General features: G+C 38.2%; 16 protein-coding genes across 42 annotated transcripts in view; 10 read left to right on the top strand and 6 right to left on the bottom strand.

Annotated features, from left to right (window-relative positions):
• The first annotated feature begins 22,110 nt into the window (after positions 1-22,110).
• LOC119771828 lies at positions 22,111-28,950 on the top strand. 2 transcript variants are annotated; one of them, XM_038268000.1, is made up of 12 exons: positions 22,111-22,313; positions 24,135-24,464; positions 24,636-24,977; positions 25,151-25,249; positions 25,343-25,393; positions 27,674-27,736; positions 27,880-27,906; positions 28,077-28,250; positions 28,334-28,381; positions 28,459-28,518; positions 28,632-28,661; positions 28,756-28,950. In XM_038268000.1, the coding sequence occupies exons 1-12, from the start codon at positions 22,244-22,246 to the stop codon at positions 28,812-28,814; spliced, it is 1,353 nt and encodes a 450-aa protein (XP_038123928.1). In that variant the 5' UTR covers positions 22,111-22,243; the 3' UTR covers positions 28,815-28,950. The 2 variants fall into 2 exon arrangements, with proteins under 2 accessions (XP_038123928.1, XP_038123929.1); XM_038268001.1 differs by lacking the exon at positions 24,636-24,977 and having other exon boundaries at positions 22,117-22,313.
• Positions 28,951-48,664: 19,714 nt separating this feature from the next.
• Positions 48,665-52,906, top strand: LOC119771771. The gene is made up of 3 exons (XM_038267899.1): positions 48,665-48,767; positions 52,153-52,482; positions 52,578-52,906. The coding sequence occupies exons 1-3, from the start codon at positions 48,707-48,709 to the stop codon at positions 52,904-52,906; spliced, it is 720 nt and encodes a 239-aa protein (XP_038123827.1). The 5' UTR covers positions 48,665-48,706.
• An 11,997-nt stretch (positions 52,907-64,903) lies between these two features.
• dhx40 (DEAH (Asp-Glu-Ala-His) box polypeptide 40) lies at positions 64,904-78,252 on the top strand. The gene is made up of 17 exons (XM_038267960.1): positions 64,904-65,249; positions 69,889-70,034; positions 70,121-70,240; positions 70,328-70,564; positions 70,652-70,718; positions 72,302-72,433; positions 72,522-72,621; positions 74,560-74,646; positions 74,733-74,915; positions 74,993-75,073; positions 75,164-75,321; positions 75,475-75,589; positions 75,674-75,782; positions 76,290-76,384; positions 76,469-76,538; positions 76,630-76,858; positions 78,050-78,252. The coding sequence occupies exons 1-17, from the start codon at positions 65,078-65,080 to the stop codon at positions 78,169-78,171; spliced, it is 2,223 nt and encodes a 740-aa protein (XP_038123888.1). The 5' UTR covers positions 64,904-65,077; the 3' UTR covers positions 78,172-78,252.
• Positions 78,253-78,481: 229 nt separating this feature from the next.
• akt2 (v-akt murine thymoma viral oncogene homolog 2) lies at positions 78,482-94,622 on the top strand. 2 transcript variants are annotated; one of them, XM_038267958.1, is made up of 14 exons: positions 78,482-78,780; positions 80,712-80,864; positions 81,994-82,125; positions 82,203-82,314; positions 83,419-83,572; positions 86,050-86,181; positions 86,282-86,347; positions 86,433-86,501; positions 86,721-86,843; positions 88,158-88,286; positions 89,496-89,710; positions 91,192-91,279; positions 91,370-91,472; positions 91,571-94,622. In XM_038267958.1, exons 2-14 carry the CDS (start codon positions 80,819-80,821, stop codon positions 91,648-91,650), a joined length of 1,449 nt encoding a protein of 482 aa, XP_038123886.1. In that variant the 5' UTR covers positions 78,482-78,780; positions 80,712-80,818; the 3' UTR covers positions 91,651-94,622. The 2 variants fall into 2 exon arrangements, with proteins under 2 accessions (XP_038123886.1, XP_038123885.1); XM_038267957.1 differs by having other exon boundaries at positions 78,482-78,934.
• A 3,571-nt stretch (positions 94,623-98,193) lies between these two features.
• Positions 98,194-102,159, top strand: LOC119771839 (cyclin P). The gene is made up of 9 exons (XM_038268021.1): positions 98,194-98,436; positions 99,111-99,233; positions 99,382-99,457; positions 99,709-99,878; positions 99,975-100,073; positions 100,526-100,681; positions 100,835-100,993; positions 101,070-101,248; positions 101,343-102,159. The coding sequence occupies exons 1-9, from the start codon at positions 98,311-98,313 to the stop codon at positions 101,509-101,511; spliced, it is 1,257 nt and encodes a 418-aa protein (XP_038123949.1). The 5' UTR covers positions 98,194-98,310; the 3' UTR covers positions 101,512-102,159.
• Positions 102,160-102,865: 706 nt separating this feature from the next.
• si:ch211-132b12.7 (uncharacterized protein LOC564531 homolog) lies at positions 102,866-108,825 on the top strand. The gene is made up of 4 exons (XM_038267898.1): positions 102,866-103,082; positions 105,549-105,731; positions 107,890-108,071; positions 108,274-108,825. The coding sequence occupies exons 2-4, from the start codon at positions 105,557-105,559 to the stop codon at positions 108,823-108,825; spliced, it is 909 nt and encodes a 302-aa protein (XP_038123826.1). The 5' UTR covers positions 102,866-103,082; positions 105,549-105,556.
• Positions 108,826-112,905: 4,080 nt separating this feature from the next.
• LOC119771762 (sodium- and chloride-dependent GABA transporter 2-like) lies at positions 112,906-121,390 on the bottom strand. Of its 2 annotated transcripts, none has more exons than XM_038267890.1 (14): positions 121,137-121,390; positions 120,092-120,226; positions 119,753-119,893; positions 119,584-119,671; positions 119,378-119,510; positions 117,874-118,008; positions 117,706-117,809; positions 117,508-117,632; positions 115,568-115,680; positions 115,337-115,474; positions 115,062-115,164; positions 114,147-114,247; positions 113,829-114,007; positions 112,906-113,336 (listed from the first exon to the last, which is right to left on the bottom strand). In XM_038267890.1, exons 1-14 carry the CDS (start codon positions 121,294-121,296, stop codon positions 113,168-113,170), a joined length of 1,824 nt encoding a protein of 607 aa, XP_038123818.1. In that variant the 5' UTR covers positions 121,297-121,390; the 3' UTR covers positions 112,906-113,167. The 2 variants fall into 2 exon arrangements, with proteins under 2 accessions (XP_038123818.1, XP_038123819.1); XM_038267891.1 differs by having other exon boundaries at positions 113,837-114,007; positions 121,137-121,389.
• A 5,437-nt stretch (positions 121,391-126,827) lies between these two features.
• vwa7 (von Willebrand factor A domain containing 7) lies at positions 126,828-142,791 on the bottom strand. Of its 5 annotated transcripts, none has more exons than XM_038267929.1 (18): positions 142,625-142,791; positions 142,453-142,501; positions 141,581-141,864; positions 141,273-141,506; positions 140,243-140,339; positions 139,894-140,028; positions 139,592-139,787; positions 139,314-139,483; positions 138,121-138,233; positions 135,113-135,229; positions 134,245-134,436; positions 134,024-134,156; positions 133,677-133,829; positions 133,490-133,582; positions 133,108-133,388; positions 128,232-128,368; positions 127,972-128,131; positions 126,828-127,883 (listed from the first exon to the last, which is right to left on the bottom strand). In XM_038267929.1, exons 3-18 carry the CDS (start codon positions 141,821-141,823, stop codon positions 127,335-127,337), a joined length of 3,003 nt encoding a protein of 1,000 aa, XP_038123857.1. In that variant the 5' UTR covers positions 141,824-141,864; positions 142,453-142,501; positions 142,625-142,791; the 3' UTR covers positions 126,828-127,334. The 5 variants fall into 5 exon arrangements, with proteins under 5 accessions (XP_038123857.1, XP_038123859.1, XP_038123858.1 ...); XM_038267931.1 differs by having other exon boundaries at positions 141,581-141,852; XM_038267930.1 differs by having other exon boundaries at positions 142,453-142,496.
• A 6,142-nt stretch (positions 142,792-148,933) lies between these two features.
• On the top strand, positions 148,934-153,922 carry mffa (mitochondrial fission factor a). 5 transcript variants are annotated; one of them, XM_038267950.1, is made up of 8 exons: positions 148,934-149,132; positions 149,512-149,730; positions 150,982-151,148; positions 151,291-151,373; positions 151,909-152,070; positions 152,951-153,007; positions 153,205-153,289; positions 153,370-153,922. In XM_038267950.1, the coding sequence occupies exons 2-8, from the start codon at positions 149,517-149,519 to the stop codon at positions 153,499-153,501; spliced, it is 900 nt and encodes a 299-aa protein (XP_038123878.1). In that variant the 5' UTR covers positions 148,934-149,132; positions 149,512-149,516; the 3' UTR covers positions 153,502-153,922. The 5 variants fall into 5 exon arrangements, with proteins under 5 accessions (XP_038123878.1, XP_038123877.1, XP_038123880.1 ...); XM_038267949.1 differs by having other exon boundaries at positions 150,982-151,151; XM_038267952.1 differs by lacking the exon at positions 151,909-152,070.
• A 125-nt stretch (positions 153,923-154,047) lies between these two features.
• On the bottom strand, positions 154,048-156,256 carry dnaaf1 (dynein axonemal assembly factor 1). The gene is made up of 2 exons (XM_038267947.1): positions 155,116-156,256; positions 154,048-155,034 (listed from the first exon to the last, which is right to left on the bottom strand). The coding sequence occupies exons 1-2, from the start codon at positions 156,035-156,037 to the stop codon at positions 154,226-154,228; spliced, it is 1,731 nt and encodes a 576-aa protein (XP_038123875.1). The 5' UTR covers positions 156,038-156,256; the 3' UTR covers positions 154,048-154,225.
• Positions 156,257-156,280: 24 nt separating this feature from the next.
• On the top strand, positions 156,281-158,204 carry mrpl44 (mitochondrial ribosomal protein L44). The gene is made up of 4 exons (XM_038267948.1): positions 156,281-156,496; positions 156,836-157,304; positions 157,399-157,577; positions 157,681-158,204. Exons 1-4 carry the CDS (start codon positions 156,321-156,323, stop codon positions 157,853-157,855), a joined length of 999 nt encoding a protein of 332 aa, XP_038123876.1. The 5' UTR covers positions 156,281-156,320; the 3' UTR covers positions 157,856-158,204.
• A 3,195-nt stretch (positions 158,205-161,399) lies between these two features.
• Positions 161,400-200,271, top strand: agfg1a (ArfGAP with FG repeats 1a). 13 transcript variants are annotated; one of them, XM_038267934.1, is made up of 15 exons: positions 161,400-161,742; positions 173,196-173,289; positions 177,314-177,429; positions 178,241-178,406; positions 179,546-179,708; positions 181,773-181,865; positions 182,412-182,483; positions 188,239-188,454; positions 189,021-189,207; positions 189,539-189,615; positions 192,301-192,408; positions 192,672-192,713; positions 194,758-194,910; positions 197,833-197,927; positions 199,466-200,271. In XM_038267934.1, exons 1-15 carry the CDS (start codon positions 161,576-161,578, stop codon positions 199,520-199,522), a joined length of 1,806 nt encoding a protein of 601 aa, XP_038123862.1. In that variant the 5' UTR covers positions 161,400-161,575; the 3' UTR covers positions 199,523-200,271. The 13 variants fall into 13 exon arrangements, with proteins under 13 accessions (XP_038123862.1, XP_038123863.1, XP_038123861.1 ...); XM_038267935.1 differs by having other exon boundaries at positions 181,770-181,865; positions 192,304-192,408; XM_038267933.1 differs by having other exon boundaries at positions 181,770-181,865.
• Positions 200,272-202,076: 1,805 nt separating this feature from the next.
• Positions 202,077-205,774, bottom strand: slc19a3a (solute carrier family 19 member 3a). Its single transcript, XM_038267875.1, has 7 exons — positions 205,517-205,774; positions 204,794-205,029; positions 204,194-204,710; positions 202,969-203,047; positions 202,652-202,844; positions 202,419-202,560; positions 202,077-202,346 (listed from the first exon to the last, which is right to left on the bottom strand). Exons 1-7 carry the CDS (start codon positions 205,751-205,753, stop codon positions 202,197-202,199), a joined length of 1,554 nt encoding a protein of 517 aa, XP_038123803.1. The 5' UTR covers positions 205,754-205,774; the 3' UTR covers positions 202,077-202,196.
• A 174-nt stretch (positions 205,775-205,948) lies between these two features.
• slc19a3b (solute carrier family 19 member 3b) lies at positions 205,949-214,432 on the bottom strand. The gene is made up of 8 exons (XM_038267877.1): positions 214,117-214,432; positions 213,808-213,987; positions 210,614-210,779; positions 210,238-210,526; positions 209,505-209,656; positions 208,660-208,852; positions 206,348-206,489; positions 205,949-206,133 (listed from the first exon to the last, which is right to left on the bottom strand). The coding sequence occupies exons 1-8, from the start codon at positions 214,264-214,266 to the stop codon at positions 205,975-205,977; spliced, it is 1,431 nt and encodes a 476-aa protein (XP_038123805.1). The 5' UTR covers positions 214,267-214,432; the 3' UTR covers positions 205,949-205,974.
• Positions 214,433-215,141: 709 nt separating this feature from the next.
• Positions 215,142-227,562, top strand: daw1 (dynein assembly factor with WDR repeat domains 1). Its single transcript, XM_038267878.1, has 13 exons — positions 215,142-215,216; positions 215,484-215,556; positions 215,678-215,822; positions 218,927-218,985; positions 219,959-220,081; positions 220,182-220,281; positions 221,850-221,957; positions 222,174-222,280; positions 222,405-222,507; positions 223,894-224,008; positions 224,163-224,239; positions 227,069-227,231; positions 227,424-227,562. Exons 1-13 carry the CDS (start codon positions 215,177-215,179, stop codon positions 227,456-227,458), a joined length of 1,248 nt encoding a protein of 415 aa, XP_038123806.1. The 5' UTR covers positions 215,142-215,176; the 3' UTR covers positions 227,459-227,562.
• A 4,936-nt stretch (positions 227,563-232,498) lies between these two features.
• Positions 232,499-239,393, bottom strand: part of LOC119771809 (SPHK1 interactor, AKAP domain containing) — a 151,835-nt gene continuing 144,940 nt past the window's right edge. For all 4 annotated transcript variants that reach the window (XM_038267970.1, XM_038267974.1, XM_038267972.1 and 1 more), the window contains 4 exons: positions 238,874-238,957; positions 237,854-237,903; positions 233,646-233,830; positions 232,499-233,523 (listed from right to left, as the gene is read on the bottom strand). In XM_038267970.1, the coding sequence (XP_038123898.1) occupies positions 233,371-233,523; positions 233,646-233,830; positions 237,854-237,903; positions 238,874-238,957 (472 nt within the window). In that variant the 3' untranslated portion in view covers positions 232,499-233,370. The remainder of the gene's footprint in view (positions 233,524-233,645; positions 233,831-237,853; positions 237,904-238,873; positions 238,958-239,393) is intronic.

The following is a 239,393-nucleotide window of genomic DNA, read 5'->3' as shown; positions in this document are numbered from 1 at the left end:
AGCAATGCTAAGCTAGCGCTAGCCTAGGCTAGCTACTTCTTGCTATCAGAAATAAAACCGTGTGAAACTGACAAGTGCTCAGTAGAAAAGTGCAGCAGAAGGTGCTATGTTTTAAAGTAGTCAGTTAGAGTTACTTAGATACAGAGATATCACAGAGAAAATAACTTAACTTCAGATGGAGATCCTCTGAACAGCTGCACACTCAGTTAATCCAAACAGGAAGTGAACAGGTCCAAACAGGAAGCAGGAAGCAAAAACCAATAGAGCTGATTTTTATTAGCTACTATTACAAGCTGGTTGAAAGAAGATATTGTCTCATGCAAAAAAAATATGTTGTCTAAATCCAAGAATGAAGAATTAGGTGTCCAATATTGTTATGGTTTATTTGTATTCTCATTTAAGATTGACAAACTCTCAAAATACTGAACAGAGGTGCAAAAGCAAGCATGTATAATTTAAGCTGAATCGAAAATATGTTACTGTTTAACACACCTATATAGGATTATAAGTAATTGATGATGGAGTTTTTCCTTCATAAATATCAGTGTTATATTCATAGAAAACAACAAAAAACAACTAAACTCTGAAAACATCTTTTTGGATTAAATCATTGGGGATCTTTTAAAAAGATGAGATTATCTACATATAGATAATCTAAACCAATTCTTCTATATTTGTATCTAAATATAAATACGATTTACTATCAAACATATTGTTTTGTAAAGTAAATGAAGAGCCCCTTTTAGTTCTTTTTAAGGGTGCAAGATAAAGACTTGTGTTTAAAACTAAACATGAAGTTTTCCTTATCCAAAAATAAAACTAAGCATAAACTATAAAATCGCCATAGTTACAAATCACCTTGAACTATGACTACTTAAGAGCAGATTTGTTGACACTTTACCTATAGGAATGGGTTATCAAATACACAAATACTTGTTCAGGTTTTACAGTAGAAGAGAATTCCCACAAACAATAAAAAGTAACATGTATTGTCACATGCACAACATTTCAAATGGTTCAACTGTTATGTTGAACAATGTAAAGGATTTGACAAGAAATACATATTGAGATTTTTCCACAGTCAGGCTGAGAATCAAGGTAGAATAAAATCAAGTCCAAAAAGAAACAGTAAAGGTAAACCTAAAGTAGATGACAAAAGAGATTAAAGTTTCTTGATTGTGACACAAAGAACACAAAACTGAAAGTGAGACATCTTTAAAATAAAAAATGTAGAACAAAAGAAAAGAAAACAAAGGCAGAAACCGGTATGACTGCTCATGAGAAACTTTGTGCAAGATATGTTTTATCTTAATAGATTATCAATCAGAATTTGGCAAGAGGTTAAAAGTCCTTATTATGACAATGGTTTAAAAAAAAAAAAACAGGATATTTCTAAAGTGATGTGATGGTTAAAGATGCAGCCTGCCAAAACTGATACTGCGTTAATGACTGCAACTCACAATGCGTCAAAGCTCTTTTAAGCTGTGTAGACAAATCCATTCTACGTTACTGCTTTTCCTTTCACTTTATAAACCGCATTTTATTTATATTATGCATTTAATTTCCAGAAATGAACAGATATCTTATTTCTATTCATTTCTGTATGATGCCATACAGCTAACAAATAACAAATAGTAACCTAATGTGGTACTTGCATTTCAATAAAACTTAATTTGCATGCATAAATGTCATTTCCTCACTTAAGAAATCAGTTCTTTAACCCTCTTTTAGGAGGATATGTCACAAAAAGTCAATTAAATTCAATACAGTTTATTTTTATAATGCCAATTCACAACACATATCATCTCAAGGCATTTTACAGAACACTACAGTAATTTCCAAAGGTGCATCCAAAATACACAAACGACTACACAAAGCTTCCATTAGCTTTTCAAGAGTCACCAAAAAGACATATTCATGTTATTAACTACAAAGGTGAAAATGTCTTAAGCCAACATATTTCGGCCTTTTTTGGCACATTGCAAAATGCACAATACAATACTATGGATCAGAGCCCAGAAAAATTGGGGTTTTTCAAGGCTCCATTCTTGGGCCCGTCTTATTCAATAATCTACATGCTCCATTTAGCCTGCTGGGGTCATGAGAGGTACAGCTGTCAATTTGCCAGAGGTGGGGTACACCCTGGACAGGTCGTCAGTCTATCGCAGGGTAACACAGAGGTGAACAGGACAAACAACCATTCAAGCACTCTTACACTTTAGGAGAAATTAGAGAAGCCAATCAACCTAACAGTCATGTTACCTGGAACATGCAAACTCCATGCAGAAAGACCCTGGGCTGGGAATTAAACCTAGAAACTTCTTGCTGCAAAGCAAAGCAGCAGTGCTACCCACTGCGCCAATGTGCAGCCCAATGCAGACAAGTGATAATTTTAAGGCAGTATGGTCCTCTTTGCCACCTTGGTAGACCCCCAAGGTAACCCGTTTCTTGCCACACTGGATTTATGCTGTAATTAATTCTAAAGAGCCCCCATCCATTGCATATTTGCGTTTACTGTGCAGAGTGAAGATATTTTCAGTATTATAAATATATTTTATATAGCAGGGGCAGAGAGACCATTAGAGGCACCAGGACCTTTCCAAGTGCCTGACTGCTGGTAATGCCCTCTGTAGACTGGTCGGTTGGAACCCCTGGTCATGCTCCTGGATCTCAGAACTATCCTGTTCTGATTCTGTTTTCCCTGGCCTGGATCTGACTCCTGCCTGCTCACTTGGTCTACTGCATTGGGGACACTCTGGGTGGCTCAGCGCTGCAACTCGTTTGGTAGTCCATTGGCTGGATCCTGCCGTCCTCTGAGTTCATGACAGTCGATACAATCAACTGGTTTTCCTTAGATAGAACCTTTGAATCTGTTTGACTGTATTATCTGGTTGAATTGTCTTTGTAAAGTGCCTTGAATAAAACCTATGTCTTCATGAAATGTGTTGTGAATTGGCGCCATACAAATAAACTGAATTAAATTGAATTAACAAGCCTAATAAATCAACAACAAATAGTAGCACTAACTGAACAGAGATGGTGTTTGCATTAACTAACATGCCACATATACAAAGATAAAGATGTAGCTTACAATCAAATGTGTTGCACAAAGAAGAAAAACAGTTCAGAGGTGGCTGTCCTAGGTGGTGGAAAGGGAGGATATAGGGAGTGAGAGGTGCTACCACAAGTCTCATAGCATAAGGGATAAGTTATGTTGAACCTTGTTCAGACTCAAATGATGTAGGCCTTCTGGAAAGGTATCTTATTCTTTAATTGTAAGTTGATTTATTAATGAGATGAGGATGAAAAATACATTTTGTCAACAGAGCAAAAAGAGGTTAATGGCTTTGTCATTGTTAATGTATCAACAAAATGTTCAACAGCAAACAGCTCAGCATTAACCTGTGCAAGGCTTTAATACCGTTCAGGATTTATATTTAAAATGTAAATAAAGACAAGGTTCTGTTCTCCCTAACTCATACTTAAACCAATAATATCTAATCTTGATTAAAAATGTTGCATGTGGTGGCTTTTAACTTATTCTCAAACGTATTGCATACTATTTTATTTCTCCAGTGATCTGCTAGTGACCTTTCCCTCCCCCTTCTGTGACAATAAATAGGATTATAAGAGAAGAGAAAATGCATGGATGGATTATCTTAAATTGCAGTGTCTGCATATAAGAATCAGAAAATCAAAGAAGTCCAAACATACAAACAGTAAGCAGTGAAACAAAGAATTGTTGATTTTGTGTTCTTTTGAGTTTTTTATTCTATTTCTTAATTGGTTTATTTTTCCTCCATAATGTTTGACTTAGTTTGACCCCAATCAGGATTCAATTTCTTAGCTTGAGTTTTTTTCTATTCGGCCTCTGTTTGTGTTTCCGCTCTCAAATAGATTGGAAGCATTAAGCCCTTTTTTCCTCTTCATCACTTAAACGTCATATCCTGTATCACACATACATTTTTTAGTCAGCTCACATTCAAGATATATATCTATATTTCATGACCCAATTTTTCAAAGCGTCTATTTGCAAATCAGTTGAGTATGAGTATTGCTTCCAGCTCACACTACATCAATTAGACTTAAGGTGTCCAAACTGATGAAAAAACAAAGTTAAACCTCTGTTATCTCAGGTCAAAACCAAAAAAAAAAAAAACATTTAAAAAGAATGCAGAGACATAAACAAATATAATATTTTGGGAACTGTGGTAGAAAGACATTGAGCTCAAAAATTACAATACATGAGTCTGAACAAAATGTGATCTTTAATTAGGAAAATTTGCACTAACTATAGACACCACCTGAGGAATAATTTAACCAGTTTAACAACGAGCTGAACCTGCACTTCAAAGCAAAAACTTAACAGTAAAATAGGACCCAGTGATTAGAATGGTAATCATCCAAGGTAATTACTGTCCTACATGCTTTAAATGTTTGAATGATCCAATTTACCAGCTACCAAACAATACATGACCTCATTAGCATGTGAGTCAACCGTCAATTTTAGCTAAGTACTGTACAGCCTGTTTCCCACTGAAATTAGTGGGTTAATAAGGGTTTTTCAAACATTAGTCGACCAGCTAACAGTTGGCATTTGGCTCCCTTTCGACAAAGATGCTGGTTCTGACTAACCTGACAACAGCCAGATGGATGTCTAGCTCCGCCTAGCTCCACTCACATACATCTGGGACACCGATCATTGAAAGTGATTTCCCCAACCAAATTTATGGTCTGACCAATCAGGACGCAGGGCGGGTGTTTCCTGGATGTGACGTAGTGGAGAAGCGAGCGTGAGATTCCAACAACAATGGCGGCTCGCATCGAGGAAGCAAGCGTTAGCATTGAGGCTGCTATTTCTTCTGTGTTGTCCAATCTATCTGATATTGTTTCATTAAAAGAACATCAGAGAACGGCTTTGAAGGCTCTTCTCACAGCATCACGGGTTAGCTTCGGTGTGAGTGGTTGAAATAGCATGTCGATAAAGATGACAGACAAGTGGCTTATCCAATCATATGCAAGGAGTTTTGATAAGGCCCAGCCTTCAGTAAAGGCAATTCCTATGGCAGTGTCCCAGATGTATGTGAGTGGAGCTAGGCGGAGCTAGACATGCATCTGGCTGTTGTCAGGTTAGGTTCTGACTCCCAGCTTGCAAGTTGTGTGGCCTCTGTCCGCCCGCCGTAACACCATCACGCTGGGTTAGCGTTGATTTTTTCACCGGTGTGACAGAAATCAGGAAAGGGAACAATGGAGAGTAGTATGCAGGGAAGCATTAGGGAAGTGTGCTTTACTGTGTGTGTGCTTTACTGTTTCACTCTTGTCTGCACTGCAAAAACCATATAGAAATAGTACAACATTTCTCAAAATAAGTGTATTTACCTTTAATTTTATTAGGTATATAAGATGATTTGCCAATGGAATGAGTATTTCTACTCCTAAAATGAGATAATTAGATAATATTCACTTGAAATAAACCAAAGCAATTGTTTTTTTTCTTATTTTAATTGTAAAATGTCACTTATCTCCTCAATTCAAGAAAAAAATCACTTAATTTAAGCAAAAGTTACTCATAGATTTCCATTTTTTGTAGTGTGTCCAAATCCCTCTTACCAGTGCTGCGCTATGTTTATGGAACAGGTCCACACACAAGGAGAAGGTAGGCTGCGCGCGTGGAAATTAAACCACACGCACGCATAAAAAATCACAAACACTCATATTGAGGGGCCCCTGATACTCTCATTGAGCATGTCACATCTTAGACATGCATCTGTCTGAAACAAAGCTACCCGTAGGAAGTATGTATTGTGCATGTGCACTTTTTGTAGTATGTTAGCACCATACCAGAATTTCCCCATTGTGGGACAATACAGGGATTTTTATTTTCTATTCTATTCCTCTAATATTGTGTCAAATTTTAAATATTACTGATTAAGCAAACACCCACGTGCAGATGCTGTTCCATGGTGATGGCAGCTTCCTGTTCTGGTAGTGTGAGCAAAGACTATCTCTAAAGCAGAGGGTAAATGTATACCTTCTAGTAGGTCTGGGCGATATGACCTCGAATCAATATCACCATAAATTTGGCAGTTTTACCTCGATAACGATAAATGCATGATAAATGCTACGACTCCTCTATCAGAAAACAAAGGCATGTGCAGGAAAGGCAATATTAAAATGTTGTACCCATTCAAGTTAAAACATTCAGTGAGCAGGAGAAAATTGTTACCTGTGTTGCAAAAATGTTTGCTCAAAGGTAAAGGAGCAGTCTGATCGAGTTTTTTCCAGGGGGGGCTATAAATTCAAAATAGATGTAAAATAAAAACTAATCCAATGTATACTAAGTTATCACACAAGTGCACTTATATGAATGCCAACCACAAAAAACATTATAAAAACATTTTATGAAAACAAAACATAATTTCATGTATAGGTTTACTTTTTGCACATACATTTTTCCCTTCTGAGGCTTTGTGAAGGTATGACTTTTCCCCTCCACATCTAGAGAGGGCAGCGCCCGAACACTTTGCACATCTTTGAACTCAACAGCATTGTTGTTCTGTAAGTGGGGAGGTTGGATGTGTTACTTTGGGTAGTCCTGACATTTTTCAGCCAAAACTTAGCATTGCGTGTTCTTTTGCTCAACATTTATGGCGTAATTTTGGTGACACTGAACTCAGCGATTTCTCTGCACGCTCAGCTTCATCAATGCTCTAACTCGGCTCCACAGGATTTATTGATGTAATGTCCTTCACAGCTGGGTTAGACGCTTCTTCACTGGGCTCATCCGCCCTTCTTTTTGTTAACACTTCTGACTGGATCGGTGGAGTCACGTGACTATGCACATGATGCAGTGTCTTAAAGGGGAAGGAAATACCAGCAACCAGCTCACACAGGCAAAACAGCACAATTATGTTTATTTCTTTTACCGGCGGTTATCGTAGTGAATGACGGTGAGGGTAAAAATCTGGTGTATCGCCCAGGCCTACCCTCTAGCTCCATCAAGGGGACAGTACAGCTGGAATGCTATGGCGTCAAGATTCTGCCAAATGTGCACACTCAACATATACTCCCTACAAGCAGCTATATTTCATACAGATGCTCATAAACTATTCCTAATGTGCATGTTTAACGTGTTAAATGCCCAAATATAGCATAGCCTATCACTTGGCCCCAATATATCACCCTCACACAAGTGCTTTTTCATTCTCTGCACATGTGTGGGTTGATTTCAACACATGCAGTCTCCCTGCTTCTGTTTCTGCTTGCTCCTGTCAGCTTTTGTCACTTCATAGGTGTTACCCAGTGACAAAGTAACCCGTCTGTGATTGGCTACTTTTCAGGAAATCCTGCATCTTGACATGTGACGCTTTGCCAAAATAACCAGCGTAATCTGTCTTATCATTTCCAGCTAACGTTTGAGGTAGCAGAAACTATCAGGCTATATGACCTGAACTTTTTTGTAGGTGTCCTATAATCATTGTAGTCAATATCCAGTATTCATCCAGACCATGTTTTAATTTCAATGATGACTTTGCTTACCAACTTCCACCCCTTAAAGTGAAGAGGTTAGCCTGAAGTTGTTTTGCTGGTAAGATGAATAGTACAGCCTAAAGATGCTGGATGTCCAGTGGCTTTATCCGTTGGTAAAGTCTAAAAAGGGATGAAAGTTGGCACAAGTGAACAGAAACAGGTTCACGCACGAGTAAGAGAGAATCTTATAGGTATGGAAACCACAAGCGCAGCAAAAGAGCGTGCATTTATGGTTAGGATATATTTTGGGCCTAATAGTATTACATCTGCTCTCATAGAACATTCAAAAATGTATGTGTTGGGATCTGGAGGTCTGTCCCCCTTCCTCCAGCAGAGGGCGCCCCTTGGTCTCCTGGAGCTGAGCTGAGGACCACACCTGAGATCCATCAGTCATCAGGAGATCAGCTTTATAAGCAGCGGCTGAGCTTCCCTTCATTGCCAGAGTGTTGAATAAGTTATGGTAGCCTACCTGAGCCAACCAGTCTGTCTGACCCTCTGACACCCCTGAAACCTAGAACCAGATCCTGATCAGTTTTTGTCCTCTCTGTTCTTCTAGGAAGATCCTGACTGAAACCTGGAGCTCTGGTGGAGCTCATGTTTGGGAAACCTGCCTGCCTGCTCTGAGAAGCCAAACCTGAAGAACCTCAGCCTGCATCTCCCTGCCAGTTCTCTGGAGAGAACTTGGAGACCCACTGAAGATCTGAATCACACAACTCTGAAGCCAGTTCCTGCCGCTGCTAAGCCCTCTGCAAATCCTCTGTCTCTGGACCCAACCGGTACTCTCCCTCTGACGCTCAGCCTGAAGCTCTGGACAGAAGATCCTGTGTTACCAGCCCCGAACCTGTTTCCAACACCTGTCTGAACCTCGTGTTTATCAATAAACAGTCTAACTTCCCTCCTGACTCTGTGTGTGTTCTGCATGTGGGTTAGGAACCTAAACCCATCATGACAGTATGTGGATATTAGTTTAGATGCATGGGTTTTAAATAAAACTGTTCATACGAGTATTTATTGCATGTGTTGAGTTTTGGCAGAAGTCTGATGCAATACGATGCTGCTTCACAGCAAGTGCAGTGATTAGTGAGTAAAGGCTGGTTTATGCTCAGAAAACAGTTCATCTGCGTGTGTCGCAGTTATCGCAGATATACCCCCGCCCCTTCCGTAACATTCTGGTTCACCTCCCCGACATTGCAGGTGACCGCAGACAGTGTCGCAGACAGGAGGCCTCTGATTGGTCAAATCTACATCCGCTCTACACAATGCGTATTTCCTGTTTGGTACTTTACCAGCTTGTTTTGTTTGTATGACCGCCATTGTGGAAAACGACTCGTGAAGTTGGACCAGCTAGAAGAGCAAGGTGCGCGAGGATGCTGGGACCATTTTTCCACCTGGATCCCCACTTTTTTTCTTCCTCATGTCCCTCTGTTGTTGCACAAGCTTGCCCCCACTTCCTCACCATCTCGGACGTATTTAGACCCACAGCTAGTTCATGATAACATAGCACAGACCACGCTTCAAAACTGGTCATAAATCAAAGACACTGCTGCAGGACTATAACCAGCACAAAATTGTAGGTGACCGCAGACAGTGCCGCTGATGCGTCACAGGGAGGAGAGAAAGGAGGCCTCTGATTGGTCAAATCTACACCCGCTCTACACTATGCATATTTCCTGTTTGGTACCTTACCAGCTTGTGGAAAATGACTTGTAAAGATGGTACAGCAAGAAGAGCGAAGTGCGCAACAACGCTGGGACCCTTTTTCCACCTGGATCCACACTCTTTTTCGCCCTCATGTCTCTCCGTTGTCGCACAAACTTGCCTCTTGTGTTTTTCCACTTCCTCAGCGCCTCGGCCGTATCTAAAACCACTGCCAGTTTGTGATTGACCCTCTTGCGTTGTGCTGTGGAATAACATAGCGAAGACCACACAAATATCTGCATCATACCTGCGACAAGCTCACTACAACACACTGCTGCAGGAATATAACCAGCGCTTTAAGGGCAGGGTGAAGCCATTTACTGAGAAAGGCCCAATGTTTGTAAATGATGGGATATAAATGGCTCTAGCCATATCAAGATAATTCACAGCGCTCTGAGATAATAGAAAATCCAATGCACAACTTTGTGCCATATCCTGCATCACACAAATCCTTAATATAGTCGGATCACGTTAAAGATATATATCTAAGTATCATAACCCATTTTTAAAAGTGTCTATTTGCAGAGCAGGCTGTTGTATCTAACTTACCCTACATCAATTACACCTAAGGTATGTTCCCAGATGACAAAACAAAATTAAAGCTCTGTTGTGTCAGGTCATACTAAACTAACTGTTACCGCCTGAGGAATAAATAACCAGTTTAACAAGCAGCTGAACATGCGCTTCAAAGGAAAAACGGAACAGTAAAATAGACCACAGTGACTGGAATGATAAACATCAAAGGAAAATTATTATTGTTCAGGCTTTAAATGGTTTAATCATGCAAAAGACCTGCTACCAGGCAATACACAACCTAATTAGCATGTCAATCAACCGTTAATTTAACTAAGTATATTAAAGCGGCTAACATCTAAACACAGCAGTAAAGTGTGTGTTTCGAAACAAGAATGAAAAACACACCAGTTAAAAATAAATACCGAGGGAGGTAACATGATATATTAGTTCCTCTCAAAGAAAAGAAAAAATGGTAAAATACTTAAGATAAGCTGATAAGCAGATGCCAGTAACCTTTCAGTTCCGTTGTGAATTTCACACTATCAGCTCCGCTCAAACAAAATTGCTCTTAATCTACTTGATCAAAAATAGGACAAATTTAGATTATCACCTACTTATACCTTTTTTGCACCTAAATAAATCACTAAACATGATATCAGTCACTGTAGAATATAATACATGTAGCCTTAATTGAGCTTTCTAGTCCAAACATATCCAGTACATATTGTGTTTTTGTATTCTGAAATACTTGTCCTGTTATGAGTTTAAATTCTCAAGCCACACACTAGCCTTATAGCTGTCAGATTTGTAGAATTATTAAATCAACTAAAAATAATTTATGTATCGACATGAAAATATAGTAAACTGTTGCCTAGACTCCTAACTAATAGAGTGCACAAACACAAAACACAATTGTAAATATAAAACATCCTTAAGACATGAAAATGTTTAAATGAAGCCGGAAAATCTGAAGCATTGAAAAACTCACTTGTGCCTGAGGTGAAAACAGCAACAATTGGAACATTTCAAGACCCAAAGTGTTGCTTACCAAAAAAGACTGATGACCTTAATGATCTCTGAAACCTTGAACAAAATACTTTAATGACGAAAGAACCAAAATAACAACATATTTTAAACATCTAACACCTTACATCTAGTGTAAAACTGAAACAGCATTTCAGAGAAAGAAAATAATGAAGTGACAAAACATAAGTTTAATGCTACTTTATACAAATGTAAATCCCCTTATTGTCCTACAATAGGGAAATTAACTCTTTGCATTTAACCCATCCCCTTGGGGAGCAGTGGGCTGCCATTGGGGTTAAGGTTTTAGTTTAGGAACCCAGATTGCAGGCTGTGGGGATCGAACTGGATACTTGCAGCCTTTTCAGAGCACAATCGCACTGCTCTAACCACTATACCAACATTCGCCCTTTATGATTGGATGACAGCTGTGATTGATGCAAACATGTATACTTCAGAAGAAAAACCTGAAGAAGGGCAAATTGCCATAAATTCATGGCCTTTTACAGTTTGCGCTGCTCAGTAACCCTTGCTCAGAACTGTCTACCTCCAGAAACACTACTTAATTCCACGCTTCAACCAACCTGATCAACACCACACTTTCACTATGATTTAATTGGCAGTGGGTAATTTTAATCTGTTTTGTGAACACCTTTCTTATTATTGTTTGTTGTGTTGTTTTTAGCCAATGTGCAGGAGTATCAATAAAGGCAACTATTAATAAAACATGTCCTTCTTATTATGCTAAGCTCAAAAACATTGAGGTTTTACAGTACAACAATGAAACACTACAGTACAATAAAGCAACCCAGACGTTCTAAGATGCACTTCAATGCAACTAAGGTGTTGTGGTATGACTTAGAGTCATATGTTATGATATGTTAGTGATATGTAAGAAAACCTTCCAATGTAACCTTCCAAATATTTTCAACACTGAAGGGTGACGGGAGAAGAAGTAAAGCAGAATCTGTAAAACCTTTCCTACCACTGTAGGTTACCTCTTTACAACCTTTCAGCATTTTGTTCTTACACCCAGATTAAGAAACCTCAGAACAAAAAACATGGAGTCTGTTTCTTTCTGGGGTTTTCTTAGTAAATCATTGCTATTTTATATCCATTTCAATTTACTTGACATTTGCCAACAAGCTCAGTGTCAAACGGCCCATCATCTCAGCTGTCCTCATTGATTTATATTCTATTACTTCTTGCTGATTACAAAACAACATTTTTTGGTGGCGAAGGCCTAACATTTGACCTGAAAAGCAAAAATAACACAAACTTTTATGTTGAAATTTGATTTCAGTTTGATTGGAAAGTAATTGATTTTATTATACTTTAGTACCTTATTTTTCCCCTCTTTTTTTTATTGCATCACTGGAAATGATTGTTCGTGTAAATTAACAGATGTGCAAATTTGATCAGAGCAATGTAATTTTGTGTTGTCAATGCTGACATATTTTGCAAAAAAATAATCTCAGACACCTGAAGAGATAAACTGGTTGTGATCGCCATCTGTATCCTACCAGCAATAACTGAGCTGTTTATGTCACTGGGAAACCACAGACCTAAATACTGATGGTGCTACTTGTTTTGGTTGTTACTATGAGGCCTCCTGCTGGGCTATTTAAGGTATTACAGGTAGAAATCTGATATTCCATTAGTAAATAAACAGAAGAGTTTGATACCTATTTGTCAAACGTTTTACATTAATTTATATAATCAGATGTGAAAAATTCCCAAGCAGGAATCAATGAGATCTGGCCAGTTTTTTACTGATCCAAGGGGGTGAATCTGCTCAATGGCTTAACAACACAACAATAGGCCCGTAGGCAACGTTATCTGGGTAGACCCCATATGAAGTACAACACCCCATTCAAAACGCTCTGGATTACCCATAATTTCAAGCCGTATTCAAAAAAATTAAATACTCAAATACATTCTTTTTTTAAGATCATTATTGCGGTTTGAAACATATTATATGAGTGTTTTTTTCACCAACCGTCTAATGAACTATACACAGTTATTAACATAGTAATTAAAAGTACCACTGTCTGCTTTGCTCTTGCTGTCGAGTTTAAACGGCTCACCATCATGTTGAAATCTGGCATGTGTTGGGGTATTAATACGATCAATCAGCTAAGGATCAGGTGGGTATAAGAGAATGTTTTCACACTATTACATCGGCAAAGAGACGTCCCAGTCCATAATTGCGTAGGAGGCCTACCAATTAATCATGTGGGGCCCCTAAGAGGTCGGGGCCCCTAAGCAACTGAAGTCTCTGCGTACCGATATTTACGCCATGGAATCTGCTCTTAGCTTAAATTACATTAAAAATAATGCAACCATTTTTGGTTAGTTAGTTTAACACATTGTTTTCATGTCAGCATGGCAGGAAATAAAACAATTATGTTAAAGGAGCTAAATATGATGGTTGAATTAAATTTTATTAGTGTACATTAGTGGTAACCTTTAGCAGATGACCTAATGAAGATAATTTCGACAAGAGCTGCATTATTACTCTGTTGTAGTTTATTGTGTAATGCCACAAAATATAGTTGAATTGTTTAAAAAGGTGGCTTGTCCCCTTTAGGTTGAGAAAAGCTCCTGCCTCAAAGTGTCTTGGGGCCCCGTGAGAAAACTGTGGCTGCTGCTATAATGCAGATGCTGCACTCGTCTGTTGTGGTGAAGAGAGAACTGAGTAAAAACGAAAAATGTTCCATTTAAAAGCGGATGAAATGAGCTTTCTCCGCAGGGTGACTGGGCTCTCCGTTAGAGACAGTAGGAGGAGCTTGTTAATTCAGGAAAGGCTTGGAGTAGAGCCGCTTCTCCTCCACATCGAAAGGAGTCCGCTGAGGAGGATGCACATCTTTTTCGGATGCCCTCCCAGGACGCACTGGAGGGACTATCTCTGCTGGCCTGGGAGCGCCTTGGGCTTCCCCCAACAGAGCTGGAGGAAGTGTCTGTGGAGAGGAAAGTTTGGGAGAATCTGCTTAGACTGCTTTCCATGCGATGGCATGGCAAGGATAAAGCGGACAACGCGAGAATAGACGAGACAATATCTTATCTCTGCAAAAGTTAATTATTAGCTTTCATTTAAATTTGAACAATACATGTTTTGTTTATATTCCTTCATAAATGCATGGAAAACTCTAAAGTTCTTTAGTACCCCAAATAGTCTGAGCTGTTCTGAAGCATGCTAATTACCCAGATTCACTTTGAAGAGTTGACTAACACAGCAAGTGACATATAGCGACTATTGGCTAAGATGAAGGAACTCCCCAAGGAAAAGGATTGTGGCTGCTCACAAGTTAAGAAATGCAATGTTGTTTATAAATGCTTTTCCTACCAGTGGCTACAGTGCATCCCTAAAATATTAATTCTCAGATAAGAGGTGCAGCAGTTTTGCAGAAATAAAGCCCTGTTTGGAGGACTTTTCTGCATGGCCGTTACAGGTTAGAGTCCTTTGCAGCATGTCTTCACCCCCTCATTCTGAACCCAATTTCCTGTCAGTCTTTCAAATAAAGTCCTCTTGTGCCAAAAAAAGAGAAAAACTCAGAGAACATGATTTGAAGTCTGCACCAGTTTTCTCAAAGTAGACAGTCCAATCGACTCTGATGGGTTTTACAGAAACCCAGTTTAAGACCCACAAAAGCCCTTTTATCTTGCTCAGCTCTTTATCTTATCCAATTGTGTACCCTTTTCTGTAACCCACTGCTTAATCTTCACCCAGTTTTTCTAAAAATTTTCCCTTCAAAAAGGGGGAGGGATGGGGTTGAAACTCAGCCCGGGTGCTTGGTTAGGAGAGGCCTTTTGTCTAGTCACATGGTGGATGCATGTGCAATCCTATTTTAACATGAATACTTTATTTGCACTATAAAAAGCATTTTATATATGCATATATACACTATATTGCCAAAAGTATTTGCTCACCCATCCAAATTATTGGAATCAGGTGTTCCAATCACTTCCATGGCCACAGGTGTATAAATTCAAGCACCTAGGCATGCAGACTGTTTTTACAAACATTTGTGAAAGAATGGGTCGCTCTCAGGAGCTCAGTGAATTCCAGCGTGGAACTGTGATAGGATGCCACCTGTGCAACAAATCCAGTCGTGAAATTTCCTCGCTCCTAAATATTCCACAGTCAACTGTCAGCTGTATTATAAGAAAATGGAAGTGTTTGGGAACGACAGCAACTCAGCCACGAAGTGGTAGGCCACGTAAACTGACGGAGCGGGGTCAGCGGATGCTGACGCGCATAGTGCGAAGAGGTCGCCAACTTTCTGCAGAGTCAATCACTACAGACCTCCAAACTTCATGTGGCCTTCAGATTAGCTCAAGAACAGTGCGCAGAGAGCTTCATGGAATGGGTTTCCATGGTCGAGCAGCTGCATCCAAGCCATACATCACCAAGTGCAATGCAAAGCGTCGGATGCGGTGGTGTAAAGCACGCCGCCACTGGACTCTAGAGCAGTGGAGACGCGTTCTCTGGAGTGACGAATCGCGCTTCTCCATCTGGCAATCTGATGGACGGGTCTGGGTTTGGCGGTTGCCAGGAGAACGGTACTTGTCTGACTGCATTGTGCCAAGTGTAAAGTTTGGTGGAGGGGGGATTATGGTGTGGGGTTGTTTTTCAGGAGCTGGGCTTGGCCCCTTAGTTCCAGTGAAAGGAACTCTGAATGCTTCAGCATACCAAGACATTTTGGACAATTCCATGCTCCCAACTTTGTGGGAACAGTTTGGAGCTGGCCCCTTCCTCTTCCAACATGACTGTGCACCAGTGCACAAAGCAAGGTCCATAAAGACATGGATGACAGAGTCTGGTGTGGATGAACTTGACTGGCCTGCACAGAGTCCTGACCTCAACCCGATAGAACACCTTTGGGATGAATTAGAGCGGAGACTGAGAGCCAGGCCTTCTCGTCCAACATCAGTGTGCGACCTCACAAATGCGCTTCTGGAAGAATGGTCAAAAATTCCCATAAACACACTCCTAAACCTTGTGGACAGCCTTCCCAGAAGAGTTGAAGCTGTTCTAGCTGCAAAGGGTGGACCGACGTCATATTGAACCCTATGGATTAGGAACGGGATGTCACTTAAGCTCATATGTGAGTCAAGGCAGGTGAGCAAATACTTTTGGCAATATAGTGTATATCACATGAGAAGGTTCTCATGGTCAAATTACAGCATTATGTCCCTGTTTCACTGACCTTTGACCTCTTTGCCTCAGAGGCATATTTTAGAAGATGTTTCCTGGTCAACTTAACCCATAGAAACAGGGAATGTCAATGAAGCACATACACACACACATACAAATTATTGATTTGTTAATTTGTAGTGGCAGCGTCTGTTGTTTAATTAAGCCATGAGGACTTGCCCAATTTTAACATTGCTTTCAGAAGGAATCGCTCCAGACAGTGAATTCCAGGTAACGATGGTATTTAGACCTTACCAACGAAGTCAGTGAAATCTTCTAGTTAAATTCCAGTCATTCAGCTGATTATAAGAAAATGAAGAAAACACAACCAGCTTTTAGAGTGGTAGGCATGTAATGACTTTTACCTGTACAGAACTAACTCAATTGCAAGTCCCAACTTTCTAACAATATTCACTAAAACTCCAACTTCTAGAGGTTAATACGCTACCCAAACCTGGCTTGTTAGTTCATGAATGGGTTCATGGTTGAAGGTACCAATTGAATTGCAATTTAAGCCAAGTTCAATGACGTGACGGTGTCCAAAGTGCACACCGCTGGCTGAATTATTTAAGAGCCAGAGAGAGCTAGCACGATGGAGAAGGATGCAAGCTTCTAGGACAATCTATGGAGGGTGGTTGCGATTGCATGAACAGACTCAATTAAATAAATAAAAATTTTTAGGAACAGGATTATGTGGGGTTTTTCAAGTCATGTGTTCTTTTCCTTGTTAAAAAGAAAGGAACTCTGAATGCTTCAGCATACCAAGACATTTTGGACAATTCCATGCTCCCAACTTTGTGGGAACAGTTTGGAGCTGGCCCCTTCCTCTTCCAACATGACTGTGCACCAGTGCACAAAGCAAGGTCCATAAAGACATGGATGACAGAGTCTGGTGTGGATGAACTTGACTGGCCTGCACAGAGTCCTGACCTCAACCCGATAGAACACCTTTGGGATGAATTAGAGCGGAGACTGAGAGCCAGGCCTTCTCGTCCAACATCAGTGTGCGACCTCACAAATGCGCTTCTGGAAGAATGGTCAAAAATTCCCATAAACACACTCCTAAACCTTGTGGACAGCCTTCCCAGAAGAGTTGAAGCTGTTCTAGCTGCAAAGGGTGGACCGACGTCATATTGAACCCTATGGATTAGGAACGGGATGTCACTTAAGCTCATATGTGAGTCAAGGCAGGTGAGCAAATACTTTTGGCAATATAGTGTATATCACATGAGAAGGTTCTCATGGTCAAATTACAGCATTATGTCCCTGTTTCACTGACCTTTGACCTCTTTGCCTCAGAGGCATATTTTAGAAGATGTTTCCTGGTCAACTTAACCCATAGAAACAGGGAATGTCAATGAAGCACATACACACACACATACACATATATAGATTTTGTATGATTTGTGAGGGAGCGTTCTGTTGTTTAGTGCTCTATGAGGACTTGCCCAATATTTAACATTGCTTTCTCAAGAATGCATCCAAATGTTCTCACAGACAGATGGGTATTTAGACTTACCACGCAGTGAGTACCTCTGCAAGTTGATTTCCACTCCATATTTAGAAATAAAAAAAGCACCTCCAATACAGCTTTTTATAGGATGTTGCTTTTACCTATACCTGAAATAATCACTTGCACCAATCTTTTAACAATTATTTTAAAAACTTGAACTACTAGAGGTTAAACCTGGACCCAAACCTGGCTTGTTTTAATCATAGAGGTTATCTGTTGAAAGTGTACCAATTGAAAATTGCAATTTAAGCTCCACAGTTCATGACGAGAATCTAGGTGTCCCAAAGTGACACATCAGCCTGGCTGAATTATTTAATGAGCCAGAAGAAGAGCTGAGCACAGATGGAAGAAGGATGAACATAAGGAGCTCTATGACATGTTGGAAGGTGGTAGCGATTTCATCAGACCAATTAAAAAAAATAAAAAACATTTCTTAGGAACAACATATTGTCACAAGTCATGTGTTCTTTTCTTTGTTAAAAAGAAAGGAACTCTGAATGCTTCAGCATACCAAGACATTTTGGACAATTCCATGCTCCCAACTTTGTGGGAACAGTTTGGAGCTGGCCCCTTCCTCTTCCAACATGACTGTGCACCAGTGCACAAAGCAAGGTCCATAAAGACATGGATGACAGAGTCTGGTGTGGATGAACTTGACTGGCCTGCACAGAGTCCTGACCTCAACCCGATAGAACACCTTTGGGATGAATTAGAGCGGAGACTGAGAGCCAGGCCTTCTCGTCCAACATCAGTGTGCGACCTCACAAATGCGCTTCTGGAAGAATGGTCAAAAATTCCCATAAACACACTCCTAAACCTTGTGGACAGCCTTCCCAGAAGAGTTGAAGCTGTTCTAGCTGCAAAGGGTGGACCGACGTCATATTGAACCCTATGGATTAGGAACGGGATGTCACTTAAGCTCATATGTGAGTCAAGGCAGGTGAGCAAATACTTTTGGCAATATAGTGTATATCACATGAGAAGGTTCTCATGGTCAAATTACAGCATTATGTCCCTGTTTCACTGACCTTTGACCTCTTTGCCTCAGAGGCATATTTTAGAAGATGTTTCCTGGTCAACTTAACCCATAGAAACAGGGAATGTCAATGAAGCACATACACACACACATACACATATATAGATTTTGTATGATTTGTGAGGGAGCGTTCTGTTGTTTAGTGCTCTATGAGGACTTGCCCAATATTTAACATTGCTTTCTCAAGAATGCATCCAAATGTTCTCACAGACAGATGGGTATTTAGACTTACCACGCAGTGAGTACCTCTGCAAGTTGATTTCCACTCCATATTTAGAAATAAAAAAAGCACCTCCAATACAGCTTTTTATAGGATGTTGCTTTTACCTATACCTGAAATAATCACTTGCACCAATCTTTTAACAATTATTTTAAAAACTTGAACTACTAGAGGTTAAACCTGGACCCAAACCTGGCTTGTTTTAATCATAGAGGTTATCTGTTGAAAGTGTACCAATTGAAAATTGCAATTTAAGCTCCACAGTTCATGACGAGAATCTAGGTGTCCCAAAGTGACACATCAGCCTGGCTGAATTATTTAATGAGCCAGAAGAAGAGCTGAGCACAGATGGAAGAAGGATGAACATAAGGAGCTCTATGACATGTTGGAAGGTGGTAGCGATTTCATCAGACCAATTAAAAAAAATAAAAAACATTTCTTAGGAACAACATATTGTCACAAGTCATGTGTTCTTTTCTTTGTTAAAAAGAAAGGAACTCTGAATGCTTCAGCATACCAAGACATTTTGGACAATTCCATGCTCCCAACTTTGTGGGAACAGTTTGGAGCTGGCCCCTTCCTCTTCCAACATGACTGTGCACCAGTGCACAAAGCAAGGTCCATAAAGACATGGATGACAGAGTCTGGTGTGGATGAACTTGACTGGCCTGCACAGAGTCCTGACCTCAACCCGATAGAACACCTTTGGGATGAATTAGAGCGGAGACTGAGAGCCAGGCCTTCTCGTCCAACATCAGTGTGCGACCTCACAAATGCGCTTCTGGAAGAATGGTCAAAAATTCCCATAAACACACTCCTAAACCTTGTGGACAGCCTTCCCAGAAGAGTTGAAGCTGTTCTAGCTGCAAAGGGTGGACCGACGTCATATTGAACCCTATGGATTAGGAACGGGATGTCACTTAAGCTCATATGTGAGTCAAGGCAGGTGAGCAAATACTTTTGGCAATATAGTGTATATCACATGAGAAGGTTCTCATGGTCAAATTACAGCATTATGTCCCTGTTTCACTGACCTTTGACCTCTTTGCCTCAGAGGCATATTTTAGAAGATGTTTCCTGGTCAACTTAACCCATAGAAACAGGGAATGTCAATGAAGCACATACACACACACATACACATATATAGATTTTGTATGATTTGTGAGGGAGCGTTCTGTTGTTTAGTGCTCTATGAGGACTTGCCCAATATTTAACATTGCTTTCTCAAGAATGCATCCAAATGTTCTCACAGACAGATGGGTATTTAGACTTACCACGCAGTGAGTACCTCTGCAAGTTGATTTCCACTCCATATTTAGAAATAAAAAAAGCACCTCCAATACAGCTTTTTATAGGATGTTGCTTTTACCTATACCTGAAATAATCACTTGCACCAATCTTTTAACAATTATTTTAAAAACTTGAACTACTAGAGGTTAAACCTGGACCCAAACCTGGCTTGTTTTAATCATAGAGGTTATCTGTTGAAAGTGTACCAATTGAAAATTGCAATTTAAGCTCCACAGTTCATGACGAGAATCTAGGTGTCCCAAAGTGACACATCAGCCTGGCTGAATTATTTAATGAGCCAGAAGAAGAGCTGAGCACAGATGGAAGAAGGATGAACATAAGGAGCTCTATGACATGTTGGAAGGTGGTAGCGATTTCATCAGACCAATTAAAAAAAATAAAAAACATTTCTTAGGAACAACATATTGTCACAAGTCATGTGTTCTTTTCTTTGTTAAAAAGAAAGGAACTCTGAATGCTTCAGCATACCAAGACATTTTGGACAATTCCATGCTCCCAACTTTGTGGGAACAGTTTGGAGCTGGCCCCTTCCTCTTCCAACATGACTGTGCACCAGTGCACAAAGCAAGGTCCATAAAGACATGGATGACAGAGTCTGGTGTGGATGAACTTGACTGGCCTGCACAGAGTCCTGACCTCAACCCGATAGAACACCTTTGGGATGAATTAGAGCGGAGACTGAGAGCCAGGCCTTCTCGTCCAACATCAGTGTGCGACCTCACAAATGCGCTTCTGGAAGAATGGTCAAAAATTCCCATAAACACACTCCTAAACCTTGTGGACAGCCTTCCCAGAAGAGTTGAAGCTGTTCTAGCTGCAAAGGGTGGACCGACGTCATATTGAACCCTATGGATTAGGAACGGGATGTCACTTAAGCTCATATGTGAGTCAAGGCAGGTGAGCAAATACTTTTGGCAATATAGTGTATTTATATATACATATATGCATTTAATGATAGAAATGAAAGCTATATTTACTTTATAAAGGTTTTACCAAACAAGCAGCTCATATAAAAAAATCAAAGTATATATTAAAAAGCTTCCTCCTAAAATAAAAACCTAGACCTGAAATGTATCATTCTAAGTCTGTTTGTAGATGTTAAAAAGTTAAGGTTTTGACAACAATCCCTGGATCTCATGAAATTGATGAAATTCTGGCAGTAGTACCTGTCACCAGACCTTCTGCCAGCCCAGCCCTGAACACTACATCTCAACTTTTTTTTTTTTTTTCAACTACCCTGCTTCTTCTCTTCCGTCTTTTCAATCCCCTTCATTCTCTGTGGAATGCAGTCTGTTTTGCAGTTTGTAAAAAAAAAGGGGCCCCTTTCAGCTCAATGCATTCAATAATTGTTCTGGTGCAATTAGTCTAGTTAGGACATATTTTAATGTTTATAAGGAATTTGGAATCGCAGAAACACAGAGTGGTAGTAACAGGTGTTAAGCATCTGCTAGGCTATACAATGATTTACAGGAACCTGGTTGCTCATTTAGATCAGTAACCACAACACTGCAAAGGTTTGATGAGACGAGGTAGCAAAGGAAAAAGATGCAATCTTTAACTTTTACTTGAAAGACCACAACTGCATAAACCTAAATTGCCATGTTACAAACACAAATACACATGTAAATATATTCATGCAATAGTTTTATGTAGGTTGTATTCCCCTTGTAAATTAAGGAGGTTTCCCTTCTAAGTATTTTTCTGTTAAAGCTGATTTTGCCTGTTTAAGTCTGTATTAAGTTACAATAATTATAGATTAAGATGTTTAAAGCTAGATAAAGTGTTGCAAAGCAGCAGTTGCTGTCAAAAGGAGCTATAAAGTGGGACATGAAGGACCTTTTGGTTAAAGTGGGTTCAAACACATTGTACATTTGTTCTCTCTATTCTCATAAGGTCCTTGCTCAGGAAATGTCAGCTTCAACAGGAAGTACTCACAGTTATTGTCAATTGTGGTCCTATTTGTGCTACCTGCTCTGTTTAAAATTTAAACTGTAAATATCTAAAATCTGACGTGATCACAATTAAGTTTAAAAATGTTAAAGTTCAAAGATTGAGTGGGCATTTGTACAAAGTGAAACCATATTGAAATGTTTAAGCAGCTATGTATGACACGAGCTGCAGTGGTCTTGTGGTTTTGTCCCATGATGCTCAGAGAAGTTAAAAAAGCCTCAGCTTGCTGCTGTTTTAACACGGGGCGAAATGCTGACGATGAAAGCTTACAAGTGGATTCTCCTGTTTGCCCTGTGGCTTCTAAGTGTCTCTTCAAATGGTAAGTCATCTTAAAACAGGGTTTATTGTGGGATAAGTTGTAAAATATCTATTTACAGAACTGATAATTTCATTTACTTTTTAGTTCTCCCTCAAATACTGAAATATCAGCAGTGTGTGTATTTTATTTGAAGAGTAAACCTCAGTTTTTCTGTCAAAAAACGTAAATAAAAACAACACTTAAATCTGACAGATTAATGTTTGGCGATTTATATGAAAGAACATAATAATTCTTTTGTTTCTTACTGCTAAAATAAGTGTCGTACTCTTTATAGAAGCCATATGCCATCAACAACAAAAAACTTCCGTTTGGGGAAGAAGACTTTCAAAACTACAATAACCTGATTTAAAATTGCCTTGAAAACCTAGAAGGACAGAGAGGCACTATCTTAAAAAATACACTTTGATTAAACAATTTTCACACGGTAATGTTTTCCAACCAGTTTAATACATGTATAATCAATGTAAAGGAAATAAGAACAGTTATATGTGAGGCTTAGAATGATGAAAACATAGATATAGGGAAAAAAAAAGATCTTCGACAATACCGCTCAACATAAGAACACAGTGAATTAACATTGTTTTATACCTTCATTCCATACCAATGAAAAAAAAAATTGTAAATGCGTAAAACTATAGAGCAATGAAGTGTTTTCCTGAATTTGGTATTTATATAATCTAAAAACTCTGTATCAACTTTCTGTGTCAATCTAGTTTAGATTTTAATCCAAATATGAGTCATGATCAAACCAAAAAAAGTGAACGCCTGTGGATATTATTGTCTTTCTGTAGAAGATGAGTTGAATATATATTTCTAAAAAAAGAAAGGTTCCTATGATGGGGGAAACAGCCCACAGTACAGGGCCATTTTTACATCCTGGACACGTTGGAAACAAAAAACAAGAGAAACTGTGAAGGTAAGAAGTGACAAAAGGAAAAAATGATCACCAACGTTTCTGATTCACTTTGTTACAGAGTGATGAAGCAGATAACGTGCTGCTGAGATTAAAGGCTGTGGGTCAAAGGTGTCCTCTGGGGTTGAAGAAGTGGGTAAAAGTCTCAATCAACTACAGTCACATTTTCTACATAAGATTAAATTTATAAAGTGGATTTATTTAACCTAACTCATCAAAATAATATTCACATTTTTTTAAATATGAGGGTAGTATCTCCAAAAGTGAGGTTAATTCACTTACAATTCAACTACAACAAAAACATATTTTGTTTTATTTATGTTTATTGCTTTTTTTTATTAAAGGCACGTTTAATAAATCCCATTATCATTGTTATTATCACACATCTGGGGCTCCAACTGCCACTCTGGGTCTCTGAGCAAGACCCTTAACCCCACACTGCTTCCCGGGCACCGCACAATGGCAGCCCACTGCTCCCCAAGGCGATGGGTTAAATGGAGAGAGGGAATTTCATTGCGCTGTACTTGTGACAGTTTAATGACAATAAAAACGGTGGAAACTGAAAAAACAATGACCCTCCAAAAATCTCCCTCTAACAGCTGTGGGAGGGACATCAGAAGGAAGGAAGGAAGGAAGGAAGGAAGGAAGGAAGGAAGGAAGGAAGGAAGGAAGGAAGGAAGGAAGGAAGGAAGGAAGGAAGGAAGGAAGGAAGGAAGGAAGGAAGGAAGGAAGGAAGGAAGGAAGGAAGGAAGGAAGGTGTTTAGAGAAGGACATTTGTTTTCCTTTTTCTCAAAAGGAACTATTATTTAGCCGTACATACAGCTGCGTTTTGGGGTTTTCTACTTTTCATAAATTCTTTTCTTTACATATTTGCATATTGCTTATTGTAATTGTTTTGGTTTCTTCAGGGAGAGAGCTGTGTAATAGAACTGAGGTCAAAGCTCCACTTGGCTCTTCTGTGTCCCTGCCATGCACTATTTCATCAAATGGCTCCAAGTGGGTCAAATGGAGTCACAAGTATGAGAAAGATGAAGCAGGTGTGGAGCTGGTTGACCTCTCATCTAATGGGCGCATCAATTTCCTGGACCCCAGATCCGGCAGAGTGAAAATCTTTCCCAACCAGTTTTCAGAGATGAACTATGGCATCATCATTGATGAGCTCAAAGACTCTGACATGGGATCTTACTACTGCAAGCAGAGCAATGAATGTTTTGAGGTGAAGCTGTTCGAAGATGAAGGTATGCTGTACTTCTCAGGGCCTCTATTCTACATTTTCTGCTTTTAGTTTTATCAGGCTGTTTTTTTTTTAATTCTAAATATTTTTACATTCTATGCTTTATACATTTCTTTATTTGATCAGTGGAAAGTGGCCCTATGATTGTGTTTATTATTGGTTTGTTTCTACTTAGGTGAGCAGTTTTCTGAAGAAACTTGTGGTAAAGATTTTTGTGAAACATACGAAGTCCCAGCAACACTCGGTTCTTCGGTGCTCCTGCCATGCAACTTTGACACCGGTGCCTTTAAATGGGTCACCTGGGTTCACTTAGAGAAGGGGGACGTGGTTCGTCTTTCTTCTGAAGGACATGTTGATTTTCAAAACCCAAGATCTGGTCGAATTAAAGCATTTCCAAACCAAGCCTTAGATGGGAACTACTCTACTGTCATCGATGAGCTTAAAAGCTCTGATCTGGGGTCTTACTGCTGCAAGCAGAGGAGTAACTGTTTGCGAGTGGAGTTGCTTGGAGGCAAAAGTATGTAACCTTCCTGTTTCTTGGTTTTGTCAATAAAGCCTGTGCAGATGCATACATTATTTCCCTCTCTATTTGCGGCAGACCTCAAGGGACAAATAAAAAACAACGGTCAAATAAATAAGCTAGCATTTCCTGTAGGACCAAACTTTATGAAACTACATCTTGTTTTGCAGGTAAATTGAGCTCAGAGATGAAGCTACTGATCTACAGCAGTGGTGGTGTTGCTGCCCTCATTATCATCAGCCTTTTAATAATTTGCTACTGGTTGAAATGTATGTGTGAGTAGTTGCCTCTGCCTGTCAGTCTGCTCACTAAAATTATTGTTGTTTTGAAATTTAAAACTTTGCTTTATGTTTTTTTCTTAGGCGTTTCAAACAAAGGTAGTGCAATGCCCACTGTTAGCGAAACAACTCAAGGTTTGTATTGTTTTAACAAAGTAAAAATCCAGAAGTAATAAACAATGTTTAATAGTCCTGCTGACTGTTTTTTACAGCTATTGAAAGTTTGAACTTTACATTTAAAAGCAAAAAAGGCCCGTAAATAAGGTAGAAGGATATTAAAAGGCACTTTAAGTCTGAGACAATATACATACCTTCAAATTGACAGTTTTGTGCTCGTAGCTTCAATCTCTAGTTTGTCAAGCAGGCTAAACCTCTTCTACAGCCCCAGCAGGTAACTGGTAACTAGTTACCTAAAAGAAACCACAATACTAATAAGATAAAATATACTAAACCACATTAAACAAGGAAAATTAATATTTCTTCAAGAATAAGAATTAAAAAAGAAATTAATCAAGATAATATTTAGGTGATCAGACAGAATGTAACACCCACTAAACCCAAGTATGATATCCCATTCAATTTATCAACCATTTAAAAAAAAAAAAAAAGGGGTAAAATACTGGTGTGCTCATAGCTTGATAACAAATTACATTTAAAGAAAACTCAGAATAAATTTAACAATGCATTATCTTTATACTTATACTAGAACAAATTATTAGTTCAAGTCATTGTGAAGGATTTTCGCTGATTTTTTTTTTTAAGACCCACCCTCTCCACTTTAAAAAAAATGCACATGCTCAACCCTGTAACCTCTCCCGAGAGGGAACAGTTATCAAATGCCTGTGAGAGCATGCACGCTCTGTTTAAAAGTTACTGTTTTCATCACTCATACAAGCTAACTGTGTCCAAACGTCCGCTCTAACCCCTAAATCCCTCAATCACTATATAGAGCGTGGACTTTATTGCAAACTCAGTTAACTGACTGTTCGGACAGAGGATCAGCACTTTTTGCTCCCCGTTGGTCACGTAACTCCTCCTTCACGCGTGGAAGCCTGCGCCATCTTTGTTATTAGTCACCACTGTCGGGTAGCAACAGATTATGGCGACAGCAGTCCGCTGTGACAGCGAATCCCAATATGCTTTGTGAGGAGAGCTCTCCGTGCAAAGCATTCCGGGATATATCTGCCTCTTCTGAGGCCTTTCGTTTCCTCTCATACACTTCGTAGACACTTTTTTCTTCTAACGCCCTCAGCCATTTTCAAAGAGCCGCTGTGATAAAGGCGAGCTTGTATGACTGCCTGAAACCATAGCTCACCACAGATATACACATCTGTGGTGCATGTGCAGAAAAATATAGCTAACTGGGGACAAGCACGTAGGACGACCCTACGTAAACATAGCACCAGAATGATTGACAATTAGGAGGACAACTTATTTTGATGATCCACCTGGAAAAAGAAAATCCCCCACTATACTTTAAAGTCCAGGTGAACCTTTTTATCACATCAAATACTTCCTCTTTATCTTAGATTATGCTTTGCAGCATGTTAGTTCCCTCACCATACTGGAGGACAAAGTAACTTGAACTCAAATCGAAAAAGACACAATATATGCCTTTCAAAATATTATCATTTAAAAAAGTTAAATTCACTCATTTAAAAGATAAAATGGTAAACATTGGCTTACCCTGTTTATTTCGCAAAGCTTAGTTTTGATACATTAAAGTAGCCGAAAAATGTTGATACAGGGCACACTACATTTGGGGTCGGATTTCTATTAATAAAAACATGCCTAAGTGTCTGAAGTTTGATACGTAGGTCAAAAAACATGAATAAATTCAGGATATGTATTTTGTTCCTTGTCCATTCATACATACATGTGACATGTTTTTGCTGCTTTCTGTATCAATACAATTTAGAAGTTTATAATAAAAGTTATTTTACAACAACATCAATACAAATACAAATCACAAATTTACAAGTATGAATTGCAAATTAAGGAGTGCAAAATAATATGAGTCAAAATCCAAATTTATGGTTATGAATTAAACATTTCAGGTAAAAATAAAAAATGCATGATTGTGAATTATAAATTAACAAATAAGAAATTAGTCATTTAAAGCTTGAAATTTCCTACTGAAGATTTTTTTTTATGAAAATAGATTACGCTAATTGACCTAAAATATTTAATCTACATTTAGTGTCTTTTAAAAAGATTTTTTGTATTTTTGTTTCCATTTAAACCCAAGATTTTTCAGAATGTAAATAAAATGGGTGATTTGTAACTTTGCGATTATAAAAGGAAGAAAAATGACAGAATGTTTCCGCTTGATTTCACTAATCCTGTCATTAATCTTCCAGTAATTATGTTAAAATATGATGTGTACTCATAATATAATCCTGTGGGCTCTAAAAGGTGCTACTACAACTCCCAGTGCTCCACCACAGGAAGCAGGCGGAGTAAATGGGCAACAAATAGGTAACCTACACTTTAACACATCATGACATCACACACCAGCTCTTTTTAAAATATGATGCAAATAGAAAAACATTCTATTGATTTATTGTGAAAAATGTTGATAAAGCAAAAGCCTCACTGCTTCTGTCTGCTTCCTTTATCAGCGGGTGATGACAACGGTCTTGTTTATGGTGAGTTCACATGTCTCTCCTTTTTTTCTTTGATTAGGGTTTATGTTTGATGTGAATTTATTAACTTTGCAGAAAAAGACTTTGAAAAACTTGAATCTGAACATAACATAAAAGCAGAGTGATATTTTATTTATTAATCTATTTATTTATTGTTTTCCTGCAAACAATAGAAAATGATGACCAGTACATAGCCTCCATCAGAAACTCAAGTGTCGAGCCAGCTGTTATGCAGCATCCGAATGGGAGTCAGCCCAATCAAAGTGACATCGGAATTTATCCAAACCTGGATGAGTTCAAGTTTGAAAGGGTGGAGAGTGAGAGGACAAGACAGCGATTTCACATTGGTGATTTATTATTGACACTTTTCTTTGCACTGGTGAATCATGAACTGCAGCTGATGGATAATTTGTCTCCTCTCTGTCTTTAGAGCTCTTTAGCAGGATACGGCAAGCTAGTGTCAATCGTCATTTCTATGGTAACATTAAATATTTGATCTTATTTCTTCCTTTTTACATCCGTTAAGATGTGTTACTCATCCACTTTCCCATGCAGTGAACCAGGGGGAGATCCGTAAGCAGCAAGCCAGGGCAGCGCAGGCAGAAAACAAAAAAGGTAACTTGGGTTTCTAATGATTTCATAATTGATAAGTGACATTATCAAAACTCCTTATTAGTGTGAGGGAAAATTGTTCTTCATGTATTGCCTGTTTTTCTCTAATTTCTCAGCAGGGAAAGGCAGGAGGAAGGCCAAAGACTGTGAGTCCTGAGTTCATCTGTGGATCAGATTAGCGATGAAATAATTGCGTCAACTGAACTGCTTTCCTACTTTTTTCCGCTGTCTCCCTCTCAGCGTGTGAATACAAAAACCCCATTTACAACAGTAGCAACGACTATCTCAACCACCTCTAGAGGATCAAGGAGACTAGACGCCATTTTACACTGATACACATTGACTGATTTTTTTTGTTTTTAAGCCTAACTGCACTGCATATTTCTCTATATTTTACATTCTTGAAAGCTTTTCAATAAAGAATAAACTTATAGAATAAACTGATTCTTGACCAATTCCTTCTAGTTATATAGAGTGGGGGGAATTTTTCAGAGGCTTCAGATTAATAAAAGATTGTTTTAGGACTGAAGTAGTTTGAATACAGAGCGAGTAGCAGATTACTTGATTTATTTCTGAATTTAACCTTTTTGATACCTCCTGTTGGTCAGAAGATGAAAAGATGCTATTTTTCTTTGGAATTCAACAGGGACGCATCATAGCTGTTTGTGAGGCCTTTCCTCATCTAGCTTTATTCGGCAGGAATGTAAATTAGTCCTCAGAGTTAATGACACCTTTCCCTAATATAATTATTTTATATTAGCATGATATTAGTGTTTTATTTTATGCCGCTGCTTGTAGTAAAAATGTGATTAAGGAAGCAAATTGTCCAGGTAAAACTTAAAATCCTTCATTAGTAATACACAGTGTGTGATTTGCTGTATATAAAGTAATATAGCAGACAATGAATAAATTATAATTAAATGCCCAATGTAGACAAAATATTGTGTCAGGTTGTGTGGAGGTTTGAAGAGGATCCAAATGCAGAAACAGAAGCTGAAGTGGTTTCTTGCAGATTTAATGCAGATCCAGAGGCAGCAGAAGAAAAGTCCAAAAACCAGGAGACTAATGTAAAACACATATAAGGAGCATAGAATCAACAAGAAACCAGTAAACAGTAACTGAAGAAGAGTATATAGTATATATAAGAGTATATATGCCAAACAGAACAAAGACTGCAGTGATCAACTGAGTGGGAGCAGGTGTGGACAGAAGACTGACACAAGGGGGCAACAGAAGGTAAACCAGATATACATAAGAACTCAAATACAACCAGTAAACAACCCGAACTACACAAAATGGAAATAAAACCATTAAACCAAAAGGTGCAAAACCTTGATATATTGCACAGTTAAATACTTCGTGAACTATTTCTACTGAATAAGCTGAAGAGGTTGTGGTCGGAACATTTAGATTTCTCTTGTCTTATCCAGTGAAAAATGTTTTTGCTCAGTTTGTTTCAACTTCAAGGCTGAGAACATGTCTAAATGAGGGGTGGTTTGAGAAAAAACATTGTTATTCCCACGACAAGCCAAATTGTTCCTCAATGTTTGTTAAAGTATGTGTAATTTGTTTTGACTCTGACACAACCTTCACAGTTTTTTTCATCAACATAAGTAGGGGAGACAAACTCTGTCTAGTCTGAACAGGGCTGATTACTGGGCCACAAGGGCTGTATGATGAACTGTTCTCTCTTTGCAAAGGTGAGAAAATAAAGTGCCAATTGAGTGACATCCATCGATATCCGTTTATTTAACTAGCGTGAATAGTTGAAAACTTTTTTCCCACTACAAGGTTCGGCTTAGAACCCACCGGGGCAATTTAGTAAAGTTTTGTAGTTCTTCTGTTTTATTTTGTTGGTCTTTGTCAGGTTTAATTTTGATGTGTGTTTTAAAGATGTGTGCATCAGAAATTTTTGGAAATAACAGACAAATTGCATCCCATATTAGTTCAATATGGAAGCTACATTAAACTGCCAAAAAAGGTAAATTCCATATCGCAGTGATTTGCAGTGGATCTGTCACATTCTTTATCTAAGCTTAAAAAAACAATGTTCATGCTAATGAACACAACATCAAACCATCTGATTGCTTGTTTAGAAATATATGAATGGCAAAGGTCTATTTGCTGACTGAATATTGTCATCATGTGAGCATTATAAACAAGATGCTGTGTATATAATGCTTTTTTCCACTGTGACCCCAAGTGGAAAAAAGAGAGGAGGGGGGCTACTAGCGGTGAGCAAGAGATTGTCCTTTCTTCCACGAGAGTTTGAGAGCGTTATTGCACTCCGTGTTTAGGGTCCCCCCCTGCGGACATCACAGCTGCATGCGAGCAGATCCACAGCGTAGTGACCAAGCTGCAGACACAGCACCGCCAATCTTTCCTGCTCATAAGTTGTGATTTCAATCGAGCCTCCCTCCGTTCCACCCTCCCCACGCTCCCCTTGTATGTCACATGTAAAACAAGAGAGAACAAAACCCTGGACCTTTTTTTTATGCAAACATTAAAGATGCCTACACCTACGCCCCCCACTAGGATGCTTGGATCACAACCTTATCTACCTGCTCCCCCACTACATACTAGGGGTGAGACGGCCAATAGTGCAGAAGAAGTCTGTGTAAGTTTAGTCAGATGAGGCCACTGAGATACTGAGGGATTGTTTCAGAACTAGAGAATGGAGCATGTTCCAAAGCTTTCATGGTGATAACATCAACAGTCTGATTGAATGTATCCCTGACTACATGACCTTCTATGTGGAGAGCACAGTGCCATCACAACGGCTACGGAGCTTCCTAAACAACCACCCCTGGGTGACTTCTGAGCTGAAAGTCCCCCTGAACAAGAAAAAAAGGGCTTTCAACTCAGGAGACAGAGAAGAGCAGCATAGACTCCAGCTGGAGCTCAAATGGAGGATCAGGGCTGCAAAGAAGGACTATGGGAGAAAAACAGAGGAACAGCTGGCACAGAACAGCGTCAGAGATATGTAGAGGGGACTGAAGAACATCTCTGGCTTTGGGCAGGGGAACATCACCAGCAGGCTGCTGACAGAGATACCAAGTTTGCAGACGAGTTACACAGGTATTTTACACGTTTTAACCCCCCCCCCCCCCCCCCCCCCCCCCACACACACACACACACACACACACACACACACACCGGCCCCCTCACTGTCCTCAACTATCAACAAGTCTCCAACCCCCAGGCCACCAGAGACCTACCCTCCCGCTCACCGCCACTCTCACAAGCACCCAGACTCACTCACACCCTCTGCGACAGTCACTTTGATGTAGATGAGAGGCAAGCAGAAGAGACTGAAACAGATGAAAGCCTCTAGACCGGATGATATTCTTCCAAGGCTACTGAGGAGCTGTGCTGATTAGCCCTGCAAGGTCTTCAGCTACATATACAACCTGCTTGAAGGTGGTCCACACTCTATGGTAGACTTCCTGTGTGATACCGGTTCCTAAAATGCAGCACGCCAAGGAACCGGCCCACTTTAAAACAGTCACCCTGACCTCCTCAGGTGGGTGGTCCACCATGTAGTGCCTCATCCTAGCTCACCTGCACACCGCGGTGAGCCCCACCCTGGAACCACTGCAGTTTGCTTACCGACTTGACATCGGAGTGGACACTACCATAATCCACCTGCTGCAGTGGGCGCCCACCGGGAGCCCAGTGAGAGTCATGTTCTTTGACTTTTCCAGTGGTTTCAGCTACTGAAGAAAGGAAGGTTTAGGTTTTCCATCACTTCCGTTTATTAGATATTAATCTTACACGAACCTGATCATCACTTCTTCACAATCCTCTGTCCTATTTAATCCAGTCAATGTTTTTTTTTCCCCTTTATTAAATAATCCTAAAGCTTATTACTACTTAGAAGAAAATAATTACATGTTTTATGTGTCTGATCACATGGCCTTCTCGCCTTTTAAAATTAATTTGCTTAATAATATATATTTAATAGAAAAAATAACGCATTGGCTGCTGTTATATTAGTAGCATGGCTGCTATCCCTAAATTGATTGCAAAAAAAAATTTCTTTTAAACAAATTTACCCTGAACATCTTTACCAAAAATTGTATCTGTTTAATAATAACGGCATTTTAATTTGTTTTAGGTTAAAAGGTTGTGTTTGACAAAAAAAAGTCTGGTACAGATCTTAATTGTCTAAAAAATATGTCTAACCGACAAATCTTAGAGCCTAGATTTAGATTTAGACAAATTTATTGTCCTCTTGTATACACTCTGTGTATACAAAATGAAATTTAGATGTCTACAGCTTTTCAACAGTGAATGAACAGCTTAGCAGTGAAGCAGTAAAGTTGGTAGTGCAAATCTGATGTTTTCAAGTGTGATTCAAGAGTCATGATTAGTTTCAACAGTTCAAAAGTCTGATGGCAGCAGGGAAAAAGTTGTTGCAGAACCTGCTGAGGTAAATTGTGTGAGTTGTTTTTCTTATGAATTTTGTACTTTTTCTTTTATATTTGTATGTTTTCTTAAATTTGTGTGTTTTTACTCCTAAATTTGCATGTTTATTCTCGTAAAAGTTACACCTTAAACTTTTAATTCCACTTTTTAATTTTTTTGAATGGTCCAAATCTGTCGTCATATTCCTGCGTCCAGAACTGAAAAGAAGTACTGAAAGCAACTTTTTTTTTTTTGAGTGGGCTGCCACTATGTGGGACCCAGTGGGTTAAGGGTCTTGCTCAAGGACCCTGAGTGGCATTCTGTGGGAATCGAATGCAGGATGTCCAGGACCCAAGTGCAATGCTTTAACCACTAGACCACCACCTCCCCAAAGCAACTTTATTTGCACAACACCCCCTGGAACAGCACTGATGATTTACTACTTATAACAGTCGTCTGTTACAAAGTGAGGTTGATTGACAGGTTTATATAATTATTTAGCAACAAAGCTTGGCTAACTGCATGCAGGATCAGACCCAGCATGAAGCAGTCAGAAGTCTGCAGCAGTTTCATGAAATATGCAAAGTAGCTGTGTCCTCTGATATATGTACTTACATCTAAATATGAAATTCTCCTTCTTATCAATTTATTGATCTATGGAAGTATTCTGAAATGTTGACCAAAAGCAGCTCATTCTGGGCTCCAGTCTGCTTGAGGGACTATTATTGAGGGGCAATTTCATTACCACATTTTCTTACCAACTTCTCACTTACATGAGCATTTTTTTTTTTGTTTAAGTGACAAATAGCTGCAGATGTACCTTTGTGTTTCTTGGTCTCTCACAATGACCCTTGTTCCGGAAGAGTCACCAAGCTTCAACAGGAAGTGGTGGCAGTAATTGTCACTTGTTATATTTTGTGCTACCTGCTCTGTTAAAATATAAAACTATAAAACTTCAAGGTTTGATGTGATCAAAATTATGTTTGAAAAACTGCTTGTAAGAATCACTTTGCTGTTCTCGAAAGTGAATCCATGCTGAAGAATTTGGGGACTAACCACATCACAAAATGAAGTGGTCTTGTGGTTTTGTCCCATGATGCTCAGAGACTTTAAAACAAACCCAGCTTGCTGAAAACATCATATCGAATGTTGACGATGACAGCTTACATGTGGATTTTCTTTGCTTTTTGGCTTACAAGTGTGTCCTTATATGGTAAGCCCTTTTTAACATGGTTTATTATTTTTTAATTTATTCAATATCTATTGTACTGATCATTTCATCTAAATTTCAGTTTCCCTGACATATTCAAATATCAGCAGATAGCGTCTGCATAGCTTTATCTTAAAGGCAAATATGATGTTCTCTCCAGGTTAAACTTGGACTAACCTGAAAAAAAGAATTTGTGCATAAGATGAAAAACACCTCTGTTTATTAAGTTACTGTTGAGTTTAACAGAAGAAGTTATGTCTGTCGGGTTATTTTGACTTCTCGGTGCCATAGAAAAAAGAAATTGCCCAATGTTTGTTCTTCCTAGTTTAGTTTAATAGAAAACATCCAGGGCTTCGAAAAAAGTCCAAATGAACACATGTTGGCTCACAATGTTTCTGATTTACAGCCCCTCAAAGGTGAAAAATAGCAAAAGAAAAGCCTTTTTTTTGCAATTTGCCTGTAATTCAAGCCATGTGCTTTTAACATAGGCATTGTGAGAGCACAATAAACTTTTTTTGTGATTAGTGTGATATCATAACTAATATCTCACATTGGTTTAGATTTAGCCCTAACAAATTTCCATGCCTTCTTATAAATTGAAATAGTCGCTGTAATGTGTGTGAAGAAACATTTGATATGCCAGAAGGTGCTATGAAATATTTTTCTCGACCATTTCATTCCTCCACCTCTATGGTGGGCCCATAGGTCTTACTTGAGGAAAAAAAAATGTGGCCTAACTGCAATCCTCTATTATCCACTGTGTAATCCATTACACATAACACGTGAGTTTATAATTCTTCTAGTTGCTTAAGTCATGAAGCTGTTCTGGTTGTTCAGGAAAAGAGGTGTGTTACACAAGTAGAGTCACGGCTCCACATTCAAAACAAAATTTTCTACTTTTCATGCATTTTATTTGTTTATTTTATGAAATGTTTTGGTTTCTTCAGGGAGAGAGCTGTGTAACAGAACTGAGATCAAGGCTCCACTTGGCTCTTCTGTGTCCCTGCCATGCACTATTTCATCAAATGGCTCCAAGTGGGTCAAATGGAGTCACAAGTATGAGAAAGATGAAGCAGGTGTGGGGCTGGTTGACCTCTCATCTAATGGGCGCATCAATTTCCTGGACCCCAGATCCGGCCGAGTGAAAATCTTTCCCAACCAGTTTTCAGAGATGAACTATGGCATCATCATTGATGAGCTCAAAGACTCTGACATGGGATCTTACTACTGCAAGCAGAGCAATGAATGTTTGGAAGTGAAGGTGTCCGAAGAAGTTAATCTAAACTGTACTTAGTCACTAAACTGTATTCTAATTCTTAATTCTCTTTTTATGTTTTAAACTAAGATAATACTGAATGATAAAACAATGTTTTAAAAACAAAATAACAGCAGTAGAGAGTATGTTAACTTACCAATTTATCATAATGTAGATATGCATAAAACTTTTACATTAGCTGACATCATAAAACTGAAAACTGTGTTATAACTTATCATTTATACAAGAGTACATTTTGACTGACAATGTGACAGATTTTTCTCACGATAATAATTTATCATTAATCAATCCCAATAGCAGTAACATTTATAACAGAAAGAAACCTGATTTCCATCTTTTGAAAATATGTTTAATAAACTGTAATCAACAAGTATGAAATAAAGTATTGGAGCAGTAGAAATATTAATAATATGATGACTAATTACACTGTTTACATCGGGGCTAATCAAACTTCACAAATTGCAGCTGATGCAGATAAACTATCTTCATGTAGCTGGACTGCTACACATGGCTTTGCTGCTGGTGTCTGATGTTTTATTTTCAGTGCACATTCTTTGCACCGGACACTGCTTCCTTTTTTAACTTAACGCACGTTGGAGTCTTGATGACTTCACCTAGTTCCACTTCACTGTCTCCCATGGTAACTTTGATAAAGTTAGAAAGCTATTGCGAACTGAGTCTCACAATTCACAAGCAAGTTGTTGTAGTGTAAACAATATTGAGATTATTTTTATGCAACTTCTAACAGCAACTTTGTTCATACAAATACTTATAAAAACACTTAGAATATTACTATACATTGTACGTTTAAACAGAGTTGTAATATAATCCAGATGAAGTGCTGCAAGTTTAATGGCACCAAAATACACTTAAGTGAAGTTATTGCTCAAATTACTTAAAGGCAAGAAAAAAAATCTTTAAAAAATAATTTAAGTATACTTTACCAGAGAGTTTCAGCAGAATTAAAATTTGGTGTTTTATGTGTACTAGATAATAATATTTAAATAGGAAAGCTTAGATTATGGATTTCTTTTTATCCTAGAATATTTCCTAAATATTTGGCTATTTAGGCTATGCTTTTGGAAATTCCCCAGAGTTTTTTGAGAAATGTAGTATAAAAGACCTAAGATCTCATACAGATCAAATTATTTAGTTTGAACTGCACCTCTCCTTGGTGACGCAGTTTAATATTTCTCAAATGCATTTATTTGACCACACATTTTTCAATTTGCAGATGGCCTCTGTGCATTTCAGGACCAGTAAGCATTACATCCGGTCTCCCAGCACTGTTGCTTGTTTTGTGGAAAATAAAATTGTAGCTCACTGTCTGCCTTAATATGGTTGCAAACATATGTTATTTTAGAGACATTGTTCAGCTGATATGTTATTGATCCAGAAAAGCAGAATCTTTGAATATAAACTGCTAAAAAAAAAAAAAAAAGAGGGAAACACATAAACAACTAAATATAACTTCAATTAAATCATACTTCTGTGAAACAAACTGTCCACTTTGGAAGCAACACTGATTGATACTCAATTAAACATGCTTCGGTACAAAGGGAATTGACTATTGGTGGAAATTACTTGCAATTAGCAAGACAAACTCAATAAAAGGAATGGTTCTGCAGGTGGGGACCACAGACTACTTCTCGTTAGCTTTGCTTTCTGGCCACTTTTGAATGTTGGTGGTGCTTTCACAGTCATGGTAGCTTGAGGCGAACTCTACAACCCACACAAGCGGCTCAGGCAGTGCAGCTCATTCAGGACGCGACATCAATGCGAGCTCTAGCAAGAATGTTTGCTGTGTCTCTCAGTGTTGAGTCCAGATGCGCTACAAATAGACAGGCCAGTACACCAGGAAAAGTGGAGGAGGCCATAGGAGGGCAACAACCTAGCAGCAGGACCACGGGCTAGTGGAGGTCTCACACAATATTACATTATTGTTTTGTTTTTGTTTTGTTCTTTTTTTGTGAAATGTACACAATGCAGTTCTGAGGTCTATTTAAGAGGATTTTTTTCAGTTTCTACATAATGCAAAATCCTCCATTTACTAATTGGGTTGTCACCGCTCTGTTACTATGTTTTCAACAAACTGTACAACCCTACCTCTATTGAAATCTTTTGTAATTTCCTACTTTATCATCTTTTTTCCTAAGCTATACAGCACTTTTTTTTTACCTTGTGTGATTTTAGAAATCTTATAAGCCTCTTTAACTAAATGCCATGCCAAAAAGCATGGGAAGGCTATCGTGGATTATTTCAAAAAACACTGTACAACCTGGGTTAAAGAAATATTTCTTGTAGGAAACTACATATGATTCCAATATATGAAAGTCGTACAGTTTGCTGAAAACGTAGTATCATAACAATAACTTTATAATTAATGAATGGAGGAAAAACTGACTTAATTTGTCCATGAATGAAAACAACAAAAAGTATAGTTCAGAACTCTGAAAGTGAATAACTAAAATCACATACGTCCTAAAAGAAATTACATTAAGTTGTCTGTGGTACAGCTTTAAGTACATTTCATAAAAACTATAGATATTTTAAATGCAGTCGAGACTACACCCCCACCACCACCACCCCCAAGAAATTGTTAAAATGAATAATGCCAAAAGAAAGAGAATATTTAGCTAGAAATGTGTAAAACCTCGGGTGTATATCCATAGATTACACATCATTAAATAAACCTGTCATTTATTTGAAAAGTCTCATTACTGTCATAATGGGTTTTCTTAGTGTTAAGCCCAAGATGCAGAACACTCACGGAGACACTGGTAAAAGTCCAAAGAGTTTATTTAATGACACAAGCACATGGATAATAACTGGAACATTTCTGGCAGGGGACTGGTTCACTGGGGTCTGTACGGGGAACGAGAGATGGCTGGTAGCTGAGTTCATGTGAAGCTAAGCATTTAGCTTCAGGCTTAGCCTGGCAGTCCTGGGTTTGAGCTTCCAGCTCACATCAGAGAACATCAGGGGAAAACACGAAGGATTTCTCAGGCTGAGCTTCCAGCTTTTAGCAGGGAACAACAGGGGAAAATCCACGTGGGAACCTCTAGGGAAACTCCACACAGAAGTCTTCAGGCTTCATCCACGTAGGAATCTTCGGGTTGGCTCACCAGGGCAGATTAGCTGGTTAGACTCTCCTAGAGCTTCTGGCTTGAGACTGGTTTCCTGTGATGCAGCTCTCCCAGAGCTGCAGGCCAGAGACGGGTTGCCAGAGAGACTGCTCTTCCAGAGCTTCACGAGGAGACAAGAGGTTAAGCTCATCCAGAGCTTCACGAGGAGACAGGATTCCTGTGAGGCAGAAACAAGGAAGAGTTAGAATCTGATCTCACTCTAGAGATAACCAAGATTCTTCTGTCACAGAGGCTCAGGACGCTAACCAACTAAGATCAACACTGCGGCGTGGAATCTTCTTCTTCTTCTTCTTCTCGTGTTTTATGGCGGTTGGCAACAAACTGTTAGTAGCATTACCGCCACTTACTGGTATGGAGTGTGGTTCGTGATGGTTTAAATATTTATCCTGATATATTCTACCCTAACTTCTTCTAAACATACATTCACACATTCACACTTAAAAATATAAACAAATTTGTGCACAGCTTTGTATATCATTCCTTCACTCACAAACACACTTACTATAATTAAATTCTATGGAATAATTTCGTTTTCTTTAGAAAACGAATAATTATTTGTATGTGTTTACTCCCTAAATTTTTCCTCAGTATATCTAATAAATTAACCTTCTCCTTAATGTCTTCAAACTCTCTTCTCATATATCTTCTCTCTCTTTCATATTTATGACAGTCTAATATAACATGTTCTATGGTTTCATATTTATCACAGAAATCACATTTGCCCGTTTTATGTTTTTGTATTTTAAAAAGTGTATAATTAAGTCCTGTATGACCAAATCTTAACCTTGTTATCACTCTTTCCTCCTTTCTATTTCTTCTTCCATTTCTTCTTTCTCCTACCATCTTCTGAATTTTATAAAACCATCTTCCTGTTTTATCTTCATCCCACCTTTTTTGCCAAATTTCCATAAGTTTCTCTTTAATAATACTCTTTCCTTCTGATTTACTTATTTTAACTATAAAACTAATAGAATGTTTAATTGCCCTTTTTGCCATTTTATCTGCCCACTCGTTTCCTTCTACCCCAATATGTGCTGGAACCCACACAAATGTAACTATCAGCCCCATATTTCGTATTCTGAACAGTGTATGATTTATTTCTAATAAAATGTCCATCCTACTATCTGTTTGGTTATTTTTTAAACTTAACAATGCGGAGCTTGAATCTGAACAAATGACTGATTTTAACGGTTTTATATCTTCTACCCATTGTAATGCTAATAATATTGCCAACATTTCTCCTGTGTATACTGATAATCCATCTGTAATCCGTTTTCCTATTTTTATATTGAATTCTGGTACTACAAATGCTATTCCTAATTTCTCAGTCATTTTTGATGCATCGGTATAAATTTGAATATATTGATAATAACTGTCTAAATATAACTGTACTAAATTGATATCTACCGTGTACGATTTATCTTGTTTCTTTTCCATTAGTGACATATCTACTGTTGCTTCTGGTAGAATCCAGGGAGGTATAATTGATATTGGTGTTGTTTGACTCATTTCTAAACTATTCATTTTAAATTTTTTAATTTTATTTTCAATTGTCCATCCAAAACTCCTCATTTCTTTCTTTTCTTTTTCCCAGCATGGATTTAAAATGTCCAAAGTTGGGTGATCCCCTTTATTTCCTTGTAAATTTAACCAGTAATTGATTTCTAATTTTGTTCTTCTTAAATCTAATGGCATTTCTCCCATTTCTATTTCTAATGCTGCTGTTGGTGTGGTTTTAAATGCTCCAGTACATAATCTTAGTGCCTGATGTTGGATAATGTCTAATTTGGTTAGATGTGTTTTAGCTGCTGAACCGTAAACTAAACAACCAAAGTCTATGTTGGATCTTATCATACTTGTGTAAATCTGTTTTAGTGATTTCCTATCTGCTCCCCAGTCACTGCCAGCCAAACATCTCAAAATATTCAAGATTTTCTTACATTTATCAACAACTTTTTGTATATGTATATGCCATTTTAATTTTTCATCAAACCATAATCCTAAAAATTTTATACACTTTACCTGCTCTAACTCTTGTTTATATAATTTTAATTTTATTTCCTTGTTTATTTTTTTCTGAGTAAATAACATTACTTTTGTTTTATCAACTGAGAATTTAAATCCCCATTGCAACGCCCATTTCTCTATTTCAATAATAACCTTTTGTAATTTTTTAACAATAAAATCAACATTTTTCCCTCGTTTCCAAACAGCTCCATCATCTGCAAATAGTGAACACCCCATGTCTTTTTCAATATCTTTAAATACATCGTTTATCATAATTGAGAACAAAAGTGGACTTATAATACTCCCCTGTGGAGTTCCATTTTCTACTTTATATTTTCCTGAGGTAGTTTCTCCTATTCTAACTTGTATTTTCCTACCTGTTAAAAAGTCTTTAATCCATTTAAATATTCTCCCTTTAATACCAATCTTGTATAATTTAATTAATAATCCATCCACCCACATCATGTCATATGCCTTTTCTATATCAAAGAATATAGCCACTACACTTTCTTTATTTACTTGTGCTCTTCTAATTTCGTGCTCTAAACAGAGCGTTGGATCGTTAGTGCTCCTCCCTTTTCGAAAACCACTTTGATATTTTGATATATATCCTTTACTATTTAGATAATATACTAGTCTATTATTAATCATTTTTCCATTATTTTACATAAATTAGATGTTAAGGCTATTGGTCTGTAGTTTTCTGGGTTTGAATGATCTTTTCCTGGTTTGGCTATCGGTATTATAATTGATTCCTTCCAGCTCAACGGTAATTTTCCCTCCTCCCAAATTTTATTATATAGGTGTAATATTATATCTTTAGATTTTTCACTAAGTTGCCCTATCATTCTATACCAGATTTGGTCTTTACCTGGTGCTGTGTTTTTTGTCTTTTTAAGTGCATTGTTCAATTCCGTTTTTGTAAACTCAACATTTAACAAATTATTTGTTTCTTCACCGCTCTGTATAAAATCTTTATATTTAATTTTTGTATTTTCTCTACCTTTTCTTCCATTTTCACTAATATTATTTGAACTATGAATTTTACTGAATGTTCTTGCCAATATTTCAACTTTATCTTCATCTCTTATTACGTTTGTATCATCTATTTTTAGAACAGGATAGTCAAACTCTCTTTTAATACCATTCATTATTTTGATTACTTTCCAAATTTTCTCTATTTTTGTTTCTTTCCCTATCGTATTACAGAATTTTTTCCAATATTCTCTTTTTGCATTCTTTATAGTTCTCCTTACTATTGCTTGTTTTCTTTTATAATCAATTAAATTTTTATAAATTGGATTATGTTTGAGTGTCTTAAATGCTTTATTTCTTAACTTTATTGCTTCTTTACACTCATTTGTCCACCATGGAACCATTTTCTTATCGTTCTTACTCCCTGATTTCTTTATAGAATTATCTGCTGCTTCCATTATTATTTTACCAATTATTAAATTTAAATCATTTATATCCATACTCATGTCTACTTTTTCTAAGTTTATTTGACTCAAATATCTAAATTTAGTCCAGTCAGCCTTATTAAAATTATACTTTTTCCCAATTTTAATATTCCTATTATTTAAATTTAGCCCTACTCTTACTATTATGGGGTAATGATCGCTACCTATTGTAGATTTTTTATCAATAAACCAATCACAAATACCAGCTAAAACATTTGAGACAATTGTTAAATCAATAACTGATTCCATCCCTGTTCTTATATTGATTCTTGTTCCCTTTCCATCATTAATACATACTAGATTTTTCATTTCCATTATTTCTTCTATAACTTGTCCGTTTTTATCATTACATTTACCCCACACTGTACTATTTGCATTAAAATCTCCACACCAAATTCCCTTCCCTTCCAAATATTCAGTTAACTCCTCCATTATTTCAATCGATAATGTTTTACATGGATTATAAAAATTTATTATTTTTAATTTACCTTCTTTTTCCCATATCTCAATTACTACATATTCTAGTTCTTTCCCTTTCCCCAATATCTGATATTGTATTCCTTTTTTGATAAATATTGCACATCCTCCTCCACTTCCCTCTGCTCGATCTCTTCTTACACTATCATATCCTTTAATCACAAAATCTAATGATGTTTTTAACCATGTTTCCTGAACACAAATAATTTCCGGTTGTTCTTCCAGCTCATCAATATAACCTTTAAGTTCCTGTCCATTAGCGATTAAACTTCTAGCGTTCCATTGTAGTATTAACATGAACCGTTTTCACCCGAAGGTCCTGGTCTCCCATCTTCCTCCAACTTTTTATTTATGTTCTCCCATGATCCCTCTTTAAATCCCAAAAACTTTTCAGCTCCTCTCACTATTATTTTAATCTTCTCAGTTTTGTGTTTGGCTTGGTCAGTGCAGTTGATAACATAAGCTATGAATAATATTAGTTTTTCCACTGGAATTGTGGCTTTTTCTTCTGTCTGTACTTTGCTTTGTTGTGTAGTTTGTCTCACTGTTTGTTTAATCTCTCTTGTTTCCTGTTCCTTCACATTCTTAACTGCTTCTGCATAGCTTATGTTTTTAGTTGTTTTAATCTGTACGATTTCTTTTGCCCTTTTCCTTACTTCACATCCTCCAAACGTGACTCTATGGCTCCCTCCACAGTTACAACATTTTTCTTGTTCTTCTTTACACTCTTCTAATTTGTGATCTTCTCCACATTTTGGGCATCTTTGCCTCCCTTTGCAGACTGCTGCTATGTGTCCATATCTTTGGCATTTGAAACACCGAAGTGGTGGAGGTACATATGGTCTGACCTGAAAATTGAGGTATCCTATTTTGATGTTTTTTGGCAGCTCTTCATCTTCAAATTCAATAAGGATTGACAAGCTTCCTACTCTTTCTCCATTCACTGTTTTTGATAATCTTTTCAAGTTGTTCACCTTTGCACCCACAACACTTCTCTTGATTTTATCAAGATCTTCATCAAGAGGGATCCCATAAATCACTCCTCTAATTTTTTTATTTTCTCCCATGATTTTTTTCTCCAGAACAGTTCTTTTGCAGATACTCTCCACATTTAAAGCCTTATTCTTTTGTTCTATATCTTTACATATCACCAATAGGTTTCCGTCTCTCAAAATCTTTACCATTTCAACATCTCCAATTTTCTTTTTTATTTCTCTTGATACCACAATGGGACTGATTTTATCCTTTTCTTCCTCATTTTTAAGTTTTAATATTACTTTAAATTCCTCCCTCACAACTTTCCTCCTGACCACCCTTTCTTCTTCTGAGCTACTTCCTTCCAATTCCCGTTTATTACCTTGACTGTCACCTTTTCCCCTTCCTTCATCAGTTTTATTTCTTCCACGACCTCTCCCTCTCCCTCTTCCCGCAGGCGTCCACCCTTCAAAATCCTCGTCTTCCTCATTTCCTATCTCCATTTCCATCCGAACCATTCACATACCAGTTTATGCCAAATCCGCCTTCTCTCAAGTGATGTTTCTGCTTTGAATTTTTCCGCGTCCAACACAAACGTTCGCCACACGTGCTCAACCGCTCCAAGCAATGACGTCTGTGATCCATGCCACGACCTGCCTGCGAGCCATCGGCGTGGAATCAAGGTCAGGCAGGAGCTTATAAAGGAGAGGTCTTCTGATGAGAGGATTAGGAACAGGTGTGCAGGAAGGTTCCAGCTCCAGAAGACCCACGGCGCACTCCGCTGGAGAAAGAGGGTAATCTCCAGATCCCCACAGTAACTCCAACCCTAAGGGAAAAACACAGAGCAGAAGAGGATCCTCGGCGCCCTCTGGAGGGCAAGCCTGAGGATCCTAACAATTACTTGATAATCTACTATAATTTGAGAGACAGTCCTAGAAAACTTTAATAAGAGCAGTGTAACCATAAGATAAGAGGTAAATGGTAGTACTGTAGACCAGTCTTACTGTGTGCTCAAGTTAGTAAATACACCTTATTTGGGTTTTAATGATGCCACCTGAGGAGAAACTATTTGCAAGTGGAACTTCCCCAAAGGTTAAAGCATGTTTTTTGTCTGCTTGACCTGTTTACTGACACATTTATTTAATTTCTATTGTCACAGACCTCAGTGGACAAACAAAGGACAAATTTCAAATGAATGTTAAACAAATCTTTAGAAAACCACATCTTTTTTGCAGGTAATACAGCGATACAACCATGCTACATCAGTGCAGGTGTTGCTGGCTTCATCCTCCTCTGCCTTGTTGGCTCCCTCTGCTGGTTTGAATGTGTGTGTAAGTAGATAATCCTGCCTGTACCATAATTTATATTTAAAGTTTTTACGGTTTCAATGATAAAAATGAGGGATGTTGATTTTTAAAACATCACTTTATGCTTCTTTCTCAGACCCTCACAAGAAAAGAAGTGTTAATGAAGCAACTCAAGGTATGCATTGTTTCCGTACAAAAATCAACCATATACAGACGTTAAATTTTTTTAATTATTCTGATCAAAGTTTTCTTAAATGATAGTTTAAATCTAGAGATTAAAAATGGCAAACTCTATGGAGAAAAGGCTCTTCTAAACATGCACACTTTGAGCTCTCAGTGTCAGGGTTTGGTTGTGGTTTGGAGGACCCAAATGCAGAGGCAGAGGCTGAGGAGATCTCTTGGGAGTTTTAATGGGGCAAAACAGTAAACAAAGGCAGGAATCCAAAAATCCAACTAATAATGAAAGGCAAACCAGAACTGAGAAGACATCTGGGGAAACCAAACACGAGGAGCCAGGGAGAGACGAGGATCGTGGACAACAGCATGGGAGGACAGCAAAGACAAGGAACCAACAAAGAGTGAGAGCAGAGGGAGAGCATATATAGGAGACAGAGACAAAGGGAGGGCTAACGAGCAGACAAGGAGCAGGTGTGAGAGGAGACAACGAGGGAGCCAAGGGGAAAGGAACACACACACAAGAGGGCAAAAGAGGACAACAGAAAAACATGAGAACTAACACAAATCTAGAAATACAACAAAACTGGAATTAAACCAACAAATCCAGAAAACAAGGAGCAAAGCAAAGAACAGCAGGACCAAGACCATGACACTCAGTTTTTAACCAATGCAATGACTGCAAGGATACAAAAATAAATTTTGTGAAAAAAGTTAGAGAAAAGCACAGCCTCTAATTTTATCTATTTATCTTCATATGTATTAATGGACAATGACATGGCTATAATCAGATTTTAATAAGATCTTTTGCTAAGTATTGTTACAATCTGCTTAGGTAGTGTACTTTACATATGGACAAACACACAGACATAAATTTTTTTAAATATATGATCTGGAATTATAAAAAGAACTGTTGATAAATGTTATGAGAATAGAGGAAAATACTTTTGGCAAACAACAACAGTATAGTCAGTGTTTGTGGAGTTTGTTGGAGGATCCAAATGCAGAGGCGGATGCAGAGTGTAGGTGTAGATTTGTTGAATGTTGCGGTACAAAAGCATAAATCCAGGAGCAGGCAAGGTAGAACTGAAAGGGAAACCCCACCAGAGGGAACATACTGGTGGAAATGAAAGCAAACCAGCAAAGATTGGCTAAAGGGAAGGAGTATGGCCCAGTCCCAGTACTAACACTAAACCCTAAGCCCCTCTATGAAGTGTGGAAATGGATGAACTGCATTTAGGAGTTTGAGTGCCCAGGTTGCAACTTTACAAAATGTGGAGAATTGGAACAGTACTTGTGCCCAGCACTGTAACAGAGAAACCGAAAGTGAGAGGAGCGATCCCTTCTTTTCTAATGTTACTGTAAAAAAGATTTATCTTAAAAATGAAACAAGAAATCCTTTAGTATTCACACATAGACTGTATAATATGATTTATCTTAATAATTACACCTGAAAGCATGTGTTCCTTTTAGCACAGCCATTGGAGCTCACTTCTTTAACCTTGCTTTCACAATAAAAGAATAAAATTCAAGTGAAAAATATTAGCTCTGTATAAAACATATCTTAAATGAAGAAAAATACAATTAGAATGTACAAGATAATCTACGGGAGAATATGTCTAACTGGATCCAAATGCTAGAAGAAAATGAAAACAAAAGTATTTAGACATTCCAAAGCATGTCTAATTCTGAGTTTTTATGTTTTTATTATTTTGATATAGGAGAATTATCTAAAATGATGGTGTGAGAGCTTCTCATTTAAAGCAATAGATATTTGAAATTCCAAAGGACTGCTTGTTAATGAAGAAGTTATCCATCAGAGCTCTTTGAAGTTATTCTCTTATTTAGCACTGACTGCATGTTGGAGTCATCTTCCTCTTATCACTGTTAGATCATTATGAAATATAGATATAATATGTAAAAGATATAATCTAAATTATACATTAGAAAAATTGTAATTCTTTAAAATTGTTAAGAGTTTTAATCATATTTCCTCCTCTTGAATCTGTTACCTGTTATTCATCTAATTTCCTATACAGTGAAACAGGAGATCCATGGGAGCACAGGCAGAGAACAAAGAGGTAGCCTGGTCTTCGAATAATATCATATTTAATCATCTATATAATCAGAACTCATAATGTGTGAAAAGAATATTGTTCTAGCATTCTTTAATCATTGTTCCTCTGTCTACCCAACAGGGATGAGAAGGAGGAAAGCTAAAGACTGTGAATTCTGACATCATCTGTGGATCAGATCAGCAATTCACAGCAGGAGCACAGAACATCTTAACTATCAGAAAAGGATTAAAGAGTCTAAACACTGTATTAACCTGCACACATTAACTGATCCTGTTGTTTTTTTAACTAAGTGAAATGCATTTCTCTACATTTATAAAAGCATTTTGACAAAAGAACATAAATACAGCATAGATTCTTGATCTGTTCATTTTAGTTTCATGTTTGAGAATTAGACTCAAGGAGTGAGATGTTTTAGTGACTTTTAACTAATAAAAATCTTATATACTCACTGAGTGGCACATTTCTTTTCAGTATTGACTGAGGATGAGGTCAGAAAATATATTACCAGCCCAGTAATAAGAAGCTAAAATCTAATCACTGGAAGAAGTAATAAATAAAGAATTAAGAGCATATTTTGTTCTCTCACTATAGAATACTGGTAAGGGATAGGGATGAAGTACTGGCATGCAATAACAGAGATAAATCTCAATAAAATGTCCAATTTAATAAATAGCACACATAACAGACAATAAATAACATAACAGGGATTATATAACATACATTAGATGCGTTTCTAGAAGCGTTTCTTCTGCATAAATCTGTAATTTTTGTATTTTTTTTTTGGTCTCTGAAATAGTACTCAGTACATAAGCCTTTTTACGATCTTTTTTTTGTTTTACATCGCTTTGCTATGGCTATATTTACATATATAGACAGAAATAGTATTTTGGTCAATCCTTCATTGTCATCCTTTGGCTATTTTTTTTTTTTTTTTTTTTTTTTTTTTTTTTTTTTGGACTAATTACTCCCACTCCATGGTGTATTTTCCTTTAGTCACTCCCCTGCCACTAGTCAGCACCATAACTAGTTGAAGCTTCTGCCACTAATTATCCCCTTGTCTTTGCATTCCCTTTATGTACCTGCCTCAATCTCTACTTGCTGTCATAATGTCAAACTAATCTCTCTGCTTGTATGTGTTCCCAAAAGTTTATTATTCTTCCTGCCTTTCAGCCATATTGGAATCACAGCCGCTTCTGGTTTTCACGGAGGAAATGTTTGTTCTTTTCTGTTTGCTTGTTTGCTTAAGGAGAAATAAATCACAAAATTAAAGGACTTTATCTTTCGAATTGATTTCTTTTTGCCTGTATGAATTACTTGTCCATGGTGCATCTTTTTTGTGTTGTCAAAGCTGGGCCACAGCAGGACTTGTTAGGTGAATTTATCTGAAAATCACCATGTGCATTTGTGCATCTCTGTCTTCTCATGACTCTGCGTGTTCAGGAAATGTCATCAAGCTTCAACAGCATTTATGGCAGTTATTGTGACTTTGGTTAAGTATTGCACTACACTGCCTGCTCTGTTTAGTCTTTGAAATATAAAATAAATTTTATGGTCTGCTGCACTATCAATTAGGCTAACACAAGCTGCAGTGGTTTTGTGGTTTTGTCCCATGATGCTTAGGGAAGTAAAAACAGCCTCAGCTTGCTGCTGTTAGCACAGAGTGAAATACTGACAATGAAGACTTGCAAGTACATTCTCCTTTCTGCCCTCTGGCTTATAAATGTCTCTTCAAAAGGTAAGTCCTGTTTTAAAATCCTAGTTTAAACATGATTTGATTTTTTTACTTGTACCTAACACTAAGACCTAACCATCATTGTACTATAAAATTTATATGAGGGTAAATTGTAAATAACCATGAATGATAAATCTAACAAAAATATTAGAAATCAATAATCTTCTTTATTGCAGGAACTAAATCCCAGCACCATACCCCCAAAATATGTCTAATAAATGGTATTCAATTACTAGCAAATAAAGTAAAATAAAACAAACTAGATGTTAAAAGTCATTAAAACTTCAAAATAAAAGCCAGAATATTTGTATTTATATGACTATTTACACAAATAACAATGAGGCAGACAAAATTATTCACAGCTTGCAGCTTGCATAGTTCAGCTATCTTCATCTGGTTGATCTTTGCGGCCCCTGCTGCAGGTGTTAGATTTATTTTTAGAGCAGCAACTCTGCACATTACCTTGCCACCATTTTTTTCTACTTACTGCACACTGTAAACGTTATAACTGTGACTTTACAACAAATAACTGGATAAGTATTGCATGACTTCACACTAAAGATTACAGTGATATGCTGTGATCAATGACGCAATTATAGTAATATTATGATTCACTACAATACATTACTGGGGAATTACAGCATTTTGACATACATCATTGCAATAAGAACATGTAGTCTAATGTAAAAGTACTAGTTGACAGTTATTTACAACATGAAAAGTGAAAGTAATGCAAACACATCTTTTCATCTTTTCTCAATATTGAAAGTGAGGGTGTACACTACACACAGGGACAACACAACTATGCGCACAATTTAGTGACCTAACAATCATGTGTCTTAGAATGCATATTTTATAAAGAGAGAAAATGCAAGCTTCGAAGCTGGGCCAGGAGTCGAATCCAGGACCTTATTGGTGCAAGGCAACAGTGCTATTAACTGTGCAACCACGCAGCCACAAATCTATATATTTACTATGAAAATACGGAAGGTAAGGCATTTACGCTTCAGTACAAATGTGCTTGTGGTTGTTGCACTCAGACCCAGATCCACCCTGTTTGGTTAACACTGGAAAGAACAGAGACAATTTCCTTTGATTCATGATCAACCATAGTTCAAATTATTCAATTTGTGAAAAACTACTGCTCCAGAAATCCCTCCTTGGATAAAAGACTAAAGAACCTTGGTGAATAATTAGTTTTCAGTTCTACTCATTTAAGTAATAATCATTAATTGGCCTTACCCTCGATTATAATTGACAGTTCTAGTGATTTAATATATTCACAATCTGCTTGAATAATTGCATAACAGTAAGGATTTTAAAGTCTATTCTCTGAGCTACAGGGAGTCAGTGAAAGGACTTCAGAACCGGTTCTACTTTCTTAGTTCTAGTGTGAACACAGGCAGCAGCGTTTTCGGTCAGCTGCAGCTGTCTGATGGACTTTTTACGCAAATCTGTGAAGACACTGTTGCAGTTATCAATTCTACTAAAGATAAATGCATGATTCACTACGGGTACTCTGGCTTCCTCCCACAGTCCAAAAGCATGACTGTTAGGTTAATTGGCTTCTCTAAATTTTTCTTAGGTGTGAGTGTGTGTGTGAATGGTTGTTTGTCCTGTTTGTCTCTGTGTTGCCCTGCGATGGACTGGCGACCGGGGTGTACCCTGGCTCTAGCCCTTAGACAGCTGGAGATAGGCAACACCAGAACCTCGTGACCCTACATGGGATTAAGCGTGTCTGAAAATGGATGGATAAATGCCTGATGAGTTTCTCTAGATGCCGCTTGGACATTAGTCATTTAATCCTGGAGATGCTCTTCAGGTGGTAAAGGGCTGACTTAGTAACTGCCTTTATGGGCCTGTGAAGGTTCAGGTCTGAGTCTATCGTGACACCAAGATTTCAACCATAATCAGTGGTTTCATGCTGTATTATCTGAAGCATCGACCTAACTCTGAAACTCTTCTCCTCTGGTCTGAAGATTATTACCTCAGTTTTGTTTTTATTCAGTTGGAAAAAATTATGGCTGAAATTTTACATTAGAATTATACAGTTACTCCCCACCCCCTATAGCGTTGTGTTAAAATTTTTAAGTTGTCTGTAAAAAGTACAAAAAGGACTATGCTACTCAAACCTCTGAAAACTACTGCTGCTGTAAAAAAAACTATGATGCCCACTCAAAGCCAGAGTTTCATAATGACGATGCTTAGATGAGGGTTTATTGTTGTCCACTTCTTTTTCTTCAAACCTCTTTCATGATTTATGTCTGGGAAGCACCTGTTGCTGAGAAAAGATAGTTTCACTTTTAAATAGACATATTTATTGCAGGCAGCATTTATCAAGTGTTTATCTGTGCCTGTTCCCATATCAAACTCTCATAGCATTTTAATCCAAACTTGTTTGGTCTTCCAAATAAATTTTCAATATACAATTTTAGTGATCATTAGCCAAGTAATGACATCCAAGGCCTATTAACTTTAATAGCTTTAACTAACATGGGGAAATATAGTCTGTAGGTGCTAAAGCTTGGTGACTTTACACCAATATACAACAAACTCCTAAATCTACTGCAGCATGCAGCCTCTCCCTAGCTATACTTTCAGCAAATGCTGTGAGAGAAGCTTCAGCAATGTCTTGGACTTTCTAACAAAATATGAACTGTGTCATGAGATAAATGTTCATTTATAATTATATTAAAATAACATGAGTGTAGCTCTGCACACAGTTATGCATGTTGCTTACCTTCTCCTTTCAGACTGGAAGAAGGAGACTTCCTTTAAACTCCATTCAAGTAGCGTCAAGTTCTGTTATGTATTTATATACACTATTTCACTGTAATGATACTATTGAATGCTGTAATACCCTTGCATTTGTTCACTGTGCTGGTGATGTTATATTATTTATATTTATTATTTTATTTTATTTTTTGTGGGATTTTATTGTAAAATAGGAAAAAATGCTAAAAAATACAAGGATACTGTAGTTTTTATTGGTATTCATTGGGGTATTTCAGAGGAATCTAATTACAACAAGTTACAGTAAAATAATCTTTTTATTATTTTAGAATCCTTGTCATTTTCAACAGTGTGCATTTAAGTCCTGGTGGCCAAGATAACCATCATGCACAACCTGCCATAAATTTTTTCTCCCTTCCATAAGCTCCAGTTCTTCTCTGGTCTGCTGCAGAAATGTCTGTCAAGGGAACTTGGTGCTAGAATACTTCTGGGATAAAACAGGAACTGGCAAAAAAAAGTGACAATCCAAAATCTCCTAACAACTGTGAAAGGAAATCTATTTAAGAAAATTTTTTTTTTTTTTTTCTCTATTGGAATGTAATTTATCCTTGCATACAAGGATAAATTATTTAATGAAATGTTTTGGTTTCTTCAGGGAGAGAGCTGTGTAACAGAACTGAGATCAAGGCTCCACTTGGCTCTTCTGTGTCCCTGCCATGCACCATTTCATCAAATGTCTCTGACTGGGTCAAATGGAGTCACAAGTATGAGAAAGATGAAGCAGGTGTGGGGCTGGTTGACCTCTCATCTGAAGGCCACATCAATTTCCTGGACCCCAGATCTGGCAGAGTGAAAATCTTTCCCAACCAGTTTTCAGAGATGAACTATGGCATTATCATTGATGAGCTCAAAGATTCTGACATGGGATCTTACTACTGCAAGCAGAGCAATGAATGTTTTGAGGTGAAGTTGTTCGAAGATGAAGGTATGCTGTTCCTCTCAGGGCTTTATACATTTCTTTTTTTGATCAGTGGAAAGTGACCCTATGATTGTGTTTATTATTGGTTTGTTTCTACTTAGGTGAGCAGTTTTCTGAGGAAACTTGTGGTAAAGATTTTTGTGAAACATACCAAATCCCAGCATCACTCGGTTCTTCGGTGCTCCTGCCATGCAACTTTGACACCGGTGCCTTTAAATGGGTCACCTGGGTTCACTTAGAGAAGGGAGACATGGTTCGTCTTTCTTCTGAAGGACATGTTGGCCGAGTTAAAGCGTTTCCAAACCAAGCCTTAGATGGGAACTACTCTACTGTCATCGATGAGCTTAAAAGCTCCGATCTGGGGTCTTACTGCTGCAAGCAGAGGAGTAACTGTTTGCGAGTGGAGTTGCTTGGAGGCAAAAGTATGTAACCTTCCTGTTTCTTGCTTTTGTCAATACAGCCTGTGCAGATGCATATATTATTTTATATTGTGACAGAACTCAAGGGACATCTAAAAGTCAAATTAAAAACCTGTATTTATGAAACCTCATCTTCTTGTGCAGGTACATTAAGCCCAGTGATGCAGTTACTGATCTACAGCTGTGGTGGTGTTGCTGCCCTCATCTTAATCAGTCTTTTTGGCTACTACTGCTGGATAAAATGTAAGTTTAAGTGGTTCACTCTGCCTGTTGTTATACTTCCTAAAATTATTGCAGTTTTAATTTTCTAAGGAATTAATGAGGGAGTAGAAGCTTAAGGATGTTATCGCAGAGCTTTCCATTATACTAACAATTAAAACATCACATTGTTCCTTTCTCAGGCTTTGCTAACAAAGATGTTGGCCAATGATTACTGCTGATGAAACAACTCTGTTAATTAACTACTGCAAAAAATGAAACACTGTAATAATGAACGGTTAATATTCTGGTAACAGTTTTTAATGATAATTTAAAAGCTTTACTATAAAGAATATGATATGAGTAACTGGAAAACACACAGGAAAGCCTCTCCTAAATGTACATGTTATCGGCTTTCAGCTATGAACAGAAACACATGGCTGTGAAAGACAGAAATGTTTAATTTTCAGAAAAAAACAATTTGCCGGCGGATCTCGTCCCTGCTTTTTGCGGATGAAGTGGTTCTGCTGGCTCCCTCCTGCCAAGAACTAGAACATGCACTGGGGTGGTTTGCAGCCGAGTGTGAAGCGACTGGGATGTGAATCAGCTCCTCCAAGGTTGCAGGAGTTAGGGGAGAAGGGAGTGAAGTTGTGGTGAGGAGCTGAGTTAAAAGGCAAAGCTCTCTGTTCACTGGTCGGTCTACATTCCTACCCATATGGTCAGGAAACCTGGATCATGACAGAAAGAAAGAGAACCTGGATGCAAGCGGCTGAAATTAGCTTTCTCCGCAGGGTGGCTGGGCTCTACCTTAGAGATAGAAGGAGGGGCTTGGTCTTTTGGAAGAGGCTCTGAGTAGAGCTGCTTCTCCTCCACATCGAAAGGAGTCAGCTGAGGAGGCTCAGACATCTTTTTCAGATACCCCCTGGACGCCTCCCTCGGGAGGCATAGAGGATGATCCCAGACATGCGGGAGGGACTGTGTCTCTCAGCTGGCCTTGGAGATTCTGGCTGACGTCATTTTCTAAAAATGGAACACATATTATGTGCCTTTTGTAAACTGAGTAATTTAATATCAATTTAATGCTAATTTGGACCACAAACATCCAACAGCTTTCATGAAAAAAAACAGCTGAATTTTACAATCCATCCATTCTTTAAACTAGGTTACCTACAGCAACCATTAAAAAAAAAAAAAAACTGCTCCATATCCCACAGCTTTAAAACTCTTATTGTGTGCTTTTTAATACCCATACATGGATTTCTTTGAAAAAAAAAAAAAAAGTTCTGTCTCTACACTCTTATAATACACAGAATCAAATTATGTTTTTAGAGGGAAGAATTAAAACAATATTAAAAGAATCAGGGATGTCATTATAACCCAAACATTAAGGTGCTAGTCGTCATTTACAGCTGAATAATCCTGTAATCTGCTTAAAGTAAAGCAAAAAGCTCCATATGATAACAACTCTGATTTTGCTGCATTTGTGATATTTTCTATATGAAAACTTACTAAAAACATGAATACAGTTCGATATATTTTACAAGGATAATATAATTTCTGACATATAAAATAAACTAAAGTTATTTCATTAAAATGTTAAAGGGTTTAATCATATGTAATTATGCTTCTGCTGGGTGTGTGACTCATCCAATTGTCCATTCAGTCAAGCAGGGGGAGATCAATGGCAGCACAGCCTGAGAATAAAAAGGTAGATCGAGTCTCTTCTAAATTCATATTCAGTCATCTACGTCATCAGAATTCCTTTTTGTGTGAGAAAAAATCATGTTCACTCATCTATTTTCTGTTTTTCTTAGACAGCAGGGATGGATCGAAAAAAAGCCAAAAGTTGTGGTTCCTGACTTCATCCGTGGATCAGAGCAGCAATGAATTACTAAGGACCTCATTCACAACAAGACCACAGACGTTCTTAACCAGCTGTACAGGAATAAAGAGTCTAAACACCATTTTAACATGCATATGTGGACTGATGTTGGTGTTTTTTAAGTCTAAATGTATTGGAATTTGCTTTATATTTTACAGTTATAAAAGCTTCTTGATAAAATAAATATATATTGCATAAAAAATATACTTGATCCATTCATTTAGTCTAGTTGTTGAGAGTTAAATACAATGAATGGGATGTTTCTGGGAATTTAGATTGATAGATGATTGTTTTAGGACTGTAGGACTTCAGATACTCAGTTATTAGTACTTTTCTTCCTTTATTCTTGTATCTTATGTTGCTAATGCCTCCTGCTGGATGGAAAACAAAAAAAAAAATGTTTCTCTGTCTAAATTCATCAGGGATACTTTATAGCAGACCACCATTGGTATAACCTGAACAATTTGGTAGGAGTGGAAATTCCAATTAACTACCCACCTATGTAAGTTTAACTTTCCAAAGTTTAAGCTTCAAAAAAGTTAAACCTTATTATACTCTGAAAGTCAAGAGACCCTATTTTGCTATGTTGAAAAGGATTTTATCAACCCAAGGAGGTCTTAGTGATAATAAACAGGTGCGGTATATATATATATATATATATATATATATATATATATATATATATATATATATATATATATATATATATATATATATATTTGTATGCTCTCCATGTATTACTTATGTCCCCCGCTCCCCCTGTAAATTGGTTAAAACTTTGAAATGGTTCATTTCAAGCATTTGCATAATTAACTGATTTAGAAACATTATTCTGAACCATTTTTTCAAAAATTTGTTTCAAAGTTTTTCAAGAATATTCTGGAACATTATGTATTTCTCATGAACTATTTTCTTTTTCTATATTGCATTAAAGACATGATTTATTTGTTTGAATATGTATTTTGTATAATAATACAAATAAATGCGGTTGGGAAAGTGGAAAGTGAAATAATAGGTTTTCCATCTCCTCCTTTTCTTTTTTATAAAGGTTTATTCATACTTGTACCTGCTCAGCACCACTTCCTCATCATTTGTCTTACTTACCTCCTCTAAAATAATTTTTATAATTTTATTGATCAAACTATTTACATTAACAATTACCTAAAGGTAGCACACATAATTAAAAGCCACTAATCTTAATCTTCTCTGAAGTTCTCTGTTTAACTGAATGGCTTCCTCAAAATTAAAAATCCGATAGCTTATAAATATATTTATCATCATAAAAAATACTGATTGCTATTATATTAATAATGATGTCGTTGTCCTTATATAAAGTGGTAAGAATTTTTTAGTTTCAACAAATGTGCATTTTAAACAGACTTTTAAATACAAATTTACTCACTTTGTTTAATTATTTCTATTAAGCCATAAAATAATAGCATCTTGAATCCGAGATATCGTTAGGTGTTTTTGCTCAATCAGCTACTGATGATCTTTATCATCTAAGCTTGGTGCCAAAGCAGAGCTACTTAATTAGTCAGGCTTTTATTTCCTCTCATCCAGAGTAATGTAGCATTTCTCACAAAAAGCCCTGGATCAACATGATTCAACTTTTTCCTTTCATAAGTATTTTCTCTATTTCATAGTCATTTGCATTTTAATTTGCTTTTTTAAATTCATTCCGGTATTGATGATTATGCTTTCTTTGAGTAGTACTGTGAGATTTTCATTGTAGATCGTATTTACAAATCAGCTTTTTTCACCCACTTGTATAGCACTAGTTGCATTATCGCTGATGCATTGCATTATGAAGTTCTTGGTTTCAATTTCTAGCCTGGGTTTTTTCGGTCTGCATGAAGTTTACATGTTCTCATTTTCTCCCTGCATACTTTCATCTGATACTGATGTAGATTATGAAAATATCAAACAGATGTATCAAGTAGTAAAGTACAAATACTTTACTTAAGTAGACATTTTGGCTAGCTATACTTTACTGGATTAAGTATTTTTAGTAAACTTTGTACTTCTATTTCCTACACTGTTTTGCAGTTAATTCTACTTTCTACTTCTTAAATTTAAAAAATACTCTCATTTGTTTTGTATCATTTAAGCTCATTTTCGTTATGACCTATTGGTATTTTAAAAAGATCATCAAAATAAATTGCTTTATCCAGATAAATCATTTATTTGTAGTTGTAATCAGTATTTCACAAACTTGTTGTTCACAACATAACCACATATTAAAATATAAAGTTTTTCAAGATAATGGCAAGTTAAATTTGACAGAACTGCCATTAGTTAAAAAAAACTAAGAAAATTAAGTATAAGGAAGTTTTCATCCAGCATTTTATATAAAAAAAAAAAAATCCTTTTCATAGGGTATTGTAGTAAAAGACTTAAAGCTTCTGTCTTTACTTTTTTCCTGCATTATTTTAATTTTATACTTTGAATGGTTTTAAAACTGGTACATTTAGACTTTTACTTGAGTAAAACGCTTTAATTAATAATCTATCTTCTACAAAAGTTTTTTTTTAAAACATTGGGATTAAAACACTTAAGTTGTAAACATAAGTACTTTTGACATCTCTGATATGAAATTATTCAATTATAAAACAACCTTTTAGATAAAAGACTAGCAGCTCAAGTTCATATTTTGTCAAAGTAACGGGATGATTTGGATTATAAAATGTAATTTGAAATAACGGTAAAATAAAACAAAAAAAGATTAATAAGGACTGGTTCTACAATAGGAACAAGACATTTTTATGGAATATATGTAGTATTAATAGTTATTTATAAATTAAAATGAAAAAAAAGTGCGGGTTTTCCACGTTTTTAAAGGAAATGCATTCAAATATTCAGTAAAAATATTGATTTAATAATTAATTTGTACTACCGCCCGGCTCCCCCTGGAGGCGCCACTGGTCTAAAAAATTCACAAACGTTTAAATTCCTTTCTAACAACTGTTTATTCTTTTAAATCAGAAAATTTTATTTTTTCCTTTACTTATGTTAGGATAATTATCACTGATGATGTGTGAGTTTATAACGCCTTAATATTAGCTAACTGTTGTGTGTCCGAACTGATGTTTTACACAATAGTTAATCTAATTAAGAGAGTTCCTCCTTTTGGATATACAGTTATAATCTTCATTCTGTATGTGGCAAATATTTGGAAATGGAATGAGAGCGGTGTCTTTCAGCTAAGAACAAAGTGTAATATTTTGATGAGGCTGGATCCATGGATGTCTACTCATCTGCTAAAGTGTATGATCATGATGTAAGGATGTGGCAGACTGGAGATGTATAAAATGCCTTTTTAACTGTTAATCTGGGCCACTTCCTGAGAGGTGAACCCGGAGGGGAGCAGCTGACTTCTGTAAATTCTAAGCAACTTCTCTGATCTGAGTAAGATTACAATTTCTGTCAGAATTTATTGTCATGTCTCCTGGTTATTTAATATATATAAGCTATGAAGTGTTAAAGAGTTTGTCTCGAGTTACCTATTTTCAGGAAAAGAACCGGCGAGAGAAAGCTTCAAGGTTTAGACACACAGAGAGCCTATCTTTAACACTTATCAGCATTATCAACTTTTCTGTTAATTTTTAGGCAATCTGAGTATAGAATTACACAGTTTATTTCAACCAGATCTAAGTAAATTGAACATTGTTTGTATCAAAACTGTTGCAAATTAGCTTTAATGACCTACTGATCAGTGTAAAGATAAAATTTAACACTTCTGCAGATTTTTGACTGAGGGGAAATGCAGACCTTTTGCTCTTTCTTTTTCTTCTTTGTGAGTTTGATAGCAGTTGACAAACAACTTGAATGTGCATTACCACCACCCACAGCTAAGGAGTGTGTGACAAAAAGACAGTATTCTAACTAATAGATTTACCTGTTATACCTTTATATCTTTAATATAATAGTCAATTATACTCTATCTTTATCTGATATAAATACTATTTATTTAGTCTTACTAAACTTTTATGTAAAACCTCACTTCCTAAACCACTCTAAATTTAACATGACAGCCAGCAAGCTCACTTTGCTGTTGTGACTTTGCCTCCTGGGGCAAATTAAAGTGAATGAGAGCCACCTGCTCTACCTTTTGCATAGAGCCTTGGTAAGGCAACAGCAAAGAAAAAAAAACACACACATTTCAGCTGTATTGTTATCTCTATCACTGCTTTTTCTGAAACGTGAAGTTTTGGCTGCATCAGTTCAACATCCTCCAACGTTCCACATTACGTCCACCGACAACACACTGATTTGCCATGACAACTTCATGTCTGTGAACATTTGAAAGGAGGATTTTCTCCATCTTCCCTTCAGCATTTATGTAGAAGGTGAGTCAGATTCTGTGATTGCATTTACAGTGACACTTGGCCTGGAAGTGCTCATGGTTTTTAATGCTTGTGGTTTTCAATGCGCTTGTTTGTGTCACGCAGATGAACGCAGCGGATATTACAAAGCTGTTGCTGTAGCAAGACGTTGCCACTACTTCCTTAGAGAAACAAACCTTTTCATCTTTACAGTCACTTCCACTGGGTGTTTTGTAGAAGAATGGTGAACTTCTAACCTCTCTATTTGCATCTGTTGGTTAACTTGCCTCTAAGGACAAATTTAAGCTGTTTTTTTTTACCTTAAATATTTAAAACAGATGTATATTAAGAGTCTTACTGTGGTCATCATGGGGCCTGCAGACGGGAGTCCACCCAAGATTATTCAGTCGTTACATCTAATCTGCAACAAAAGCATAGAAGGTGGAAAGTGCACATCCATTAACCTACTCACATTTTTCTACTTTAAAACCACTCAATTTATTGCAATTGTTAAGCAAGGTAGTTAAGGTAGGCTAATGAGGATTTTTTTATGTTTTAAGGGTCGTGCATATGGATATAACCCACTTTATCTCACCCTAAAATAAACTGCAATCTGCTGCTCTGAGAAGTTAGATTAAAAAACAAAATTGGGTCGGTAAGCATGTCATTTGATCTCAGCTTTTCACTTAAGAAAATTTTTAGATATCACTTATGAATAAGCAGCATCATAAAGACCCAAAAACACAGCCCACAGATCAGGGAATACAGTGTTGTTTTAGCAGAGTTGCTATCCTGAACTCTAAATACCTCATGGAAAACAGTTTTACAGCCAAGGTGGGGATCATGGATGTATTTTGGCCTATTTTTGAGGGGCTGAAGCCTCCCCAAAACATTGTCAAGACCCCCTTCCCCCAGACCAACTTACTTCTTTACTGGCAGGCGGCTCATACCGCTGTTCATTAAGGCAAAGCAGTCATTCAAAGACTGGGGTGGATAGATCCAGTGAGAGTGAAAGTAGACTACTAACGTGGACATTTGTTGCAAGTCTGATATTACTTTCTGCCAGCATTGACAGAATACCTCTATGAACTCTCCCAACTAATTCATATATAGTGGAACTCTAAAAAATATTGTTAGGCCTCTACTATTAGTACTGGCTAGTGCAGGGTTCAGCTAGCTACCAGAATCTCAATCTATCATGGTCCACTGGCCCAGATGGCAATGAGAGCATAGTATATCCAGTGTATTGCAGAGACAGAGTTGTGTTGACATTAGTGTCATGAAATAGTGTATCATGTTATATATATATATATATAACTCTTCCTCTCCCACTGCAGGCGGTCTTCCCCTTTTTTCCGCGTCCTCTGGTCCTCTACCATAGGCCTGAGAGGTTAACCCTGTAATGCCAAATGTATCATATTTGATACATACGGTTTCTGAAATGTTTTGTGTCTGACACCTTTTGCATAATTTAATGGTAAAAACTTTGCTCAAAATCCTATTGTACACAATCAGATATACCTGATAACAGAGGGCAGAAGACTACACAAAAAATAATCTTAACTTATCGCATAGTAATAAATTATTAATATCAAAAGATTATTTCTGTTTTTTCTTTTTATATATTTTGTTAAAAGGCCAAATAAGGACTTCAAACCAAAAAAAAGTAATTTTTGTTTTGTTTTATTCTTGGATCGGGCTTTAAAGGGTTAAAAGGTTATGCACAGTATCTTTGCTGTTCCTAGAACTGCACTTTTCTGGACTGAGATATATATATATATATATATATATATATATATATATATATATATATATATATATATATATATATATATATATATATATATATATATATATATATAGAGGTAATGCATATTTAGACTATTTATCTCACAATAAACTCCAAATGGGAACATTTTGCGTGTATGAAATACAACCAGAATTGGACTGGAATGGTTTAAATCAAAGCTTACTACAAGATCGAATCCAAATCTATTGCAAAACTTGAATATTTCTCTTCATAGGCACTATGGGGCCAAAAGGTTTAAAATAAAGGAACTTACTTTTCAGATGATTATTTCTACACTACATTTCTTTTACAAAACAAGATGACATTATCATGTATTTTGTTTTTGAAAATGCTTTAAAATCACAAGGAAACCAAAGTGCCATACAGTTAAATCATAACTAAAAGGAGAAAAATCATAAGGTTATCGAGTACAATATTGACAATATAAACAATATATAAAAAAGAAAAAACTTTTATCCAATGGTTGTCAAATAAAAACAAATTATTATTATTATTTTATTTAGTGTTTCTGTTTACTGATGACATTCTCTCTGTAGAACCAAACACAAATCACATTCCATACGAGTCAAGGGAGGGTTTCTGCACCAAAAAGGGGATTTAACCTCATCATTCCTAGGAATGCTACAGTTCCACCTCGAAACCTGGATACCGTCAGGATTTCAGACCATGATCAGAAATGTTTGCCACATAAAAGATCCACTGACTCTGTAACATTTAGCTTTCCATTTACAGATTGTTGAACCCTTTCTTTGGTAAGAAATAAATCTCCTTCCATCGTTTAACAACAATTTCAAGGTTATTTAAGGGGGTGTTGTCTTACAGAGAGCAGATGGGATTATCATTTACTTAGTCATCGTCAAGGGTAAACATTTAAAGAAAGGAGCCATATTTCGTGACACTCCATTCAAGTAAGTAGGGGAAAGAAACAACAGTTTAAGGTTATTTTGTAACTTTTAGTTAATTCCTGTTTTCTTGTTCTTGCCTTTTAGCCTGACTGAGCGATGTAGTTTTGCTCGGACTAAAATGACTCAGCTGAATATTATAGTTCAGCAAAGCAAATCATATTACCCATCAGCACTGAACAGCACGGGGAAACTAAGGACTGGAATGAGGTTTGCCAAAGGTCAAAGTTTCAGATGATGCTACGGTTTAGAAAAGACTGGTTTCATATTTTTTATGTATAAGACAGCTGGTCCAAGGCTTTAATTAGGCCTCAGTGTAAAAGTGTTTATGTTATATCTCATAAAGTTCTGTACCTTATCTTAATCTCGTTCAACAAAATAAATCCAGATAACTCCAGGTTGATGCAGTTGGTTCTGCTGTTGATGTGTTTTTTGTTTTTCTTATCACTGCACACATAAGGTGACTGCATTGTGCTGAAAAGTGTAGCATACATTTGGATACTTCAAAATGACAATTACCGTAGTTCAACAAGTTTTTTTTAACATTTACAAAACATTTTTTTTTCTTTGTCTTTCTAAAGTAATTTACATACAGAATAGAATAGCCCAACAAACACTGATTGTAGTAAATAGATGCCCTCTGGACCCAGTGCAGGAGATATGAAACAAAAGGATCCTAACTAAATTAAAATCTCTGTTTAATAATGTTTCCCACTCCATGCATGAAGCTGTTGCTCAACTGGAGAGCACCTTCAGTGACAGACTGCTGCACCCTAAATACACCAGCGAGTGTATCTCAGATCCTTCCTCCCAGCAGCTGTAATACTCTATAACCACCACTGTTCCCAAAAACCTCAATAAGTTGTTAAATTCATGCTGATTTTGCACAGATTTTGCACCTTATTCAGTTAAATAATATGCTGGTTTAATTTCTTATACACTTTTCTAAGGTCCAGGTTTGTGTGACCATTTTTTTCTAAAATCTTGTTGCTGCTGTAAACACTAGAATTTCCCCATTGTGGGACAATAAAGTGATTTTCTATTCTATTCAATTCTATTCTAAAAGGCCCGGGGGTGTCTAAATACAGCAGCCTCAGTAATGTCAGTGTGCCCCAGGGCAGCTGTGGCTACAGTGTAGCTTGCCAACATCAGTGTGTGAGAAGGTGAATGACTGCTTTGGAAAGACTTTCTAGACTGTTAGCAGGAACCGTTATTCATTGAAAAGCACAAAAACAAACTTTGCCCTTCTCTGTGGAGGAAATGGCAAATCCCTCCTTTCACAAATGGTTTGTTGTCCAGCTCTTTTGTGAAACCGTCAACATTTTCAGAATCAGGTATTTATTATATATAAGGAAATGAATAGGTCTAATATTATCAAATCATGTTTGTGAGGATATTACATATTGCCAACAGGTGTATTTCTACTGCAATATAGAAATCTGTAAAGAACCAAACTGCCTACAACACTGTATAGGTAAGCAGACAAAAAAAACAAACAAAAAAACACCTTTAAATCTATATCTGGAAAAATCACTTTTCTCTTTTGGTATCAAGATCAGTTGTACATGTAAAAATGACACTGGTCTTCTGGTTTGCAGGAAAGCTTAAACAGAAAAGAGTCTCATCAATTACAGGAGTAACACAGAAAGACTTTCCTAGTGTCATTTCAGGTGGACCTCTTCTGTATCAGCTGTAAATATTAATTGAAAAGCACAAAAACAAGTTCCAGTCATATTTATTTGCCAAGCTTCAGTCACTGTTTTGAACTGAAAAAAAAGCACCTTTTTTTTTCTGAGAAAACCATCTGACATTTTTTCCCCTAACAAATATATACCTTTTATTTAACGGTTAGAAAAAGCTTTAATGTTGATGGATTATTTACAGATCATGGAAACGGGTATGATTAAAATGTGTATAAAAAAAGGGAAGGTAAGGACAGTGATAACGGCAGCAGCCAGAAGGCTCATATGAACCTCCATGAAGATCCACAGGAGTGGGAATTTGTTGGAGAGATAGCTATGCATTCCACGAATCTGCTTTTGTGAATGGGTATTAAAAAAGAAATGTTGAAAGAAGTCAGTTGAAGCTTACTACAAATAGTTTCTGCAAACATGTGGAGGGAGGTGCTTCAGTCCGTAGGGAAACTTGAACTTTTGTAGCATAAAAAAACACACCTTACAGAGCTTTAAAAAATACAGTAAGAAGTGGTAGCAGCATTATGATGCGGGGATGCTTTTTTTTTTATAGTAGGGACGGTAAGGGTGACATGAGATGTAACATGATGGCTGGTATATAGGGTGATCCTTTAAAAAAATAGAAAATAATATAAATAATAAAGTTAGGCTTATAAAAGTGTGAAAGCTCAACTTTTAGCAAAAAGGGGGAAAAAAAGATAAATAAGACCCTAAACATACAGCCAGAGAGGCAACCGTTCGGTTTAGATTAGTTTTTATTTTTAAAGATGCCGATCTGCATGGTCACAGTGGCTTACAGCCCTCCAACTTAGTGCTCTTTTCTTTTTGTCTTTCATTCTTTTGTACACCTTCTGTACTGCAAACCTGCCAGTCACTTTTGGACACCTGGTACCCTCATCAGATATCTGTTTGGAGTGACTTTTACAATAATAATTGAACTTTATTGATCTCACATTGGAGAAATTTACCTCTTCGTGTAACCCATCCCCTTGAGGAGCAGTGGGCTGCCATTGTGCAGCACCAAAGAACTGTATGTTAACTTCTCTTAAAAATATAACCCAGTTTGTTAATTATTGGTTAATAGCATAACTTCAGGCGTGCTTTAAATGGATAATTTTCAAAACGTTTTAAGTCTTTTATTTTGGTGGGTACTTCCATGTCACGAGGTCCCAAAGGAGCCAATAGGATTGGAGAACAGGTTGGTGTACGGAAGTTAACCAGGAATCATGTCGCCTGTCGTCTTTTCAACGACTGTTTCCTAAAATTCAGACACTGTCGGATTTTGTTTTTGTACAAACTAAAGCTAGGTTCTGCAGTTTGAGGTCAATGCTTCTCTCTTTGTCTGTTACTCGCTTGTAAAAGCTGTCGGCCATGTCCAAACCAACGCGGCTCGCGGTAAAAGACAGCGAGCCGAAGCATTTGCCAATCTATCAGCATAAAAACAAGCTGGTTCAGGCGGTCAGAAAAAGCCCCTTCCTCATAGTCACCGGTGAGACTGGAAGCGGGAAAACCACACAGCTTCCACAGTACCTGCATGAGGCAGGTAAGATGCTGAAAATACACCGGTTACCAATGTTAGGGTTGGGGTCCAACTGAAGGTAAAGAGTCACATATGTGGTCTAGAGATCCTCTTAAACTAAATGATGAAACAGCATATGTAAGCAATGAATGGCAGAAGTAGAAAATTTCAAATAATAGAAACGTGAGGAGTAGTTTACTCTCAACTACTTTCTAAGAAACAACTGGGAAGTTTACCTAATGCGTAGGTCTTCAACAGGGGGTCCGCGACCCCTATGGGGTCAACAGAGGTACTGGATGGTGGTCGAGAAAGTTTGGGTTAATTAGACTTTTTTATTTTTTTCCCCTCTGCAATTTTTTCCACTAATTGAAATGTCTTTAAATACATATTAACATGAATTCAGCACACTATAGTAAACAGATAAATGGAGGCAGAAGATGTATTTCAGTCATCAATCCACACAATCAACGACTCACAGGAGCTCTTACATGCTGGGCACCGTTTCATTCACAACATCTGTCCCATCAACCAGGAATCAGAATCGAAAGTACTTTAATAATCCCAGGGCCACATTACTTTCGTTCAATCAGACATCCACATGTAATAGTGACTATAGGACCAGTTTGATATAACACAATTTCATATAACATATATAATAAGGGTGCTCCGATTGATCGGTCACCGATCGTTATCGGCCGATAAAGGCTTTACATAGTTTGATCGGCGGTTTATATAAAGGCCGATCAGATGGGCCGATGAGACGCACTACTTGTTGAATTCACTCATCCGATTCCTCTAGGGGCGCTGTAGTTGCTCTGCATCAGTATGCGACTGGAAGTGGGGAAGAAGAAGAAAACGGACGGTCCGTTTTCTTGTGGTGAGGCAAGTTTGGAAGCGACTGGCACCGAGCCCCCAGAGAAAGTACCACGAGCTGGCTCCTTACACGCTATGTATGCTGCGTTGTTGGATAAGGATGGGGAACATGGTGGCGGTGACATCAGCAGCTCAACATCATGAACCTCTACCTATCAGAGCCAGTCATCCCACGGAGCGGACAGCCGCTTGTTTTTTGGCGAGACAATAAAAGTCGTTTCCCCGCTCTCGCACAAGCAGCCAAAGCCTACCTCTGTGCTCCGCACACAAGTGTAGATAGTGAGCGACTTATTAGCACAGCAGGGAATATTGTAGATGAGAAGAGGAACAAGCTGTCTGCCAAAAATGCAGAGATGCTTATATTTCTAAAGAAAAATCTGCCATTGATTCTTAACAAGTAAACTTTAAGAGAAATGGCTTTACTAATCTCTTTTCCTCTTCTTTCTTTCTCATTGACTCATGTTTTCCATGCTGTGCACTTTAAATGTATGTAGATTTAAAGGAGCTAAAAGAACATTTAAAGTTAGCACTTATTTGAAATTTACAAAACTTTATTACTACTGAAAAATGTCTGCAGTGATTAGAAGGACATTTTAGATTTTGAGCTAGGACAAAAAGCCAGAATTACTGATATATTATCTCAAGATGTGTTACTGTTCTATCATGGCTTCTATTTTCAGTTAATTACCGCAGGACAAGCCTAAAATACATACCTTATGCCTTTTTATCATGGCATCCCAAAACATTTGATTTTGTTTTCTTTGCTCTGCACTTTAAGTTTGTGTAAATTAACAATGACAGATTTTTTGTGTCTTATTTAGAAGTAAGGCTTATTTGTTAAGCTCTAAGCTGTTTAAGATCTTTCTAAGGAAGTCAAATGTTGAACGTTTCCTGTTAATAAAAGTATACAGTTGACAATTCAATACATTATCTTCTGTTAATTTTAATACCTATACATTTTTGTTAAGACTATTAAAATTGAATATATTACATGATAAATAGAAGGCTTCAGATAGACCCAGTGATCGGTTACTGGTGATCGGTGATCGGTATCAACCAATACTGCTTTCAGCAATCGGTGATCGGCCCCAAAAATCCTGATCGGAGCACCCTTAATATACACTATATTGCCAAAAGTATTTGCTCACCTGCCTTGACTCACATATGAGCTTAAGTGACATCCCGTTCCTAATCCATAGGGTTCAATATGACGTCGGTCCACCCTTTGCAGCAAGAACAGCTTCAACTCTTCTGGGAAGGCTGTCCACAAGGTTTAGGAGTGTGTTTATGGGAATTTTTGACCATTCTTCCAGAAGCGCATTTGTGAGGTCGCACACTGATGTTGGACGAGAAGGCCTGGCTCTCAGTCTCCGCTCTAATTCATCCCAAAGGTGTTCTATCGGGTTGAGGTCAGGACTCTGTGCAGGCCAGTCAAGTTCATCCACACCAGACTCTGTCATCCATGTCTTTATGGACCTTGCTTTGTGCACTGGTGCACAGTCATGTTGGAAGAGGAAGGGGCCAGCTCCAAACTGTTCCCACAAAGTTGGGAGCATGGAATTGTCCAAAATGTCTTGGTATGCTGAAGCATTCAGAGTTCCTTTCACTGGAACTAAGGGGCCAAGCCCAGCTCCTGAAAAACAACCCCACACCATAATCCCCCCTCCACCAAACTTTACACTTGGCACAATGCAGTCAGACAAGTACCGTTCTCCTGGCAACCGCCAAACCCAGACCCGTCCATCAGATTGCCAGATGGAGAAGCGCGATTCGTCACTCCAGAGAACGCGTCTCCACTGCTCTAGAGTCCAGTGGCGGCGTGCTTTACACCACCGCATCCGACGCTTTGCATTGCACTTGGTGATGTATGGCTTGGATGCAGCTGCTCGACCATGGAAACCCATTCCATGAAGCTCTCTGCGCACTGTTCTTGAGCTAATCTGAAGGCCACATGAAGTTTGGAGGTCTGTAGTGATTGACTCTGCAGAAAGTTGGCGACCTCTTCGCACTATGCGCGTCAGCATCCGCTGACCCCGCTCCGTCAGTTTACGTGGCCTACCACTTCGTGGCTGAGTTGCTGTCGTTCCCAAACACTTCCATTTTCTTATAATACAGCTGACAGTTGACTGTGGAATATTTAGGAGCGAGGAAATTTCACGACTGGATTTGTTGCACAGGTGGCATCCTATCACAGTTCCACGCTGGAATTCACTGAGCTCCTGAGAGCGACCCATTCTTTCACAAATGTTTGTAAAAACAGTCTGCATGCCTAGGTGCTTGAATTTATACACCTGTGGCCATGGAAGTGATTGGAACACCTGATTCCAATAATTTGGATGGGTGAGCAAATACTTTTGGCAATATAGTGTATATTGAGGGGGCCCCGCTTCATCTCTCCATCAGTTTGGGGGTCCTTGGCCTGGAAACCTTGAAGACCCCTGACCTAAAGTCTGAAATCAGCCAATCACATTGCTGCAATTTAATACATTAGATGTAGTTTGCAACAAAGACCAGGAAACAGGATCAAATTTTCACCGGTTCACCAGACTTATAAAGTATTGTTCTTACTTGCTACTGTTATGTTAGCAACATTCAGGTAATAGTGGTGCGGGGATTTTGGTGTCTGGCTACATGGAGCAGGATAAATGACATCACAAAGCTCAATCAATCTCAGACTAACTCGATGAAGTCACCATCAGCAGATCTCAGTCCCTTAAAACTTGTCTTGGATTTGATAAAGTAAAATGGGTTTAAATAAGAATACAATGCCGATCTAAATAACAAGCTTTTGCATCATGAGTACTGCTTAGACAACCCTGATGGAGAAGTACATGTCAGATATCAGCCCTGGATAACTCTCCTTTTCTAATAATTTAACACACTTGCACATAACACATGCCAACTACTGTGTAGCGTGTGTAATTTTTTACGTATTTTATAAAGTCAGTACATCTCTGCAGTACAAGTGCAATAATCCAAGTCAACTACCTTGTAGTCTTCCCTTAGCTCTCTACTGTGCAGCTATTTTTATATCCAAGGGAAACATATTCCAGGACATTGCAACTTTTTTCTTTTTTATGCCTTTTTGTACTATATATACTCTTTTTATATTGTCTGTTGTACATTTATCTTTAATGGCATCTATCTTTAACACTTTCTACTCTATATAAGCTACTGGAACCAGAATTTTCCTGAAGGACTAATCCCAAGGTATAAATACAATTGAGTCTAAGGATAAACACCAGGTTTGCTGCAAACAACATTTTTGATATAATTGGGACTTTAAATGGTATAACACTCAGTGATGTGAGGGTATTTTTGACCTTTCTCAAAGTCTCTATGTAGTATAACAACTCAAGTGTTATAAACTGTGGTTTAAAGATCTGTCTAACAGTTTCCTGATATGTGCAGCCAACACAATAAAAATTGAAGAATTAGAACAAATATTACACGTCTCCAAGAAAAAAAAACACTTAAGCAAAAAATGAACAATAGATATCAAAGAGGAGGGAAAAGCCAATATATGTGCATCATGTGATGTTAAGTCATTGCACTAATGAATTTCCCAGTGTTTGCACGTTCTTTTTCTTGTTGGTACTGTAACAAGAAAAAAACAAAATACTATCAGCCTAAAATATCAGCTGGATATCTGTGTGTCCCTACTGTTGTCGTACTGATAGCTTTTTTTGGCGGCTCTTCTCTTACAACTCATTTGTTTTGATCCATTCATTTTTATGTGGTAAACTAAGAAGTTTTTTAATAATGTTTTTGACCTTCTCTTTGCGGGTAGGTTTTTGTAAGAATGGAAAAATTGGCATCACCCAGCCTCGCCGTGTGGCTGCCATCACTGTAGCTCAGAGGGTCGCTCAGGAGATGAAGTGCACTCTGGGTAGAGAGGTGGGATACCAGGTGCGGTTTGATGACTGCACTTCCCAGGTGAGTTATTAGTATTTTCTTACATAAAAAAAATAAAGTCTACAATAATTTTGGTTGGGAATGATAATAAAACCTGTCTGTTGCAGGAAACGGCGGTGAAGTACATGACAGATGGATGTTTGCTCCGAGAAGTCTTAGCAGATCCCTCACTTTCTCAGTACAGTGTGGTGATTCTAGATGAAGTCCATGAACGCAGCTTGAACACTGTAAGTTTATGGTACTCTGTAGGAGCGATACAGGAGCTGCAGAGCTGTGCTTGATCCCCGCCCCCCCTATTGTTTTTCTCACTGCAGGACATCCTTCTGGGTTTACTAAAGAACGTTTTCTCTGACCCTGCTGAAGCCGCTAAGAGACGATCATTTCCCCTTAAAGTGGTGGTAATGTCCGCCACTTTAGAAAGTGATAAACTTTCAGCTTTTTTCAACAACTGTCCGGTCTTTGAAATTCCTGGTAGGGTGTTCCCTGTGACGTGCACGTTCGGCTCGGCTGTAGGGCCAAAAGATGTTGAAAGGAACTTTTATGTCAAAGAGGTATGTTGACTCATTCATGTTTGGTTTCTGTTTGTTCCTCCTTTTTTTATAATTTCTTTTTATTCTATTTGACTATCTGCTTCACAGGTGGTAAAAGTGGCGCTGGACGTGCACATCAGTGAAAAAGCCGGTGATATTCTGGTGTTTCTAACAGGCAAGTAGTGATAGTTGCCATTCATTTTAGATTTGCAAAGGTGTCCGTGCTTTCACCAACAAACTTTAAAATATCTATATGCTATGAAAGGAGAACAGTAACCAGAGAAGCATTGAAAGTAAGAGAAGCTGCAGGATCCACAGATTATGTGGAAGAATCTTTAACAGGAACTATGAGTTGGGCTCTTCAAAAATGTATTTCCTTTATAGAAGAATGTAAAGAATTGACAATTTTCCTTCTGCTGTGTGAAATTCACGGGGCACACCAAAAATATGGAACAAGGTAATCACATTAGATGAGGCCAAAGTTACTTTTTTTTTTTTTTGACTTGCTAATACAAAGCACACCAATGTCTCAAATATGACGGCACCATTTTGCTGTGGGCAGGACTTTCTTGGACTATGGGTGGAGCTAAATACTAGACATTCCTTGGATGAAAAAAAACAAATACACTTAATGAATTAAATCTCTTGTGACGGGGGTCTAGGGCTGTCTTCCAGCAGATCAGCTAACCTAAAGACAAAATCTTGACCTAAATCCAACTTAACTCTTGGAACATGCAACTTAACTCTTTGACACCACATTTAGGCAGTGGTGTCAAAAGTACACACATATGTTACTTAAGTAGAATTATAGATACTGCAGTTTAAAAACACTCTGGTTAAAGTTGAAGTATCTACTTGACCTCTTTACACAAGTGAAAGTGAAAAGTATGTGCTCCAAAAACTACTTAAAGTATAAAGTAACCTTTTAAAAAAACAGCCAGATGTCCCTTTATGAGTTGAAAGCTCAATGTTTCGACTATTTCGAAAAGTTCTTTGAGATAGGGCCAAGGATGAGGGAGGTCTTGTTGGTCTCCATCTCCCGATACGCTCTCGCCTGTGTCCGACCTTGCAGACATTTCAACATCTTTTTCTGAATCCGATATTGTAGCATGGCATAGACAATTCACGTTGGCAGTTTGAAGTGTTTACGATATATGACTCATCTAATTACACTAGTTTTCACTAGATGTGTATGGCGTCAATGATCTGCATTGGATGGCGCACATGACGTGAAATAAATATTCATAAAAAGTTTAACCGAAGCCAAGAGTAACAAGTAACTTTTGTTTTAAAAATGTAAGGAATGGAAAGTACAGTTACTTGTGTGAAAATGTAATGAGTAGAAGTCAGAAATAGGAAGAAAAATAAGTGATGGAGTAAAGCATAGATACCTAAAAAGTGTACTTAAGTACAGTAACAAAGTATCTGTACTTTGTTACTTGACACCTCTGCATTTAGGAGAGTAAATCTTGGGGAAAAATTAGATGTATTTGAGTTAAATTCATTTTGTCACTGGATAAACTTTAATGTCAGTGTGCAGATGCAAAAAAAAACAGGCAACCATGACATACACGCAATAATAAAGGCTACAGAGTTCACATGGAGACTGAATATTATTGCAACATTTTATAGGCTTTGATTAAACCTGCTTGGGTTTTTTTTCCACCTCACAATTATATGACACTTAATTTCAATAACATAAGCTGAAGTATATGACAGTAATGTTTTTCTGCTCATAAACTTCTCTGTGTTCTGCAGGCCAGTCAGAAATCGAGCATGCCTGTGACTTGTTGTTTGAAAAAGCTGAAAACATAGACTATCGCTATGATGTGCAGGACCGAACAGTGGAGGGACTTCTCATTTTACCTCTCTATGGATCGATGCCCACTGGTATAACCCGTCATGAAAATCTGTAGATTGTCGGTATTTAAAGGACGCCAATGTGATCTTAAGATCCTGATTCTGTTTTTTATTCCAGATCAGCAGAGGCAGATCTTTCAGCCACCGCCTCCTGGAATCAGAAAGTGTGTGGTAGCCACAAACATCGCAGCAACATCCCTCACCATCAATGGGATTAAGTAAGTCAAGCTTGTTTAAATGGTAGTTCACCAAAAAATTACACTTTAGGTTCTTATAAAATATCAGTCAACTCTTTTACCTTTTTAAACATCTTTTTTTTTTCAAAATTTTCAGTAATGAGACATTTAGTTTGATATAGAATTACATCAGTTTTCATCCTAGATCTTTACCTTTACCCCATCCACTGTTAGGACATCCTTAGTTGTCTGTAATCTAATAATCTTGTTTCGAGCCAGGCTTTGAACTGCCCCAGATTAACTTGCCAGGTAAAGATGTGTGGAAATCATTTAGATAATTTATCTTTTATTGCCTGATCATACAGTAAAAAAAACCAATATGTTTAATTTGAAAATCTTTTAAAAAGAGAAAAACAAGTAGTTGTGCCTTTACAGATATAAATACCAACATTGGAAAGCTTAACAATCCCCTGTTTTGAAATGGGTGAACTAAGGCTTTATAACTATTCTTTAAAATAAGAAAGACAAAAACATGGCACTAAATTGAGGCAGATGTGTGTTGATCTCTGCAATGACAGGATGTGTAAGAAAAGAATGATTAACTAAAGGATCTTTCCCATGATTCAAACTGATCAATTTTAGCTTGTAAACTCCATTTTTATTTTTCATCAATAGCCTATATCTTCCAAAAACAATTCTTTTTTAGCTTTTAACTTTTTTCTAATGCCTTTCCCTCATCCAAATCATGTACAAAGTGTTTTTTTTTTTTTTTTGCTTGATGCGTGTTTCTCTGACTAATCCTGATGAGCTATCTGAGTAGCATCCATTCTCTGCCTTCTGATTACTACTTCAAATTCCCTCCAGGAAGCACCTACCTTAACCCCTCTGTGGTTAATGTCTACTTTCTTTGATCTGGGAGGGTGAGATAGAGTGAAATCATGATGAAGTGGCTCTTTAGCTGCTCATCTGCACAGAGCAGAAACTTTTTTTGTTAGCTATTGTCTGAAGGCCAGAAGACATCAATTTTGAGTCTGATCTGACAGGAAATCGTGTCGGATGAGGTTGTGGCAGTTGGCGTTCATTTAAAGTCAAAGGGTATGATCCGACCCGACACGATTTTAATCAAGGGGGCTTGAGTAGGTCCGACTGAGATAGACCTCCGGTCTATTTTAGGCAGTCCACGCAGCAATTCAGCGGAAATTTCATGGATCTGACAGGAAGCGAGACGCCTTTACAAAGTAAAACACATCCGCTTAGTGGGAAAATACAAAATAAAATCTGTTAATTTGTCTTTTTATGACTTTTCATAATATGTCCAAGTTAAATGTGGGAAATTGTTTTCATTTTTGTATAGCACAGAAATAAAAAATAGCAGATCTGCCCGTGCTGCCTTTCTAGGCTATGTGTGCGACATGGGAAAAAAATCTGATCGGAGATTAAAATAGTCGCACTCAACCTGTGTTTTGGCCTTAAGTTGTGAAAATGACCCCAGTTTAAAGTGTTGTGATACAGCGATGTCATGAAATGGGGAGCGCCCAGACAGGGAGAGGCGCCTTCACCTTTCACTTAAGTGTTTCTCTTTGGGGCTGGAAGGAAACAATATTTCATAACAAATTAATGCCATATAGTGCTGAAAGCATTATTTAATCATTTATTTGCAGGAAACAGGTCCTCTAAAAGCTTACACAATATCCTGCTGACCAATGTGTTTGGCTGCTCTTCCACCCTCAGACTAGTCTATTCTCTTACTGCTTGGGTTAAGGTTAATTTTAAAACCTCAGGATATCTTTTAAACCCTTGTTATTTGGCCTAAAAGTAAATCCTGACCCACTGTTAACAGGCAGGAGCACCACTGACATATTTGCTCTCTCTCTACTGGCTCCGTGAAAGCTTGGCTGGTGGGTCTTTTATAAGACGAAGCGAATAGGGTTTGCTTGAATCAAACGGATTTCATTATTTCTTTTCTTTTTTTCCATGTAGGTACATTGTTGACAGCGGCTTTGTAAAGCAGCTCAATCACAACTCCAGGGTGGGCATGGACGTGTTGGAGGTGGTGCCAATCTCAAAGTGAGTTCAGAAAGTAAACCTTTCCTTGAAAAAAGTGTGTATGGACTGGGATTAAGTTGGATTCTGGGCGGATCTCCTCTGATCAGGAGTGAGGCTCAACAGAGAGCAGGCCGAGCTGGGAGAACCTCTGCCGGAAAGTGCTTTCGGATCTATACCAAGGAATTCTGGGAGAAGTGCATGCCTGAATATACAATTCCTGAGATTCAGAGGACAAGTCTGACTGCTGTGATCCTCACCCTTAAGTGCCTTGGGGTTCATGATGTCATCAGGTACGCTGTTTGATTCTTTGTTAGATTTTCACGTTGGGTTGATAAATGATTCAACAGAAAATGATTATTTTGTCCAGGTTTCCTTATCTGGACTGTCCAGAGGAAAGGTTTATTCTCGAGGCATTAAAGCAACTCTACCAGTTTGATGCAATAGACAGGTGAGTGTTAACATCCATCTTCTGGTTCTCCAGACAACTACATCTGAAAATCTGCCGTACCTCATGTGAGCAGTTATCTTTCTGATACAGGAGAGGTAAAGTAACCAAGCTTGGGGAGCTGATGGTGGAATTCCCCCTGCACCCGGGTCTCACCAGGGCTCTGCTCAAATCTGCGTCCCTGGGCTGCCAGGACCTGCTCCTCCCTGTGGCCGCCATGCTGTCTGTGGAGAACATCTTCATCAGGCCTGGTCTGCTGCTTTTGTTTTAACGTAGAAGTGTAACTTGGAGAACATTAGAAGCACGTTTACCGAGTGCACGCCACTGTCTTTGGAAAATCTGTGCTGAAGTATCAAGAGGTGTGAAATAAAGTCATGGGATTTTTCTTTTATGGTTCTCTGTAGGTCACCCCGACAAACAGAAAGAGGCAGCTAAGAAGCACCGAGCACTGGCGGAAAAAACAGGCAGCATCAATGATTTCGCCACTCTTCTTTGTGTGTTTAACTCCTGCAAATCCAGGTAAGGAAAAGACATCGCAAAGTGCTTTACAACTAAAATACCCCACTATGTTAAAATACCCCCCTGCTTCCCCCCACTCTGCAGTGACAGGCCTTCAGCCTGGTGCAAAGAGAACTGGATCCATTGGAGGGCGCTGAAGTCGGCTTTTAGTGTGGAGACTCAGCTGAGAGAGATCCTTCTGCGCCTCCAGCAGGTACAAGGTCCAGGTCACTTACCGAAGCATGCTGCCTAATAAATATTTCACAGTAAAAAAAAAAGAAGTCTAAAAACAGAGCAGGGCAAATGTGACAAGCTCTCTGGATGTCATCCCTTTTTAATTCAACAAGAAAAAGGAGGAACTAGATACCTCAGAGATTATAGGATGCATTAATGCTTATGTTTGGCCTCGGTTGTAGCCAAATTCTGTTTCTCTCAGTTCAAAATATGCTTTTCTTCTTTTTAAAAATACAATAATAATAGTAATAGAATGAGAAAGGTGTTGCTCTTATTCCATGTGATAACAGATTGTTTGTATTGGTTTCTTCAAAATTGTAAACAATTATACCCGGGTTTATATTTCTCTTTTTTAATCACTATGAACTCTGAATTTGTCTAACTGCTGCAGTAGTAATAATAAAATAAAATTAAAAACACAGTTCATGTGTTCAAATTCCTGTGAGGTGTAATTCTTTTTCTTTGGTTTGCCACTCTTGTGTTTCAGAGGAGAGATTTCCCCACTGAAACTTTTGACGGGAATAAAAGTGAACTCTTGAGACGATGCCTGTGCTCAGGATACTTCACCAATGTTGCCAGAAGGTATCACCAATACAATTACAAGCTGGGACAGTGTTTCCTGTTGTTCAGATTTAGTTTGGAGCTTCATTTATTTTTCCTCATTAGGTCCATTGGAAAAGTGTTTTGCACAATGGATGGCCATGGATCAATGGTTCATGTCCATCCGTCATCATCAGTAAGCAATTCTATTTTCTTATTCTATATTTCACATTAAAACAAACAAAAGAACTTATTAGTTCACAGTGTCTTTCTATGCATTTTTTAAGTTGTTTGAGCAGGAAGCTGAGCTGAACTGGGTCATTTTCCATGATGTGCTGGTGACCTCAAAGACATACATCAGGACGGTCTGTCCTATTCGCTACGAGTGGGTTAAGGATTTGTTACCTAAACTCCATGAGGTGGATGTGTATGAGCTGAGCAGTGTGGCAAGACAAGAAGTTACGGAAGACGAGATGGTGAAATGGGAGAGCAAGGAAGCAGCCAAAAGACAACAAGGTGTTCATAGATATAATATGTTTCAAAAGCTTTTCCCTGTTATTTTTATAATTTCTGGTTGAGTTAAATGGGATTAGAAATGAAGAGTAGAATATTTTACTTTTTGATTTCAATTAGGTCATGCTAATATAAAAATATTCTGCAGTATTGTATTTTTTCCCCTCAAAGTTTTCGGGGCCATATTCAGCTCTAAAAGCAAGCATTTTATTGTGGATTCTGTGTGTTGTAAAGATAAATTTTCTTTTCATGCAGTGTTATAAATGGAAAGCAAGAGGGCATTTGTTTGTTTCTCGGATCCACAACACATTTTTCAAAAAAAATTAATAAAAAATACAGAATAAACAAAGATGCATAAATCCAGAGCAGATGAAATGTTCTTAAAGAACAAACAGATTTTACCAATTCAAAGCAGTAAGGTGTGTTATCAGCTTCTTGGTTTGGCTTTACATATATTAGTACTGTTCATCTGACACCAACAATTCAAAATGATTATTTCTTAGAACAGGGGGTCTTCAATGTTTTCCAGGCCAAAGACCCCCAAACTGATGGCGAGATGGAATGGGGACCCCCTGATTTTATATATTGTATGAAATTGTTTTATATCAAACTGGTCCTATAGTCACTCCATTACAGATGAAGAAATGTAATGAAAGTAATTTCGTCCTGGGATTATTAAAGTATTTCTGATTCCTGGTTGATGGAACACGTGTTGTGAATGAAACGGTGCCCAGGTTGAAAGAGCTCCTGTGTGTCGCTGAATAATCTTCTGCCTCCATTTATCTGTTTACTACAGTGTGTTGAATTCATGTTAATGTGTATTTAAAAACATTTCAATTAGTGGAAAAAATTGCAGAAGGGAATATATAAAAAAAGTAATCAACCAAAACTTTCAAGACCCCCATGCAGTACCGCTTTGGACCCCCTAGGGGTCGCGGACCCCCTGTTGAAGACTTAGTCAGTTGTTTAGCTCCCCTCACTGTCATCTGCAGGGCTCCCTTGTTGGGTACCTTGATGTTATCTAGTTTTCTTAGAGAGGGTCGGCTTTACAGTTTGTGTTGGTCAAAGCAGGTGCACCCATTAGATTTCTGCTCAACTGAAATCTTGTTTCAGGAACTTCTATTTGTCTGAATAAATGTGAGCAATTAAAGTGCTTCAGTTTGCCTAATACTCCATTATTATGTCGTTCCTCAGAGGCTTCTGCTGAAGATGTGATGAAGAAGCTGGAGAAACGCAACACTGAAGACAGTGTCAGTGATGCTCGGGCCCGCTACCTGCAAAGGAAGCAGCAGAGAGAGCAAAGGAAAGCTCTTTGACACTAAGCCGAAATTGTCAATTTTAGATGTTTGCATTTAGTTTTTAATAAATGCTTTTTTAAATAAAAAAATAATAATAAATTGCCTGTCTTGCAGTTTATTTATGAGACTTTCAGTGTGCATTAAGAGGAAAAGAATTGATTGAACATATTAAATATGACATTATTGTCAACTTTTCAGTTTATTTTTTGTGTAACCCATATCAGGTAGTCTCCAGCCCTGCACTGAGTGCCCAGGGTTAAGGTCACATTGCAGAACGTGGTGTACTTTCACACCGACCGTTCAGGTACAGTGGACCCTCTGCCTGCTGGACGTCACTTCCCATTGTGTGAGTCTGCAGGGCTGCTGTAGTGACACAGGCGGAGGGCTTCCATGCTAAGCAAGCGACTAACCGCATTAAAACCAGAAAGAAACGCGCCTTTCTTTTATGTTTTATTTTTTTTCGGAGTCCCTAACTCAGTTCGGTCATCCTCGGCGTACTCTATTTCCACTTAAGTGGACTTTCTTCTCCACCGTGTGTGCTTCCGTGAAAGAGTGCCGCTGCTTCTGACCGAGCACGCCGCCGCCGCTCCTGCCTCTCCGCCGCTGCGAGAGAAGAAAACAAGCTCGGTGAGCAGTGCGCTAAAGCTGTGTGATCATTGACAGAGTTCACTACACACAGCCACCCAGCGGTAACTCGTCGGCGCCTCGTGAAACAGCTCAGAGGTTCTTCTGCAAGCCACGGTTGAGGATATATTTATCTATCTTTGCCTCCGAAGTCGAGGTAAGAGTGTAGATACTAATGAGAACTAGCGCAGGTGGCTAACTGACATGCTAACTAGCCGTTAGCTTGAATATATGTTTAGGCTAACTGCCTTGTTTTGGACTTAATGCGCTCATGGTCAATGTCCTCGCTTCTGGCTTTCTCTTTTATTGCTTTGCACTATGTTTAAGGGTTTTTCGTACACTTTCAATCATAATAAGACACGAAACCTGAAAGTTTAGTCGGCTGTGTGTTAGCTAGCTACCACCCTCTAACGATGTGGCTGTGTTTACGTTACTGTATTACAGTAGGCTGCCTGTGGTAATGTACGCGGTGTGTTATAAAGGTTGTTTTCACACGGTAATTAACGCATAATTTGCTGCACCTATGTATCAGTTTAATGCATTTTGTTCTCCTGTGTTTTTTTTCTTTTTACAAACAGCAAAAAAAATATGGAAACTGAGTAAACTCTAGTTGTTTACGTGGTTCATGTTTTTTTTTTTTTTGTGAGGACAAACCTTTTTACAGTTAAAGGTTGTCCTTCCTATTTATTATCCCACAGAGCAATTCCCTAGTACTACTTTGTGCTCTCACAGCCTGGTTAACTATGGGGAGCAATAAAAGGTCTGAAGTCGAGAGAAGCCTTATCTGTTTAATCTTGGTAAACAAAGCAGTTCAAACAGCCTTTGCGTCTGTTAAAAGAAAACTAAAGACCTGCCTATTCAATATGGCTTTAAGTTTAGTTTAATAATTGTTTTTAATATCACTTTATAACTTTTTTTCCTTACTAAAAAATAAAAAAACAATTTAATATATACTTCATGTGGATTTTTCAGCTTTAGATTTTACCACAGATGTTTTTGGTCTTTGTGAGAAATGTAAATATAGTTTTTAGATTTTTATTGTCTTTAATTGAATTTGAAGCAGTGTTTCTAGCATATTCTTATTAGGCAGGCTTAAATCATTTTGGTGTCTTTTCTTATCTTTTATATCAGTAAATCAATTGATGTTATTAGCTGGGAAAAAAGGGACTAGATTTCACTGGCATTCCCTGAATTTCCCTTTTAACCTGTTATCTAAGATAAGCTGTTGATTCTGAGCTGACCCTGGTTTCAGGGCTTTCCACCAACATTTAACCAAATTTAAAGGGGGAAACCGGTGCATTAAAAACACAGTTTTGCTTTACTGTTTGATCATAGACTTAGATCACATCATAATTTATACATGGCACCACTGAAATTAAAAATCTATAATTTTTATTCATTTCTTTAATATTATTTTTTTAGACAAACCATAAAAGTTAGGACTTCAAGGTTACAAAAGGCAGCTTTGCATGATCAACCCGACTGGTTTATGATGAGGGTGTGCAGATTTCAGCAGTTTTCAGTGTTGTGGAGTAGTATTTCAGGACACCAGAGTGCCTGAGAAGGTGATTTATTTTCTAAGAGGTTTTCTATGTGGATGACTTTCAGAGACGGGTGAGAAGAAATATGCTGCCTTTAGATCTTGCTTTCAGTTTGACTCCAACCTTTTTTTTTTTTTTTTTTTTTTTGTCTTACAGGTTGTAGTTTCAGTTGCTTCAGGCTCTGTATCTTAGTTGTTACTTTTCCTTTCTGTCAAAGTATGAACTGTAGCTGTGTTTCGTGGTTAGGCCTTTTCTACCTTGTGGTGATAATCTATTTATTTCTATTGCTATAACTGCATGTCAGATGACAACTGGCAAATGTGTTGAATGCTTTTATACTTTCTCTATGAGATTCTGGAGAAATTTATTTATTTGTTTCCTTCTGCTCTCTAGGTATTAGTCATCTCATCTTAATTTGCTATCAGGAATTTACCCAATAAGAGAGTTTTCATCAGCTCCCTTGCAGCCCCCTACCTACCCAAACAGTCTTCTGCCCCAGCATGAATGACGTCGTTGTTGTTAAAGAAGGATGGCTCCAAAAGAGAGGTAAGGGTCCCTTTGTGTTCACCATAAAATATTTGAATATATATAGCAGTAATATGTAGATTGGAATTCATGTGGGTTATAAAATCTGCCGTAGGTGAACAATATTGCTGCTTAGAAACCTCCACCCAAAGAGGGAACAATTGTTTTTAATTATTTCCAAGAAGAGAAATTTGACAAGAAACTCGAGTCCAGGGTTAAAACAGTCAACTATTCGTCGTGCTCTTTTTCATTGCGGATTGTGTATTTTATTTTTTTTATAAACCAACAAAGCTAGTTAAGCTTCACTACTAAAACAGTAAAGCCAGCAGATCGATTAGGACTTATTTTAAAATAATCAAAGACTGTTAGTATCTATTTTCTTTATAGAATCATAAAATTATTCTTTAAGAAATCAACAAATTAATTAAAAACTCATATTTAGCAGTCATTTATGTTGCATTGGCTCCATGTTTTTTAAGTGCCACTTCCTTGATATGGTTATCATGTGTAGGAACTGTATCTAAGTGATAACAATTTTCAGTTAGCCTTTTATTTACTAAAAGCTAGAGATGGTTGAAATGACCTTTATGAATAGTATTTTGTGGTGCTATTGTGATAATGATAAAGTTGACAATATGAACCCTTGATTTTTTGGAGTCGTTTTTAGGTAACTAGCTGTGAATGCGTGCCTCAGGAATTATAGCCTCACAATCACAAACACCAAGAAAAAAATATGCAAATTTAAAATGGGCCTCTTCAGGACACCAGTTACATAAAGAAGTATTATTTATATCCCTAAATATCCTGTAGTAACAGCATTTAATCATTCTTTGCATCTGAAAATACTCTGCTGGAAAAATTTGAAAGACAAAAAATATAAGAAATACAATTGGAAATGTATAAAAAAAAATTTTTTATCACTAATCATGATTTATTTTTTAGACATTAAATCAAAATTGTTGTGACTAGAAATTTATCATGGTTACCACAAACAACTTAATAAATGCCAAGGCTTACTAAATCTTGACCATCCTGACCGTGTAATAATTTACTTAATTTAATTGTCCATGTTTTTATACTTATGCATTTGTGAAGCATTTCAGAAAGTGGTCAGTCGCCGATGCAATATCTGTAATGTTTTTGCCCCCAGGTGAATACATCAAAACATGGCGTCCTCGGTACTTCATCCTGAAGAGCGATGGATCCTTTATCGGATACAAAGACAAGCCTGACGTGTCCAGTGACCTCAGCCCCCCACCGCTCAACAACTTCTCTGTTGCAGGTCAGATTTTGCATCCGGCTGGCTTTGTGCTGTATCTTGAGTGCTTTCCGTGGCGCTGATGTGTCCATGTTCTGTAGAATGCCAGATAATGAAGACAGAGCGCCCCAGGCCCAACACGTTTGTTATTCGATGTCTGCAGTGGACCTCGGTTATTGAGCGGACTTTCCATGTGGACAGCAGAGAGGAGAGGTAAAGGTTTTTCTTTTTGTGGTGTCATTGAGATATATATATATATATATATATATATATATATATATCAAATGTAAACCCACTTTACATGAGGGATGGGTAGGGGTGAGGATTACCAGTTTAATCCTGATACCAAGCTGTGAAAGAAAAAGGGGGGATTTTTTAACCATTCACATTCAAATCACAATAAAAAAAAGGAATCTGTGTACATTCTCACCTCATAGATAAAGTATTCCAAAGAGAAAATTATGGATCAGTGTATTTATTTTTGCATTGTTAATGATTTATTCAGCATCTAATACGGGTGTATTTTTGTTTGTCCTCTTCGAAAGAGTTTGTCTGCACCAAACAAGATTAACAATTTTTTTATTGATGAGTCACTGGACAGAAACCAAAACCAGTTGGGTCACATGTTAAAGCACAACTTAAATAAATGCATGTTATTATTGATATATAAAGATAATTTTAGGAAGGAAATGTCAGCCCAGTAAAGCATTTGTTGGGATGTTAACTATAGAGTCTGTTATTAACTATAGCCATTTCTAGACCACATGTATGAGAACGTAAACCACATGTTGACAATGTCATTGTACATCTGCAGTATCTTTATGATGTGTGATTGTCAATGGCTTTGACTTCCTTCGAAAACAAGTAAAGATAATAATAAATTAGACGGGCGTATGCCCAAAGTTGTTTTGTTAAAGAGAAAGCCATGCAGATCATGAGAAACAAACAGCCATCTTGTTTAGAATAGGATATAGGTTCAGATCAGACCTGATTATTTGACTTCAACCAAAGAAATCATCTTTGGGTTTTGTAAATATCAGCTCTGCCAAGTACCAAATCCCATAAGCTTCCTGCTGAAAAGTACTCAGATTATCCTCTAAACTTCGCTTGATGGATCACATCTTTCCTCAGAGCAGATTATTGGGTTGTACCATTTAATAAAACGCATATCTATAGATAAAAAAGCAGTTAGTAAGTAACTGCAAATCTCATCAGCCATTTATTTTATTTCAAAGAGATTCCTTGTTAAAACATTTTGAGTAATTCAGAGATGGGATTAGATTGGATGAGGTGAACATCTGCTTTCTTTTGGCTCAGGGAGGAGTGGATGCGGGTGATCCAGACAGTAACAAATAGCCTGAAGAGTCAGCAGCAGGATGAGGAGCCCATGGAGATCAAATTTGGCTCACCCAGTGACAGCAGCGGCGCAGAGGAGATGGAGATCGCCGTGTCCAAAACCCGTTCAAGAGTGGTCAGTGTTTGCTCCAGCAACCGAGCACTTGCTGTGTTTTTTTTTTTTCTCAGTTAAGCTCATCTTTAATGAGCAACTTGTTCTAACTGTAAGCCTCTTTACCTAAGCTTTTTATTTTTTTATTTTGGATTCCTTTTTCATGAAAGAAGGGCAAAATGTTGTACACACATTATTGCGTTGAATCTTATTTTATATTGGTTGCCATGAGAACGGCACTTTACTTGACTGTATTTTGCATGTAAGAGTAAAGTTTGGTGGAGGGGGAATTATGATGTGGGGTTAGATTTCAGGAACTGGGCTAAGCCTCCTAGGAACTCTGAAAGCTTCAGCACATCAAGGGATTTTGGAGACAGCCTTTCCTCTTCTAACATTAGTTTTTCACCAGCACCACAAAGCAGGCCCATTAAGACACGGATGAGTCCTGACATTAACCCTTTATGATTACTATTATTGGTAACTGGGATATAAACACCAATTTGCAGCGGACAAGGCAAAATCATGAGATCAAATGTGGTCTGCGGGGTCCACGTCTGTCTTAACGCTGAGTGTAACTGCTTCATTGAACACTACCAGTAATCTACTGTTGCCTGCTATAAATTAGGGAAAATAAAAGTTGCCAAATAAATAATAAACTGTAAAAAAGGTAAAAATCTACATTAAGAGGTTAACAAGCTGAATAAAAATACTAAAGATTTAAAGGGGAACGCCGTTTTTTTTTTACATTGGCCCCTTGATTTTACATTATTACATCATGTTCTACTCACCCATGTTAGTTTTGTGTTATTTAGAGCTGTTCTGAAGATATTCTGTTAGGTTATATCCAAGTAACGTCTTCCTGTGGGCAACAACTTGAAGGCACAAGCTAAACTGTTCATAATTTATCATTTATGGTACGCCAGGATTCAAAACATGTAGGCAAATCATATTTTTTTTAAACAAAGCAGAGTGTGTATGACGTCATCCGCACACGGGACTGGAGTTGTGACAGGCAACACGGGGGCCACAGGCGGCTATGCTCTACCACTTATATTTATTCGGCTAGCTAATTGAATCGTTCAATTCCATTTGGAGAGCGAGATCATCTGTGGTAGTAGCACTAGACATCTTTCAGGCATGTGAGTAAAACTAGCAGCAGTTCAGCAGACAGGATGAATGAATGGTAGCTGGCGCGCATGGAGGACGTCGTACACACTCTGCTTTGTTTTATAAAAAATATATAAATATTAAAAATATAAACACTGACTGATGTCTGGGGGACAGTGATTCTTCTACATGTTATGAATCCTGGCGTACCATAAAGAATAAATTATGAACAGTTAGTTTGTGCTTTCAAGTCGTTGCCCATAGGAAGACATTACTTGGATATGAATATCTCCAAATGACACAAAAACTAACATGGATGAGTAGAACATGCTGTAATAACGTAAAATCAAGGGACCAGTGTTAAAAAAAAATGGCGTTCCCCTTTAAGTTCCTGTATCAGAATTAATGGTTTATGTTCTAACCCATTAAACCCATTAAATTAAGTGTTTTTAATTAATTTTTTGTTGAAGCAATTTCTTTTAACCATCACAGGATGAGTGACTGTTTTAGGTCTTGAGGGGAGTGTTGGCCTAGTGGTCTCTCTCACCAGTGGCATCCTCCTGCTCATCCTGGAATATTAAATGGCTTCTCAGCCAATACTGATATATAGTCCCTCTAGCAGGTTCTGGGTCCTCTGTTGTGCGCGAGAGACTTACTGACAACCCAGAAGAGATTATAGATTAAGAAATGTAACAACTATGCTTTGCTGCTTGTAGTACATCAGACACTTCTATAGAAGGGGTGAGTGTCGGCCTAGTGGTTAGAGTAGTGCACTTGTACTCTGAGAAGTTTGAGAGTACCCAGTTCGATCCCCACAGCCTGCATTCTGGGTCCCTGAGCAAGATCCTTAACCCTGCACTGCTCCCCGGGCACTGCACAAAGGCAGCCCACACGGGAACAGAGGGGCAGAGTTAATTTCTCCATTGTGAGATCAATAATGTACAGTTTCTATCCTTTTCTTTCTGTTATGTTAATGTTGTTTTTGTTTTTTTGCCTTAAAAATACGTTTCTTCATTTAAAAAATAACGTTCTTGTTCTGTCCTCCAATAACACTCTTAACCTGAAATGTTAAATTTCAAAGTATTTCACTGGGTGTTAACAGAAAGAAAAACATTAGGATGATACAGAGCAGAGACTGAGTGCCAGAGCTATGACCTCACAGATGCAATGCTGGAAAGATTAGTAAGAAATTCCCATAAAGATGTTCCTAAAGCCTGTGAACGAGCTTCCCAAAAGAGGTGAAGCTGCTATAGCTGCAAAGGGTGGACCAACGTCAAAGTGAACCTAATTGATAGGGAATGCAATATTAAGTGTACATATGAGTCATAGCAGATTGGCAAATCATTTTTGGCAATGAATTTCCATAATTTTACCTCTTACTGTTTTTTTTTCAGACCATGACTGACTTTGACTACCTGAAGCTGCTGGGCAAAGGAACGTTTGGAAAAGTGATCCTGGTTAGAGAGAAAGCCACGGGGATGTACTACGCCATGAAAATCCTCCGCAAAGAAGTCATCATTGCTAAAGTAAATCCTTTCACATTAAGCCCTTCAGTTCAAACTGTGTCATAGCAAGCAATGTTTGTCTTTGACTACGTGGACTAAAAGTGATTGTGTGTGTGTGAAGGATGAAGTGGCACACACAGTTACAGAGAGCAGAGTTCTCCAAAACACACGGCATCCCTTTCTAACGGTGGGTTTCCTATATTTGTGTAGTTTTAATGTGATGCTCTGTTTTGTCCTCATAACCTAGTCACATGTTTCCCTCTGTTCTTCAGACACTAAAATATGCATTTCAAACACACGACCGGCTATGCTTTGTGATGGAGTATGCAAATGGAGGAGAAGTAAGGCTTTTTTTCTGCTCTCCACTTTTGTAATTATTGCTCTATTTTACTGCTTAGCGGTTGAAACTGAAAGTATCATCAACTTATAGTTTACTGCTTATGCTGTAAAGATTAAGGCAAATATTATTTGTGTTTGTAAGTTGGAGAAAAAGCTGTTAAATGTGAATTTGAAACTTGGTCTGTACAAATATTTTATTCCACCTGTTATTTCTCTTGTAGCTCTTCTTTCATTTATCCCGGGAAAGAGTATTCACAGAAGATAGGGCACGATTCTACGGTGCAGAAATAGTATCTGCACTGGAGTATCTACACTCACGCAATGTCGTTTACAGGGACTTAAAGGTAAATTTTCTTTTATTTAAAGGTCATGCATGTTTTGGTAAATAAATGTCACCTGTTCTCACCATGTAACACCACAACATTCTTAACTTAAATTCAGCTGATTCCTATTTCAATTTGAAGTTTTTACAATTTCTGGGTTGAAAAAATAATCCGCTTTTTATGAGAGATGCCGTAATATGTCAAGCAGAGATCTAAACGCAACTGGGGTTGAATTTTCTCACATGCATCAAAACGGAGAGTCCCACTGGTTTACATCAAATAACTGGGTTTACATCAAATAACTGGGATTTACTGTGATTAATAATTCCTTGACATAATCTTCCAATAGAATAACCACTAACTGAAGCATAATGACTCCAAAATGTACCGTTTGCTGAAAGAACAACCCACTCGGAGCAGTAATTAAACTCAAAGTGGATAACAAATTACCGATTTGCTTTCAAAATGTAAAAAGCCTTTTGTTTTTAAAAATCCTCTATCCAAAACCCAAGTGGAGAGTTTTAGCTTCAACATGTTTGAATACTTTTTAAATTCTCCTATAAAGCTTATTTTTCTCTCTTGTTTTAGTCCTGATAAACACAGAAGCTCATAGATTTGTTTTTGTATATAAAACACACTTTCATATACAATGCTGTTTTTTGAGGGTTTTTTTTTTGTTTGTTTAGCAAAACCTTTATAATATGTGGACCAATATATATATAATTATATATATTTGATGAGGACCAATTCTTTCTATACAGGAATAATCTTGCATCTATTTTCTGATAAAACCAAAGAACCAGTTGCAGGTCTTATGTGTTGACATTCCTTAGAGCAGCGGTCCCCAACCTTTTTTTGCGCCACAGACCGGTTATATGTTAGGCAATATTTTCACGGACCGGCCTTTAAAGTGTGGAGGGTAAATACGATCAAATAAAATGATACGACTGGCATAAAATCAAATACAAACAGCATAAAAATAAAACTCACCATTATGTTGAGTTTGTGGGATCCCTGAGCTTGTTTCTCCTAAACAAGCCGGTCCAATCTAGGCGTAATCGGAGACAATGACACACAAAGTGTGCTCCTAATGTCCTGTCTGCTCCGTAGCTTTGTTTTGGTCGCTGTAACCACAGAAAATCTCACTTGTGCGGCCCGGTACCAAATGACCGACAGACCGGTACAGGTCCGCGGCCCGGTGGTCGGGGACCGCTGCCTTAGAGAATCAAATCGGAATTGGACCAATTTCTAAACAGTGTTTAATACAGTACGGACATTTAGTTTTTAGTTCGGCCATAAAGTTCAAGTGATTCATTTGAATTTTTGCATTTGCAGCTGGAGAATCTGATGTTGGACAAAGACGGCCATATAAAGATAACAGACTTTGGGCTGTGTAAGGAGGGAATCACAGCCCGCGACACAATGAAGACGTTCTGTGGAACCCCCGAGTACCTGGCACCAGAGGTGAGGCCATTTTGATTCTGGGTATCAGTCTAGAAAACACAACGGCTGTGTCTGAATGTCCGCCCTAACCCCTATCCCTCACTATATAGAGCAGGGACTATATAGTGGACTTTATATTGAACTCAGTTAACTGACCGTGCATGCAGATCATCACTATTTTTCTCTTCCCGTTGGTCACGTGACTCCGCCTCCCTGCACGGTGAAAATGCCATCTTTGTTATCAGTTGCCGCTGTCGCAACCCGACACTGTCACAACAAATCACATGATGTTTTGCAAGTAGCATTCTGGGATATATCTGCTCATCTAGTAACCATAGATGATAACTACTTTTCAAGGTGCATTGTAGGACATTTCGAGTCCACTACTGTTTCATACACTAGACGTTCGGGCACTCATCTAAAATGGCCTAATCACTATATAGTACCCTATATAGTGATCAGGGCGAATGTTCTTGTTTAAACATTTAACCCCGAAATCCCTCTTTCACTATATAGAGCAGGGACTATATAATGGACTTTAGGTTGAACTCAGTTGGTCATGTGACTCCGCCTCCCCAGCACAGTGAATGCACCATCTTTGTTAATTGCTGCTGTATTTACAATTCCTCTAACGCTTTGCGAGTTGAGCTCTCACAAAGCATTCTGGGATATATCTGGTGACCATGGATGATCACTACTTTTCTAGGTGAATTGTGGGAAATTTTTAGTCCGCTACTTTTTCATCCACTAGATGTTCGGACACTCCTCTAAAATGGCGTAACCTACATAGTGCCCTATATAGTGATTGGGGTGGATGTTTGGACACAGCCTAAGTGTCCTTTTGTTTGTGTAACTCAATCTGAAAAATATACATTTGGGGGGAAAAAATAAAAAAAATGTAAAAAAGTTTAAATAAAACGTTGAAAAAATTTAATTTGCAAACATAAAATCTTTAAAAAAAATAAAAATACATTGAAAAATTATTTATTTTATAATTTGAAAAACATTTGGAAAAAAAAAAAAAATACTCCAGATTTAAAGTGCTTTAATTTTGCAACATATCCTTCATATCTGCATGGTTATCTTTCACACCCAGATCTGCATTTAAATCCGGATTTACTCTTTAACCTTTTGCAAAATGATATTTAGAATGTCAGAACAAAAGGTCTTCATGGCTAGTTCCTTTTTTTCCTTTTGCATTTGAATGTTCCTTTTTCGGCTCTCCTTCAGGTACTGGAGGACAATGACTATGGACGTGCAGTGGACTGGTGGGGACTGGGAGTGGTGATGTATGAGATGATGTGCGGCCGGTTGCCGTTCTACAACCAGGACCATGAGCGCCTGTTTGAGCTAATCCTCATGGAGGACATCCGCTTCCCTAAGAACCTGGCACCAGAGGGCAAGGACCTGCTGGCAGGCCTGCTGAAAAAAGATCCCAAACAAAGGTAGAGCATCTGACTAGCTTTAACTCATAACTATTAGTAAATTAAACTAGTATTTGCTAGTAAATTAAGGAGAAAGGGTTAAGTGCAGCAGTAAAGTGCTGCCACTTGCTTTCAGGGGAGCGAAACCTGCACTGGAAAAAAGCAATCTAGAAATAAGTAAAAATGTCTTAAAATAAGTATATTCACCCTTAATTTGAGTAGGTAAATGAGATAGTTTGCCAATGGAATGAATATTTTTACTCTTAAAATAAGATTATTAGATAACAAGTACTTGAAATAAGACGATGCATTTGTGTTTTCTTATTTTATATGTAAATTGTCTTGTTCCATTGGCAAAATGTCTCTTTTACCTCCTCAATCCAAGAACAAATACATTTATTGTAACAATAAATGACTTATCTAGATTTCGATTTTTTCCAGTGTGGTAGTTACTGGTCTAACGTCCCCTAGTGGCTAAAAGTTAGTGTTTTAAATTTGAAACTAAGAAAATCCTCAGTAACCTTTTTCTACTCAACAGGAAATCTTGACAAGTTTATGAGTTTAAGCTTGGAGATTAGTGAAACAATATGCTGGGTATAGTCAACCAATACAGAGCATGTAAAAAAGACATAACCTTCTACCTACCAGAACCATTTAGTGGGTTAGAAATCTAGCCTTGTAATGTGGTTTGACCCTGTTTGAAATGGCCCCAGTAAACAATGCTGGTTCCTGGAACAGGTTCCTGCAGAGGAAACCAGCTCCAGTAGCTGTCTGCACTTGTTTCAGTTTCACTGTTGTCCATTTAACCGCACCTTATTTGTTTGTACTAACCTCACTTTTTATTAATACATTTCCTCTGCATCGTCATACTGTACTAAGTCCATTGATTAACTGCGCAACTGTGTTTTTGGTGTAATAAAAAAGTTGGCCTATCTATTTTTTTTTTATCTGGTCTGATTCTGCAGTTTCTTTTTTAGTTCCTCTGTTTCAGAAGGTTTAAATGTTTGCGTTAAAATCAGCAGTTTCAAACTGTTTCAACTGAACAAAATTAGATGTGCTATTATTCCATCTCTGTTTTTTTTTTATCTATCTGCTGAAAGATGTGCTTCCTAAAGAGGAAGCTGTAAAACTCAAGAAAAGGTCATTACCTGGGTTTGACACGTAATGGTTTGCTTAGTGTGCTCTGCAGTACAGCCATAAACAGAGTAATAATGTTATTGAAGCCCATGTTCCTCCCTGATTGTCTTTGGTTCTCGGTAATAGTCTTAAACAGGGACATAATTGATTGTTGTTTTGTTCAAGACCCTGAGTTTTTTCTGCCAATCACAGAAGTACTGCTAATATTAGCACACTGAGATGAGCTTGCAGGCTAACTAACAAAACAAACACTAAATTTGTTTTGAAACCAGTCAGTGTTGCTGGGTGCTTCGTTCTGATAACTGTGTTTGCGTGTTTATTTATAGCCAGGTGGCGATGACGGTAATTTTGTTTTCTGTTAACAGGCTTGGAGGTGGACCAGATGATGCCAAAGAAGTAATGACCCACAAGTTCTTTGCCACCATAAACTGGCAGGACATCCTTGAAAAAAAAGTGAGAGAAAGAGATAAAAATCAAATCCATGATGTGACGTTTAACAGGACGAGCTGTTCTTAAACTGATTTGGTTTGTGTATCTTCTCAGCTTATTCCACCCTTTAAGCCCAAAGTAACATCGGAAACCGACACCCGTTACTTCGACGATGAGTTCACAGCACAATCTATTACAATAACTCCTCCAGACAAGTGTAAGCAGACTAACTTTGATTCCCATCTTTCTGTGCAACTCTGAACTTTTTCAGCTGTTTTAACTCCATTTCTTCCCCTCTCTCCACTTTCCCTCCAGATGACAGCTTAGATGTTGAGGATTCAGATCAGCGTACACACTTCCCTCAGTTTTCCTACTCTGCCAGCGTACGGGAATGATCACTAAGACTCGTGAACAAGCAGGCAGGCTGGCACACAATCCTAACCCCTCATGCACCCTTGCACTGCTGAGGAATTAAAATGACACAAAACAAAAAAGGTGGCACAAGGCACATTTTTCATTCAGTCTTTGACACGCGTCCTCACCGTTACAGGTTAATCATTGAAAGAAAGTTAAAAAAAAGTAGCTTAAAATAAAGTAGGAAGTGAACATACAGACCATGCGTGACGGAGCTCAGCTGGTTTGTTTTAATAGACTGGCAGCTTTGTCTCTGCATGTCCTGTTTGGGTCAGCGTCAGGCTTCCCTGCTGGACCTCTGCAACACCGCATCAAAGCCTTTACACTTAAAAAAAAAAAACAGGTAATGCCAGCAAGTCCCACATCTTTACCAGCTTAACCCAAGGTTAACAAACACAGATACGCACAACAAATGACCCACAGGTAGAATTTCCAAATTTCATCCGAATTAGAAAAAAAAAATTCAAAACATTTGGGAGGAAAACCGACAATTTATTGTTTCATCAGTTGCGGTTTTAAATGTAAAGCCATATTTCAAATTTTTTATTTTATTTTTTTGATTTAAGACAAAAAAAATAACAAGTGCTCTTTCTGGAACTTGCTGTTACAAATCAAGTGTAGGGTTTCCCTACTGTTGGAGGGGCAAGGGGTGAGCCATGGAGAGTTATGGTGATTGCACTGCACATGGTGTTCATGCCAATGCACGAGAGGATTCGAATGCATGCGTGTGCAGAGAGAGCGCAAGAGAACGAGTTTTTAATCTTCATCCATCCATTTGTGTCGTTTTTTTCTTTTTCTTTTAATATGCATGTTTTTAAACTAAAAATTTGCTGGAACACGGGTGAGAGGGAGAGGACACTACACAACATCAAGGGGGCTGTTTTCATTGTGAAACCTTGTAGTTTACGATTGCTGTCCTGATTTGCTGGCTGGTAATTTGACTCAAGATGACAAAAATCCAATGCATGGCTTACTGTTGCTGTCGAAGCTGCATTATTTGATGCAATGCAGCATTCATTCACGTGGAGACCAGGTTGGTAAACGCAGATTCCAGTTAGTCTTTGGTTTCTGTAGAGAAATCAGATCCAGTCTAGTCTCTCCGTGTGTACATATTTATACAGACTGAATAAAACTGAATAGCAGACGATACTCCTGACCCAGTTTTCCTGGACCTGTCCAGAAGTATCTACTGTTTTACACCTTTACTATTTCCTCAGTTCTGTAAACTTTCCTCCCTGGCTGAAATGGATCAGCAGCAACGTCTTGTTCTTTTTAAAATATCATTGCAAACTATTAGAGTATTTTTCAAATTAGTTTTTATTTGGCTCCCAGTTTGAAAATCTAAAAAATAAAAAGTGTGCTTTTAAAAGTAAAAGTAACTTATTGGACATTTACTGCTTGAATTCATTCTATATTTCATGTTTTGAGACTGATTTGTTTCTCTAAGTGTCCAAGCACTTAAACGTTTAAAGGTTGAATGTTTGAAGCAAGTTGAGTGTGACCCGTTGGATCCAGGCTTTTAGCTAGCAATGCGTTTGGCTGTACATTGTACACCCTTTACAAAAAAAAAAAAGACAAATTATAAGCCCTGTTTTTGTGATGTGCGGCCTTGGTACACCCTCATTTTCCCACCGGAAACTTTGCTCAAAATTTCACAAGCAGCAGATACTGGAGTTGGAAAAACTAAATTTTTGCTGCTCTTGGCGCCACATCAACCAATCACAAAAGATGATCTACGAGCCGATGGGGAGACGGACAGCGCTGCTGATGCAGAGCGTTGTCATCACTCCACTGAAACTGTTTATCAACACCTAAATTAACTCAAAACCTTTCAGCAAAATATGTTCGTTTTTATTACTCTGGTGCCTGCCGTTTGTACCATATGCCTAAAAAATGCTAACATCTACTTCCAGCCACCACGAATAGTAGGGAGAAACCCCCAAGAAGTGAGCTGGCCTGAGGTAGCTGCTGCTGGGGATTCCCAGTGACAGCGCACTGCTGATATATGGGAGTCTGCGTGCCTCCGACAGCGAATAATATTTGAAGGCAGGACCGTAATCTTGATGAACTTACTGTACAGACGATGTTTGAGGTGAATTTTCTCACATAAAAATATAATAAAACTACATTTTACCCACTGATCACAGCCGGCCTCTGCCATTGAACACAAGGATCAGCAGAAACATCAGATACATCTGAACACATTTTTCGCTGGACACGTCTGAGCTGTGTACTACCATCAAAAATGAAGCAGCAGGCGCTTTTTTTCCTGCTTAAATCGCAGCGAGAATGTGGCATAACTCTTTCTGATTTTTTTAATTAACCTTTGAAACATAATATTGTACCTAAAATGATCTCATGTCTTCCTTATGAAACTTCCACCTCTACTCAAGCAAATATACTTCCTATAATCTGGACAAAGACAAAAAAATTAGCTGCATTCCACCTCAAAATGCAGGAAATGGCATTTCAGAGATTCTAAATTTCAAAATTTTCCAGGAGAGGATTCCCCTACGGCGCACAAAGCCTAAAGATGTGATACTCAAAGGTGTACGCCCTATGAAATATTCCTAGCTGAAAGCCTGGTTGGACCTGCCTTTAACCCGACTGCTGAGAGGAGGAGCTACTCAAACATCAGCTTGTTTAATTTGAACAGAAAACCTGCATCCTTTTAGTCATGGAGGCACATGATTAAGAGAAGCTGTGGGCAGCTTTTGAACAGTGCTCGAACTGACAGGAAAAATATTTTTTTTTTGTGATGCTGGAAGCGATCTCACTTCATTCTTCTAATGAAAAATGGACATCGAAACATTTCTTTTCTGTTTCCTGTTTGTTTTGAGATTTTTTTTTCCTATTTTCTTTCCATCTATTTCTCAAATTCTGGAAAATAGATTGTCTCGTTCTGAGTCCATTATATTAAATATGAATATATTAAAGTTTTTTTTGAACTGCTTTCTTTATGTTTTTCTTGTTTTTATTTAAGTTTTTAATGCCAAAGGGATTCCATTAGAGAATTGCTATTTTAGCTCCACTTTTATCCCAAAAAACCTTTAAGAATCTACATTTAAATGGAGAGATTTTATAAACAGACCTATATTTTAACAGCCCCTTATTTCTTGATAGTATTTGGATGAAGAACAGGTCATTTTTAACCTAAAGAATAATGGGGCTGAAACTTCCTCCATTTACTACTGATGGTGTTAGAGTTTTAGTAATAACAAATGAGCATTCTTCAGGATATCCCTCTTGTCATCAGATTAATTTAAGTTTAATTTTATTATAGTTTATTTTGCCTGTTTGTGCATGATTTTAAGTTTGTGTGCTTGGTAGAGTGAAAGAGAATGCCTGTTCAGATGCTTGGGTGAAAGTAGGGATTTCAAATAGGAAAAAGCAGCGTTTTATTTCAACACAGCAGTGACCACTGAGTGGCCTCAGTTCCTGCAGACAATACCGTGATCAAATGGCTTTGATTTACGCTGAAACAACTCCAGCACCTCTTCTCACTGGCTCAGGCACAGTCATCATACTCTGTCCTGGAGTCCTGCTTCAGCAGGGCCCCGTATCAGAACCATTGCACTGATGGACTCCACAGTGGATCTGCCTTCATTGCTATCATGGCCACAGGGGGATGCTGCCGGACTCTTTTAAACTTGGCGGTGAAGCCATAGATCGAACCTCTCTGTCGGCCACGCTTTAAGCAATGTTTCACAGCTGAACATGCAAGTGAACACCCCTGACCTCTCCTGTAGGCATACACTGGCACAACAAGTGCCTCTTCATTATGTAAATACCAAAAAAAAAAAGAAAAAGGAGCTTATTGGTGAATGCATCATTAGTAGAAGGGGAGGCCTGTAGCTTAGTAGTGTTTGATTTGCAGCTTTACCACAGTTCACATGTTTCTCTGTATATTTGAATGTGATCAATGGTCAGGAATGTCATACCTGATTCTTGTTACAGAGACCTTTCTTTTTCTTCCCCTCCTTTTATTTTCAATTGATGCTCAGAGGGCAATGAAAAAAAAAGCAATCTTTAAAGGGAGGACTCTGTCCTAGCTGGAATTTCCACCCTCTTACAAGACTTTACAGTGTAACGGGTGATACCTGCTACAGTATGGTAGCTTATATTTGCAACTATAATGTGCCAGTAAACCTTTTTACTGATCAAAACTGTGTGTTTGTCTTTCATGCTTTGCTTTATATATTCACTTATATTCTACATAACCACATCATTTCAGTGTATCAAGTATTGTTTAAATCAAAAAGACTTTTATTCCTCTACATTTTTTCATAATAGATGGGAGAACAGTTACCTTAGAAATTTAAAAATCTCATCTTTCTTGCTTGTTTTGTATGTTTTTTTAACATTAGTTAATATAAAAACAGACTATGACCTTTGAATAAACCAGACCATGTTTAAGCTTCTATCTGCTTCTAAAAAATAGTTTATTGGAGTCATGTTTTTACAAAAACAGGGCTACGTCATTAAAAATCGTTAAAAATGTTGGCCTTAATTGGCATTAAAATTCATTGAATGTGATTATTTTGGCATTTAAAATGCTTTATTTTTATTTTTTTATGTTTACGTAAACAAATTCATCAGATACATGCCAATAATATATTTGCACGGAACTGCTGTATATTCCGAAAAGAAGATTGGTAGCGGAGAAAAAGCTAGAGAATGGGGAAAAATGCTAATTTCAAAGTGTCTGGAAAATTAAAAATTCGGGACATGGCTTTAGCCTGTCGACAGTAAAGATGAAGAAGGATTTTGCCGTCATGGGTACTTGTTGATGGCATTAAGATTATTTCTAAGAGCATTAAATTACAGTTACTCATTCCTGTATAAACCCCGAAAACAAAGGATATGGAAAATGACAAAATTATTGGTGGCTTATGGTAGACAAACCAATAGGTGGCGCAATTTTATATCCAGAAAAAATTCAAGGACAGTCTGCCAGACGGAAGTGGATAGAAAACCCACTAATTGCACTCAAGAGTAGAAAAGTATCTGATAAAAAGGCTACTCCAGTAGCCCACTGGGTAACTGATCATAACATCTTATATTTAAGATGAAAGATGGACCAAAATGTAAAGCTGTGTGTTAGTTTAGATATTTTACTGATAATATAATAAATACAAAAGCGTGTAATTGAAAATTATTCCAGGCAAAAGAGACACTTTTCCAAATAAATTTTCTTTTTAACATAAAACATGAAACCAGCACTTTACTTTGTATATCAGCTTGGCCTCCGTCTGTCTATGTAGGTTAAGGTACTTGTGTACAAAAAAAATGACGAGCATTAATTTACGGAGAGGTATTAGGGACCCTGAAGAAATTTCAAAAAGTTGACTGATTTTTAAATTTTATTTCAGTTTAATATGGGAAAAAAGTCAGAATTCTGACTTTAACCTCAGAATTTTGGATCTTAATGTAGATGGGCACCATGAAGAAAGAGTGTTAGAGCATGCAGCTTCACTGACAAGTGAGTTGTTTGGGAGGACACATTGGTGGAAAATGATGCAATTAGGCAACTTTTTACGTGTCCGAGGGGGTCCCCGGTGATGCAATATAATTAATGGAAGAGAGGAAGGTCTTTAAAACAAGAGAGCTAATCTCTAAAACAGACATGGCTACAGCTTGACGTTAACATGTTTGTTAGCTGCCAGAAAACAGTCAGAATTCTGAGGTTAGAGTTAGAATTATGAGAAAAAAAGTCAGAATTCTGACTTTTTTGTCTTACTGAAATAAAATTTAAAAATCAGTTACTTTAAACAAAATAATTGAATGGCCCTAATCCTCTTCCGTATTAATTCCGGGTCATCCTGTGGGGTTTTTTTTTTTTTTTTATAAGATTTGTTTTTCAGTCAAGGCACTCATAATGGATGGCAAAGCCAAACATTTTACTTAAGTAAGAGTAGTGATATTTTATTAAGATCTAAAAGTAAAAAGTATGCTACAATAAAACTACCTCAAAGTAAGATTTTGATCCAAAAATTAGCCTACTCCAAATATTACTGGTTAATACCTTTGCTGCTGGATGACCTGTTCTCAGACCACTTACATCAACTCGTCTTCATATCCAGTAAATAAATTATTTGTGATCAATAACATTTATATTTATTTATTTTTTGGTATTAAAATGTGTAAACACTATAGTGTCAATCAGAATGGATATAGCAGGTAGCAAATATGCAGAATGATGCTTTCAAATAATCGTATATCCTACACTTGGACCAGAACATCTGGGTTTTATAAAGAATTTTACTCTAAGTGCTCTGAACTTAAAATGTACATATCTGAGTGATTTCTCTTCAGCTTCTTTCGTGTTTTTTCCGCCAAGTGATTCTAAAAATAATCCGCACTTTTCTCAAAACTGATCTATAGCCTACTGAAGATGCAAAGAACAAATTTTATATTTAGGACGAATTAAAGTTAATTAAAATATATTAATGCTTACTGTAAAAGAGAAGCGCTGCACTTCAAACAAATAGTGATAAATCATTTATTTCGTCGCGCGCATTGATCAAGATGAGCGTCCGCCGGAAGTTTAAAACTGCCCACCTTTGCGTCAGATGCAATCAGTGTTTCCCAGCTGTGTTTATTAGCGTGGTCCATGGCAGCATGGCTCCTATGTCCCTCCCATGCCTCCGCTGAAGCCCGCGGTAAGTAGCTGCAGAGGCCCCTGCACCAGATCTCTGCCCCCGGCTGTCACCATGGCCAGGAGCGGGTTCTGCGACTCCAAGCCAATGCTGGACTTGCACAAAAAGGTGAGCTGAGTGTGATCAGTGATCACCATTAGTCAATCAATCATGACATCATCTATAAAGGTAACATGGTTTTACCTTATGACCTACAAACTTTGTGATCTTTACCTGTAAGAAAAGGAAATAAAAGCTCATATTTTTAAGCCTTGCAGTCTTCTCACTCAGGCCCATTTGAGCTTAATTTATATGGTTTCATTTGTCTTTGTTTTGATGAATTAATTTAAACTTTTTTGTGTGTGAGAGAGAAGTTTTATTTGGTTGATTCAGTGGCTGATCTAGAAAATTGGGCCAAAGGAAGAACAAAAACTGTAGAAGCGGGTGGCAAAGCTGGACATATCCATAAAAATATGATAGAAATCTCATATGTAAATGGAGTCAACAAATATTAAAAGAAAACACTTGAAAAAAATTATTATTTTACAGAATACATGCAAAACTACAGCAGACAAATTCAGAAATATAACTTTAAATACTTGATGGATTTTAGCAATTAGTTTTAGAAGAGTTTAGATGATTGTTGTTTCTGGACAGCAAAAAGTCTCACAAAGGGACCCGACTAAAGCAGCAGTTTGGAAAATATTTCCAATTTCTGCAGACCGCTTGGTTTATGCAAGGATGCAGGCACTGAGAAATGTACATCAGCATGAATGAACAGAGACAATCTGTTGCCCCCCTAGGCAGATGAGAGGAGGGCCCCACTACGAACTTGGGCGAATGCCTGTGGGTCTATAGATCGCTGTCAGCCTGTAGAAGAAGAGTCCAGGACGGCCCCGGTCAAACTGGAGCCAGAGCACAGATGGGTAGGCCTTCTGTCCTGTGTACCACCTTCATCCTAAAGCTCTTTTGTTCCCAAACTCATAGTCTTTGCTTTTAAACCATCTTTGTGATCTAACCAACCCAACTTCTAGTCCTCCTAGCTGTGATGTCCATGCTCTTCATTCCCAACAGGAACGAAGGCTATCAGCACAAACCAGTGAAAGCATCCTAATGGGTTTCCATGAAGACAGCAGGACATGCATGGCTGGTAGAGTGTTCAAATTTTTATTTTGAATAGTTTATTTTTTTATCTTAGAAATATAAATTTTTGATAAACTACATATAGTGTCTGGGTTAAATAGATGAAGGCCATGGCATAAAACGTAGTTTCAAATGTGTAATTCCCATAATCAAATTCAACGGAAAGAAAAATTAAAAATGTATTAATTTCCGTTGAGGTTAAATTTCGAATACAAAAATTATGCTGTATGTTTTTAATGAGTTTTTCTTCATATGCAGCGGAGGGCTGTGTAGAGGCTCCAGTGCTGCTATACCCTCATGGCCTGCAAGGACTTCACAGCCTCCATGCTCTGGTTCCCAGTTTACTGAGACTCGAAGTAGAAACGGCGCTTGAGAAACTGGGCCTATCGGATCGAACATATGCCTGGGAAGTGTTCTTGGATATGATGGTGAGCAAGTCATTCCCTGGGGAAGGAGGATGGACATCCACGAATCAACATCTGCTTTGTTAAATTTTTTAAATATGTTTTATTTTCTGATTTTAGAAAACTCAAATGCGAAACTCCCTCCCCAGTGCTGATCTTTCCCGCCACTTCACTGATGCCACTCGAGCGATCCTGGTAGACTGGATCATTCGGGTCCATGTGAGCGTTCAAAAGCTTTCCAAATTACACCTGTAACTGGTATCCTGAAACAGAAACATAACTTTAATAACTAACTTTGCCACTGAGTTTCTGTAGGGAAAGGGAAGGATTTTGATTCTTAGCTTTAATATGGTAATAAACCTCAAAATTCTGATTTCTATTAAATTTTCTTAATTATCCCAGCTTCAAATTTCCAAGTCTGAAGTTTAGTTAAAAAAAAAAAAAAAACAGATTTCCTTAAAATGTAAGAGGATTTTATATCTTTTTGATTGAATAAATGATTTTAAAAGAGTCCAGTTTTAATGTGCTCTTAAATATGGCAATAACCTTTTCTCTAACTCATTGAAGCTGTAGATGTGAGAACCACTGATTTAAATATGCAAATTGATGCAGGGGGAGTAAATCATGGCTGATCTGTTAATTATAAGGGCAATGTATTTACTTTCTGTCAGGAGTTGCTGCAGTTCCAGGAAGAGACCCTCTATCTGGCAGTACACCTCCTCAACCGCTCCCTTCGACAGCTGAAGGTGACCACAGCCAACCTGCAGCTCCTTGGCATAATTTGCCTCTTCCTTGCAGCAAAGAAAGAGGAAAGCCTCCTCCCAGATGTATGCTGACTCGCTCCTGTCCAGCTATAGGGCTGTAGTTGCTAACATTTTTAAATGTGCAATTAATTGGTTAAAAATTGTGACAGGTGGAACCAACATGGCATATTTCATGAACAGTTGGTAGCTTTTGTTTTAAAGCTTCCTCTTCTCCAGGTGGCTGGACTCTGCAGCCTGATGGACCACACCTACACAAAACGTCAGCTTCTGCGGATGGAACGCAAAGTTCTGTGTGCGCTCAACTTTGAGGTCTCCCACTGTCCCCCGCTGCACTTCCTCCTCCTGTTCGCCTCTGTGGCTCGCTGTAGTGCTACGGTAAATCCTCATCCTGCATCGTCTTCCGTTCGCTGTTGTACGCTGGTGAAGCTGGACGTGTCACCTGTGCCTCCAGGTGGTGTGGGTGGCTCGTTATCTGCTGGAGCTCTCTCTGCTGGAAGGCCAGTGTGTGGTGTTTCTGCCCGTACAGCTGGCTGGAGCAGCCCTCTGCCTGGCCCGCCAAGTTCTACAGGAGTGTTCAACACCAGAGGGAGAGGCTGCGTGGTGCCTGGCTTCCAGCATCCACGTTGGCAGGTGGGTCATTGCTCCATCTTTCTTTGCAACCATGAATGTCTGATCTTAACTTTTTGCAGAGGATCTTTTCATTGACTTGTGCTTTATTTTCCAGTGAGCCTACTCTGCTGAGGATCATGCATATTCTTGCTGGTGCTGCAGCCAAAGCCAGCACACAAGAGACTTGTGCTACGTTCATCAAATTTTCATCCGCAGAGACATTACAAGTCAGTAGACACCCAGGTCTAATTAATGCTGCAGGTCTGCTGGGTGCCTGCAGTTGACACGTCTGAGTTGCTTCTCTGCTAAGCTCACACTAGGCTGCCATCACTTGTGAGGAGCTGCAGAGGAGGAGGAACTCACAAGTGTGAAAAATTCATACTAAATGTTGAAATATTAACATGTTGCTTAAATGGGATTTAGATTTAGCCGCGCATGTGGCAAACTTGTTTTATTGTCTTATCTTGCAGCCAATTTAAAATACTTGAATTATATTGAAATGTATTTGTCTTATTAATTGTGGAGAGTGTGTGGGCTGTCTGTCAAGTTCTTTGAAATATTTTTATGTAAAATAAAGTCTGCTGCAATGTCTTGATTCCTTTTTAATTTTCTTGTGTCTTTGTTTTTTTCTTTTCTTTTTTTTTTTTTTTTTTTTGCTATGGATTAGCCCCAGTTTATTTACTGATAAATTGATACGTGTAAGTTTTAATTTTTTACTTTTGACAATTTTCATGGATTTGGTTTTCACAGGCCTTGGGTTTTCATGTCTGAGAAATAAAACTTGTCTCTTGGTAGATTGAAGGGGGGGGAATTGCCCACAGATAAAACCCTGCTCATACATGAATAGATTGTCTTCTGTTAAAGTTTTAACTTGTATTCCTGGTCTGCCTTACATAAGCCATTAAATCACAGGAAATGCAATAAAGGCTCTACCTGCCCTACTGGTTTCTCCTGCAGCCTGACAGCTGTTACAAACATTTGCTTTTTTTTTTCACCAGGCACATCCCAATAGCCTTTTCAAAACGTGCCTAACGCGCCTTAAATGTTTCATCACCCAATCATAAATTAAGCTGTTCTTACAAATTTGAATGTTTAATGTAAAGGTATGAACAAAAGAAGGTATGGCTGGAGCTTAACCATATTTTAGAATAGTGTGCTTTAATTTAATGAACTGCATTGTTCCAGTTGATGGATGTTTGGATTAAATTAATGACAGAAGACGCTGATTTTTTGTTAACTGTGTTAAGTGCTCTTTTTAGTGCCACACTGTATGCAAACTGTTGTCTAATTGGCTCTTATACTCGTCTCATTGACCAATGAATGTTGCGGCCCTTTGATTGGCTTCTGGTGGGGGTGGCCACAGGGGCAGCCAAGGGTGGCCATGGCCACCTCCGGCCCCCCATCTAGCTCCGCCCCTGCATAACAGGGACGTATAGCTTCGCTAATTTCAAAATAAACCACTAAACGATCAGGAAAACAGCAACTCCGTGATAAACTGCACGAATCATAGACAACAATAACAAACACTATATTTGAATGCAGCAGGTTGTATGAAGAAAAACTGGCTTTTATCTTCAAACTTTTGACTAACCCAGGAGCTTTATTTTGGAAAATAACCGGATGTAGTTTTGTTAACCTCCCTATTTTGATGGCAGTTATTGCGGAATCTCAGCCCGTTTTCGGTCTAGTTTGTTTTTACTTTGCATCATAGCCTGTGACAAAGAAACATGAATTTATTTTATACTGTAGGTCCGATTGTAACAGCTGTAACATGGCGCTGCTGATTGACCCGTTTCTGTTAAACACACCTGAAGGCTGGAAAAAACCATTTGATTTTATCGATCAACACCTAAAGGTAAGTTCAGCACTGCTTTTCCTTAAAACAGATGATTAACCAGCTTTCACTGTTTCTGTCATTAGTAAACTGTAACTTTTCCCCTTTTTCTAGATTGCAAACCTCATATTGGGGTTTAAAATGTACATTTTGAGCGTGGTGTATATATTGTCTTTAATATTTGCTGGAGAGTTTATCATTACATAACATAAGAGGTGCAGGAAGGTTAAAAAAAAACCGAGCTTAGAGAGTATTGTGGTGCGTTCACGGCAACCAAATCTCTGTGGTTTATTTCATTACTCTTTGCTTTCAATGAAACAAACTATTTACATGTTTGTGTTTTTAGTTACAGGTGAATGCAGCTCGTGATATTTTAAACAGTCACGACTTAATCTGAGGTCTTTTCTATTTTTTTTGTTTCTTTTTTGGAAAGGGGGATGTTTTTATTTACAACTGTCCCTCCTGAAATAAAAAGTATGAAAGGTAGGTCCAGCAGTTAGATGATTTGTTTTGTGAAAGTAAAATAATTGTTTCTAATCATGCAAGGCAAATAAAGGAAAAACATGCCTTAATTTTTTGGAAAAAATTATTGTTTGAGTCTTTTCTTAATATTTCTGTAGTTCTAGTGCCTTTGTTTAGACTCGTTACATCCCCAGGCTGCAGTCACAGTAGCTCTGCACTGATGAGAGTAATCACAGATACGTTCCTGTTTAAAATAGAGAAACTACATCAATCAGATATAAACATCACCAACCCCGTTCCTCTCTCCCAAGTTTAGTTTTTTAAACCATGTGTACCCCCCCTACCTTGCAACATATTTCAACCATAGGCCTCTGTGTATCAATGAAAATTAAAAAGTGTTTGCGTTTGTATAAATCCCTTTAAGTCGAAACTTTTGTAAAACCTGGATAAGCTGCAGATGAGTACAAATACCAGGATGTAACTATTTTTATTATTTTGACGCATGTTACTCCAGTTACATTTAAATTTTTACATACGAAAACACAAATGTTGCCCCTTTTTAAATATATTGAATTTATGGCACGTTGGTTTCTCCATACCCCTTGCAGTCCAGTTGATGTTATCCATAGACTTTTTGTGGGACATGCTTCAATTTGAGCTAAAAGTGTTTTGGTCAGTACTTTTTTTTACATTCACATCAGTTTAGAGCAAATTTAAATGATACCTTATGAGCTAATATTAATTTTAACAGGATACATAAACGATCCCTGACAGAATTTGCTGTTTATTAGCCCACTCAGAGCAACTGCATATTTCTATAAAATTAAAAACATTTAGCATAATGTATAAAGCGACATATTCGCTTTTGCCTCAAACTGTACAAAGTATGTTTCTAGTTAAATCCAATTCATCCTGTCAGAGAAAACTTAACTTTACTCTTTTGTCAGAACGACCCAGAAGCAGATGGGTATCTCCATGTTGGAGTCAAACTGTGGAATTCCCTGCTTCTAAATATAGAGAACTCCTCCTCTCTTCATCAATTTAACAAACAATTAAAATTGATAACAATTAAACCTTATACACTGCTATGAAAAATGTAATATAAAAAATAAATATAATTTTGATTTTTTTTGTTTTTGTCAAAACATGACCTGCCTGTGTGGCTTGAAGTTATATTGTAAATTAGAAAAATTTTTATATTTTACGTTTTGTTTTTTGTTTTTTGTCTGGAGAAAGGGGCATATTATAAGCTTTGTCTTCTTCTTGCTCCTTTTCATTCATGTAAGAAACATACAATGTTAGAATAAAAGGGAATTGACATGACAGAAATTTATTTAAAAAAAATTAAATAGAAATAAAATAACAAATTGAAGTTAGATTTAAAAATCTTTTGGACAGCAGAAAAGTTAACCTCTTTATTGGAATTTGTCCTGTTAACGCGATACGTGTTGTACTGTTTTGATGTTAGGATTTTATGACCTCATTTTCTGTTGTCATACTAATCTCAAGTCACCCTTTGAGATAAAAATGAGTACATTCATACATATCTTACTAGCTTGAAGAGAAGAGTTTGAGACATTCTATCAAAAAATCAACAGCAGTGAACATAGCATTAAAGCAAACAGAACTCTGATGTTGGAAATGTATTCAGATCTGCAAATGTCTAAATCAATTATTGGATCGGAAGTGAAAAATATAGATCGGTGCATCCCTAATTTAATGTGCATTGGCATTTGGACAAATTGCTGTCGAAATACCAACAACAAAGCAAATCAGATTAGGTTCAGGTTCACTGCAGAGCACCCAGTGTCATAATTCCAATGAAAGGTGATATTTTCACAACAGACATGTTGACTATTTGATATATCTTCACTGAAGTAATTATGAAGTGTTTGGTTTTGACTTCTACAAAACCAAAAAAAGTTTAAAACTTACTGATTGAAGTTTACCAGCATGCAGCAGACAGTTTTTCTGTTTTTATTTCATGCACAGCTGACAGTCTAAATACCACATATTTTCTTTTAGGGGCCGTCATGCCGAAAGAGCAGCCTCGCTTAAAGGATAGTGATCCCCGTGCACCAACAATCAAGAATGCTAAAGATAAAAGCAACAGCACCACCATGCTGGCAATTCGTGACGCTAAAGGTGCCAATGGCTCCAACAGAATGGGCTCCAGCTGCAGCTCTGAAAAAGACTCTGGGTATTCTGGTGAGTTGAAGTTACCCTCTGAAGTGTCCATATAGTATTGATAAACCATGTAAAATGATGATAATATACATACATCAGACTCATTGTCTATCAGACATCTGTCTAAAAGATTGATCCCAGACCTTCCCATTGGAGGGTTTTTATAGATTTTTTTGAAAAAGCAGACAATTCATGACTGACCCTTTTTTAACTTTGTGACCTAATGAGGTGGAGGCATCATGGCGGACAGAAGTGAGGGACGGTTTGTTTTTTCTGAGTTGCTTTTGCCAGTTTTTATTTCAAGATTTAAAAAATGTCCTTATTAGAAAATTTATCAAATTAGTCTGTTTATTTTTGGTTAAAAAGCACTTAAAATCTGACTCCAAGCGCAGATCAAAAATTGAAAGTTAAGCCCATACTGTATGTCTGATATAGGTTCTACAGGCAATAATTTAACAACCTAAAGATGAAAACAACACATTAACTAAGTTCTTTGCTTTGCAATGAAATGCTTTTTTTTTTTTTTTTATATTTATCCTCCATCTTAAATTCTGTTTTAATGTGTCCTGAAACAAAAATGAAAACGGATTATTTTTGTTCAGTTTTTGTTTTTTTGCTTCATTATTCGAAAAATAAATTCCATTATTTCACTGAACTAGGTTTGATTTGAACCCCCCCCCAAAAAAAAACAGATAAAAAAAAACATTAACTGTAAGTGCATATGCACAACCCTGTACCTGCTCGTGAGAGAGAACCCCTATTAAATGCATACGAGAGCGTGCAAAAGCCTGGTTCTCCTCGTACACGCTATGTTTAAAAGCTGCCGTTTGCATCGCTCTTTAAAGCTTAATTTCAAAATGAAGATTTGCAATATTTCAGAAGCATATGTCAGACTCACCACTGGTAAGTGAAAATGGGGACGAGCACGCTTATTTTGATGACCCACCCGGAAAAAGAGCATCCTCCACTATACCTTTAAGTCTGAAAATGCATAGCCTCTCTTTTAATTTTGATAATACCTTTTGATTTTTTTTCCATCCATCCGTTGTCCACCACTTATCAAGATCAGATTAAGGGGGCAACAATTTCAGAAGGTTACCACAGGCATCTCTCTCTCCAGAGGTATCCTCCTGCTCATCCTGGGGGATCCAAAGGCCTTCTCAGCCAATAATGACATATAGTCCCAATAGCAGGTTCTAAAATCTAGATCATACCCAGGCTTCTCCTCACACACATGGAAAACCCTCCAAAGGCAGGCACCCAGGTGACATCCTGATCAGATGACTGATAAAAGGAGATCCTTGCTTCTTGGCAGAGTAGCGCAACCCCCAGATTACTTCAGATGCAGCTTAAACCCATTCGCCCATCGCATTCAATCCTAACACCCCTCTTAAACAAGAAAAACTAATTTGCTGTGCCGGAGAGTCTTACTGACAACCCAGAAGTGATTACAGATTAAGAAATGGAAGAATATGCAGAAATGCACCATGCTTTGGTGTTGGTAGTACATCAGACAACTCAATAGAAATTTATAGAATGTTTCTATCGTGTATTGTTTATTAGGGACAATTTTTAAGTTTGCTGATGAAGATTCTCAGTCATCCAGGTCATAGTCATTCCGTAAAAGTATGAAAACAATCCACTGGACTTGGTTTCCAAGGTTTGAAGACGTTTCGCTTCCCCTCCAGGAAGATTTCTCAATTCAAATGTCTGGATCCGCAGTGAGTTTGAGGCTGACAAGGCCTTGTATTGCTTGGAAACATGCAATTGAAACCGACGAGTGAGTCGTTTGGATCCATTGTTAGCCTGTAATATCTGAAACCTGTCTATGATTGTGAAGGGTCGGTCGTTAAAGGAGGGATTGTTCACCTGGCTGAAGAGAGGAGGTACTTTGTTCCTCTGTGATGGGGTGGGGGTTGTGGTGATACAAGGTATGTGGTATCACCACATACCTTGGATGTTTCCAAGCAATACAAAGCCTTATTTATATAAAGCCTCAAACTCACTGCGGATCCAGACATTTGAATTGAGAAAGCTTCCTGAACGGGAAGCGAAACGTCTTCAAACCTTAGAAACCAAGTCCAGTGGATTGTTTTCAAACTTTTACGGAATTTTAAGTTGTTATGTTGCCCTGATTTGAGCGTTGTTAGTCCGTTCTGAGTGCTTTGACTTTCTCCAGAGGGCTCTGACTGGCAGCAGACAGATGCTGAGGACCAAAGTAGCACCAACAGCCAAAGGAGAGGGATAAAACATGCTGAGGCTTCACACTCAGGTCAATCCAAAACACAAGGCAGCAGAAACACTGGAGATCCTTCTGTGAAGCTTACCAATCAGGCCCATCCACCCGTCTATATCATCAAGGTAAATACAACTAATTTGGTAAGGAGGGTTAATGACGTGTTGTCAAACCAGAGAATACGGTACAACTTTGATATGAGATATTAACCCAAAGAAAAAACATTCAAAGAACATCTGTTGTTATTTTTCCTTATACAAAGTCTTATCAGTTCAAGTCCATCCAACCAATGAGTGAAAATATTTCACAGTGTTCTTCTTCCAGCAGCCAGCTGTCACCCAGAAAAGAAGTCCGCTGAGCATTGGTAACAGCATGAGGATAATCAGCCATGCTGTCTCTCCAAATATGATCATTCTTGACAAGCAAAGCTTCATGCCAGCAACACTGCAGCACCTCAAGCCTTTGAATTCTAGTGTCAAAGGCAAGAAAGCCAAAAATACCTACCTCCCCATATTGAACTCTTACCCTCGCATTGCTCCACATCCTACCAAGAAGCCACCTGACAAGTCTACATCTGACCAGGAATCCCAAACTCTGAGCAAAAGGGTGTGCACTGAACGTAAGACTGAAGAAACTTCAGTAAGTAGAGGCCTGTCTGAGGAGCGCCATCACAACCAACTAAAGCCGACAGCTTCAAACTCTGTCCTGTTGAGTTCTCCATCTAGCAGAAACAGTCTGCCCTCCTCCACCTTTGGGATTTCTTCCACAGACCTCGGATCTCCATCCATCTCTAGTCTGCATGCGGTGTCCTCTGACTCTCCTCCTCTTGTTTTCCTCAAAGTCCAAAGAAAAAACTTGCATTGCTCCAGCATTCTTTAATGCGACCACATAAACATTTCCAACCTGAAGTTAACCTTCATTAACAGAACCTACCAAAATCAATTTAATATTAATCCATGTTGGCCTCTAAAACAAAGCGTAACTAGCCATGTGGTTCTGTTGGACCCCTTTAATAACTACTCTCAGATAGATGTTAAACTACTTTAGTATTGGTATTTGTGCTGAATGACCGTAGCTAACAGATGGATCCGTACCAATTATCTGCTTCTCTGTTGTTTATGTGGCTTTAAGGAGAACGCCTGCTCTGGTATTTTGTGTGTTGATGGTTGTGCATGGTTTGCTGTGTGTGTGATCGTGTACTGTAGCCTATTTGTAAATGTGAAGTAAGGCGCTTCAAAGGATCTTTGGTATATTTTTCTAAAAATCTGTTCTTATGACACGGGCAGAATAGACGAGCAGCATTTCAGAATTCATGAACCGTACTGTTTAATGCATCACCTCCTGCCTTTCTTGATCTTGCTCTTTTGATTGTTTTCTTTTTTATAAAGGATCAAGCTTTTTTTACATTTATTTTGTTCAGAAATGTAGCAGTTTGCAATGCGTCTGAAAGTTTGACATATTTCAGACACATTAAGCTCCTGCCAACCTAATCTCCAACCCAGATTGCGTCAGTACTCAAAATCGTCCAGAAACGCGCTGCATAGGTTTCAGCATGCCGGGTGTTCCTCAAGAGTCATTCTTTGGGTCCAATAGATCTATCAATGATGGAGTGGGACTTTTGATGGAGATCTTTGCTCTTTTTTTGTTTTTTTTTATCCCGTTTTCCTAATCAGGGCGGCACAGTGGCGCTGGTGGTAGCACCGTTATGCTACCATTCAGCAAGAAGGGGCTAAGGTTTTTCTGCATTCGAACAGCACGTTTTCCCTTTGCATGCTTGGGTTTTCTCTAGTACTCTAACTCAATTAAAAAACAAAAATAGATGACTGTTAAATAAATTATTTATTGCTCTTAGTTAGGAATGTGTGCCTGTTTTTCTTGTGTGTCTCTTGATAAACTAATGAAGTGATGGTGTACCCTGTTCCTCTCTTGCTAAAAACACCACATCATAAGGGTGAAGAAAATGGACTTCCTCAGCAATAAAGCTCTTATTCTCATAATGTATTATCAAGCCAAACAAGCCTTGGACTTTAGAAAAAATGAATGAAATGGAGAGATGCTAAAAAAATGTTTGAATGCAACATTATCTGTGTTTCTGAGTTTGTAAATATTTCCTCTTTGTAAAAAACAAAAACGGTACCCAGTGTATCCTATGCTGCATGAAAGAGTTGCCAGAATGGAATGCAGGAGTTGTTTGTGTATATGACAGGCAGTAGCCATAATAGCATTTTTGAAATTTCAAATGATTTACAGAAACAAAATTAGATTTTTAAGCTATTTAAATAAAGGCAGTGTTTGATCAAACAATATCTTGTTTTTAAATCTTTGTCTATTCCTACAGTGTGGCATAAATCTGTTTTCAACTGTAGATGTCTGGAAATTAATCTTTCTTGTTTTCTTTTAGGAAAAAACCAACCGTAGGTCCTAATATGTCAGAAATAGAAATATTTATTTATATAAATGCTATTAGCCTGATGTTCAAGTTGGGGATTTTTTCTTGCCTACTATCTTAACTGATCAGATTCAGAGAACCTTGCAATTTAAGGGAACATTCCATGTTTTGTGAACTAAGGTAATAATATGATTTGAAACAGTATCTTACCTGCATTTGTAATGTAACAGCCCTTTTATTGTCCCACAATGGGGAAATTCATTCTATGCATTTAACCCATCCCCTTGGGCAGCAATGGGCTGCCATGTGTGGTTAAATGTTTTGCTCAGGAACCCAGGCTTTGGGGATCGAACCTACTTGTAACCTTTGCAGAGCACAACCGCCCTGCTCTATCCCACTAGGCCAACACTCCCCTTACTATTACAATTCATGAATATCTTGGTGTAAATCCAGATTAGTTGGTCTTGTAGTCTGAAATTAGCAGTTTGCCTGTGAGGCTTGAAGAACAACGTATATTTGCACCATATTTATGGACTTAAAAACAGGTAAAGTCTGTTTTCATGGTTATTTATCATTAGTGATTCTCCTGTGTGGAGCATGTAGCTACTTAGAACAAACCATGTCGTTTCTTCCAGTATCTGCTAGGCAGCGTTAAATCCATACAATGGTTTACTTAAACAACTATAAAACGTTTAGCCTTTATTTGACAGTTACTATCAGGGGCGTTGCTAGGCACAAAGCTTTACTGGGGCACTGGCCCCCTAGTGCATATGCCCCTCCTTCCATACATAAATACAGACAAGCACACTGCCCAACCCTGATATATTCCAACCAAAATTACCAGTTGAGATATTAATGAGTATAAGATCATATTTGTTTTAACAAACATGAACATTTTCAACATTGCAGCTATAAAAAATAAGACATTACCAACTTTAAAATAAAAAGTTTCCTTATACACATTCTGAAGTAATCATTAATTTCTAGGTTTCAGAGTTTTAGTTCAGGGGAAATGTTAACTCATCCTGAACTAAGTTTTTCTTTTATTTTTTGAGCATTAAAGTGTACCTCCTATTTTTCATTTTTGCAAAGCGGTCAATCACTTGACTGTGACTCAGCTTAGAAAGCTCTTCCTTTTCAACTGATAAAATAGCAAGATTATGGAGCCTGTCTCGTCCCATTGTGCACCTCAGCCAAGTGTGGAGCTTTCTCAACACACTGAATGACCTTTCACAACTCCATCTGTAGACTGGGATTGTGAGGGAGATCTGGATGACCTGTGTTAGTGTTGGGAATATGATGTTATCAAGCAAGTTGAAAACACACTGCATATCCTTGATGACAAGGCTTTCTTTTTCAACCATAAAAAGCTTTCAAACCATTTTGAATTAAACAAACGTTTTTTTACTCCAAATTTGTGCTGGGGATAGTGGGATAACTTCACTTGTTTAGGACCATCATGCTTTCCCCCTAAGTCACTAATGTCACCTTCTTTTTTGTGGAAGCTGGTTGTTGCATCCTCATCACCTTCATGGTCCTGTCTCTCCTGTCCTTCACCTGTCTCTTGCCTGTCAGTCTCGCCTCCTCCTCCCTTTCCTACTCCAGCACCTTCATTCTCATTCTCTACAGCAAACATAAAAAAAAACGTAAATCTATAATTATGTAAACATCTATCATATTGCTTATAACGTCCCTAATGTAACTGCTTAGCTTAAATCACTAATTCATCACGGGACCTTACCTCCCTCTCTCTCATTTTGTTTTACTGCTTTCCTGTCTCTGCTTCGTGTGAGGAATTTCCTGATATCCATCTACAAACCAGTGCAGTAATTTTCAATTTTCAGTCCTTTCATGTGGTTTCACTGGGAAAATATTAAAATTGACAGGTAAGAAACATTACCAGAACTAAAAATGCGTTGCGGCCGCACAGTGTCCCATCCAAAACAGTTGAGAGCAGTGAGTTAATTTACCTGCAGTTCATGCAGTGACATGCGCTGACGTGGGGGCGCTAATACATCCTCAATTTGGAGTTACCAACACACTTGCTGCGCATTTGAGTAGAAATATACGTCTCCTCCCGTTGGAATTATCTAAATTGATGCATTAAAAAAAATGTAATACTGTTGCAAATATTCATGAGATTTATACTGGGGCACAGCTCATTTATACTGGGGCACGTGCCCCAGTAAATGGGGTCTGGCGACGCCGATGGTTACTATCATCCTATTACATGTTCTCTTCACGTATGTTTCACACAGGAAAGCTTTTGGCAGTGCATTATTGGTGCTTTCCATTTGTCTTCAGTGGAAATTTCCAAATATAATCCTCCCAAAGTTACGAATTGTTAGCAGAAAAGTCAGTCCACCAGGATGGTATCTGCTTTTAAACCTTTAATAGAACATTTTCTCAGAATATCTGCAATATCTCTTGAAATCATGCAAGGAGTATATAGCAGCGTACTGCTGTATTCATATTCAGCTCTTTGCTGCCTTTAAAGGTTATCTTTTTCTGAAGTAAAAGGCAGGACCACATCAGAAAAAAGGACTAATGAATAACAAAAACGCTAAAACTCAATGGAGGGAATTTATTTGTCTTAACACTCCATACAAAAACCACGGAAGATGATTATCTGACAGCATAATGTTCATAGTAAACAGAATGAAATCTAACAAAAACAACTGGAAAAAATAAAGAATTAAGTTATACAGCATTTAGGTGGTGCTTTTACAATATGGCTTATTCTTAAAGGTAAATCTATTGTGATGTTGGTTTCCACAGGAGGAGACACTGAACCGATGCTCAGACCTTGATAGCCTTTTTCTCCTCATCTGATCATGGAGGTTCATCTAAGTTTTGTGTGCTTAAAGCTAAACAGAGTATTCTAGTTGCATCAGTTGGACATGAATGGCTGCAGCAGGTCAACACCCATGTTTTGCAGCTCGGTTTCTGTCGTTTGGGTTGGTGAGTCGTCCAGAGCAGGTCGACATAAATCGCAGACGCGCTGCAGAACAGGGAAGAGTAAAATACATTGATAATGTTAAAGAAACAAACGTACAACTGATATGTGTCCTTAATACTGATGTTTTTCAAGACTTCATTTCATAAATGTTCAATCATATTTTTTTAATGATGATTCTAAATATATATTTAGAAATCTACAGATAATGCAATTCTATAAAATTGTATTCGAGACCTTTTAAATAAGAAATTACTACTCGGATACAACATTTATTTTCAAGCTTACTCTTAAATATTGTGTTATAGTATTTATATATTTATTTTTACATTTTTAATAAATTTAGTATGGTATGACATTTTCAAAAATAATTTATTTAAGAATGTATTTACATTTGAAAATATTCACCAAATACTAAGGAAATTCTGAGTGATCTTGTTTCTGCAGCATTCAAAGATAGAATCCATTTATATGATCTTAATAGTGAATAAATGACAAAAAATTTTAATTTGTAATTTTAATAAAACTATACTCAACTGTCTCACCTGCCTGAGTGTGCCTTTGCCTGTAGCCAGCTTATAAAGTGCCCACCCTGGTACCAGCAGGATGGAGGAGAGGGCCAGCACCCAGCCCAATACGTACGCCCAGGATGGGTAAACATACCACCGGTTGAAAGTCAGAGGCTGGTACTCCACTAAAGAACATATGAAAGATCCCTGAGAAGAAATAATGAGCCGGTTTAGTTAAAATCTAGCCCAGACTTGACTTGACTTGACTTATTTCTCGGTTCAACAGTTTACATCTTATTCGGTGACTTTATACCACCAACACAGCAACACAGAGGCAATGACTCACCAGGGAGACCAGTGGCGTGAGGTACAGCCAGCAGATTTTGAAGAATGGGTTGGCGTCCACCCCTGTCATATCCTTTATTATGCCATACAATTTATCCGCTCCTAAAAGGTTCCGCGTTAATAAGAAATGTTTGAAGGAGAGATTTTGCTTTAAAAAAAAAAACAAAAAAAAACAAATAAAAAGACTACGAAAAAAGGACAAAAGAAAACATGGAGAGCAAGAGAAAAAAAAGGAAAAGTAAGATCTGTCAAAGGGACAGAAGAAAATAAATAAGGTGAGAAATATGAAGAGAAGAAGACAAAGAGGAGGAAGTAAAAAGGGACAAAGAGGATGTGCAAAAGGGGCACAAAAGGTAAAGCCAATAATGCATGTTTTCTGTTCAAATGTCTGTATCAGTCTAATTCACATTTTTTGCGTGCTGTTCTCTCACTCCAGAGGGCCTGCCTTCTCATTGATTTGTTAAATCCACCACTGGTAATATTAATACAGCATGGGTTATCAGTAGTGTCGGACCGATACCGATATCAGTATCGGGCGGGGCCCCGATAGTGCATTAAAATGGTGGTATCTGTATCGGGGCCAAAAAATGACATCGCCGCAACACTAGTTATCAGTAAAGGTTACTATACACTCTGATCAACATAAAAAACAGGGTCATTTTTTTTATGAAAACTGTTTCGGATTTTAACTGTAGGATCAGTAATAAGAGAAAGACAAATATTATTTTGCCCCCATGAAAAAATATGCTTAAATTAGACTGGGCTTTTCTAAATTTCTCAGCATGATATTATTAAATTAGGGATGGTTTAATTTTAAAGCTTTTCGACAGGCTTTTGTCAAGAGCTATGGTTTGTCATAGAGGAAGCTGTGTATAATCACATTCAACATTAAAACATTGAAAATCTGTGTACCTACCAAATATCCATCCCATTGAAAGGGCTTCAAACACACAGAGGAAGAGGATGCAGGCTCCGTTACATGCATAGTAGTCAAACAGCTGGAACACAAACATCCCTCCCTTGCAAAGAACAACAGCAGAGAAAGTTAATCTTTTCCCTTTAGAAGAAGATTTCATCCACTGTTAAGTATATTTTACATTAACAATAATCAATAAATAGAAAAATATTTTTGGACGATCCCCACGGTGAAGCAGAATATGTAAGAATTCCTGTTTGACTATAAATACAGACCTCAGTGATCATGACTAGCTGAGAAAAGAAGCAAATTAGGCAGAACAGGAGGAGGAAGCTCTCTCGACGTCTTGCCTGTCGCATAACTCTGGGAAACATGTCTATGATAGACGTCATCACCACCTCCATTGCAACAAACTGTGAAGATAGCAGACATTTACACAAGTATATTTTCAAAAGTAAACATCTGATTTACTTGAAATATTTTTTAAAGTTGCTCAGGCATCTTACTTGTGTGTCCAGACCCAAGAGGATGAGCATGACAAAGAAGCAGATGGACCAGAGCTGGGGAAGAGGCATCATAGCCACTGCCTGAGGATATGCAATGAATGCCAAACCTGGACCTGGAAAACAAAGCCACAGTCATGCTTTAATAATTTTCTTACTGTAGTGTTTCTTTGCATCTTTAAACTGTGATAAATTATGTTTGTTAAAAAGGAAATATCAAAGTGAGCCAACATACATGAAATATTTAACATATTAGCACAGTTCTTTACCTTGAAGTTTTTTATTTTGTCCAATGAAAACCATGTTTTTGTGTAACTATGTGGAAATACATTGCCTTACAGACTTTTTAGTATTTTTTAAACACAAATCGCCTAACACCATGTTGCAACAACAAACATTTGGGGAGCTGTTACAATAAGCTGATTAGTCAGTCACTTCATTCGGATGGGATAAAACTGATTTTATATAATAAAGTAAAAAATCTTGGTGTTGTTTTTGATCAGGACCTGTCATTTAAATCCCATATCAAAGAGGTTCATAGAATTTCCTTCTTTCATCTGCGGAAAATTGAAAAAATTAGAAATATCCTGTCTAGGGGTGATGCTGAGAAAGTAGTCCATGCATTTGTTACTTCAAGGCTGGACTATTGTAATTCTTTCTTCTTCTATCTCTATTTTCCCACTCTGCAGAATCTGTTAGTTCAATCTCTAACGTTATGCTCTTTTGTGCTTTTTTTCATAGTATCTTCTTCTCGTCTGTTCCTGTTTGGCTGTGACTCCATCCTGGAGAGAAATATCAGCTGTGCTGCTGCCATTAACACCTTTGTTTCTAAATTTTGGAGATTGGCCTGTTTTCCAGTGTAGTCCTGTTTCTCTGACTGTGACAGGGTGGATGTGCTCTCTTCATCCATGAAGATCCATGGGAGCTTGCTCGGAGCTTGTCTTCCGAGCTGTGTGTTCCCTGGATGGAGCCGCCTTTTACAGCTGTTTTTTTTATCTCTGCTTCTGTCTCCTTGAGCCCCAGTCGGCCTCAGCAAATGGCCGCTCACGATGAGCCTGGTTCTGCTGGAGGTTTCTTCCTGTTAAAAGGGAGTTTTTCCTCTCCACTGTCGCTACAAGCATGCTTAGTGTGAGGGATTGCCTTTGAGTCAATGAGTCAATGCAGTCAACTGGTTTTGCTTAGATAGAAAACTTTGAATCAATTTGACTGTATGATCTGGTGAACTGGAAAGAGCCTTGAGATGACATGGGTTGTGAATTGGCGCTATATAAAAAAACTGAATTGAAATTCTAGATTCTTCTGTTCACACCTGCTCCGAATCTGCTGATTAGCCCAGTCTTTGTTCAGTCTCCCATTTATGCTACTACTCTTCAGTTACTGTTTGCTGGTTCCTCCTTGTTTCTTGGCTCCTCGTGTGTGTTTTCCCTGACGTCTCTTGTCTTTTGGGGTTTTTTTCAGCATTTTGTGTTTCGACTTTGCTTCTGTTGCTTCATAACCTCCATTAAATCTGGGAGTGACCACCTCAGCTTCCATCTCTGCAATTGGGTCCTCTAGAAACCTCTGCACAACCAATTACTCTGCATTGATAAGTTTTTCATTTGAACTTTTTATGAATTATTTCATCAAACAATCTTTGATAATCATCATGTTTTCAGTATTCATTTTTATTCTCTTTTCATTATTATTATTTACCATTACTGTATGCCACAGCAATGTATTTTCCTTCTTCTTTTTTTCATGTACACTGACTTGAATTGCCTCACTACTAAAATATGCTAAATCAATATATATACATTATATATACATATATACATATATATATATATATATATATATATATATATATATATATATATATATATATATATATATATATATATATATATATATATATATATATATATATATATATATATATATATATACATTATATAAATACTCACCTGACTCTGCCACCTCAGCTATAGGAATGCCTTGTTTGTGAGCCATGAATCCCAGCACAGAGAACACTGCAAACCCGGCTACAACACTCGTACCACTGTTAAGGCAACAAAGCCACAGGCAGTCCCTATAAAAAGAGACAATGCTGTAAATACATTTTATATGATGCATGTCTGATAAACACAAACCAACTGCTGTACCTGTAGCAGTTGTTATTTTGTTTATTGTAGCTGCCTAGCACAATTAGAGAGCCCACACCGATACTGTAGGAGAAGAAGATCTGTGCCCCGGCCTCCATCCACACCTGTTCCAACAACAGCATTAGTGGCGTCATTCGTTTAACACCTCTTTCATCTGTGATATCCTACCTGAGGGTCAGTTAGTCGTGTTGGATCAGGCAGAAGATAAAAAAGAACTCCTTCAAGAGCGCCAGGAAGACATAGTCCTCGAATTAGAAGGATCAACAACATGACGTAGGGAAAGGTGGCAGTGAAGTACACCACCTGGTGAAAACATAAGGTCAGAATAAAAAAAAAAATACTTTGAAGAGGATTCTTTTTTTTTTTTGTTATCATCTGTTGGAATCATGGTTTTTATGTATTTGTTTTATGACAATTGAAAACCTTTGAAGAAAAATTATGCTTAATATGTATTTTCCTTAAATTCCATTATATGTTACACACCAATTTATTGATGTAATTTCTGGGAATTTTTTGCATACGCTTTTTCATTTAGACTTGGCCATACGTTAGTAATCTGTTGAAAGACCCCCTGATAACTTATTTTCCGGCACAGGAATCAGTTCTTAAACCTCAAAAAGTCATTTAAATCTCCTGTAAATGTTTATGATAGCTCACACTTAAACAAGGTTCTCATAGTCTTTGGAAAACAAACCCTCCCAAAGCATCTCAGATCCTCCACTATACCTAACAATATGCATGACATCCTTCCCCATGTATGCACCCTTTGTATTGCACTAAACCCAACCTCGGACCAAAACATTCGGTTCCGCACATACTGTTTTTACATCTGTTATTTTGTTCAAAAAAAGCTCCTTTACCCTTTTGATTTTCTGTTTTTCTTTTCATAAAGGATGGTCTTATATTTACCTGTATGCGCTATAATTGATCTATGTGCCCATTTGATTTTCCACTGACATACATTTATTGTCTACAGTGGGGAAAATTTTTGTTTTTCTTCAATTATCTCATAACCCTTGTTGACATATTTATAGTTTCCCAGTAATCATGATGATCTGTTAAAATATAAATCTATGTTGTAGCTCTTACTTTTATGTTTACTACTATGACACTCCTTCACCCCATTGTGGTGTCAAATACCTTTCAATTTTACAGGCTAAGCACATAAAATGCTCTTCTGATTGACGGAATATTTGATACCCCACGGTATTATATCTTAGAACATCTAACAACTGTTTTTGTTTCTAAATAGCAAAATAAACTATATTATTAGGTTCAAGTTAGATGTATCTTATATGAACTAAACTGGTTTGTACTATTAAGTGTTGCATTGTTGATCTTTGCCAACTAAAAAATAATGAACCAGAAAATATATTTCTTTTCATTAGATGTTCTCCTTTGATAAAAAAAAAAAAAAAAAAAAAAAAAAAAAAATATATATATATATATATATATATATATATATATATATATATATATATATATATATATATATATATATATATATATATATATATATATATATATATATAATATAATTAACTAAAGGAGTTTTTTTCCTAAAATTTGCACATGCCACTCACAAATATTTATATATATTTAAAACACATTTTTACTAGGAATGCAAATATTTGCAGAGCTTGTTGCACATGAACCATAGAAACTTGCTGACCTTTCCTGTGGACTTGACTCCTTTCCAAATGCAAAAGTAGCAGATGATCCACATTCCTATCAAGCACAACAGCACCTCCCACCTGATGCTGCCTAACTCCTCAATCCCCCCTGAAATGGCCAGGACACGGCGCCTGGAAGAAAAAGTTCTCTTTTAATTTGTTTCATATAAATGGATGAAATTCTCTTTTGACTTTGCAGACATACTCCCAGAATTCTGTGGCGGCCGAAGTTGAGTTCGTCCCGTTGATCAACAGGAAGGTGCTGTTTGTTGCTGAAAAGTCCACACAGTTCTCTGAATGAAAAGGAACAACGTTCTCTTACTTTCTGGTTTTGTGATGTTGTTGACGCTGACAATAATGAGCACAAATGATACCTGTGTTCCAGTAGTTGTCACAGGTGGCCCATGGCAGCTGGGGGCTGAAGGAGAACATGAGGTAGAGCAAACCCCATGACAGAATGATAATGTAGGTCATGCAGCTGTAGAGTAGAATTAGCTGCCCTGCAAAGCCTATACCTGCAGAACAGCAAACGTTGCTGTTTTTTCCAGTGTGTAAAACTCCCATTATTAATTTTTTTTTTTATATCTTGAAGTATAAGATAAAAAAAAAAGTAAAATAAGGAAAATCCTATTCCTCGTCATATCCAATTCAACAAGCATGTTTATGAGGTTTTACTTTCTCTGATACAAAAACATGCAGCATGCAGGGCTTACCTTCTGCTAGTGGGCACAGCTTCCTCCAGCAGGTGATGCCCCCCTCCTGAGTATACTGACCCATGGTTGTTTCCAGCAGGAACAGGGGTACGCCACAGGTCAGCACAAAGACCAGATATGGCACCAAGAATGCACCTGATTTTTGTTAACAGGATTGGTTTAACAAGCATGCAACGTTAGGTTCTGATATTTGCGTCATACTAATGCCATTTCCTCTGCAGATTTAAAAATTTTCAACTGTTTTGCATCTTTCTTAAACCTTTTTCACATTTGTTGATGTTGTGAATAATAACTACAATAATTTTTACTGGGATTTTTATGTCACAGAAACAAAATTAAGTTTTAAAATATTTTGCTAAATGTTTAGAGTGGAATAATTAAGAAAAACGATAACAGAAATAAAGAATGATTCATAGATAGCCAATTAATGTTGGGTTCATTAAAGTAGAGCCTATGGATGAGCCTGTTTTTTTTTACTACTCATTTGACACCATAAAAAAGATCTGTTTGGAAAGTTGGGTTCAGTTTGACATGGATAACACCCTTAAACCGGGAATTAATAACTTGAAGAATGTGAACCTTTGATGAAGTTCAGTAAATGTTTGGACTGTTTTGACAATCATCAATTGGTAATGAACACAAGAACGCTGTACTTTGGCCCATTGGCTGAATTAATTAGAACAATAAAGAACGTTTTTCTAAAATCTATTTACTTTGATGTCCCTGGTTTAAGGACAACTGTAAAACAAATGTGAAGATGTCACTTCAGCTTTGTAAGATAAAATTTAGTAAAATTGGTAAGGTACCTGGAAAGCATGGTGGAAATAATCTTCTTGGCCTAATAATTTCCCTGTCATTAAAATTATTATTCTTATTGTAAAATCATGCCATTATATACCGTAATAACACATTTAATTTCATTTTTGAATTCTCAAAGTTTTGACTTTTGCTTTTGAGAATTGCTCAGGTAACAGACCTGATTCATTTTTCAATTGCAAAGGAAAGGAATGATTATGTATGTAAGCTCAACATCATATGAACTTACCCCCTCCGTTCTTGTAGCAGAGGTAAGGAAACCTCCACACGTTACCGAGGCCGACAACATTTCCAGCCACGGCCAATAGAAACTCCACCTTGCTCGCCCAGTGTCCTCTCTCCTCCACCTCTGATGGAAGATCTCTCTGAACACATTTTTCGGTCAACATACCAGCAGGTTTTCTCAGGACCAAGAGCTCTTTAAAGTCTCTAAATTGTATGTGAAGCTTTCTTCATATCTTCAAAAGATTCTGTCAAGCAATAAGCAACCACATGAACAGTTAATGTTTTCAAAAGTAAAGTAAATTATCTCCAGTCTGAGAGTGAGGGTTTGTTTACAGAGCTGAATATTCAGAGTTGTTTGGTTTGGGTCAATGAGGATATCTAGGTGGGGCACCTTTATGAATCTCTGCAGCAGGTCTATGTCTTAACAACCTTTCAGTGTATTAAGAATGGAAGACATTAAGTAAGCTTACCAAAGAAACTGATATCATTTCAGAAATCTTTTTTTTTTAATCATTGCTTATTCTAAAGCTCCGTTTACTTTAATTGTATGACATATCTCACAATCTCACAGCTTAAAGGAATAGTACACCCAAAACATGGTTAGCCTTCATTTTCTACTCACCCCCATGCTGAACAACACCCTGGAGTACTTTTTTGATATCTCAAATGCATCTGGAGATCTGGGAGGCTTCTTGCTGTCTGCTGACATTCAAATAATGGAGGTCTATGGTGCCCGAGACAGAAAGGTCCATAAAAGTCCACAAAAAACGTGTTAATATTCCTCCATACTGCTCGTCCAATGTATTTCAAGTGTCCTGAGTGGGTAGCGTCCATAATTTACTCGAAACGAAGACATTTAGAATGTTTTTAGAGCATAAACAGTAGTGTATAGGATTTCCTAAAAGCGCGCACCTGCGCGTTCACGACGCTACGGAAGCCGGCAGACCAAACCAGATGAAAGTGCGCATTCAGCGTCTGCTCTGCCAATAATGCAAGCGTAGAAGAAGAAATGTGCTGTTTACCTGTGCAAAGAAAGAAACAACGAAAGAAAAATGTCTGAGGACTTCAGTGTTGAGGAAGAGCATGAGTTCTTTGCCGAGCTGAATGCGCACTTTCATCTGGTTTGGTCTGCCGCGGTTTCTGTAGCGTCGTGAACTCGCGCGCTTTCAGGAAATCCTATACAGTACTGTTTATGCTCTAAAAACATTCTAAATGACTTCGTTTCGAGTAAATTCTGGATGCTACCCACTCAGGACACTTGGAATACATTGGACGAGCAGTATGGAGGAATATTGACACGTTTTTGTGGACTTTTATGGACCTTTCTGTCTCGGGCACCACAGACCTCCGTTATTTGAATGTCAGCAGACAGCAAGACGCCTCCCAGATCTCCAGATGCATTTGAGATATCAAAAAAGTACTCCAGAGTGTTGTTCAGCATGGGGGTGAGTAGAAAATGAAGGCTAATCATGTTTTGGGTGTACTATTCCTTTAAGGCAAGCATAACATTAAAACAGACTTCAACAGCTTTTCGTTTGGCCTTAAGAGAGAATTGGTGAGAAGGAAGGACTTTAACCAGACACGCAGAAGTGTATTCTCCCAGGGGCATTTATGAAGCCCCCCCACCCCCGTGAACATATTCAACATTGCAGCAAAATAATATATGACTTTACTGAATATGACCAATCAAAAGCCTCCTTATACAAATTCCAAAGTAATCTAAACTAAGATTGAAGTAAGGTTGAGTGACTTTCACAACTACAGCTGTTGAGCTGTTGACTAGAATTGTCAGGGAGATCTGAATGACCACAGGCAAGTTGAAAACACATTGCATATCCTTTATTTCAAGACTTTCTTATTTAGAGTCAAGATTGTTTTTGGTCATTAAAACTTCCTCTGATTTCAGACCAATATTGTAATGATCTGCCAGATAGCAAAGGTGTTCCTCAGAGAGAATGCTATTTGAGAAATGCTCATTAATCTCAGCAACCATCCTGTCAAGGCAAGGGAAAAACAGGTTTCTTTGGAGCTTCTCTGTATCACTGAGGTCACACACTACTCCACAACTGTACTGTAAATATCAGTGCATTTATGTTTCTCCCTTTTTTCTGGGTGTAGCTCATGGTTCGGGAGTGTGATTTGCCGCAGAGAGGGTCTTCATCGGTCTTTGTCAGTCACGTGACTGACACGCCCCCTAGCGCCATTTTTGTGGTGAGCGGAAGAAAAACAAAACAGCAGAAAACGAGAGGAGAGCGCTGCAAGCCAGCAGCGAGGATTATCAGTTAAATGGAAAAGAACAAGAAAGCTAAACGGATACCCTACCCAGACAAACTTTCTAAAGCTGCTAGGGAAATATATTATGCCAAGTTAGCCTTCATAAACAACATTGATCCATACCAAGTGAGAGCTAATAGTTGGCAGTCTGACGCAGAACTCCTACCTCCAACTACGTCTCTGGATATTACCAACTACAGTAGAAAAAAGAAAAAAAGTCTAAGAATGTCATAAGTCAGTGACAAGGCAGATGTTGTGGGCAGTTGCACAGATAGCTGCAGTTATTAGAGTAGTTTGTGCTGCTCATCAGACTGAACGAAAACACTTGTCATAATTTTTGCACATTGATAAGTTGCACACTGTATTTGCTGTTCACTTTACCCAGGCCTGTTTTCACTGAGATCTGCAGTCTTCTTTACAGATATCACCTGTTAGGTCATATCTCTACGGAAGACCACAGACCACAGTGAAAACAAGTCCAGGGAAAATTAAAATCTTCTAATTTAAGCTAAAGAGCAATCTGCTATATACAAGGGAGGAAGACAAAGTAAAACATTTGAAGCTTTGCACTGTTCTGCATTATTTATGTATTTGAGATTTTGTATTGCATTTTCTCAAATACTCTGTGCTTAATTCAGAAGATAATAACAACGCTTGTTTCAAATTTCAAACTCCACTCTTTATTGTACACACATTTTTACAACTTCAGAAACATTGTTAATATTTGAAGTGATGGTGAAACTTATATTTGTTTTGCTGTTATTTTTCAAAAGTAACTTTTAAAAAAGCAAAATTCTATTTGCGAGAAAAGAAGAATAAAGTTGAAACAGTACTTGATCTGGCATTCATTTTTACACTACAGTAGGGCAATGATGTGTAAGGGCACAACAGACAGTGACAATCTTGTCCAAGAAAGTGACTTCTTCGCCTTCACATGTTAATAGCATGTTTATTGGTATGGTTCCAGTTAATATTTTGTATTTCTGACAAACATTTCCAATCACCCTTTCAACATGAATTCTTAGATGTGCAAGCTTCCGTGTTTCTTCTGCATCCTTAGCATCCAGCTGACAGCGCCCGTTTGTGAAGGCTGGAAGCTTGACATCCGCACACAGCATGCCAACATTTTCCTGTATATCAAAACCTCGGTCAGCTAACACAATATCCCCAGGCAACAACATGTTAAGAAAGCCACTGTTCAAAGTGATATGTTTGTCACTTGTACGTCCACCCCACCCTTTTGACAAGAAACATATAGCTCCCTTGGGTGTTATGCCTATCAAATACTTCATGGTATGATTGTGCTTGTAGGAGGAAAACATCTGGGCACGGGCCTTCAAATTAGCTGGTTTCTCTGTGAAAATTTCAAAACAGTCAATAATCACTGTGACTCTATGTCCAAAGGCCTCCACAAACTGATGAGGCATAATTTTGTGCAAGGTGTCTCTATCTGGCCACACAATTGCACGCTTTAGATTTGCATATAAAAATGACACCATTTCATTGAATGTTCTGTACACTGTCTTTGGTGAAACACGGAAGAGATAAGCAAGGTGTTGTGAGGGCAGATCCAATCTCAGACGCATGAAGGTTAGCAGAAGCATTTGAAATGGACTGAGAATTTTGTTTTGAGCAGACATGAAAGGCAGCAGAAAATTAAACAAAGCCATAAAGGTTGCCAAGTTTGGTAGACCCGTATAGTACTTGACCTTTTCATTACTGTCTCCAAAGAAGCCATCAGAGATCTGCAGCTCATCAAGTTCACGCCGCAGCTCTCTGTTTTCTTCCAAAAGACGGTTCATCTCTGCACACCTGAGCACACACAGGTTACATTCTGTCTGTCCTTCCTGACAACCACCTTCTGTGTCATCCTTGGTGTTTGGCCGGCCAACGTTTTCAGCAGCCTTCTGCGTGTCAGTCTGTTACTGGTTAGGGTTCTCTGTCGCCTCAGGTGTAACTTCATCTTGTCGCTGAAGGATTTCATCAGCCTGATGGAGCCCCGTTTCAGTTGCTCGCAGGGCTTTCCTTCTTACAGCAGCGACCCATGCAGCCCAACGCCTCTTTGTTAAGTCCTCTGTCTGCGGTCCGTATTTTCTTTTCCAAGTGGGGAATACGAAAAACCATAAGGCACCATCTGCTGTTTTCTGTTTAGAATTACTATTGCATCCTTTGACGCAGCACCAGTGTCCCTTTATTTCCAAAGGAAGCAACTAGAACACTTCTACTCTCTGTTAGTTTTCTTTTGTTTGTTGCTGCTGTCTCTCCACCACAGAAATGGCGCTAACTACCCTAAATGCATTGTGCTTTTGCGGAAGTGATGTACACTGTCAAAGACCGATTGTATCATACAGCTCAGCAGCCTTCTCATCTATGCACATCTGTTTCAGTGTCACACACAGCTCCCCTGTACACAGTAGCCTTAGCCAGGTCTATTGTTTCACTATGCAAACACTCCTTTACTCTCCTGTTACTGATGTAATGAACATGTATAATCAACTGTTCTGTGTTTCCATCTCTGGCTTCATCTGCAGTAACTGAAAAAAATTCCTATGTGTTTCAGTTCACTCACAATAGTTGCTGTAACCTCATCTGCATGGCACCCAATCATCTCATTCCGGGATAAAGGGGATAAATGTACTATGTGGTGGGGTGGAGTACGACTAGAGAAAAGGATCAAGCTGCTTTAAAAGTTTTATGCACTCAAGACAATGAGCTATCTTCTGTATTTATGCTGCTTTATGTATGCGCTGCTTGAGGACATACTGTATTTATGCTGCTTTATGTATGGGCTGCTGGAGGACATAGGGACCACTTTTCCTCACTCTATCTCTATTCTCCTATTCTGCAGTATTTGTTAAGTTCCATTAATAGCATTATGCTCTCTCTTCTGTTTCTCGTAGTAGCTTCATCTGGTCTGTTCTTGTTCAGCTGTGACTCCATCCAGGAATGAAATATCAGCTTTGTGCTGCCATCAACACCTTTTTTTATACATACTGGAGCTTGGCCTTTTTTCGGTGTAGTCCCGTTTCTCTGTCTGTGACTAACTGTATGTGCTCTTTTTCATCCTCTGACGTGGGAGCTGGCTCAGAGCTGTTGTGCCAGACTGTTTCCTGAACGAGGCCACCCATGGAGCTGGTTAACACTTACCTGTTGCATATCTGTGTCTATATGTCTGCTTGTAATGGCAGAATTGTAAGTGTGAAACCAACGATTTTGCAAAAAAACAAAAACAAAAAACTTAATAATGAGAATTAACCCCCCCCCCCCCCCCCCCCCCCCCCCCCCCCCCCCTCCCCAACTGAATAAATGTATTTAATTTAAACATTTTATTTATTAAAACTTTGTTAATGGCTAGGCTGCCACAACAAAGACAGATAAAGTGTTATTACTTAACTTTTTCAGAGATGCCAAGAAGTCTGGATAATTTGTAATTCTTTAATAATTACATATTGCAGCACTTGTAGGATGATTTACAATGTTTTTCATACAAAAGCCTTTAAAAAAACAATAAAAAATAATAATTAAACCGAAAAAATGATTAAACTGTTTTCAGCATCTACTTAATCATATTCAGTTATTTCAACACAATTTTTTTGTCATCAGGACAGGATATGGAAAAATGAGGTCAAAGTAACTAAATATAATTAAGTAGATACCAAAAATGGCCGCATTATTGTGAGGCACAAACAAATTGAACATTCCAGTGATACATGAACTTATCTTACCATAACTTACTTTTACAATTTCTTTGTTTTTTATAACTTATTTTCTCAATTATTATATTGTGCTCCAGTGCATATAAAAGTAGCTAGTTTGACATTAAAGCAGTACCAGCTTTCATTTGCATTAAGTGCACTTCCTGTTTTCAGACTTTAAACGCTTCTATGAGGATCAGTTTGACCAGCAAAACATTTGTAATTATACATTTTTACATCAGTGGGTCCAATTGCAGGCACATCAGCAATAAGAGGGCCACTGCAGGTTTGGTTCGTCCAGTCCCACTTGTTTCTGTGGTTGTTTCACTTTGCACGCTCTTCTGGCCAGATGTGAGAACACACCGCTTCATATTCCCAGCTTTATCCCACACCAGCAGCTCTGCCTGAGTAGAGCAGCAACTGGACGTGTACATGACCCACAGCAGCTTTGATGAACCCTCTTCCCACTCAGACACATTCAGAGGGGGGTCCCCTCTCTGTAATCTGGCCCTGTAGTGGTGATGGTGCTGATGATGGCCCTTTCCTGGGTGGTGTTGATGATCTAGGTCAGGGTGAGTCTCTCTGAAGCTTTCCTCTGTGGATGGTGGGTTATGGAAAATCGTCAAAACACCATCTCCTTTCTGCATCTGAAGGGCAGCGAGGCCAGACTGGACATAATCCGACACGACCAAAGAAACTCTCCAGCTGGACTTGGAGCAATCTGCAGGACAGTCCGACTGTAGGCGTGTGACAGAGCAGGAGGGTGGAAACCTGTCGGCATTCTTGTGAAAAAGTAATTAAAACGATTAACCAGGAAGTGTATGTACAAACATTTCAAGATAACAATGAAATACTTCTTCTATTGTTTACCAGGGGGACCACGGTTAAGAATGTGACTGCATAGTTGGAATCCAGTGAGTCCAGAGCATGCACAGTGAGTGTGAGTGTCACAGTTGCTCCTGCCTGAGCTGCTGCAGGAGTGAGGAGGGACACCTGATCACGAAGAGAACCTTGGTCTTTGATAAAAAACCTGAGGAACAAATTTTGCATGAATTTAAGAGACATCTTAAAGATAAAAAAAAAACCTCCTTTAGTCCAGTGGGAGGTTAATTTCTATCCAGTCTGTTTACCTGTGTGGCCCCCTCATCAGAAGATAACCACAGTCATCATCAGCAGTCAAATTAAAAAGTTGAGCTGGACCGTGGTTATGAATGTCAAACTCCACCACGGTACGGTGACCCGGTATGAGATGGGGGGTCAGCACCATCTGGGGAGATAAAGAGGCTCAAACAGTTTGACAGTAAAACTATTTAAATATGGATAGAATGACAAAAACAGCAGGAAGCTAGATTACGGTTATCTGTTCTTGTTTATTTGGAGAAACAATAGAAATTCCATACCCTCATATATACTGAGAAATGATCTTGGTAGAATGTAAATACAATCCATGAAAATCGTTTGAAATGTACCGTAACATATTACTGAGCAAAAATAACTAGATTATTGTGGGGGAATTCTACCCTTTTTTCAATCTTAGCAAAACCAACATAATAATATCCAAACTAATGAATCCAAAGATTTTGGCCACCTAAATGTGAGCATGTGCCAAAATGTAACCGCTCCACTGAACCATTCAGGACAAAAGGACCTTTCAACAAAAAAACAGTGTGGCGTTCAAAATGAGTTCCTTAAACCTAATTGTATATGATCCATTATACATTTTCTTATGCTTCTATTTAAAAGAATTGCTATTTCTATTCAGACTAAGGGCCGGATCTATCAAAGGTTTGCGTGTATAAAAACGTGAGCTATTTCACTGCGCACACTAAAAAATGTACAAACTGATCTATCAACAGCGTGCTAAAAGGATTTGGTCTTTAAAACGTGCTAAATAGCGCCTCTTATCCATTTAGTACTTTTTCTGCAATGAATATGCAATATGGGGCGTTTACACGCAAAAATATGTCTTGTGGGAGGAGAACATGTAAATATATTAATTTAGCACTCGCAAAGTGATTTATCAAACCTGAAAGCAATTTTGCTAACTCTATATTTAACACGTTTCAAAAGAAGGTGTAAATGGTCTGTATGCGTAATTGCGCACACATGGCAGCGGTTATTGTCGCAAGAAGGAGACATCGAAATGAAGCAAGGAGACGCAGAGAACGCATTTTTTCACTCCGTGTGAATATTTTTGGAATGAACGAGGAAACGATCATCAGAACATATCGTTTATCCAGCATTTCCATTTTGGAGCTGTTGGGGGAACTCCGAATGGATTTGGAGCCAGCCACAAGGAGGACCCACACAATACCAGATATCACAAAACTCCTCGCAACATTGCACTTTTTTGCATCTGGGATCTCCCAATCTCGTTTTTCAGAAGTGCTGTCCGATGTTCTAAATGCCTTGTCGCCCTGATGCCCTACCGGAGAACCCCGACCCCCCACTTTTTTTTTTTTTTTTTTACTGCAGTGAAGTAGAAATTCAGCCACATACCACCTTAGGGAATAAAGGTTGCCAAAGTTTATATATATATATACATATATATATATATTTATTTTTTTTGGGGGGGGGGTCACTGTAAGATTTAAATTTCTTAATGCACTAGTTTGTACAAAGTACAAACTACTTTGCCGCAAACCACAAAACGCGCAAAACCATCATTTAAATAGGGCGTCTCCAACACTTTTGCACCTGCCACCAGTTACGCAATCGCTCTTGTTAAATCACCCGCAAACCATGGTTCAGCCCCTCGCGCAAAATTCCAGTTTGTGAGCGCAAATTACTGCACGCAAAATTAGATCTTGATAAATCCGGCCCTAAATGTTCAGCCCTGTTGGTTATGCAATATGGGCAGCCTGGATAGCGGCCTGGTTTGTAACACTGCTGCATGAAAAATCATGGCTTGAATCCAATCCTGATGCCTTCCTGTAATGGAAATTTTAAACTAATTTCTCTCAGTGTGTCGCAGATATTGAAATTAGCTATACTTCACCGATAGAATTCGAGTAAATTTACTCAGCCAACTACATGCAATTTTCAGGTATTCAGGGTCAAAATTACTGCTCTCTGTTGCATGGTAAGTGTTTCAGCAATTTATTTTCTTTTTCTTTCTCTTATACAATATTTTGATGTTACAGATTTCACACTTAAATATTTCACATCAAACAATCCCACAATATTTTCCAAAATACATATTATATATTTTTAATCGACCTTTTGTGACAAGTGTGATAGTATGTGAATCATATTAATCTTCCTCTTTGATACATTACAAGGATAGGTAACCTAATGGATAATTGCTTAGCCCTAGGTCAACTAGGAGGCCCCCAAAAACAAGAATTTGTTTATTTTTTAATATCCAATGATTTTTCCATAAACACTGAAACAAAACACTCAATTTCATAATAGTATAGTGCAGTTTTAAATCCAAATATATTTAACGATATCAAAATTATTACTTATGTATAAAAACATTTATCAGAGAGGGAAAGAACCAGTGTAAACTTCTCTGACACAAACTTATATTTGGGGAACAAAGAAGCTTGATATTTTACGATGTATATTGTTAGTTGTTGTTCTTGCCGTACAGGTTATTTATGCCCTCTGCTGTTGCAACCAAAAGTATAAACCTCGGGACATTTTTATAATAAATAAACTACATACTAGTTTATTTGATTACTTTAATGACACCAGATGATACCAGAAATAGGAGACTCTAAACAGCAGAACCGCTATGATTAAATTGATTGTGTAAATAATCTGATTATCTGACTATTTATAGCAGCAATTGGGATCATTGGCTGAAATGAAGGCCTCAAAATCTAATTAAGAGGCCCATGGAGGCTGGGCGGGCCGTGAGAGACACAGTATCTGAGATGGTTATTACTCCAAGGTTTGGGTTTCATAATGGGACAGTTGGGTTGATTAGAATGCTGCAGCAACACTTAGATAAAGTTTTAGACAACTACTATTATACCTATTAGATAAACATCAAATGGCAGCCACAGCAAGTCTTCAGCACTAGGAACAGTGCAGAGACCTGGGTACCCAGTGTTTCATAAAAACATATGTAATTATTGATTTTCTGTGCTCTTTGTTTATTGTGTGACTCTGTTGGTGGCAAGAGCTTTCATACTGATCAGTCTTATTTAGATAAAAGTTCTAAACTCTACAGGTGCTGGTCATAAAATTAGAATATCATGAAAAAGTAGATTGATTTCAGTAATTCCATTTAAAAAGTGAAACTTGTATATTATATTCATACATTACATACAAACTAATATATTTCAGATGTTTATTTTGTTTAATTTTGATGATTACAAATGACAACAAATGAAAATCTCAAATTCATCATATCAGAAAATTAGAATATTACTGAAGACCAATAAAAACAAAGGATTTATAGAAATGTTGGCCAACTGAAAAGTATGAACATGAAAAGTATGAGCATGTACAGCACTCAGTATTTAGTTGGGCCTCCTTTGGCCTGTATTACTGCAGCAATGCGGCGTGGCATGGAGTCGATCAGTCTGTGGCACTGCTCAGGTGTTATGATAGCCCAGGTTGCACTAATAGTGGCTTTTAGCTCTTCTGAATTGTTGGGTCTGGTGTATTGCATCTTCTTCTTCACAATACCCCATAGATTTTCTATGGGGTTAAGGTCAGGAGAGTTTGCTGGCCAATTAAGAACAGGGATACCATGGTCCTTCAACCAGGTACTGGTAGCTTTGGCACTGTGTGCAGGTGCCAAGTCCTGTTGGAAAATGAAATCTGCATCTCCAAAAAGTTGGTCAGCTGCAGGAAGCATGAAGTGCTCTAAAACTTCCTGGTATGTGGCTGCGTTGACCCTGGACCTCAGAAAACACAATGGACCAACACCAGCAGATGACATGGCACCCCAAACCATCACTGACTGTGGAAACTTTACACTGGACTTCAAGCAACGTGGATGAAGTGCCTCTCTTCTTTTCCTCCAGACTCTGGGACTTTGATTTCCAAAGGAAATGCAAAATTTACTTTCATCAGAGAACATGACTTTGGACCACTCACCAGCAGTCCAGTCCTGTTTCTCTTTAGCCCAGGCAAGACGCTTCTGACGCTGTCTGTGGTTCAAGAGTGGCTTGACACAAGGAATGCGACAGCAGAAACCCATGTCTTTCATACGTCTGTGTGTGGTGGTTCTTGAAGCACTCACTCCAGCTGCAGTCCACTCTTTGTGAATCTCCCCCACATTTTTGAATGGGTTTTGTTTCACAATCCTCTCCAGGGTGCGGTTATCTCTCTTGCTTGTACACTTTTTTCGACCACATCTTTTCCTTCCCTTCGCCTCTCTATTAATGTGCTTGGACACTGAGCTCTGTGAACAGCCAGCCTCTTTAGCGATGACCTTTTGTGTCTTGCCCTCCTTGTGCAAGGTGTCGATGGTCGTCTTTTGGACAACTGTCAAGTCAGCAGTCTTCCCCATGATTGTGTAGCCTATAGAACTAGACTGAAAGACCATTTAAAGGCTTTTGCAGGTGGTTTGAGTTAATTAGCTGATTAGAGTGTGGTACCAGGGGCCATCAATTTTGAACCTTTTCACAATATTCTAATATTCTGATTTTCATTTGTTGTCATTTGTAATCATCAAAATTAAACAAAATAAACATCTGAAATATATGAGTTTGTATGTAATGTATGAATATAATATACAAGTTTCACTTTTTAAATGGAATTACTGAAATCAATCAACTTTTTCATGATATTCTAATTTTATGACCAGCACCTGTATTCCGATTTGAGAACCATTCCTTTAGCTGATTTTTTCAATATTGTGGGATCCCTTCTGGGGGTAAAGAAGTTGTGAAAAAATACAGAGGCATCTTACAAGTGGCAGTCAGTCATTTACATCTCTTAGAAAAACACAAATTACCCAGGTTTAATTTTACCTGGGTTCAAAAATAAAGTGATAACTGATTTGTAAAACCAAGCACCTACTTGTAAAAAGTAAAAAGTTTATACCTCTATCTGAACATGAGTGGATTGAAGCTTCTCTGTGGACACTCTCTCCAGTTTGTTCCCTGTGCTGTCAAGGCCAGTAAGTCGAACACTGAAGGGAACTGCAGGGACACTGTCCACGTAGCCCACTAGCTCCTCCAAGCCATGGGTGGGTGAAGAGGAAGAGCGATTGAGTTTCACCTGTTTAAGACTTTCTCCTTCAGCTCCAATCAGTGTCACGTGAAATGAATCCTCCTGAGGTGAGGCCCGGCCCGTTACAGCGAGCACCAGAAAGGCCGGAGCACCTGAAAAAGTGTGTTTGTTTTATTTACAGGTTTTCCACAGTAAGACATTTTTTAAATGTCACTGATACATTTAAGCACCCAATAAATAATAATGGCCTAACCTGCCAAAGGGCTACCCTCAACCCTGGCCAGACCAGGGTGTGTATCATTAGTCACAGTGGCAAAGTAATACAGGAAGTCCACACTGCTGTCACCTGGTGGGACGGATGAGAAAAAAAAAATGTACACTGACCTTTGACTTCCTCTCATTGTGAAACATACTGGATATTGTTTGTTTTGTTTTTTTACCTATCACCTTAAAGGTTAGGTGATCTTTACTCTTGGCCTTTAGGTTCCACTGACCAGCCTGAACAGGAGGCAACAGTTTGATACGATACAATCCCTGGAAGTGCGCCAACTCTGCTAGACGGCCATTCTCACTCAATAGAGACTGACTTTGGTCTGAAAATTGATAGGACATTAACATCTTACAAGGTAGTCAAAGAAGAGAGAAGCTAATGGAAAACTAAGAGTTCAGGTATACAATGAGAAAATGAATGGGTGTTCTGACGCTCCTGGAAATTCAGTTTTTTGTTCAGACGCTGTACATTTTCTTGATCTTGTATTTGGTAAAACATCTAGGAAACATAGATTACCTGCAGGGCTTGTGAGGATGCACTCCGCCATGGTGCCTGTAATGTGGAGGATGACATTTTCCACTGAGCTATCAACTCTGAAGGAATGCACAGACATTAACTCTGGATCGCTTCTTACATGGAGGAGGGTCACCTGGGGACAAGGAAGGCTTGGTTTGGTATGCAGCTTTGGTTTGTAGCTAAAAATGTGAGTATGTGGAAAAAATGATGGAAATTTTCACCTTGTCAACAGCAGTGTTGTCCTCAACGATAGTGGAGACGCTGTGGATGTCAGAGTTGGTGGTGAATACAGCCATTCCTCCTGATAGTACAGACAGGGTGGAGTAGAGAGAGAAACGATCCGGTGACAGAGGTATCTTACTGCTCCTCTTCCTCCTCCTTCTCCTCTGATCCTGAGTGAGGAGAAATGTTATCTACAGAAAGAGCATCCACTGGGTTAAGAACAATTATCTCTTCCTATGTAACAGTCTGTTTGCTCTTTCAGCTTTGTTTTGCAGGAAAGTTATAAAAGCAAATGACATGGCCCATAAATAAGTATGGTGATAATTTATTACTATTATGATAGAAAAAATGATAAAAATCTGTAAACATAAGTCTTAAAACATCTTTTAAAATGAACAAATGTACAGATAAAGGTGTCCTTTTAACTTTTTAATTATGTATTTTTATTTTAGGAATATGATTTATCACCCAAGATAACCCATTAATTATGGACCAGTCAAGCGGTTTGTAAATGTGTTAAACATGCAAAGTGATTTTGACTGACAGGACTATAAAATAATTAAATACTTTTAAAATACAATCAAATTCAAATGTAAAAAATGAATTCCCACCTTTTTTTTTATTTAAACGTGCATTTTAAAAAAATTTTATGCATACCTTTTTCTGTTTTAATAAGTACACAAAAATTTTAGTGATGGCACTAAAATCTCCTATATTCTTATTTCTCATTTTCCTTTCAAATTCTACCCCTATAATAACTCTTGTCCTTTAAAAAGTAAAAGAAGACAGCGCAGCTGTTTGCATTGAAAAAAATGAAAAATAAAAAAAACAAAAAACCAAGGAACGTTTCTGTAAAGCTAAACCCACCTTGCTTTTTTTCTCAAGGGCGAGCGCCTTCACTGCATCAAACAAGTAAGAATCTTTGGGGGAAGCATCAGTGAACACAAAAATTTCAGAATTTGGGGGGCTGTGAGTGAGGGCCAGCTGAAAACACATACAGAGACAGTGGTACATATGTTTAGTGTAGAAAGTTAGTGAAAGCATGTAAAAATGCCAGGGTTGGTCTATTCTTCTTTTTGTTAAAGTCTACTCTGCATACTAAAACACCAGAATAGAACAAGAAGCAGCTTTCATTTTCTAAGCTGCTAGGGAAAGTTCTGTGTTTACACCTTGAATCTTTCTCTCTTTGGGTATTTTCCTGAGAAGTGATCACTCCGGACAAACTCTTGAAATAACACTTCATAATGTATATGTATTAAATAACCATGAGACATGACAACAGATCTTGATAGAAATTGTAATCTTTCTCAGTCCAGAGAGGTTGCTTAGAATTACAGAAGGCAGCGTTTACCAACCTGCCTCACATCTCGATAAAGTGGCCCAACTCCAGTATGCCACATCATTACATCCTTACATCATACAAATTTGTAAATGAGGAGACATCCATGGCTACAGCTTTATCAAAACTTTACCCTATGTTATTAGATCAAGGACACTGCTCTCATTGCATTCCCAAATATTTGCCACGTATAGGGACCTAATTTGAGGGGGGGCATGTCCCCTGCACTTTTTCAAAAGTACGTTTTGTTCTGCACTTTTTCCTGTCCATAAACAATGTTACGCTATAGTACACCAACAACTTTGAGCACTAGGACCAGGCGGAAAACCACAGCTCAAGCTGAAGCCCACTTCCCTGAGTTTAGACTGCCTACAAGCTGCTGATTGGCCCCCTGCATTTTCTTGTGTGATTGGCTGTCACCGCTGTCACTCCTGAGAAGCATGTTTATTAGGGCTGTGCAAAATAATCGTAATGATGATGCATCGTGATTCTAATTTTCGTGATCTACTGCATCGATTCTTGATGCAAAGTATCGATTATTAATAAAAAAACATTCATAACTAAAATTGTATGAATGTTTGGCGAACATCAGCCAAAAACAACAGTAATATAACTTCCAGTCCAGTAGATGTCGCTGCGGATGTGTTGACGCACACTGCCTTGTGTCACAAGCATTTCTGGCCGCGGGATACTGCGCCGAGTCATTAAAAAACAAAACATGGAGGAGAAAATATTGCAATGCATCGCAATAATTCAAGTATCGTGATACATCGTGATAGAATCGCATCGTGGCCTGTGAATCGTGATACGAATCGAATCGTGACTTCTTTGGCAATACCCACCCATAATGTTTATGTATAAGAGTTATATAAAAAAATACTTCCACCCCCCCCGTCTTTTGAAATCAAAATTTTGGCCATGGCCAGGTACATAATGAAATGATAGCAGTATATCCAGAAGGAGGAACTGTCTTAATTATATAAACGACTTTGGAAAACATTAGTTCTGACATGCAACACACAGGTATTATTAGGCTTTAACAGACTCATACATCATCAATAACAGTAATTCTACCCACTCCCTCTGAAAAGGTGAGGTGAGGTGTTACAGTCACCTCTAAACAAACACACAAAAAATCCATTCATGTCTGTTTATGTCTGACCACTGTGACCAGGATATTAAAATAGAAGAAAAAAGCTTTAGCACTGTTTCTCTCAACATCATAGAATAATTGGAATAAAATACCAACAGTCTCCCTGATGATGTCTTAACCAAGGATCAAAAGTAATCACAGTCAAAACTTCACAGACCAAATGTTGTTAATCAAGTCCACAGTTTCAGCACTTAACTACAATTTGGGTTTCATCTTATAAAATGAAAGCTGCTTTAGTTTCCTACAGACTCAACTATCATCATTAAAAATAATCCTAACAAAGCTTTAAATCAGGGTTTAAAACCTTGATTGCATCTCTTCTGTAGCTGCCTCTAAATCACCCCTTTCTCCAATGTAACATGTTGTCTTATTACTGAAATGTTCAATTTAATTGTCTTTCCTTGCCTTTTATATTACACAAAATAATGGCATATAGTTCAACAGGGCTTTTTCATGATAAATCCAGTTTATGCGCACATTTATAGAATCCAGTTGAGTCCAAATTCAGTTTGGGACAATAAATCTGTAGTAATTCAGTGCAATAATCAAGTTACAATTGGATCCAATTGCTGTTTCCAGTTTGATTAGTTAGATTAATCGTGTTTAGAAAGCCTAGATGATGACCCTCGTCGACTTTGGAGCAATAGCTTGCTACTGTATATTTTATTGGTGTCAAGGGCATTCAACATTTCTGCTGCTAATTATGGTACGGAAAACGTCTGCATTGGCTTCATCCAAAAATTATTTGCATTGTGTTCTGTTAGATGATAAAATTGCACTGATGGATGTGACATAAAAATCTAAAGTTACCATTTAAATGGAGGCTAGAACACATAGTCTAAGACTTTTTTCAAGCTTTTATATTCTTTAGAATTGATCAAGTTGAAGCTGGTTTGGAGAATAGAGGAGGTCAACTCATATCTACAGTTGACTATCAAAAATAAAAACATATATTCATCAAATCAGAGCCAAAGAATAATTAAGTAACAGCAGTTTGTAAATTATGACTGGGATGATATGAAAAGTGGTGTTAGATATGGGAACATGCATGGTAAGCAAACCAGTCTGACTGAATCTAAATGTAACTGCCACTGCCAAAGAAGACAGATTCTGCCATTATTCTGAGAGGAAAAAATAAGTGGAATGTCTCCTTCATCAGCCTTGATTAGTCTGGTTGCCTGACTAATGCAACTTCATCTGTCTAATTAGTTAATAGATCAACAGTAAATACAACTCAATAATGATGTCCCCGTTTGTACTATAATTTAATGAACTGTACTCCTTTTAGATTACCATTCGACAAAAGTAGTGCTTACATATTAAAACCGTGAGCAATTGTTATTATCATATTTAATATCTGAGTACTTTAGCTTTAAAATTCACCTGAATGGCAGAAAGACACATCTCTGGTTCATCTCCTCCTCCCAGAGCCACCAGTGTCTCCATGTGCTCCATGAATTGGTTTGGATCGTCTGATTCAAAAACTGGTCCAAATTCTAAACAATAAAGTACATATATATGTTAGTGCAAAAATCATGGGTAATGGGAAAAGCTTTATACATGATATGAAAAAAGATACAGCTTGTACAAAAACATTTGTCACCCCAATAAATGTAAAAAAAAAGATGATATCTCTAGCACTTTCATAACAATTTAGTGGTTTTCTTACAGAAATATTTTAATTAGTGATATTCTCTGGTCGGACATTTACAGTTTGAAACAGTTGTAAAAATAGCAATCACTTTATTCCTTATGCCACACAAATAAACAAAAACAAACAAGCCCTATCATATGTTTCCTTGTATATTAGATGTTTCTCTTTTGACAAGTAGAATAGGGGGATCTCTGAAGAAACAAGACTTTCTTTCTTAAATCTTTAGATCTTTTCTCAGAATTGGTTTCAACTCGAAAACACTGATAATTTTTTACTAGGGAACACAGCTTTGTCCATTTTTGATAATTTTATAGTTTTTACTTGTAGATGTTGAATTGAAAAACTATGTTTACTGCTTGTCGAAATACAAACATTTAAAATATCTAAAAACCAATTTTACAATCAAATATTTAACAGTGCAGCAAAGAAAAATGACAAACTCTTAACAAATTAGTATTTAATTACTTAAACTTCTTTGAACTTTTAGCCTCTTAACATCCACGTATTTTTGGGAAATTCTTGCCTATTTTGCATACACAAATGGAAAAGCAAATAACTTAGGAACAGTAAGCCCAAATTACATGTGTGATACATTATTTGAAAGCTAACAGCCTCTAGATTTTGAATATATACATAAAAATTGAGTGAGTAAAGCACAGACATATCTATAGCCCTTCATGTTGGAGTAGAGGTCCTTGTTTTTTTCGTAATGATAAAGATAAACAAGGAACAAAAAAGCCTCATCGTGATCGACACCTTTAGAAAAGATGTGTCCAAAATTTTGAACTAAAGTTATCTGTTATCTACAGGAAGTAATCGTGAAAGCATATTTTCCTAACTAGAAGCTTAAGTATTCCTTATTTAATTTTCATAGGGTCTGTAACCCTTTTAAGGTGACTAAATGAAATAAAAAAGGGGTTACTTGGGTCATGGAAGGGCACAAGCAGAAATTTGCCTGGCTGCTTAGTGCTGTCGGCTCGGCTCTGGATGATGGAGTGAGCCCTAAGTTTGGCTGCAGTGATCTCCTCAAACATGCTGCCTGTGGTGTCCATAACAAACACCAATGCAGGGACCTGCTTCATACTGAAGAGCCTGTAAGAGGACGAGTTTCATAAACGTGGCATTAGTGCTGCTGCTGATGATCATTACGGACATTGTGTGGTTGTATAAAGCATTTGGTGTTTTGTACTTAAATCTCACTTAAGAAAGGCCTTCAGGCCTACAGTGTCTTTGAGGTCTCTCAGCACCATCATGGTAGCTTCGGAGGCCAAAGTTGCAGCTTCAACATGGAGGTAATGGTGAGGGGAGAAGAGTAGGGAGGGGGTGTCTTTGTTAATCCCCCCTTTGGCACTTTGATATTGACTGCTGTCCAAAATTCCCCCATGGCTGCATTTACCTGTAAGGGAATTATAGGTTAAAAGAAGTTCGCTGTCTGCAAAGGAAAAAGGAAGACATTTCTTTAACTAATGAACCAACTCAGCTGTAAGTGAATGAGGTTTTACCTTTCGGCTTCAAAGGAAAACCACTGGTGTAGCCGGTGGTGAGCAGTGTGGCGTTCCTCTGGGTGTTTGTCAGTGCTGGTAAGAGATTGTTTCTGCAGGTAGCAGCGAAGCAGTCCTGACAGGTAGGTGTATCTTCTGCAAGCAGAAAAACATTAAAGATTTCCAGATTTAACCCAAATTCTATGTTCAAGTGTATTATCTGAAATTATTAAACCTAATGGTAAATTACTATTCCTGCAAAATTGAAGATATTAATCATAATGTATCTGTTTTTAATGCAGTACCTGGTGCCTATAGAACTAATTATTGACATACATAATAAGAAAATACCATGATCTAATAGATTTACCATTAGCTACTGGAAAGGCAGGCTCATCTGGCTGTAGGAGATGCAGATAAACTGATCTTTTGCCCATTTCCACCCAGTTGCTATGGCTGTAGAAATCCTGTTATAAAAAATATTTTAGTAATAAGAAATTAACATTTTTCTTTTTCAAAACGCTAGGGCTAAACTTACATCACCAATGGCAGAGAGAATAAAAACTATGATAAGGGATATTCTTCTCAAAAGTATTTAAATGACATAAACGTAATCAAATTTGACCATGAAATAATTACCATCCTTGGTGGATTTTATAAAATTAAAAAATAGTAGAAAAAAAAATAATATTCCACATTTTCTCATGAGGAAAGGAAATGTTACATGGCTGTCAAATTGTTTTGCAAAATAAATCTAAAAAGTGGCTCTGTGCCAGCACTTTGTAATGCCAGCCTAAAGTCTTTGCAGTTACTATATTTGGCTTTGGGCTACATTTTGTTTGCTTTTCTTTAAAGAAATAGGTTTTGCTTAGTTAGTTTGAATGGAGACTTTAATCTAAACCAGTCCACTGTTGCTCTGGTTATATGGGTTGCTGTCCCATTGGAATGCTGAACTCTGCCCTGTTCTACAGTTTAGTTTCAGCCTCTTACAGCTTTAATAACATATAGCTTTTCTTTAGCAGTTTGTGGAGTTTTTTCAGAAATTTCCAGTTGAGAGTTTCTCTGACCAGAGCTGCATCGTTATTGCTACTTTAAATAATAACTTTTTGTATAAATATATAATAACTGTATAAATATAATAACTATTTTTGAATATTGATAAAAAAAATAAGTAACCCTTAATTGTTTCTAGGTCACAGTTGTTATGTTTTTTTGTTTAGTTTGTTTTTTTAATTGACTATAACATGTTATTATTATCCCTATAAAATCTATTTAAGTGAATGTTTCTAACATTACATTTAGGAATTATTTTGTAAGGCACTGTATCACATGGAGGCTAAACTTGCTCAATTTATTGTAAAAACAGTTATCATGGTTGCAGATCCAGACTCAGTGTATACCTGAATGGAATGAAACAGCTGACCCAAAGTGTGACGGGCGCTCTCATACTGTTCAGCTCGTATCGAGAGAACTATCCTATTCCAAAACTCCTGAAGCATCGTGATAGAGCTGTCAACTTGCTCTGAGTCAAAGTGGTAGACCGGATCAAATTTGGTAGCACGCTTAGAATCCATTTCGGAGTTGGAGATCACCACATCTCTCACTGCTCTCCAGAAGGCACAGTCAAGGCGAATCTAGTAGGCAATGATACCTGATCATTCTGTGCTCAGATGAAAAAACTGAAAATGTATTAACATCATAAGCTCACCTCTTTCTCTCCGTGTGCTCCATCCTGTTTTGTGGTTTCCCTCAGGATCTCCAGGGTAACGTTGCGGATGGCCTGTTCTGTGATGTACTGGTGTGTGTACGAGTTCAAGGACAGAGTCAATAAATTCGTCCAGAAGTCTGGGAAAAAACCCTTGCATGGTGATGCCAGGACCAGAAGACACGTCAAGATGGACCAGAACTTCTGTCTCTGATTTCTGTTGCTTGTTCCACTATCTGGTGACATTATGGTCTGGTGGTGAAGAAGCTTTCATCCTAAGTGCAAACCTTGAAATTAGGAGAGTTCGTCACTTATTTTGACATTTTAGAGGAATCAACGTATTCTACATATATTTGAATTACCCCTCACCCGTATTTTTCTAATTAGATTTCACCCTTCCTGTTCTCACCACCTCCTCCCACCACCACTTATTCTTCCACTTAGATTGTTCTCAGCTTTTCCTTAACCATGTTTCTTTTGTTCTTTGTCATCTTTTCTTGAAAAAAGCACACACAATACGGTGGGATAGTTCTCAGAGTCTCCTGCTTTGTTTCAGTGTTTCCAAGAGACACTGAAACAAAGCATGTGGCCTATAAATGTCACCAACCTCTATGCCACCAGCCTGCATTCAGCAGGTGTCAAACGGATGATTTGAGTGCATAAAACCATCACTTTTCTTTTAGTTTGTTTTGCATGAAATAACCAATATTTTATTCAATATCATTTATTGTTTTTTTTTTTGTGAAGCATAAATTAACCTTTTATCTCTCACAATCTCCCTTTTTTTTAAACGCTGTGTTCTGTTATGTCAATTAAATACAAATAACATAACCATCCATATGCACATGTAAATAATTTAAATCAGACAGTCTTACCTTCGTTCAGGGAGGATGTTTTGCAGAGATCTACTGACAGCAAACTATTCTGGAGAAACGTGACAGTAAAGAACCACAAAAAGTCTAGATGCATATATCAACACCGCAACCTGTGAAGAGGAAGATCCTTTTGCTGAGTATCAGTGCAAAAAATGCAAAACAATCATCTCACATTTATCTGTCCTTGGGCTCTTGCGTGCAGCTGGTGTCTGGTGGTGGAAAAATAACAAAGATATTGTCACTCTTGGGTAACTGTCTGGTTGGCACTGCTTGGTCTTAACTTTGTTTCTTGCCGTTTGTTACCACGAGGAAGAAGATCTTATTTGGTGTTCCCTCCCATTGCAGCCTCTTGTCCCTCCAAGCCCCCATTAATCCATGGTGCATTGATTCAATACAATAGGGGTGCATATATTACCAGCCAGGGGTGTTCAGGCCAACCCCTCCTCCATTGATCACTCATGCTTTTTCCTCAATACAGGAAAAAGCTCCTTTTTGTGAAAACTTCATATCCCAAACACCTGCATTCTCAATCTTTACCAAGACTTTTGATTGATTTATAACACTGTAGAATTGCTTTTCCAAGGAAAAATAAAAATTTTTCCTTGGAAAAGCCTTTTGGCTTTTTTTAAATTGATACCACTTCATAAGCAGATTTAAGGAATTGGTAGATTACAAGAAACAGGGGAAGAACCACACTGATACTTTGGATTAAAAGTAAATAAGGGTTTTAGAAGTTGTAGGTGCTGCCTTGGGGGTGGGGGTTAGCTGACAATCATTATTTCCTCTTCACCTGTTGCAGCTTGTTTTTTTTGGGGTTTTTTTTTATCTGCCTTCCTAGAACAACCAGAAAGACAAGTCAAAGTTTTTTATACTTTTTTTTTAAATAACATAAATCCAAATTGTGATTGTTGGCTTTAAATGTATTGTAAAATATTCTAGAAATTACAAAGCTGGCCAATAGATCATACATGTTGTTTAAACATAAATAAGCTATTCAAGCATATTTAATGCTACTCAAACCTGATTTTCTCCATCCCTGCCTGCCGGGAACACCCTTATACAGGTGCAGGGTCCTCAGTGAAGTTGGTTTGTGTTGGGTTCCTTCATAATCTCTATAGGTAGGTTTATTTTCCTGTATTTGTCTATTTTCTCTTTTATATTTCCATAAAAATGAATAGTTTGGGATTTTGCACAACATGACACTATTCTAAAGACAAGAATAAAATTGAGTTTGAATCATATAACTAAATACTGTCTACCCTCTTCCTGTCTCTGCACCTTTCCACTTCCTCTAGTATGCCTTACCACATGCAGACAATGAAGAAGATTTCAGAGTGTGATTTCAGCAGTTATTTGTGTGCTTTCTCTGTCTGAACAATATTTGTAAAAAGATTTGCTTTCTGCCCTGAGTCCTTAGTTTATTTAAATCCAGGCTGAAGACCCACCTGTTCTCAGCTGCATTTACGTAGATTCTATTCAAAAGTTAAAATGTGCACGTCTCTGTATTCTCTCTTTTTAATCTTAAATGTTTTTAATTTTGAATCACGCTTTTAATTGTTTTTAATTGTTTTCTCTCCCTTTTGCTTATAATGTTTTATGTAAAGCACTTTGAATTGTTCTGTACATGTATTGTGCTATACAAATAAACTTGCCTTGCCTTGCCTTTTAATCTTTTCCTTCTTATTTCTGGTAAAGAGCAAAGAATAACGATAAACACAGAAATAAGGATAAAAATAAAATAAATCACTCTGCAAGGTTGAATTTAAAAAATAAAAGCCTGTTCATTCCGTATTTCCAGGTAGTCAGCAAACCTCATTTTTTCTTAGCACATATTGCTACTAAACCTGGACCTGACCACCTGGAAAAAAAACCCAGATCAACCCCAGATCATAGTACTGCCTCAGCAGGGTTGTACAGTAGGCACTGGGCATGATGCGTCCCCACTTCACCTTCCTCTCTTCTTACCCTGATATCCCTATCACTCTATAACAGGGTAAATCTGGACTCAGTTGAGAATATGACCATCTTCAATTGCTCCAGAGTCCAATCTTTATGGTCACATTTTTTCCTCGAAGACAATGGGTCTCCATTGTCTTTTTAATAATGTTGGACAGTTCTGAAGGTAGATATCAGTTTGTTTATGTTAGTGATAAATCTACCTCATCCTCCAGAGTGACCTGTGGAATACGACAGGGATCAGTGCTAGGGTAAATTGTCTTATGTGTTCTCATAATTGTTAGAAGAATTGTTATTAGACCGCAAGTGATTCATTTCCACTGTTCTGCTGATGACAAAATGTGTCTATAGATCCAGAAAAAGCTAACACACTACATAGATTACAGGGATCTCTTGAAGAAAATAAAAACCTGGGTGACTCTTAACTTTCTGCTCCTGAATGCAGTCAAAACAGAAGTTATATGGGGTTAAATTGATCTCTGATAATAAGAAATAAAAAAAAGTTAAAAAAAATCTTGGTGTTCATTTTTATCAGGACCTGTCATTTAGATCCCATATCAAAGAGAATTCTAAAATTTCCTTCTTTCATCTCCAGAATATTGCAAAAAAGAGAAATACCTTGTCCAGGGATGATGCTGAGGAATTGGGACATGTATTGTTTATTTCAAATAATAGATGATTGTAATTCTTTACTATCAGGAAGTCCACAAACTGTAATTAAAAGTCTTCAGCTGATCCAAAATGCTGCAGCCAGAGTCCTGGTGAAAATTAAAAAAGAAAGATCATATTTATTCTACTTTATCTTCTCTTAATTGTCTTCCTGTTATATCTAGAATATGATTTAAAATTATACTTCTTCCATATAAGCCTAAATAACCAAGCCCTACCTTATATCAGAGATCTGATTGTTCCTTGTGTTCCTAACAGAGCACTTCACTCTCAATCTGCAGGTTTACTAGTGGTTCCTAGAATTTCTAATAGTGGAAATGGAGGCAGATCTTTTAATTATCCTCTCCTGTGGAACCAACTACCAGTTTTAGTCCATCCTACTAGTCTAGGATCAAAACTTTGTTTAAAAAACTTCATAGACACAGTGGCTCTGGTTTGCCTGAGCTATCTTTATAGTTATGCTGCTCTAGGCTTAGACTGCTGGAGGATATGGGAACCACTTTTCCTCATTCTGCTTCATTCTGTCTCCATTATGCTATTCTGCATTATTTGTTAGTTCATCCCCTGATTTTATATTCCATCAGCTTTTCCCTTCATAGTAGCTTCATTTGGTGTGTTCCTGTTCGGCTGTGACACCATCCTGGAGAGAGATATCAGCTGTGCTGCAGCCTTCAGCACCTCTGTTGGAGTATGGTCCTGTTTCTCTTACTCTGACAAAGTGTATGTACCAGAGATGGGGATATGAAGCCAACAAGTCATCTCTATGTCAGGTGTTTGTTCTGCCCAGCTACTGAACCAGGTAAATCCAAACTGCAGAGTGTATTAACCTGTTTAGATTTAACTTACCTGGTTCAGTGGCGGGCAAAACAAATACATGGCATAGAGATGAATTGTTGGCTCCAGATCCTCCATCTCTGGTATCTGCTCTCTTACATCTTGTTTGCCTGGATGTGTCTTTCGTGGACAAACACAGCTTTTGCCTCTTTCTCGTTGAACCCCAGTCATCCTCAGCAGATGGCCACTCACATTGAGCCTGGTTCTGCTGGATATTTCTTACTATTAAAAGGGAGATTTAGTCTCCACTGTCACTACATGCATGCTTGGTGTGAAGGATTGCTTTTGAGTCAATGACTCGAAGAAATCAGCTGGGGTTTTTTTCTTTGATATTAAACTTTGAACCATTCTGACTGTGTGATCTCTCTGTAAAGTGCATTGTCTATGCACTGTAGTCACAAGCAACTTAACCTATACTGCCACCAGCTGGTAATATTATGCAGAGCAGTTTTGGGGGTTGCCTGTGATTAAACTCAGAGGTGCAACTAACTACTTTCCAAAGGATGTGCAGACAAATTACAGGTAGCTCCTCTTATTTTTAATGCCATGAATCTTATTAATTAATGGATTGAATTAAGAAAAACTTTTAATTAGAGACATTCTTTACTCCCTATCTCTCTGTTTCTTTCTCTTATTTGCTCCTCTCTGCTTAACTTTCTCCTCAGTGGTGATTGACTTGCCATGTCTTCTGAATTATTTCTGCCTGATAACATTACTGATCTCCTCAGTAGCCGATGCCATTAACTCTGCTAAGTCATGTAGTCAAACAAACAATACTTAATAGCAGTAAATATTTTATTACACATCATTCAAAAATCTGTATTTATCTGTTCTACACTTATCTGTTCACCATCTAATTAAAGAAATGATTGCTGTCTAAACTAGCAAAAAAAAAAAAGTCCCCTTATTTTTCTAGTCATGTGTGTTTATATCGCTAAAAACTGTTGTTTATTTCTATTTCCGATAAATCCCGGAGCAGCTCCAGAATCTGCTTCTTTTCATCTTCTCTAATCTTCCCAGTTGCAGGACTACAGTAAGCTGTCATTTAAGTAAGAATTACATATCACATATCTGAAATGTTAATCTAGATAAGAAGAATTCTATGAAAGATATCTGTGATACTTATCCAGTAAAGCAAATTAATGTTAAAACAGCAACTTAAAATGAGTAAATTTGGAGATTTCTGAAATGTAGTTTTCTAATTTTAAGGGTAGGCTTTCCTTTTTGAAAAAGCTTATAGTCAGAGTGGCTCAGGTTATCCAGTGTCATCTCTATAGTTAGGCTGCTATAGGCTTAGACTGCTGGAGGACATTGGGACCCTTTATCTCTCTTCTCCCACTCTGAAGAATTTGTTTATTCAATCTCTAAAGTTATGCTCTCTCTGCTTTTTTCTCATTGTAGCTTCATCTGGTCTGTTCCTGTTTGGCTGTGACAGAGAACAATTAATAGTGGTTAATGGCTGTAATGTTTTCTGAAAATATAACTTTGTTCATTCACATTCATAATCTCTAATTGGTAGGAATTGTTGAAAAGGAAATAAAAAAAATAAAAATACCATACTGGCACTAGAGTCCTTTTAAGCCCAATTAACAGCTACACATTTGCTCCCCAGTCTCTGCCAAACTTAATCAAATAAAAAGTTTTTAATTCATAAAGCATGTAAATTCCAGTTTTCTAAAATAGCCCCAAACATATGTATGCAGCTGGTGCTAGGAAGGCACTGCTAAAACAGCATACTGTTTTTATTTCAGCTTTGTCTCAGTTTTAAAACTTATCTGTTCCGTTATACCACTGAAATGTCTGGCTATTAGATTGATATAATTAATCCAAAGTGGTAGAGAAAGAGAAAAATAAAATAAAAGTTTGGCCATCATTGGCATCATGTGTTGCAACTACTGCTTAAGAAACCAAAGAATCTACATAAAATTACTGAAATTTGTTAAACTCCTTCCTATTTCGTAAAGTTAACTACAACTTTGGATTATTTTGGGGTTGTTTTTTTTATTGGACAAGACCAAAAATATGCTTTTTACCTTTTTTTTTCTTCTTTTTTTTTTAAACAAATGAAACCCCATACCTTCAGACATGGCTTAGGGATTTATTTATTTATTGATTGCCTTGCTTGCACTGATCCTTTGAATTTGTCCAGTGTCCATCCTACAAGAGCAGTGACTTTCTAAGAATGTCTGTTTGCGCACCACCCACAAACACTGGGGGACAACAAGTGCCCTTATCATCAAAGCCTATTTTAATTTTACCTGTTAATTCAGTTGTCTTTTTGCGGCAAATTTTGCTTTAGTTTTTAAATTGCTCTATTTTAAAGAGGAAAAGGCTTTTTACACTTTAAAAAATCTCAGTAAATAACCACCATCTTATAGCAACAGAAAAAATCTATTTACCCTGTATTACAAAAAGTATTTTTATGTGGAGGCTATATGTTATTTTGAGATCATCCTGTTCTTAATTGATATAGACTAATGTGGACCCTTAATATAAGGTCTAGAATGTTGATGGAGCCCCTTTGCAACAAAATTAATTTCAAATACTTTGTAAATATCCCCCTCAAGAGTATTTTAACACTTACATTTTAAAACTAGAACTGCAGCCTCCTTGGTAAATGAGAAAACCTCAAAGGTGTTCAATAAGGGTATCTATAATATTATAGAACATCTATACAAACACATATATATATATTTTTTTAAGTACACAGGTCGATAAGTATGAAAAGCAAATTATGCTGGTATTTAATTAGAAAAAAGCCAAACGAAGATTAAATTTATTTTTTTTTTCTTTACTGAGATAAAAGCTAATTTAAAGTGTTCAGAAAAAATGAAATTTTCAGGGAAAAAAATATTCAGTTGAGAAACAAAAAACAAGAGACTGTGATTTCTTTTTTTTATTATTTTAAATTAGGAGATGTGTACGAAATTACATTTTTTAAGTGAATTTCAACATTAAAATGAAATTATTGATGCTTTTAATTTGTAGTGATCTTAATACGTAACATCCGACTTAAACGTCATTTCCTGTTGAAAGTACAGACAGGGCAAAGGCGAGAGGTGCTTCCTCTCTGACATGAATACAAAGAAATGTCACAGCTACCCTATTTGTAATTTTTATTCCTAACCTAATCCTTTGGAATTTCTGCAGAAGGACCTTCCCGGTTTTATTTGATTAAAAACATTTTAAAACGGACTCAGCATTTAGCAACAAACCAGACGGTAAGAAATCGCATTAAACTGTTAGCTCAAAATGACAAATGGGCTAACAGTTTTAAAATTTCTAAGCTATTAAGTGATGTTGTTTTGTTTAAAAGATGCAGGGCTGTAGTTATCATTATAATATATTTTTTTATTTAAAGGCAAATGCTAGCTTAATGTTAGCACATTTGGAAAACCTGATGCTGCTGCAGTGTCACGGGTTTGTGGTTTCTAACAGCAGGCTTCTCTGTCCCATTTCCCCAAGACACAGTTCAGTTAAACAAACAACAATCTGTATCAACCCACTAAAGCACTATTAGAAATGAAACCACCTGAGTCCACGTACTGCTAAGATCACCTTTTTTTTGGGGACTGGGCACTTTCTGTTTTGATTCCACAGACCAAATGAGTGGAGCAGCATTTCCATCCCCTACGGTAGAGATGGCGGAGATAAACCGCATCCAGTATGAATTGGAGTACACTGAGGGGATAAGCCAGAGGATGCGCATCCCGCAGAAGCTCAAAGTGTCCGCCCAGGGGCATGAAGACCCCAGTGATGGATTGCAGGAAGTCCCCCCCAGCGTTATAATGCAAGTGCCAGAGAGGATCGTGATCGCTGGTTGGTGTGCTGCTAAATCTGCTCAGTTAAAAAATTAAAAATATATATCTTTACAAACTTTAATGCATATAAAGAGATAAAATTTTATATTATAGTGTTTAGAATTTCAAGTTATGTTAAACAAAAACATCCTCCAATGCTGCCTGTTTTTCTCATTTAAATTTAGACATCAGTCACAAGGTATATTGTTAAACGGCTTCCTTTAAAGCTGGTAAAACGATGGGGAGGAGTTATTCTGCATGTTTTATAAATCATAAACAATCATCAGTCAAGAACTGTTTTATAGCTTTTTCGTATATATCAACAAACTTAGATCGGCTTTATAAAATGTGAAGACATGTCCAACTGGGACTACATTATCGTACTAAAAATATAGATCCTTTACAGAACAATATGCACTCTCTATTGTCTGTAGAAGTCTACTAAAGCTTCAAGGTGTTTAAAAACAGTAACATTTCAGGAAATCATTTTTCACCCCTTTCTTTGAGGATGCCAAAACAAAAAAACCTGTAAACACTGTAAGAAAGTTTATTTATTTTAGTTAATATATCTTTATCTGTTGGCTATTAATCAAAGTTTCCTAAAAGGATAATGAGGGCTAAAATACTGATGTTAAAATTGAGCTCAAATTATGAAATCAAAGATAAAGATTTTGAATTAAGAAATATGAAATAGATTGAAATTCCTTCTCTTCTCAAAGCTTTTCATCAAATACACATTGTACACATTTCAGTTGGAGCTGCTCTCCCTGTATATTTATTTTGGATAAAGTTACAATTCTGTCTAATCCTAATATGGCAGAAATCTATTGAAATGTGGACAACAGTATTTGTTATAGTTTCAGTTCACACCTAGATTTAACTACTTGAATGGAGTCTCACTAACAGGTGTCCAAACCTAACTCCTATTGTACTGCACAAGGGGATAAAGGTCACAGAGTGTTGGAAGTCTTGCAGTATCAGATAAAGAGGAGAGAGGAGAATTTAATTTTATTGCAGTTGATAATTTTATTATTTCCTCATTCCTTACCTCCCCTTGAGTAAGTATAGGTTTGTTATAACTAGTTATAAACAACACATCTATATATTAATGGATCAGGCTTCATGTTTAATGGCCATTTTTCCTTATTGGTTTTATGTCAACTAAAAAAACAACAACAAAAAAACAATAAAAATGGAAAATAAAGTTTACATTTTCTTATGTGTTCAAATGATTTTTAGAATGTTTAAGGTTTACTGTATGATCTTTCAGGAGATGGCACTGACACCCAGTTCCCCAGACCCAGAGACCTGGACCTCATCCAGTCGTTACCCCTCGAACCTCTTGCACTGAAAACTCCTCCCAGAGTCCTGACCCTCAGTGAGCGACCCCTGGATTTCTTGGAAGAGGAGCATCAAGTAGCTCCAGACACTGAGGAGGTGGTAAGCCATAAGTCTTAAAATTATTTATTCAATATAAAGTATTTGAAAAATAAAATGTGGTCCTACCTAGTGTTATAACATTCTTACCTTAAAACACAACCTAAAGGCTTTTTTTTTTTTTTTTTTTTTTTTTTTATAGGTGCGCCCCCAGGGCCGTGTAAGGCGGGAGCGTTCCGCCAGTGAGAATGCAGCTGTCCGTCAGCTTGTTCATAATGAATCTGCGTAAGTATCTGTCCAGAGATGATCTCTGTCCTATCATGTAGTAGAACACTGATTTTCTTCCTCCTTGCTTCCCTTTTTGTCCTTTTATACCCTGTCATCTGTGGCTGACAGAACTTTTGCTGCTTGTATTAGAAACAGAAAGCAGCTGCAGCAGTAAATTTAGCATCTATTATTTGAAGGCTTTGGTTTTGGTAGATCATTAGGATGTGACAAAGAAGAAAAGTTTAGTTTTTAAAATGTTTGCATACAGCTCATTATTTGCAGCACAGCATTATTTGGCAGTCTGGCATTGTTCATCTAGCAGCTTGTAGGTGATGAGAGGGACTAGCTTTGTCTGCTTTGCCCAAAGTAGCTGGCAAATGTTTTTATGCTGCTACTTTTGTTGACTTTAATCTAGCTGCAGTTTTTATAAAGTCAGTGGGAGGGGGTCGTACTTTTTCCTCATTTCTCTCCCTTTCCTTCCTCCTCCTCTTCTTCCGCCCTTTTCCCCCTTTTCCCTTTAATCTTGCTCCTTTTAATGGTGGGCATTGAGCAGTGCAACTTCACACCCCCCGACCACTAACCAGTCACGCCCCTCCCTCAACGTGGCTGAAGAGCACAACGTGTACAGCGCTAGCGGTGTTCTGTCTTTCATCCAGTCCACCACACATCGGGCCTACCAGCAGGTCCTGGAGGTCTTGGATGAAAACTCACGCAGGTGACCTCCAAGCTATCCGGTCATTTGTTTTTGCTTTTTTTAATTTAGTTTCTTTTTTTTTTCTCTACTGGCTGCAAGTCAGCCTAATATGGCTTTTATCAATGTTTTCCAAGCAGTTTATTCCAATCATTGTTGATTTCTACTCTGTAACTCTGCTTAGGGATTGTTTTATCATCTGCAATATCAAAAAAAAAAAAAAAAAGGCCCGGGAATAAACAGAATTAATGCTGAAAAGAATACTTAGAGGTTTTATTAATTAAAAAATAAAATACCAGATGGTGAACTTCGAGGCTTACGGTGAAGAAAGTTCTACTGTCACTTTAAGGTCAAACAATGCAAACGATTGTCTTCCTGACAAAGAGCGCAAAGCAACTCGTCAGACTTGCTTTCTTTAAATAGAACCAATTTAACTTTGACAAATTTGTTTGAATAAATGAGCTTTATTAATCTAAAGTACATACATTTTACAGCAAAGAAAAAGACCTACAAGGAGACAATACAGAACGTGTCACTTGAAAAGAATCTTAGGCTAAAATAAAATGTATATACAGAAATAACTGAAAATTTTTTATTGACTCTTTAAATTCACACAAATGTTTAAACTCTCTCCTTCCTCTTGGTTCCCTAAGCTTTAAAAATATGTTGACTGGAGGTGAAAGAGCAAATGCTTCATCTTCAGCCTCAACTTTTTCTGGAATAGGCTTCTTTTTTAATAACACATGAAACGTTTAATTTATGAGCTCTTGTGTTTGAAGCGACCTAGAATTTCTAGAAGCTCTGTTTTGTGGGTTTTAGTGATGCTGTGCTTTATGTGCTACACTGTGTTTTTCTAGACCTCTTTTTGCCTTCTCCCTTTTCTGTGTTTCCCCTCCTCTTTTAGCAAACCGTCTCTGCGAGGGGGTTCGGCTCTGAGCTCCAACCCCCAGCCTGACTCTAGGTAACTTCACCTGTCTCCTTATATTCTCCTTTTCTCTCCTTGTCCTCCATTTTTCTGACTTTAGTACCCACTCTGATAAAATGAGGTGAAATAATGCACTGAAATCCTCAGACTGTTTTGTATACCTGAAGTACTTTGTGTGGTTTGTTTATGAAATATCTAAAAGGCCTTTTTTGTCTTTTTTTTAAATCTTTTAGGCTCTCTTTGTCGACATATGAAAGCTCTATGGAAGTGCCAGCTGATGACATGACGGTAGTCGATGCTACAACACTCAGACGGCAGGTTAGTTTGAACAAATAATTTATCACGGATGACTTAAATCTTTGGTGACGCATGGAAACAAGTTTAATCTCTCTTTGTAGCTCATCAAGTTGAACCGGAGACTCCAACACTTGGAAGAGGAGAACAAGGAGAGAGCAAAGCGAGAAATGATTATGTACTCAATCAGTGTTGCTTTCTGGCTCATTAACACTTGGGTGTGGCTACGGCGTTAAGTCTGTATTTCTGCCTCCGGTATGACAGGAGAAACATGCCACTCCTTATTAAATATATCAGATATTAGCTGCTTGCGCCACTGGGTCCTCGGCTTAAAATATTTGTGGATTTATGGGGCCCCAATCTGCACAGGGTTAATCTTTGAGTTTGTTTATTTAATACGTGTACAGTTTTATTTTTCTACTCTTATTTCATCTTGTCCATTTTTTTTTTCTGTTTTGCTTTTATTCCACGCTTTCTTACCCGGTCCTAAATGAATTGTAAATATTTGTTCATGGTACCTACAGCCGTGGGATGATTCACAGACGTGTGGCAACATTTTGCTGTATGGTATAATGTTGAATATTTATTGCAGGGAGAATATGTGACATCACCAAGGAAATGTAATGCAATTGATTAAAATTATATCCGTGAAGTGTTGCTCTGTGTTTTTTTTTTTTATTATTTTTATCAATGGTAGAATTTAAATAGAAATAAACTGGAAAGTTTATAAATAAACTGGAAAACTGGAAAGTAGGGCTGTGTCCGAACTGTGCTGTGTAGGGCTGTGTCCGAACGTCTACCCTGATGTTAAAAGATGCAATCAAACAAGCTGACTTTAAATTATAATTCGTAATCCAATTCTAAAGGCTGAATTAAGGCTTTTAGATGTAAGTTTTAAGACCAAATAAAAGCAGCCAAGATGTGTCCTGTCTAAGTAAACCATGTTTACATCCACAAGTATTAGTCCAATTCCTCGATCAGGCAGCGTTCCGCTGAGGATTGTTGTTTGCATTTGAATTCTGGGTGGTGGGTAACAACATCCCGGTCCTCTGGATAAACCAGTGATGCAGAATCACGAGAGATCCCAGTTGATTTGTTGCTTTCTCTTAACATAAACAATGACTTTCCATCGTGACCAGAGCTGGACGTGGCACTGCTTGGATCCTCAGTTGATGTCTCTTCATCAGTGTCTCCTGATATGATTTCTATTTTTGGTTTAAAGACCTGCTGGTGGGAGGTTGTAAAGAGGTCTCCTGTAGGCATATCTTCCAAGTCGGGCAGCTCCTCGATGCGAAGTGATCTGGTTAAGGGAAGGTGAATAGTTTCCAGCTGCTCTTCATCCTCTAGCTCTGTAACTAATGGACCGGGACCATGTGACGATACAAGCTGATCTGCCTCTGGAGAAAAAGGTCTCACCAGAGGAGGCTGTTCGTTTTCAGGCCAATCCTTTTCTTCCTTATTCAATTCTTTATGGTTTTCTTCCACGTTTGTCTGATGTATCTGTACATCTTCTACAGAGTCCTTCCATGCTTTCTCCTCTGTGTCCTGTTTGATTTGGCATTGATCATCCTCTCCATCAAACTGGTCTTTGTCCAGATTTGTTAGATTTATATCTCCACTCTTTCCCTCATATTTGTTAACCTGCTGTGTTTCTTGAGCATTCAGGCTGTTCTCCAGAAAGACTTCAGCCTCTCCTTTAGAGGAAGACGGTTCCCCAATGTGGTTATCCTCGCTAGACATCGCCAAGACGGTGGTTGTTTCATTTATCCCTAAAAAAAAAAGCAGTCGTAAAGTTAAAATCTTTATTTTCTCCAATAATTGTGTTTTGATAAAAGCTAAACGATTCTCACCTCCCTCTTCTAGGTCTCTCAGACATTTTCTCTCCAGGGCCTGTTCCCGAATCCTCTCCATTCCATCCAAGCTGTCCTGAATCTTCCTTCTCTCCCTTGTCTCCCATTCCTCCCTCTCCTTTCGCTCCCCATCCAATCCTCCCTTGGCCCATGCCTCTGCACACGCCCTATCTTTGGGGAAGACGGGGCGGTCATCGAGGAAGGTCAACTGCTTAAGACGTACAATCATGGTCTTCCTGTAGTTTGGGATTTTCTTCACCACCTTGTTTCCCATCAGATTCAGCACTCGCAGTTCTGGCATTGTCTCGAGCACAGAGAGGATCTCCGGATCATGTAGAAGATTGTGAGACAAGTCTAGCACACTGATGGCCAAACACTGACTCAGATGCTCTATGTCCTTTACACTCTCCAGTTTGTTATGGGATATCTGCAGGGTGCTGAGGTGAGGAAGGCAGGAGATGTTTTCTATAATGTGGATGTAGTTGTTGGAGACGTTAAGGGTGCAGAGTTTCCTCAGAGGTTCCAGGTTTTCCAGCTTGTGAAGGAGGTTCTGCTGAAGGAACAAGCAACGCAGGTCAGTTTGAGCATTCAGGTTCTCAATCTTCAGAAGCCCATTGCTTTCCAGCCAGAGACACTTGAGTCCTGTGTACTCCTCCAAGTTCTCAATGGTGGAAAAACCCTTGAAATGTAGATACAGGGTATCATTCAGGTAAGGCGTGGAGTACAGCTTGTTCTTCTTGCAGATATCTTTGAGGAACTTCTTGGTCATCCTTGGTTCTGATTGTTTTTGCTCCTGCATTTTGTGGCCATTTTTCATATTTTCTTGAAATCCATCCTGAATAATCGTATCTGAAGATTTTCTTTCCAAAGTATCAGCTGTCTTTCCACTTTCCACCAGACTTGCTTCAGTTTTATCATCCATCTTCTTGATTTTCAGCCGTGTAATTCTCCTAGAATATGCGAAATAACCCCACAGAAGAATATAAAGCACTATAATAATTAACTATTATAGGTAATTCGTTGCTTAAATATTCAGGAAATTTGGCTTTTACTTATCAAACAAGAAGATATCATCAGGTAATCCGTTTCGGTTTGTGTCGAAGTGAATTACTGTTTGCCTTGGTTTCCTTAGCAACCATCCGTTAGTGCGTTTTGTTCCTGTCGGACACATTTGAGGGTGGCACACTGAACTGTCTGCAGGAAACATGGCGGCGCGCTGCATGCTAATCCGCAGCGGTCTAACGTTTAGGTTGCAGAACCAGCTGGTTTCTAGAAGGCCTTCAGTAACACCGGTTAGGGAGAAGAAACGATGGATGAAAGCGTACACATACCTCATGGCCAAGAAGTTAAAGCTGGAAGGACCTCCGCCACCGAAACCACGGTATCTAACATTTAGCTAATGCTAAAGAGCATATCAAGGCCACTCGGAGTGCTGCCTGTGTGATTCAATAAAAAAAAAAAATCCGTATTAATCCCAAATATATATATAAAGCCTTTTCATAAATATATGTATATAAATAAATATATATATATATACATACATAAAGCCTGTTCATATATATATATATATATATATATATATATATATATATATATATATGAACATGCTTTGTGTGTGTGTGTATATATGGCATATCGTTTTTGCACTCCAGTTTTCCCCCTACATTTCTTAGTGACATTGTTATATTCATTTAAGAGTCTATATTCTCCCTGTTTTCAGGTGGCAGCAGCCTAACTGGGATTACCATTCAGAGGTTCATGCTTTCAGCTCCCGTCTCCATGAAAACTTCTCCATTGAACTACTTAAAGCAGCCTTCATCAATGCGTGCTACGTGCATGCAGAGCAGGAGCGGAGAAAGCAGCTAGGCGTGGACTCGGAGACCACAGCACTGGTCCTGAAGGACAATTTCCAACTGAGTGAAAAGGGAGCGAGCTTCACCAAGAGCTTTTTGACCGACTGGTGCAGGGCAAGCTTTCCTAGTCTTCCGCATGAGGGGGTTGAGGGCATTGTGGGGCACCTCATCAGTCCATCAGTGGTTTGTTATGTTGCAAGAAATCTTGGCATTGAGGATCTAACGATGAGTGCGGAATACCCGGTAGCAGATGATGTGATGGGTTCTACGTTCATGGCGGTTGTTGGAGCTCTGGAAGAAAGCAGCGGGGCAGAGCGAGCTGCTTTCTTTCTCAGGGTAAGAGATCCATTTGTGCCAATATCTTTTTTAAAGGAAGGTAAATCCCTTAAGTGGTATGATTGTTACCCACATCTTCTCTCCCTTCCAATAGGATTTCTTGTTAACTCAGCTGATAGGAAAGGACTTGTTTGACATGTGGACTGTGGTGAATCCAATGGGACTGCTGGTGGAGGAGCTTACAAAGAGAAACCTTCCTCTACCAGAGCCTCGTCTCATCAGGTCTACTGGTGCCAGTACTGTCCTGCCGCTCTACTTCGTTGGTTTGTACAGGTACATGTGTAGTCATGCATGATGTTTTTGCTTTATAAATGTTTGTATATTGAGACTTCTAGAAATGACGACTGTATAATTTATTTTCACATTTTTTATCCAGTGACACCAAACTCCTGGCTCAAGGTCCTGGAGAGACTCTTGTTGGAGCTGAAGAGGAAGCAGCACGTGTGGCTTTACGCAAACTTTATGGCTACACTGAAAACCGCAGACCCTTTGACTTCTCTCCTCCACAGCTGTATCAGGTGACGTTGCTTCAGTCGGTCACTGGCAACTGACTCAATCAACAAAAATCTGTGTAAAATGCGGAGAAGCTGCAGCTACGACATAAGAGACATTTGAAGTCCTTTTTTAAAGGATTTACCATATTACAATTTCAATTGACGTTGCTATGAAAGCCAAGGCTGTCTGTTGTTCATACAAGGGGTAAAAATTCTAAGACTAGTTCATAGCCTAAAACATCGAGTTACCTGTAAATCCTGCAGGTGTGATGTGCTTTATATTCTCTCATAAAATAAAGTGTAATGATAAAGGCATACCATAATTTTTTTGAAACTGTCATTTCTGTTTAAAAGTAAAAGTGTCTATGTAATGCAAACATGTAAATGGAATTCTGCATTTGAACCCCTTTGAGATTTACTTTAAGGGGTTTTATTGCCAGATTATATTATCTTTTATTGCATTAAAAGAATGCTTTATTAACTTTACAATTTAGTGACTTAAAACTAAATTAATTTTATCTGGGAAATATCTTTAATGTTTCTACTATAGCTGCAAGTCTATTGAAGAATGTGTTTTCAATTTAGCACATTTAGCATCAGACTTATTGGCTTCAGTTATTTTCTTTTTTTAAGTATTAAAACATTTAATGGTCATTCACCTACAGTAGGGCCAAAAAGTATTTAGTCAATTCAGTTTATTTCTATAGTGCCAATTCACACCAAATGTCATCTCAAGGCACTTTACAGTTCACCAGATCATAGTCAAATGGATTCAAAGTTTTCTATCTAAGGAAAACCAGTTGATTTATTGACTCATTGACCCGAACGCAATCCCTCACACTAAGCATGCTTGTAGCAACAGTGGAGAGGAAATACTCCCTTTCAACAGGAAGAAACCTCCAGCAGAACCAGGCTCAGTGGGAGCGGACATCTGCCGAGGCCGACTGGGGTTCAAGGAGACAGAAGCAGCGATAGAAAAAGCAGCTGTAAAAGGCAACCGCGTCCAGGGAACACACAGCCAGGCAGACGAGCTCGAAGCCAGCTCCCATGTCAGAGGATGAAGAGAGCACAGCCCAGTCAGTCAGAGAAACAGGACTACACTGGAAAACCGGTCGATTTCCAACATCTATAAACAAAGGTGTTGATGGCAGCAGCACAGCCACTGATTGTGCAAGTTCACCTACTTAGAATAATGAGAGAGGTCTGATATTTCATCATAGGTACACTTCAACTATTAGACAAAATGAGGGGAAAAAAAACAGGAAATCACATTGTAGGATTTTTAAAGAAATAATTTGTAAATTATGGTGGAAAATAAGTATTTGGTCAATAACTAAAGTTCAGCTCAGAGATTTGTAAAATAACCTTTGTTGGCAGTGACAGAGGTCAAATGTTTCCTGTAAGTTTGAACACACTGCAGTTGGTATTTTGGCCCATTCCTCCATGCAGACCTCCTCTAGAGCAGTGTCGTTTTGGGGCTGTGTCCCTGGACAACACAGACTTTCAACTCCCTCCACACATTTTCTATGGGGTTGAGGTCTGGAGACTGGCTAGGCCACTCCAGGACCTTGAAATGCTTTCTATGGAGTCACTTCGTTGCCCAGGCGGTGTGTTTGGGATCATTGTCATGCTGGAAGGTCCAGTTTCAAGGCTCTGACTGATAGAAGGGGGTTTTGGCTTAAAATCTCACAATACATTCATTCTTTCCTCAAGTGGATCAGTTTTCCTGTCCCCTTTGCAAATAGCGACCCCAAAGCATGATGTTTCCTCCCCCATGCTACACAGTAGGTATGGTGTTCTTGGGATGCAACTCTGCATTCTTCTTTCTCCAAACATTACGAGTTGGGTTTTTACCAAAAAGTTCTATTTTGGTTTCATCTGACCACATGATATTCTCCCAATCCTCTTCTGGATCCTCCAAATGGCAAACTTCAGGCAGGCCTCGACATGTACTGGCTTGGACAGCGGGACATGTCTGGCACTGCAGGATTTGAGTCCCACTCGGTATATATAGTGTGTTACTCATGGTAGCCTTTGTTAGTTTGTTCCCAGCTTTCTGCAGGTCATTCATCAGGTCCCAGATTGAGGAAAATTCAGTCGTCTTGTATGTCTTAGGTTCACTCTTCAGGCCTGATGCAGGTCTATTTTCTTCCTGGTTTCCTTCAGCAGCTCTATGATCTTGGCCATGGTTGAGTTTGGATTGTGACTTTTTGGTGCTGTGCTTTTATACAGATAACGGGTTCAAACAGGTGCCAATAATACAGGTAACGAGTGGAGGACAAAATAGCTTCTTAAAGAAGAAGTTACAGATCTGTGAGAGCCAGAACTCTTGCTTGTTTGTGGGTTGCTAAATACTTATTATCCACCATAATTTACAAATAAATTCTTTAAAAATCCTCCAATTTGATTTCCTGATTTTTTTTTCCTAACTTTGTCTCTCAAAGGTAAAGTGTACCTATCATGAAAGTTACAGACCTCTCTCATTATTCTATGTAGGAGAGTTTCCACAATCAGTCTCTGAATGAAACGTTTTTGGCCCCACTGTAAATATGGTCATGTATTTTAAGGTTTTGTTGCACAAAATGTGCAAAGCTTTGGAAATTAACTTTGCCATGAAACTTCCCATACTTTACCCCTGCCCTGCGTGTTGTGCTCCTCTTTAAGCCATTTTAATTTAAAGATGTATTTATTATGGGGAAGAACACGACGGAGAGCACTTTATAAAGGGTTATAGATTTCCATTTGTCCAATAAAGATGTAATATTCCTCTTATTTTTTCTTCTGAATCATTGCAAATGAAGTTACATTGAAGTTTGTAGTTTTGATTTGACAGGGTGTTTTTAAACTTAATTATACAACTTGACTAATCCCTTAATCTTTAGCAGCAAACAAATTCAGTAAGAGCGGGTGAATTTTCCTTCAAAAGGACGGCAGCTTCTCTTAACAGAAAATTGCTCATTTATAGTTAGTAGGGAAATATTTCCTGAAATTATTGAGTTGCCTGTACAGTAGCAGTAGGTATCCAATCCACAGGGGGGCGCTGGCGTGTAATAAAAAATAAAGAAAAGAATTGTCAAAGATATATGAGGCAAGATGGTTGTTGCACATCAGCGTTCATTTAAGTTCGTTTATTTTGATTTATTCCATGAGAAGTGTAAGCCTGGGGTCAACCTTAAACTTTTCCAAAAGCTATATGAAAATAGAAGTGTACAAAAGAATATAAAAATACAAAAAATAAAAACACATTTTAAAATATTTTTGAAAAACCGCTAACGTTCTTTAAAAAATGCATGTTAGAGAGTTTATAATAAATAAAAAGAAAACCAGCCACCAATATAAAGATACACATGAAAATTCTGCGAATAACGGACATTCAGTAACATACAGGTACTTAGAAAAATAGCGTTTGGAGATTTCCCTGAGCTTCTTACACAGTTTAAAATAAACTAAAATAACTTTTATCATGAGGATTTCTTTGAATTTTATTTTTGTACATATACACATCCAAAATAAAATACTATTTATTAAACAAACTGATTTGACGGGAGTTTTTACCAAAGCGGAAGTAGTCGGCAGAGTTCATCTTGTCTCTAATGTGGATCCTGAAACTCCTTGATCGAGGAGACGCCAGGCCGCCCCTGACAACAGAGCCGCCCCTATCTACCGTTAGCAGCAAGTCGGCAACTGTTAAAGAGCACAGCCCTTTGTTTTAGTTGTAGCCGTCCTCTCAGCCTCTCTTGGCTCCCATTGAACAACTCCAGCAGTGTATCCTTCACCATGGCGGCGAGCGCTAAACGAAAACAGGAGGAGAAACATCTGAAGATGCTGAGAGAAATGACGAGTTTGCCTCCCAATAGAAAGTGCTTTGACTGCGACCAGCGCGGCCCAACCTATGCCAACATGACTGTGGGTTCTTTCGTGTGCACCTCCTGCTCTGGCATCTTGTGAGTATTAAGTTGCACACAGGTCTTGGCTCCTATAGATGCAGCGTTTCGAATGTCGGGCAGCCAAAGCTAACAGGCTAACATTAGAAACCTTGGAGGTTAGAGGGGTTTTACTGCTTGACATTGTCTAGTCGTGCTGTACTGGGCGGGGTACATGAGTTGTCAGTGCCCCCACAATGGAAGTGAAAGGGCGACCACCCTCGTAGCTAGTTAACTTTAGCCCCAGTGCTAGCCTGTGAACTTATCTGCCACCTGGAAGCTTCAGATAAGCTTGTAGCCAGAGCTGCTACCAGTTGCTGTTCACATTTCACTAATTCTACTATCTGAGCAAATATGTTCCCCAAATGGTCTGTTAGATTTAGACACCGAACAGCACCCCTTTTCCTGGATGTTAACTTGACACCTGGGCGTGTCAATTCCGTGTTATTTAGAGATGTGACTGATGACTGTCACAGCAGTGGTTATGCCATCAGCAGCTTTCTACTTCATATTTGTTATTACCTTATTACCTGCCATTGTGTTATTACCTGACAAGAATCAAATCATCACTTTAAATTGAATTAGCCGATTAAAATACTTTTTTTTACGACAGTAGTTAGTTTGCAAAGCATAAATACACAGTAATTAAGCTTTTTATTGTCATTACAATGTCACAAGTTTAGAGCAACGAAGTGAACTCTCTGCATATAACCCATCCCCTTGGGGAGAAGTGGGCTGCCATTGTGCTGCACCCACTGATCGTGGCAGTCTGTGGGAGTGGGAATTGAACTCAGAACCTCTGGATTCCTAGCTGTGAGCCCTAACCACTAGGCCGCCACTCCCCTACCTCTGCATTCAACCAATCCCCTTGCGGAGCAGTGGGTTGCCATTGTGTGGCTCCCAGGGAGAAGTGTGAGGTTAAGGGTCTTGCTCAGGGACCCAGAGGCTGTGGGTATCAAACCAGGAACTTGCAACCTTCTCAGAGCACAAGCGCACAGCTCTTACCCACTAGATCAACTCTCCCCATAAAATTACAGTTGAGGAATATCTTGGTGTAATCCAGATTAGCTGGTCCTGGAGTCTGAAATTAGCAGAGAAAAGTTGAATATCTTCGTTTCTAGTTGCAGATATACTATAATGCCTTCATATAGCTGTGAAGGGGTTTTAAAAGGTGTTGTGTTGTCAGTTGAGATTATTTGTGGCATTTTAGACAGAAATCTCTTAATTCTATGTTCATTATATATAACATTTCTGGGCCAACAGTATGCAGTGAAATAAACATGACAAGTTTTGTTGTTTTGTTAAAGGAAAAAATAATAAAACCCTTAATAAAAAAAAGTATGATCTTAAAGGGGTCATAGAATGATTCTATAGGGTATTTGGTGCTGGTTCTTAAGGTCTCTGAATAGGGTGTGTAACATTGGTTGGGCTGAAAATGGCGTATTTGCTGTTCTATGAGCCCCAATGCAAGCCTGGTTATAGGCCTCAAAAGGTTTTCTTCCTTTTATGGTATGGTCATGAATATTTAGATGAGCTGTGTGCTGATTGGTCTGTTTACAACGAGCGAAGCTGCTGAGCAAAGACGCATCATAGCAACAAGCACTCACTCACTGAAACATTAAATTGTTGATATGGTAGGGTGACCAGACATGCTCTTTTTCCCGGACATGTCCTACTTTTTATACTTAAAAAAAATGTCCTGGTTAGAATTTAAAAGTCATCCGGGATTTTGGCCGTCTACAGTGCAGTAAGCAGAACCGATCCATGAGCTCCCGGGCTGGTCTGGGTCTGAAGCCAGTGGGGGACCAAACCTGACCCCGTGACGGTAGCCGCGGCCCCGAGCATACCGTTGCCTGGCCAGGTTTGGTCGCTCCGTCCTGGGTGGCTCCGGCCCAGGAGCTCATGGCTTGGTTCAAATGAGTGGTCCAGTACAGTCAGGACCAGAACCCAATTCTGGTCACCATAGATATGCATTGCTATGAACAGCTTAGCTACAAAATAGTACTTCCAGCTTGTGGTTGTGATGGCCTTACGGTCGGAACAGCCCCTTGTTTCAGTGAAAGAAGTTTAGCAAATCCTGCTTTGAACTGTCCAAGATTTTGAAAGCTTTCTTTGGTAAAATGTTTAAAGAAAATTAACAGCTGAGCATTAAACTTTGCAGGGATCTTCTGATAGATAAGAATAATCCATGCATCTTGAGTCTTCGGATCCTTGGGGAGACTTTGAAAAATGTCCCCTTTCTCCGTGCAGCCTGGAACATTGCATTTACGCCCGTGGTTCTGGCTAATTTTCAATACTGAAACTGCCTACTTTGTAATCCTTCTAGAAGTAAACCCAACTATAGGCCAAACAGCTAAACTGGTGTTTTACATCTACCTCTATTCATGTTCTTGGGCCGTGAACCAGTGGGCTGGTCTGTGTGTCAATTTTGGGGCGTGACAAAAGTACAGGCCAGAACCAAATAAGGCAACATCCCCAAATTGACGTCAATTCGGGGCTTTGTTTGAATTTGCCTGTTTTATGGTGGAAGTTTATAATTGTGAGCTTTCCAGAGAAAGGATGTGTCGATGGGGTTTGAACTTCTCTGTGCGTCCATTTCACCCACTGAACTATCCTTATTCATCTATGATGATGTAAACTCAGTTTTACATTCTATGACCCCTTTAAGTTTGATGGACTTGTTTTTAAACAGCATTTTTAACTAAATATCTCTAAATATAGAATTCTAAGTTACTTTGATGAATATGCACGGCCGGATGGATGCCTTTTTTGATTTAGTACTGCCGCAGTTATATTTTTGTTTCACTTTCCTTTCACCTTGGATTTGTGTTACATTAGAATTGCTGGTGCAACTTGACCCCAATAATTGATAGAAGTACGAGACTGACGTCAACTTCAATCTGACAGAAACGTTGCATATCCTCAAGGCTTATCTTGTGTTCATTCATGCGACCTTTAATTGTTTGAGGAAACTGTTCAGAGATTCTTTCCCTTCTTTTTTTAAAGATGTGCCTCAAGTGGGTTGTGATTGTAGGCTCAGGAAGTGGTGCGGCCCCACTCGACTGCTACATCAGCAGCATGTGATGCATGTGTGCAACAGGAAGTGGCTGGGACAGCAGGTCACTGTCTCTCTTCTTTCTAATTTTTTGGAGTGACAATGAACTTGCAGGAGATCATGTTATGACCAGACTGAGATTAAAATTTATTTGAATTAGTCTAAGACAATAAAAGGATGTAACAATAAGTAGGTTTGTATTTCATGATAAATTCAGTTGGAAAACTTGTGCTAACTGTCCTAAAAAACGCATAGACTTAAAAAACTTTTATTATTTTGTATAAACAAAGTGTATACAACATAAAATTTCATTTAGTAAAGCTTTTCAGACAGTAAATGAACATTTCCATTCCATAAAGTGCAGCAGATATTCTTTTTTTGTGATGCTTTCATGGCTAACACTTTTATGACTATAACTATGTAGCTAAACAGTTTTGATTTGAGAGATGGAAACAAAAAATGAATGTGTGAATTTACAGGGTTCAGTGTCGGCACAAAGACACTGCAGATTTATCTTGTAAAAGCTGTACTACCTTAAAACACTGGACAGTTAGCAGGCAACCCTCAGCGGGTCTAAACAGTGATCAGGTTATAGCCACTGGGAGCATCGTAGTTTATTATATTGTGACTAAACCAGTTGCAATCTGCTGCAAAATCAGCTTAAAAAAAGAAATCTATTTTTATTACAGAACATCTTTTTTTCTTCTGTCTAACAGTTAAAAAAAAACAGATGATTAATAGTTCTGACAAAAAAAGTGTTATCTGTTAATGCCTCCCTAACAGCTGTTGCAAAGGGTAAATTACCCAGCAGCATGAATCAGTGTTTGGAAGGAGGCTTTGTGGGTTCTTTTTTTGTACAATTGTTTGAAAGGAAAGAAAAGGTTTTCAAATAGAAAATAAATGCATTTATTTTCTATTTGCTAGCAATATATATGGATAAACAGGCAGATGTTGAATAGTTTTCTTGTGTCTTCTTTGGGGGGTGACCGTAGGGTCACGACCACTTTTTTCTCCTCATAACCACCAACTCCCTCTTTTAGTTGTGGTTGTTTAATGGGCGGTGTTGGAATCTGCTATGTAAACACATTCCTAGTGAAGGTGGGGACCTTCCCAGGAGGAACACCACTTACAATGTCTCTTTCTGGTAGATTGCTCCTGGCAGGAAGGAACCCCACTCGGACTGCTTGTCCTGAGTAAGCAGGGATACGAAAGCGACAAAACTGCGTCAGGTGTCACATATTTCATAAACACTTACCAGACACAATTTAAAGCATAACATTTCAATTTTTTTTAATGGTGTTACACATTGCATTGGCATAAGCAATGCTCATACACAGTTACTACAGTTTAGTTTGAAATTAAAACTTTTTAAGCCGTGTATTAGATTAGCTCTTTAGCCATTAATGTAGCCTTCATATCGGCTCCTCCACTCCCATGGCGCATAGTATTGCCAGTTTTTCTCACCCTGGAGCCTTTTCAATATGCAAATGAGTCAAGATCTCTGGCTCAGCTCTACGGTGTACAATGGAAACAAGGTCATAATTATTTTACTGTGCAATATGTGATAGCATTTTAATACATGGTGCCAATCGGTAGATATGTAGTGAAATGAGGCAGACTTCTGCTCGTTTGGAAATGTGGAGCAAATTTTAACCAAAGATTGTAGAATTGTGATAGCGGAAGCACTGGTACTCTGTAACTCCTTTTACTTCTGCAATTTCTATGTCCCATTTTAATGACCCAACATACAGTGTGAAATAGCAGATCTGTGGGTGTGACTGGCCTTTACTTCATGCTGGGATCCAGTGTGATATTTCGTTTATACCTTATTCACATCAAAATCAAACAGCTTTAGCAATGCATTTCAATAAATTGTGCTTATCTTGTTCAGGGTTGTGTAAAATACAGGCAACAAAATTTGCTGGTGTTCTGACAAAACAGAATACACTGTCAGATCGGCATATATTCTAATACGCATGTACTCAAAAGCGCAATAGAGAATTATTGCCACATTAACATTAAGCAGTGTACCGGCAAGCAAAAACATGTTTATTTTAACTTTGAAAAAAAGAAAATTGGCTTTGAATTATACGGTTATCTCCTGGATGTTAAAAACAACCAGACAAGATTTAAGTTTCCAGGATGTTGAGAGTAGAAACCTCTATAGATAAAACCATATTGGTCAGTGTTAATTTAAAATGTAAAGTTACTTTAGTAGTAAAAGATACGTGTGTGCGGGAATTTAAATTTGGTTCAAATCACAGAAAACATTGGATGTGTATTATATTGTGACCCTGAATTCATTTAGGTAAAAACTCAGTTGTAGAGACTTTCAGGTTATATTTCAACCTTAAGGGCAAAGGGACTTTTTCATGGTTTCTGACCTAGTTTCCTCTTGATTAAAATATGTTATCATTTACCTTCCTCAGGGTGCTGAAGTATCATATAAGGAAAATTTTACCCTTTTTTGTGTGTTGTTTCATTTTCTTAATTCATTTTGGAAGTTGAAACAAGATGGGAAAGAAATTTACATTCTTGGGAGTTTTTTTTCTATGAAGTTCTATGGTTTAATTAGTTTTAATTTCTTCATCAGATCTCTTAGATATAAGGCTTTTTTTTTCTAAGTCTCAGGAATAAATAGCTGAAAAAAAAGACCATAAAACTTTGGAAATATTGCGTTCCTATCTAATGCCCAACCTTCTTGGAGTACGTTGTAGTTACCTTTATTTTTCCTCTGCTGTCTGTTATCTCTGTTGGGTGTAATGCTAATAAGAGTGAGTCAAACTGACTGTACAGGAAAAGAATGAGCAAGATAAAAAGTTCTGAGAAAGTTACCACCTGTCAATAATTTAGCAACCTTGACTAGTGTTTCGCTGCAGGTTCTGCTTGGCTGTGTGCATAACACATAGCCACGGTGTCACTTTGAAACTTAAGATCCTATTTCCTAGACAGCTGTGACATGTCAGTTTTTGGCTCACTAAAAAAAGTCCATAGCATCACTGGTGTCCGCATCTTAAACATAAGCTTTCATTTAATTCTGAGACAAGGCTGTCAACTATAATATATATCTAAAAGGCAACAGTACGTATTGTAGAACTCTATTACTTAAATTTTCAGGGATAATCTGAGTTAAAATAGGAAATACTGAGACAAACAAAACTCTTAATTAGATAACCTATCTGAGCTTAGATTTGATCAGAGTGCATTTACAGTTTCAATCTCCCATTATTGATATCTCTACCATGAAGTAGATAGATTCTTTTAAATTACCAATTGTACATGCAACCCTCCATACCTGTGAGGTCTAATGCAGGGACAAAATGGTTAATTTGCTAATTGGGTGCTTTGCACATTTTGTTGGAAGAGGTAACATTTCTTGAGGATCTCCATTGTAAACATGAGTCCCATTTACACTTCGCGGCAAAACCGATCTGTGTCAAGTTCAGACCGGGCTTCGATCAGTTAACCGTGCTGATCTCGGTTCCTTACATCCGTTTACACATGATACTAGCACAGTTCCTTACCTCCTAGTGATGATCGATGGGAAGTTGATAGGCCAAACGATAGTTTAATCAGGGTTTACAGACGCAGGAAACAACAACAGATGTTGAGGTTCATCACACTGCTAAGCAGAATCATCACTGGAAATCCTGTGGCATGGTAGAGAAGCTAGTATTTTTTATGAATGTCTGACTGTAAGCACTCTTTGTTATCATAGAACTGAGCCAGAACTGAATAGCACCGAGCCCTACTGTTAAACTTGTACTAGGCCGTTTCTCAATTCACAAGAACGCGAGTATGGACTTGTGTCCTCACCAAGTATGTTCTCGAGAAGAACACAGGAAAGTATGGATCAGAGTAAGCGGTCCTTCACAGGCGGCTATGCTGTGAGACAGCTGCTGACGGGCTAAATTAGCCCTGGCTGCGGTTAGCCTCGGAGGTCCGCTGGTTGTTATGGTTGCCATTATGCACTAAATCAGTAAATGGGCCATTTAGCGACTCTTAAAAGTATAATGTTCTTGCCTTAAATGATCTTAAAGCGTAAATTTATAGAACAACGGCAACAGGAAAAAGAAATTCTGACTTAATACTCTGAGCTCTGTGAGTGCTCCCCTGGACAGCTGTCACTCTCAAGAATGGACAGGTCTGCTCTGATGCCTTCTCCGTAAAGAGGGAGGGGCGATAAGAACATCCGGGGTCTTTCACCGGTCACCATCTTCTTGTGAATTAGAACAGTACTAGGGCTGATGACGTTTTTCGAGCACACGAGCCAATGAGAACGCACAAGTACATATATTGAGAAGCGGCCCTAGTTTAGCGTGGTTTGGTTGTGTCTGGCATGGTGCGGTTCAGTTTTTATGCCGTTTACACTCAACAGTTATCTCCGTTACTCCGCTCAGAACGATCTCAGCATAGTTTCAAAAGGGTAGCATAAATGGGCCAATGCTTTCCTATAAGTTGTAAATAGTGTCGGTGCCTTATTTCAGCCACCTGACTAACAGTTTGCTTTGCTGCTACTCTGTGCTTCATACACCCAAAGCAAATATGGTGACTTATTTAAAACCTGCTAAACTGCTTGCAGAGAAGGACAGAAACTCTTAAGCAATTCTGAAAAACTTTAGCAAAACGTTATTCCACCAAACAGCCCCTGCTAATACTGCATAGATACTTGGGTCATCGGGTAACTTACATTGATAACTTGATGAAAGTTATTGGAAAAAACTCTGTTGATACCATCGTCTATACCAGGCATCCCCAAACTCGGTCCTCAAGGGCCGCTGTCCTGCAGGTTTTAAGGGTTTCCCTGCTTTAGCACAGCTGATTATCATGAATGCAGTAGAGCAGAAGCCTGTTAATCAGCTTTCAATTAAAATCAGCTGTGCTGGAGCAAGGAAACCTCTAAAACCAGCAGGTTTATACCATTTTTGAGAATATAGGCTTTTTTTCTTAGTTGCGATACAAAAAATTAATACAACGGCTCAATATCTAACTCCCTTTATCAAGCAAAACCAGTCAGTTAGGAGAAAATTCAGCCTTTTCGTAAAAAATGGCTGATACTAAATGGAGCTACTAAGACCTCCCGGATAATCATCATCTATACTATTTTATTTTCATGCTTTCTGGGCTATTTTATCTGGTAATTCGATAGAAAGTAATAATAGGAAAAGATTTTATGAAACTTAAGAATGAAGCTCAAATTTCCTTGCAAACATTTGTGGCAAAAGATGTAGAGGGCTGATTCAGGGGCCCCCTCTACCCTGGGATATCTGGCACGGTTGTCCCTCTCTGTCGACGGGCGTGCCAGGTATCCTTGTCACTATCATCTTTTTGCAAATAGATTGTACTACTGAGTAACACATAAAGGATAATTCTTTACTTGAGTAATAAAAAAAAAGAAAAGAAAACCCACAGAAATGACCCATAAAAAAACAGATTCAAGTAAATAGGGAACCGTTCCATTCAAATGTATGCAGTAGGAGGCCTCTACAGTTTCTCTCTTTGTCATCTTTTTGCACGATATTCTTTTTTGTGTTTGCTCAAATACAGCAGCAGGGTAGGGAGCTAAATGATCCTACTTTTTATTTTTGTAACTATCTGCTTTATTATGGCTCTATTGTCTTTGTTTTTATTTTCCACATTAGCCTTCGATGCCTTTACACCAATATGGAGGAGTGATGGATAAGGGTGAGCTACAGCAGATACGGGGTGCTCTTTATCCAGGATGCTGAAATGTATACAACTAGGCAGTGTAGGGCTATACTATAAGCCCAAAACATCTGCTAAAATATAGATCTTAACTTTGATATAAGATATTTCTTATAATTTGTAATTAATAATTCTTTCTTTCACCACTACCTTATACTGCAGCCACCCCAGTGCTCCTGTCTTGCTTTTTTCTTTTTCTGTTTCTTAAAAAAAGCTTGGTATATTTTGCATTTCTCAAATGTAGGAAAACTAAACAGATCCCAGCCCTGTTATACTTTATGCTATTAACATTTACTTTTGCAAACCAAACCTGTACAATGGTAAGGAGCAGCTCAGTCATTAATAATAAATCAGTTTAGACATCCCATATGAAAGGACGGGTCACTTCTCGTAGGGTCAACAGTGAGGACACTGTTGTGGGTATGCAAAAAACTACACAAAAATAAAGTTACACAAATGTAGCTAACAACTGAATCACATATAAAGATGTGTATAGTACTATGTGTCACACACAGCACACATAATGAGATGTTTTCTTTATTTAACTCAGTGAGGTAAGCTGTACCTATATGATCCTTCATTCAAAAGGATTATGGGGCATCGTATAGCTCCTATTGAGTGAATAAGAACATCAGGAGGGAATTATGCTGAATGAAGTATCGAAAGGCAGCATCCTGCTTCCCGTTCCTTCCTCCTTCCTTACTGCAAACACTATTCAGACAGCACTTATCATTAGGGATGTCTTGAAACAATTTTCTTTTCCGATAGATTACCAATACACTATCTTTTTATATTGATCTGATACGATATCAGCATGATTCATACATATTTTTATTGCTCATACTGTAGTGTGGAATGTTAGAAAATGCCTTATCAATTGATATTACTTAAGCAGAGAACAATCAGAATGCCTATATCTGAGATGCAGGCCATTATATTCGGTTATTTGCTTTTTTTTTGCCTGACATCGGACTGATTTCCAAAAAGGTACCGGGACATCCCTGCTTAATATGGCGACTCCTAAGGGTTCCTACCGATTTGCACCAATCGGATGGACCCACGTTCTGCCACTGGTCACTCTGTGGTACGCCATAACTCCTGTGTCCTCAGTGTAGACGCTTCTTCTATCTGGCCTGAATTAGCTGCAGCCTGAAAGTCTGTCAGGGACAAATTCTATAATCATAGAGTATGTATTTCAAAATACCATAAATATTTTTTAGAAACCACATAACCATCATAGAATAAAGTTTTATTTGGATATATATTGATTTAACTCAACAATGCTTTATTAATCCCAATGGTATTCTGAATGTTGCTGTAATTCTCATAGGGTTTTCTTTTCTTTAACTTCTAGATATTAATAGCTGTAGGGAGGAAGGCTCTACTGTAGCATAATTAAATTGTCCATACCTAAGATAGTGTCACCTTATGTTCAGTGTGCGCTCTAGTCTTCTAGATACAGGATCCCTTTAGACCTTTTTAAGTTAATAATTGAACTTTATTAACTTCTTGTTGGAGAAATTCACCTCTGCATTTAACCCATTCCCTTGGGGAGCAGTTTGCTGTGCAGCGCACGGGGAGCAGTGTGGGGTTAAATGCCTTGCTCAGGGACCCAGAGTGGAGACTGTGGGGATCGAACTGGATACTTGCAACCTTCTCAGAGCGCAAGAGCAATTCTCTAAGCACTAAACCTCCCACTAGACCAACACTTCCCCCATAGGTGTCTGTCTAACATCACTGTTGTAGCGTTGGGTAGTTTTTTGAAAGGCCCTCTGACCAACACTTTTGGATTTACCTGGTTGGCTAAATCGGGTCGCATATTTTGTGTGCTTTACTCTCTGGTTACCAGCGTTCAAACTTCCAGCAGCATCTTATTGTGTCGATTGGGTGAACGATTGCGGGGAGTGGAGGAGCTTAGTGTCTCTGTTATTGTAGCTGTCTGACAGTTTGTATCTAAAAGGGTCAATTGATTGATTTTGTACAAAAATCATCATCTTTAATAATTCTTTTTTGTTTAAGCCTTGGTTAAATCAACATACTGATTACTTTGACCCTTATAGAGGCATTGTAAAGTATCCAATATTGTCATATCACCCTCCTCCACTTTGAGACTCTTCTTTTGGAAGAAGACGGTCTTAAAGGAAGAACTTTTATCATGCAGGCATTTTATTAACTTAAAGCTATGACTGTAATTTAATTTTTTTGATTCATATTTCTCGCCACACATTCATACGTTTTTTTTGTTTTTTTTACAGAATAATTCCAAAATTCTTTGTTTTTCAAGCTCAGATTTCTCTGCCCAAAGGTTACAGTTAAAATGTTCTTGTGTGTCAAATGTTCCTTGATCAGCGTCAAAGACAAACAAGAGATGACCTTGCAGTCATATCAGTTAGTCTTAACTTTCAGAGACAGAAATCTTGCCTATTGATTATTCTTATCCAGTGTAGTTAGAAAAACATTTTCAACTTTGTCCGCTGTTCCAGAGACCTGTGACCTTCTATGGAAAAATTTGCTAATTAGGTTTGTCGTTTCTCCCACGCTTTTGTCTTTCTTTTACTTATGGTTGACTCATTTACACAGGGAGGCTGTTGGACTGCAACGTTCATAAACGGCAACGTTCACAGAGAGTGGCTATAGAGGCCATCAAGAAGATGGTTTCATTCAATGTGTCCTAAAATTAAATTGACCTCAGTTTCAATTTCTCTTTCTGCAGACGGGGACTGAATCCACCCCATAGAGTTAAGTCTATCTCCATGACGACATTCACACAACAGGAAATCGAGTCCTTACAGAAACATGGCAATGAGGTAAGCATGGGCAAATTCTGCTCTGTTGCATAACACCTTATTTTAACTACGTTTAAAGGTCTATTTTATTCTTCCTGGGTTACCCGATTTGTTTTTGGGGTGAAGCGTTTGAGAAAAGTCACATTATCATCGACCTATTTTTGGATTAGCGATTGGTCTGGAATGGTTTTGTGACTAATTGTAGTCCAAAGTATCACGTCTATTAATAATTATCAGGGAGTTTTGTTATAAAATGTTAGTCATTGAGGCACTCACCTATGTGCTAACATCTGTTTGTGGATGACAGTATAAACAGAGGAACCAAAGTCCATCAAGTTCACGGTCACTTCTCTGGCAAACAGAGTGAAAAATAGATCAGTGCCACCAGGGAAGCACAGCTCAATATAAGTCGGAGTAAATTCACCCAGCAGGCAGACATACAGGAGATTCAAGGCTGGGATTGATGCTAATGTCCTCCAAGGCTATAAATATTACGCCGCCATGTTACTATTTTTTTTTCTTTCCACTTGTGACCAATTTGATTTAAATAGAAAACAACTGATACACCAAGGTTGAAGCACTATCAGCCGTTGATTTTCAACATTCACACTCTGTTCCTTGTTTTGATTTCTGCTTGTTATCCCTGTCAGCATATGTTCATCTTAGTGACTTCTAATGTCGGGGAAAGGTTTATAGCAGTTTCTCAATCCAAAGGAAGCTCACATTGATGCTTTGCAGACAGATTTGTGTATTTTCAATGTTTATGGCTTTTAGTTACAATGTCATTAGGTCACAGCCAAAATGTTATTTTATTTGACCAAATAAACAATCTTATATGTGTGTGTTGATCTTCTGCAAAGTATGTCTTTCACTTGTACTGCGCATGCCGTTGGTTCTTGGTCGCACCTCCTTTTTTTTTTGCATAAATAACTTCTTTAATACTGCATTGCATCAAAGTGATCAGACTACAGCTCTGCTTAGTTGTTAAGGAAGCCCAGGTTGCTTTGGTAGCATTTTTTTAGCTCTAGTTAGGTCTGGTGTCACTCATCATTGGCAGAGTGAATAAAAAGATTTTCTAAGAGAAGATTTAGACCACAGGGTAACAATCCAGTTCCAGCCAGGTAATAATCTTCTGTGTTGTTCAGAAGAGGCTTGACTCAAGAAACAGGTTGGATCGATGTCCAGGGTACCTCTCAATGTGACAGCTGGTGGAGTCCTGTCTTCAGCTGCAGTTCACACCTAGAGAATCTTCCCTAAATTGAACAAAGTTTGAAAACATAGCATTGTACTAAACATATGTTTATTACAATGCTAGCTGCCTGCAAAAAGCTATCACTTGTAAATATATGAGTGTTGAAGAGACTGGATAAACAGGACTTGTTTTTCAGATTAGAGAATCTGACATTCGCGCTGAATGGAACAGGACAAATTCATAGAAAGGTGGACATCATGGTGGAATTTTGATGAACAATTGATTTGGAACTATTGAAAACAAAGTGTGTTACCCGTTGTTCCTTAGCTAGTCAGTTTTTTTTGTTTGATTGTCTTATTTTGTTTCAATTACACTATGTGACAAAATATAAATTAAAATGAAAAAAGTTAATACATATAGAAATCTGGGTGTAGTGATGGACTTAGACCTGAAATTATAAAGGCCATTAAAGACCATAAAAAGTCAGCCTTTTATCACCTATTAGGATTGACCCCAGGATTAAAGGACTAATATCTCAACAGGATCTTCATAAACTAATTCATGCATTCATCTTTAGTGTAATCGAGTACTGCATTGATGCCTTCATGGTTCTGCTCAAAAGTCAATCGGACAACTGCAGTTGATCCAGATTGCTGCTGCCCCTCACTAACACTACGGAAATGAAGACATCACAAGACCAGCTCCCTGTATCTCAGAGAATAGACTTTAAAATACTCCTGTTGGTCTATATATCACTGAACGCCTTGGCCTCTCAGGTCTTCTGGATCAAGTCTACTCTGCATACGCAGAAAATGGAGCAGCAGCTTTTAGTGCTTAAGCTTGAATAAACTTAAACAATCATAAAGGGAACTAAAAAAGTGCAGAAACTGTATGTTGCTTTAAATCAATTAAAAACATGTGTTTAAAGTGGCCGTTGATACATCATTCATTTAAGTTTGCACTCCAACTTTTCTTTATTTTTACCATATTTTTAATTTTTTATTCAGCTACCTCTGCGCCACTGCAATGTACCCTTTTTACATGTTCCTATTATATTTGTTTTTTAATTTACTACACTTTGAATTTAAATTCCATTTACAGTTTACTCAAGGCTGTGGTAATTCCTGATGCTTGCACAATTTCCTTCCATTTAATGTTCAGGGAAAGGGCCCATAATAATTCACTGTCAATATATAATAAGATATTGCAATTAAATAAACTGCAATCCCCATTAAGTCCCAAAAACTACCACCTTTTAAAGTGTAATTGTTTGACTTGTTCATTAAACTGCGCCTACATTTTAGGAATCACTGGTCAGAAGAGTAAAGAAGCTTTGCCTCGAGTTTTATTGTCTAGGTTGACTATAAGCTCCATCTAAATGTGTGCAAAGGCACTATTAACATCTAAAGCAAACGGACTCTAGAACTTTTCCTGATTATTTGTTTTGCGGTTCCAGGTCAGTGAGATTATGTGTGAACTCATGGCTGGGCATTACTTGGTTTGTTATTAATGCAGATTCCACTTGCGTAGTGGTCGCAGGGCATTATGGGATATGTAGTGAGAGCGGTAGGAAGGCCGATCATTAAAATTATATGAATATATAGAAATATTCATCTATTGAGATGTAGGCCTGTAGCTTGAAATATCAAATGTAGCCAAAAGAAAAAATGGTATCATTAACAGAGAAACTATTAAAATATAAAATGCTGTATTATTTATCAAGAAAAAATATTTTAAATGTTCCTTCTGTATATACTGTTTACTGATTTCTAGTTTCTTTCTAATGGGCTCTATGCACAATTGCATGCACTATTTCCTGAATTTAACACCGCTCTTTTTTGCTTCTCGTCTTTCATCACTGGATCAACTGATTAATCCAGATATGTGTGGCCATGGTTACTGAGGTCAGGCACACCTGGATCAATCAGTTCATCGAGTAGAAAAAGGGTGCGTTCGATTCAGTGGCTGGTCTATCTGGACTGGATCCTTTATGGTCCATGAAAATAAGGAGGCTGGAAGAGATTGACTATGGAATCAATCAGGTCCAGCCTTCTCCGTCCTCCACCGCCGTATGCTCTGTCACCTAGCAACAGTGACAGTTGACCCACAAAGCAGGCAAAGAATGGATGCTGAATTTCTCACTAATGTTCTGTACCCTAATAACATTTTCGAGAAGCTTTACCAGCAGTACTGTCGTAACAAATATCAGATTTATAGTCCCCAGGCTGCACAGATATTAGAATCTTTGCTCAAATATCAGCCAAAGCCATTTACACAGGGACAGATAAAACCTTTCGATAAACCAAACATTATCCGCCACATATCTGACTCAATAACCATTTTAAATAACTATTTTCATTCATTTCAAACGGAACTATTCATATACTTGTATTATATTTAACCGCATTTACGATATTTACCAATGTTGGGTGACAATGACCTTTTTCCTCTGAGCATGAAGCAGCCGTTTTGCTCGGACTTGCAGTGAATCATGGGATACTCAAGGTTACGTAGGATACACCGGACCTGTCCTTTAAAACAAGCAAAAAGAAGGCTGCATTTGTCAGCCACATTCAAGGAGTCTTCCAATCCAAACAGGCCTTGGCGCAGTGCTATGACGTAATCGGCTAAGGAATCTGCCCTTGGAGGACACAGCCGCTGAATTCAAACTCAGCAATAGACAGGAAACCAAAGAGTTGCCTTAAGTTCAGGAAGTAGTGGAGTTGTGCGTACAGCCCATTTTCATTTTTAGAAATTGCTTAAAAGTTTAAAGAACAATAATATGTTGTAGCAGAGATTTTATAGATCAAATGTTCAAACCTAAATCATTTCTCCAACATTTATATATTTCAGGTATGTAAACAGATCTGGCTTGGTCTCTATGATGACAGAACTTCATCCATACCAGACTTCAGAGAACCACAGAAAGTCAAGGAATTCCTTCAAGAGAAATATGAAAAGAAGAGATGGTGAGTGAGTTTTTTTCAGGCTAGGTATCCATAGATCTGAATTAATAGATCAAAACCTCGTACTGACATGACGCTTGTTTGAGTTTTCCTTATGCTTGACATGGAATGTCTCAAAGGCAGCTCATAGCACTCAGCCTCCAGCAAGCCACCAAACATCCCTGTTTTAGAGCACCGAATGTAGGTCGCTACAGTCAAGCTGCTCTAAATGTGCAATAGTGACTCTAAGAAGTAAAGGGATTAATTAAACTGACATATTATTATCCTAGTTAACACTCTGATCTAAGTCTGACATCTAGTAAGAGCTGATCTATATACAAAAAAATCAAGTCACTGTTTATTTTTTTTTATTTAAAAAGTAAATATTAGCAATGGTAAAAATAAAGCTGAATACATTTGGACACAAAAATGAGATGCATGAATAATCGAAACTTTTTCTTCTAAGAAGTTGAGAAATTCCTGGAACAAAACGCACCTGATTATGAAGGAATTATTTTTAGCTCATCTCTAGTCTCTGAAGGCTGACCGAAATGAGAGCAGTAGAGAAAGTGCTGCATGTCTTAGCGTGCCTCCTTCAGAGCCAGCAGACATTTTTCAGTCACATAAGTCATTCTTCGGCAATACAAAAAAAAAAAACAATTATTTAATGAGACGTTTTACCAAATACTATAGTGGAATTATTTTCCAGTGAAATTAAAGCATTTAATCTTTAATTTTAAATAAAATCTATTGAATTATATTTGATTACTATTAATGTTCATTGTTGGTTTGATAGTATAATTTTAATGTGATGCCTACATTATTTCCCTCCAAGGTATGTACCTCCTGAGCAAGCCAAGGTTGTGGCATCCGTCCATGCTTCCATTTCTGGTTCCTCAAACAGCAGCACCAACAGCACCCCAGAGGTCAGACCGCTTAAATCACTGCTCGGGGAGTCGGCTCCGGCTCTGCACCTGACTAAGAATACCCCACCAAATCAGGTGAATATTTCCAACACATGCACAAACTCTGCATCATAGACGAGTAAAATAAACACAAACGGAATAAAAGATTTATTCCAATTTCTACGTTTACATTCCTAAAGTTGAATGCAGCCAACATACTGGTTCCAACCTATACAAAGCGATAGCTAATAGAATCACACACATTAACTTATTGAAAAGAAACATAGTATGAACGGGCTTCATCGAGTGGATAATTACGAAGCCCCATTTACTCTACCTGTTTGAAACCGTACCGTGATCGGTCCGAGCACAGTAACCAAGATAACCGTTGAGTTTAATTGGCACGCAAAACTGAACCGCACAGTGACAGACACAACCGAACCGCACTAAACTAGTACTAGTTCAACAGTAGGGCTCGGCGTGGTTCAGTTCTGGCCCGGTTCTCAGATAACAAAGAGCACATGAACAGGCCGCCTCATCCACTTACAGTCAGCCTCCTTAATCATGAAATATCAGACATTCATAAAAATACTAGCTTCTCTACTGTGCCACATGATTTCCAGTTATGATTTTTCTCAGCAGTGTGATGAGTCTTAGCATCTGCCATTCTTTCCTGCGTCTCTAAGCCCTGATTAGGCTATCGCTTTTCGTATCCACTTCTTCTTCTTCTTGTGTGTTATGCCGGTTGGCAAACAACTTTTTGGCGCATTACAGCCACCAACTGAAATGGAGTGTGGATCTGGAGTTGTATCCACTTCCCAATAGCCGACTCTGTCAAGTAAATTCAGCAAAGGCTGCCTTCTTCGACTGACTCACCTCAAACAGCGAAATATCACAATTACTACCAAACTTCCTGATTGTTATGGGTGCCGCCATAATGATTTGATTGATAGAGAACAATAGTACCATAGGTCGTCACTAGGAGGCGAGGAACTGTGCTTGTGTCATGTGTAAACGGATGTAAGGAACCGATGATCCAAGCTCAGTCCGAACTCGGCGCAGGTCGGTTTTCAGAGGGTAGTCTTAATGGGGATTAAGATATCTACCTTCTAGGGATGCTTGTAATTGTTTTAGTCTTGATACAAATGTTTAAAAAGTGCCCTTTTTCAGTTAACTATAGTAACCAGCTCCAGCATAAAAGGTTTGACATCAGATGTGTTTCTTGTCTCAACCAGTCTCCAGTGGTGAGCCGTGGACAGGCCCATCAACAGCAGCTCCATGAAAAGAAATTTGACCTCCTGAGTGATTTGGGTGGAGATATCTTTGCAGCACCAGCCAACGTGAACACAGCCGTCAGCTCCAGCTTCGCTAACTTCGCACATTTCAACAGCCACACAAGTAAGAATCCCAGTAATGATTGATTGATTCAAAGCAGGTGTTGGTTGCCGAGGTCTTTTTAAATTTCAGAAGGTTGCAGAAGAATTATTTTAATAAAGGGGGAAGTTATCAGAAAGAGAAAAAAGAGAAAAGGTCTTTTTTCAAGTTTCCAGCTTCATTTTCCTTCTCATGTGTTTAAAAACCATTCTGTCCTTTTACTATTTGGACTATTAACCGTTTCAGTTATAAAGTTTCGACCAATTACCAAAAGAGTTTTTATCTAATGCCCGGAAAAAAGTGTAAAGTAAAATATTCCTGAAAAGTGTTCCTCTGAACTACAGTCAGATCCAGTTCCTGCTGCGCTGCTACAAAAAGAGGAACTGGATGTGATGCTAAAAAAAAAGCCTTTGAAAAGGTTCCTGTTGTCCAAACCATCTGTATGATTATTAAAGCGTGGGTTCACGATGTACTTCTGGAAACAGATTTTTCATATTGTTATCACCACTTGTTACAGACAACATTTTTTTTATAAACATGAAGATAATGATTTAACTGATTAAATTTTGTTAAGAAACAAAGTAAAGAGTTTGATGGGAAACAGGTTGTCTAACTAACATCTCAATAAGTTAGAATGTCAAAGAGATTTCCAATCGATGCAAATCAAACGTGAAACTTCAATTTTAAAGGTCCATTACGTATTGACTCATTTATATTTATGGTTAGTACCCTGTATAATCTATATTTCTGTTTTTGGATCAATTTGAATATCATGTAAGACTAATAAAAAGAAGTTGGAGTACTTAAACATTGACTCACATACAAAGTTTCTCCATATGCCCTCTTTTGCATGAAATACTGCTGCTATGCTGCTTGACATAGAGGTGATGTTTTTAACTAAGCCCAGGTTTGTTTCATAGCAGCCTTCAGCTCATCTTCATTGAAGGCTCTTATCTACTGCCTGACAATATCAATTATGGGGTTCAGTTCAGGCAAGTATGCTGACCAATCACCTACTGTGATGTTAGGGTCATTAAACAAGACGTCAGCAGTTTTAGCAGTTTGGGGAGATGCCAAGTACTAAGTATGAAATCTGAATCTTCATAAATTCTCAGCAGAGGAGCTGTAAAATGTCCTATTAGTGCTGACTTTTGTCTAAGAAAACTCAAGTCACTACTGATTATAGAAACTTCTCACTTTAAGCAAGTTTGATTCATGTGTTTTACCTTTAGCAGAGGAGAGGCACTTCTAATGTTGACTCTGCTATAGGAGTGGCATTACACAAGGAAGGTAACAGCTGTAGCCTATTTACTGATGTGTCTGTGAGGCTCTTGCAGCGTGACTCCAGCTCAAGTGCTGTTTATGCAACTTTTTCTTTCCAACGTAACTTTCTAATATGGACACAGCCAGTTTCTTATAAACAAGCTTTCATCGTTTACTCTCTTTGAAAAAGGTGTCAAATGCCGTCTGTTGGACGACTATAAATTCGACTGTCTTCCATATGATTAAGGTCAACACAGCCATAGTTAGCATTTGTCTGTTTTAACCCCTTTTTCATTAATTAAGTCGTCTTAGATGTTTAAAATTACGTTTCAATTGCATTTCTTGAATTCATCTGCTTTAGATCTACCAGCATGCAAAGGCGAAAAGCAATCTCACATGGAGGGGATTTGTTAGCGAATAACCCGATGGAAACTCATTATAATCTGTATGTTAAACAAGAAACTCATTGCTGTTAGGTTTCCTTTTGTATTTTTTTAGTTAGAGATCTGAGACAAATTTGTTCCAACCTTTGATTAGAAATGTTGGTAATTTATTTTTTCTGTCATTGCCTTGATTTTACAACTTAACAGTCCATCAAAGCCAATTTGCCTGCAGGAGCAGTTCGGTTTCACCAGCCCTTTACTGTAGGTTGATTGTCTATATCTTAATGGAGTTCAGTGTTGTTTGTGTGTCATCTCACCTATGTTGTTAGATGTGTGTAAATCCATTCATCAACACCTCCCCCTCACTCTTTGTTTTTGTTTTGTTTTCTCCTGTTGTGCTCACCTGTCCATCTGAATATCACCCCATCACCACCTTCAGCAGCACCGAATGCCAGTGCAGGTGCAGGATTTGCTAATTTTGATGCATTTGGAAGCAGCTCTACACCCCAGGCCTCTTTCCAGCCTCCAAATACAGGTAGAGAAGCTCACCAAGCACTAACATTAAACAGTTGGTATCGTCATTCAAAAACCCCATGGGTAAACTAAAGATCTATTTATGAATAAGCACGCTCTGTGTAAAATCTTTATTTCAGTTGTTTTTAGCTGCTCTAACACACCCTCCCAAACTTTTATTAATCATTTCTGATAAACCAGCATACAATATAAAATGCCTGCATGTTTTTAGCCAGTATGTAAATTAACCTTTTTTGAGTGGCATACTCTTAGCAGATAAACCTGCTACTGCAAGCTATTACATGCTGCATTGCCCCCTACAGGGCATGTTCAATAACCTTCTTGGTGTGAGCCGTTCTCTTTTTCTCCCATTTCTGTTGCATCTTTCACTCTTGTTTTTTCATTGTCTTTGTCATAAACACAACATAACTGTCTATTTTTAGCACTCATGCTTTTCTCCTAGAGTCTTTTCTTTTAGCTACTATTTTGATTACTTGTTTTCTTTATCTTCTTTCAACTTTTCCTTCTTTATTGCACCATTTCCCCTCCTTTGATTTCTGTCTGCCAGCGTTCACTGTGCTCTCATCCAGCCGCAGTGTGGGTGAGTTTACCGCTGCTCTGCCTCTCCAGAGTTTGCACAGTAAGTCTCTGACTGGATTTGCCATGATAATAGCTTCATAATCTTTTATGTTTATTCCTCTCCATTTTGTTTTCTCTCATTGTGACTCTAACTCTATACATTACTGCTTTATGGTAGGGATAAAAAAAAAGATTGTATAGTTTTTATTCTCTTGGTGTAAGACTGATTATGACTGCTTTTGTGGGGGGCTGGTCTTATCGCAATTTAAAGGCCATTGCCACACATTTTTAATGCAAAGAATTATTTTCAAAAATGGTATAGCCACAGTAGGCCTATAGCGTTGCTGAATAAAAGTTTAGTTAGTTTGACTGACAAAATAGCCTGTAAACAATTGTTTCATATATAAGTATTTTCTCTTTGTTACTATGCCAACATTGACACAAAAGGATTCTTCACTAGTAGGAGTAGTAAATTTAATGACGCCAGGCGTTACCAGATCCTAGTATCTCCGTAATAGAACTGAGAAATGGCTTCTTCTTAGTGCTACATTTCTCTGAATCCTGCACAACAAAAGAAAAGCAAAAGGAAGGTTAACATCTCTCAATATTTTGAGCATTTATGACGACTTAAAGAAGCAAAGGGGCTCAGAGACCATGAGGTTGCCCGTTTCCTTCTGTAGGCAAGTTAAATATTTGATCATTCTAGCTATTAGCATTAGCAAACCTGGCAATCTGCGGTAAACGTTACAAAACGAGAGCTGGCTAGTGCAATACGTACCGGATAAAAATAGATAAGATCATAAAAAACTAATTGATTGTAATAAAATCTAAAAAAAAAAAAAAAAAAAAAAAAAAAACCTGATACCGGATAGAGCATGTTTGATAAAGGCATGGTGATTAAGGTTATCCGCATGAGTTATTTTTAATAAGTAACGTAACAAATCTGCAGTTTCCTAGCTTGTTCTTGAAAGTAATACAAAAGGGGTCTCTTAAATAAAAATTAAAATAATAATAATAATACATTTAGTTTAAAAGTGCCTTCCAGAGCACATAAAGACACTGTACCATTAGGACAGTAGGAGCAACGTCATCAAGATTTAAAAAGAAGAAAAAAATGATTAAAAAGCAAAAAACAGATGATCATAGTTGGAAAGCAATTTTGAACAAATGGCTTTTGAGTTTTGACTTAAACAAAGATGGAGTCTTGTGTGGCTGTTTTGGAGCAGGGAAAGCTCTCCTCCTCATGGTGCTAAGTGGAAAGGAGGACAACAAGGTGAGTAATGGAGGAAGATCCAAGTATGCAAGAGGAAACTGAGATTTGAAGTAGAGTATTAAGCATTAAACATGTAACCTTTTAGCACCACATTGCTATCCTCCTACAGAATTATAATTAATTTACTCATCAAATAATTGAGAAAAACTGGTCCTGGAGTTGAATGGCACTTTTGCGTCAAAGACCCCTACAGTAATCTGAGACGGTAATCTAATAAACCTTTGACTACTCATAAATGGTGGGATTAGAAGCCTTCTAATCAGATGAAGTTTTTGGTTATTTGAAGCAAATATGAGCAACAATTATAGAGCATTTTTTTGTTTTTTATTAATTTGTTGTCAGTGCTGTGTTAAGAGTTGCTTTATTAATAAAACTGAATCTCTTCCGTTTAAGAATGCAAACCTTTACTACTGAACTGTTAATTTTACTTTTTAAAGGCATAAAGGAGTATCTCTTTTCTGTTAGAAGATCTGGGAGGGATCCTCTTGTCTATAGGTTGTCTGAAATGCCAATCTGTGTGACCAAAGGCCAGCCTGCATTCTCTTTGCTTCTTATAAACATTATATACAGTTAGCTTTGGTTGTAGCTCCTGTGTTCTCATCATTGCTGAAAGTAGCAAGAGGCAAACAATCTTATAAGTTTATGAGAGGAAGAGAAAGGAAAGAAAAAAAAGAAATAAGACCAGACTGTATGGTGCAAGAGCAGGAAGGATGGTCCTGCACATTCACTGTTATTCTCGAAGTGATCAGGACATTTTCTACTCTTTCAGAAAAAAAATGCCCACTTTACCTTTAAAGAAATGAAACTTTGAAATGTTTGTTTTGCTTTTTGGTTTCCAATTTTGTAACAAGATCCCAAATGCTTTTTAGGATCTTTACAATCTTTTTGTATTTAAATGTTGTCATCCAACTTCTTTGTCTAAATTCTAGCTGGAGCACACACTAATGTCAGAATTATGTGTTGAATGTCGACATTCATCCCCACCAAGAACTAACTTAACCTAACTAGCTTACCGGTTAAACCTGAACCGATTCAGTTTAAACGATGAAGACAAAGTTCACTTTTCTTTTCTTTTTTTAATTTGCGTATTGAAACTATATTTTCTTTACCATTGAAATATAGATAAGGCTGAACGTTTATGCAAAGACTACATTTGTGTTTGCAGCCTAGAGAATGGCTTTGCTTCATTCAATGTGACAAGTGGGGAAACAGTAGTTTTTAAGATGTTATTAAACAAGAAAGTACACCTCAAAATGTCATATGTGTCGTCACATAATCAGGATTATGACCCTACTTAAACTACTTTATGAGCAGCAGCCCCCCACATACCAGCAGGACTCTCAACCAAGTACTATGTTATTTAATGCAGCTGGAAATGGTTATAAATGTTTTTTAGTTATGTGGCAAAAACTAAAGTCAGAATATAAAATCAAACGTATAACAGCGGAAGGTTTTGATATTAAAGTGAACTTAGGTATTCATTATAAACTGAACAACTGAAAATAAACATTTTCGTAGCATGATGAAAGCACCCTCCCTTTTCTTTGTTCAGTAAAAAAACTACATTCTACTAGGGCTGGGCGATAATTCAATAACGATATATATCGATCGATAGACGTGTGGCGCAATAGAAAAAAAGAGGGTCGATAAAAAAGAAACGCAGTTTTCCTTCCTTCTCATTGTAGCCTAGCATGTAGGTTTATGCTAGTCACTGCTTCCTCCCAACCAATCACAATCGCGGACCCAGGCATGCCGTCACCAAGCGCCGCCCTCTCAAACCACAACACAGAGCACATGAAGATGTGCAGCAAGGAGGCGGAGGAAACTGTTTCAAAGAAAGGTTTTTGTAGTTCGGCAGTCTGGCAGTATTTCGGTCATGGCAAGTCGGACCAAAAACAAACCACAGTCATCTGGAAAATGTGTCGGGAACCAGTGAAAACCAGTCTGATAACGAAACCAACTTTTTTTTTTTTTTATCATCTCAGCCGCTCACAGCCGCAGGAGTACGAGCTGTGTAGGCCTCGGCGCGGCTCTCCTCCGAGGAATCTTCGGGAAAATATATATATATTTTCATTTCTGGGCAGTTTCCCACGTAGTTCTAACAATTGAGATAAAAATGCTGAGGGGCCAGAAACTTCAAAGTAATAACTCAGGTTAAAGCAGGAAACGGGGGCGGCGGTGGGGGGTCATTTATTTATTTGTTATATTTATTTTGGTCACTTTTCTGGTCACTTTAGTTTATTCTTTGTCAGTATTTAATAACATAACTCAGGTCTCTTAAGTTATTTTTCTTTAAAACAATTCTGTTATGGTTAAAAAAGTTGGTTAAATAAAGATTTAATTCGAAGTCTGTGTTTGTGTTTTTTATTAAAATTAAATCATTTAGCAACATTATAAAAAGTCCAGGCAGAGCTGCACATAAAATATGGTTTCAAATCTTTTCAATAATTATCGATATCGATCAATATGCATTTTTTTTTATCGATAAGCTTTTTTTCTATATTGCCCAGCCCTACATTCTACTGGCTTTCTATGTACAGGCTTCAAAACGCCCCAGACTGTTGAAACGCACTGCAGGATCTTTCAGCGCCCCTTGGCTTGCATCTATCAGAGACTATATGTAAACCGAATCCCCTTGATGCTCAAAATGCATTTGGTTTGAATTCAGCATTGGCTCTAGGGTTTCAGTTTTTGTGGGAAGAATTTGTAAAGTTTCAGTTTTTATTCCTCACTTTGTCTCTTATGTATTTGCATTGGTTTATGGAGACTCCCTGCCTAAAGCGGGCTTCATAACTGCAAAAAAAAGGACACTAAATAAACACCTCGCTTTAAACAATCAGGTTAGATAAATGAGGTCTTTTCATTTTTCAGTTTTAGAGAAAGGTGGTAATAATGTCGTCGTATGATTCCCTCCCAAATAGAGTTATCTTTTATATAAGCAGAGTCTCTCCCCAAAGTTTTCATACCTAAATTGCTATTTATTTTTGAGCTTTGTATCTCTACCATGTTTACAATAGATTTTTCTTTTGACATTAACCTCTAAAGCTGTTTAACTCCCCTAAAGTAGTTATTGTGGAAAATCTTTGCTCACTTTCCTTTAGGTATTTCTGAGGCCCATTTCACAAAGAGGGTTAAACAAACTCAAATCCTCAACTCTGAATTGATCTAGTCTAAGGTTGGAAACTGAGTTTGCGGTTTCATAAAAGCCACTGTGGGTTAGTATAATCAACACTAAGTAGGTCCATTCAGAGTTAAGCATGTGCGTAACAAGTATGAAAAGCCATTATAGCGTAGCCCCGATTCTACAAGTCAAAATGACGACAGAAAACAGGAAGTTTGTATTTCACACCACTGGAACGAGAGATTTTGATGCAGAATTAGAAAAAAATATTGGAGAACGTGTTTAAAAGACAGAGAACCAGCGCTACAGCTGCTAAGGAGAGGGAGATAGAGTAGGAGAAGGTTGAGTTAATGGGTAAATTTATATGTAGTCTGCAATGGCAGGCTGTTTGACATTAAAAGCGCTGACCTCTCTATTGTTAAATTTTTAGATCAGTAAAATAGGATTCTTTCAGAAAATTTCAGAAAAAACACATTAAATCCATGTCATTGAAACATGTGGAATTGATTCTAAGTAACGCTGTAAAATGCAGTAAAAACAAAAAAGGTACATTGTAAATAAAGTAGATAACTACTACAAAGTAGTTTAATAGTAAATAAGGCTTAAGGTTTCAGACTCGGCTGAAAAGACTGTTGTCAATGATAATCTGCATATTACCATCCATAAGAAACCTACTAGAAGGTAAAGGAGGCATAGTCTGAAGCGATATGGGACTGGTGCTGTTTGACTGTGCAGCTGTGTTCTATAATGCTTTTATCACATATACTGTATCAAATTTCTCTCACTGATTTCAGGCTCTTTTAAAGAAGTCTGTAATGCTGCAAATGTGAGGACAGATAAGGTCTGAATGTATGTGATGGTGCATAAAGATAACTTTCTGAATATCAAAGGACATTATACGTGGTCCCTCACCCTATGAATATTGAATTCTCTATGAATTAATGCTGATCATTCTTTAATAAAATCCTTGTCAAAAGGACATGTTATGTTTGTTTTAAACACCTAATGTGTCTAACTGACCAAGTGAAGGATTTTTACATTTTTTTAATGTTTACACAAAATCACGAAAAAACTCTTGTGACTAAATCAGGAAATAAAACGACGTGATTGGCTTCAAGGAGAGCCGAGACAGAGGACACTCTGAGTTTATTGAACAAAATCTGCTCCCGAAAAGTTTAGCTTGGGGAAGATCGTTACTACGGTAACAGAAACAGAGGTTGAGTAAACTCTCTTTGTGAAATGGAAAACTCAGTTTCCCTGATTTGAGATTTAGAAAACTTTGTAGAACTGACCCCCAGTCCTCCTCTGCTGGCATGGCTCAACACAGATTCCTCTCTCCCTGACACCTCTGTTTTGATCATTGTCTCAAAATTTCTGAATAAGGCATCCCTTATGACCTTTTAATTTCTCTCTTCCATGCAGGTAGTGCCTCAGGGGGACTAGCAAATGCCAATTTTGCAAATTTTGACAACTTCCCCAAATCGTGTAGTGCTGACTTTGGATCCTTCAGTTCCTCCTCCCAGAGTAACTCCACAGGAGCTGCCAAAGACGTTGTACAGAGTACTAACGTTCCCATCGATAGATACGCAGCCCTGGCTGACCTGGATAACGTGTTTAGCTCTGCCAAAACAGAGCAAGGTAAACCTCTATAGCCCAGCCTGCTTTGTCGATTTCAGGGCGATGGGATCGCTTGAAAATAATAAAAAGAAGCAAACATACAGGCTTGCTATAAATATGAAGATTGAAAGCCCTGTTTTTTTTAGCTTTTTTGACCCGGGTCATGCACAGGCTTAAAAAACAAACAAACAAAAAACAGCAAGCTTTATATATTGTTGTACAAATTATGACATTTTCAAGCAAAGGCCGAATTTGATAATTGTTTTATTGTCCAGCTCAATTCTTTCATCTGTTGACATTACCATGACCTTGGGGAGACCAAAGCAGCCAACATAAAGACCAGAGGCTGCTGCGCTCTCTTCTCGCTTTTAAAAAGTGCCATCCTTTCAAACATTTTGAAGACCAGAATTCTGGCTGGGTTTATTTTTTTCTTTATTTAATTTCACAAATTTGTCAATAACTGACTATTATTCCCACGTTTTAATAGGTTGAATATGGCAGTTCTTGGGACCTTTTTGCTGCCTTTCAGAGTCGACTTGTTCCTGTAACTTAAATTGAACCTCTTTCGTCGTGTGCTCCTCTTCCAGGGAGTGGTATTTCTGGAGGCGTAAGCTCTGCCGCTGCAGCAGCTGCAGGAGTTGCTGGTTTGCCTCAGAAGCAGCCAGCGGGTGTCGCTCGAGGGGACCGTTATGCTGCTCTTGCAGAGCTTGATACCGTCTTCAGTTCCACAGCTCCAGCCACCAGTGTTTACAACACCTCCAGTACTTCCCAAGGGTAAGATTCCCTCACCATCTACACACTGTTATTGGGAAGGTGCCAATTAAGACGGAGTTTAATGTTGATTTATATGAGATACTGTCTCAATGTTTAATTTTGTATGTGTATTTTTATGCTTATTCATGAATTTTTATGGCTTTTAATAAACACAAAATCTCAGGTTTTTATTAGTACGTGATTATAGGATTTCAATGTGCTGGCAGACTGTGGCCCTGTTATAGTCTGTTTGACTTTATGAGGAACTTTGTATACTAATAAACTTTCTTTATCAATAGAAAATATGTTTCTGTCTCATTAACGGGATTTATTTCTTTGGCTAATACCACAGTGGTGTGTTTGGGTCCGAGACGGTGGCTTCAGCACAAGCACAACAGGCCATGCCTGGAATGCCTCAGGCTTTTGGAGGTAAGTAAATCTGTTTTCCTTACATATATAAACACAGAATCAATTATGGATCATCAAATCGCTGATACTATTATATTATTTAGTGGCAGTTCTTGACCGAATTGCTTGTTCTGTGGCCAAAAGCAAATAATTTTTATCTTTTGTTTCTTTCCTTCCCTAAAACGTTAAGTCAAACTAATTAGCTGTTTTGTTATAGAACCAACCTCTTTGTTTGATATATGTCTGTGAAATAAATCTTTTTTTATTTTTTTATTTATCAAGTTTTTTTTTTTCTCCCAAGCAATTTATTCCTTGGGCTTCCCAAGCTCGTTTTCTCGCATCAGTTTATCACTTTCTCGCATGTCTTCTCTTAACTGTAAAGCTAGCTCACTTCACACAACTAGCTGAAAATGTTTTATTGCCTGATCTCCAAATATTACAAATAAGAAGCACTGAAATGCACATGCATTAATATTTTTGGTATGAGCAATAAGAGGGCATTTTGCAGGTCATCTACAGAGATTTCTGCACAAATGTTAAGATGTGCAAAGCAGATTGTGTGTTCTACAGGCGATGAAGAGTGGTAGTAAAAGAAAGATTATGTTCTAAGCCATGCAGTTGGACATAATGATAAAAAAATATTTCAAAAGAATCTAACTAAATACTATTAATAGAGCTCTTAACATAGGAAGCCTATCCCTAAGTGCTACAAACAGAAATTAGAAAAAAAAAAGATTAAAATAAACAAAAGTTAAATGTGAAAAGAATAATTATAAAATATGGGAGAGATTTGTTTAACTGTTAATGAAACTGGGCATCTTAAAATGGGTGAAAATGTATAAAGTATAACAGTGCTGTTGTTTGTTGATGCTAGGGAGAGAAAAAAATATTCCTGTTGAATCAAGAGACGCACATTTTAAGCGACGAGGATTGTTTTACAGACGGGGGAGATTAGATTTTCTAAGTCATATTGCCCAGCCACACATCGACAGAGAATAATCCAGTTCATTACTAGTATTTTTTGTAGTTCATACTTAAGATTATGACTTTACTCCAAATTCTTACAAAACAACTGTAATTCAGCACTAAACTGGAACTACCAATCTACTGCCATTAGTGTTCAGTATACATTTTGCTCACATTAGCAAGGGGCAGGTTCCCCCCTCCTCATGGTTTGGATATGAAAATGAAAAAAATGTATTGAAAGCCGGTGCCATTCCCTAATGGAATGGCACTTTTAGCAGTAGGTCATAATACCCTGCCACTTATTTTATACAGTCTGTTTTCTTTCTTAAAGGGGTCATAGAATGCAAAACCAAGTTTACATTGTAATAGATGAATAACGATAGTTCAGTGGGTGAAATGGGCGTTCAGAGAAGTTCAAACTCCATCGACACCTCCTTTCAATGCAAATCTCTCAATTCCAAACTTCGACCATAAAACAGGAGAATTAATGCAAAGCCCCGAGTTGACTTCAATTCGGGGATGTTGCCTTATTTGGTTCTGGCCTGACCATAAGGCCATTACAACCGCAAGCTGGAAGTATGATTTTGTTGCCAAGCTGTTGATAGCAATGCTAGCATATCTATGTTGACCAGAATTGGGTTTTTGAAAAGGAGGACACTTTGTTTGGTGAGGAATTGGGGCTGACTGGAACGGACCGAGCATTTGAACCGAGCCATCAGATCCGGCGCTGGTCCGGGTCCGGTGCCAGCCGGGGATGGAGCGGGGATGGAGTGACCAACCCGACCTGGAGACGTTATGTTTCCCCCCGCTTGCCTCCGTGCCCCACTGGCTCCCTCTCTCCATCCGCCGGAGTTCCTAGACCAGCCCCTGGTGGCTCAGTTCTGCTGCACTGTACTCGACCAAAATCCTGGACATTTTTGAAATTCCCCCCGGACATTTTTTTAGGTGTAAAAGGACGTCTGGTCACCCTACTATATCAACCATTTCAATGTTTCAGTGAGTGAGTGCTTGTTGCTATGATGCGTCTTTGCTCAGCAGTTTCAATTCAATTAAATTTCAATCGTTGTAAACCAACCAATCAGCGCACAGCTCATCTAAATATTCATGAGCATACCATAAAAGGAAGAAAACCTGTTGTTTCATTCTGGGGCTCTTAACCAGGCTTGCATTACGCCTCATAAAACAGCAAAATATGCAATTTTCAGCCCAACCAATGTTACACACCCTATTCAGAGACCTTAAGGACCAACACCAAATACCCTATATAATCATTATATGACCCCTTTAAAAGCCTTTTCTTATTTTGTTGTACCTGCCTACTATTTTATTGGGGTATCTTTGCTACTTGTCTCACATATCTGAGCGTTCACAGGGCACTGCAATAGAATGTTTGGACTGAAACGTTCAAATACTAGATTAAAGGTCACTGGTGTTGAACATTTCAGTCCAACAATTCTTTTACAGCCTCACAGTGTGGAATCAGATATGATGAGTGTGACAACCAACATTGATCTTGACCATCATATGTTGATGTCTGTAAAACAGTTTTTAGAAGCTTTATTATCTGCTTTATTTATTTATAATGTTTTTTTTTCCATAAATCATCCTAACATGTATTAAAACATTTATCTATTCTGGAACCCTCTCCAAACCAGTTTTTAGGGTCTAAACCCTGTGCCTTTTTGTTGTAGTTCTGTTTCTCAGCTCTGTCACATTTTAAAACTTGACATCTTCCTGCAGCAGCACCATCAACCAATCCGTTTGTAGCTGCTGGTGTCGCCCCCGCAGCAGCTCCCACCAATCCATTCCAATGCAACGGCAGAGCAGCAAACGTGGCAGCTGCAGCAGGTCTGTTCTCCTTTGTGTCTGTGAATCCTTTTTTCTCAGAGGTTGGGATGAAATTCTTTGTGGGGAAAGCTGCACGCAGCAGGTGAATTGTTCAGTAAACTTGGCCTTGAACAATCAACAATTGAATCAGATAGAAAAAAAATAAATAGAAATAAAAGGTATTAAGAAGTTAAAGTTACAGAGACTCTGACTGGAATTATAATATAAATTTATGGTAAAAGGAAATTTGTTAATTAAATGAATATTTTTATCATGCTGGACAGGCTTGAGGGTCCTTTATTGGCAGGACTATGCCCCTACATTTGGTAGGTCACTTTAAGGTGTTTGCCTAGTTTTGTATTGGTGTGCTGTGAACTGAAAGAGACTAATATTTATTGGCATACATACATCTATTTTATAATCAACTGAAAATTCAAACAAAATAAACCCACCTGTTTGATCAACATTTGACCTTATAGGTTGTAAAATGCGGTTCAGGTTTCTCCTGATGACATATTTGCTTCTTCTTTAGGATGGAAGGTTTATTTTTGAATTATAAGTACTATTACTTAAAGAAAAATACAATTATATTAATATATATTTATCTTTTTGGGTTTCACCATGCATGCCACATTAGCGGACATACATTCTAACTGTGGATATTAACAGATAGGAGGCCTAAGACATACTTAAGTTAATTTTTCTTAAATACTTTTTTTATGCAAGAGTCAGTCATATTGGCACTGAGATTGTTCTGGTTCATAATGATGGATGGTTTATTAGCTGGTTCAGATTGTCCAGATCAAAGAGGCCAACTGAAGACCTCTGTTCCAGTTCAAGACTTGCTACTAAGTTGCAGTTTCTGTTTGTTTTTTAAGGAGACACTAATTGACAGGTTTGCTGTTAAATAAGCATCCCGAGCTGTCCCCATGGCGACCATATCCATACGTTGCTCAGCTGTATAAAATTTCCTGAAAATGTACAGAAATAGATACACGTCAAATCAGTTTGAATCAAGGAGCCGATTTCTAAATGGAATCAGAGCTCCAACTGTCTTAGTCTGTTTATGTTGCTGTAAATGTTTGTTTTATGAAAGGAAATTTTCATTCCCTTTTTAATTACAAAGCTACGCTTGTATTTGTGATGAGCAATGGTGTCTCACAGATGCCGTCTCAGCTCCTTTCTTTTTCTCTGTTTTTTGTTTTGTTTTACTGAATAGTTTTAAACATTTAGTGAAGCCTAACTCACTTGTTGGTGAGGTGTCAACATTCCAAATAGAAACATGGAGGCCAAATTCTCGTCTTAATTATGGTTTGTTAAACATTTAAATGATCAATATTAATAATTCAGCTGCTAGAAAGCAACTTTGGGACTTTATACAAAACATAGACTTTTTGTTTTTAACCAGTTTCTTTATTGGATTGTTTGTGTCGTTTAACTAGTTGATGGTTGACCAGGTTTCCATGTGACGGTCTAACAGTATTGTTGCCATGGTTATTCTAACATGGGTAGGTGCCTTCTGGCTATGTATACCACTTACCTGTTTATTGTAGGCGGATGCTGGGCGTTCCAAGCAGTTCCTCAATCTGCTTTTGATTTTTTGCCAATTGGGGATGTATAAAGGAAACATGTGCAGTAACAAGTCTACACACAGTTTTATAAATCTGTCTCTTTTTTTTTTTCCACAGTGAGTTGTGAGAATTTTCTCTGGCTCCAGTTTTTGGTATAAAAGCTGCATACTCTGTTATGCCTGAAGGCCCAGAACACATAGTTCAAAAGATGCATCCAGCACTTTTGTAGCAGAGACCATATCCTGTTCATGTTTTTGAGACATGACATCTGACCCTAACATTTCAAACATGATATAACAGTCTTTTAGCTTTTCAATGGTTGAATGTCTGCAGGGAATACTGTGTGTGAAGGAGGAGTAGTCTTTGAATGCAGAGAGTAGTTTCAGAGTTTCTTACTGGTATTGATTGCATCACTGTAAAAGCAGTCTTGGCAGATCTGATGCTGAATTTGAAGAAGAGCTTAAGGATGTGATGAATCATGAGAGCACCAAAGTTGCTGGCTTTCTTCCATTTTAATTTAGCAGTTTAACCATTTACTGGGTTCAGTTTGGGATTATTTCTCTGATTTCTTGCTGTGTTTTGGGTTTTGCATAACTTTTTTCTAACTGTGGTTGTCTGAAACTCCTGGTTTTCTGTTAATAATTTCCTAGAATATCTAACAATCTGCCTGCAGATGTGTGCACTGCAGGCAGATTGTTAGATGTGTGCAGATGTGTGCTCTGAAAATAAACCCTTCATGAAACACAAAGCAGCTCTCTTAACCTTGAAATAATTTTTTGTATTTCCTGCTGTCTTGCAGCTCCCTTTGGCACAGGCTCAATGAGTATGCCGGCAGGATTTGGAAACTCTGCCGCCTTCAATCTCCCTACTAGCTTCAGTGGAACATTCCAGCAGCCCTTTCCTGGCCAGCCCCCCTTCACTCAGCCTCCTGCGTTTCCTCAACAACCCAATGGTATGTATCCAAGTGTGAGTTTTCAGCCTGACACACAAACCCAACTCTGTTAGATTACACCTTAACACTAGAACAACCAAGGTCGTCATTTTGACGATTCTAAGATTTTAAAGGGAAAGAACTTTAATTACATTAATCATATTGCTCATGTTATCTGACTTTTCCTATTTCTATATTTCCTTCATTATCACATAGTTGTTGTAATAAAATAAAAGTGTAAAAAATAAATATGGTTAATTTTATCTCGATATCCACAGATGTCATTTTGACTGCTCTATAAGTTGCATTATAAATTCTTCCCACGGTTGATTGAGGTTCGGTACCATGGCCTAGCAACCAACATTACCTTAACACATACCTTGAACCCTGGGGTTAATACATAAAAAAGGCTTCCAGAAAAAAATCTAACCACAAACAGGCTTTAGTAATGCTTCAAAATATTGATGATAGCGTTTCGGCAGAGAGGGAGAGGGACCGATGGGGACGACGGGTCGGTAGGAAGCGGTTCAGATTCGCCCACAGCAAAACGCAGACATATCAGTGACCCATCAGACAATAGTGTAACTTTTGTTTAAGGTTTGGATAACACTGCCCACAATCAGCGGCCAAAAAGCCAAACCAGAGCCCGTGCTCTACTATAATCACACAAAGAATGGCGTCGATGTGTTGGATCTAGGGCTGCAACAACGAATCGATAAAATCGATAAAAATCGACTTTTAAAAGCGTTGGCAACGAATTTAATCATCGATTAGTTGTGTCGCGCGATTAATGCGTCATCCGCCGCCGCCGTCATCCCGGGGAAGAAAAAAAAAAATATGGCGGAGCGAGTCAGCACCGCAGTTGCAGTGTTGCCAACTCAGCGACTTTTCAGACCCCTCCAGCGACTATTTTTTTAAAAAGCTACTAGCGACAAATCTGGCGACTTTTTACGGTGTCACTGGCGGCTTTTGGAGACTCTTACGTGAAAGCATGTATCGTTCCTACTCTTCTCCTACAACGGCAGTTGCTGCCGTGGGGCGCCTCCCCCATCCCAACGCCTTTCTCCCTCTCCCACAAGAATCCCTCTCAGCGCTGCAGTCAGAGCCGCAGGATTTTAGTGAGGAGTTTACCCTCAGCGTCCAGACTGCAAATGAAGCGCGCATGCCCCGGGATTGACGGCGCAAATTGATCACAATAATTAAAATAGCCTGCGCTTTGTAAAGTGAAAAAAGTCGTAACATGCAACTTTTGTAAAAACAAATGAACATGGCACGGAAGCACCACTGTTATGACGCAGCACCTGAAAAGAAAACACGTTGGAGCCTTCGATGGCAGTGAAGAGAGCTGATCAGAAGGATGAGTAACCGTGTTTTTTTCATTTTAAAGTGGGGAAACGTAACGTTAGTTTCTCAGGTAGCTCATCTGATGCTTTCCTTAACTTGTTAGTAGGTTACAGACAGTGATAAGGTTGGCTTCTTATTTTACTTTTAATTTCATTTGAATTAGCTTAAGCAGCGTTTATATTTTCTTTATAAATAAATTAACTTGCAAATTATGAGGGCAAGGCTTTTAAAGTTTAAATCTTCTGGCAAAGATAAAGTAAAGAAGATCCTGCAATTTATGGAAGTAAAGCAGAATAAAATCCAGCAAGATCAGTAATATGTCAATTAATTATCGGCCACATTCCCATGTAAATATCTGTCTTTGGAGGATGTGTTTTTTAGCACCCCTAGTTCTCTCATTTTTATTCCAAATACAATTTATAATTTGAATCACAGGGCTATTTTTATCTCTATGGTTCAGTATTTTCTCAAGTAGCAACTTTAACTGCTATACTTTCCTGTCTTAAAAGGCAGAACTCTTCTAGTCTAAAAAAACCTCATTTGTTGAAATGGGGGGGGGGGCTATTGTTTGAACCCCTTAGGGGCTTTAAAAAACAAAAATGCCTGTCTCTTTTTGCGCTTTATGAAACAAAATACCCTATATTTTGTGGATGTACAGCTACATTTCTCATGTAAGTTTGCGTAGTTTTAACACAAACACTTATTTTTCATATTGCACCAGTACAGTTAATGAGCAACCTGTACTTGTGTGCTTGTTTGTTCTGTCTAAAATGTTTATTTTGGAATAAAGAGGTTAATATAAAAAAAAGATTTTGTGTCCGATTCATCGATTAATCGAAAAAATAATCGGCCGATTCATCGATTTTCAAAATAATCGTTAGTTGCAGCCCTAGTTGGATCAGATGATTATAAAGTATTCTAAAAGCTCCAATTTGAAGGTGGCTTGTGACCGAATTTTACAATCTCCTGGACATAGCAGCTATAAACGCATTGGTTTTGGTCAGGAGCTGTTTGAACGTCATGGTCTCATGCAGAGATTTTATCCCTGAACTGGTAAAACAGTTGCGCACAAACCTCATACGCTTTGCAGTTTATCAACCCTTCCGCTGCAGGAGATCCAGCTTTGGCGAGGCAAAAGAAAACAGCACCAGGTGCTTCAGCGCTGCAAAAAAAAAAAAAAAAAAAAAAAAGCATGCATATGATGTTTGACACAAATTTAAAAAGATGGTGTAGATGGTAATCTATCAATTTCTGTAAATAAAATTGTAATGTCAAACTTTGAACCTGTGTAGTAAAACAGTCTTGGCATACAATACAGCCTTTAAAAAATATATATTACAATATATATATATATATATATATATATATATATATTAGACCCTCCACAATGTGTTTATATCGCACACTAGAACCTTTTCAGTTGATGACAACATCACTACTCCTGCGTTCCATTGGGGAAAATGTCACTCTTCAAATTGACAGCCATCGGGAATTCTGGCAGTCCTAGTGTTAATGCTCCAATGGGTTTTAGATATTTCTTATCTCTGTAGAATGTTTTGGTTTTTCTCACATATTAACAGCTGTATTATTGTCTTTTAGGTGGAGGTTTCCCAGCATTTGGCCAGACCAAGCCTGTTGTGACTCCTTTTGGACAGCCAATGGCAGCCCCCATGGTCCCTAGCAACCCTTTTCTGGTTAGTATGGTAATACCTTGAGTTTGGGTATAAAATATGTCTCAGGCTCCCAAACTTTTCAGCTTCTGTCACTTAAAAGCCATTATGGACTCATGAGCTAAGCTATTGGTCGAGTATACAAGCTTTTCTATAGAACCAGGGGTCTTTTTTTTATCTCTTTAAACACTTTATCTTATATACTTCACTGTTATTAATTCAATGTTTAGTCTAATTATTAGTTAGGACCTATACTTGTGAATCTGCAGTACAAATGGGGATCCCCAGCTTAACTTTAGGAATCAGTAACATATGATGCATTATATATATATATTATTTTTTTTTGCTTGTTTATTCTAACTATTTTGAAAGCAACAATATCGAAAATCATAGTTAAACCTTATAAACGTGTTAGGTGGAACCTATTAGCCAGTTTAGATTTGTTGCCCTATGCAAGACTAAAGGAAATATTAACTTACAGATGTAGTATATTAATCATTTAAATAAATACACAGCATATGCAAAGCTTAAAATTGATATCTTTTTCTTTTTTTCTTGAAAATAACGTTAAAGCTGAACCTTAAAGATTTGATATGAAATATCTTATATATGATGGTTAACTTTTCCTGAGTTCAAAAAAGTTTTACTTCCAGAATGCACATCTATCCGATGTAGTGGCTGTTGTTTTAATACCATTTCGATCTCTGCATAAGTTTTTCTCTAAAGGTTGAATTAGGCTGGTGTAAAATTGGGAAAAAATAACTTTTAGAATTATTAAATTAATTCTAAAAGGCTTTTTTTTAAGCCTTCTTTAAAGAGGTATTACAGTGTTGGAATTATACTGCCACCTGTGGCAAAAATACCGAACTGCAGCTCTCTTCAGCTTGTTCTTGTAGCTCTTGTAAATCAATTAATCTGTTAATTTTTTCAATTATTCAATTAATAGTTGGATAGCCAAAAGTTCCTTCAAGAGGATTTAAAACTAAACCAGGTGAAACTTCCACTTGAGGAGTTCTGTATAGAGCATATTTACAGACTTAAATGAAAAAATATTAATATATGTTTTTACAATTTTTACATAATTACTGCTCTTACTGGGTCACTCTGTCAGCTAAAGGCATGTTTTAGAGTCTCTAAACTCCAGTTAATGATTAACGATTACTAAATTAGTTCACAATTATTTCAATAATCAATTAATCACAACTAATCCAAGTAGATGCTTTAGCTCTAAATAAACCTTATTTTTGCCATTTTATAAAGACTTTTTTTTTTCTTTTATTTGGAGTCCATAAAAAGAATACATTTACTGGCACTGTTTAGTTCCTTAGCATTTACAAAAACACAGGAATGAAGTGTAACCTATGGTTGTTTTAAAAAAAAAAAAAACCATAATACTCCTCTTAAAGTTAAAAAATAATCAATATTTTAAAAATCTAAAGTTATACTTGATTTAGAGCTTATCTAATTATCCAAGAATCCTTTTCCTAGATCATTAAGTGTGGCTGTATACCTTTTAATGCTGATTAAAGAGCGTTTTTGACTCTGCACTTCTGTTGTTGCAGGGTGGAGCTCCGCCCCCTCAGTATCCTGCTGGAGGCTCGACTAACCCCTTCTTATAGCGATCCACCTCCTCTGCTGCACCACAGGGTCAACAACCAGAACGCTTGCACTTATTGCACTGTTATGTTCAACCAGTAGCTTTAAAAACACAATGTTAGTAAGAATCTGTATTTTCTATTGCAGTTTGTCACAAATGCAACAATGTGCAAGACGGACATGCTGACACTGTCTGTGGCCACAACAAAAAGAGAGGATGTGTGCCGAGGGAGAGGTTGATCCTCTGCCCTCTGTTAAACCTGTGAACCGGCCTGAGCCACAATGTATAATCAAACTGGCTGAAAACTAAGTTATTGCATACAGTATATCATTCATCATGCTGCATTTCTGTACATTTGTTTTGTTTTAGGACTTTAGCTCTCTGTGCATATCAGTATTTGTAAAACAAGATTTGTTAAGACAGGGCTGTTGCTTGGGTACTGCCAGTTTCTGTATTTGTAAAGATCTAAACTGTTTGTGCTGAATCTTTTTTTTGGGGGGGGCGTAAATTCTTCTTACTATGGAAAATGTTCAGTTATTGAAAACTGAAAGCAAGTGAATGCTGTATCAGAACAGGGAGGTGCTGTTCTGCCCGTTTTCCTCCTCGCTGAAAGAGACGCTGGTCCCAACATTTCTGAGTGATGGCATCCCGCACATCCATGTGGGGAAGTAGAATGACTGGACTGAAAAACCACTTTTATGGAATGTTAAAGAATTTTAAGTTAATGTGTAAATATATACAGAATATATATTAAAATGATTTTAAATAAAATCAAAGGACTAACCCATTCATTAATGAAGTGAAATGTGCATCTTGATAAAGGGGTTGAAATGCTGATTTTAATTATTTATCTTGAAAAATGAAACTTTTCAGTTTTGCAGTGTGGATTTTTTTTCAGATATATCTGCGATATAAAGTCAGCATCACCATAAAGTCTGTCAGCAAAGGAAGCCGTGAAATGCTGTCTTGGTAGATGGCTGCTTCGAATGTGGATTCAAACTCACTGGACCAACACTCTACATGTGGATCTTTGTTCCTTTCAAAATAAAATCAATTTGCTTTTGTCCTAAAAGCACATTTTTCACCAATGACCAAAACTGTACTTCTTTATTTTAGCTCCAGGTATAATAAACTTTATTAGCCAAGTTTGGGTACACAAACCCAAACAGCTAATAGCAGTCCAAACAAAAAAAACACAGTTTGTAAGGAAAATACTTAAACGGATGGAATAAAGACCTTATACAGGAAAAAAAAAAAAACACTTTTTACCAGCTCTGTTTTTTTATAAAGGGAAGAGATGTTATAGTGCCAAAGACTTGTTTTGTTTTTGTTTGTTTTTTTCTCTGTTTCAGCTTGTTTTCACTAATTGCACTATTTAGCGCAAACATTTTAGTAACAGCAGTTACTGATCAGGATGTGTGGTTGGCAGAGATGTTATTTGCTCTTTATTTGGCTTTAGATTCATACAAGATGTGGATGTACATTCCAGTGGGTCCAGGCAGCCCCCTGGGAGGCTGTAAGGTGTTACTTATGCTTCAGCCCCAAATTTTTGAAGGATTTCATAGCCACAGACTTTACAGGCCTACAGTCATTCAATCCAGTGATGCTGGAGTGTGAACTGGAGAGCTGACACTCAGCGGCCAAAAAGCCAAACCAGAGCCCGTGCTCTACTATAATCACACAAAGGTTGGCATGGATGTGTTGGATCAGATGATTAGAAAGTATTCTGAAAGCTCCAACGTGAAGGTGGCTTGTGACCGTATTTTACAATCTCCTGGACATAGCATCTATAAACGCATTGGTTTTGGTCAGGAGCTGTTTGAACATCATGGTCTCATGCAGAGATTTGATCCTTGAACTGGTAAAACAGGTAAACAGGTAATGTGCAGGAAATGTTTGGGGATATTTAATCAATTTCTGTAAATAAAATTGTAATTTCAAACTTTGAACCTGTGTAGTAAAACAGTCTTAGCATACAATACGGCCTTTATTTCTGAAGGATATCATTGCCACAGACTTAACATGCCTACAGTCATTTAATCCAGTGATGCCGTGTTTCTTGGGGACCAGGATGTCAGTGGAGCATTTAAGACCTCTATAGTTTAGGAGCTTTATCAGTTAACATGTATATTTTCAAATAAAAAAGAAAAGCTTGTTTCATTCTGTTATTTGGATTCAAAAGTTAATGCAAAAAAAAAAGACAGTAATCCAGTAAGTAATGAAGCTGTTGCAGACCTGGGGAGCTCCTTCAGTTACAGACTGCTGCATCCAAAATGCAGCAGGAAGAGTTGTCAAAGATTCTTCCTCCCAGCAGCTGTAAGACTTTATAACCACCACTGTTCCCAATGACCTAAATAAGTTGTTCCATTTATACTGATCATTGACACCAGTTTCCACCTTATTCAGTTAAATAACATGCTGCTGTCATTTTGCACATCCCTGATGCTGTTGCTATTTTTCAAATATTCAATACTGTAAAAATGTCCATAGCTGTATATTGGTTATCTTATTCTCCAGGTGCAGTTTTATATTGTTAAAATACTTTACAGTACAGTATTTTACAGTATAGTTCTTCGTATACATTTTCACATTTGTTTGACAATTTTTTTTCATAAGCTCTTTGCTGCTGTAAAACACCAGAATTTCCTCATTGTGGGACAATAAAGGGATTTTATATTCTATTCAGATTAACAATATCAGAATTTGTACTCCTCACAGATTTCAGGTTGTTCTCTGTTTACAGTCGATTGTTTCTTCTTCATTCTCTGTGTTTTACAGACGCTAAAAACTCCCCGAATGGAAAAAACCAGAGAGATGGCTAAAAAGTAGCTGGCATAGATGATAAACTGCGAAAGGAAAACAAAATCATTAGTGAAAATAACATTTTCGAGTTCATTACCTGTGATTGGGTTTCTTACCTGAGGAACAATAGCAAGGCCAAGCCCCCCACTGTCAACCACAACAGCAGTGATGATTGTCTGCAGAAGCAGGGCTCCAAAGTTGTTGGCCCCAAACACCAGAGCATACCTTTCCATAGACAGGTCGGTGGCGATTTGATACCTTGGGGGGAAATGTTGGTTTTTAGTTTACTACTGCAGCATTAGTGCAGTAAAACAAAGCCCTGAATCAAATCAGAGATGAAGACACCTACATAGCTATCGTTATCAGCAGCATATACAGGCATTTGAAGATGGCGTAAGTGCTGTAGCAGACCCATATGTTGTTAGTGAAAGTCATGAGGAATAGTGCAGCAGCTCCAAGTCCTGAGAAGCCCCCCAAGGCCAGCTCCCCCCACTGCTCCCATCTTACATCTGTGAAGCCTATACCATAGGCAGTTGCTGCACCTGGAAAACAACAAAAACAGTCAAGTGAGCTACAATAGGATGGCGTGACTTCTCTCTCTCTCTCCCTTCTTGCTCTCAAACGTTTTACTCCTGATTGTTTTCTGCTCACATTTATGGAACTTACTTAGCAGGTTTGACGTAGCCTCCACACCACCATTGTAAATACTGAAGTTCTGTGAAGGCTGCACATGCTCCCACAGCACCTGGATAATACATACACAGAGATTATAAGGAAATTCAGAAGTAATCGTCCAATCTAATGCTCTGGGTATTCATTCTATATCAAATCCTAATGTCTGCATTATTGTATCCACCGAGTATGGATTGGGTTGTAACCAAATACATACATAGAGGTAGATGTACACTGTGTAAATTGACAGATAGCTTATTGGTTTTGTCTATTTAGTCATACTTAACTTTTTTCGGTTTAGATTGTAAATATATTTAGATTTGCTTCAAGACATTTTTAAATGTATTTAAAGTCAGAAATCGAAGCATATTCTTTGGTGTTTAGTAGTAAACCATGAGAGGTTTGAAAAGAACTTACATTCTTTACTGAAGTAAAAGTGCAGATTAAACCCCTTTTCTGAAGTAAAAGTTAAAAAGTACAGGTTCATCATTGAGTTTCTGGCTTAAAAGATAAATGATTACTCTAAGCACAGAAGTTTGGTTAATTTCCCTCTTTTGCTCACAGTTCTGTTAGAAAGAGCATAAATAACACTCTAAATTCACATTTTAGAAAAGATGCTATAGATTAAATTGGAAAAAAATCCTTCATGAGCAGCTGAATCCTTTGGGAACGATGGCATTTATCAGAGCATTAAAGTTGCAAATAACATTAAATATTGAAAAAGAACTTGAAAGATAATCAATGTATTTTTTAATTTCTAATAAAAGTGGAATGAATAAGGAATGTCTTGCGTCTCAGAATCTGATAAATCATTTTCAATGTTTCCCAGCCCTCTGTTTTCATCCATGTTATCAGTGTTTTTTCTATAAAAAATATGTGCTGCAACTGGACAGATTCTCTAGGCTCCTGATTTTCCCTCTGTTTTGTTGCTTTAGTTATTTTTAGCTTAAAGTAATGAGTAAAAAGTACAAATACTTGTGTTCATATTTAATGAGTAAAAATAAAAAGTTCAGAAAACAAATACTCAGGTTCCATTATCAGAAAAAAGCTAATTAAGTAAGTAGTACTTCTTTTTAATTAAAATATTGTTTAGTTTTGCTGCTTAAAAGGAAACAAAATAAAAGAGCTGATCATTATGCCTCAACTTTAAGCTGACTTATTGTTTTCTTGATCCAGGTGCTTTGATTTTTATTGACTCTTTGTTTAGTCAGAGACTGACCTGTACATAGTTGACCGTCTGGTTATATCCACATGTGGCCATTGCCCACCACACAGACCAGTATAACAGCTGTCTGGAGGAATAACACCGGCGGAAATCCCTCCACAGCCCGATAACCACCTGGCTGCAGGATTTTGCACCTTTATTCTCATCTGATTCATCATCTTCATCAACTCCCTGCTCTTGATCATCTTTGTCTCCAAGGGAGGTACTTGATCTTTCCAAGTCATGCTCCTTATCCTCAGATCCATCTCTCTGCCTCTTTGTGCCTTCAGTTGATGCTCTCTTTCGAGAGTCTTTTCTATGGAAGAACATGCTTCTCTTTGGCATGGGCAGGAAGCAGGAGGTAATGAGAGCGATGGCTGTGAGAACCAACGTGAACACAAGGATGTTGTTGTAGGACATGAGGTTGAAGCTGACGAGCAGCTGACCCAGCACTGAACCTACAGTGTATCCCAGGAGCTGGAAGCTGCGGCTGTAAGAAGTTGCCTTACGGTATCTCTTCAGATCTACAACACTGTAAGAAATTACAATGTTCAAACTTTCAGGTCTGATCCAACCACAAATAGTAAAAACCAACCAATAGATGCAATACAAAACCTGTAGATGTAGGAGAAATAGGCCACCTCGCTGGCTGTAGCCACCCCGTAGCAGAACTGCATGGCCTGCATGGCCGGCACGCTTTCTGCCCATCTCAGTAGAGCCGTGGTGATAAAGAGCATCACACACTGGAGGACCACCACAGGCTTGTAACGCAACCAGTCTGTGAGCAGGAAGACGGGCACCAGCACAGACAGGTAGGAGTATGTCCATACGGGGAAAATCTGACTGTTCACCTGGTGAGGAGATAATATTACACATATATATGTACCGTTTTGGCCAGATCATCATGACACCTTCAGGATTATCTGTTGTTTTATCCCATAATGAAAGAAGCAATATGTTTGAGTAGTTTCCCTTAAAATATGTCTCCAAATACCCTTTTCATTTAAAAATAATCAGAAGCCATCAAAGCAAAGATCATCATTTGGTCTTTACAAATTGTTATAATACCTCATAATCTTAGTATGTGTAGATATTTAGCTTTTGCAAAAGATATAAAAAGATTTTAGCAAAAAATCAACAAGATGGAAAAATGTATCAATAAGTCAAAGCTACAGCTACGAGATTCTTTTATTATACCAATGCTTTGGTAATTAACATTTTATTGATACATAAGTATGTGTTATAATCACACATTTTACTATACTTATGATGCTATAATAAAAGTTTCTAATGAGGTGATTGCTGATGTTATTCAGTTGTTTATCTGGGGTTTTGTACCTGCTCAGTGGTCAGATTCTTGTCCTTCCCTGTCAGGAATGGTATGAGGAAAGGCTCCAGCGGCTTTACCGTGCTAAAAAATCCATAGATACACAGCAAAGTGGTGGGATATCTCCAGTCTGACCTCAGCCTTTTCACATTCTCCATGTTTGCTTGCTTGCTTTTGGTATTTATACGTGCAGAGTCACTTGGTGGCTCCAGTTGCTTTGGTATTGCGTACCTTCCAGGTTCAGTCATCCGAGTGCTTGTTTTGCCAATCAATAACCGGGTCAAAGGGTAGAAATGTTCCAGTGATTGTAAACACTTGTCAGGTTTCTGGATAAATCCCTGGGCTAATTCTTATCAGAAAATGTTTGTTTTACAACTTCCCTTCCTCTTTAGATTGTGGAATTGACAAAGCAAATAATACAGAAAACACCCATGAAGACAGCATTTTTTTTCTTTTAGACAAAATCATTTTATTGCTGTTGATGGTCAGTAGAGATCACCTCCACATCCTGCTGTTTTTCCCTTGGTTCTGTTCTATCCAGAGAGCGGTGATGTACCCAGGCTGTGTAGGTCCCACGGATCAGGAAAACAATAGAGATGACACCATAGTAGCTGCCATATATGATAAACTGTAGAGAAAGACAAAAACTTCTATCAGGGTAGGAAAGACTTTTATCAATGATCTATTGCATCGCACATATCATCTTGTAATGGCTCAGTATTACCATTAGGTGTCCCTCTATGATCACAAATGTATCCCTGTGTTTTTCAGGTAGGATTAAGCCCCAAAAAGCTGCTATCTAAATAGTTTATATGATAAAATAAGAAGAAATTACAGTATACCTGTGTGACAATGTCCAGTCCCAATGCGGCTTCATCAACAACAATCACAGTGATAATAGTCTGCAGAGCGAGAGCTATGAAAGTGTTGATCCCAAACGTCAAAGCATAACACTCCATGGAAAGGTTCGATGCTATCTGAAATCTGCAGAACAAGGAATAGTTTTCTAAATCAGATTAATGGAAATATTTGTGATCAGAGTTACAAGATTACTGGATAGCATCTTCAGGAAAAAAATAAGGTGTGCATCAGTTCACCACCCCCACGCTTTCCCTCAGACTCATGAATCTATTGCATCCAACTTTACACAAACAATAAACTAACTTTTTTTTAATATCAGTTAGAAATTATTTTATTTTTGGATGAAATTGGATAACCTTGTTTTCTTATCTCCCTTTGTAGGCTCCAGAACAAATTTTATGTCAACAACAACAAGGCAAAAAAATATTGAATTATAGAGGGCCCAGTGAAAATGAGGGAATCGCCTGAAACCCAGGTGACAAAAACAGGACAAAACAATATATCCAAAAATATTCATCACATTTCTTTCTGTTTAGGGATTTAGTCTTAGGTGAATTAAGTTCTTGCTTCTAACACTTAGACAAATGCACCATTATCTTTAAATAAAAACCAGGAAACAAACTGTAAAAAAGTAAACAAAAGAGTCACATTTGACTTTTTAAAAGAGAGTAGTTTTTTTTTTTCTGTTAAGGTTAAGGAACTATAATACAAAATTTATTGCTTCAAAAGCTATCTCCTTAAAAGTAAAGCATTTAAAAACAGCTCTATGCCAAGTGTAACCCAATTTTAACTGTCATGTCATTATGTATTAAGTTTGTCATATTTTGAGATGTTAATAGAGAGCACCTAAACTATTGCAGAGTTAATAAAAATAACTTTTAATCACGAAAACCTAAGAGGCATCAGATTTAAACCCTGCCAAAAAAACACTGCTTGCATCATTTCAATAGCTGTATTATTATCACTGAGGAAAGTGTTAAAGATGACAGGAAAGCTGATGTTATTCTGGCCTAATTAGAAAAGCTTAATGGCTGTTTGGAAGCTGTGGTACTTCAAATGTTTTTTTGCACCATGGGTACCTTAAAAGAAGGCCATGACATATTGCTATGCATTAAAAAAGCTTCATAGGTAAAGACATTGCTGCAATTACTAGTGCATCCCAACAACTGTTTTTCAAAGGAACAAAAATTACAAGGAAAGACATTTAGCTGGTGTGAGGAAACATCCAGGTTCCTAGGGTAGGCTGGCTCAGAGTTGACAGCAGGTGAGTGTTTCCTCATGCATAGAGAGTAAGACTTTTGAAGGTGGTCGTGAGACACAGTGAGAAGGAAGGAAGCAAACTGCAGTGGGTGGCTCTATTGCCTGGCAGCAAGAAAGTTCTGGGTTTGATTCCCAGCCTGTGGTCTTTCTGCATGGAGTTTGCATGTCATCCCGTGTATGAGTGGGTTCTGTCCAGGTACTCCGGCCTTCCTTCCGTCCAAAAACATGGCTGTTAGGTTAAACGGCTTTTCAAAATTCTGCTGAAATGATCTTTGTGTTGCCCTGCAACAGACTGGCAACCTGTCCATGGTGCACCCTGCCTCTCACCCATAGACTGCCGGAATTAAGCACCGGCCCCACCGTGACCCTGACGGAATAAGCAGGAGAAATGGATGGATGGACTTTAAAAGAATTACCAGCATTAGACTGCAGAAGGCTTAATGACTGTGGAGAAGAAACGGCAGGCAATGAATAGTCCCGAGATCATCTAAATGTAGGGTTGTTTCGAATGGAATGGACTGCTAAACCATTGCATCGATAAACAAATATATCAAAACATCCTACAAACAAGTGTACCACAGACGCAAAAATCCAGAAGTAACAGAAAAAAAAACAACATATGTTACTAAAGAAAAAGCTGGATGGCAAATCCTGCCACAGGGTAGAAGTAACAACAGTGTTTCAAGGATCTAATATGGATGTTTTTCACTACCGGCTGGAATCTCACCGGTTCCTAATAAACGCCATATATTTCTTTAAAAAAAAACTTTTATGCTATCTTGGACATGCTGCAAACCGCAGTACATCAAAGAAACATCTGAAGAGCAGAGCTAACAACACTGCAAGAGTTAGATTTGTGTATTTTCTCATTCTCAGAACCTCTGGCCCAAAATTGAATAATATTTATCTGCTCCAGGTATATTTTTATACTACATATTAGCAATGCCATTTTTTCTTCTTTTTTTTTCCATATAAAGGCTTTTTTTTAACCCAAACTTTAGTTGAGAAAAGAAAGAAACCACATTGAGCTTACATTGTGATGGTAATGAGAAACATGTAGCAGGATTTGAATATGACATATCCAGCATAGCATGCCCAGATACTGCTGGTGAACGCCATCAGATACACAGCACCTGAGCACACGGCCGAGAACAGCCCCAGTGCCAGCTCTCCCCACATGGCCCAGTTCACCCTGATGAAGCTCACAGAGAAAGCTGCAGCAGCACCTAAAACACAGAGGTGAAATGTGAAGCTAAGAGCTACTTGTACCATGCATACCCTCCCTGCTGTGATTCATTAATTTACCCTAAAGGCATCATCTGTTTCCTCACGCGTTGACAGTCAAAAAATCGTCAGCAGATCTCCTCGACCTGGTTTGATAAACCTCATGCAGCATGCACTTAGTACCTACCATCAGCAATAATCTGACAATCCATTAACTTTTGTCTCTCTCTTTAATTGAAGCAATTACTCTTCCTTCCTTCACGCTGAGCCAGGCTGAGCAGGAGCCAAAAAGAACCCTGTGCTGCTCAAAATCAATACACATTTTCCATTTAATCAGTTGCCACATATAATCAGCCCCAATGTGCTTGTCTTTTTGTTAATTGCAACTTTTATATGTCTTTATGTTATCAGGTGTGGGAGCTTTAAACATCCTGAAACGTAACCATGGAGATGTGGAGCTCTGTTCTCCCCCTGCAACGATTTAAACTCCTGACCATAGTTTGCAAAGCAGAAAACCTTCAAGCAATCGTTTCGAGACCTTTTTTTCTAGAATTAAAATCCACTATATAAGGTACTTGTCTGAATTACACCATAATTCTGCAAGTTCAAAGAATTTTCAAAAGCTTGTAGTGAAAATAAAAACAACAGTCTCACCAACAACAGAAGATACAGCTTCTACTGCTCCATTGTAGATAGACGATGTGGCAGACGGTTCTATATGGTCCCATTTGAGCTGGATGTAGTTAAAGATCTGCATGTAGCCAGCTGTGGCCAAAGCCCACCACAGGGACCAGTACACTAAATGCCTGCAGTGAGACAGCTGATTATGGTGTCGGTCGGTATTGTTGAAGAAAAGAATGTCTTTAAAAGACCTTCCTCTGTTTTCATTTTTATTATACAATCTAATATTTCTTCATATTAAGTTTTTCTACCTATGTGACATCTCAGGACAAATTAGTATGTAATTATGACATAGAATGTAATGTATAAACAATTTCTAACATTTTCTCAAAAGAAGAAAATTTGGGTGGAAGTTCCCCTTCAAGCAAAGGAAACAAACAGGGATTTAGATCCAAGCATGTTCCTGCATTAGAATGGCCCAGTGGAAGTTTCCACCTATATTCATTTAAAATTCATTGCAAAACTAGAAGACTGATGTTCAGGGACAATTTCTAACCAATAAGGATAAGTCGTTGAAAGAAAAAGTAAAAAGAACATGCATATAAAAAACATTTATAATCCTCCTTCCACTTCACATTTATGCACTACAATATTTTGATCTATCAAATACTTTATCCCAAAGAAATACTGTACATTTGTTTGGAACAAAACATGACAACTTTAAAAGGGTGTTGCTCATATAGAAGTCAGTGTAAGAGAAACACACCTAGAAGAGTAGGATTCTTTGAAGCTTTTCCAAAGTAATCGACCTGCTGTGGTTACATTTTCTCTGCTGCACCAGCCAGTAACCTCCATCTTCTCTTCATTCGAGGATTCTCCCTCCTTGTGTGAATCTCTTCGTCTGTTGAGTGACCCTTCATTTTGCGACCGGGAGTCCACAGTCTTTTCCCCTTTGAAGAACATGCTCTTTTTGGGCATTGGCAAAAAGAAAGAGACAAGAAAAGCTATGCATACAATGCCCAGAGTTAAAGCGTTCAAGTAGAAGTAATCCACTCCTGTGAATTAAGAATGGATATTAATCAGTATTTGCACAACCTTTAAACTCGCTTTTTTCTGTACCTTTAAAATCAGTACCTTCATACCTCCAAGGGAGACAAGCATTTGGCCAAGACTGGCACCGAATGTATATCCAGTGAGCATGGCACTGCGCAGGTAACTTGTAGCCCTTTGATAATGCTTTAGAGGAATGACGCTGTAAATATAAGAGAAGTAGGCCACTTCTGTGGAAGTCACCACTCCAAAGTTAACCTGTAAAGGAGACAGACGAGTCCTATAAAAGATGTTTCTGTTTCTCTTAATGTGTATTTGTACTCGTACTCGTCGTCTCCCGCTTTATCCGGAACCGGGTCGCGGGGGCAGCAGACTAAGCAGAGATTCCCAGACTTCCCTCTCCGCAGACACCTCCTCCAGCTCTGTTGGGGGAAGCCCTAGGCGCTCCCAGGCCAGCCGAGAGACATAGTCTCTCCAGCGTGTCCTGGGTCGTCCCCTGGGCCTCCTCCCGGTGGGACATGCCTGGAACACCTCCCGAGGGAGGCGTCCAGGGGGCATCCGAAGAAGATGTCCGAGCCACCTCAACTGACTCCTCTCGATGTGGAGGAGAACCGGCTCTACACTGAGCCTCTTCCGAATGACCGAGCTCCTCACCCTATCTCTAAGGGAGAGCCCAGCCACCCTGCGGAGAAAGCTCATTTCAGCCGCTTGTATCCGGGATCTCGTTCTTTCGGTCATGATCCAAATTTCATGACCATAGGTGAGGGTAGGAACGTAGACCGACCGGTAAATTGAGAGCTTTGCCTTTTCACTCAGCTCTCTCTTCACCACGACAGACCGGTGCAGCGTCCGCATTATTGCAGCAGCCGCACCGATCCGTCTATCGATCTCCCGCTCCATTCTTCCCTCACTCGTGAACAGGACCCCAAGATACTTGAACTCCTCCACTTGAGGCAAGGACTCCCCTCCAACCCAAAGGGGACATGCCACCTTTTTCCGGTCGAGAACCATGGCCTCGGATTTGGAGGAGCTGATTCTCATCCCGGCCGCTTCACACTCGGCTGCGAACCGCCCCAGCGCACGCTGTAGGTCTTGGCAGGAGGGAGCCAGCAGAACTACGTCATCTGCAAAAAGCAGGGACGAGATCCGCTGTTCCCCAAACCAGACCCCCTCCGGTCCTTGGCTGCACCTAGAAATCCTATCCATAAAAGTTATGAACAGGACCGGTGACAGAGGGCAGCCCTGTCGGAGTCCAACATGCACCAGGAACAGGTCCGTCTTAATGCCGGCAATGCGAACCAGACTCCTGCTCCGCTTGTACAGAGAACGGATGGCCCCTAATAAAGGGCCCCCGACTCCATACTCCTGGAGCACCCCCCACAGGGCAGCACGAGGGACACGGTCGAATGCCTTCTCCAAGTCCACAAAACACATGTGGACTGGTTGGGCAAACTCCCATGAACCCTCAAGCACCCTGCAGAGGGTGTAGAGCTGGTCCACCGTTCCACGGCAAGGACGAAAACCACACTGCTCCTCCTGCAGCCGAGGTTCGACAATCAGCCGGACTCTCCTCTCCAGCACCCTGGCATAGGCCTTTCCGGGGAGGCTGAGAAGTGTGATTCCCCGATAGTTGGAACACACCCTCCGGTCCCCCTTCTTGTGGAGGGGAACCACCACCCCAGTCTGCCAATCCAGGGGAACTGTCCCTGACCTCCACGCGATGCTGAAGAGACGTGTCAACCATGACAGCCCGACAACATCCAGAGCTCTGAGATACTCAGGACGGATCTCGTCCACCCCCGAAGCCTTGCCACCGTGGAGTTTTTTGACTACCTCCGTGACTTCAGCCTGGGTGATGGACGAACCCAGCCCCAAGCACCTCGTCTCTTCCTCCCCCACGGAAGGCATGTCTGTCGGGTTGAGGAGATCCTCAAAGTATTCCTTCCACCGCCCGACAATATCCTCCTTCAAGGTCAGCAGCTCCCCACACCCACTAAAAACAGTGTTAGTGAAGCATTGCTTTCCCCTCCGGAGGCGCCGGACGGTTTGCCAGAATCGCTTTGAGGCCAACCAATAGTCTTTTTCCATGGCCTCTCCGAACTCCTCCCAGGCCCGAGATTTTGCCTCTGCAACCGCCCGGGCCGCGGCACGCTGGGCCTCACGGTACCTGCTTGCTGCTTCAGGAGTCCCACAAGCCAGCCAGGCTTGATAGGACTCCTTCTTCAGCTTGACGGCATCCCTTACTATCGGTGTCCACCACCGGGTTCAGGGATTGCCACCACGACAGGCACAGCAAACCTTACGGCCACAGCTACGGGCAGCCGCATCGACAATAGAGGCAGAGAACACAGTGTGTTATGTGTATTTGTAATAAATAATAATCAAATGCATTAAACCTTTAGTTTATATTGCAGATAGATGCTTACTCAGAACCAAAGCACTGTCAGAATATGATCCATAAAAAAGCAACAAAAAAACCCTAATTGTATTGAATGCATATTTGTTAAGGCTTACATTTTATTGCACCTGTAAAGCCAAGTAGCTTTAGATATGACATAGTTAATCAATAAAGTCCTAATATTTGTAATGAAACCTTTTTACAAACATGGCTGTTCTTTAAAGGCCTCAAAGGTTTGTTAGAAAAGATTAGTGGACAAAAAGAATCATGAGGGCCAAGGAGAAAATCAGCAAAGGGTTTGGAGAGTTTTAATGCTGTGTTAGGTTTTAAAATAAATTCAGAGAAACATTAGAAAGTTTCTTGGTAAATCTGAAGGATATAAATAGATCCACAGGTAAGGTGAAAGGATCTATTGACAGGATTACTAGTCTTGTAATTAAAACTTACTTATATAAAGGGAAGAAAAAAAGGAGAGCTATAAATAATTAGGTGGTAAATTGGCCTCATCAGAGCTCATTTCTAAATCAAATTGGGAATCTATGGCAAGATTTTAAAATATTTTCAGATAATCTCCATCCAGGAAAAAAAAAATCATTTTAAAAACTATTGACTAAGGAAAAATATTGCAAGCCACACTTTTTTTTTATATTTTTGTTTGTAAAACATTTACAAAATCTAATATCCTTTACTTTCCACTTTACAGTGATGCACTTTCTGTTGGTTTATTAAATCAATAAACATGTTATTATACTGTACCTACATTAAAGTACTATTTTAATTAGTCTGGTGACAAACCTTTAATTCTCTAAACAGAAATGAAGGCTATGGAGATAACATTAACTCATTAATTCTGCAGTACAGCTGCTACAAGGCTGTCATCCTACTGACCTGAAGGAAGGTCATTGCTGGCAGGCCAGGGGCAAAAGATAGCAAGAGGTAGTTGCTGACGAGAAAAAGTCCTTGTACTATAATAACAGGCTTGTATTTCAGAAAGTCTGTCAAGAGAAACACAGGGAAAAGAAATGCCAGGTAGGAGTACGTCCAGATAGGAAACAGGTAATTGGTCACCTGCAGGAGAAAAACAACAAAAACAGGGATGCTGGGTCCAACAAAACTTAGGGTAATTATCCAGATAAGTAACATTTTCTAATGGTGTGCAGGATTCTATGCAGTACAACACGTGTTTGCAATACATACCACCTCCTCAGATATGTTCTTGTTTGGTCCAATGAGGTAAGGTGTCAGGAAGGGCTCTGCTACTCGACAATTAGCAAGAAAGCCGTAGATGGACAGTACTGTGGTGGGATAAGCCCATCCAGAAGACTTCAACTTTGCCCAACAGCTCATAATATCAGCAAAATTTCACACAGATGAGTCTGAAAAATATTTTCAAGATGAGTTACCCTGTCAGATGTCCACTATCCCTTAAGTGTTTCTATTTCTTTTGAAGCTAATCAGATGATCCCAGTGGTTGGAATATACACACAATCTTTATGAGCAACACAAACCCTAATCAGCAGTGGGTGTATGTGCAGACTTTGACCTGTTAGTGGAACACAAGACTTGGCAAGTTGTAAGTAAATAAGTACAAGTCTTAATTGTATGGAAGACTATATGTTCACTACCTTCCAAACACAATTCTACCTAGAATGTTCTTCTACAGCACATTTCTAATGAACTGCAAAGTAGTTATTGGAATCATATAAGAGATCCTGACAAAGTGGACTAATTCTTGACTGTGAAGTTGATGCAATATGATACGTAACTTTACTTTAGGAGTAAAAATCTGATGAGAGTTTTCACACAGCTGTAAAGTATTTTGGTGCACGTGTCAATGTGTCTTTACCAGCTATTCACACCTAGAGAAAGACATTTTTTCAGATTCTTCTTTAGAAAACAGTCAGACTGAACATTAATTATTAAATAAAATCTAGGTAAAAAAAAACTATAATGTTAAAAAATGTGAATTTTTAAATTTATATTAGGTCTTTCGTAAGGCGATGCAATATAACACTAGTCCCTCTTGGATAAAATTGTTACAGATCCTTAAATTCAGAAAGTAGTAGAAAAATATTTCAAACAGAAAGCACAACTTGCAAAAGATTAAAAAATGTATGATATGGACCAACATAAACACAGTCTTACTTTGCTAATTGTTTTTGCATTAAGTTCCTCTCATTGTCCTTCCATTATTGCCCTTCCTTGTGCGCATGTGTTGTGGTCGCCATGGTAACCTTTTGTTGTCTGTGGGGCCGAGATGAAACTTAAGCGATTTTTTCTCAGATATTACCCACCAGGTAATGATCATTTGTATTTTATTCGAGCTTAACATTTTTTTAGTATAAGTATAAAAAATGAACATTGGCGTGCTGTGTAAAAATGTTTTCAACTGTTGAGCTTTCCTGGGTTTTTTTTTTTTTGTTACCGTTTTCTACCAAACACTTGGGGTTTAGGTAAAAATTTGTGTTTAGTATAAGTTCGAAACACAACCAATGTGTTTTTTTTTATTATATATTTTTAGTTATTGATTGTTTTTTTTTTTTTTTTTTTTTTTTTTTGGCTAGGTATAATCCTGGAATATGAGCAATCAGGCTATCTGAGGACCAAATCGATCGATCTTCTTGATCTGACACCCGAGTGCGTGAGTTTGGTCATTCGGTGCTGGGTTTGATACGTTGTTTTTATTAGTTAGCTAGTTGTTGTTGTTTTTTTTTTCCCTAGAAAAATTATGTTTGTTAATATTGTTCACTCTTGATAGAACAAACCCGGATGAGGTGGTGTCAGAAATCAAACAATCAGAGCCTCTTATCACAGAGTCCCGGGCAGAGCAAGTCAAGGAGTTGGTAGTTCGACTCCAACAGAAACGGAATCAAAAGGAACGCCACAGGTTCTGCTTCTGCAAGGTCTGCTCTGTTCTTTTCACAAAATACAATAAATCAATATCAATAGGATCAATTTTTCCCATCATTAGTAATACTGAAGCTGCTTTGACAAATAATCAAAATTTCGTTTTATTTTTATGAAAAATATTCTGATTTTTATCAGTTTATTTTGAAAACTTATTGTGTGTGTGTGTGTATGTGTGAGTGTATATATATATATATATATATATATATATATATATATATATATATATATATATATATATATATATATATATATATATATATATATTATATATATACTTTATGTATATACATTTATAATATACATTTATAATATATGTATATACGTTATATATAAATATGCATGCTGAATTCAGACAAAAGATATATATATATATATATATATATATATATATATATATATATATATACACTATATTGCCAAAAGTATTTGCTCACCCATCCAAATTATTGGAATCAGGTGTTCCAATCACTTCCATGGCCACAGGTGTATAAATTCAAGCACCTAGGCATGCAGACTGTTTTTACAAACATTTGTGAAAGAATGGGTCGCTCTCAGGAGCTCAGTGAATTCCAGCGTGGAACTGTGATAGGATGCCACCTGTGCAACAAATCCAGTCGTGAAATTTCCTCGCTCCTAAATATTCCACAGTCAACTGTCAGCTGTATTATAAGAAAATGGAAGTGTTTGGGAACGACAGCAACTCAGCCACGAAGTGGTAGGCCACGTAAACTGACGGAGCGGGGTCAGCGGATGCTGACGCGCATAGTGCGAAGAGGTCGCCAACTTTCTGCAGAGTCAATCACTACAGACCTCCAAACTTCATGTGGCCTTCAGATTAGCTCAAGAACAGTGCGCAGAGAGCTTCATGGAATGGGTTTCCATGGTCGAGCAGCTGCATCCAAGCCATACATCACCAAGTGCAATGCAAAGCGTCGGATGCGGTGGTGTAAAGCACGCCGCCACTGGACTCTAGAGCAGTGGAGACGCGTTCTCTGGAGTGACGAATCGCGCTTCTCCATCTGGCAATCTGATGGACGGGTCTGGGTTTGGCGGTTGCCAGGAGAACGGTACTTGTCTGACTGCATTGTGCCAAGTGTAAAGTTTGGTGGAGGGGGGATTATGGTGTGAGGTTGTTTTTCAGGAGCTGGGCTTGGCCCCTTAGTTCCAGTGAAAGGAACTCTGAATGCTTCAGCATACCAAGACATTTTGGACAATTCCATGCTCCCAACTTTGTGGGAACAGTTTGGAGCTGACCCCTTCCTCTTCCAACATGACTGTGCACCAGTGCACAAAGCAAGGTCCATAAAGACATGGATGACAGAGTCTGGTGTGGATGAACTTGACTGGCCTGCACAGAGTCCTGACCTCAACCCGATAGAACACCTTTGGGATGAATTAGAGCGGAGACTGAGAGCCAGGCCTTCTCGTCCAACATCAGTGTGCGACCTCACAAATGCGCTTCTGGAAGAATGGTCAAAAATTCCCATAAACACACTCCTAAACCTTGTGGACAGCCTTCCCAGAAGAGTTGAAGCTGTTCTAGCTGCAAAGGGTGGACCGACGTCATATTGAACCCTATGGATTAGGAACGGGATGTCACTTAAGCTCATATGTGAGTCAAGGCAGGTGAGCAAATACTTTTGGCAATATAGTGTATATAAAACATACATATTTTAATTATATAAATTTATATATGTGTGTATATAATATACATGTATGTACATGTATAGTATATATACCACACACACACATATATATTTATATACAAACACTTGTACTATGTAATATTTTATATATATATATATATATATATATATATATATATATATATATATATATATATATATATATATATATATATATATAGATACATACATATATATGTATATAACATATACACATAACATACATATAAAATGTATATATGATGTTGCATCCGTATATATATATTTATATATAGATATACACACACATATGTATACACACACACACACACACACATATGTGTGTATATATATATATATATATATATATATATATATATATATATATATTCAGTTGTGACAGAATTCTGAATATCTGTGAAAAAAATGAGCTTTAACATTATATTATTCTGGACATACCTCCAAATGGCCACTAGAGAGCAGTAGTGAAGCTTACTGAAGCTTTGAGTTCAGATATTTGATGTCTAAAGGCAGGCATAGTACCCAAAATTTGAACCCACTATAAGACTAGCACTATCTTATTTTTATCCAAGTAAAAGTGAAAAGGAGCAATCCAAGAAATTCTTGTGTAAGTAAGTGTAAAATGTAATTAATAAAAAGTCCACTGACCTACCTATTACTAATGATCACAGCATCTGGTTTTAGAAATGTAAAATGTAAATATGAAATGTAAAAATAATGTAAAGTAACACCATATATAAATGTATATGCATACTCTTGTGTTTAAAAGAAAGAGATACAAGAAACAAAGCATTACGCAATAACATTTTGGCTGTAAGAAACGCTTTTCAAAATTTATTTTTTTCATATATATGTTGGTTATTAAACCAGTATAGGGTAACTTAATAGGGTAAGTTACCTACAGAAACAAGTTAGAGTAAACCATGTCCTGTTTTTACTTCATTTCCAAATGACAGCAACATCAGCAGATAGAAAATAAAATACGTTTAAAAAAAAAAGCTAGAAAACAGCAAAGAAATTTTACCTAAACAAGTCTCTCTGGAGCCTTTATGTTTAAAACCTGCTTTTTCTCTGTGTGACATGATGGGTAGAGTAGCCAGACATTTTATGTAAGTAAGAATAGAGATACTTCATCATATTTTTACTCAAGTACATAAAGTATAATTCAGTAAAACTTCTTCTAAAAGTACTAAAAAAGTCACAAAAGTAAACGCAACTGACTACATGTTACTAGTTATTATGCACTTTAATCCGTGTGCATTAAGGCAGCCTATTGATTATTCTCTCACAAACATTACATACATTTCATCACTTATTGCTCAGGAGACAGAGGTTTGCTCATTCCACTGTTGAATTAATTTGGCCTTGAAATGTTTACTTCTATCATTTAATCGTATCTATTAATCTTGCAGGAGCTGAAGGCCCACATTCTGCCTCTAACGAATGTTGCCTTTGACAAATCTGGAGCAAGGTGAGAAATACTGCTGCAGTTAGCTGTAATGGCTACGTTTGATACAACCCTATTTACAAAATGTGATGCTTAACGTAGGAGGCTGAATGTATTTCTTGTTCATACCTGACAATAATCTCAGTCATTTCTTAACCTGTTAACTAATGACACCTAAATCACCAAAAAATAATTTAGAAATGTCTGAAAAAAGCAAAAAAAATGATAATTTAGCAGCTGTTTTTTACTCTTGGGAGGGTTTAGCCTGAAATATCAATGTAATGGTGGACAGAGGGGCTGAAACAATCCGATTAATTGTGATTAATCAATTATTGAAATAATCGTCAATTAATTTAGTAATCAATTAATCGTTGACCGGAGTTTAGAGACTCTACAACGTACCTTTAGCTGACAGAGCAGCCCACTTTGAGCAGCAATTATACCAAAATAAAAAAAAGTAAACATTTTGCATTTAAGATAAAAATCTTTTTTGTCTCTCAATATGCTCTATCCAGAACTCCTCAGGTGGAAAAGTTTTAGTTTCTCCTGGTTTATTTTTAAAAAGTCTTCTTTAAGGAACCTTTTGCTATCCGATTATTAATCTATTAATTAAAAAAATAATTGACAGATTAATACATTTGCAAAATAATCGTTAGTTGCAGCCCTAGTGGACTTTATGTGGCAGCATGAAGCTGCAAATTTGAAGGTACCACATACATCAGAAGGGACTATTAAGAGAGTCGGGCAACCATTTGTCTGTCCAACAGACCCTTTGGAAATCCTTTAAAAGAGCTGAAGTCCCAAGCCAAGAATGATGATAAAATAATAAAACAATAATAATAATAAAAACTATTTCAAACTGTGCTATTGTATTTCTTGTCATAATGTTGTAGATTAAGGCTCTACCATATGTATCTTTTTACAATTCAGTGCCAGTAATAACTCTAACCTCTCCTACCATATTGTTGTTGTAACTCTTCTCTATCTCATTCTGTAGGTTCATAACTGGGAGTTATGACAGGACATGCAGAGTGTGGGACACTGCCTCTGGCAGAGAGCTGCATACACTCGAGGGTCACAGAAACGTAGTTTACGCAATCGCATTCAACAATCCCTATGGGTAACGAGCTGTTTCCTCGCATATGAGAATTCTGATGCTCTGTTGAACATTCAAAACAAAACTTACATCTCCCGCTGCCTTTCCCCTTCATTAAATCTAGAGACAAGATTGCCACAGGCTCTTTCGATAAGACCTGCAAACTGTGGTGTGCAGAGACTGGCAAATGCTTTCATACTTTCCATGGACACAGGGCTGAAATAGTAGGTATTTTAAACTTGGCTCAGTAGCCTACTGCCAGTTTTTAAATGGGTTTGATCAGGAAGCACGGTAAAATTTGTATTTTTTTTTACTAATTTTGGCAGAGTATTGCTATTTACTTGGAAGAAAATGGAATCAAATTTGGTCCAAAAAAGAGAAACAATAGCCACAGTTGGGGATGCCAAGGAGAAAATCATCCATGCTCGCCAAAAATGTTGGCTTCAAAATTCTTTTAACATCTTTTTCTTAACTAGGTGCCTCAACAAAATATTTATACACTTATACTGTTTTCAAATGTTGTCAGGTAGCAACCCCCATTCTGTGTTTTCTTTTTATTGACATCTTATATAACAGAAATGGTCAAGGAGGATGGATTCTTTATATTTGAGCCCCGTAGAGTTGTTTGAGCATTAGTCATCAGACCCTATAAACTGCTTGGTGTATTGAGAAAGCATGACCTTATTTGAACTGACAGTTTTAAAGGAATAGTACACCCAAAACACGATTAGCCTTCATTTTCTACTCACCCCCACGGTGAACAACACTGTGGAGTACTTTTTTGATATCTCAAATGCATCTGGAGATCTGGGAGGCTTCTTACTGACTGCTGACATTCAAATAATGGAGGTCTATGGTGCCCGAGGCAGAAAGGTCCATAAAAGTCCACAAAAAAACGTGTCAATATTCCTCCATACTGCTCGTCCAATGTATTCCAAGTGTCCTGAGTGGGTAGCGTCCATAATTTACTCGAAGCGAAGTCATTTAGAATGTTTTTAGAGCATAAAAAGTAGTGTATAGGATTTCCTAAAAGCGCGCGCCTGCGAGTTCACGAGTCTACGGAAACCGCGGCAGACCAAACCAGATGAAAGTGCGCATTCAGCTCGGCAAAGAGCTCATGCTCTTCCTCAACACTGAAGTCCTCAGACATTTTTCTTTCGTTGTTTCTTTCTTTGCACAGGTAAACAGCAAATTTCTTCTTCTACGCTTGCATTATCAAGAGCAGACGCTGAATGCGCACTTTCATCTGGTTTGGTCTGCGGCGGTTTCCGTAGACTCGTGAACTCGCAGGCGCGCGCTTTCAGGAAATCCTATACACTACTGTTTATGCTCTAAAAACATTCTAAATGACTTCGTTTCGAGTAAATTCTGGATGCTACCCACTCAGGACACTTGGAATACATTGGACGAGCAGTATGGAGGAATATTGACACGTTTTTTGTGGACTTTTATGGACCTTTCTGCCTCGGGCACCATAGACCTCCATTATTTGAATGTCAGCAGACAGCAAGAAGCCTCCCAGATCTCCAGATGCATTTGAGATATCAAAAAAGTACTCCAGAGTGTTGTTCAGCATGGGGGTGAGTAGAAAATGAAGGCTAATCATGTTTTGGGTGTACTATTCCTTTAAGTTTCAGTAGGGCTAAAAAATCATTACAACGTAACAAACAGCTGCTTCTACATTCTGCTTTAGATATTTAAATAGCAAAATATTTAAAGAGCAAATACATGTCTTAAGTTTGGTCACAGAAATTAAAACACCAAAGTGTAAAAGAAAGAATTTGTTGTGTAGGTGTGCCTGGCATTCAACCCTCAGAGCACGCTGGTGGCCACGGGCAGCATGGATGCCACTGCAAAGCTATGGGATGTGGAAAGTGGGGAGGAGGTGGCCACACTGAGTGTGAGTTATTTGCTCTGTACTAATTCCTTAACCTGCATTTATTGTAAGCAGATCACATGTTTTTAAATAGTTATAAAAACTTTGGGTGGTTTAACTAAAGCTTCACAATAATATATTAATAAACCAACCCTTTTGGTGGTCACAGTGTGATTTGGGAGAATGAAAAGAAGAATTAAATCAATGGGAAGAGATGTTCTTTCCCTCTCTTCCTTCCAGGGCCACACAGCCGAGGTCCTCTCTTTGTGCTTCAACACCGTCGGCAATCATCTTGTCACTGGCTCCTTTGACTACACAGTTGCTATATGGGATGTTGCATCCAAAAGGTCAGCCTTTATTGTTGTTGCTGTGTAGGCATCCAGCTTTAATGAGTCATCACTTGTGGACATGTTCTGGAACAATGAACCCTGATGTTTTTCCTGATTTTTCTTTTGATTTTCTTTGTCGTAGGCGTGTTCACACTCTGACAGGTCACATGGGAGAAATAAGTAATGTTCAGTTTAACTGGGATTGCTCACTCATAGTCTCTGGTTCGAGTGACAAAACCTGTAAGGTAAGTAGAGGAACAATTTTGCTTTTCAGCAGATTTTTGAAGCCAGAATAAAATGATACCAGATACTTTTTACATATCAAACTATTTCTAGAGGCCCTTCCGGTATTTATTGAAGTTTCAAAGTTGCAGCATTTAATTGAGAAATCATTAAATTCAATTCAATTCACTTTATTTATATAGCGCCAATTCGCAACACATGCCATCTCAAGGCCCTTTACAATTCAACCAGATCAAACAGTCAAATTTATTCAAAGTTTTCATCTAAGGAAAAGCAGTTGATTGCATCTACCCGTTGACTTGACGGCAATCCCTCACACCAAGAATTCTTGTAGCGACAGTGGAGAGGAAAAACTCCCTTTTAACAGGAAGAAACCTCCAGCAGAACCAACTGGTGTTCAAGGAGACAGAAGCAGAGATACAGAAGTCAAAATCCTTATTGAAACCCAGTTGAATACATTGAATTTAACATGAATAAGAAAATAAAACCAGTGTAAATAGTTAACAGCAGCCTGTTTATATGCACCTGTTGTTGCATGACAGAATAAAAAAGAAAAATAGAAAAAGTTGACATAATTCTTGCTTTGGCTTTGGAATATCTGTAAGAACTCAGAAATTGGGACCCAGAATTCAGGCAAGAGAGGCAGTGGAAAAACTTAAAGCATTTACTGAAACGAGCTGGTCTGTGGTAGCAGCGGCTAGGGTGTCTATAACAGGAAAGTCTGGTTTGACAGTTCAGTCCGTGCCCAGAGGACGAGGATGATTACAGCCGGATGGCTGACAAGACGCTGCGGACACTGCCAGAGATTTCCAGACGCGGAAGACTAGAAGGCTGCAGAGCTGACAGGAGAATCCAACAGGAGTCCAAAGACTGGCCAGGCAAACAGATCAGACAGGGACAGGCAGGCTCAAAGGTCCAAATACAGAAACGGATCAGGATCAGACCATCAGAACACTAAATGCTAGAGAACTCTCAACACCAAAGGCTTAAGAATAATCTGGCACTGATGGCTGGTACCAAGGAGTTTAAATAGTAGCAGGAGCAGGTGGATCAGATGAGCAGTGATGGGAAACAGGGCAGAAATAGATAGGTAAATAAAATGAGCAATCAAGCCAAACATCAACACCAAAATCATGACAATATCTTTAATACGTAAAGAACATTTATAATAATGATATTGAAGTATTTAAAGCTTTTTTCAGAAATAGGGCTGGTAAATATATTAAATAAAAATGAATGGCTTTTCATTTTAATGGCCTATTAGTTGTTTTTTTTAACAAGGGTTTGCATGGCTGGACTTTCTTCATGTTTAATTTTACTTCTCTCTTTTTTCTGTCATTGCCCATAGAAATGCTAAGTATGTTGTAATGATGTCCATGTGTCTGTAGTTGTGGGAGGTTGTCAGTGGGAAGTGTGTGGCCACCCTAGTCGGACACACGGAGGAGGTGTTGGATGCGAGTTTTGATTTAAGCGGTCAGCTTATTGCTACAGCTTCTGCTGATGGTGAGACTGTAGAATGGCTGTTTAGCTTTTGAACTATATCATGCACACTAGAATTTTTGAAGAGATTATATTTCCCTCAAAACCAGCCTTGTTATACATGTAAAAATATTAAATGTTTGTCAACCAGGAAATAAGTGGTCACTGTCTTTGTCAGGTACAGCAAAAGTATTCAGTGCAACTACACATGAGTGTCTGGTGACAATGAAGGGCCATGCAGGGGAAATCTCCAAGGTATGCTGGTGTTTATTCAATTGATTTCACCTCTTAGTTTGTTGCAGTATAAGGTTTTCATTTGCTTTGTTTTTTTTCTGCTGATTATTTAAAAAATATCTAAAAATAAATGACAGTATGTTTATTCTAAAATGTCTGAGTGGGGCACAGATTGTAGATTTCAGTTCAAGCAGTCAGATGACAAAATGACAGCATGTTAAAACAAGAACAACAAAATAATGAACTAAAAAAGACAGAATGTGCTTCTTCAATTTTTTTAAGAGGACAGCTGAATAAATATTAAGTAAAATCACAGCTTGATGTAGTTACATCCAAATGTTTTTGGGCGTTTCTCTCTACCGGCTTTACACACAACAAACCGTTTATTTTTACATCATTTTGATTCCTTAAATAGCCCGAACTTAGTCCGATCAGATGGGGAACTCCTTTTAACCAATTTATTCAAGTTTTTCTGCAAAATCCCATTTGGATAAAGATTTTGCTGCTCTTACTGTCATGGTCTTGGTTCTGTTGTTCTTTACTTTGTTCTTGTTTTCTAGATTTATTGATTTAATTCCAGTTTTGTTGTAATTTCTAGATTTATATAGTTCTCATCTTTTTCCGTTGCCCCCTGTTGCCCTCTTTTGTGTGTATGTTCCTTTCCCCTTGGCTCCCTCATGGTCTCCTCTCACACCTGCTCCTTGTCAGCTTGTTAACCCTCCCTTTGTCTCTGTCAGCTATATATGCTCTCCCTCTGCTCTCACTCTTTGTTGGTTCCTTGTCTTTGCTGTCCTCCCATGCTGTTGTCCACCTACCTCATCTCTCCCTGGCTCCCAGTGTTTGGTTTCCCCAGATGTCTCCATAGTTCTGGTTTGTTTTTCTTTATTAGTTGGATTTTTGCATCCCTGCCTTTGTTTACTTTTTGATTAAATCCACAAGAAATCACCTCAGCCTCTCTGCCTCTGCGTCCTCAACCACAACCACCCCTGACACTTACATGCTTTGAGTGGAACCATTCCATTGCAGCCACCGCTCTATGTTTGGGGATAAGGACTCATCAAATATCATAATTTAGTTAGTGCTTAGTCCTGCTGATAGCTGACCAATCACCCATGTCTCACAGCTTTTGCTACTTTCAACAAAGTTTCTTCCAGGATTACCCTGTAGGTATTCACTACCACTCATCTTCTCATCAACAGACCAACTTTCTTGTTCATGGTTAAGATAAGCGTTCCTACAATATGATGATGGCACCACTGTGTTTTATCACAGGGGACAGTGTAAACGGTGTAAACACCTTATCCATGTTTGCTGTTTCCATTTATTATTTCAGGAAGCAATTCATCAAAGAGAAGGAAATAAGGACTCATCAAAGGTTTTTTTGGTTATTCATCATTTCCAAGAGGATCATAATTGAGTCAGTGCTTAGGTAACCATTAAAATAATGATACAAAAAAACGTTATTTTAACTTATCTGGAAAGTCAAAAGGACATTACCAGCTGCAGTAATGTTTGGATGATTTTATTTATTTAGTTATTTATTCAACCATTTTATTTTAATAGATCTTCAAATTAGAAAGTTTCCTTGGTAACCTTGGTAAATGGGATAAATTGTGATGCTTATGTGGAGAGACAGTAGCCCAGGCTTCAGGAGGTCTGATTGTCAGTCTGACCTTTTACTGTCAGTCTTAAAACTTTAAGCCCAGTTGTTACGCTGTGCCTTGAAATGTTATTCCTGGCATAAAGCAAAAAAGAAAACCTGGAGTGACACGGCTCTGTGAACTCCATCAAACGTAGGCTTTTGTACAACTTGTTATTCCTCTGGCTCTGCATTGAATCTGTTCTTAAAGATGAGTGATATTTTACATTTGCTGTTGATGAACTCATTTTCTTCTGGGTCCTACTCAGATGGGTCCTCTGCATGTGTTTACTGCATCGCAGACGAGCAGCAAAAAAAAAAAAAAAAAAAAAGGCAGCATGGAGGATAATTTCAGAGGATTATGAGACTAATCTGTTTTTGCAGGACCCATCTCCCCCTCCCCAACATGCGCATTAACCGTTTTTCACTCTACTCAAACATCTCGCCCTTAATATATTTTAGTCTCTTAATGCTCTAATTTACCTTGCAACCCTTGACTATTTTTCATTTAAATGGGTAATGATAGCCTTGTAATGAATTGGAACTGCTGCTAATCACCAAAATATGAGCTTGAACTGCAGAATATGCAGCAGCTTCTGTGGGATTTGATTGTAGCTGTTTAACTAGGGAATCCTCTCCATCTTGGACAACCCATTAGCTTTCGTCCTATGATCCAGCTTAGACCAAAGTGCATCCTAAAGAGACACATATCAATGATACAGGGCTTCATGTTTATTGATCCTGAAGCTACAGCAAAGCAAATTATACACAAAATGCCTTTATACACAATAAGCTTTATTCTTATCATTTATACATTCATGTATTTTATTTTTTCTTATACAAAAAGAACACAAAACAGTATCATGTTTTTTTTTCTGCAAAAAAGAAACAAAATGAGCCTCATTTTAAAGACAAATGTATGAGCCTGAGAACATAACTCTCATCCATCCAGTCTTAAATTTTTAGTTCTCAGTCCCTATCTGTCCTTTGGGGTCAGTTTGGAGTTTTTATTCCACATGCACTTTACCTAAATAGCCTATTAGATCCCAATTATTTAATTATCTATTTATTTACCCCTCAGGTGCCATATGAGATGATTTGATGAATCATAATCCCTTTGCTAGAATTATTATGAGTGGTGCCCCAGATTAACTCATTGATGTTGATGCTGCAGACACAAACCTCTGAGTGACGCTAACCTCTCCTTGTAGATCTGCTTCAGCCCTCAGGGAAGCAGGGTCCTCACAGCAAGCTTTGACAAGACAGCCCGTCTGTGGGACGTTCAGTCCGGAGAGTGCCTTCAAGTCCTAGAGGGCCACACTGACGAGATCTTCTCCTGTGCCTTCAACTACGAGGGAGACACTATCATTACAGGTAACCAAAGACACACAAAACATCTCTCTACCTCATGTTGACCAAGACAAACCTGAAATCCTTTAGCGGTGAATAAAATCTTCGATGCTGTTCATTATCAGAGATTCATTGCAAACATTAGATAAAAAAAAAACAAACACCTAGCTGAGTTCTTCATTGCAACCATCTGTTTATATCTGTGCTTCTCTGCAGGCAGCAAGGATAACACATGTCGGATCTGGTGCTGACCTTTCCTCGAACCAATCAGACGATCAGATCGGCATATATCATGAGTACAGCAATCAAGTTTGGATTACCATCCCCATAACACATTTGAAAAAAAAAAAAAAAATTAGAGGTTTTTGTTTTTTTCATGTTACTCTTGTTATCTTGCCAATCTGTGCAACTAGCAGTTTGGAAATTCAGTTTTGGCATCTATTTTTTAAACAAGTATGAATTAACATTTTTATACCAATGCAACAATTTATTGATGAGGTAAAATTAGCTATTCCCCTGTCAATTTAAAGATTTTAACAAATGGATGACCTGCTCTTAACAGTTTCTTAAACTATTTAAATACAGCTTACACAATGCAGATTTCAATTATTGATGAAACCATAATAAAGTTAAGGCAAGAGCGTTGAAGAAAACTACATCACAGAACAAAGAAACCCTGGAATTTACAGGTGTACAAAGACTGACTCGACTAAATCATCTAGATAAATGATTTTCTCCTATGTGTTTCTAAAGAATTAAATAATTACTGGTTGTTATGGTGACAGTATACACAGTACATTTAATGTTCTTTCTGGGATGTAAATATTAGGCACAGTAATATTTACATAACAGACAGCTAGTAATAACCAGACAGCATTAATGTATAGAAAAGGTCAACAGCATATAATATGGAAAGAAAACCTATATGCCATCTGTCAGGTATTGTGGAAAAGTATGACCGCTTGAAAATGATCAAATTATGATGAGCAAAAAAAGTAACCAAGTGTGGCTAGTAGCTGACCTACTGGAAAGAATTACATCCCTGATTTTTCCTTCTAATGTTGGTCCTTTGATTTTAGAATTTATTATTTACAGCAATGTGAAATCCAATTGCATGTGCTAGCCTAGCCACCTCCTGGCTAGGACCATTCACAATCCTTTACCCGCTCCCGAAAGAGAACTCCTATTAAATGCGTGCGAGAAGCGTGCACAAGCCCATTTTTCCTTGTGCACGCTCTGTTTAAAAGTTGCTGTCTGCATCGCTCATACAAGCTTACTTTCCAAAAGAAGATTTGCAATTTTTCCACTATGTCAGACTCACCACTGTTAAGTGAAAATGGGGATGAGCACGAAGGACGGCCTTACGTAAACGTGTCACCAGAATGGTTGACAATTAGGAGGACCACTTACTTTGATGATCCACCCAAAAAAGAACATTCTCCTCTATACCTTTAACTAATAAAATGTACTAAACCAATAGGTCTACAGTGGTAGTTGCTTTTGTACCAATGTGGCTTAATTTGGGGAAAATGGTAATACAATACTTGTTTTGAATCTGAAGCTGTATACATTAAACTTGAATATTATAATCTTAGTGTATGATAATTTAGGCAGAGGGTGTACTTCTTTTTACAAAAAAGTATTGTATATTATCGCAGCTCTGCACATTTGTTTGTCCAGTCCAAATTAATGTTTGAATACATAGCTACTTTACTTCCAATGTCCTCTTCCAAGGCATCATATTCTAGTATAATAAACTAAAGTAGTAAAACTTTTTTATGGGCTTACCTTCAACACTTTGCACCTTTATCACTTTTTCCCCTCTTACTTCACAACTTAAACGTATATGATCATATGCAGCAATCCAAACAGACAGCTTCTTAAAATGACTTTTTAGAGTTTTCTCTCCTTATAAAGACTGGCTGCCATGGTTTTGGTTATATTGTGTTTTACTTTGCTCTATGTTTCCTAGTTTATTGGTTTAATTCCTTTTGTTGTATTTTCTAGATTTGTTAGTTCTCATGTTTTTCTGTTGTCCTCTGTAGCCCTGTGTGTGTGTTTGTTCCTTTCCCCTTGGCTCCCTCGTTGTCTCCTCTCACACCTGTTCCTTGTCAGCTCGTTAGCCCTCCCTTTGTCTATGTCAGTTATATATGCTCTCCCTCTGCTCTCACTCTTCGTTGGTTCCTCTGTTGTTGCTGGTCCTGCCGTCGCCGTTGTCCTCTTACCTCGTCTCTCCCTGGCTCCTTGAGCATGTTTCCCTTGATGTTCCGTGGTTCTGGTCTGTTACATTTTAGTTGGATTTTTGGACTGCCTTTGTTAAACAATTTATGCATTAAATCCACAAGTATTCACCTCAGCCTCTCTGCCTCTGCATTTGGGTCCTCCAAACCTCTACCAAGACGTGACACTGGCATTGACCATTCACTAGAAACTGTCAATTTAGCATTCTTATATAAGCCATAAGAAGCCTATTAACAAGAATTAACTGTGTGCAATGAAATGACATATTTCAATAATATAATCATTTGTGATGCTCCATACCCTTAAAGTCGAGGGGAAATCATGTTTAAATGTCAAATCATTCTGGCTTAAACATGTACACTATATTGCCAAAAGTATTTGCTCACCTGCCTTGACTCACATATGAGCTTAAGTGACATCCCGTTCCTAATCCATAGGGTTCAATATGACGTCGGTCCACCCTTTGCAGCTAGAACAGCTTCAACTCTTCTGGGAAGGCTGTCCACAAGGTTTAGGAGTGTGTTTATGGGAATTTTTGACCATTCTTCCAGAAGCGCATTTGTGAGGTCGCACACTGATGTTGGACGAGAAGGCCTGGCTCTCAGTCTCCGCTCTAATTCATCCCAAAGGTGTTCTATCGGGTTGAGGTCAGGACTCTGTGCAGGCCAGTCAAGTTCATCCACACCAGACTCTGTCATCCATGTCTTTATGGACCTTGCTTTGTGCACTGGTGCACAGTCATGTTGGAAGAGGAAGGGGCCAGCTCCAAACTGTTCCCACAAAGTTGGGAGCATGGAATTGTCCAAAATGTCTTGGTATGCTGAAGCATTCAGAGTTCCTTTCACTGGAACTAAGGGGCCAAGCCCAGCTCCTGAAAAACAACCCCACACCATAATCCCCCCTCCACCAAACTTTACACTTGGCACAATGCAGTCAGACAAGTACCGTTCTCCTGGCAACCGCCAAACCCAGACCCGTCCATCAGATTGCCAGATGGAGAAGCGCGATTCGTCACTCCAGAGAACGCGTCTCCACTGCTCTAGAGTCCAGTGGCGGCGTGCTTTACACCACCGCATCCGACGCTTTGCATTGCACTTGGTGATGTATGGCTTGGATGCAGCTGCTCGCCCATGGAAACCCATTCCATGAAGCTCTCTGCGCACTGTTCTTGAGCTACATGAAGTTTGGAGGTCTGTAGTGATTGACTCTGCAGAAAGTTGGCGACCTCTTCGCACTATGCGCGTCAGCATCCGCTGACCCCGCTCCGTCAGTTTACGTGGCCTACCACTTCGTGGCTGAGTTGCTGTCGTTCCCAAACACTTCCATTTTCTTATAATACAGCTGACAGTTGACTGTGGAATATTTAGGAGCGAGGAAATTTCACGACTGGATTTGTTGCACAGGTGGCATCCTATCACAGTTCCACGCTTGAATTCACTGAGCTCCTGAGAGCGACCCATTCTTTCACAAATGTTTGTAAAAACAGTCTGCATGCCTAGGTGCTTGAATTTATACACCTGTGGCCATGGAAGTGATTGGAACACCTGATTCCAATAATTTGGATGGGTGAGCAAATACTTTTGGCAATATAGTGTATATAAATCTACTCTTTATCACACGATATTGTCCCAAAATTTAGAAAATTTCTATAAAAAAAAAAAAAAAAATCCTCTCTTAAAATCTGTGGGGTTTTCTTTGTTATTTTATGCAGGCCTGTTAGTTATACGTCAGCTTGTACACCTAAATTCGGCCAATAATATATCAACGGACCTCTGTCAATCAAATTTTTTTGGTCATAGCATCTTGATTCATATGTCGCAGCTAATATACGCAATGGTTGAAATAAGAATAATTTACTTTACCATTGAGTTACAGTACGTCTCAGTGTTCACGGGGATGGACGTCTGTGTCTTCGGCAGGCGTAGAGCTAACAGAACTGGCAGAGTTGTGAGGCAAGGGCTCAAACATGTACGGCTGTAAGCCTTCTACACCAAACCAAGCTTCTGCTGCCCTGGTGTCCTCTTCCACAACTTCGTCCCCACTTTCCTCCTCTAAATAAAATATGTATGACGGAGGAGACTCATCCACGACCTCAGACACAAAACTCTCCTCCTCCTGCAGTTTTCCGCTGTCCATAGCGTTCCTTGACAGTGTCGTTTCTAAGTCACCAATTTAGTGCTACTGTCTCTACGGTCTCAATGTAATTTCCTATTTGGAACCTTCTAGCACTAAGTTGCTGGCAAGATACTTCTGAGAGACCGGCTACAATCTAACCCTAACTTGCTTGCGAACCTTCCGCCACAACAATCACACCCTCTTGATAAACAACCAATAAAATTCACTTTATTCACTCGTGTAAAGTCGTGCACCACTCGGTAGAATTCGGAAATGCAACAATTGGAACAGCCACTTCCCCACGACTTAAAAGGCATACCATGTAATAGCTTGTGCATACCTTTTGGCCACTAGGGGCACTAGATCAGCAACTGCCCGTATTTTGCTTCTACTAAACATTGAAAATACGGTAATAACAAAGATATGTGACTACAACTAGGAGCAAAGTGTTAACTTAACAGTCTAATAATAAATTTGAGAAAAGAGAATCTTTCAGCCCATGCCAACAAACAAAATCCTTTCCAGAATTGACTCTTGTTTTGCCTCGTACACAATCCCTTTCACATTTTCTCTTTCTAGCCTCCTCAGAAGGTTTAAACTTTTTCCTTTCCTCAAACATGACCAGTAGTCGAAAAGGAGTGAAAATAGTAGAGGAAAAGCCTTAGCTCCATGACAATATAAGAGCCTGTGGCCGTAAAGCGATACGTTCGTCCAGGTCACATGACCTGGCCAAAATCGATGCGTCTTCTCCTAACTTACATAGTCAGCGTTTCAAGAGGCTCATAGCATTGATGGTGTCAAGTGCTGTATATTGAACTGAGGAATCATTTTAAATAACTAATTTCTAGCAACTCTTTAGGTCAAAAAGTCAGCAGTGTGCCTTTAACCTCTGCTTACAAACAAAAACATGGAATGTCAATAATTTCCCCAACAGCTTTTCTTTTTCACAGCACATAAATTTATTGATGTCAAAAGATAAATACATTCAGTTCTACTGTGACAGTTTACAGCTGAATTGTGTGCTTTTTTTTTTTTTAAATCCCCCAAATGTTGATGTTTCACTTTACTTTTTTACCACTAAGTAGAGAAGTAGACGAGCAAATTCACATACAAATTCAACATTACAAACCTCACTTGGTCTTTTGGACATATTAAAAGCTATAGAGAGCAGTCCACTACTCCAAGGTGCAACGGTTCCAAATCTACAGTATTTACAGTACAACTATCCAAAATAAATAGATCTCAGGTAACAAGAAGATAAACAACATACTGACCCAGAAATTAATTCCAAAGTTACTACAGTTATTGATGATTGTTCAACTGGTCATGAAACAAAACAAAGATGTGGATGATTTGCTTGCCAACGAGCATTTAGCCACATCAGAATGGAAATGGAAGCTACTTTTATCATATTTCTTATAATACATGATGTTTGTATGTCTTTATGAGTCATTAAAGCCTGCTGACTTTAAATAACATGAAAGTTGGCTCCCATTAGGAATGTTCAACCAAATATACAGCTGGTATTGTTTGATTTAAGGTTGTAGGCAACACACATGAGGGATGGGATGGAAAACAAAATCACATTTAAGTTAAAGGGAATCTTGTCAAATTCAACCTGTAAATTGGCAAAGCATCTTGGAGCCAGACGAGACCTCAGATTTCAAGGCCATAGCATAACAAAGCTGTTAAAGAGACCCAGAGATAAGCCGGAATAGGTGAACTATCTATTCTGGCTCAAACTCGTTGCAGATTAGCTCTGGTGGGACGTCTTAATCTGTGTGCAGTAAGAGAAGGTAAGTTTGCCTTAAATGGTTTCCAATAGCCAGTCAAAAAGGCTGACTTGAAGAGATCTGCCCTCTTCTTCGGTCTCGTGTTGTGTATAGAACTGAGCCACGGCCTTAAACAAGTCTGCAATCCTCCATGCCTTCTGAGCCATTAGGTGGACCACCCTCTGGAACTAATCATGTTCAAAGAGTGAAAAACACTTGGTTATTTCTTGTGTGTTTGAATTTATTCCAACTGATATAGATGAATTGTTTAATGCTTACAAACCATCTGCTCTGTTCCATTTTCACCTACCTTTGTCACCCTCTTCTCCTTTGATCTTCTGAAGTAGAGAACAGGAAGTCCCAAATCAGAGGCAGCGATCCACTGCAGAGCCACTCTCAGCTCTGAGTCCTCACATTCTTGCTCGATGTCACAGTTCACCACTAAAAGCTGTCTGAGGTTACTGCTGCTGCCTGTAGCACCTCCTGAAGAGCCATCTAAAAGAAAAAAAATGAAAAGGAAAGGAGCACAGTGTATTAGTGGTCATCAATACCCAGCATGTGATAATACCATAAGGACTATGTTGGTGGATAAATTTGGTTTTAAGTATTAACAAAACAGTGCGTGCAGCTTCACACAGTAAATTACACTAAGCTCAGTTTTACCTAAAGTAAATAAAGATGATCTTAGACCTCTGCATCAATTGTGAGTTGATAAAACCAATGAAAATGTGTTATTTAAAGGGGTCATATAATGATTATATTTGGTATTTGGTGCTGTGTAACATTGGTTGGGCTGAAAATGGCATATTTGCTGTTCTATGAGCCCTGAAGCAAGCCTGGTTATAAGCCCTAAAATGAAAAGATGTTTTTTTTTCCTTTTATGGTATGCTCATGAATATTTAGATGAGCTGGCGCTGATTGGTTGGTTTACAACGAGCAAAGCTGCTCGCCACTACTCTGCGAAGATTCTTATTTTAACTGTTATTAGCTGTGACATATGAATCAAGATGCTATGATCAAAAAAAATTTGATTGACAGATGAGTGTTGATATATGATTGCCCGAATTTAGGTATTCAGGCTGACATATAACTAATTGGCCTGCATAAGATAATGAAAAAGCCCCCCACAAATTTTAAGACAGGATATTTTTTTTTAAATAGAAATTTTCTAAATTTTAGGACAATGTCGTCTGATAAAGAGTACATTTATATACATGTTTAACCCAGAATGATTTCACATCTAAACTTTATTTCCCTACGACTTTAAATACAGTTAAGCACAAATATATTTTTGCGCCTAGGACTTTAGGGGTTTCAGGGATTAACCTATTCCGACAAGAGAACAGTTATAATTCAGTTCTGTAAATTCAGGATTTTTGGTTTTGTGCGAGTTTGCTTGTGTGTAAATTTCAAATTATGAGTCAAACATAGAGCTTCTGACTGTTAGCTGCAGACCCTTTTACCTGCCCAGAGAGTTCACTGTTGTTACCATCACAGCGGTGTATGTCCCCCCCAGCGCTGATACAAAGGAGGCCATGAGTGTTCTCTATCGGACTGTCTCTGAGCTGCAATCTACACACACAGAGGGCGTTTTCATCATTGCTGGAGATTTTAATCAGGCGAATATGAAAACTGTTCTCCCTCATTTTTATCAACACGTGGATTTTGCTACTCGTGGAGAGAACACTCTGGACTTAGTTTATACAAACATAAAAGACGCATTCAGAGCAGCCCCCCGCCCCCACATCGGCTCCTCAGACCACCTTTCTGTGATGCTAATTCCTGCATACAGACCCCTGCTGATCAGAGCAAAACCTACAGTGAAGCAGGTGAGGGTCTGGACGGAGGGGGCCATGGATGCACTCCAGGACTGCTTTGAATGCTCTGAATGGGACATGTTCAAATCAGCAGCAACATATGACAACAAGATCAATGTTGATGAGTACGCCATGACTGTTTCAGCCTACATCAACCACTGCATCGAGGACGTCAGCACAACAAAGACCATCACCACCCGAGCCAACCAACGGCCCTGGATGACTGAGGAGGTCCGCCACGCGCTAAAAGCACGGAACTCAGCCTTCAAGTCTGGTGACAAGGAGGCACTGAGGACAGCTAGAGCCACCCTGAACCGTGCCATCAGGTTAGCAAAGCGGAACCATAACCAGAAAATCCAGCATCTGTTCCACGACGCCAACAACACCAGGAGCATGTGGCAAGGCATACGGGCGATCACAGACTACAACACGCCCCCTGCCCCGGTGGATGAAGTTGATGCTGACTTCCTAAACGGACTAAATAACTTCTTTGGGAGGTTTGAGGCACTAAATCGCACTCCAGCAGTGAAGGCTGTCCCACATCAGGAAGAGGAGGTTCTCTGCCTTGACACAGCCGACGTGTGGAAGACTCTGAGGAGGGTCAACCCGCGGAAGGCCCCAGGTCCCGACAACATACCTGGGCGGGTGCTCAAGGAGTGTGCAGGTCAGCTAGCTGGTGTCCTCACGGACATTTTTAACACCTCGCTGGAGCAAGCCACAGTGCCAGCATGCTTCAAGTCTGCCTCCATCATCCCAGTGCCAAAGAAACCTCAAGTCACCTGCTACAACGACTACCGGCCCGTCGCACTGACTCCCATCATGATGAAGTGCTTTGAAAGGCTGGTAAAGGAACACATCGTCTCCAGTCTCCCCCCAACACTCGACCCGTTCCAGTTTGCCTACCGGCGAAACCGCTCCACTGAGGACGCCATCTCCTCTGCTCTTCACCTGAGCCTGGCCCACCTGGAGGAGAAGAACACCCACGTGCGGATGCTGTTCCTGGACTTCAGTTCAGCGTTTAACACCATCATCCCACAGCACCTGGTGGGAAAGCTGGAACATCTGGGCTTCAACACACCCCTTCGAAACTGGCTGCTGGACTTCCTCACCAACAGACCTCAGTCAGTCCGGGTCGGTCAGAACACCTCTGATGTCATCACCCTCAGCACGGGCTCCCCTCAGGGCTGCGTCCTGAGCCCCCTGCTGTTCACCCTGATGACATATGACTGCGTCCCCAGGTTCACCACCAATCACATCGTGAAGTTTGCGGACGACACCACGGTGGTGGGCCTCATCAGGGACGACAACGACCGGGACTACAGAGAGGAGGTGGAGCAGCTGGTGGACTGGTGCAGTGAAAACAGTCTGATCCTGAACGTGGAGAAGACGAAGGAGATCATCGTCGACTTCAGGAAAAACCGCCCCCACCATGCTCCACTGCTCATCAACAGCTCAGCTGTGGAGGTGGTCAGCAGCACAAAGTTCCTGGGGGTGCACATCACGGACAACCTCACCTGGACTGTAAACACTTCATCTCTAGTGAAGAGGGCACAGAAGCGCTTGTACTTTCTGCGGAGGATGAGGAGAGCCCGCCTGCCCCCGCCCATCCTCACAACCTTCTACAGAAGCACCATAGAGAGCGTTCTGACCAGCTGTCTCTCTCTGTGGTGTGGAGGCTGCAGAGCTTCTGACTGGAAGAATGTGAGGAGGGTGGTGAGGACAGCGGAAGGAATCATTGGGGCTCCTCTTCCCTCCATTAAGGACATTTCATCACAGCGCTGTGTGTCCCGAGCCCGTAATATCATCAAAGACCCCTCACACCCCCACCATGGACTGTTCTCCCTGCTGCCCTCTGGAAAGAGGTTCCGCAGCATCCGCTGCAGATCCACCAGGTTGTGCAACAGCTTCTTCCCCACTGCCATCAGACTGTTGAACCTTTGATCCACAATCCGAACTCTGCACCTATTGCACATTATCGGGCATCAAATGCTGCTGAACTTTTAACTTTTAGCCCTTTAAATTGTTCATCTCATTGTATTTTTCAATAACGCATTTTTTGCACAAATGCCATTTTGCACTGAACCACTGCAACTTGCACACTGTCTCTTATCCTCTGCACTGTTCACACTTTGACCACTGCTGCACTTTTTGTATTTTTCTATAACTCGTGCCATTGTGAAATATCAATGCAACGTTCATAAGCTGTATGTAACGCAATTTCGTTCTGTATGCACCCTGTGCATACAAAATGACAAATAAAGAAGTCTAAGTCTAAGTCTAAGTCAAACACCCAAACAATGCTGATTCTCTAAGTGTTTCAGCAGCAGATTTCAACGTTAGGCTACTAGGCTGAAAATGAGCTGCAAAGTGGTGTGGACCTGCAGTAGCCAGTGCTGTGGCTTCATAGCAAGAAGGTCCAATGAGTGAAACTCTGACTTAAAGCTCTAATATAAATTCTTAACTGCCTTTATCATTTTAAGAAAAGTAAAACTTTGTCTGGCAGGTGTTTCCAGGCACTGATATGCTAAAATATCGCTGTAATAATGTGAGCAAACTCTTATTTTATTGGAATACCTATGTCTACCAATCGAATTAGGCATTAGTTGGAATCATGCAGAGTGGAAGAAGAAACTAAAGACATTTGAGGAAACTAGGTATTTCAAGACGTTTTCATAGCATTAAAAACAAAGACAACTCATACCTAAAATGTTGACCTTGGCTTCCTCCAGGTGGCCTTTCTTTGTCTCCTCACTGTGAACAGATATGAAAATTAAAAGTTATAATAACCTTCAGTATTTGAAAGGTATGCAATGGATTTTCTCAAATGGGATCGTTTGTATCTTAGAGAGTCAGTAAAATTGCAAAGAAAAAAGTTGCTGCGTTATTTCTACAATCCAAATGCAATATTTCTATGATCCAAATGCAAATATTATGCGGTTAGAACAGAAGATAATTAGTTATTACCGAGCACTGTTGAAGAATACGTTGGAGCAAAAAGCAGAGAGGACTTACATTATTCATGAGAGACTGCAATTTTGAACTTGAAAACAAGAGATTTCTGAACCTTTTCCATTAAATGAAACAATTTATTTTGAGATGGTATTATTTCTTTTTTTTCCCCACCAGATGTTATCTATATGAAGAATTAGCCTTTAAAAAAATTAAACAATCATGTTACCCCCAAAGTTCTTGGTTCCCTTACTGGTGGCATCAAAGGAATCTTGTATGTTGTATTTCACTATATGAGACCCTAATATCAAACATTGGAGGTACATTGGCCTGGTTTGTAAACCAGTTATTAAAGACATTGACTGACTGCCATCGGTGCTTTGAAGGTGGTCTTCTTCAACGTTAGACAATATTCATTTTTAGTTAGCTTTTAAAACATTATCTGTATGCTTCATTGAGCTCAAATCCCAACCCTGTTGAGGTAATTCAGCAGTTTCTAGAGTCTAACAGTTTAAGAGATTAGAAAATGTTTGCCATCCGTGGCACAAAAATCCATTTTTATATTATTTATTTTTTACTTTGCAAAATAAAATCAAAAAATCAAAAGACATGCTTTACCTAAGGGCCTGGGGGTGACAACATACAGCAATAATAATAAACAAATTATATTAATATTTTATTCCAACAAGACATTTTGTCACCATACATATGGTATTGATATCTTAATGAGTGGACCATGAGAAACATGCACCTTCTGGTGACTATGACAAACCTGATAATGGTGCTTTGAGAGGGAACTTCAGAAAAAGCATCCAGGTCAGCTAAGCCGAGGCTAGATGCACTGCTGGTCCCGTTTCTGCAATCAGGAAATTAGAAATGCTGGTAAACAAGTAGGAGACTAACTTAGCACAGTGATGCACATTGTGTTTCTGTTAGCTGGTGATCAACTTTGGTGACAGCTGTTGAGGAACTGGAGGCCAAAGCTGAGGGGGGAGCTGGTGAATTTGTCTTGCGGCGGGTTCCTTTGAATATGGGGATGGGGAGATCTGGAGATAGTTTAGGTGGGTAGGGTGGACAGGCAAGGCTGGCAGCCATGCCCTTGTGTCACTACATGGATTAGGGATGAAGTGGAGTTTGAATAAGCAGATAAATGGAGAGCTAGCAGGAAGCAGCGGTTATTATTGTTGTTTATTAGAAACATTTTACTGCTACTATGAATGTGAAGAGAAATATAGCTTATTTTCTTTTCTGTGTCTTATATAGTTTTATATCAGGGAACTACAGGGTTACTA

Source organism: Cyprinodon tularosa, unplaced genomic scaffold (assembly GCF_016077235.1).
Source record: "Cyprinodon tularosa strain WSP-4 unplaced genomic scaffold, ASM1607723v1 ctg69, whole genome shotgun sequence".
In the NCBI taxonomy this organism is placed as follows: domain Eukaryota; kingdom Metazoa; phylum Chordata; class Actinopteri; order Cyprinodontiformes; family Cyprinodontidae; genus Cyprinodon; species Cyprinodon tularosa.
This window is presented reverse-complemented; position numbering and strand designations above follow the sequence as displayed.

What these genes read in the sequence shown, in the direction of transcription:
- dhx40 (XM_038267960.1), top strand. Translation starts at nt 65,078, where the DNA reads ATGTCCAAACCAACGCGGCTCGCGGTAAAAGACAGCGAGCCGAAGCAT. An exon ending in ACAGTACCTGCATGAGGCAG is followed by an intron (nt 65,250 to 69,888) that starts GTAAGATGCTGA and finishes CTTTGCGGGTAG; the next exon opens with GTTTTTGTAAGAATGGAAAA. An exon ending in CTCACCATCAATGGGATTAA is followed by an intron (nt 72,622 to 74,559) that starts GTAAGTCAAGCT and finishes TTTTCCATGTAG; the next exon opens with GTACATTGTTGACAGCGGCT.
- LOC119771771 (XM_038267899.1), top strand. Translation starts at nt 48,707, where the DNA reads ATGAAGACTTGCAAGTACATTCTCCTTTCTGCCCTCTGGCTTATAAAT. An exon ending in TATAAATGTCTCTTCAAAAG is followed by an intron (nt 48,768 to 52,152) that starts GTAAGTCCTGTT and finishes TGGTTTCTTCAG; the next exon opens with GGAGAGAGCTGTGTAACAGA. An exon ending in GAAGTTGTTCGAAGATGAAG is followed by an intron (nt 52,483 to 52,577) that starts GTATGCTGTTCC and finishes GTTTCTACTTAG; the next exon opens with GTGAGCAGTTTTCTGAGGAA.
- si:ch211-132b12.7 (XM_038267898.1), top strand. Translation starts at nt 105,557, where the DNA reads ATGCCGAAAGAGCAGCCTCGCTTAAAGGATAGTGATCCCCGTGCACCA. An exon ending in AAAAGACTCTGGGTATTCTG is followed by an intron (nt 105,732 to 107,889) that starts GTGAGTTGAAGT and finishes GACTTTCTCCAG; the next exon opens with AGGGCTCTGACTGGCAGCAG. An exon ending in CACCCGTCTATATCATCAAG is followed by an intron (nt 108,072 to 108,273) that starts GTAAATACAACT and finishes TTCTTCCAGCAG; the next exon opens with CCAGCTGTCACCCAGAAAAG.
- LOC119771839 (XM_038268021.1), top strand. Translation starts at nt 98,311, where the DNA reads ATGCCTCCGCTGAAGCCCGCGGTAAGTAGCTGCAGAGGCCCCTGCACC. An exon ending in TGCTGGACTTGCACAAAAAG is followed by an intron (nt 98,437 to 99,110) that starts GTGAGCTGAGTG and finishes TTGCCCCCCTAG; the next exon opens with GCAGATGAGAGGAGGGCCCC. An exon ending in AAGTGTTCTTGGATATGATG is followed by an intron (nt 99,879 to 99,974) that starts GTGAGCAAGTCA and finishes TTCTGATTTTAG; the next exon opens with AAAACTCAAATGCGAAACTC.
- slc19a3a (XM_038267875.1), bottom strand. Translation starts at nt 205,753, where the DNA reads ATGACTGAACCTGGAAGGTACGCAATACCAAAGCAACTGGAGCCACCA. An exon ending in TATTTCTCCTACATCTACAG is followed by an intron (nt 204,711 to 204,793) that starts GTTTTGTATTGC and finishes AATTTCTTACAG; the next exon opens with TGTTGTAGATCTGAAGAGAT. An exon ending in AGACGGTCAACTATGTACAG is followed by an intron (nt 203,048 to 204,193) that starts GTCAGTCTCTGA and finishes TGTATTATCCAG; the next exon opens with GTGCTGTGGGAGCATGTGCA.
- LOC119771762 (XM_038267890.1), bottom strand. Translation starts at nt 121,296, where the DNA reads ATGTTGACCGAAAAATGTGTTCAGAGAGATCTTCCATCAGAGGTGGAG. An exon ending in CACGACTAACTGACCCTCAG is followed by an intron (nt 117,810 to 117,873) that starts GTAGGATATCAC and finishes TTGTTGGAACAG; the next exon opens with GTGTGGATGGAGGCCGGGGC. An exon ending in TCACGCCACTGGTCTCCCTG is followed by an intron (nt 114,008 to 114,146) that starts GTGAGTCATTGC and finishes ATTTCTTCTCAG; the next exon opens with GGATCTTTCATATGTTCTTT.
- slc19a3b (XM_038267877.1), bottom strand. Translation starts at nt 214,266, where the DNA reads ATGAGCTGTTGGGCAAAGTTGAAGTCTTCTGGATGGGCTTATCCCACC. An exon ending in AGCTGTATCTTCTGTTGTTG is followed by an intron (nt 208,853 to 209,504) that starts GTGAGACTGTTG and finishes TCTGTGTTTTAG; the next exon opens with GTGCTGCTGCAGCTTTCTCT. An exon ending in TTTCTCATTACCATCACAAT is followed by an intron (nt 206,490 to 208,659) that starts GTAAGCTCAATG and finishes CTTGTTCTGCAG; the next exon opens with ATTTCAGATAGCATCGAACC.
- mffa (XM_038267949.1), top strand. Translation starts at nt 149,517, where the DNA reads ATGAGTGGAGCAGCATTTCCATCCCCTACGGTAGAGATGGCGGAGATA. An exon ending in AACCCCCAGCCTGACTCTAG is followed by an intron (nt 153,008 to 153,204) that starts GTAACTTCACCT and finishes TAAATCTTTTAG; the next exon opens with GCTCTCTTTGTCGACATATG. An exon ending in CTACAACACTCAGACGGCAG is followed by an intron (nt 153,290 to 153,369) that starts GTTAGTTTGAAC and finishes CTCTCTTTGTAG; the next exon opens with CTCATCAAGTTGAACCGGAG.
- LOC119771828 (XM_038268000.1), top strand. Translation starts at nt 22,244, where the DNA reads ATGCTGACGATGAAAGCTTACAAGTGGATTCTCCTGTTTGCCCTGTGG. An exon ending in AAGACAGCGATTTCACATTG is followed by an intron (nt 28,251 to 28,333) that starts GTGATTTATTAT and finishes CTCTGTCTTTAG; the next exon opens with AGCTCTTTAGCAGGATACGG. An exon ending in TGTCAATCGTCATTTCTATG is followed by an intron (nt 28,382 to 28,458) that starts GTAACATTAAAT and finishes TTTCCCATGCAG; the next exon opens with TGAACCAGGGGGAGATCCGT.
- daw1 (XM_038267878.1), top strand. Translation starts at nt 215,177, where the DNA reads ATGAAACTTAAGCGATTTTTTCTCAGATATTACCCACCAG. An exon ending in TCTCAGATATTACCCACCAG is followed by an intron (nt 215,217 to 215,483) that starts GTAATGATCATT and finishes TTTTTTGGCTAG; the next exon opens with GTATAATCCTGGAATATGAG. An exon ending in CTTCTTGATCTGACACCCGA is followed by an intron (nt 215,557 to 215,677) that starts GTGCGTGAGTTT and finishes CACTCTTGATAG; the next exon opens with AACAAACCCGGATGAGGTGG.
- dnaaf1 (XM_038267947.1), bottom strand. Translation starts at nt 156,037, where the DNA reads ATGGATGATAAAACTGAAGCAAGTCTGGTGGAAAGTGGAAAGACAGCT. An exon ending in GAGAGACCTAGAAGAGGGAG is followed by an intron (nt 155,035 to 155,115) that starts GTGAGAATCGTT and finishes TTTTTTTTTTAG; the next exon opens with GGATAAATGAAACAACCACC.
- vwa7 (XM_038267929.1), bottom strand. Translation starts at nt 141,823, where the DNA reads ATGTCACCAGATAGTGGAACAAGCAACAGAAATCAGAGACAGAAGTTC. An exon ending in TGTGCCCTTCCATGACCCAA is followed by an intron (nt 138,234 to 139,313) that starts GTAACCCCTTTT and finishes TTTATTGTTTAG; the next exon opens with AATTTGGACCAGTTTTTGAA. An exon ending in TGTGTCTTTCTGCCATTCAG is followed by an intron (nt 135,230 to 138,120) that starts GTGAATTTTAAA and finishes ATGTGTTTTCAG; the next exon opens with CTGGCCCTCACTCACAGCCC.
- agfg1a (XM_038267933.1), top strand. Translation starts at nt 161,576, where the DNA reads ATGGCGGCGAGCGCTAAACGAAAACAGGAGGAGAAACATCTGAAGATG. An exon ending in AAATATGAAAAGAAGAGATG is followed by an intron (nt 177,430 to 178,240) that starts GTGAGTGAGTTT and finishes TTTCCCTCCAAG; the next exon opens with GTATGTACCTCCTGAGCAAG. An exon ending in CTCTGCCAAAACAGAGCAAG is followed by an intron (nt 188,455 to 189,020) that starts GTAAACCTCTAT and finishes CTCCTCTTCCAG; the next exon opens with GGAGTGGTATTTCTGGAGGC.
- mrpl44 (XM_038267948.1), top strand. Translation starts at nt 156,321, where the DNA reads ATGGCGGCGCGCTGCATGCTAATCCGCAGCGGTCTAACGTTTAGGTTG. An exon ending in CCTCCGCCACCGAAACCACG is followed by an intron (nt 156,497 to 156,835) that starts GTATCTAACATT and finishes CCCTGTTTTCAG; the next exon opens with GTGGCAGCAGCCTAACTGGG. An exon ending in TACTTCGTTGGTTTGTACAG is followed by an intron (nt 157,578 to 157,680) that starts GTACATGTGTAG and finishes TTTTTTATCCAG; the next exon opens with TGACACCAAACTCCTGGCTC.
- akt2 (XM_038267958.1), top strand. Translation starts at nt 80,819, where the DNA reads ATGAATGACGTCGTTGTTGTTAAAGAAGGATGGCTCCAAAAGAGAG. An exon ending in AAGAAGTCATCATTGCTAAA is followed by an intron (nt 86,182 to 86,281) that starts GTAAATCCTTTC and finishes GTGTGTGTGAAG; the next exon opens with GATGAAGTGGCACACACAGT. An exon ending in TCGTTTACAGGGACTTAAAG is followed by an intron (nt 86,844 to 88,157) that starts GTAAATTTTCTT and finishes TTGCATTTGCAG; the next exon opens with CTGGAGAATCTGATGTTGGA.